General features: G+C 49.8%; 5 protein-coding genes across 7 annotated transcripts; 1 reads left to right on the top strand and 4 right to left on the bottom strand.

Annotated features, from left to right (window-relative positions):
• Positions 1–2,220: 2,220 nt before the first annotated feature.
• On the bottom strand, positions 2,221–26,477 carry MAP3K14 (mitogen-activated protein kinase kinase kinase 14). Its single transcript, XM_062507997.1, has 16 exons — positions 26,417–26,477; positions 18,551–18,823; positions 17,933–18,002; positions 15,628–15,835; positions 14,913–15,509; positions 13,749–13,886; positions 11,521–11,650; positions 10,268–10,399; positions 9,745–9,849; positions 8,484–8,647; positions 7,992–8,142; positions 7,047–7,397; positions 5,700–5,806; positions 4,247–4,391; positions 3,617–3,717; positions 2,221–2,529 (listed from the first exon to the last, which is right to left on the bottom strand). Exons 2-16 carry the CDS (start codon positions 18,801–18,803, stop codon positions 2,365–2,367), a joined length of 2,817 nt encoding a protein of 938 aa, XP_062363981.1. The 5' UTR covers positions 18,804–18,823; positions 26,417–26,477; the 3' UTR covers positions 2,221–2,364.
• Positions 26,478–58,658: 32,181 nt separating this feature from the next.
• Positions 58,659–208,458, top strand: MYO1D (myosin ID). Its single transcript, XM_062507902.1, has 22 exons — positions 58,659–58,753; positions 93,820–94,028; positions 95,049–95,142; positions 95,961–96,126; positions 97,844–97,897; positions 98,744–98,839; positions 99,936–100,052; positions 101,227–101,430; positions 102,616–102,761; positions 102,843–102,957; positions 103,593–103,763; positions 108,433–108,503; positions 110,369–110,443; positions 111,858–111,990; positions 121,610–121,776; positions 125,948–126,155; positions 139,185–139,408; positions 140,598–140,742; positions 141,214–141,318; positions 148,010–148,123; positions 154,515–154,669; positions 208,143–208,458. The coding sequence occupies exons 1-22, from the start codon at positions 58,659–58,661 to the stop codon at positions 208,297–208,299; spliced, it is 3,021 nt and encodes a 1,006-aa protein (XP_062363886.1). The 3' UTR covers positions 208,300–208,458.
• Positions 208,459–210,823: 2,365 nt separating this feature from the next.
• Positions 210,824–213,193, bottom strand: CDK5R1 (cyclin dependent kinase 5 regulatory subunit 1). Its single transcript, XM_062507903.1, has one exon. The coding sequence runs from the start codon at positions 213,126–213,128 to the stop codon at positions 212,238–212,240; it is 891 nt and encodes a 296-aa protein (XP_062363887.1). The 5' UTR covers positions 213,129–213,193; the 3' UTR covers positions 210,824–212,237.
• Positions 213,194–216,914: 3,721 nt separating this feature from the next.
• On the bottom strand, positions 216,915–234,984 carry PSMD11 (proteasome 26S subunit, non-ATPase 11). 3 transcript variants are annotated; one of them, XM_062507960.1, is made up of 14 exons: positions 234,877–234,984; positions 232,938–233,039; positions 227,934–228,058; positions 225,732–225,803; positions 225,365–225,422; positions 223,438–223,632; positions 222,796–222,940; positions 222,499–222,559; positions 220,853–220,915; positions 220,125–220,250; positions 219,559–219,594; positions 218,267–218,318; positions 217,306–217,448; positions 216,915–217,182 (listed from the first exon to the last, which is right to left on the bottom strand). In XM_062507960.1, exons 1-13 carry the CDS (start codon positions 234,965–234,967, stop codon positions 217,306–217,308), a joined length of 1,269 nt encoding a protein of 422 aa, XP_062363944.1. In that variant the 5' UTR covers positions 234,968–234,984; the 3' UTR covers positions 216,915–217,182. The 3 variants fall into 3 exon arrangements, with proteins under 3 accessions (XP_062363944.1, XP_062363945.1, XP_062363946.1); XM_062507961.1 differs by lacking the exon at positions 234,877–234,984 and adding an exon at positions 233,137–233,261; XM_062507962.1 differs by lacking the exon at positions 220,853–220,915.
• Positions 234,985–241,908: 6,924 nt separating this feature from the next.
• Positions 241,909–244,869, bottom strand: FZD2 (frizzled class receptor 2). The gene has a single exon (XM_062507849.1). The coding sequence runs from the start codon at positions 244,648–244,650 to the stop codon at positions 242,977–242,979; it is 1,674 nt and encodes a 557-aa protein (XP_062363833.1). The 5' UTR covers positions 244,651–244,869; the 3' UTR covers positions 241,909–242,976.
• Positions 244,870–251,489: the final 6,620 nt, after the last annotated feature.

Here is a 251,489-nt window from a genome sequence, read left to right as displayed (position 1 = left end):
GGGACTGAGAAGGCACCAGTGGTTTGTGGGGCTGCCGAGGCGTCTGTCCCCAGGCAGGGACTGTGACACCACATCCCACCCTGAGAGCAGTGATACAGCCAAGCTTTGTGGGCTGGGAACCTGCAGCCTCACTTGGGCACTTGTGGTGGCAGAAGAACAGGACTGAAAACTTCAGACAAAACAAAGAGGGTGAATCCTGGCTAATGCTGCTGTGAGGGTACCAGGGAACACAGACATCTCCATGGGCCCTGCGAGGACATTCTGGGCCTGGGAAGGTTCCCTGCCCTCATGCAGGTGGCCTGAGTTCAGGTTAATGCTGCAGATGCAAAGCCCAGGAGTGCTGCAGACAGTCCTGCTGCTCCCTCCCTCCTGCTCCAGGGCTCAATCCCAATGCCTAGGCATGGAACTAGATACCAGGCACAGCCTTTGGGATGAAACCCACAACGTTTTGGGATTAACAAATCACCACAGACACACAGAAACAACCAACAGTTTTCCTCCTGCCCCTTCAGAGGAAACTCAGGAAAGGAGCCAGGCATGCATTGAACCTGTGCTTGGGAGCTCCTGGGAGCCCTGGAAGAGCAATTTGATCCCTCCTGCTCCAGAGCTTAAACTCTTAGTAGTTTATGGCATCTGAAAAAAGAAATTGAGCCAACCTCCCCCTTTCCACACTCCCTCCTGGAAGACATGTGCATAACGTGTTAATTATTTACTAAAAAGACTCTGACTGTAGCATTGTAGATATAATTAGGTGCCTATTTTGGACAATGTATTAAGTGCTTTAGAACAAAAAGTGCTATAAAAACTATACCCAGAGTGGTGACAGGTGTCATTTTTCTTCACGAGTTCCACTTTATTACATCACAACTTGAATTTTCTGATCAGGATGTCACTGTCTGGTAGAACAAAACCAGCCCATGTTCTGGGAGACCAAAGGGAAAGAGCATCCATCCCTTGTTTAAGGAGTGCTGCTCCTCAGAAAAGGAGGCTCAGAGCTCAGCTTTTCTCAGCTATTTTCTAAGTGAACTTCCCTTGGGAAGACTGCCAGCATTGCTGCCCCGTTGTGTCTCCCAGAGCAGCATGGATCTGGCAGAGCCCACCTTGGCTTTTGGGGGCTGCTTCTCTGCCCAGGCTGGATGCAGAGCTCCTGCTCAGACACAGCCACAGAGCTCTGGGAGAGCCACAGCCACAGGGAGGGACTGTGATTTCCAGGTGTGCCAGGCCTTGGAGCAGCCCTGCAGAAGCACACTCAGAGCTCACACCTCCCTCGGGATCTGTTCTGGGATGGGGAAGGGTGAATGACACCCACCCACCTGAACTTGACCTGTGAGATTTCAGTATGTTCCAAACATTCGCAAATCAGTAAAAAAACCAGTTCAAAGCTTAAGGCATTCCAGACCCAGCTGCTCATCCCACTCGGTGAACCCAGTCTGAAGTGAGGGGAGGAGTGGGAAGCCTTGTGAGGCCAGGCTGAGCTCACAGAACTAGGGCACTGGGCTGCATTGGGAGCTGGGTGGAAGATTTTTATAAACTCTGCAGTAAAATTCAGCCCTGTCACATCTGACAGAGCTCATGTCCCTTATTCCTCCAAGGATGGGACAGTGCACCTGAAATCCTACATAAGAGGTGGGAACAGGATGGATAAAAAACCCCTCCACCCTGCCACCAAGGAATTCTGTACCCTCCTCCTGCTCTGCCTGCCAGGGACACCAGAGAGAGCACCAGCTCCTCTGAGACCTGCAGGTGGGAGCTGCAAGCAAAGCTCTTTCTGGGAACAAAGTTCTTTTCTGATTCAAGAAGGAAGCAACTGTGGGGAAGGGTGGGAGGTGAAACCAAGAACCAGCCAGTGACTGCTGTCAATTTTCCCCATGCAAAAGGCTTGAGGTAGAGATGATGCTCCCCAGAGCCTACAGAAATGTTTTTTTTCCTCCAGCTGGAAGTCAGCCAGCTCCCCTTGGCACAACCAAGCCCGGCTGCACTGAAGGCACCCAACCTCCTCCTCTGGGCAAGCCCAGCAAAGACCAACCTCACCTCAGAGCAAGAGCAAGAGTTCTCACCCAAACCCCCTGCTCTCCTGAAAAGCACAACCTCCTTCCTCTGAAAAACGAGGAATTTCCACCTACCATTCTCAAGCTCTAACACGCCCAAAACAATTCCCACTGTTCTGGGAATGTCTAAGCTCAGGACATGTCTTGGAAGTGGATCAGAACAGCCAACAGAAGTGAGGTCTGAGGGCAGCTGAGCTGTGATCCTGCTGCAGCACAAACACCAGCTACTGCACTTGGTGCTCCATGGCAGGGGAGGTCAGAAGCTTTTGCAATTCCTTCTTTGCACAGGGTGCAAACCTCCAAAGCAGGCAGGGCTTCAGGGCCTGTTCTCCAGCTGGCCGTGCTTGACACGCCAGGCCCAGCTGAGGCTGCAGTCAGGGGCCAGGGTGCACTGCAGCTCGATGCCCGAGTCGGGCACCTCCATGTCGTAGTGCACGGGCTGCCCCTCCTTGGTCACCAGGCTGAATGCGGGCACGGGGATCTGTGGAGCAGAGCACACACACCTCAGGGGCACTTCCAGTCTCCTCCAGAACATCCCACCCCTCCATCGCTTCCCAAGACAAGAACAGCTCCCAGGGAGGGGCTCGTGCTTGGCAGCAACATCTTGAACTCCTCCTAAGGAAATACCTTGGAACTGGACTGGGCTGTGCCCACCCTGCTGCCAAAGTGCCTCCCTGAGCTCCAGGCCGTGGCTGGGGAGTCCTGAGCTGCACATGTGTGGGCACCTGAGCTGCTCTCCAGGTATTTTGCTTTGTGATGTCCACAAGAACAGAGTCTAGAGGGAGCCAGCACCACTGGAACATTTTCTGAACTGGTGCAACATCTTTTAGAGACGGTCCCATTTTATGCTCAGATGAGTCACAGTCCCACATATACTCCAGAGTTTCTTTCAGGAACAGCCAAAGCAGCCCACAGTGAGGTTCATAGGAGCGTGCCAACATCTCCAACAGAACAAGCTGGAAGCACCCCAGCCAGACAGAGCTCATATTCCTGAGCTGGTGCTATTGCTCATGATGAAAAAGCTATATAATGATTCTTTAGCAAGAGGAGAAAGAGTTTATAATTGAGGTGAAGAATTTTTTAAGCTGCAGCACAGGTGCTTTCTAAGATATAGATCCCTGTGGTCACTCTCTGACAATTGGCACTGGCTTACAATTCAGGTTTGGTACTAGGTTTAGACTGGATACTAGGGAAAATTTCTTCACTGCAAGAGTGGACAAGCATTGGAACAGGCTGCTCAGGGCAGTGGTGGAACCACCATCCCTTAAAAGGTTCAAAAAACGAGTAGATGGGGCACTTGGAAATATGTTTTAGTGGGCCTGGTGGGATATGGTCAAAGGTTGGACTTGATCATCTTGGAGGTTTTTTCCAACCTTAATGATTCTGTGATTCAGAAAACATCCTCTGGTACCACACTCACAGCAGCAGCACTGAGGTTCTGCTTCTAAAGATGTCCTAAGAATCCCTGAACCACTCCTGGATCTCTCTGGCATTCAGGGGTTATGAGGCTGCAGTAGGGAAAAAAATTGCTCCTCAAATGATGCACTGAACTCCAGTCTGTGTCTCACCTGGCTGCTTATTCCCGTGGCAATGTCTCCCACCTTTGTTCTGTGGAAATCCCTGATGTGCAAATTTTCTCCACTTAGCAACTGGATCTGGATTTTCACTCCTGGAATGCACAAGAGATTCTTTAACTTCTGCTGAGCCACAAGGATCTCGCAGTCCACAGCAAAACTGACTGACAAGGTCCACACAGAGGGAAAAATTAATTTTTGTCATTAAGGATTTAATTTATGTAGGTCTTTTGCTGAACATGGAGCTTGCTGCAGACAGCAATGACTCAGAGCAGAGCTGCATTTAGCAAGAAAGCAGCTGAAGTGATGTATTAATTTGCACAATATGCCCTCAAAATTCTGGGTAGATGTTTGTGGTTATAAAACATTCCTTGCACATGGAAGCTGCATAAGGCAGGGCACACAGGCTCTGTGTGTTCAGAAGTTTTCCTGGATTTTACTGTACAGACCCAGTGCCTTCCACCCATCCATGACTGGGGTACACTCACAACCCATCTTTAGGGGGTCAGTGCTGGCACAGCAACTGAAGGACAAAAGGAACTCAAAAACTTCATATTCAGCCTGTCTAGATAGTGAGGAAGTGACTGCTGGCCATTGATGCCAGGTATGGACATGCAGACCCACCGTTGAAGTAGCTGGGAGTGTCGGTGTGCCGGCTGCGGCTCAGCAGGTTGTTCCAGCTGCAGCTCTGCCCGTCTGCTTGGCTGTTCCAGGAATGGATCCCAGAGCTCATGGTGTCCCTCAAGCTGTGAGAAGCCTTCATGGAGTTCTGCAGGAGCAAGCACGAGTTTGCCTAAGACTCCAAAAGAAAATGAGCTGGCAAGAGATGAGCGTTAAAATAGGCCAGGAGCAAAAAGGCAGAGATCCAGTCTTAAATCTAAGGCTGGGCCTTAGTGAACATTTATGTGCCATCTGGGAAAGGAATAGACAGCAGTGCAACAGTGCGCAGACACTGTCAGATATTCTCAATAGTTAAATCAATAATGAGCTGAAAAACTGGATGAGAAAAGAGAGGTTGTACTGACTGGCAGGAGAATTAAGCATCAGTTAAAATATTTGTCACTTACTGGCATTAGAAACAAACAGGAAAAACAATTATCTGTACAAAACCAACCACAGACCTTGTGCTGCTGCACTGTTGGGAAGAGTCTGTATTGTCCCAGTCAATGTGACATCAGCACAGTGGCCTGAACCAGTCAAAAGTCAAGTTAAAGGTATGGGGTAGGTGGTATTGGGAAAAAAACGAGCAGAGTCAGATCCTACACTGCACACTGTGTGTGTCAACAGTTGAGCTGTGCAGAACTCCCTCAGCTCTCCTTAAAAAGCACTGGAAGACTGAGAAGACAGACAAAAATAGGACACAAAGCTGCTCCCAATCAGAACTGACTGCTGCAGATGCCAGGATGCATAAATTTGGGACTTGGTGTCTTTGAAAACTGTGATCGAAGGGCTTTTGACCTTCCCTGATCCAACAAGGCTTATTCAGTGTTCCTCACTGGGATTCTCTACCCTAGGAACACCAGAGAGAGCAAACCAATCTAACTGAAATTGGTATTTAAATAACTAGGATTATGCATTCATTAGTATCAAGGGGTTAAAATAAGCTTATGGAAAACTGATTCAAAGACTGGGAATGAATACCCAAGATCTGAAGCTCTGTTTGCCTGTCCTACTTTCCTGGTCTTTCCCTGAACCTCCCACTGGTGGCCACGGCCAGAAGAAGACCCTGCACAGCTGCTTGGTGCAGCTCCTACTTCCATCACTGCTTTACCCAGCTCCCTTCTCCTGCACAGACGGGGTTGAGGCTGCTGAGATTTTCTGTATCCACACACTTGACACTTCTGGTGAGGATGCAGCACAGGAGAGCCTCTGAAGGAAAGGATCCACAGGGAACCAAAGCACAGCTACAACCCTCAACACCTGATTGGGCATGAGCACAGCTTTCTTCCCAACGTGCTCCCCAGCAAACTGAGTGCCAGAAAGCAGCAGCAAAGGTGAGAAATTCCAGATTTCTGTTGGTGACAGCTTCCAGTTTTCCCAAGGGGCCCAGCCAGTCCATCCATCCATCCCCACTCACCTTCTCACTGGCATCTGACACAAAGGGGCTGTCGATGCTGAGGCACGAAAGCATTTGCTCTTGTTCTTCCAGAGAGTAAGGCTGGGAAAGGCTGTTCAGAAACAGTTCTGCAGCAAAAGGAAGAGAAGGAAGACATTTCCTGTGTTTCCATCCACACCTTCCTGCTTTAATCACAGCTCTGCAATTAATACCCAAAGCTTCCACAGCAATACTTAATGAACATTCATACTGGTGCCAGCAAAACCCAACACACAACTCTGCCATGCAGAGGCCACAGCCAGCACTGTGACACAGGGAGAATGAGCCAAGAGATGAACTGTGCAACAACATGCAAAATAGCACCCCAAATTTACCAGTTCTTGTCCATTATGTGTCCTGTGCGATGTCACTCTAGATCCACCCACATTATCAGGGAAAGGTCAAACTCATGTACTCACAAGTACAAGCTCTCACAAGTATCTGGATGTTTGTACACCCTTATCTGGATACAAGTACTTACAAATACTGCAAATATTCCTGACAATATCCAGATATCCCATACATAACCAGCTCTTACAATGCTGCTGAGACCCAAAACCATTTGAGAAAGAAGCTGCCCATCAGCAACCCTTAAAATGCCTCATTCCTCAGTTTCCTGACAGTTATAATTCAAACCACTTTCTTCCTAACTGGAAGCTTTCAATTCACCCAAAAAGACCAGAAAATATGGGAGGGGAAAAAAAAAGTGAAAGTAGAGTTATACTGGGGCAATGGAACTGGACAAATCACTGATTTCCACACTGAATTTTCTGCTGGTTTTCAAACTCTGGATTGCTTTTGTAACCAAATTCCTTGGCTGATGGCTGTAGGTTTTCAAATGCCCAGAACAAAACAGTTGCACGCTGATTTTAACTGCACTGCTTTGCTTGACATTTGCCATTCCTTTTTTTTTATCCTGCTTACCTCAATTAAAAAAAAAATGTTTGATCCTAAAATTCCAGATAAAGTTGGAATTCTGATTCTGTTTACACAGTGCAAACAAGCACAAGTCTGAAACAGTCTGCTTTCTAAGAGGTTCCTGCACCTCTCTCAGAAGGTTCCCCCCTGTTCAGGGGGAAGGAAATTCTGTTCACTCCCTTTGCTGCACATTTAATTGGTTAAGAACTATTAGTTTTGGTAGTCTGAAGGAAGGTTGAGCAATTTGTGTAACGAGAAAGGAACTGTGAGCAAAATGACATCCAAGCTGAAAACCCAAAAATAACTGTCAACAAACCAAGAGAAAGCAGCTGTATTTTTATCCTGCTCTGAAGCAAAAAAAAAAAAAAAAAAAAAAAAAAAGCTGAATTCCTTCCCCAGCCCAGCGCTCACCAATTTCCAGCTGCTGAAGTTCTTGCTCTGAAATGGTTGTGGCTCTTTCCACATGGCTGCAGGTCTTCAGGGACAGAGGAGTCGAGGAGAGACGTGGGGGATCACAGGTCTCAGTCAACTCCTTGCCCTCATTCCAGTGGGTTCCCTCAACCTCCTCTGTTTGCTCCAGAGATGGAGGTGGTAGCACTAGGCTGGCAGATGAAACTTTGACTGACAGTTTTGGGTCAGAACCAGTCTCAGAAACCGGGCTCACTGTGGGGGACAGGGACGTCTGTGCACTGCTTTTGTTGTTCAAAGATATATGTCTGGGCTCTCTGTATTCACCTTTCCAGGGGCTTCTCACACCTCCCACTACAAAAAGCAAAAAGGATACAAACATTATCAAATAAAGCAATAAAAGAGGTAAAAGTTTTCCTTTGCTGTAAGAATTTTTGAAGTGCATTTGCTGTAAAATGCCCAGCTTCTTCAAAAGATAAAGATCATCTCCACAAATTTTTGCTGTATTACAGAACCACTCAGAAGGATTCAGTTGAAATAAATCAGCGATGGTGTCAGGGGCAAGACTGAACCACAAGTATGAGTTACAGCTAAGGATGCAATAAACCTCTGCTTGCATTTGTGCTGCACACCAGGCTCTCCTGGTGCAGCTGATGCTTCAGCTGACAGGAGCCCAGGCACAGCACCTGAACAAACCCACAGAGAGCTCACCTCCTTCAGCAGAGAAGGAGGAAGAGCACGTGACAGCACACAGGAAATTATGATTTATTTGGGTGACAAACACTTGGTTGCAGGCAAAAGCCATCAACCCAAAACATTCAACAATGCTGTGAAAATTATATACTGGACGATAAAACAGACTGGTGCTTCCCAAAGGAACAGCACCAGCAACTCTCCCAGTGGGAATACAAACATTCAACCACATCAGTTACATCAGGACATTTCTACCTTCCTCGAGTGCCACACTGGTCTTAGTTTTGAGCTCTGATGCAGATGCCCTGTGCAGAGGTTCCTTCTCCAGCCCCAGCTTAATAATCTCAGCAGTGAGAGGGTTGCAGGAAGGTGGAATTTCCCTCAGAGGAGGCGGCTCTTTAGCGATCTGTGTAACAAACAGGAAGTGAAAGAGGTTAGACTAGAGAGGCTTAATTTGATTTCAGGAAGGTTCTTCCCACCCTAATAGCATTTCCAACTGAAATGAAAGCACTAAATGAGACCCGAACAGTAATTTTATTACAGATGAATGGCTAAAAGTCACACCCAAGTCATGAGCAGGGTACGAAAGAACAGCCCAAGCAGAGTAGGCACAGGGAAAGCTCAGCTTCCAGAGCAAGGCTGGCATCCTGTCTGATGCCCAGCTGGCTCCAAGCCATCACCCCGAGGCCAGTGCTCCCTGGCCAGCAATAACAAGCTCTGGCAGCTCACAGAGGCTGGACCACTCACCTTCAGGCAGAGAGGGTGGTTATAATATTGGGTCCAGGGGTGGCAGCCATTGAGCATGTGCAGCATCATACAGCAGCTGCTCCACACATCCACCTTGGAGTCACAGCGCTTCCCCATCACCACCTCTGGGGCCATGTGGGTCTCTGTGCCAGGCACGTAGTTCCCTAAAACCATCCAGGAGAAAACTCACTGCATGCAGGCAAGAGAACTGCTCCACTGCCACTGGTAGGAGGCCTAAGGCAGAATCCCTCTTTTCAGTTCAAGTGAGACCCATGTCAGCTTCAGAGAGTAGAGTGCTTTGGGTGGGAAGAGACCTTAAAGCCCACCCAGTGCCACCCCTGCCATGGGCAGGGACACCTTCCACTATCCCAGGTGACTCCAAGCCCCATCCAGCCTGGCCTGGGACACTTCCAGGGACCCAGGGGCAGACACAGCTTCTCTGGCAATCTGTGCCAGGCCTCCCCACCCTCACAGGGGGAAGAACTTCTCAGTATCCCATCTATCCCTGCCCTCTGGCAGTGGGAAGCCATGCCCCCTTGTCTTGTCCTTCCAGGCTGTTGTTCTGAGTCCCTCTCCAGCTCTCTTGGAACCATTTTAGGCACTGGAAGGGGCTCTGACGTCTCCTCTGAGCCTTTTCTTCTCCAGGCTAAACAATCTGAGCTCTCCCAGCTTTTCTCCATAGTGGAGGGGCTCCATCTTAACCCCAAAAGCAGCATTTTGTGTTCTCAGAAGCTGTTCCCTCTCAGACCCATCTCTTATACACAGAATAGGGATTAAACTTAAACTTCAAGCAAATCTGTGAGGCAAAACACGAGCTTGACTTTAGAAAATGTAGCCTTCTCTTTCAACACCTGCATGAAGAAGCACGGCTAAGTTTAATTGTCAAAAAAAAGGGAAAAAAAAATTTGCTTTAGTGGAGGTCAGGACTCTTCCCCACTATTTAGTGAGGTAACATGGCAAGTCAGAGTAGGATTTTAAAGTTTCAGTGTGGTTTCTTGCAGGGACAAAACACTGAATGCAGCATGCTGACATAACCTTACAAAAACCCTTCTAACCTGGGAGATAAGGACCATCACCTCCGAAATTTTGGGTCATTTTGGCTGTCAGTGGGATGCCTCACAGTAATACTAATAAATGAGACACCCTGAGCAATGCTCAGCCTGGAAAATGCAGTTGCTTGCACATCAGCCACATGTAAATGTTCACAAGAAAGAATGAGTCAGAATGGCAATTCTTCAGAAGAGCAGCAGCACAGCCTCACCTGTGACCAAGCACTTTCCCAGCCCGTCTGGGTGCAGGTGAGCAGAGTGGCCAAAGTCACACAGAAGAGCCCTGCTCCCATCATCTGACAGCAGCACGTTCTCCGCTGCCAACGAGAAGGGTTCCATTAGTCTCCTCTGGGTTAGGAGATGGGAAAAACACTCAAAAGCACAGAGAGCTACAGTTTTTTAAGCCCAAAGGATTTATTTCTCCTGTCACTGTCTTAAGCATATACAGAGCTGTAATTATCTCTTATAAACTACCAATAACCTGGAGATTCTTCTAGCCCAGTGGTAGGGCAGCCTGGGCAAGAAGCCTGGCAGACCCACGGGGTGACAAGAAGAGGTGACAAATATGATATTCCCAGCATTCTAGAGCCAAGGGAAACTCTAATTTCAAACACAGACCTGAAAATCTAGGAAGTAGATCCCATTACTTTAGTAAGTAATCCCATAATTTAATCTCCAAGCAGTTTGCCTCTTCTAAGAAAATGGAAGAACAAGGTACTTCAAACACCTTCCTACCTTTGACATCTCCATGGAGAATGTTTTGAGCATGAAGATACTCCAGACCCTCCAACACCTGGCCCAGGTAGCTGAGGGCTCTGTCCTCTGGCAGGCAGCCACTCTGTTTAATAAGTTGCCCTAATGAGCCACCTAGAGAGGAATCCAGGTAGTCCATGTTAGCTTATCTTTAAATTCTCCCCAGCATCATTAGCATCCCTTGTTGTTTCCATTGAAAAAAATGAGATTTTCCAAGTCTGACAGCACTTATCTTCCACACATGGCTCTGTTCCTTTCGTTTATTCCTAGAGTTTTTGCTGCCCAGAAACACAGGCCCTGTTCATATGGTTTTTTGCTTAGTCTCAGTTTAACAGTGTTGCTTTGGAGCAAAAGCAACTGCTCTGTGATCAGAACAGGCATTTCTAGGTGTTACTGACCACCAGCTCATTCTTCACAGACAGTTTTCCATGGTTCTGGCCAGAAAAAGAACAGCAATGAAATCATCTAGGTTTGCTTGGACAGTATCCCCTTTTCCAGGGCAATGCACCCCACTGGTGTCCTGCAAATCAACAGGAAGCACAAACCAGCCCCAGTTGGGAAAAAGACACTCCTTGAACTGGAGTGAGGCAGGATTGGGAATTATTCCCCCCACAGCAAGCCCTTTGAAGGGATTACACACAGCCATCCCGAACCACTGGGGAATTCACACCAGGAGTATTCTGGATGCACTGAGGAACTAATGGATTCATAATGGGGCAGGAGGAAGAAGAGATCAATGTGCACTGGACAGTGCCAGTTGTGCTTCCATGGTGCTGTGGGAAGACAGGTTGAAAGGATAGTACAGAAGGCAATCTCTCCTGATGAATTACAGCTGTACTGATTACTGAGGAGTGGAAACATCTGAGCCTGCCCAATGAGTTTTGGGTGTTATAAAAAGAGTGGGTTAGCTAGCCACTAGTTGCAGTTTGAGACTCAGAGTCTGCTGCAGTTTGGGCTGGGAGGAGATAAGGGACAGATGAAGTAAGAAGATGCCGTGTGAGAGACAGACAGGGTAAGGTGGCTGGGAAAAGGGCAGGTTGGGGTTTAGTTTAGCCAGTCATGCAGAGGAGAGAAGGAGTCAGTGCTCTGTGAAGCTGCCTGTGAGGGAAGGAGTCAGAGTTGTCAGAAAGAAGTACACTGAAAAGAAGGAACATAAAGTTTTCTAATAAAGGACTGGTGGTGATGCCAATTGTGTCCATCTCAGCGTAATTGCAACAGTGCTGTCCCCTGCTCACCCTCCATCAGCTTCATGAAGATGGTGACCCAGGGGCCCTCCTTGACAGCGCCGTACAGGGGCACCACGCTGGGGCTCATCACGGCCGCGCATGTCGTCAGCTCCTCCGCACGGAAGTGATCCACCTGCACCTACAGAAACAGGGAGGCACTGAGCAAATCCTGGCCTGGATCCTCACACAGCTGTCCATCTCTGGTGGCTGTGTGACAGCAGAGGCACAAGATGGGTTAACTGGGCCTGATGGTCTTGGAGGGCTTTTCCAAACTTAATTGTGTGACCTTCCCTAACAAAAGCAAGGGATCGCAGCAGGAAGTGGGAACACTCAGGATGATAAACCCTCAATGTCTACTGGAAGTGAAAATTCATTACAAGAGAAGCCAGCTTGGAATAACTCCAGATTACAGCTGAGGACGGGTACCCTTCAGGAGGAAGGTAATTTGGCAACTGAACATTCTGCTTTTATGAAAGAGAAGGAGGGGAAAACCCCTGAGGATGGTGCAAAACTTGGCAAAAATTCAACTCCTCCAAAGCAGGAGGGAATACAAAATGTCTACAAGCAGTGATCTGCATGATCACCTTCTTAGGTGGTGCTCATTCTTCAAATGGTTAAAGAAAAACTTTATTCACTAAGTTCAGCCAAACTAAATAAAACAAGAATTCGCTGAAGTCCAGAAGGAAAACATGAGTCATTAAGATTCTGGTGGGAAAAAGATGCATCATGTTTCTTCTCTGTCAGCAATCTAGCTATAGCTGGTTTTCTTTCATCTCAAGAATTTGAAGAGCAGGTGCTTCCAACACCAAGTCTGGTGCAAGAAGGTGAGGTAGTGCCCTCCTGTCACAGGGAGGCAGCAGGAACTGGAGACAGTTACTCATGGAAAATTAAATAGAGCATAGAGAAGTGTCCAATTTGCATGTTAGAACTCTCTGCTTTCAGAGTGTGATCTAAGAAGATGCATTTCTGATATAAAGAAGCATAATTTATCCTTCAGTAATTAGGGGGGTAAAATGACATTTTCAAAGACTTCAGCTTTTCCTACTTTCATGTTTCCCTTTTCAGCACAACCACCCTCCTTCCTGAAAATACACCCCACAAGGAACAGCTATTTCTCCCAAGACTGTGCATTTGCCAAATGGATAATACATTTAAATAGCTACACACTGACAGGAAACAGGCTGGTTGTGTCACCACAAGATTTCGCACCTGAACTGTGAGGATTAATTTTCTACATGCTTGAGAGATGTTTGTTTCTATAGCTGACAACTGAATGGTTATGAAATGGTTAAATAAATACACACACTGGCTTGTCTTGCCACTTAACATCTTTCCACAGGGAACATGGCAAGCTGGGCCCAGTGTAAATGGGGGGGGAAATGAAAATTTTAAACTGAAAAATGCAAGTTACGGTTCTTTTTGCACACAATATTTTTGTACTTGAGGCAAACACCTCCCACATAAAGTTTTGTAGTGAAGTAATGTGAGAAACATCAGTTCACAGGGGCGATGAAACTATTCAAGTGTAAGTTCAAATAAAATACTTTAATTTTCCTCATCTCCTTGTATTATCCCTCTGTCTGCATCCCTGAGGCCCCCAAGAGCAGCCCACAACTCAATACCCTGATCCAAGTTATATTCCACACACTTCCTACATCCTGTGGCAATGGAATATCCTAGGGAACATTATAGTGCCAGCTTCTGGAAAAACACACATCCTTTGCTGCAGCTGGAGCAGCAGCACTTCAGAGCAATATGCCAGCATTACAGCTAACACTGAGATGAAAGCTCTGTTTCCAGAGCCTACTGATTGCCTTAGGTTTTTCCTACTTTATTCATTTTTCAACAGGGAAATAAATACCTGCCATGTAACCGTTTACACCAGACATGGCTTGAGATAAGGACAGTCAGATAACAGACAACCCACGAGGCTGCTGCTCCCCTGCAGTCACTCACAGTCATTCAGAAATCTCTACTCTTGCCTCAGCACCCAGGATCCCTTTCAGCACACTTTAAAGCCAATATTTCTGGCTGCTAAGCTTGGCCCCTGTGCCTATACATGTCCTCCATCTGCTTCTCCCTCTGCCATCACCCTGAAGTTTTTCCTTGGACAGAACAGCAGCACTTGAATGTGACTGTTTAGTCAGGGCTGTTAGTCCTGGCTAAGGAGGACCCGGGAAGAGATTTCTTTCCATGGGCTGTCTTGCCAGGACTCTTCTTCTCTCACACACAAGTACCTTCTTGGCAGCACACTGAAATCCTGTCTGCTTGTCCTCTATCTTGTACACTTCCCCAAATGAGCCAATGCCCAAGGAACCATGGCACTTGGTCCAGTGAACCTCTTCTCGGTACTCGTAATCCACAGGCTTCAGCTTCTGGAAGTCCAAACAGAAAAGAAGATGAAGCAAGGAAAGAGGCACTTAAATGTTGAGCTGCACAGACAGAGATCAACATTCTCAGAAGCAGCACAAGGACAGATACCACAGCACCTCTCTAGAAATCCCAGTACAAAATTACTTCTGGACAGGCTTGAGATGAAACCATGCAGGATCAACCTACTTGAATTCCGTGGGCTGTCTTGGTTCTAAACAAGTGCACTCCAGTGTTGTAAAAAAGGCCACCAGGACTTGGATGGCTTTGGAGCTCTGTGTTCTTCCCTTCTCATGCAGGACATAGCTCCCAAGCTGAATCCTACAACTAACCCAGATTCCCATGACTAAAGGCAGATGCTGTGTGAAAGCTTTTCTGCAGTCAATAGATGGAGACTGTGCCTTAGGTGGCAGTGTGAACACATTCAGGCAGGTAAGGGGCACCTTGAACTCCACAGACCATTCTGACAGGAGCACGCTGACCCCAGGGAAGTCCTCCAGGAGGACTTTAAAGTGTTGAGAGAGAACTGAATTCAGAAGAAGTGAATCATGTCCCTAGGACTGAAATGCATTTCTGTGCCCAGGCCCTGTGCTTGGCAAGGGATGCTGCAGGAGCTGCTGGTCCCAGCAGAAGCACAGACTGGCCTCCTGCACCTCCCCTTCTACCTAGCCCTGGTTTCTGTCACACTCCAGCTCATCCAGAGCCAATAAATATTGCAGCCTGGCTGAACAGATTGGGCTCTTCTCCAGCAAACAGAGGACATGGTTGAAGACTGACTAAGCACAGAACCACTGCTCAAAGAGAGGCCTGCATGTCCAATGACTGAGCACAGCACAGAGCCAGCAGTCTGAGACAGGCAGGGCTTTAACTCTTGCAGAAAACAACTCTGTATTGTTATCTGGCAGCTTCAACCAGATCCAAAACCATTCAGAAATCACAGTTTTAGAAACAAGCACATGGATGCAGATTATCCCTCTCCCAGAGCCCTGGAGAAACTCAGCCTCCCACACCCAGAGTGTGGCTCAGATCACCTCGTTCAGCAGCACGCCTTCATTTTCACTTGCTTCATGGAATTGTTGCTTCAGCTCCAGCCCACCTCCTCTCCACGTCTTGGCCAGGCTGGCTAAATTTTGTGGTTCACCAAAACTCACGCTCCCCTTCAACGCATCTACCAAATATTCTTCCACAGAAAGCTTGTCTGAACTGGTTTGGACAGACTGGTTGATACATTTGGTGAAATTATATTCTAAGTTTAGGCCAGACAAGTGACTGTCTTGATAGCTGAGGTCACCATGGAAGTATGTGTCCAGAGCTTTCTGCTTCATGGCATGGAGAGGATTGTCCACATGTGGGAAATGGGGGGGAAGGATGTTGTAGGGAAAAGGATGGAGAGTCTCAGGCTGGGGAACAGTGTCCCTCTGCTTCCAAACATGATTAAGGCACTGAATAGGGCTGATCAACTTGTGCAGTTCCATTTTGTATTGGCTCCTTGGGGAATGGAGTTTGCCCATGGACAAAGAGGCATGGGCAGGCTTCTCAGAAGACAGTGGATCATAGCCCAAGTCCTTGTTAAATTCAGGAACCCAAAAACTGTTTCTGTAAAGAATACTTTGGTGGGATTCATCCTCCTAGAAAACAAAACCAAAGAGCTGAGCAGGAACCTCGGTATAGACACCAAAATTCACCCGAGAGCTGTTAGGAGTTTGCAGGGACAGTACCTGCAAAAGGAAGCTTGAAGATTCTCACCTGGACTGGAATTGGGGTGCAGCTCTCCTGTTCTGGAGTTCTTGGACTTCTCCTGCCAGCAGCCACAGGTTGTCCTTTCAGCTTGGATCTTTTCTTGTGCCTTTTCTTCTTGGCCCTGCCCCGGTGCCTCCCTCTCCAGGTGGGTGCCATCCTGCCCTCCGTGGCATGGGCCACATTGTTGGGGATGTGATCGAGGCTGTCCGAGCGGCTGCTGGAAACCAGAACACAGCAGGGATGGGGCAGTGAGATGGGGCAGTGCAAGCACAGCTCAGGTGACACCTCCGACCCACAGAAAGAGAACTGCAAACTCAACAGAGAACTAAAACACAACTTCTTGCCTTCTAATCGGGGTAACTTCAAGGCCAGGCACAGCAGCATCTCTATTGTCTAAAAGAAATGATCGGGTATGGGAGGAGCAAAACATTATAGTGTCCCAAGGTTTACAATTCCTGGAAGAACAAGACTGGAATGTACAGTCACAGAATGGTTTGGGTTGGAAGGGACCTTAAAGCCCATCCACTGCTATTCCCTGCCATGGGCAGGGACACCTTCCACTATCTCAGGTGGCTCCAAGCTCCATCCAGCCTGACCTTGGACACTTCCAGGGATCCAGGGACAGTCACTGCTATTCTGGGCACCCTGTGCCAGGGCCCCCCCACCCTCACAGAGAACAATTCCTTCCCAATATCCCACCTATCCCTGCCCTCTGGCAGTGGGAATCCATTCTCCCTTGTCCTGTCACTCCAGCTCCATTGTCCAAGTCCCTCTCCAGCTTTCTTTTATGTCTCTTTTTTGAACATAGTGAAGTAGAGGGAATAGCACTGCATGTCTCCAGGCTGCTCTGAGACAGTTTGTGGTTGACTTCTAGTGAACACAGAGATGATGTATAAATGCAGTCTAGTTTAAAGAATTATTAAAATTAATAAATGTGTTCATAATATCAATGCTTGCTCTAACTTGAAGGAAAATATATTTGCACAGAGAAGAGGGATGACTAAGTGCACACGAATAAAACAGCTTCAAAAAGTCAAAATGTGCTGGCTTGTAAAGCCCAATACTACAGTATAATTTCTAAGAATGCACAGATATAAACAACACTCCAGCTGGGGTCTGCACAAAGAGATGAACTCTCAAGAGGGATATTTGCCAGCAGTTATTCAGGCTCAGAAAGAGAATGGTCACTAAGGTTCCTTTTAACTCAAACCATTCTGTGATTCCATGATTCAACACCAATCACAGCAGTTGGATTTTTTAAATTAAGCTCTAAGAGAAAAACAGGATTTTTGATCTTCAAATGAAGCAACTGCTCCATTGACTCAGAACAGTTCGGATACATTCCTCTGCCTTTCCTGATCAGTGATGCAGGGCACAGCCACTCTTTCCATCTTTTCCTGATGTTTTAGTGCTAAAAGATGCCATAAGTAGAGTGGCATCAGCACAGTGCCTTGAGCCTGGACACACAGCTTCTTCAGATGGCTCACGGGATCACATCATAAAGCCACTGGGCAATCAAACCACACACCCCACAAGGTGTCTGAAGGTAACAGGCAGCACCTAATTCTGTACCCCAGTCACCCATTTCAGGGCTGCCTGACAGGGCTCCAGTGCATAAGAAAGCTCTAGTACGTGCCCCAACAGGAGGAGTCTTTTCATGAAGAACAAGCAGCTCACTCCCAGGTGACTCCACAAAAAGTAATTCCCAGGCCTCCACTTGTGCATCACAAGTGTCCCTTTTACCACTTCTAGCTTCTCTGTATTCACAACTTCTGTTGTTGATGCTGTCATTATGAAAGGTTCTCTCATCCCCTTTTATCCTTCCAAGAAATGGAGCTGTTCCCTTTTCTGAGGACTCCTTCTAGCAGCAGCCCAGGTTTCACACAGCTTTTCAGCAGATGGTCTAACAGTTTCAAAAGCATCCACACAGTTCAGTTTAAAAAGACTGAAAATTTCTCCTTGGATCCTTCTACTTCAAGCCTATGAAACTTAAAAAAATCAGTTATTTCAAAACAAATTTGACAATCCAGAAGAAGAGGCAGAATCCTACAAGGGCAGTAAATCTGCAGGCATTGACAAAAAGACAATGCAAGGTGTTTCAAGTGGTTTGTGCCTAAACTTGTATTTTTTCCTGATAGGAAGATGTTTTGGGAAAGACACATTCTTACCAGACCTCAGACTGAAGAGTTATTTCCAACAGGAGTGCTTTTGGAAAAATATTTTAAGTGCAGAGAGCCAGGGTCATTTGGAACAAGGACAAGTCAGCAGACACAACAGTGAAGAGGGGTGTTTGCATTAAGAGGTCTCTTACCTGTAACGTTTACTGTGGGCAATAAAGGATCTCTCTGATAAAGTGGGGCTGAACTCCTGACTGTTTTCACCTGTGTGAAAAAATCCCAAAAAACCAGGATCATCACTTGTCAAACCAGGCAAAGTCTCTCCTAGTAACAACTGGACTTAAACAGCTCTACCACTGTGCTAAATGAGTGATCCAGACAATCACTGCACAGTCATGTTACACCACCCACACTACATTCTTCTTCCCCCACAATTAGGAGACTTCCCAGCTATCTCCTGATCCCCCAGCTCTTTCCCAGATGACAGCTTTACTTTGGTTTCCTCCTCTTTATCCCCTCTTTTAAACACTTTTCAGAAGTCAGCTAAGAACAGGTGACCCACAGGACACACATTGAGGTGCTTGGGCCTCATGCTAGTCTGTTATTTATGCTTTATTCAGTGGATGCTGCCACATTATTAGGAGATTTCATGACCTTCCTAAATACAGTCTGGGATGTGTCATCAGCTCCACCCCACTTGGGATTACAAATAGATGTGGTCTCAGCTCTCCAGGAGTGCCGAGGGAGTGAAATCTCATCCCTCTTTACACATTCCTTTTTCTCAATGAAGCGCAGTCCGCCCTGCGACTCACATTCTGCTTGGGCAATAATAGAAATTGATGCACAGCCTCCTTCTGTTTCTTCTTTTGCTGTTCCTTTGGTGATTACATCATTCAGGATTTTCCACTGACTGTGAAAGATGACCTTCTTTGAATCTTCTACTTTGCAAACACTGCTCTGCTTTTCACTCACTGTCTCCTTCAGCCCCTCAGCATCTGTGAGCTCCTTTTTGTGCTTGACTGCTGGGTCAGGAGCTCCTTGGCATGCAATTCCCATCACTGCCATTTCCCAACTTCAGAGAGACACTGAGCAAGAACAGAAAAACAAAACATTTGTCAAAATACTTCACAGACAGAAGCAGCTTCAATTTCATGAGAAACAAGAGGCTGCTGAAGGTATCAGATTAATAATTCAAATCAAGGTCCTGCCCATGTTCTGAGCTGGAGAAGAACCTTGGAGTACCAGTCCTCCATTTCTGACTTGGACCACTGAAGATCTGAATAGTCAACATTCTTATGACTGAAAAATATGCAACCACACGGGTTTTGGAGAAATTTAATTCTTGGTATATTCCCTTAACTTAAACAGTGAAACCAAGGAGAAGAAGGAACTCCCATATCACTAAACAGGAAGAATATTCACCCCAAAAAAGAGGAAAGAGGGAAGACAAAGTTCTCCTAGTGTGCACCTGGGGGAAATTACACTGTGCTCTCATGCCACATGAATGGCCATAAACCCAGCTAATTCCCTTTTGCCCTGTGCTCAGTCATCCTCAAAACCATTCCTCATTCTCCCTCAATGAAGCCAGGCTCAACAGCCAAATCTGCCCATCTACAGATCCTCCCTGACTCCCCTCCTTCCTCTACATCACCAACAACTTCTGCAATCCTTGCTCAAGCCCAGCAGAATTGGAGCTCTCACAGAGTGCAAGATCCATGGAAGCTGGTGTTGGACAGAGGACAGTGATGATGCTGGAACAGATCCCTCTGCCCGAGAGCTGGAGGGGACCAGCACAGGCTGTGAACTGACCAGGAACACAAATGGAGCCCAAACAAGTCCCAGCACAGGCCAAACCCTGGCCAATTGGCAGCACAGGGGAAGGTGGAAGGGAGCTGGGGATGGAAAGAGAGAAGCATAAACCAACATGGAAGCAAAGCACTGAGGCACAGCATGGGGATACCTAGGGGTGCAAATCAGCAACGTGGACAGTGAGGAGTTCCCTACAGCATGCGCCCCTGGGGAATACTGCTTTGGTGTAGTCCCCGATCCCCTCACCTTGGATTCTGGAGAAGTTAAACCAGTTGTTTCTTTATAAACCAGGCTGTGCTCTGTCACCCCTTAAGTGCAGAGATCTCTTCCTTCTGCCAGTCCTCCCACACCACAAGTGAAAAACCTTAAAATGAACATTTCCACCCTTAAACAAGCCATGGAAGTTCATAAACCTTGGGCAATGTATATGGGTGATAAGTACCACAAACCCAGCATAGGACAAGGAGGGACATTTTAACAGAGGCCAGGAAAACTGATATCAGCACCGTTACAGGAGCACACCTTGAAGCTCATCAGTTTCAATCTGCACAAATCTTTCTCCCTTTTTTTTTTTTGCTTTTCCTTTCCTTTTCCTTCACCTTGAGCAGCTGCCTGGGGCAACAGAACATTTACTCCAACAGGCTTCTGGCAACGGAGATGAATCAGGAAAAATGACAAAATGAGTGGGTGCTCCATGCCTGAAAGACCACCAAGGAAAAGGGGAAGCATTTGGGAGCCAAGTGCATGAACCTTGGTGCTGTGAGTCACCTAACAACCTGGCAGGTATACAAGGAAAGTCAACAATGACCACATTCAGTGGCCAAACAGAGAACAGCTGCTGTGCAAAAGAAGTGCTGATGACAGTATCCCGCTCATTACAGCCCTCCCGCTCCCTCTCCTCTACAGAAATTATGTCAATTCTCAGTGCTGTAAAATAATCCCCTGGAGCAGCAGGAGCAGAGCCTGCCAGATGACTAACCCAGCCACCAGTGACCAAACTGACAAGTTCAGAGTTATTTTTATCCTCACTCTCTCCTGACTTGCATTAACTCTGTCTCTCCTTGCCCTCCTCTCACCTTCAAGGTCCTTCAGCGCAAACCAATTCCCATTGCCAAAAAATACATAATTCTACAAGTCCCTCCTTGGCTGAGTCAAAGGAGAACAGAGAGAGGGAAGAAACAAAACTGGAAGTCCTTGTTGCCCTCTGAAATGGCAAAGAATAACAAGGAAACATAACTGAGATTAAAGTCAACAAAGCTCTACCTCACTTGCAGACTCAAAGAGACCGAGGTAGTAATTGCGAGCAACGGCCTCGACCCGGGCAGAGCTCAGGCAGTTTAATGTGTGACTCAGGTGTGTGGGGCTGGACCAGAACCTGCACGCCCAGCATGGTTTAACTGCTGCTGCACAATTTTCAGTCCTTGGAAAAGTCAAATGCCAACTATTTTTTTATGGTGCATACAGCAAAGCATGGCGGGCAGAAGCTTGATTATAAATAAGCAATCAGAACTTTTTAAAAAGAGTTTTTGAAGTGTAACTTCTGCCTGGAGAAAAGGAGGCTCGGGGACATTTTATTGCCCTCTACAGCTCCCTGACAGAAGAGAGTAGAGGGTCAAGCTCTGCTCCCAGCAAACAAGAGACAGGACAAGAGGAAACAGCCTCAAGTTGTGTCAGGGGAGGTTCAAGTTGGATATTGGGGAAATTTCTTCACTGAAAAGCAGCTCAGGCATTGGAATGGGCTGCACAGGGCAGTGGTGGAGTCCCCATCCCTGGAGGTGCTCAAAAACTTCTAACAAAACCCAAGCAGACATGGCACTTCAAGATACAGCTCAGTGGGCATGGTGGGATTTGGTTGAAGGTTGGATTAAATCACCTTGGAGGTCTCTTCCAGCCTTAGTGATTCTGTGATTCAGAAGTGAACAGGCCTGACTCATCTCTATGCACGTGGAGGGGGCAGAGAGGTGCAAAGAGCTCCTGAGTCCCATTAATTCAGACACAGGCACTCAGTCTCTGCCCAGAGCCACCCCACAGCCCTTCTCAAGGAGCTCCAGCTAAAGGGGATCCTGGGGAGCAGCAAATGGGTACCTGAGGATGCACAGGAAGCCCAGTAAGAGCAGGATTTACCCATGTGAGCCACACTGGAGCTGCGGTTCCCCTGCCTATGTGCTCCAGGATGAGCACAGCTTCCTGTACAGACACAAGGCACAGAAGAGCAGCACGAGGAGCTTCATGTTCCTGAGCTGGAGGTGCTTGTGTCCTACCCAGAACTGCTTCTCTGGTTTTCAAAACCTCCTCTGCCCCAGCCAGCTCACTTAGATATAGCTGTCATTCTTGATTTCCATATCCCAGACTTTGTTCCTTCTGTGGACGTGTGATGGGCTCGTTATTTTCAAGGCAGAAAGGGGAAGTCAGGTAATGATGCAGGAGATAAGAGTGGAAACTGCACTCCTAACCCACAATGGGCTTTTGATACCAGCTTAAAGCCTGTTTGCTCCTTATCTTCACCAAGGGTTTTCTCACCCTGGGTTAACTAATGTTAGTTCCCACTGCTGTAAAACAGAAAGTGTGTTTTTACAGAATGAAAGCTAAACAGTCTCAGTTGTGCTGTGAAGGCACCGCTCTGATGGCAACTCCTCCCTCAGCTAACATGTGGGAGAAACTAAAATACCAGATAAAGTCACCTGAGACTTGAAGGGAGTTAGAATTAACGAGATACTCAAACATTATTAATGTAAAGAGATAACCACGTGCCTTCTGCTCCTTTAAAACCTCCTTCCCCTTTCTCTAAACAAGTCCCTCTCCAGCTCTTCCATCTCAACTGGAAGATGTTTGGAGCAGGGACCTTAAAAAAGCATTTCTGTGTTTCATGGAATCATTGTGAGAGAAACTCAGAGCTGGAGAAGAGCCATGCAAACACCTTTCCAGCACTGCACCACTCCACAGCACACCATAATGTGGGATTTGCCTGGCTCCAAACCCCTGGACAACGGCTTCTGAGAGAATTTCAGTTAATGCTCGTGGACCAGCTCATACATTTGGTCAAAAAAGACTTGGAAAGAGCTTTAAAATATATGTAAGACTTTCTAAGTCAACTTCACAGAATGGAGATTTCTTCTCATCTGAGTGTACCCATTCAGCAGCAGTTTCACACCGGTATTTAATTTGAAAGGAAAGAAGATAAAAAATTATGTTGTCTCAGTGAGGTTTCCCACATCCTTATGGAGAGGAGTTCTGTACACAGAGCACTAACTCTGGTTGCCTTTGCAGCTGCTGCTGGTTTGATCAAACACAAGGAGCATTTTTAGCCATGTTGCTTTGCTGACCACCACAACAAAGCAACAGCTGGGAAGAGCCAGGAATTTCTGCATCACTGCAGCAGGGAACGTCAACTGAGAACACCACACACCTTTTGGGGACCTTCCAGTCCTGACAGCTGTCAGTGAATATGGCAGAAAGTGCCAAGTCTGCAGCCAAAAGAACCTACACATAGGGCATTAGCTGCAAAATCCTTGTGCAAAGCCACCAAACCTTATCAAAGAACAACTTATTCCAAAGGAAAAAAAATACAGACTCTACTTGTTACATGGATGGATGACATTAAAAATCTGGTTTGGGGCCAAAGGCATGTATGCATGCATATATACTTTATGTATATATAGATATATATGGAAGGATTCAAGGCCAGGTTGGACAGGGCTTGGAGCAGCCTGGGTTAGTGGAAGGTGAAGTCCATGGCAGGGAGTGAAACTGGATGAACTCTAAGGTCTCTTCCAACCCAAACCATTCCACAGGTGTTTGTACAATCCCTTCAGACGCCGGGCACCACTGCCCTCCATCCCTGCCTGGATGCCACCCATGGGTTCCCTTGCCTGCCCACGTTTCAGATGGAACTGAAATTCAGACAGTTCCGGTTTTGGCCCAGGCAGTTTAAGGCCTGTTACTGTAGCTCAGGCCTGGGGTGGAGATTTAAACTGCTCAGAGCTGTCAGCAGGACAAGTTTCAGTTTGTGTCAGAAGGGACTTAAAAAATCCAGTTGTAGCACTCACCAGCCCCCCAGCCTAAAAAACACACTTTATGCTGCTTTAAGTGAACATGTTTAAAGGAGAAAAAAAAATAAAAAAAAGAAAAAAGAAAAAAGAAAAAAAGAAAGAGACTTCCCTTGTGTATCTAAGAGCTCCAAAGGGAAAATAAATAGAATGCCTGACTGATTAAAATCCTGGTGAGTCAGAGTTGCAGTTGCTATTCCAGGGAGCTCTCAGCCTTCACCTCCCCTTCGATAACCACTGTGACCCATCTGGCCATTTCGGGGGCTCCTGCACAATCCCCTCTGGTCCCTCCCGTATATATCCACAGATTTACCTGAGGAGCACCAGGGAAAGCTAAAAACCTCCCCAAAGCACCACAAACTCCCTGTTTGAAGCACTGCACTATCAGCCCTATGTACGAGCACGTCACGTTACAAATGATAGGCAGTGTGTGTAAACATGTTCTTTAAAGTGGTTTGATAGTAAATACTCCCAAATCCTGTTTCAGCCACTGGTGCTGCTTACTGTAAACATCAGGATAATGAGCCTCAGTTGTTTTTTGTTAGTTGCCAGACATTAAGATATTGCAATAGTTTGGTTACAAAATCTGCAGGGATTTGACTGAGTTTAATTATCAGCAGATTTCTAAAAGCACCCAAACACACCTTTATCCTCATTTCCTCGAGGACAGCCCGAGCGCAGCTCACCGCTGAACAATTCTTTTCATGTTGCTAAACAAAGATATGAACACCACCACTTGCCCAGAGTTTACAAACACCACCACAAGCCCATTCACTCAAAGAATGGCTAGTTTTTCCCAACCCCTTTGCAAACAAGGAGAACAGAAATAATCAGAACAAACTTCAGCCTGATAAGGATTTGCTTCCCAGCTGTTCTCACACAGCTCTCAGGCCACTGCTTAACAACACCCAGGCTTTGACAGCCCGCCTGTGAAGTTATATCCTAAACTACAACAAAACGATGCAATAAAGCACCTAAAGGGACAACTTCCACCTACCACCACAGACGTGAAAATCAATTCTGCCCAAGCACGTGGAGCCAGGCTGTCACCAGATGTTACTTTATACTGCTTTGCAGATTTACATTTCAATTGTATTTATAAAATCCATGTAAATCCATGGGGAAGTAGTAAGGCTGGGATGCCAGGCAAAACCAATCCAAAAGTTTAGTTAAATTTAGTATAGATAGAAGCAGTTCTATAAGATCTTCATTTGTCATTGGTCCTGCCAATTCAATTGTGATGATTTCATACTATAAAGTCAAAATACGAACTAACTGGGATGATTTCTAACTGCATAACCTGAGCAGACTCTCATGAGACAAACTCCCACATGAACTGTGGAACAGAACAGCCTTTAGGCAAGACAAGGTCCATGTCCTTCAGGGTCCTGATCACTATACTGTGCTCAGCAGAGCCCAGTCTCCTACAGATGCAATTCCCATGTCTGTCCCTCCATACATCCTCATCTCCCTCTCCCAGCATCTCCAGACCCTTTCCTAACTTAGGGCTCTTTTACTCTCAGCCAGCTGCTCATCTCAGAACCTGGAAATCTTTCTGTCCTCCAGGCCTCAATCCCTCTGTCTCCACCAACACATTTGACACTTGCCAGCAAAGTTCAAAAGTCACAGAAGGAAAGCTGATTTATGGCCACTTTGTCTCCATCCTCTTGGCAATTATAATAATAATTCAGCACCTCATCACTGTTACAACAGCTCAGCTCTACACCCTCCCATTTAACACAGAAAGAAGACTCAGGACAGACTCATTAACTTCAAGTTCATTAACTCTGGTGGTGTTGGATCAGGTCCCACAAACCCTTTAGGTTCTCAGTTATGTTTGTTTGTTATGCTCCTTCACAGCACTCTACAAGATTCAGTCTCTTAATACAGTTAAAATTTAATAGTTAATAGCAAGTGACTCATTCCCAAGGAATCCAGTGGCCGTGCCAATAACAGATTTCAACTGAGGTAAAATGCAATAAAGCAGCTCACTACAGACACACTCAATTCAACTATTCTTATCACTAATGTCACAGCACAGAAGTGCGAGTTATTACTCATAAAAGCATTTAGAAAGCCAGTCGAAAAAGAAATTCAGACTTTGTTTATAGGTGCTGGTTTCAGACTGCTGTGTCCTACATGCGTGGAGCACTCAACACATGTTTCTAATGTAACCAGTTAAAGATGACAGGAAGCATCTGAGATCAACCACAGCAGCAACTTATTAATCAGCAAAGAAACATTTTAACTTCTTGACAGAAAAAGAATTTTTTTAAAAAAGAAAAGAAAAAGAATTAGGCATTTTAGTTGTGTCAAAGAGACGCGCGGAGTAAAAAGGACCGGGTGGTTCAGGTGAATTACGGTCCGCCTCGGTTGTGCTGTGATGAGCTGAGTTCATCCCTGCCTTCTTCTCCCCTTTCCAGGGTAAGGGATCAGCGAAGTCCCTGCACCGGGAACCCGGAGTACCGGGAGCTCAGGGAACTGAGGGGCACCAGGAGATCAGAAAGCCGGGTTGCCCAGGGCACCGGGAGCTCGGGGCGCCGGGAGCCGCAGCCTCGAGAAGGTGCCGGGCAGCGCGGTGACATCCACGCTCCGAGCACACACACAGCGCTGCGGCGGGAGCGGCTGCGGCGCGGCCCGCAGAGCCCATCAGCCGCTCGGAGCCCCACGCCTGGGCCGGGGCTCCTCACACGCTGCTCCCGCCGGCAACCGCGGAAGCTCCGCCGGGCCCTACCGGGCAGATGCACCCCGCGGCTCCCGGACCGAACGCCGCACCCCGGATCCGGATCCCGCCTCCGCGGCGGTGGCCTGGCCCGCACCTACCGCTCCGGCACGGCTCGCCTCAACCCGGTCCAGCCCGGTCCAGTTTTGTTCAGCTCGCCCGGCACAGCCCTGCGCGGCCCCTCAGGCCTCCTCGGCAGCTCCCGCTCACTGACAGGCGGTGCCCAGCGACGGCCCCGCCCACTGTCTCCGCACAGCCAGTCACCGCCCCGTCTCGTCGCATGGCCCCGCCCTCCTACCGCCACGACCAATCGCCGCGCGGTGCTTGCCCCGGCCGCACACTCCGGCGTCGTCCCGCTCGGCTGGGTTTCCCAGAAGTGGGCGGGGCTTTCCGCCAAGCAGGCCCCGCCCCGCAACTTCTCCGGGCGCCGTCGCGCTGCACATGCGCGTTGGGCCACGGGGGCGGGATGGGGGGCGGTCGGCGGTCCGCACACAGTCATCCGCCATGTTGGTTTTACCTCTGGCTGGTCATGGGGCCCGCCGGGTCCTGTGGTTCCTTCGGGCAGGGGACAAGAGGCGTGTTGAGGCTACCTCGGAGCCCCCTTGGAGGTACCTCGGTGCCGCAGTAGCGTGTTTTCTCTGTCAGCAGCCGCTCCAGAGGCTCGTCCATTGCATTGCCGTTGCTTCTGCAAGCTGAGACTTTCTACTGATGTTAATTTTTTTTCCTAGTGTAAGACTCTGTCGCCTTTTCCCGGTGAAACGGCAAGGGAAGGGCCCTAGGAGTGTGTCCCCCCCGGCGGTCCTCCTGGCAATGGGGAGTGGGAGGTGTCAGTCCTGCTGTGGGGAGGTTTTAGTAGTGTAAATTTATGATAACTTAACTCTGATCTCCCCAGTAAACGACACTTTATTATCGGGGTTATATTTTGCCCAAGTACGGTTATGTTTTGCTTTGACACTAAAGGAAGAGGTGGGTGTGAGTGACTCGGTGAGGTGGGGGAGCCATGGGAAATAGATCGTTTCAGAGGTAGTTTCAGAGCTTTCAAGAAAGAATTCTGATGAATTTAGAGAACCATAGAAATATGGAATGGATTCGATTGGAAGAGACCCTAAAGCTCATCCAGTCCCACCCCTGCCATGGGCAGGGACACCTTCCACTATCCCAGGGTGCTCCCAGCCCCTTTCAGCCTGGCCTGGGACACTTCCAGGGCTCCAGGGACAGTCACAGCCTCTCTGGGCATCCTGTGCCAGGGCCTGCCCACCGTCACAGGGAAGAATTTCTTCCAGTGCTTTTTCCTTCAGATTTGGACTCCTTGTGTGACACACGAGTGGTGAATGATTTACGGCTCTGGCAGAGTCTGTATGAAAACCACAGGGATGGTACTTGGAGCAGCCTTGGAATGGGCAGTAGTAAGATCCCACATCCCTGACCTACAGCATACCCCTGCACAGGGGCCTGTTGCTCAAACTCCTCGCATAATTTGGGCAGAAATTTTAAGTCCCAACAGTTCTTTCATAGGATGATTCTACTTTGTCAGTTGATGATTGAGTGTTAATTGCACTCAATGATTTTAGAGGTCATTTCCGACCTGCGTTGCAGGCTGTGTTGCAGAACAGCCCTTTGTTTCCCATTTAACTCTGGGTATGAACCCTGAGTTAGAAGAACCCATCACAGTAGGTCACTGTCATACCTTGTCTGTTGTAGTCAACTGGATTTTCTGCAGGTTATTCTAGAACTTGTGGAATTGGTTGAGGTATGCATGGTAAATATGGGGAGTGTGGTTGCTATCATCAGGTCAGTCCTTCAGGGAGAGACCCAGTAGATGAAAGTGGTTTACAGTCCTCCCTGGAGCAGCTGTGGGTTGAGTGTATGGAGAGAGTTGAGTTTTGGGTTCATGTTTGGGCAGAACATGTTGGAGTCACAGAGCCTGGGATCCACACAACCTCCAACATCCCTGAGTAAAGAATCATCCTTCCAGAGTCGGATGCTGATTTGGGTGGGAAGGGACCTGTAAGTTCCTCTGTCATGAGCAGTGACACCTTCCACCATCCCAGGCTGCTTCCAGCTCCATCCAGCCTGGCCTTGGACACTTTCAGGGATCCAGGGGCAGCCACTGCTGCTCTGGGCATCCTGTGCCAGGGCCTCACCTCCCTCCCATAGGAGTATTTCTTCCTAATTCAAGCTGAAAGAAACCTTGAAGTGTGGCAGGAGTTGTGATAATAGCTGGTCACAACATTTGACATAATTTGCCTTTAGAAGTCTGAGCTTATTTTTGCCAGAGTAGTTGAGGTGATTGTGGTGTTGCATTTAGGGGTATTTATGACCTTGATATTTTTATCACAGTGGAAAGAAGAGCAAACAAAGATTTTTACAAAATGTAAAAGACCTTAATACCCTTGTTGTGGGTTTGAACAAGCCACACTTTCCACTGGAGTTATGTTCTGTAGTAACTGGGCAAGAGGGAGGACATGAGGTGGACAGGACTGAGAAAAGCACATGGGGAGCTTGTCACAAGCCCAGGTTCAGCAGTGAAATACAGAACATTCTGCTTTTCTCTTGTGGTTAAATTGTGCAGAATGAATCAATGGTCTCAGTGTTACGGGCAGAGAAGTTTGTCATTCTTGGTGCTGTAAAGAATGTCTTGAAGGCACGAACAAAGTTTGATTGGTGTGACAATGATGCTGCAGTCAGCGAGCCACGGTCACAGCACAGGTACAGCTCAGAAATGGGAAGAGCCCTTTAGCTACGAGTCCTGATCCCTTGGAGCTCCCCACACCTCTGCAGTCCCAGCAGAGCTGGGGAGCAGGATGAGAGAGAGCACCGCCTGTCCCGCCCACCAGAGCAGAAGCAGCGCTGGGCCCGGCTCTGCTCTGCCCCTCCGTCCTGGTTCCAGGGGCTCCTATGGCCAGTTCGGGTTTCTGTTGCGACAGTCAAGCCCACAAGTAGCTCTGAGCACCAGCACACATGGAGAGAATGCAAATACAGCTGTGCTCCTGTTTATGGGAACAGCACAGGACGTTTCTGTGCTTGGTTTGGAGAGTTAGCACAAATAGCTGCATTAATAATTGCTGCAAAGTATGCAGTGTCTTCCTTTTGGGTGCCCCAGTACTGTTTAAGACCTACTTCTGTGATTACAGTTACAGCTCAGAGAGCATCCACAGCCTGACAGAAACCTTATGTTCCTGCTTTGATTGATTATGGTGATCCATTCCTGAGACCACCAGTCAGGACAAGCTCTTAGCTGGAAGTTCCTGGTCTATAACTGCACGTTTCCTGCTCATTGTGTGTGTGTGAGCCAAGAGCAGCGTGTTACAGTACAAGGACTTGAGCTAGGCAGGGCTTTGGCAGCTTCAGACTGGATCCAGAGATGGACACAGCTCATTCTACCTTGGCTCATCTCCAGCAACATCCCACCAATCCCAGTGACATGTCACCATTTTAACAAAGGAAAATTCTGACCACCTTGCCTCCCTGCCACTCCAGTCCATGCTGTCTTGTCCTAATCCCTCTCCTAGAACCCGAGGTCCAGCCCTCATGGGTGCTGCTGAGCTTGGAGCACAGGGGGGTGGGGGCCACCAAGTGTTATGTGCTGGCATTCCCAGAGTCTGTTGTTTGGTCAAGGTCTCCCCTCCTTCAGGTTATGTTGGAGTTTGATGTCTGGCCATGGCAGCTACACTGGAGAAGTTGTGTGGAGGGTGACCCTCACAGGGAACATTGGGAACCTTATCCATGGGAAGAGCTCCTCCACCAAGTACAGTGGTGACGATGACAGAGCAGTGCTCCGTCTTCCGGTGGGGACATGGGATTGACATTCCAGGGGCACAAACCCTCCCTGTGAGTGGACAGTGGAGCTCTCAGACCCGAGGTGGTCCCACTCAGACCCCGTTGCTCTCATTGTGACGTTTGAAGCCACCTTGAGCCAGAGTGACAAACGGGCTTTTGGTTGTTACATTCTTCAGAACTTCATCCTGATCGACTGCTTGAAAACTTCACCATTCAAAAGTTTCACTTCCCAAATAGTGCTGTGCTATAAATACCCGGTGCAGTGGGATATGACATTTACTCCCACACAAGACACAGCGGGCTTTGTAACTTGCAAACTCCTTAACCCTTGAGTGAACACAAGGTAAGGAGCCTGCGGGACAGACTCGTGTTGCAGACTGTGAGCTGCTGAGGGCTGCTGGAGAGGAAGCAGGAGGGGAATTGCACAGAGTTACTGCAGTTAGACTGGAAAAACTCACTTCTTCCAGCTGTTTGGACATCACAGAGTGAACATGTTGCTTTAGGAATATTAGTGCTTTATTCCACTCTAATCAACTGATCTCAGAGCAGTTTCCTGTCCAAACCAAAAAAGTACTTAAGTTAGTTTGCTTTAATTTCCGATTCTGGAACTGATTTATGATCCTTGACAAATTTCTTAGTTCCTTGGTTTCATTTTGTATAAAACAAATGGTAACTGCTTTTCTCTTGTTCTTAACATGTTGTGTGTATATATATCATAGAGTCATGGAATTGTCTGGGATGGAAACCCAAAGTTAGATGGAAAGCCCATCCAGTCCCACCCCCTGCCATGGGCAGGGACACCTTCCACTGTCCCAGGTTGCTCCAGGCCCTGTCCAGCCTGGCCTTGGACACTTCCAGGGATCCAGGGGCAGCCACTGCTGCTCTGGGCATCCTGTGCCAGGGCATCCCCATAGGAAACAATTTCTTCCTTATCATAGAATCAGAAAATGGTTTGGCTTGGACGGGACCTTAAAGTTCATATAGATAGATAGATAGATAGATAGATAGATAGATAGATAGATAGATAGATAGATAGATAGATAGAAGGAAAGAATAAAGATACATACTTGAAATTCAACCATTAGGCTCTGTCTCTGTAGGATGCACTGACTGAAGTGCTAGGGTTCTGATGTTTAAAGAATATACTATAGAAATATATAAATATCCTCTCTCTCTCTGTGTACGTATATCTCAATGGGTAACATTTGTAATATTTTGTAATGTTTGTAACATTTTTATCTTTCTTACTGAGAAAGAGCTGGAGTCACCTAGATGGGTAGATTTTAAAATGAGTGGGTCGTCTTATCTCATCCCCTTGCATAACCTCACCTCCAGCAATGTATGTGTCAGGGCAAGTCTAGAGCACGATTATCAGAGCAACCCAGTGCTGCTGCTGCTCCTCTGTGGGTAACGGAGCCCAAGGTTTTAAAAGTGCGTGATGTTGGCATGTGAGTGTTTGTCTGGTGCTTAAAAGACTTGGCAGAAAGGGTTGATGTGAAGCTGTCTCCGGGAGGTTCAGGATGGAGATCAGGAGAAGCTGCTTCCCCCAGAGGGTGCTGGGCACTGCCCAGGCTCCCCAGGGAATGGTCCCAGCCCTGAGGCTGCCAGAGCTCCAGGAGTGTTTGGACAGCACTGGCAGGGATGCACAGGGTGGGATTGTTGGGGTGTCTGTGCAGGCACAGGGCATGGACTGGATGATCCTGGGGGGGTCCTTTCCAACTTGGGATATTCCATGATTGTGTGAGAGAATGTCTTGGGATATTCATGGCTCTATAAGAGAAATGAATCCTAGCACTGGAAATGGGCTGGTTTCATCTCCCTGGGGTGGGGGATATGAAAACTAACAAATTCAGGCCTTTGTAGAATGGGTTTGATTCCCATTCTAATCTCAGTTACATCACATAGATGTTATCCCTCCCAAGTGCTTGTGCCAGTGAAAATGCCTCAATGGCTTCCCAAAGTTTTTCATCAGCTCTTCTGAATACCAAGCAGTTCCACTTAATCAGAGATTGGCCCTGTGGGAATACGCTGCTGCACAGCTTCCTGTTGTCTTTGCCAAAACACGATCCAGACGCTTGTGTTTGTGAGCAAGTTCTGCTTCTGGCTCTTGCTGCGGGGCTATCGCCAGGAAACACACGGCAGGGCTGCCACAGGGAGCGGGGCCACAGCTCCTCGTGGGTGCTCATTTATGGGCAGGAGGATCCAGTAAACATCGATTTTCCCTCTCTGCTGTGAGCTCAGCTCGGGATTTCAGTGCTCCTCCAACCAACTTGTCTGGAGCTAAGTCTTGATCAGATTCTGCTGCAGAGACACCAGCACTGCCCTTATCTAAGAGGAAATGAGCACTGGGAAGACAAAGATGAGATTATTAAAAGTAGCCTCTGATTTTGGGTCGTGGGTACTCAATTTAAGGAAATTTGAAGGTTATTTTTCTTGTAGATTACAGGATTTCACTGATTGTGATGATTCCCTAAAAGTTTTCCAAACTCAGCTCCCTAAAACCTGTGACTTTCTGAGAGTCACAGGTTGCACTGGAAACAGATGTCACTCACCTCAGATATTTTGGAATATATTAGAGAATAAGCCCCAAATCTTTGTCAGAATATTACAATAGGCATGTGGTGGTTTTCTTTTTAAGCCCCAGCTCTGATAATTAAGCAGTAAGTGAAAAATTCAAATACTGCTTTTTGAAAAGGAATTGTTAATATATAGTTTGTAGAGATCAGGCTCGCAAATTGTGAGAAGTCAAGAGGTATTTCTATTTGATTGAATACTCTTTGGTTTAACTGGTGACTCTTAATCCAAAATGAGCAATGCCTTCCTCCCAGGGAGCTGCTTCTAATTAAGCTCTTTGTAGCCATTTGTCATAAATATGTCCCAGCCACAACCTTTACACTTTACCACTTGGATCTACATATCCATCCTTTTGGGAGGGAAAAGTGTGCTGGATTTTGTGACCAGCATCTCAAGGGACTTTGCTGATGTATAGAGATCAGGGATGGGAAGTCAATGGAGATGCCTGTGCACAGTATTTATGGAGTTTTCATACTCCATGGAGTATTTCAGCAGCAGGAGGGGCCAGTGCTGACATTCCCTGCAGCTTTTGCTCTATGTACAAAGAGGACTTTGTCCCTAGATAGCTGCTCTAGTCACATCCCACTGTGATGAGCAGTTTCACTATGAGCAGATTAAATGTTTGCTGTTAATGTCACATGAAGCTGAGCTGAGAAGTGCCAGACAGGGTCCAAAAGCCACCCTGGCTTGCTGGGATGCCAAACTGAGGTGTGCAGATCATTCCAAAGTAACCCATGGCTTGTTGCAAGCAAGACACCTGGAAGAAGAAATTTGTCTTTATGTTTCAGCTGAGTGAGCTGGTGGCTCAGCTTCCACTGCAGGTTTCTGACAGCACTTCACAAAATTACAGAATCATTCATGTCACAAAAGACCTTTAGGATCATCAAGTCCAACCATCAACCCTGTTCCACCACCATGGTCACCACTAAACCATGGCATGAAGTGCCACATCCACATTAGTTTTAAAAACTCTAGGGATGTGACCCTACTACTGTCCTGGGCAAGCTGTGCCAAGGCTGAACAACCCTTTCTGGGAATAGCTTTTCCCTAATACCCTAAAGCTCCCCTGGCACAACCTGAGGCAATTCCTCTTGTCCCATCACTTGTTACCTGGAAGAGGAGACTGATCCTTACCTGGCTGCAGCCTCCCAGTTTTGCAGGGCTCCTTGTGTTGGACAGCACTGTGTTTATTCCATACATCTGGTTTGTTCCTTCCACAGAAGAACACAGCAGTCACTGGGCAGGCTGGCTACAGGCACATTTGATTGCAAGAATTAATCCAGTTAGCAATTTTTGAAGGCCACAGCCACGGAATGAGGATGCAAACTGAGAGGCTTACCTGGGTTTCAAAGTTTCCTCTTCCCCAAATTTCAGTAGTCTATAAAAAATAGAACCACAGAATGGTTTGTGTTGGAAGGCACCTTAAAAACCACCTTGTTCCAACCCCCTGCCATGGGAAGAAACACCTCCCACTGTCCCAGGTTGCTCCAAGCCCCATCCAACCTCCCAGAGAACTGGAATATATGAATAAATGGTCATTTATATGAATAATATGACCATATATATGTCCAAATATGATCATTTATATGAATACATGTGACCAATAATGACACAATATGTTAATAAATTGCCATTTTCAGATCCATTTCTCTCTTCCTCAGTCCAGAGGGAGGGCAGGAAGGGGAACAACATCATATCTGTGCTCCTGCATCTTAGACAAGACTTTGTCATCATAATGGGACTGATTCTTGCTGGACAATGACGCCAAGGGCTGGAACACATCTCCTGTGACAGGCTGAGAGAGGTGTGGTTCAGCCTGGAGAAGGTTCCAGGGAGACCTCTGAGCCCCTTCCAGTGCCTAAAGAGGCTCCAGGAGAGCTGGAGAGGGACTGGGGACAAGGGATGGAGGGACAGGGCAAGGGGGAATGGCTTCCCACTGCCAGGGGACAGGGATAGATGGGATGGACGGGATATTGGGAAGGAATTGTTCCCTGTGAGGATGCTGAGGCCCTGGCCCAGGTTGCCCAGAGCAGCTTCGCTGCCTCTGGATCCCTGGAAATGTCCAAGGTCAGGTTAGACAGTGCTTGGAGTAACCTGGGATAGTGGAAGGTGTCCCTGCCCGTGGCAGGACATGGGACTGCGTGATGTTTTAGGTCCCTTCCCACCCAAACCATTTTGGGATTTTGTGGTTTAAAGATCCCGGGGACAGGGCTGGTGTTACCTGGAGCCAAGCCCCCGCACAGGAGCTGAGGGAGGTGGCTTTGGGCACTGTGAGTGATCTGGCTGTCAGACCCGGCTGTGTGCCCTGGGCTGGGGTTTCAGGCACCGTGACTAGAGCCCAGTGTCCCTCTCACTGCTGTTCCCTTCCTGGTCAGGCTGAGCTCAGCCCTCATCCCCTGCTCACACTCTGCTGAAGCAGCAGGGCTGGCTCCAGGACAAGGCATTTGGAACCTCTCTGCTCTCAGCACTGCAGATGTGGGCTTTGGAAGAAATCTCAGATGGACAAACAGCGTGGGACCGAGCCCACACAGCTCCAGGCATTTCAGTTCTGCAGTCGCTGTCGAGTGCCAGAATATGGGATCTTGTTGCAAACATCCTGAGTTCTGTGTCTGCCAGGTGTGCGGGATCCCCTGCCTGGTCACAGCCTCTCACCCAGCTTCCTGGAATCCCCGCACAACTTCCTGCAGGGCTGGGATGCTCCGAGCCCTCACACGGGTTGGGCAGCAGGACACGCTCCCTGCGGCGTGGAACAAGAGCAGAGGAAATCCCGAGAGCCCCGGCACAGGGAGCGCTGCGAAGGCTCGGCTGTTGGCGGCTGCTGCGGTGCAGCCTTCCTTCTGCAGTGTCCCCTTTCATTCCAGCCTCTGGCCTCCACTTGAACCGTCTGAAATCCCGAGCAGCCCAGAAGCTCTTTGCTCTTACAGGCATTCAGATGGTCTCAGCCGAAGCCCAGCACTGCTGCCTGTGTGAGGCACTTCTTGCCGGTTCTGCCTGGTGCTCATCCCCTGCTTTGTGAGGAGCTCAGCACAGCTCCGTGTTCCCACGTGCCTTCCTCCTCTGAGCTGCTCCCGGAGCTGCAGAAGGGACGTGGAACTGCCATACTTGGTATCCTCCGAGCAGATTTCTTTACTTGGCTGCTGAGCATCCTGTTCCCAGGTTCCTGCCCCACTCCAGGCCATCACCCTGCCTGAACATCTCTGCCACCACCTGGGACCTCACTAGCACTGTTTACAGTTCTAATGCCAGTCACTCATTTTCTCTGATGGAAATATGAGAAAATGTTGGAAAGACTCACAAATTTTCTCATGTTTCTCATCTGTGGTGGGAAGGGCTAATAGGAAATATAAAAACAGAAAAGCAAAGACTTTTCCTTTCCTCCCAACTGCAGCCCTGCTAGACACAGGCCAGCTCCAGAGCTTTAGTCAGTGTTGACTGTGGGTATCTTGTCCCTCTCCTGTTGTCTCCAGCCTCCCACTCCACTCATTAGTCCAGTGACACCTCCCTTGCTACTCTCTGCATGCTCTCTCCCACAACTCTGCTGATCTCCTGCTGTTAATCCATCCATCCATCCCTCTATCCATCCATCCATCCCTCCATCCATCCATCCATCCATCCATCCACCCATCACCCATCCATCCATCCATCCATCCATCCATCCATCCATCGTCCATCCATCCATCATCCATCCATCATCCATCAATCCATCATCCATCCATCCATCATCCATCCATCCATCCATCATCCATCCATCATCCATCCATCATCCATCCATCCATCCACCATCCATCGTCCATCCATCCATCCATCATCCATCCATCCATCCATCCATCCATCCATCCATCCATCCATCGTCCATCCATCCATCCATCCATCGTCCATCCATCATCCATCCCTCCATCATCCATCCATACATCATCTATCCGTCCATCCATCCATCCATCCATACATCATCCATCCATCCATCATCCATCATCCATCCATCCATCATCCACCCATCCATACATCATCCATCCATACATCATCCATCCATCCATCATCCATCCATCATCCATCCATCATCCATCCATCCATCCATCCATCCATCCATCCATCCATCCATCCCTCCCTCCCTCCATCCATCCACGTCTTCCTCCCTCCCTTTCTTTCCCAGTTCCCTGCCCATCAACAGAAAACCCTCACAAACCTCCTAGCTTTAGCTCCCTGTTTGTGTTTCATTTTTATCTTCCCAGGAGAAGGATGATCTTGGTGGAGGGAGCCCAGCTTGGTGTGGTCCTCATTCCTGCTGTCATGTGTGAAGAGAGATGGAAAGAAATGCATCAGAGGCTCAGAGCTGGGCATGGAACATGGGCAGCATGTCTAAAGTTATGCCATCTGCAGGAGCCTACAAGAAGCCATTCCTTCTCCTGGAGCCTAAAAGGAGAGCAGTTTCCTTCACCAGGTTTGACAGCAAGATGTGGGGTCACTGGGGAGATATCCAGAGACAGAGCCATCAGGGCTGAAGGCAGAAGAACCACAATTAATATTAGGTTGCAAAACCCAACACCTGGAGTATCTTTGCTTTCCTAATACCAAATATGTCCCTTTACCAAACAGCCTGAGAGCTCACAGGCAGTATTATCTGGGCTGAGAAATGCAGGATCTGTGAGGCACCTTCAGCTGCTCAGTAAATCCTCGTAAGAATAATTCAGCAGAAGCTTGGTCAGCCAGAGTCCAGGATGGAGCAAGGGTATGGCATAAAGTCAGTTTTACACAGAGCCCTAGAGTAGCAGTTCTCCAGCAATAGCAGTCAGCTCAGCCCTGGCTTTGGAAGATTATTAAGATAAATCAAGTGTCAGAGAATTTCTGAATGTCAGAATTTCTAATGAAATTAAACCAGACTGTAAAAAATTTGTAAAAATGAAAATGGGCTAAAAATTCCATCAGACATTAGTTATTAATCCAACAGAAAAATGCATGTGATGCTTTAAAAGGAATTACATAATAATCTGGTCAAAATACCAAAGCCTTTAAAGCATGCTGTGGTATGGGGCTTCTGTCTGCAGGTGGGATCCATAGAGAGATAAAGAGGAAATTCAGCTAAATGGCAAAGGCAACATGGAGCCAACTCCCTGTGATTGCTCCTCTGGCACTGCCTGCCTGCAGCTGGGCTCCCACAGCCCCACACCTGGGCTCCTGCAGCACTGGCACAGGATGCCCAGAGCAGCAGTGGCTGCACCTGGATCCCTGGAAGTGTCCAAGGCCAGGCTAGGCAGGGCTTGGAGCCTGGGATAGTGGAAGATGTCCTTGCCCATGGCAGGGCGGGTGGAACTGGTGGTGTTTAAGGCCCCTTCCCACCCAAACCATTCCATGATTCCATTCTGTGATTCTCATTAAGTTGTCCCTGCTCTTTTCAGAGGGTTGGATGCTGCCTGTGGTTGGGTTGGCCCTGGCTGGACACTGGGTGTCCCCAAAACCACTCTGTTGTTCCCCTCAGCTGCACAGGAGAGAGAAAATAGAGCTAAAGGCTCGTGGGTAGAGATAAGGACAGGGAGGTGTCACTCAGCAAGGATCATGGATGAAACAGACTCAGGGAAATGAGTGTGATTTGTTACAAATCAAATACAGAAATAAAACCAAATCATAAAGCACCTTCCCCCCACCACTCCCTTCTTCTCAGGCTCAAATTCACTCCTCAATTCTCCATCTCTTCCCCTCCAGCAGCACAGGGGGATGGGGAATGGGGAATAAAGTCAGGTCATCACATTTTGCTTCTGCTGCTCCTTTCTTCTCCTCAGGGGCAAGATACCTCACACTCTTCCCCTGCCCCGGTGTGAGTCCCTCCCACAGGAGACAATCCTACAGGAACTTCTCCAGCATTAATCTTTCCCACAGGCTGCAGTTCTTCACAAACTGCTTCAGTGAAGGTCCCTTTCCACAGGGTCAGTCCTTCAGGAACCAGCTGCTCCAGTGTGGGTTCCCTGAAGGTCACAAATCCTGCCAGGAAAGCTGCTCCAGTGTGGCCTCTGCTCTCTACAGGGCCACAGGTCCCTGCCAGGACCCTGCTCCTGCAGGGGCTTCACAGAGAACCTCTCTTGGGCATCCCCCTGCTCTAGCCTGGGTTCCTCCAGGGGCTGGAGATGCATCTCTGCACCCCCATGCCCTCAATTGGCTGCAGGGGCACAGCTGCCTCACCAGAGTTTTCACCATGGGCTGTGGAGGAATATCAGATCCAAAACCTGGAGCAACTCCTGCTCCTCCTTCTCCACTGACCTGGGGATCTGCTGAGCTGTTCCTCTTACATGTTCCCACTCCTCTCTGGCTGCTGTTCTGCAGGTGGATATTTTTCCTTGCTTCTTAACTTTGTTTTCCCAGAGGTGCTGCCACCATAATTACTAGGCTCAGCCTTGGCCATAAGGAGCCCTCTGGCATTGGCTCTGCTGGACACAGGAGAAGCTGCCAGCAGCTTCTCACAGAAGCCACCCCTGTAGCCCCTCACTACCAAAATCTGTCCATGCAAAGCCCATGCCATGACCTGCAAAGGTCCCTTCCAACCCAAATCTTCCTGTGATTCCATGGCACAGCCCAGGCACATTTCAGCCCAGCCAATAACCTGCCAGGTGGCTGTGATGTCTCAGCCTTTGGAACTTTTTGATTCCTCCACTTGCTCTCTGGAGCTCATGTGTGATATTCTGCCACTGGCATTGGTAGCACAGATGAGAGCTGGTGGTGGGAGCAGTGTGTGCACCAGAGAGGTGATTCCATGACCTGTCACACTTCCAGGGGAAGCTCAGGACTGGCTGTGCCTGTGGAGAAGCACGGAATCACAGAATGGTTTGGCCTGGAAAGGACCATAAAGGTCACCCAGTTCCACGCCCCTAATGGGTTAAATCTGCAGCATTCCAGCCCACAGTTCCAGCCCAGCCCAGCTGGGCTTTCCCAGAGTACAGTTGTTGATTTCCCACTGCACACTCAGGTGAAGTCACACCTTTCCTTCTGTTCCCAGTTTTGCAAAGCCGAGGTGTTTGTGTTCACAGGCTGTGCTGGTCACCCAAGGAGCCCGGTAGCAAGAGCAACAAAACTGGGCTGGAAAAACAACAGGGACCCCCACGGTGAATCTGCTGGGTCTGCAGACGAACAAATTCACACTCTGCAAAGGACAGGGCATTGGCTCCAGGGCTAAATCAGCCCATTCCCACAGGATTTCTGCTGCCCGAAACCCGTGTCCTTCTGGTTAGACACTCCTCCCCTCTCCTGGGAGTTCTTGGTCAGAAAAATATTTCCATCTGTCACCAAGAGGTTGCCTGAATTGTTGGTAACTTAATAAATGCAAGAAAGAGTCAGCTAGACTGTTACAAATCTGAAGTCTTCAAGTATGGAGCCAGGCTGGGAGAGCTGGGGGTGTTCAGCCTGGAGAAGGGGCTCCAGGGAGACCTTAGAGCCCCTTGCAGTGCTTAAAGGGTCTCCAGGAGAGCTGGAGAGGGACTTGGGACAAGGGCCTGGATTGATAGGACAGGTGGAATGGCTTCCCACTGCCAGGGTGGATGGGATATTGGGATGAAATTAGCGGGGAGGCCCTGGCACAGGGTGCCCAGAGAAGCTGTGGCTGCCCCTGAATCCCCGGGAGTGCTCAAGGCAGGAGTAGAAGGTGTTGCTGCCCATGTCAGGGAGTGGGAACAAGATGATCTGTAAGGTCCCTTCAACCCAAACCATCCTATGATTCTAGATTGAGTTTAACTAAGAAAAGGTTAAGCAGTGACTCGATCATGTTCTGCAGTGGAGATTCTGATGTTAGAGAACATTTATTTTAACAGAAACACCAATGCCAACAGCCAGGAGGAGGAAGGAGACAAATCCAGGCTGGCACAAAGAGCAGGAAAGGCTCATCGAATCCAGTTTAACTCCACTGGTGGACCAAAATGAAGTGCCTGTCTCAGCTTTATCATTTCCCACAGTAATTCCTGCATTAAAATAAACGGCTCCTGCCACAGCATGGAGTCACAGCACAGGGTAAGTTCACGGTTGTGTCCCCTCCCCGCCCGTGTCGTGTTACACTGTCACTGGTTTGACTCAGAGACCAACTCTCTGGTTTGGCTCATGTAACACCAGACACAAAAAGAGCTCATTCATCAACTGGATCCCAAGATGCTCTTGCAACATCACGGGGAAAAGCTGCTGCTTTGCCAAGTTTAGACGGGCACCTGATTCTCTTCTCTGTGAACCAGGCTCAGACATGTCTTAACAGATCAAAGAATTGTCATAGGTAAGAGCAGACACTCTCCTATTAGATAGAGGCAGCTTCTACCCTGTGAGGTTAAGGAAAAGGTTCTTATTTTTTAATGGAAGTGTACACTTTAAAAAAATCACTTCTAAAAAATTAAGAAATCAATGTGTTTCTTAAGAAAAACAGGTCTGAGGAGAATTTTTCATCCCCTCCCGTCCCTCACAGGACACTCATTCTCCCCTCAACTTCCAGAGGCATTTGTAGGCAGCTGGGTAAGGAACCTGGACAGGGCTGTGTCCCACGTTCTTTCAGCAGGATGCAGAATTTCACTGCCTGTCTCACCAAAGCTGCACAGTCCATTTTCAAAAATTCAAGGATCACTTTTACCAGTGACACCATTTTTAGGACTGTGCCCTTAGCTCCTGGGCACTGGGAACAGTATGTCTGTTACCAGCTCTGTATTTGTCCAGTTAAGAGTGAAGGGCAGTAGCACCTGCAAACAGCTGCAACCATTGGGATGGATCCTCTTCCAACCTTCCTGCAGCATCACCCACTGGGATGTGTTTGATTCATGGGCTGGTCTGGGACCCTGACCCTTGAATCACCTGTGCTGTGACCATTCCAACCTGCATGTGGCACAAGCACTTGTCCAAGGGATACCTTGAGTTTTCCTCAAAGAGCTGTAGGGGGTTCACCTTCCAGGGAAAGCATTCCAGAGAAAGGGATGGAGCTGGGGGAAGGGTCTGGAGCACCAGGAGCAGATGAAGGAACTGGGGGGGGCTCAGCCTGGAAAAAGAGAGGCTGGGGGGACCTTGTGGCTCTGCACAACTCCCTGAGGGCGGGGGGGGGGGCAGCCAGGGTGAGGGGGGGTTCAGGCTCTTCTCCCTGAACAAAAAAGGACAGAACAAAAAGAAACAGCCTCAGGTTGTGCCAGGGCAGGGTTAGTTTGGATGTTGGGGAAAAATTCATCAGGAAAATGTTGTCCAGCCTTGGTAGAGCCTGTCCAGGGCAGGGGTAGAGTCACCATGCCTGGAGTGACTTAAAAGGCATGTGAATGTGGCATATGGGGACATGGCTAAGTGGTGGCCTTGGTACTGCTGGGAGAACAGTTAGACTCCATCTTAGAGGACTTTTCCAACTGAAATGTTTCTATGGTTCTGTGATCCTTAAGGAAGATTTGAACATGATGGTGCTGGAAACCTGAGCTTCTGAGATTGTGTCCACCCCAGCTTTCAACCACAGGTCAGCTGGAGCTGGCAGGGCTAATTCAGCTACTGCAGTTTCATTTGGTGGCTGGATATTCAATTTCTGTACACTGCAATGGCTCAGGCTCTGGGCCAGAGAGAGGTGAAGGATGGCAAGTGGCTGTCCTGGACATGCTTCCCTGTGTTACATCTCGAGAGCTGAGGACAAACCCATCCTATACCCTGGAAGCTGTGGGCAGAGATGGGTGTGGGGCTGTGCCCAGTTCATGTTCTTAGACGTTAAAATGCTCATTAATGAGGCGTCTTGAATCAGATCCATTAATGGGGTAGATCAAAGATCATCTGGCAAAGCACCTTGGCACCAGCTGGCATCAGAGCAAGGACTCCCCAGCAGAACCTTCTGGAGCTGAAGGCTCGCTGTGGCTGCCGTCCCTGCACTGCTGCTGCCCCCATGGTAGCTTCTGGTTTGGGGACAAGTGCACAGGGGGGACTCAAAGGTCCTTGTGGCCCCCATGGGGGGATCCCCCAGTGGCACTGTACCCACCAGCACCTCTCAGCCATTTCTGCAGGAGTTATTGATGCTACAAAGGAGCGTTTGGATATTTGCACCCAGCAGTGCCTGGGAGAGGCTGGTGGTCCTGGTCACTCATGCCCCTGCCCCACATCTGTGTGTGCCTGACAAACCAGCAAACCCAACCAGAACCCAGGGCTCTTCCAAAAACAGTGACCTCATGTTGAAGCCATCGAGCATGTGATTTCCCAGCCGACACTGGGAGCCTCCCTCCTCCAGCGGGAGAGGAGAGGAGCTGAGCCGAGCCAGCCGAGATTGAGCAGGAAAGGCTTTATCCTCTCTCCAAGGACATGGTGTTCGAGCAGAACTCTGCCCAGGAGATGGGACTGCCAAGGCACCATGCAGGAAGCAGACTGCACCCTTCAGAGAAGAAAAGCCCTTAAAACTTCCAATCTGTCTGAATTTTGAGCACCTTAAAACTTCAGATCTGTCTGGATTTTGACCCCATTTCCTGGGAAATTGGCTTATTTCTCTCAGAGCTGTAAAAATATGGACAGATATTTCCAAGGACAGCGTTTGAATTGGAGCAGAGGGGCTGCACCTATCTGGTTTGGCACATTGAGGTGAGGGAATATGAGGAAAACTCCCCTTGGTGAGCCCCAAACTCCGTACAGCACCTGGCACCTGGCTCTGATGGGGACAGACAGTGTGGCTGAGCTCCATGGCAGCAGGATCAGGCTTTGTTCTGCTGCCAGGTTCTCGCCAGCACGTAATTCCTTGTCCCATTGTCCCTCAGCCTCGTGATTTGGGGAGGGAAGAGGGCAGCAGCTCTGCTCAGTCACTGAGCTCCTGGCCCAGCCTAGGTCCCACGTGGATGTCTCACAAGGATCCCCTTTGATCCCAGCACAGCCAGGAGGCTCCAGGAATGAGGACAGAGGCCACAAATGCTGTAAAATAATTAATCCAAGAGAGGGATCCTACTGGGAACTGCTGTCTGAGACAAATCCCAGTCTCGGGAGATTCAGGTGTGCTTCTCCAGCCGGGACAGGCAAGTTTGTGACTTGCAGAGCCTGGCTGGGAACAGAGTTTCCCTGAAACCCTCAAGCTTCTCTTTCCTGAAAGCTCCTCTCTGCAGATTAGCAGATGTCTTTGTTGGAGCCCTGGGTCTGTGCCAAGGATTACTGTAAACACTTGGCGAGGTGCAGCCTCTTGGCACCCGCTCTGTGTGGGGGGAGCACAGGTCACCTCACGAGTGGCACTTGGGTGTTCACACAGAGAAGCTGTTAACTGCAAACAGCCCAGCCAGAGCCAACACAGCTTGAATTTGCATCCATGAAATAACACCAATATTTTTGTTTTCCTGCCTTTCTTACCAAGGAAGAGTGAAGGGGTTAACTGGGAGATGCTGTTCCCATACCTGTGAATTTCCAAGTACACCATGGCCACCTGTGTAAAGACAAAGTCTGCTAGTGCCAGGTGTAAGAAATGTGAAAGACCACAATAGAAACTGATGTATGATCAAGGGTCAATCCAGGCCTGAGTGGTCAAGAATTCCTGCTGTGGTACTGGGAACCGCTCACTGTGTGTGGGGTCAGGAGAGTGAGGTGAGAGAAGATCGAACCTGTCATGGGATCCCAGAGCAGTCTGGGTGGGAAGGGGCCTTAAAGCACATCCACTGCCACCTCCTGCCATGGGCAGGAACACCTTCCACTATCCCAGGGTGCTCCAAGACCAGCCTGGCCTTGGACACTTCCAGGGATCCAGGGACAGGCACAGCTGCTCTTGGCACCCTGTGTCAGGACCTCCCCACCCTCACAAGGAATAATTGCTTCCCAATATCCCATGTGACCCTGCCCTCTGCCAGTGGGAGCCATTCCCTATGTCCTGTCCCTCTATCCCAGGTCCCTCCACAGCTCCCTTGAAACCCCTTTAGGTACTGGAAGGGGCTCTAAGTATTTCCTGAATCCTTCTCTTCTCCAGGCTGGACACCCCCAGCTCTCCCAGCCTGTTACTGGGTAAGGATTTGGTTGCAACCACATGGGGGCTAAGCAAGAGCTCTGTTCCCACCCTTCCACTGGACCAAGTTGCTCCAAGCCCTGCCCAACCCAATCCAGGGATATCTTGAGCCCATCCTTCCCCCCCAACAGTTCCTTCCTTGAGGGTACAACCACAGCCTCAAACTTTAAATTCCTCCTTCTGATGTTATGGAATGTTATTTTCTGGTCCAGCTCTATTCCAGTTGCAGGAGACCTTTTAGAGAAAGAGCAGCCAAGATCAGTGGATGGATCACAGAGGTGCTGCTTGCTCCTCCTGTGCCAAATTTAAATAAATAAACTTTAATGATCATTAAAACACTTAGAGGTGGAGTAAAGACCTGAGTGACCTGTTTGCCCAGAAGCCGCCACTGGAGGTCCTGCCCTGCCAGGTGTGACCATCATGGTCAGCTCCAACTCCCCAGCTCCTAAGCCTGCATTTCATCCCAGTGTTCCAATGCAGGACTGACTCTGAAGAAAACACTGAGTGATGCAGGACAGCACTGAAATTACTCATATTTGAAGAAAAACCTCTTATAGCCAAGACCTGGAGCCCCAGTTCTGACTGTCAGTACTGAGCCTGCCAATGCCTTAATGAGCAGCTCCAACAACTAATTACCTCCCCTGTAAAGAATGTGCTGTTTCCCAGTTCCACACGTCTCTGTTGGCCAACAGCTCTGGCGTGTGTTCTTCCTTTTCTCTGCCAGATGGAAGAACCCTTCCATGTCAAACTTCTGCTCCCCCCATGGGAGCTGCCAGGGTTCCAGTCTTTCCTGAGCTGTGGGTGGCACCACAGGTGTGGGATCCCAGTTTTGCTCCAGGTTTCCCAACCTGCTGACATGAGCTCCCAGGCTGCCTGCGGTCCCTCATCCTGTTTCTAGATCCTGATTTTCCCATCCCAAGTCAAGTTCATACACTAACTTTGATTCTATACATAGGAACTGTATTCAATTCTGGGTCCCAGCATTTGAGAAGGATGTCCAGAGGAGGAGAGCCAAGCTGGTGATGGGCTGGAAGACATGAAGAGAAGAGGGCTAAAGAAGGGGTGACCTCGTGGCTCTGTGCAGCTTCCTGAGGAGAGGACGTGGAGATGGAGGTGCTGAGCTCTTCTCCTTGGGATCCAGGGACAGGATGCCTGGGAATGGCTCAAAGCTGCACAGGGAGAGGGTTAGACTGGACACTGGGAAGCATCTTTACCAAGAGAGTGGTCAGGCACTGGGATGGGCTTCCTGGAGAGGTGGTCAATGCCCCAAACCTGTCAGTGTTGAGGAGACATTTGGACAGTGCCCTTAAAAATGTACTGTAACTTCTGGTCATCCCTGGAGTGGTCAGGCAGCTGGAGTAGATGGTCACTGTACGTCCCTTCAAACTGTGCCGTGCCATGCCGTCCTATCCTATCCTATCCTATCCTATCCTATCCTATCCTATCCTATCCTATCCTATCCTATCCTATCCTATCCTATCCTATCCTATCCTATCCTATCCTATCCTATCCTCCCTTCTTTTCTGACCTACATAAACATTTGTGTGACTCTCTCAACCACTTTCTCTTCATTCACATCCAGCTCCCAAAGTGACAGTGGTGGCACTGGTCTCATTCCAGCCTCTGGCTGCCTCCTAGCATGGATCCAAACACAGCCCAAGCATCCCCATCCCCACTGCCCCATCCTGCCCTGGGCTGTGGCTCCCTCACTGTGGCTGGGCTGGAGGAGATCCCAGGGCAGGACCCCAGCGCCATTCCTTGATGGAGCAACTCCATCTTGTGCCATCCTTAGCCAGGTAGGACAGCATGAACCCAGCCCTGCCCCTGTGCTGCTGTCAGGGTGGGGTGGCCAAGCCAAGGACCTGGGTAAGGCCAGGACACATTTAGCAGCTCAGATCCTCAGAAGGTCCCAGAATCCATGATTTCTATCCCTGCAGGCATCAGGGGCATCAGAGCGAGCTTGTGCCAAGGAAGAGGTTGCACAAGCTTCTCCTGACTCTTTTAGTGAGGGTGAAGGCCAGCAGCCATGCAGGATGCTCTCCAGGTCTCTCTGAGCATGGAAGAATGCAGGAAGGGAAGACCAGGGAGTCTGAACCTTTTCTGGTCATTGCTGCCTGGTGGCACCAGGAGAAAGGGGACAGGAGGAGGAAATAACCTGAGAAGAAACTTCCTGCATGTTTATATGGAGAGTTAATAACTTCCTGAGCTCTTTGGATGGCCTTGCACTGATCAGAGCAAGCCTGTAGGAGAAGAGCAGTGAGCAGGGATGGGGACACCAGGAAAAAGTCACTGGTGGCAGGGCACTGCAATGTCAGCTGCCATCCTGTCACCCTTCCATCACAGCTCAGCAGATCCCAACCCTGTAACCCCAAACACCCGTGGGAGTCACAGGGAGGCTGCAGGAGCTGCTGGCTGAGCCGTGGTAGGAGTCACCCACCAAACACTTGAATGGGTCTGGCTTTGTTTGGAGCCCAGCAAGTCAGTACCTGCTTTTTGACTCCTTCCACCTTAAACATTTTCCTGCTGTTCTTCCCCCTGTGCTTCCTGCTGGGAATATCTCTTCATTAATGAAGAGATAAGACAGAGCATTTACAACTGACACAAACCCGGGTGAGCTGAGGATGGAGCAGAAGGTTGTGCTGCCATCCAGAGGGACCCGAGGAAATGAGCTGGCAGGAACTTTGTGCAGTTCAACGTCTCTTATTTTCCTCTGGCCCTTGGGTTCTTCTAGCTCAGACTCACCATCCTCGTGTCTTTTCTGTGCCACGCTGTCCTTGCTTTACTCTACTTCAGCAAGCTCTGGCTGCCTCATGCACACAGAGACCTGGGGTGGCTGAGCCCAGCTCCCTCTCAAGCAGCTGCCCTCAGTCACTTCACTTTAAATCCACAAAACTCTCTCTGCCTGAGCCCATCAAATATTTGCTTCTTCATGAATCCTGGTAGCCAGAAGTCAGACAAATCCTGGACTCCAGGGTCCACGACAAAATTATTTCCTGCCAAGCTGGTTGGAAACCATTCAAGTGGACATCCAGTACTTCTTGGTTGTTCTGTTTCTTTAGAATCCCTGCTGAGCCATGCCCACAGAATCCCAAAATGGTCTGAGCTGGAAGAGACCTCAAGGATCCCCATTTCCACCCCCTGCTATGGGCAGGGACACTTTTCACTAGACCAGATCAGTCAAAGCCCTGTCCAACCTGGCCTTGAACACTTCCAGGGATGGGGCAGCCACAGCTGCTCTGGACACTCTCTGCCAGGGCCTCACCACCCTTGATTTCGGTTTTCTTTTTGGCTCTTTTGCACAGCCATTGACAGTTTTCCCAGGAACTGGAGCACAGAGGAACTGAAGGTTGTTGCTCAAAGTCCCTGTTGTACTTGGCCACATTCAGCTCCTGTCTGGGACTGTTCTCACACAGCCAGGAGAGCCCCAGGCCCTGGATGCTGCAATGAGGTGGTTGGGAAGAAGCTTTTAAACATTAGCAACACCTTTTTTTAATGATTGATCAGAAAGTTCATGCCCTCAGGAGTCCTTTTGCTTGGATAACATGGTGTTGGATGATGAATGGATGGTTGTTATGCTGAGTTCTGCTGATAACACACAGCTGAGCTCAGGCTGCCAGTTTGTGTTAGATCCAGGGATTCTGAAGATTTTGAGATAAAGGAAATACCTGTGTAGATTTTTGACATTCTTTTGGCATTGGGAGCCCAGGTGTCTGGGAGGGATCTTCCCAAGCATTTCACTGCATCTTAGATAGCTGGAAACCTGCCCCTTAAATTAGCCATGCCACTCAGAATGGCACGTCACTGCAGCTGCCCTAACCTGGGATGGAATAGAACAGAATAAAATAGAAGAAAAATAGAGAAGAGTAAAATTAAAATTAAAATTAAAATTAGAATAGAATAGAATAGAATAGAATAGAATAGAATAGAATAGAAGGAGCAATAAAAGCAATACAGGGAGACTAATTATTCTTCAAAGACTTTTTTTCTGATAGGTAAATTAGGAGCTGATTTTTTTTTATGGTCAGGATAAGCAGCATCACATCCAGGGGCCATGGGGGTAGTCTGCCCAGGGGAGGGCAGGGAACATGAGGGCTGCTGCAGGTGAAGGTGCTCTGTGTTATTGCTTGAGGCATTTGCAGAAGCAAGAGAGCTAATGGACAAGGAAGACCCAAAAAATCATCAACTTCATGAAAACCACCAAGTTCAGGATCCTTTAGGTCACATTGGTAGGGATGAGGAATTCTGATGGAGCTGGATATTTATATGATGAAATACTTTTGGTTTCTGAAGCTTGGAAAAAGGTGGTTGGTCCTTCCAGAGCTGCTTTGCTGCCCATTCTGTGCTTTTGCAATCCTCACACAATGCCAGGTGCGTTTGGAACTCCTCAGCAGATCCCATAGCAGATCCCACCTCCAAGGACTGGGATGGGAACTTGCTCCTTCCTTCTTACAACACATCCTGAAAAACCTATCTTGTTTTGCTAGCAGTGAGGATTAGAGGACATCTATAAAATTAGAGGAAATGTAATCTCTGAGGGAGGAGTGAAAGAATTGGGTTGTTTGGTGCAGAGGAGCAGAGGCTGGGACAGCTGGGGATGAGCTGACCTCCAGCCTCCCCTTTGCAGCTGTACTTCCTCCCCTGCTGGGATAATCCTCCTCCAATAAATAAAAGGCTGCCATGGAAAAGAAGGGAATAAACTGCTCTGTGTCTGCCTGGAGATGATGAGGAGTCACAATTTGGGAGCGATGAGAGCTTTAGTCAGACACTGGGGACTAGGTGAGGGTAAACACAGCTCTGGGCCAGGACAGAGTGGCTGTGCTGGGGTTCTGTCAGCAGGAGCTTTAGGAGGGAAGAGCACAAATTAAAGAAACATCCATCATGAGGGGTTTAAACTGCACATACCCTGCATTAGATCGGGGTGGGCAGCAGTTGCTCCCGGCACCCTTCCAGCTCTGCTTGCTCTGCTTCTGTTCCAAACAGTCTCGTGGCTGCAGGCGGGTGAAAACTGCCCTCGGCCAGGAACCAGATTCTCCTCTACAAGGGTGCATGTTTGGAGAAGGGGTTTGCTTCCACCCCTGTGACTTTCCAGCTGCTTGGATGCAGAAGCAGCACTGCTGGGCTGCCTCAGGCCCATGGCAGATGGGGAAGGATGAAGAACCATGCTGGGGACAGTGAGGAGGGACCATGGAGCTGGGTGAGTGTTGTCAAAAAATCATCACACTATAAAAGCTTCCTGGTTGTTTCTTTAAGGAATTTTAATGGATGTTATGCACTGGGGTAACAGGGTAATGACTCCTCAACACTGCTGTGAAACCAGAGTACAGGAGCCTGAGATTTCAGTGGTCAGCTTAGGCTTCCGTCCCTTGTCATAGAATCCCAGCGTGGTGTGGGTTGAAAGGTGATCCAGCGCCACCTCCTGCCATGACATCCTAACAGATGTTAACAGTAATAGACATACAACCTTGCAGAACAGGGCTGCAATTGATTTTATTTTATTAGCACCTTCCACTACCACAGGTTGCTCCAAACCCCATCCAACATGGCCTTGGACACTTCCAGGCATCCAGGGGCAGCCACAGCTGCTCTGGGCACCCTGTGCCAGAGCGTCACCACCCTCACAGGGAATGATTTATCCCAATATCCCATGTGACCCTGCCCTCTGGCAGTGGAAAGCCCTTGCCCTGGCACACCATCCCTTGTCCAAAGTCCCTCTGCAGTTTTCTTGGAGCCCCTTAGGCACTCGAAAAGGTTTTTAAGATCTCCCTGTAGCTCTTTTCTCCTGAGCAACCTGTTTTGTGCTGGTTCGGGCTGGGCATGGCTCAGTACCACATCTCCAGGAGATGGGGGGTGGATTTTTATCCAGGAAGCTGCAGAATCATCTGCTATCAGACCTGGTGAACATCTCAAGATGTTTCCCTTCTGTTAAACAGTCTGGTGGTTTTGGCCGGATTCCCAGCCCTCGTCAGCTTGTGGAATCACAGAGCTGGAGGCAAATAGATGTGGCTTATAGTGAAGATTTGCCATGGGGCAGTTTCTTTCTGGAGAAGAAGCAAAGCTGCTGGATGCTGCTGAGGGACATGGCAGCCCCACAAACCCTCATGTTGCCTCTGGGTCCTCCACCCTCTGCTCCCAGGAAGACAAACATCCTCAAGAGGATTCTCAGGAACAGCTTTGGGAAAGATTTCCCCTTATGAGAAGCAAAAGCTTTGAGGACTCTGCTTCATCTGAGTGCTTCCACAGGGTGACTGGTTCTGCACACACTGACCTTCAAGGGGATGTTGATGCTCTCCCACTAGAAATGCTCATGGATTTGTACAAATCACATTGTAATCTTGGTAAGTCTCATTTCAGTCTTCATAAAACTTCCTAGAAAACTCCATAAAACACTGTATCCACTTCAGTTACAAAAAGCCTGGGAAGTGAATATTTGGTTTGTTTACAGTTTGACATCCTCCTCCTCCTCCTTGGCTCAAGACCATAAAAGCAATGTGTGTGTGGTGGGCTGGAAATTTTGATGTGTCAGCTAATTTTCTTTATTACTTCCCTTTTTGAAAAAAATAGAGAGGAGGGAAGGGCACAGTTACCCTTCATAAATGGTTACTGCTGGGGCAGCCCACAGAGCTATTTACCAGCAGGGAAACTGTGGAAAGGAGGAAGAGGCCCTGCATCATCAAACAGAAAAAATACCAGAGGAAGCTAAGAAAGAAGAAATGAAGAATCAATAAAAATGATTGAAAGCAAAATTTATGTTTTTAAAGAGAGACCAGGCAGATGAGCAGTTAAAGCATTAGAGAACAACCTGATAAAATCCCAGAATGGTCAGAGTAGTAGAGGACCTTAAAGCCCATTCAGTGCTATCCCCTGCCATGGGTGGAGACACCTTCCACTGTCTCAGGGTACCCCAAGCCCTGCTCAAAGTGGCTTCAAAGTGGCCTTGGACACTTCCAGGAGTGGGGCAGCTGCAGCTTCTCTGGGCAGGCTGAGTACCCTCAGCTCTCCCAGGCAGTCTCCAGGGCAGAGGAGCTCCAGCCCTCAGAGCACTTTTTGGAGAAATCTCTGTGTTTATCTGTTTCGTCCTCATTTCTATCCCAGGCCAATGTCCCAGAGATGTCTGTGCAAGCCTCAGGTGTGATCCAGAGCTGTGATTTTGAGGTGTCCAGACCCAGCTAGGTGGCTCTAGTGGCTGATGTCCTGGCACAGAGCTGCCATTGTGTGCCCAACCCTGTGCTGGGCAGAGCTGCAGGGCCATGCTCACCCCCACTGGCACCTGGACCTGGTCTGAGGGGATTTCAGCAATCAGAGGTGGGGGAATGCTGGAGCTCCCAAAGCCTCTCCTTTGGGCACCACAGCAATGGGAAGAGGGTGTTTTGGCTGAGCCAGGCCCTGATTTCCATAGCCTGGACATCAGCCACGTCCCTTTTGCTGTCCTCAGGGACCTTTTGGTGGTGCCACGGCTCTGTGCCGTACCTGGAGCTGGCTCATGGCCAGCACACACCTCCCACACTGACCTACTCTGGGTCCCAGAGCAAGCCCAGCCCCAACCCTACCCCCTCTGTTTTCTTTTGGGGTCAGGTAAAACTCAATCCAATACCTAATACCAAACCCTTGGAGGATTTGGACACCTGGCAGATTGTCCTGCTTGGGCACAGGGACGTTCCATTCTCCACTGCCCATTTTCAGCTCATTCCTGGCAGCACCCCAGAAATGGGACGCCTGCTCTTGCCTCCTCCCACATGGGACAAGAAGCAGCAGGTTTTAATGGGCTTTTCCTCCATTTGCACAAAGCAGCTCCACTTCTTGTTTTCTAAAAGCGTTTAGGATTGTGTACTACAAAGTCTCCAGCCACAGATGTAAATCTCACACCTGTGTCCTGCAGATGAGAGACTTGGTTTTGGTTCAGATCTGGGTTTTGGAAAGGCCAACACCATCCTGAGCACAGGCAGCAGGAATGGCACAAGTCCACCCTTGAGGACAGCAAACTGTGAGAGCCCTGTCATTCTCCAGAGCTCCCAAAAACCAGAAGTCTTTGTTGGTTGATTCCACAGCCACAGATTGATATGTTTGTGTTTAACCCTTCCACTTCCTCAGCCTGTCTGGGCTTCTCTCTTCTATTACCATGAGAGCTAAAAAGATAATAGAAGAAAATGAACAAAAAACCCAACATCCTGAAAAGCCCCTTTCAGACCCAGCTGCTTGTGGATTCATCCTCCTGCTTCTGACAAAGCTGCCTTTTGCGGTGACAACTGAAAGCAGGTTTTTGAAGGGTATCCACATAGTGTGTGCAACATCAACAGGTACTTCCCCACTAGGAATAAATCATTGCATTTAGTTTTTTAACCCAGGATTTGCATCCAGGTGTTTTCCACAGGTTGGAGGAGGAGGTTGAAATTGTGAACAGAAAGTGCAAGAGCTAAAGAAATAATAAATACAGGCTTTTATGGGGTCTGGCACAAGGGCCTCTGCCCATCCCTGGGTGTGCCAGGGGCTGCCCATTCATAAGGAATTTGTGTTCCACTGACCCTGGGACAGCATATTTCCCTTCTTCCCCCAAACTGGACTCTAGAAAAATCTTTTGAGAAGGCACTTGTCCTTCAAATCCCTATTTTGTAACATTTAGATTACAAAAGCCCTCTGAGATCATCAGGTCCAACTATTCCCCATGGTACTGCCAAAGCCACCATTGACCCATGTCCTCAAGTGCCACATCCACAGGACTTTTCAACCCTTCCAAGGATGGGGACTCACCTACTGTCCTGGGAACAGGACATTTCTTACACAAGAACTCTCCGTTCCAAAATCAGTTAAGACTATCAGGACAAAAAAGGGGAGAAGCAGGGGGTGGGTGGGGAAGGAAGAACAAGATAAACAGGAAAAAAGACCAAATAAAGACACTGAAGAATAGATTCAAGAGAGCTGAGGGTTCACTGAGTCAGTGATGAAGTGAAATAAGATCAAGCAGAGATGCACCTGAGACATCACAGAACCCCAGCATGGTTTGGGCTGGAAGAGCCTTTAAAGCCCACCAGGTGCCACCCCCTACCATGGGCAGGGACACCTTCCACCGTTCCAGAATGCTCCAAGCCCTGGCCAAACTGGCCTTGGACGCTTCCAGAGCTGGGGTAGCCACAGCTGCTCTAGGCACCCTGTGCCAAGCAATATTTTGCCTCTCTAGAGCCCAGTTGAGCTACAAGTTTTCAGATAGGAAAAGGTCCATTGATAACACCAAATCTCCTGTCCTGGGCAGGAACGGCCCCTGGTAATTTCTCCTAGCCTCTCTTCTGCTCCAACTGCTTCCCCTGAGAGCTAGCGACAGCTCCAGACTGTTTCCCTTCTAGGCAGTGATCCCACACACAGTTATTGCAGGGGTTAAGTCAGACAGCCCCACTGCACAAGAGCAGGTCCACATGTCACCCTCCCAACATCAGCTGGGGCTCTAAATACAGAAATAAAGAGGAAAGAAGGAAGAGGGCAATGGCTCCAGGCTGTCTGCAGGCAGAAGAAGCACTGAGTAAATGCTCTTCTTGGTTTTTCCTTACTGCAACACAAGACAAAAACAGTAAGGGGATGAAGCTTCTAGCAGATGTATCAGAGGACATGTAACCCTCCCATTCCCCTCCCCTGAGCTGGGTTGAACAGACCCCAGCCAGGAATGCTGGAGGTGAAAAGAGCCTTGGCAGGGACTGTGCAGGAGCCTGTGTGGGTCCTCAGGTTCTGCTACAGCTCTTATTTCTACAGAGGCTAAGACTTTCCTATAGGATTTGGCCCCAAATCCATAAATTGGAGCCAATCCTAATCAACCTAAAGAGTCAGGGCTACCAGAACAGGGACTGGACTGAGCTGAAGTGCCTCAGCAGGAGGTATGACAACAGGGCAGTGGAGGCAGGAGGGACATCAAAACTCAACCCTCGCTCCTTGGGCAGGACTTGCTCCTCCAGGGCAGCCATTATCCTGATATTTAACAGGGAAGAAAACCAGAGGGCAGTGGTAGGTGACAGTCCAAGCACTGCACAGGTCTTGGGTACACCCAGCAGAGTGGAGTGAGCAAACTGGAGCAGCCTGGGGACACAGCCAGGAGCTGCTTCCCACCAGTGACACCCACAGTACCTGTGTGGGTGTCACTGTCCCAGATCTGCCACCACATAGCCCAGAAAGTCCCCCCAAGCCCAGTGGTGCCCACCAGGTCGGGCAGAGCTGTCACCTCCCTCTGAAGGACCTTCACAGCCTTCAGCTCATGCCTGTGTTTCAAGGATCAATCCCTGTGGAAGGATCCATCCCTTTTTTCCAACCTCCTGCCCACACTTGTGGGAGGGCAAGCTCAGCAGCTGGAAAGGCTGCCCCAGAGAGGGTGGCCCAGTGCTGCCAGGAGCTGTTGGCACTCCACAGGGACTGAGAACCCTCTCTGGGAGGGCAGGTGGGCACTGCCATGTGTCCTGCTCATCCCCACAGCAGGATTTGGAGTGGAGGAACCTGGAGACATCCCTGGGACTGGTATATGCAGGGGCTCCATGGAGAGCCTGGAAACAGAACAGATCATTCAGTGCCAGCACCTGGCACAGCAACCACAGGAATGCTGCTGCCTTCAAGTCTGGCATTCCCCCAGGGCTTGGAATAACATCCACCTTTCCTCCTTCTGCTTTTCTTGGCCAAATGGGGTGCAGGGATACACCCAGCTGCCCAACAGCCCAGGGCAGCCTGAGCTGACAGAGTCAAGAGGCTGCCCTGTGAGCATATGAGGTGTGTGACCCCCCTCTCCAGTCCTGCAGCCCTTCCTGAGCACACAGGTACCCAGCCCAACACCTGCTGGTCTCTGTGCTGGCAGTGCCAGCCCAGGGAGGAAGGCTCAATTAAACAATATTAAACAGTGCCAAAAAAATACTTTATTTACCAAAACCACATTAAAATACTACAAAAACTATCCCATCCTGCCTCAGCTCGCAGCTCAAGATCCTGGAGGAGGCTTGCAGAGCTCACGCAGCAGCACCAGCTTCGTGGCCAGCAGGACTTCACGGCGGCCAAGGTGGCTCCTCCTGCAATAGCAAGACAGCCGGGAGGCCTCCAGGGCCACATTCCCGAGGAGCTGGGGACTGCCCAGGCAGGCCAGCAGAGAAGACAGTAGGTAAGAATCCCCAGTGGAACACATCTGTGGGAAGAGCAACCAACAACATCAGCACAGTCATCATAGGGCAGCACAGCTAGAACTGCCCAGCCACAGCTTCAGTTTGGGGTCATGGAATCATTCAGGTTGGAAAAACCCATAAAAATCAAATCCAAGTATTCTTCCAGCACTACCAAAACCATCATTAACCCACCACATCCATACATGTTTTAAACCCCTGCAGGGGTGGTAACACCATTGCCCTGGGCAGCCCTGGTCAGCCACCACCCAGCATAGGTAAGTGAGTAGGTGGAACTCAGCAAGCAGGAGCTTGTACCCCAGACCAGCAGGGGTCACCTGGTTCAGGAGCTTGCAGATATGGGCAGAATAAGCCACTTTCTTCTTCTGCCTGTGGAGACGGAGGCAGTAGAGGCTCTGCCAGGCACATCCTTCCGCTACCTTCGAGGGCTCAGGGAGAAGAGGGGGTCCTGGCTCCATTGCTGCTGCCCACACTCAATGCTGGGGTCACACACACTTCCAGTGGCTACAAAATCCCTGCTGAGAGAGAACCAAGCAGAGACTGAACACACTACTGCCCTCATCCTGTCATTGCCAGGGCACCAATTAGCACCAGGCAAATTAGGCACTTAGAATAACACCAAAGCTATTCAGCACGTTGCATAAACAAGGCCAGAAGCCACCCCTCTACAAAGCTAAATGCATCAGAAAAGCAAAAGCACAAATAAAGCATTTCATGAGACTTTATTTTTTTTTTTCCCTCCTCCTTTTTTTCTCTTCACCAGCTCACCTCAAAGAGCAGCTCCAGTCTCGTCCCCCTTCAGGCACGGAGAGGGAGCTGGGATCTGCTGCCTATAACCAGGGGGGATCATTGCCTTCAGCTGGGTGGAGAGGCGCCCCGCAGCTGCTCGGCTGGGGATGGAAATGGACACAGGTATGGAGACAAGGACAGGAATGGCTACAGCACCTCACACCTGCACCCCGTCTCCTACACTCACACCAGCTATTCTTACTCCAAATTATTTTAGGTAAGTCTGCCCCCAGCCCCATTGCCTCATTTAGTATCATTAATGTAACTAGCTCGCGATGATGAATCTGGGGGAACTTTTTGTGTGGTTTATTCTGCATTAATTTGAGGAAGTTCCAGGGTTTCACCAAGCACCAGAGTGAGCAGGGCCTGGGGGTACTCGGAGATGCTGGGGACAGAACCTAACCTTGCTGGGTGGGGCCCTGGGGTGGGGCTTACCCTGGGTGCAGGATCTACCTTGTCCCCTCTGTCCTGGCAGGGGTCTCAGTGCAGAACTCTGTTTTGTGGTGTTTGTGTCATCGGGGTCAGCAAAAGGGGGTCAGTGTGTTCTGGATATGGCCCCATCCTCAGAGGGATGAGTTCCTAAGGACAGGATCCCTCGGGTGCAGCCCCTCACCCCACAGGGTGTTTGTGGGGGGTCCCTGGGGTGCAGGGACCTGCAGGATATGGGATGGGGCTGGGTGTGCCTGCAGGACACTGTGGAGGGAGATGGGGGTCCTGGGATATAGGATCTGTCCCAGAGCGAGGGGAAGGAGGTGTCCCCTGAGTGCAGGATCCAGCCCTGCTCTGGGATGGAGACTCCAAAGGATGCAGCATGTGGCCCTGTAGCACATGCCAGTGCAGGGCCTGCCCCTGGGGGGGGGAGGGGGAGTCCGTCCAGATGAAGAATGTGACCCCTTAGCACCCTGAGGAGGGCGGGGGGTGTGGGGGGCTCCCCTCGGTGCAGGACACAGCCCAGGGAGGACGATTTCTCCCGGGGGAACAGCACACTGTAGCCCCTCATTCTGGAGATCTTTTCCAGTGCAAAATGCGGCCCCTTAGCACCTTGTGCTGTGCTGAGGGGGTGTCTCCTCAGGTGCAGGATGTGATTATTTTGCACACTATGTCAGAGAGGGGACACTCCTGGGTCCAGGATACACCCCGGGAAGGAATTGTTCCTCTTTCAATCACATCCTCCCCTGCCCACCCGGGGGGTGTCCCTGTATGCAGAGCAATGGAAGTAGCCCAAGGCTGCTGCTGGTTCTGGGGTTCCCGGGTGTTGCAGGGGGCTTTTTTGCGTAGTTTATCTGTACAGCGTTAACTGGGAGCTTGTGCCGTGACAATTCTGCATTAATCTGGGAGGGTTCTGGGGGTTCAGTAGACACCAGAGTGAACAGGGCCTGGGGGAGCACCTAAGGGGTGAGAGAGGACTGAGTGGGGTCATGGGGTGAGGTTTCACTTGGGTGCAGGAACTGCCTTCTCCCCCCCGTCCTGACAGGGGGTAAAAAGCACCCTATATTTGGGGTCCCCTGCTCCTCTGGGTACACAGCTCCTGCTCCAGGGCACACATCCCCCATCCCGGAGATCCCGATCCCGCAGTCCCGGGGATCCCCTGCTCCAGGGCACACATCCCCCATCCCGGAGATCCCGATCCCGCAGTCCCGGGGATCCCCTGCTCCAGGGCACACATCCCCCATCCCGGAGATCCCGATCCCGCCGTCCCGGGGATCCCCTGCTCCAGGGCACACATCCCCCATCCCGGAGATCCCGATCCCGCAGTCCCGGGGATCCCCTGCTCCAGGGCACACATCCCCCATCCCGGAGATCCCGATCCCGCAGTCCCGGGGATCCCCTGCTCCAGGGCACACATCCCCCATCCCGGAGATCCCGATCCCGCCGTCCCGGGGATCCCCGCCTGCAGCGCGCGGCTTCTGCCGCCAGGGGGCGCTCCCGCTCCGCCCCGCTCCGGGGGCGCCGTGCCCGCTGCGGCCGCCAGGGGGAGCTGCGCGGGGGCCGCCTCACGGCCCCGGCCCCGCCCCGCCGCAGGTGACACCCCCCGCGCCCGGGAGCGGCGGGAGCGATCCCGGTCCCGGTCCCGCTCCCGCTCCCGCTCCTATCCCGGCCCCCATCCCGGTCCCGGCCGTCCCAGTGGCCGTCATGGCGGAGCAGGAGAGTTTGGAGTTCGGCAAAGCCGACTTCGTGCTGATGGACGCCGTCACCATGCCCGAGTTCATGGCGAACCTCCGGCTGCGGTGAGTGAGGGGCGGGAGGCGCGGCCCCCCGGCCCCGGGGCTCGGTGGGTCTTCCCCTCACACACGGTCCGGTTGGGATGGAGTGTGAGGGGGTGAGGGAACTGAAACCCTCCCTGAGCCTCCTCCGCCGGCTGCCCCTCCCTGACTGAGTAAACCCGCGCAAAGTGTGGATTTTTCTATGAAATGAAGAGCCGGATAAAGGAGAGGTGCTCAGGGTGCACCAAACCCTGGAGGCTGTGGGGCTCTCATTCCACCTCCAGATAATCTTCCGGAGTCACCTGCCCCTGTGCCCACCTCCTTCATGAATCATGCGATGGTTTAGGAGCGAAGGCACCTTAAGGACTTTACTTTTAAACAGTATGCTGTTGATCTTCCCCTATATCACAGAAACACAGGATAGGTTGGGTTGGAAGGGACCTCAAAGCCCACCCAGTGCCACCCCTGCCATGGGCAGGGACACCTTCCGCTGTCCCAGGCTGCTCCAAGCCCTGTCCAGCCTGGCCTGGGACACTTCCAGGGATCCAGGGGCAGCCACTGCTGCTCTGGGCGCGCTGTCCCACGCCCCTCTGACAGGTTTCTCTCCTATGCTGACATTCTGCAAAGTTGCTTTGGAGGAAAAAAAAAGAGCAATAAAAGTCACCAAAGTCCAAGGTTGCTCCATCCCGTGGGAGCATTGTAGCCACTCGCTGGTGTTGATTTGCTGTGTTAACATTTTGTGATCTTTATAGTCTCATTTCCTTCGTAGATGTGGTGGGTGCTGGGAAGTTCCACATTTCCCTGCCTGTTCCCTCTCCCGCACAATTAAATCCTGGGCAGCTCTGACAGAGGACAGCCAGGGAACTCTTAAGTCTGTGGCTGCTTTTCACTTTCCGTTATGAAACATTCATGGGAGCTCTTTCTGATAAACTCTTATGCCCCTGCTTGTGCAAGGATTTGATAATTGCCAGAAAGGAGCGTTTGGGATAAAAATGTGACTTGTTGGCTGTGTCCCACCCCTGTTCTGCTCAGGTCTTCCTGCCTGTTCCTGTCCTACCACTTGTGTTCTGGTGGGTATTGGAATCAGTCACTTGTCAGACCCCTGCTGTTGTTGGATGCACCTGGGAATGGCTCTAGCAATAGATGGGAGAAGCTCCCTCATCAGGCTTCAAACTACCGAGGAAGGAGAATATTAAGCTTTTTCAAACAATTGTGTTGCCTCCTCTGGATGAAATCTGTAGATTTTGACATCTGGTTGTTTCAGCCACTGAATTTCTGTGCTACACAGTTACAGGGTGTTCTTGTGCCCTGAGAGATTGTAGGGTGAGGGCTTAGATCCTGTGGGGTGTAAGAGCAATCAGCATACTTTATGCTTTTTTCCTTTTATATTTTGAATTTCTGTTTGGGCAGAGAGGGCATTTGTGTTGGAATATAAGAAAATCATGGTGAGAATGGTTGAGCTTTGAACATGACTTCAGATTTAAATGAATTTTGCGGTGCTTCTAAAAGTTTAAATTTGCTTCTCATTCGTACACTCCATGACATTGTAATTGTATTAGAAAGGGCTTGCATGCAGTATCTTTGTAATTAGCAGGAAACTTGCATGCCACGGTTTATTCATGGGGTTTTATTCTTTGGTTAATGTGTACTAGAAATCTAAATGAGGTATTGGAAATGGATTGATAGCTTAAAAATCAATGTGGCATGTTGGTTGCCTTTAGGAATCCATAGAGAGTGTCCTTGCAGGGACAGACTTTGCTAATTTTGTATTAAGAGATAAGAAGAATGAGCCAGCAGTCCTGGATCCTTACAATAAATGTGGAACTACATTCACTTTTTTCTCCGTCTGTTGCTGATGGTGCCCTAGGGTGTTGTCAGGACATCCCTGCTGTGTCTTATACACCTTGGAGGCCCCATTTGACTGCAGTGCCTTGGTCACTGGCGCTCAAACCTACCCAAACCCAGGCTTATCCTCTGACAACAGTTGAGACCTGAGTTCTTCTCACCCGGCTGTGAGCTCTGCCTGAGCTTCAAGGTCGTCTGGTGCCTGTGCTGTGTGCAGAGCAAGCTATTGTCAAAAGCTAACTGTTACTATTAATTTTTCTAACCTTGGTGCTGTAATCCCCTGCCTCTTGGCTTGGGGACTTTGTCCCAGTGTCTACACTGGGACGTTTGGGAAAGCTGATGTGAATTTCCCAAAAGTGTGTCTTTTCAGTAAAGCTGCTGAGCTCTGCTGCGTGTTGGGCACTGTGTGGTGGCCCTGGGCTGGTGCCCTGGCCCTGCTGCTGGTGTTTTACAGCACTCAGGCAACACCTGCTGCTCTCATTTTACTGCTCCGGAGAGGGCAATTGTCTCTTGGTGCTGACACTAAGAAACTGCATGGGACCCTGCTCGAGGGTTGGCTGTGTCACTGTGGCCATGGCAGAGTCCCCTTTGTGCTGTTCGTGTGCAGAGCTGGGGGAAGGAGCTGCTGCTCCTCCGTCACTGAGTACCCGTGGCAGGTTTGTTCGGTTTACACTTGGATGGGCTCCACCCTATTCATAAATCCAGCTTTCTGCTAAAGCTATTTTTGTTCGGGGTCACTGGCTGACCCAAGACGGTCTGTGCTGGATTTCATTCCCAAGTGAGCCCAGATGTGGGTGGAATTGAAATCATACCAGTTTCGGTGCATGCAAGGATATTTCCCCAAGGATGTCTCTAGTGGGAAGAAGGGGAATGGTGAAGCTGCACTTTTCATTAGTGTAGTATTTGAATTTAGTGATGCTGACATGGGCTGGATGAGTGTGCCTTGGTGGGTAGGTGGGTGGATGCAGTATGAATTTAGTACCTCATCTTCCAGCCCCAGTGCTCACATACAGTTATTTGTAGGTTTGAGTGGAGTTCAGCAGGGATATCACCGTGTCAGTATCTTTTCATGGCTGTGTCTTGCAGCTACTTAATGAATGTTTCTTTGGACTCTCAGCAGTCACTGCTGTTACACTTTATTGTAAATAAAAGTCATCCTGTCCTCAAATTCCTTAGTCCTGAGTGCACTTCATCCCCATGTCTGGTTGTGATTCTTAGTCATCAGAATAATTAAAAAAAAAAGAAAAGCTGGACTATGGGAATGGTCTGTGTGGACTTAGTAGCTTTGTTTCTTTATAGTAACCTCCAAAACTGTAACAGACAATTGTTTCTGAAACACCCATAAATCAGAATTATTAAAACCGCTTTATTTGAGTGGTTTGTGTGTCAGAAATCAGCCATCATACCTTCAGAGAGTGCCTGCTCATCTCTGCACTGCTGCAGGAATAATTGGTAATTCCAGTCTCAGGACATCAGATTAACTGAAGGATTCCCTAAAATAAGGAATCCTTTTGTGTCTAGCAACTCTCAGGTCCTGCCACTGGCAGGCAGATATTTATCTGTACTTAAGTGTTACTTATCTGCTGTAAGTGATGGGAGAATGCTCTGGACTTGGCACACTTTTTTATTTTTCTGCTTTTGACTTAACATGACCATGACTATCCCATGGCAGGTGGAGTGAGATGGTGCTTGTGGAAAGGGAGTATTGGTCTGGTCAGAGCTGCTCAGCTTTTGCAGAAATTGTGGTGCAGATTAAACTATTGAGTAAGAGAAGTAGCAAACTGCAACACCTCTTTTTCTTCATGCCACAGTGAAAATTTCAAGTAGTAAATGTTACAATTTTTAATTTACTTCCTCGTAAGGGAACTTATTTTTCAGAAGTATAAAATATTCTGGTTTATCAAGTGATTTCTTGTATTACACTGCAAAGACCACTCACTGTTCTGTACAGCTTGCATCTGTCTTGACAAACAGATCAAACCTCAGAGCTTTAAAAATGGGATCTTTGGCATGCAAAGGGGGATTTGTTGAATTATCTGTTGTGCAACCTTAGCAGTGCCTTTGGGAGTCACTGCAGAGCAGTTATTCCTCCCAGGGTCTCAGGTGTGTGCCAGGACAGTCAGATGTGACCCATTCACTCTATGCCAGGCAATAGGATCCTATGGGGGCCCAGCTGGGAGCAAACCCAGCACCCCTAAACCACTGGGAGTGGGGAAACCACATGGAAATGCAGCAGGGGAAAGCAGACAATTACACAGGGCAGCATCAGGGCAGTGTTTGGGGTGGTCTGATGTGAGCTGTGTGCTTCTGGTGTTTGTGTTCCCACATCTGCACTGTGAGCAGGTGCTACCTGACTCATCCTCTGCTGATTTCTAGTGACTTGCTCATTTTTCATAAGCATTGTGCAAATCTGGGAACACAATAGATCTGTGTCACTGTTACTAAAGAATTCAAGGATGTGTGAAAGGAAGACATTGAGAGCACCTGGTGATGTGCAATAATTGTAAAATTAATTTGGGGTTGTTTTCCTCTTCTTTTAAGTACTTCCAGCATGAAGCCAGCTGTGGAAGGCTGTACTTGCTCCTCAGATAGTTCCTGGTCATCCCAGCCAGCCTGAACCTGGAGTGGTGCAAAGAGCTGTGGGTTAATAGAGCGCATAGTCCCTGTGCATGTGGTGACTTCTGGCCTCCTAAAGCAGAATTTCGTAAAAACACGGGTCTGTGTTCACTTAAAAACACACAAAAGTGGTTTTCCTAATTCTCTCAACTATCTCTCAAACCCCAGCTTTTTCAGATTAAGGCAGCAGTTCTCGATGTTGTTTATTGCAGGTCCATTTGAAACACAGATAATATTTGCTATAATTATCAATAGTTTTGGCATCAAAAATCTATACTGAAAGTATTTGGTGCTGAGGGAGCCGTTTGCTTTGCAGGCAGGGCTGAGGTGTGGGCTGGAGTCCTAGAAAAAGGCTGAAGCAAACTGAATGGGGAATTGGGCTTTAAATGCTGCAGAGGGGTATCTCAAAGGGGTTTTCTTGAGGTAGTAGTGTGGAAGTTGTACCTTTTAGGCCTCTGTGAAAAAAACTCTGTTGTTTTTCTGGATGATGCAGCGAGTTGAGGCCATTCTTTAGAATCCTAAAATCACAGAATAGTTTGGGTTAGAAGGGACTCTAAAGTTCATCCAGTTCCACCCCCATGTCCCTTCCACTGGAGCAGGTTGCTTCAAGCCCCTGGCCTAGGACACTTCCAGGGAAGAACTTTATGTTCTGAAAGGCCAAACTCCTGTTCTGCCATTCAGTGTCCCTGAGATCTGCAGACTAGGTTGTTTGCTTACCTTCTTCATGTCTGGAAAAGCAAGTGCAAGTTCTGGGGTTCTGGGGTTGAACAAATGCTTTAATTTGTCCCCATCTTCAGGAAATAGATGTCCCTATGATCCATTAGGACAATTCTTAGCCCAGCTGTTGGTCCCATCTGTTCTTGCTTGGTACCACACCCTTTCTGCTCTTCCCTTGATGAACCCCATTTGCAGTTTTGGAGTGAAGGGTGCTGTCTGTATTACACTGATGTTTTTACACTGACTTTCTTATCTTTTGAGCTCCATCTTAAACATTCATATTTGGGGTTGAAATTGTGGTGGGAGCAGTCTGACTTCCCATGAGGTGATAAACTGTATTTAATCCCAGCAGAGGAAATATTATATGAATGCTTGCTTTTATTTGTGCTTTTGCTAATGAAATATTCATGCTTCATAAACAAGCTTTTCATGCCTTTAAGCCATTTTAATTTCCTCATTCTAAATAGTCATGAATATTTGAATCGTTCATGTGGTGTTGGATTAAAGAGCTGCTGGGAAGAGGCTGCTTTCTCCTTGGAGAGGGACACCTGCCTCCAGGTGCTGCAGGACCTACCCAGGCTAGCAGCAGTTGAGCCTCATGAGCCCTTCTTGGCTTCCTCAGAGTTGCTCAACTTGCAGAAGCCATCTTGTGTCACAGTTTGGAATGAATGGAATGAAAATTCCCCTTAGTCCATCAAAATTTGACTTACGAGCTTGGCCTGGGGCCAGCCTGATTTCAGAGATGTAAAAGGCCACCTATCTCACTTAAAAAGATGTCACTTAAAAAGCAAATCCCAACCAGAGTTGCAAAGGGACAATCCAGGCCAGCCTCCTGACTGCACGGGGACTCTTCAGCCCATGGACACCTGGAGCTGCTGCAGGTGTGCTCTGGGATTCCTGACTAGAATTCCCATGAACCAGGCTTTGAATGAGGTGATGTCCAGCCTGGAGTTTGTTTTGCCTCCATATGTGCTGAGTTTATCTGGTTTCACTGGGCCTTCCTTGGCACATCTGCTCTCCCTGCCTGATGAAAGCCTCCTTAGAGGGAAGTTTTACTGGAGTCTTTTTATAGCAGCTGGGTGGGGGAGTTTTCAATAACTTTCACACCTGAATACTATACGATGCCAGATTTATGAATGAGATCAGTCTTTCAGGGTGCCTTGTACTTCTAAACACTGCTGATGCTGTGCCCTAGACCTGCTGGTACTGCCTCTGGTCCTTGCCAGAGCACAGGTAACAGCATTTGCTTGTGAGTAGGTAGCAGCAACGTTTGGAGTGACATCCAGGGCACATGGCATCAAGTGTGGAGCAAAAACCTGACAGAATCTGTGAAGTAACCAGAACTATGGAGAATTAGCTCGGTAGGAAATGCTCATTCTTACATTTTTTGAAGTCTTTTTTTTCCTGCTGTTTACACAAAGTACATTTACAAAAATCAGCTGGTAATTTAGGAATTCCTCAGAAGCCTTTTGGCTTTCATCCTTACTCTGCAATAATTTTGTAGATTCTGATGAAGTGTTGTGGATCCTGAAGCTCCTCAGAATTGCAGTGTGTCTCTTTGGGATCATGTCAAGTGGAATCCTGTTTGGTTTTTGACTACCCCATGTTTGAGGTGGCTTGTGTAACCTGCATCATCTTAACTGAAGTGATTGGTCATCACCTGCTGAGTCTCACCAGCTGAAGGTTGACTCCAAGATCTGCTAAACTCCTACAGTAAATATTTGCTAATACTTCCAATGAGCCTCGTGGCCTCTAGTCAAGAGTCCTTTGCATTGACTTCTGTTCAAAAATCTGCCTTTCCAGGTGGCTTTACTAATCTAACACTCACCAAGCCCTTGCATTTCTCTGACTCTTTGCATTTTTTCTGACTGAGCAGGCTTTGACACCACCTGAACTTAGTGATATTTACTCAAATTCCTTTAAAGATGCAGATCTCACAAGGTATTTGGAGTTACATCATCTCTCTCTGTGTCCCTGGGTCATGATTGTATCTTTTTATGGAATGAAGGAATTCTGAGGGGGGGAAAAAGGAAACACATATCTATACATAGTTTTGCCTGTAAGTGTGAAAAAGGGAAGCTGTGTGTCCCCCAGTGGCAAATGCTCATTTCCAGTTCTCTGAAGCAAAACCATAATGTGTAAAGAAGATTTCTGTTTCTTTAAGGGCTTTTTTGTTGGTATGTGTTGAGATCTCAGCTCCTGATGCTTCTGTCACATGCTAATGTTCCTGTATTAGACCAGATGTAAAAGTATTCAGTTGTGGTGTTTTCAAGTTCTGAAAGACCAGCCTGGCTGTGAGGCTGTTCTGTCTTTGGGAGTGAAAAAGGGGCATTAGATAGACTTAACTTTTTTTGAAAATACTCCATTTTTCTTCAAATCTAAGCCACTAAACTGTTCCTGAGATAACCTCTGTCTTTGGCTAGGAATGAGGTTTTTCTGGTCTCTGAGTTGTTTGTGGCAGTAACACCCAGATCAGTTCCTTTGGGTGATCGTTTAGATGGACAGCAGATACTGTCCTGTCAGGGCCCAGCTGAGGTAGGAGGAGGGGGATATCTTGGAACGACCCTTTAAATAAAATAGTTGTTAGTGGTAAGCCAGAGGACCCAACCTATCATCACTGGTGGTCTTGCAGTGCTCAATTTCTCAAGCTCAGCAGCAGAACTGACTGGGGCATACCAAGCCTGCTCTTGCTCTAACTCTTGGTGGTGGTGGTATTTTCCCCCAGTATTCTGGTGGTATTCTGCCCCCAGTAGTTTCTGAGCATTTTTCTGTGCAGATTACAAAACTTCTACTCGAACAGTGCTGGAATATTTGTTCATCAGTTCTGTTCTCTTCTGCTGAAGCATTTTGCAGCCCACGTTTCTTGGCTGCTGGGATGCTGGTGACCTTCCCTTCTGGGTTTAGAAGTTGGCAGTGACCTGCTTTATGGCTGCCACTTGCCCAGTGACACTTCAGAGAGCAGTTTCTCCGTGGCTGTTGGGCTGGTCTGATCCAGAGCTTTATTTCCAGAAAAATGTACCGTTGGGTGAAAATACAGCGTTAAACCAGTTCCATGTCCCTGGACAGCTGCTTACCTGCCACGGTGTCATTTCTCAGCCTTGCACATTTCTTGCTCTACTCCAGCATGTCAGGCATTGACTCCCACTGTCCCACCTGACCTTCTTTTCTCCTGCTGACTTCCCATATTTCTGTAACTGCAGTACCCTCCTGGTCATCCTGGGTGACTCCTCTCTCCTCTTTCAGTACCTTCTGTGTGCAGCTGGAAACCTCTGCCTAGTTTTTCCCCTTGCTGCTGATGTCTCTTCCGCTCCCCAGTGTCATCTCTGATCTTGGGCTGATCTTCCCAGCCTTGCCCTGTCTGTCAGCTGGAATTCCCTGGGGCTGGGGTGAGTGAGCTCCTCTGGACAGCAGCTCCCTTGTTCTACCTGCACTGTTGGACTCGGTGCTTTCTAGGCCTTTTTCACCCCAAGTCAGGTGTTGGTATTCCCCTGTGGTGTATCAGGGCCAAGCCTGAGCCATACACAGAGCCCAGTCTTGCCCAGAGTCACCTCGCACTGATTTTTGTGCTCATTTCTTCTCTTGTGCCTTGACAAAGTCCCTTTTCCCACAGAGCTTCTTCAGAGTTATCCACAAAGATTGCTTTTGCTCTCAGTTCTGTCTCCTTCACCTGTCTCCTTGCTTCTCTCCTGTTCCACCTCAAACACAGCTTATCTCCTCCTCATGTTTATCAGTTTCCCCTGAAGGACTGATCTGTGTCATGTCTATCTGAAAACTTTTCTGACCAGCTTTTCCCTCAGTTGCTCCTTTTGGCATGCAAGAAACACCATATAACTTCCAGCAGACACTGCCTCTTCCTTCCATGTGTAATTTATGGAGCCCACACAAAGTGTGCCATGGCAGGAGGTTTGGAGTGCAGCAATCAATGAATATCGTGTTGATCTGCTCAAGCAGTTTCCTGGCTCCATGCTGAATCCCAGCCCACTGGAGGTTTTTTTTTTTTTTCTCTTGGGTCTGGACAGAGCCTGCCCCGATGTTATCCTGCCTGAGGTTGTTCAGGTAGAAAATTCTGATCAGAGTATCTTCCTGTGTTCCTGTTTAAGGCTAATGGGACTTACCTTGGGAAGCCTGAAGGCTCATTACATCTTCCTGGAAAACAAAAACTGGAGATTTGTGGCAGGACTCTGCAGTATGTGGGGTGTAATGTGCTGCTGGGGCTGGATGTGCTGTTTGGGGTGGTAGGCTTAGCTCCATCTCCAGACACAAAGGATTTTCCCCCTTGCTCCTGCATCATTATTCACATCAAGCCAACTCAAGCTGTGTTTCACTGGAAGTTCTGACAGCCTTGGAATAAATCCCTTTTTTCTGGGGCCCCTAACAAAGGTTTTCTGTCCCATTCTGATGGAGAGCAGGTGTACATGGCTGCTCCTCAAATGAATTATGCTTTGAGGCACCAGCTGAAACTTTCAGGGAAGGCTCCCTTTCAATATCTGCCTCCCATTACAGCATCAGTGCCTTCATTATTGCCCTGGGGTTTGTTTATGGTGCCCAGGTCAAACTCCCTGCAGGGAGCTCCAGCACTTCACTGCAGCCCAGCGTGCTCAATAGCCAGGCAGGAGTGAGAACCCATCCTTTAACAGCTACTGGATGGCAGCAAAGGCTGTCTCACCATGAATAGCAAACAGAAACAAACTGAAACAAAAAATCCCCTTTCCCACTGTAGGAACAACATGGCTTTCTTTGGGGAGAGCTCCTCCATGACATTTGGAGGGGTAAAAACCACAGTGGTTGTGAAAGCCTTCACACCAGGGCCATCAAGGGCACAATGAAGCTTTCATTCTCCACATCACATCGCTGAGATGTTTACATGAAAACTTTTGCTGTTATTCAGATTGCTACGCTGCAGCTAAAAAAGGTTATTTTGTTTACAAGCATGAATGATAAAGTAAATTTCACCTTCAAAAGAAAACTTCAGCTAAGGCTCTTTGAAGGAGCTCCCCTGCACTGTTTATAAAGGAACTGGATATGAAGTTTATAAACTTCTGAGGAGGGAAATGGTGCCTTCTGCTGCTCCTTAATATCAGCTTCTTTGCGTGTTGCTGCTTCTTGATCCCAGGTGTGAAGACCAGGGGAGTGAATGAAAACAGGCTCAAAGATCTGTAAATACATTTTAGGCCCCAGAAGAATCCCAAAGCACCAGACCTGGAGCACCGGAATCTTCAAGTGAGCTTGCTTAGAAAAATTGTTGCCCCTGCATGCTGCAGAGAATGTCCTCCCTTGTTTGCTTCTCAGACTGTCAGGACACTGTACTGCTTTTCCTTGTGCTTCCAGGGACAGAAGAACCCCCAGATTCTTTTAAAGCTGGGTGTAAACACCTCTTTGGAACAGTAGCCATTAAACTTTGTGGAAAAGTGCTTAGCAATGACAAAAAAATGTTATTTCCGAAAGGATCTCTGTAGCACTGAGGGTTTTTTTTTTTTTGCAAATGAAAGTCCAAATCTACCACAAAAATGTCCCTGTAACCTCTTCTAATTCAAAACATATTCCTTGCTTTTCAAAAGCGCAGGCAAATTACCAGGGAGCCTTTCTAAAATAAGCCCGAGGTTGGATGTTTGACTTTGCAGACAGTGCTGCTTGATAATCAGCATTTCCTTTTTTGAGTTTGCCTGTGTCAGAAAGGAGCTTTGCTCTGTGTGGTTTCTGACCTGTTCCAGGTGAGGAGAACATGAACAACATCCGTGCTGCAGTACTGGGATAGAAACAGGAGTATCACTGTCCCTTATTTTCCTGATAAATGTAACATTTGTGTCTCGAGCAAAACAAACAATGGAAATCTTGTCTTTGTTCTTGTTTTTTGGGCCATGCTGCATCCTGGCTTTCAAGGATGCAGACATTCCTGAGCTAGACATCTCCAATGTCTGGCAGCTGGTTCTCTGGCTCTGTGTTGTTTATGGAACTGAAACTGCTCTGAGGAAACACCAGTGAAAAGCAGATCTGTGTGAAGTGTAAAGCTTTTAAACCTGGTGTGAAAACCTGAGAGCTGGGCTTGTTTGGAAACTGAAGGAAACCTAAACAATTTTGAAATTATTTGGAATATTTGTCTTCATTTTCCCAATCAGTTGATATAAAACATGTTTTCCATTAATGACTTAGATTTTTTGAGACTTAAAGGAGGGGTTGCTTATTGTCAAAACAAATCTTGTTTTTCACCAAATATCTTGGCTGCCTGGTTTGATTTCTGGTGCTGTCCCTGTATTCTGCAGGCAGTGGAGGGGAGATGGTGCCAGGGTGTCACCTGAAATGCTGGACTAATGGGTGCTGTGGAGTTTGGATTCCAGTGCTTGTGCCCTGAGGAGCCATGCCAGGCTCCAGCTGGCTGACAGGAGTGGGAAAGCCAGGAAAGAGTGATGGGGGACACCCATCTCCTAAAAGATGCCACGTGTATCATGTTTGGCCAGGCAGGAAACCTCAAATCTTTTATAAACTTAAAGAATGCCTGATCGTTTCTGTCCTGCTTTTCTGCTGGGTTTCTGGGTCTTGGATGCTGTCATGGAGGAGCCAAGGTGGGACCTGCTGCTCACTGGATGAGCCATTGGAGTAGGAAGGTGTTCACTGGTCCCAGGGCTGCTCTGAGGGGATTGTGTGGGTTTGGGGCTCTGTTCTCACACCACAGGTTGTGATTGACTAGCAGCCTTCAGCCTTCTAGCAGCCTAGATGTGCTGCTACTGAATTTAGGGAGAAAACTTGTGTCAGTCTTGGTCTTCTCCCAGGAGTTCTGTCCATAACTGATGGGTAATTGGCTGCTCAGCTGCTTTCCTGAGAGGCTGTTTATTAAAGTTAGTGAGCAGACCCAGTGCAGATGGATAGATCATTTGTTCTAGTGGACAAACAAAAATGTGTTGTGTTACAAACTTTATAGCTGAATCACGGAAACTTTAGAATTGGGACATAAATGTTAAACTCCATCTGATACATTTTAGCCTTCTGCCTTTCTCCTACTGTCCTTGTACCTAGGAAAAAATAACAGAAGTTCAGTGCAGTAAACTTGGTGAATTTTGAAGGCGTTCTGTGTCACCTTGACCAAATGAAAGGAATCATTTGCTAGGGTTATATTTATTAATGTGCACTTAAACCACAATAAATCACAGGAGGGATAAGTGAACAGGTTCTTACAGAAAGACTGGCTTTGTCAGTGTCAGGGTTATGTTGTACGAGGGATGTGGGAAGCTCAAACAGTTAAGCAGTCAGATCAGTATTTGTTGGTTTTTTTTATCAAGACACCTTTGCTGCCTTTTTTGAAGGCTCCTCTTTACCTGTCGCTGGTTATGTGCATAAATCTTGCGTTGACAGTAATTCCCACAGCACCTTCCCATCCTTTGTGCTGTGCCAAAGGATGTTTCACTTCAAGTGCCAGATTCTTGCATGTCTTGATGAGCAGGGTAAGCCCCAGAACCAATCTGGGAAATCTTTCAGGGGAAAATATCCCCACATCTTACTTTTCATACGTAGATGTACTGGCTGGCCTTTTTTAAGACAAACGAGCAGCCTCCGTTTGTCCTAATGAGGTACTTGATGTGAAACTGATTGATAGCACTAATGGCCAGAGTCCAAATAATTTGCTGTGTAGGAAAATTGCCCAATTGTGCCCACCCACCAGGTCATCCCTGGGTGTCACATGGAGAGTGGGAGCCTTTGATTCATTCTCTGAGTAACCGAGTGCAACGGGTATTTTGCAAACTGGAAGCTTCTATCTCTGAAGACCGAGATTTCTTTGTATTTTGACCTGGGTTTTGATGCTCTTTTACCCTCCACTGCTATGAGTGCCAAATAGTTTTTTTTTTTTCAACAGGGGAGAAAGCAACTTGAAAAAACATCCTACTCCATATCAGCTACAAACCATCCATTTATCCATGAGGACAGGGGAGGAGCAGTGTGAGGGGGCAGCACTGGCAAGTGCAAGCATTCTCTGATTTTGTTCTGCTCTCTGATGTTTAAACATTTCAGATGTTCCGTGGTTGTTTCCAGCTTCACAGTGATGAAAGCTAAAAACCCCTTAATTAGGGTGAGGATGGTTGTGTTCTTTTTACTCTAACAGGGTGTATTTTAAGAAAAAACAGTTGTTATCATGATACACATGGAATAAATCACAAGTGGTGAAATTTATTTCTCAGAATTGTTTTTCCCTTCTCTCTCAGTGTTACTACCACTGTCCCCTTGGGTTATCTGGGATTAACTTATCCTGCCATGGAATTTTCACACCAAGCATTTTGACTTTGAAATTGCATCTTTCACTCGGAGGGGAAAAGTGGAGTAGTTTCAAGACTCACAGAAATTTTGAATGAACACTGAGAAAGTAATAGCAGCATATGGATTTTTATGGAGTGGGGAATGTCACAATTGCCTTTCACAGAAACTGTATTGTGACACAAGAGCTGAGGGGGTTTCAGGAGGGATGTCCTGCCCTTTGGTGCTTTCAGGTGCTGGTGTTAATGCCTGGGAACTGATTTGGCTGAAAAAAGATCTTTTTCTTCTCTTCTTAGGATCCCCAAGTGCCTTCCAGCGTGGGAACTGGTAGCAGGAGGTGATGCTGGGGGTCCTGCTGGTGTGGGGTGACAGACGTTCCTCAGCATTCAATTCCCACTGCTCCCTCCCTTCTCCTACCTGTCCCATTAGAGAGCTCAAAGAAGTCTCAATGGAGACCTTCTTTTCTGGGTTGTTTTGTCATAGAATGTTAAGGGGTTGGAAAGGGATCATTTAGTCCCATGATAGGCAGGAATACCTCCCGCTAGACCAGCCTGGCCTTGAACATTTCCAGATCTGGGATGTCCACAACCTCCCTGGGCAACCTGTTCCAGTGTATCATTGTCCTCAAATAAAAAAAATTCTTCCTAATATCTAACCTGAATTTCTCTTTTTTCAATTTGTACCCCTTCTGCCTTGTCCTGTGACTGCAGTTTGTGACAAAGAGTCCCTCTCCAGCTTCCCAGTAGCCCCTTCAGACACTGGAAGGTGTGAGGTCTGCACACAACCTTCCCTTGCCCAGGCCGTGTTAATGTTTATTGTGTTAAAGTTTCCAGCATGATTCTCTTGGTTCAGCCTTGGAGGGCTGAAGGGCCCTGCTCTCAGCCAGCCCCTGCCCCTCTGGGAGCCACAGAGACCCAACAGTCCTGCCGCAGTGCCAGTCCTTGCTGAACTGTTCCATTCTTTAATTATGCTCAGGATTAATCAATTTCTGGTGCTTCTGGATGCCACTCTTCCAGATGAGTGTTTGTCACTCATTTGCTTTGGGAGTTTCACATTTGCAGAGTGTAACTGGCCACTCTTAAATGTTCCTTGGATTTTTCTCATTAGCTTTGCCTTGAATTGCATCATGGAGAAGTTGAAATAGCAATAAAAACCACTTCCTACTAAGTGGGTACCATCTTATCTCACTGTGACTTGCTTTCTTACCAAGTGAATTGTGGGATCTCATGAAAACACATTTGTTAGATCACACTTGTGAAGATACTTTAGTAGCTTTGTTCCTCTAATTCCAAATATAACCACCCCGTGATCTTAATCAACATTTGCTTTAAAATTTTCCAGCTGGAAATTAACTCCCTGGCAAATTTGGCCAACACCAGTGGCAATGTGAAGGTGTCTTTTTGTTGTTGTGGACTTAGTTCCTTCTTTTCCGTGTACAGATATGACTGTGGTAGGGGAGTACTTTGGAGTTTACTCCAAATGTGACTCATGTTTGCCAGATCCACCTATAGCAAAAATAAGCCAAGCCATTACAGTGTGCATTATTTAGGCTACTGAATGTTTTATCCAGTGTTTTGTGCAGTAGTCAGTGAACTTTCCCTGGAAGCCTTTATGGGTTAGTTTGCTTCTCTTCCCCCATTTGTCCACGAAGGAGCCACAAATCCTCAGCCTGAGGGAGGAGGTGTCTCCATTTAGGGTTTTGCTGCTTTTGCCGTCCAGTCTGATTTGGTTTTGTCACTGGGACTGGCAATTGCGCAAGATTACCTTTGAGAAACCAACATTGTTATTGCTGACAGTTCTCTGCCTCCTGGCTGGTTTCTGCGGACCTCGGGCTCCTGCTCTCAGCAACCCGTGGGAGTCCTGGTGGTTAATGAGCGTTAATTTCCTAGATAGTGCCGGGTAATCTCCATTTCAGCAAGAGTTTCGCTGTGCTGAACCTCAGTGCAGCAGGGAGCTGGCTGTGCGTGGTGAACTGGTGGTAGTTGCATTTCACAGGAGCTGTGGAGCTGATGGGATGAGCCCGAGAGAACCGGGGGAAACGCTCTCAGTCTGGAATCTGTGCAGTGTGGATTCTCCAGAGAGCGAGAACGGTCTGGTCAGGGACAGAGGACTGTCCCCAGCTGATGAGCACTGCCCTCTCCTCTGAGAGCAGCATCTCCTGAAGCATCCAGAGGTTGGTGGGCGGGGGGAGTGAAGCTTCTCATACCGGATCCAAAGCAAGATCTTCCTGCAGAAACTTCCTCACCGAGAGCACCATCTGCAGCTGGGCCTGGGGTGGCAGCTGTCAAATACTGCTGTGATGAACTTCACACAACTGAAATACAAGTTGAAAAGATTTGTAGCTGCATTTTTTTTTTTTTCAGCTCAAGACACTTTTCCCCCTTCTTTTCTATTCTCCAGCATTTTGTTGCTGACATCTTTGTCCACTGGCATTCGGTCTTTCTAAAACATTTTGTGTGGAGCCAGGAGCAGTTGCTTTGCTGTGTATGTATCACAGGTGTTTACAGAATTCCTTTTGAAATAAATGAAAGGTTAAATGGAAGACAGTTGTTTCCACATAAGGATTCTGTGGGTGAAGTTAAATACTTGGATCTAAACAAAAGTGTGAGCTGTGCATTTCACAGGATGAAATTACCCTGGTTATGGTGCTTTTTTTCCTCCTGCCCCTCCCCCCCCAATTTACAGAGTTACTTCCTAATATTTACTGATATTAGTTCCTAAACGAGATTGTTATCAATACTTTAGTGCCCCCTCAGGGCTGCAGCAACTGGGTGACCTAACTGGGTTAATTCCTCCCAATTTAAATTCCTTCTGTCGAAACAGGAACAATTCCTTGGATAGGAAAACGTTTCTAGCAGGATCCCACCTGCCCGGCGGTGCTCCGGTTTCCCGGGATTGCGGTGGTGGTGTCCCGGGGAGAGAGGAGCTCTGCAACCCTGGGATGGAGCTCCACTCCACCCTTGGAAGCTCCGGCTGCTGCCGCTGCCCTTCCCTGGCGCTGCCTCGGTTGTGTAACGTCCTGCAGGAGAACCGGCTCCGGGACACAGCTCTGTGATTAATCGGGGAAACATCTAACAACCTTAAATGGCAGCGAATTTCTTTTGGCAGGTGGAGACCCAGAAAGTCCCTGCTGCCACGGAGGGAGCGTTGCTCTGAAGTGCTTGGATCACATTTTGTTTGCCCTAAAAAACTTTTACCACTGTGCTGAAATCTTTTTACACATCTTTGTGCCATGATTCCCACCCAGGTCAGAATATGGGGCAACATTTTTTTCAGATCCTCACTGAACAGCAGAAGTGCCATTACTTCTTGCCCCAGAAAATGCAGCACTCGTCCCTGTGGGGAAGGGGTGAAGTGTCCCTCTGCAGTGACGTGGTGACAGCCACAGCTGTGTGCTCAGGTTGGTCTTCCCAAGCCTTATGAACTGCACTGCAGATAATCCCGGATGTCCTCTGGAAGACTGGGCACAATAAAGTCATGTACCAGCCTGCCAGATGAAATATTTCAAACATTCTGGTTACTATCTTTCTGAAGGTTAATAAGTAACTGGGCTCATCTGAGAGTTCTTTTGGAGTGCCCTGGATTAAGATTGGGTTTTAGATTTAGTGAGGTAATAACCCACCTTTAAAAGATCTTTGATAAAACAGTGATAAGGGAGAATTGATTACTCTGAAAATTGTAATGTGAATTATTTTTTATTCAAAAGCTCCAAATTCTCAGCATTTTTCTGTATACTTTGAATTGGAATTTAGTTTTGACTTGAGGAATAGTTTGCTGGAATTTTTTTAATCTCCTTGTTGGACAGCATGAGTTTTGTTGGTGTACCCATAAATTTAATGGAAGTTTGTTTATTTTACTGAGGCTCTGTTAAGGGCAGAAAGTCCATACCTAAACCTAAATTTTATATGCTCTAGAAAACTTTCAGATTGCAATGATTAGGTAGGATTAAAAATGGCTGTTTCTATCATGTTGCTATTGCTCGAGATGTCTGTGGCCTGCACTGGCTGTGGTCATGGGGGCGTTCTTAATTCTTAAATTAATTCTCTCTTTACCAGTAGGGGTGGTACCAGGTGTTGTTTGCTTCCAACCCTGTGCTAAAGCAAAGGCATCAGCAGGCAGGAACTGCACACCACCGAAAACCCTGAGCTGGTGTTTGCCTTTAAAAAACTCAACAGCACGGATTTGAGACAGTCAATCTCCCTGCACACAGACAAGCTGTTAGTCTGGCAGGATGTAATTCCATTTTCCTAATAGTTTGATTTCCTTCTGGGCTGTGTGTGCTTCAGCTCATCACTGCTCTTGCACTGAATTGATGTTGACTCAGGTAGTTTTCTGAGTAATTCAAGGAAAGGATGTTTGTGAAAAGATTGTGATTTGCTTTTATCTATAGCAAATGCAGGCTATCAAGAGAACTTATAAATGCTAAACTTCTAGGCCCATCTGTACATAATTTTCCAAGTCACATTTTATGGCTGCACATGGTGACTGCAGCTCCTAGTGCAGAGAACCAACAGGCAGACCCTGTTCCTTGGTTTTTAGTAATGTATGAAGGCACAACACACGTCTGACACAGCCTGGAGACTGCCATGGCTTAAGAGTTCATTCCGTTTACTTAAAATCTTAAGGGAAGTCTGATTTCAGGCATGTTGATTTCTTCAGAAAGCTTTTTTTAGTTTGGCTAATGGCCACATTATGTAAGATATAATTATTTGGCCTCAAAGTAGTGATTTCAACAAGGGAACAGGGTAGAGCTGGCTGTGGGCTGTGTTGTGGCAGCACCATTGCAATTGCCACAGCTGAGGTGTGGGCATAAAGTCTCTGGCTCCTTGGTGCCTGTATCCTATTCCCCTCCAGCTGCCTGTCACTGTCCTCAGTGCAAACAGGGATATCAGAAAACAACCAGGAAAATCTTCTCTTTTCATGTTTTTGAAGGACTTTGTGGCTGCAGCTGTTAACTCCCATGCAACTCTTCTTCTCATGGACATGCTCCAAGAGGTACCACAGCCAGGGCTGACTCCAGAGCAGTCCCTGGGGAATGTCTTTGGTGGCTTTGCCACCCTGAATGTCTGGGTCTGACCAGAGCTGTGTTCAGAGAATCAACTGCTCTGGTTCTGCTGGCACAGTAGCCACAGCTGAGGTGTTTTTAAATCTGTTTTCCTGATATTGAAAAGAATTGTTAGGAACCTCCTTAAATTCCCTTTAACCAGCTACTTCATTTTCCGTGGGTTTTTTTTTTCCTTTGCCCTAGATGGAGTCAGTTGAGGCAGTCTGGAATAATGTGTGTGGAATCGACAGGCCACGTTCTGTCACACACAGCTTTCCTTTGAGATGACCTTTAAGCCTTGTATTAGTTGCATTTCCATTTAGGGAATCTTTGAGCTATTGGATATTATTGTGGGGGGGAAGGCTGAGATAGAATCAGAATTTTCAGTGTTTGTTTTCTTATAGTTAATTGCCTTCTTGCATCTCATCCAAGAGTTCACACAACCCGTACTCCAAACTGGGCTGTTCTCAGAGGCAGCAGCAGCAGCAGCAGCTCTTGGCCTGAGGAGCTGTGTGGGACAGAGCAGGGACACCCTGAGCACAGTGACAGGGGACACAGAAATGGAGTACTGCTCAGGCTATGGAGGAGGCAGGCCCCTGTTGGGTCATTCTGTCCCTCTCCCTCAAACATGGAATTCTGGGACAGCAGAGCTTGGCAGGAGCTTGATTTTATCAGGAGCTTTGGCCTGTGCTTGTCAGTGCTACTCCGAGTTTCACTTTAGTGTCTAATCCTGTTTTGGAAACTCACTTCCTTTTCCTCCTCTTGTGCTATTTTATTATTTAGATGCACTGTTCTCCTGACGTTTCTCTACTGTGTTGAGCATAAACTGTGGTTTCCTTTGAGTTCTCCAGCGTTCACATCCATAGCAGTGAACAGGGATGGTGCTGGGGCTCAGTGCTGCTCTCCCTGCAGCTCCTCTCAGATAACCCCTCCTGCACCTTCTTCCCTGGCTCTCCACGCAGCAGTCCTGGGGGATGCTCTGGCACAAAGATCCCTCTGTCCTAACAAATAAGAACAGTCCTGTGTTCTGGTTCAATACCTGTGTGAACATTTAAAGCTTCTCAGTCCTAAGACAAAGCAGGGAATGTTACCAGCTGTGCAGTAATTAACTTTCTTAAAAGTGCTTTTCTGTCTAAAGCTTTTATGACTCTGGGAGGTGTCATCAGCTCTCATCTTGGGAAAGCTCAGATTAGTATTATGTGGTCTAAATACTTGTCATGTATTTACTACTGATTTATCAGGTACTGAAGGGATGAACCAAGCCAGTGACTGCTGCCAGTGACAACCTTGGCCAAAGTGGCTGAGGGGTTAATTTTCAAAGTCACATCCCTTCACTGAAAGTGCCAGCCTGACACTTATTTTGCAGTAAGGAAGGTGCACATCTTTCTGCTGGAGGGTTTTGTGGTCACAAGCCACTGCTATTACAGCTATTACAGCTATTTGTATTGTCTTAATTTCCTTCAGCTCTATACAGGATGCTTGTGCTCTTAACGTCCTAGTTTTTGCTGTGATTCTGTGAGTGCCAGCTGTGAGGGAGGCACTGCTGTAATTGCAGCTCTGCCTGGGAGTGCCAGCACCTTGTGTCCTGCTGCCATGTCAGACATAGCTGTTTGAAAGGGGCCCTTGTTTGGAGGCCTCCCTGAATGATCTGTCAATAGCTGAAATAATACCTTGATCACAGAGGAGTGGTGCTGCCAGAAATGGCTCTTGCTGGCCCAGCTGGCCCTGTGTCACAGCTAATAAATAACCTGTCCTGGTGCTCCCAAACTGCCCTTCCCGTGCCTTCAGAGGGCCAGCAGAGGTGGGGTGGGTACAAACCATGGCTTCCTGATGGGAACAACAGCCCAGACAGCTGCCCAAATTCTGGCTGATTGTGGCTAAAATCATAGCCTAGCTGGACTTCTCTCTTCATTGCTCTCAGCTGTGCTGTGAAGACACTTGGCTCTAACCATTTTCCCTACTTTTTTTTTTCTTTCCTTTTAATTAAGCTTGGGTAGAATATGAGGGAGAGGCAGGAACATGGGGGAGGCCACGAACCAATGCAGGGCTCAAGAAGCAGCAATAAAAGTGCTATTATGAACGAGCAATGGCTTGTAAAGGGCTCCAATCTGCTAATGTAGGTTACTGGGTTGATACCATTGCTTTAATAACAGTTGTTTGGTCTGGTTAGATGTTTTGACAATCCTTTCAGCCTGACTGTGAGGGATTGGTCCCTTGTGAATTTTGGATTATTTCTCCAGGTCACTTTTCCACTTGTAGACCTGTGTAATAACACTGAGCTGCAGAGCTGCTGTTCCTGATCAAACTGGGACAATCACAGCCTCAGTAATTGCAGTGGTGTTGATGTAATTATTACCCAACAAGCTGTAATTTGAAAATGGTCCCCACTGCTTGAAATGGGCCAGTGTGGTGCTGTAGTTTGGAAACTTTTAAACTACGGATCCCTTTGTTTTGTTATACGTTGCTTATATCTGATGAGCCTGTGATGAAAACCTCCCACGTGCCCTTTGCCTTGTAATTAGACATTTACAAACAATCGATGCCGTGGGGAAAGTGCAGCAGGAGGCTGTGTTTAAATAAGCAGTCCTGCACTCAGTGCAGTTTCTGCACGTGCCATATGCTGTGTGCTGCGCTGTGTAGCAGCAGCTGGTGAGTGTTTTATGAAGTGCTGTCCCAGCACTGGGGGTTTTCCCTAAGGAGTCTGCTGGGTACAGAAGGAAGGACTGACACCTTTGGAGACACAAATGTTGCATAGCTAGGGCAATCCCGCCTTGCTGCTCATACCAGAGCATCTTAGGTACCTGTTCTCCCAGATCTCTTTGGGAACAGGGTTCAAACAGGTGACCAGGAAGGACTTTAGGAGCAAAACAATCTGAACCCACCCACTTAAACCAGGGATATGGGTCCTGCCCCCATGTGGAAGCAGTGAACAGTATGTGAGGAGGCAGTAACTGGTCAAAAAGGATCCCAGATTTCTGCAAGTCCCCATGGTTCATGGAGGTGATGCTTTATGTTGTGTGTGTTGTTACACTGTTTGAAACTGAAATGGTGCTTTATGTTCCCAGTATCACCTGGGTGCCAGCATCCTCCTCTTTCCTTATTTACAGAGAAAGATGAGCTTAAAACAAAGCAGTCCAGCAGCAGTGAGTTAATGTTTAGTTGTAGTAATATCTGGTTTATTTCCTGTGCCTTTAATCTTCAGCTGCCCTGGAGTGCATGTTCTGGTTGCAGATTAACCACAGCACTGAAAAGGTGCACGTGAACTCCATTCAGAGGCAGTTGGGTCCTGGCAGGGCGCAGCAGCCCAGGTGTGGAGCTGGGAGAACATGCCCATGCTGCTTCCTGGTGGGGAGCTGCTTCCTCAGCCTGTGGAGCTCCAGCTCGAGAGGTTGCAGAGCTCAGGGGCCTCTATGCAGAGAAGTTTTTGCCTTTTGCCACCATAATCCCTGAGCAGGAACCCTGGGGAAGAAGATGCAGGGATCTGGCAGGAGGTGATCCCCACTTCTGCAGTGTGGGCACCATACAGGAGTTACTGCTGTTAAAATCTCTTTATCCAGTCAGCGGAACCCTAGTCAGTGCAGTTGATGAATCAATCCCAAAACTTCAGCTGCCTCAATGCAGGTATCCCAGGGAAGGTTTGTGGCTGGTGAGCCAGGGGCAGGGCTGGCAGCTGGGAATGCAGGGACTTGACAGTGGTTTGGTAAACCAGCTTTGACCTGCAGGAATGCTCCAATGGAAGAGATGTAACCTGTCCTACACACAGGTACTCTGTGGGAGCAGAGTGTGGGTGTTGGAGAGCTCTGGGACTGTGAGCAGAGCTCTCCAACAGATCCTGTCCAGGACTGCTGCAGGTGCTGGGCAGTGGCTGCTGAAACCTCTCTGGGCCAGGGGCTGGTGAGGACACTGGGCTTGTGGAGGGAACAGGAACCTCCTGACCAATAACAAAGCTGAGGTAGCTTTTATAAAGCAAGGTTCACAACACTGGTGGTGCCCCTGCCGAAGATGCTGGATCCCAGTGGATGCCACCCAATTATCCAGAACGCTGAGCCATTCATTTCCAGCTGAGTAATGGGCTGTGAATGGCAGGGTCAGGGATCAGCACACAGGGTGATGAGAGGACACCACAGGAACTATGTGACACCAGGCACCAGCTCAGGCAGCTGCATGAAGTGCCTGGATGCTGTGGAAGGAGATGCAGTCAAAAAAGTGGAGGAAGTGTGGATATGACTTCATAAGATACAAGCAGGTTTTGTTATTATAACTATAAACAGGTTTGTGTCTTTGTATTTAATACAGGATAAATGAGAGGAAATGGAGATGGTTAATGGGGTGTACAGTGGTTTGTGGAGGACAGTAAAAAACTGAGCTGATGGAGTTACACTGTGTCTGTTACCTCTTCTCCTGTAGCCTTCCTTCTCTCCCCACTTCCGTTCCCTCCCCATATCTCCACCAGCAAAAAGGGAAGGTGAAAGAATTTAAGACCTAACACATAATTTAAAACCTAAGCAGCAGTCGTGGGAGAAGGGAAATGGTGAGCTCTTCTTGCTGGCTGGGTGCACAGGTGGGTTGTTTGTTTGGACAGACTGACCCTGTGTCCTGGGGCTTCCACCCAGTGCTTGCAGAAGCCACGCAGTATTCCTTCATCCTTGGCTAGTGAGGATGTGTTGTTCTCTTCTCAAGAACTGGATGAGCCACAGCCCAGATGAGATATTTCTAGAGTCCTCTTTGAGTGATGTTAAACTGTTTTGGATCCCTGGTCTGTCTTGCTTGAGGTTACATCAACAGATCTGGACTAGGGAAGGATTTTTCTTGTCTCAGGTTACTGGACAGTTTAGGAGTGTTTTTGCATGGCCCATTTCCTGGAACTGTTGGCATTTCCACTGCTGAACTGCTATTATTTTAGGACTGAGACAGACATTTCACTTCTCAAGCAAACACCTTCAAAAGATGATTCCTGCTTGCATATGAGAGAGAAGGAGGAGGGACAATTAGCTGAGTTTACCTCCTCTGACCTGGGACTTTGAAAGAAATGTAGATAGGGTGATGGTAATTGTCCTTATCAGCATAATGAGCTGTGCAGCTTATCAAAGCTGCTGAATTTCTATATGCAGGAGCATTTCCTTAAGTGTTAGTGCCACTTTGTACCCAGCTAAAGGCCAAAGAATGGCGTTTAAGATGAGTGTAGATATGAAGTGTCAAATTCCTTTGTTCTGCTCAAAGGTCGGAGATGTGAACAGGAAATAACTGAGCTTTCTTTCTTTTCCTGTAAGTCTCTCTTGAATATATTTAGGAGGAAAAAAGTAATTTCATAAATTCATTCCACTCTTCTTTTGACAAAACCAGGATTTTTAGTAATTTTATTGGCACTGCATGAAAGTGCTGTGACTGAAACACTTGAACCCTGTCTTTATCTGCAAATCCATCAGGCCATGCCATTGGATCCAAAGCTATAGATGCTTTTGCTGGCTGGATTGTCTAAGTGACCATTTCATTCCTCAGATTCAATCAGAAGAGTGTGGACAGTATTTGTTAGGAGGAACCTTGTGTAAATGTAAACCTTTAAAGTTAGTTTTACATACATATTTAAAAAAATAAAGCATCATGGAATCACAGGATGATTTGGGCTGGAAGGGACCTTGAAGTCCATCCAGTGCCACCCCTGCCATGGGCAGGGACACCTTCCACTGTCCCAGGCTGCTCCAAACTCTGTCCAGCCTGGCCTTGGACACTTCCAGGGATCCAGCCGCTGCTGCTCTGGGCACCCTGTGCCAGGGCCTGCCCACCCTCACAGAGAGGAATTTCCTCCTGATATCCCATCTAACCCTGCCCTTCTTTACCTTATGGCCATAGCTACATTAAATAAATAGAACATGAAAGTAATGTAGTCCTTGAGGACTGGGATGTGTGAGAGAACCATGTGTTAGTGACTGTTGCGTTACATTTTATACAGTATCTAAAATGCAAGTAATAAGAGTTGTGTATATTGTGGGTTCAAATTCTTGCATTCAAAGCAGAATTTCTTAAGTTCACCAAAGGCTGCTTTGGGGTGAGGGTGGCAGCTTTGCTGCTCATGGATAATCATGGATAAGCTGATGTCATGATGTGTATGCTGGTGTATAATGATTGGCTGTTGTATTCCACTGTGGATTGCCACCTAAATGTATGGATTGTCAGTGCTTTCCCACTGACACAGCAAAATACTCTGAAAAACCTGAAATACTCCATTGTTTCCAGAAGTCTTTGGGAAACTCTCACTTGAGCTATTCCCCCCATTTGCTATTGCCTGCTGGAGGCTGAGCACTGAGCTGTGAGGAGCTGATAGTGACCATTCCTATGTTTATACTTATTGGTAATTCAAGGAGATCTTGATTATTCCAACGACGTGAGTATGGGTGAGATATCCATTCATTTTTTGTGCAGCAGGGATGAGTGTGAGAAGGTTAACACAAACCACTTTAAAAAAAAAAAAAACTAGAAAATAATGTAGAAAATATGTTTTCCATCTAATAGATTATTTTCTCTCTTTGTAAAAGGTGTAAAGAGAGTAACAGTTTGTGATTACCAGACTTGTTGATTCCAAGTGTTTTTTTGTGTTTCATGCTGTTCTGTGAGGGCTCAGCAGCTGATTGCTCAGGGGAGGGAAGGAGAGAGGGAGGTAGCTGTGTTTGGAGGAGGATGTGTCAGCTCTGAACTGTAAATTGAGCTAATTTCTTTAAAAAAAAATCTCAATAAAGCTGATAGCAAAATTAATTGGAAAACCGGTGCTGCTCTTCCTGGAGATGACAGTTCTTTTCAGGTGTCACCTGAAGCTGCCCGTGTGTGTCAGAGCTTGCCAGGGGCTGTTGGAGAGCACCTGGGGAGGGTCCAGCACCCCTGCCCTGAGCTGCTCCGGGACTGTGAACAGGGATGTGACTGCCCTGCACAGGAGCAGCAGCTTCACTCCGTGCTGCTCTCAGTGTGTAACTGAAAACATCTTTATTAATCTTAGTGATAAATTGTGGCACTGACTTTTGGAGATTGTCATTAACTAATGCTCATTACCTGGCAATTGATATGTCACAGAAGTAGAAGCCTGCCTTGAATCTTCGGGCTTATTTGTCTTTCAAAATACCGTGTTTTAAATAATTTCAAAGGGACCTGAATTCCGTTGGTCTAGGATTAAAAATTTGATGGTGTGGTCAAAGCCAGCTTGGCTTGTTGCCGATAAATTGAAGATACTTTTCAGGTTATCTGCATGTTAATTCTGATTTGTGTGGTATTTGTGCTGTCTCACGTTATTATTGCTTGAATAGTCTCTCAGGTTTCTAAGTGGGAGCTGTCTTTGACAGAAAAAAAATGTCAAATATAAGGGAAGTAAATGAACCCAATCTTTCCGGTGATAATTTGAACCAATAAACCAAGCAGCATGTAAATCAAGTAATCTGTTTTACTAATCAAACCTTTTAAGTCCTTTTCCATCTTGCTAATGTTCCCCTGGGTTATCTGTGAATGGTTGTCATTTAGGAATTCACTCCTTTTGCAGTGGATGATGGTTGCATAAATAGAAGCTCTCCTACTGCTCAGCTGCTTTTCCATTCAAAGAATGTAAAGTGAGGTACTTCAGGCCCCTGTGCAAATTCATGTGCTTATCTTGCCAGTTCTGCCCTGCACTGCCATACCCACAGGGGTGTTTGAAGCATTCCCTGGGTTGTTCCTTCTCTTTTTCCCTTTTTGAAGTTGACTTTCAGTGAAGGGGAGAAAGATCCTGCTACTGAATCTGTCAGCTGAGTCACACTCATTAATTTAAGTGAACCCAGTGCACTTGGTTGTAGTTAAAAACCCCTTTGTTTCCCACCCAAACTTTCTGTGAAATATTAGTTCCTCTTTAATTGGAAGAACAAACCTTGTGTGTTTGCTGGGCCTTTTCACACTGACATGGTCTGGTCCCTCACAGAGCCTGAGGTTTTGTCTCCCAGGGCGCCTCCTGCTCTATTACTGGTGATGGGAGAGACTGGAAGATGAAGAAAAGGGGTTTCAGTGCAGTTCTGCTCAGATGTCCATGAGAGACATGAAGCTTTTCCAGTACAAAACAGAAATTATTTGAAAGAAAACCCCAGAACAAACATGAGCCAAATCTACATCCAAACTGGGAAGCTTTTCCTGATTAGCCCTGCTTTCAAGGGAACATGAGAAAAAGTCCTTTCAGCCTGAGCAGTTCATGGACATACTGTTAAACGTATTTGCTTTGTGATTTGCAAACTTAATTTTCCCCTCCAATGCTTGTGGTTTTATCTCCATGTGCTCTGGCTGAGGCTGTTGGTGACTGAAGGGAGTTGGTGGCAATCTGGGGGTGGCTGAGGTGGCAGATGTCCCTCATTGTCCCCACAGCAGGTGTGGCAGAAGGGAATCTTTGACTGAGGGGCAGGATAGGCAGCTGGAAGTGGAATGTCTTCATCTGCTGCTTGGAGACTCAGTGGTTTGTCCACCAGAGCCCTTGGCTGCCATTGGAAGGGCTGGGACACCTTGTGGGCCAAACCACGGAGCTGAGTCACCACCACGTGCTGTATAAACCAGAGTGCCTGGAGAAGCCTGGTGCCACAGAGCTAGTGCCACATCCCAGTGTCACTCACATCCCAGTGTCACTCACATCCCAGTGTTACAGCCTGATGTCACTGCCCAGAGTTACAGCCCGGTGTCACAGCCCAGTGTCACTGAACAGTGCCACATCCCAGTATCACTGCCCAGTGTCACTCACAGCACAGTGTTACTGCCCAGAGTCACAGCCTGGTGTCACAGCCCAATGTCCCTGCCCAGTGTCACATCCCAGTGTCACTGACATCCCGGTGTTACAGCCTGATGTCACTGCCCAGTGTCACTGCCCAGTGTCACAGCCCGGCAGCACACAGGACTGTGTAAGAACTGTCACCGTTTGGTTTGGGGTGCCACAGTGCGGTGCAGATCACTGCAACACCTCCAAAGGAAGCCCTAATGATGCAGAAACACGAATCATTATTTACATATTTTGCATTATTATATTTGCCTGGTTTGCATGGCCTGTATTTGCATAAATAAAGCACCTCATTTTATTTGAGATGTAACTTTACCAGAGCATGGAGCCATTCTTTTGGGGTGCTGGCAGATGGGGTTCTCTATCTTAATGCTGCAAGATGATTCTTTGGTTTTCTGAGCCCTGTCCCAAACAATGCTGCATTCAGGGGCTCCAGTAGCATCCACGGATCAGCAGTGGCCACGAGTTTAACAATTCAGACTATTCCTTCCCAGCAGAACAATGAAGCAGCTGAACATCAGCAGCTCCCAGCCAGCTGACTGCTAAAGGAGTCTCCAGGCATTTCCAAAAAAACCTGTGGAATACTGGGACTGTACCTTGGCTTGGGCTTGTGGATTGAGAAAAGGTGTAATTATCACAAGGTTCTGTTAATTGAGCAACACTCCAGGGGCTCAAGGGAGAACAGGTGCAGAGGGGGCTGCATCTGTCCAGGGCTTCATGCAGTGCCCTCCCCACCACCAAATCCATTCCTCCTTCACCTGCCCACTGTGGCTTGTCCCTCCCTTTCTCTACAGCTGGGTCCTTTCCACACCTGAAGACTTGTCAGGGTTTCCCTTTCACGGTCTCTAAACCAGATAGTTTAAAACCAACCACTCCTTCCCCAGTTCAGCCAGAGTGTGGACAGAGTTGGGAAAGTGTCACACCAGGTGCGTGTAGAACATGGCTTAGAAAATAAGGTTGCAAATCATCACTGCAGGGGCTGATGCCGTTTCAGGTGATGTAATTTGTGAGTCGTGGTTGTTTCCTGAGTTACTGGAGAGTTGAGAGCAAGGAACAGGGATGCAGTCATGGGCTTTGTTTTTTCTGCATGTTTCTGGGTCTTTCTGCTGGGTTGAAGGATTTTATAACCCTTCCAGCATCCCTCACAAGAAGGTTATTTAGAAGCATCAGCTTGCCTGGACGCTGCTGGGACAAAGCCAGAGCTGCAGAATTCACAACCCACTGAACCAAGGCAAAGGAGTCAGGCAGGATCTTCCTCATGGTGCAAATCTATCCATCCACCAGGCAATGCCCTGGTGTTGGCCTTTTGGCCAGGTGTTTTTGCAGTTTTGTCCCCTGAAATGCCTGAATGCTATTGTTTGCTACTATCCCAAGCCTGTTCTGCTCTTTCCTGGTTAGATCTGGAATCCCAGGATAATTCCCCCTCAGGACAGCACTCAGGGCACCATCTTGACCAGAGCACAGCAATGTGGTTACTGCACTTGGATTTTACCATGTCCCAGGCAGACTTTCACATGGAAACTGGGAATGTTTTACTGCTTCACACATAGGGAGCTTCCTCTACCTGTGCTGGCAGCAACTTCCTCACATGTGGGTTGGAATAAACCACAAAGCTTTGTGTGGAGGGTTTTCAAAGAACTTCCCTTTGACTCCTTATCTATCTCTGTCTGCTTGTGTCTTCTGCTGTGCTCCTGAGCTGGAAAAGGAGCAAGCAGGGCTCTCCTGCTGCAGCCAGCGCTCGGCCAGTCTGACGCAAATAGAAATGAAGTTCAGTGACTCCTGTGTTTAGTGGTTTGGCATTTTTTCAGTGCGAGGTTAGCGCTTTACATTTAAGGAGAGGGATTTTAGTATTATTCCTGTTCCTACATCTCCCAGTTTTAGACTTTATTCAGTGTTCATTAGAGCTGGCTTAGCATCCACGTCCCATTTTCCTTGCCGTGACTTCCTTGCCGTGACCTTACCTAGTGGGTTTGCAGAGCTGGTGGATGACTCAAGGGTCAGCTGGTTGGAGCTGAATCAGCCCCATCAAATTACAGACAATTTGCTTAAGCCTTGGCTTGTTGAGGAAGATGTGGCAGTGGTCACTCGTAGTTTGCTAATTTTATTTAGAAAAAAAATCATAACAAAGAACTCTTTTAACCTAATTTCCAAGCTGGCTGGAGGCTGCAGATGAATGGAGTATTCCTCACCCTGCCTGTCTGCTCCCTCCATACAGGAAAGGAGTGGTGCAGAACATGCTCCAAATGGCATTTCCTATTTTGTTCAACTGGCAGCATCTGAACACCAAGTCCATGCAGGCCAGCTGCAAGCAAGAATCTCACCTGCACCCGACATGAATTTCAATGCAGTTTCTCTGGCCCTCAGGCTGGATCAGAACCTTGCAGACATGCATATTTTGAATACTGTAGACATGCATATTCATGATCAGGACAAACTTGGATATTCCTGGTGCAGGGAGGTTATACTGACTGGACAGTTTTTTGGTCTGTTTTTCCAAAAGCAGCAGGAATATTTTAGCCATAGTTCTGCCAAGGCAAATCCTGTTTATCTGAGTGTTCTTGTGAGAGGCTGATTCACTGTGAGACAGTTTATGAACAATTTACTGAAAGTCTTGAAGTCCTGCTTGACAGCTGAGTTTATTTTGAGATTTACATAAAATAAAGTCTTTAAGCCACATCAAACTCTCAGTAAAGAGATCCACTCTCAGACAGAAAATGCCCAAGCGTCTGAGCACAGAGTGAACTTTGCTTTAGGAAAGTCACTCGCTCCCCAAAGCATGTGGAGAATGGGTTGTTCCCTTGGGTGAGTGCAGGCTACTCATTCTTGCACTTAAAACCAGGTAAATATGGTTTCACTGCCAGAAGTCTGCTTGAATTCCCTTCCTTAGTGAACACATCTTAAAGGCCTATTCTTGGCTGTCCATGAACCCAAGTTCATGAGCCCAAGTTTTAATTAAATGTCTCCATGCAGGTTTGCAAAGAGAATGGACTCTAAGCCTGCAGCCATGGACTTTTAATGTATATATTTCATGGAAAAAAATAACTGAGGCTTGTTACCCCATTTGGGAGAGTAACCCAAACCACATGGGTGCGTTTGCAACAGGAAAATTAATGGTCCCTGCTCCATGTAGTAATGGTGTACAGCTCCTGGATCATTCTTCCCATTCACAGAGGAGAAAGAAAAAGCTGTGTGCTCATACTCAGTATTTCAGTTTGTGCTTTGGAGTTCAAAAATAAGATGGAAATAGAGAATAGTTTGAAACCACCAGTTTTGACTCTCTTAATCTTCAGTGGGACTAGGTTTGCTGCTGACTAGCACAGCTGAGGCAGTTGTAGCACTCCTGATTCTGTCCTGAGTTATTTGCTTTTCCTTAACATTTCCTTTCCTTTAAGGCGCTGCTGCACAGGCAAACGGAAAGCCCATCTCAGTGAGTGACTGTGCTGTGACTGACTGAGCAGGGGCTGTCCTGGGGGACCTGTGTATCATCAGGAAGGGTTGAGCCCAAGGAGTTTCAGGGAGCACCTGCTAGTGGGTAAAGCTTTGGTGTGCCTATAAAGCAGAATGTGCTGCCAGTCTGTGAGCAGTGCTGAGAACAGAGCAGTTCAGGACCAGAGAAGGATTTTTTTCCAGGAGCAAATGATCCAGAATCCCAATACCTGCACTTCAGTTCTCCTAAGGAAACAAACACAATGACATGCTGTGTTAGTCCAGCAGATGCTCTGTCTCTGGGATGTTGGACAGATGGGCATGGAGTGGAAAAGTGGGTTAATGAGGATCTGTTTACCCGCTGCTCAGGGCTGGCAGTGCTCCCCCAAGGGCCCTTTGGCTTCTGGAGCAGAGGAGTTCCTATTCAATGATTAATTAGGAATTCCCTGTCTGATGTGAGTGCTGGACCACTGGTGGGGCGTCTTTTTGTAACAGTGCAGTCCTGCAGATGTTGTTTGGGAGTGTGGGTTCCAAGTCTTGCCAACTAACTTTTCTTTATTTGTACTGAGTGCATTTGAAGTTGCATCATTTCCTCGGTAAGAACAGTTTTATTTTTGACTGGAGTGTTTGTCAGGTGGGGGAAATCCTAAATGTGAGTGCTCTCTGGTGGTGGAGATTTCTGCTTCAGTGTTCCCATTTCTGCAGTGTGTTTTCCCGGAGCAACCGCATGTGAATATACCTTGTCTGGACTTAAAGATGCTTTTTTTCTTCAACTCTTTTCCCTAAAAATAAAAACTACAAAACAAAGTAAAAGCTTTTTTTCTTTCCTTACTGGACTTCTTTCCTAGAGAAGAATTTCTTAAATTCTTGAAATTATTTATATTCCGTGACTCACTGGTTTTTATTTTCTCATTATCAATTGATGTTTTAATGAGGTAATAAAAGCTTCTCATGAAAGAGCTGAAGTTCCTCCTCAAAATAACCCACAAGGACTAAATACTGTGAATTACTTTTTGACTGCTGAGCTACTGGAGAGAGGGGACTGAGGGGAGACTCACTGGGTCTGCAGCTCCTCCCCAGGGGCAGCTCCGATCCCTGCTCCCAGGGACAAGACCCAGGGAATGGCTGGAGCTGTGTCAGGTGGGTTCAGGATGGAGCTCAGGGAAAGGTTCTTCCCCCAGAGGGTGCTGGGCACTGCCCAGGCTCCCCAGGGAATGGTCCCAGCCCCGAGGCTGCCAGAGCTCCAGGAGTGCTTGGACAGCACTGCCAGGGATGCACAGGGTGGGATTGTTGGGGTGTCTGTGCAGGGCTGGGGGCTGGTTTGGATGCTCCTGGGGGCCCCTTCCAACACAGGATATTCCATTATTCTATGACATTGATACAGAAATTATTCAAATGGAACTTTTGCAGGGAAATGTTTTGTTGTAGCACAAGCTGATGTGACTTTCACGAGATACAAAACAAGGTTTGATTCTGGAGGTGTCACCCTAGGAGTGGATCCTGGGGTTCCTTTTCTTAAGGAACTTTTTTTATCAAGGAACTGCACTGTTGTTGCTTCAAGTAATGAAAGCCCAGTTCTACATGTTACACCTCAGCACTAAAATGCTTGTGCTGGCTGTGAAAAGCACCAAATGGATTCATGGTTGTGTTTTGTGACCTTGCCCTGCAGAGGAATCGTGGGTTGAACACAGCTTAAAGCTCCCCGTTTTCACTGCTCTCGTGGGTTGTTTTCTTAAGCTTTCCTGAGCCCTCCATGGGCAAGGTAAACCCAGCTGTCCCACTGAAGCCTTGCAGGAAAAGAGGCCCTGCTGTTCTTGGCCTGCTGCTGTGCTGAGCCACACTCAGGGATGAAAAGGGGCTTTATCAGCAACCAGGGCCAAGGAGCTGGAGCTCCTGGGGGGAACATCTCATCACAGCTCTGCAATTTTTACTCTGGTGCGAGGAAATAAAAAGAAATTAACTGAGATGTAAATGGGGATGTCACTTATTCATCAACTCTGCATCCCCAAAGCCAGGCTGGAGAGGTGCCTTTCTGTCAAGCCTGGAGACAGATTCTTCTTCCCCATCATCTCCATCTGCTTTTGCCACAGATCTGAAGACACAACTCACTAGAGCCCAGTAAAACATTTTAGAACTTGGCTTGGAGGCCCAGTGTGAGATCTGTCATCTGAGCTGAGCTGTGGGGAAGTGGCAGGCAGGATGTGAGGCTGCTGCCTGTGCCAGCATCCCAGCTGGAACCCCTCTGGAGCAGGGGCTCTGCAGGGACAGGCTGGCAGGGCCAGATCTGGAGGTTCTGCTTAGAGGCAGAGGGTGCTGGGCACTGCCCAGTCTCCCCAGGGAATGGTCCCAGCCCCGAGGCTGTCAGAGCTCCAGAATTGTTTGGACAGCACTGGCAGGGATGCCCAGGGTGGGATTGTTGGGGTGTCTGTGCAGGGCCAGGGATGGGACTGGATGATCCTTGGGGGTCCCTTCCCACTCAGGACATTCCCTGATTCACTCAGGGGCACTGAACTGTCACAGGAGGAAACTTAAACTGGGCTCTGGTAATGAAAGTTTACATAATTCATTACTTAAGGAAGAGGTCAAAGTGTTGGGTGCTATGATGGTGGCTTGGCATGACACTGCAGCAGGAATAGCCTTTATTTCTTTATTTCTCCTCGGTTAAAACAACCCCCCTCACCCTTTCTGTGTCCATGAACTCTCCACCTGCTCATGGGGCTTAAAACCTCATCCATAGTCTACTGGATCTTTATTTTCAGCATCAGCAGTGCTTTAAGCAGCAGTTCTGTACTGCTGGGCAGGGACCTGGGAGAGCAGGCTCAGTGTTTTCCACTGGGCAACTCACCTTTTCCAGGTGTCCATCTCCAGAGGGTGGGAATGATTCTGCTCATTGTGATGTTCTTCTGGTTTCCATTATATATTGATGTCCCGGTGTGACTTGATCTTCTTAATACCAACAGTGTTGTGTGGGTTTGGTTTTTCAAGCTCTCTTCTGTGTATGAAGGGTCTCTCATGGGCTCCCAGCCTGGTATCCAATCCCTTTGCACTTGCGCCTGTTCAGGATCTTCCAAAAAAAGCAAATTAGGGGTATTGGTATAGCTAATTATGTTGATCTTATCTTTTCTAAAATATCACTGGTACCTTTCAAACAGCATGTATCTCAAATATGTAGAATATGTTTGCATTTTAAGCTCCTTATTGCTTTGGGAAATGCGTATCAGGAACACCTTCAGTTAAAAGTGATGTAGGAACAAGAGGATGTTTTGCAATTCTCGTGTCTTCCCAGTGCAGTGTTCCAGGAGGAAGCTGGAGTGGGAGGCACCAACACTTCTAGGAAGTGGAATGCTGGTTGCTGGATGATATTTCTTGAGTTTTATTACACCTGCTAAAAACCGACGCTGCCAAGATGCTGTAGAAAATTCTCAAATGAACAATAGAAAATGTCAGGGCTGTCACCACATGGGGGTGGTAATAAATTCAATAAAGTAATGTTGGAATTGGTGCCGGAGTCCATAAGGATTCGAGGCTCTCAGGCTCTGTGGAGGGGTTCTGGTGCCATCTAATGTCCCGAGGTTTAAATACAGCTGCAGACAGGGATTGGCACTGAAAATCCAGGGTTTGTGTATTGATCCCTAAACCTGTTGTCCTTTTTCCTCCTGAGAAACCAGTGCTGTGTGAATTCCTCAGATGTTAATTATTCTGACCTCTCCTCATAGGTAACTTTCAATAAAATGGGAGTTTATTTGGAAACATCTTGTAACTCAAACATTTTTTTAAACTAACATCAAGTTATATTCTATCTTGTTTGCAGAAAGAATCAAAGAGCCAGGTAGGGATAGAAATGGTGTAGTTTAGAGTCTTTTGCACACATTCTTAGAAATTTTTCCTCTCTGGTGTAGCAGCAGTGATGATACCAAAGTACTTTCCAGCAGAAAGGACTCATTGCCAAAGCTGGGAGGCTGCAATTCTTTCCTGGGCTTCTGTCTGTGTTTACTTTCAAGTGTGATTAGGCCTCTCAATGAGGGCTTCAGAACTCCTGCTCTTCTGGCTTGAGCTGGGCCATGGAGAACTATGGAATGTAAAAAAAAATTGCCTGTAAATCCCTTTTATGAAGCAGGTTAGGTCTGCTCCTCACGCTCGTGTTCACTTATTGACAGTTGTAGAAACTGTAAATTCCATATCACATATCTGGAAGTGAAACAGAGGTAGAAAAGTCCTTTGTAGTTGTTGGAACTCCAAGCCAGCTCTGGGTCGTTGTCCTTGTACCCTCGGGTCTCTGCTGCTGTGCCATCCCTGCTCGGGGAATGCCCAGAGCCAGGGTTTATTGTTGAGTTTTCGTAGGGTCATGGATGGAAGAGCTCACCCGATGGCCCGGGCAGCCTGTCCTGAACCTCTGCATGTGTCTGATTTCTGCCTTTTGTCTGCTCTGGGCAGGTTCGAGAAGGGCCGGATTTACACCTTTATTGGGGAGGTGGTTGTATCCATGAATCCTTACAAGAACCTCAATATCTACGGGCGGGACATGATCGAGCAGTACAAGGGCAGGGAGCTCTATGAGAGACCTCCCCACCTCTTCGCTATCGCTGATGCTGCTTACAAAGCCATGAAGAGACGATCCAAAGACACCTGCATTGTCATCTCAGGTAGGCTGGGAGGGCTCTGCATGGTGATGAGCACTTGATCTGTGTGGAATTCCAGGTGGAAGGATTATAATGGCAGCGTTTCATAAAAGAAACTTCATTAATCTTAAAGCTTCTCATTTGCATTTGAATCCGAGTGTGGAGACCGGCACAATTGTTTCTTATCTCATTCAAGAGCTGGTGCCAGCCAGGAGCTGGATCTGTGCCTGCAGTGGGATAATGTAAGCAGGAGCCTTGTGTCTGCTCCGGAGAGTGACCTGGGATCAGGAGTGGCCTGGGATCAGGAGTGACCTGGAATCAGGAGTGGCCTAGGATCAGGAGTGATGTGGGATCAGGAGAGCTGGGATCAGGAGTGACCTGGGATCAAGAGTGACCTGGGATCAGGAGAACTGGGATCAGGAGTGACCTGGGATCAGGAGTGACCTGGGATCAGGAGAGCTGGGATCAGGTGTGACCTGGGATCAGGAGTGACCTGGGATCAGGAGAGCTGGGATCAGCAGAACTCGGCCTGTCCCCCTCAGGAACTGCTGATTTTTGTTGCTGCCCTGACTGGCCACTGTTTGTTCCTTGCTCCACTGGAAGGCCCTGGCTGCAGCAGTGGGAGCAGGGCTGGTACCAGAGTGATCCCTGGCTAGATCCCGGCACTTCGTTTTCTTGATGTTCCCGTGCTTGGGCAGCTCTGAAAGGAGAGAGCCCTGGGCTGGGGTGCTGAACAGTGGCCCCTTGTGCTGCTGCAGGCCAGGCTTTCTCCTCTAACAATATTCCTTTGATCCTCTGTGTGCCAGCCCTTTTCCTGACCTGTGGAATTTCACAGCACAATTGCTCAAAGTCAGCCCAGCAGCAGCAGCATCCAGGCAGGGTTATGGCTGTGTTTAGAAAAGGACCTAAGTGTACACAAAGATTGCTTTAAAAAGAAAATATCAAACTGCCCAGGCACAGTTGGGGTAGAATTGACGTCTTCTGTCCAATGATTTGTTTTGCTTTTTTTCATCTGTTTGGTCACCATGGTGTTTCTGCCCCCAGGTGAAAGCGGGGCTGGGAAAACTGAGGCGAGTAAATACATAATGCAGTACATAGCAGCCATCACCAACCCCGGGCAGAGGGCTGAGGTGGAGAGGTAAGGCCTGGGCTGGAAAAGAAGGGAAATCTCCTGCTTGTGGGTCTCTGTGGGCTGTGTAGCACCATGATATCAGATGGTCTCTTGTACGTGCTGATTTATACTTAACTTTTTCAGGTAGTGCTTTTACTCTGGGAATTTTGCAGTATTAACTGCTAAATCATATTGAAAAGTTTATTTTGAAAGTTCAAACTTTCAAAATCAAAACAGCATCAGAAATACCATCCAGCCAATATCAACTATCTAATGATAGGACTTGATGATCTTAGAGGTCTTTGCCAACCTAAATTATTCTAAATAGCTTTTCCTGGGGCAAATTGCCTGAAATTTGGGTGGGCTAGAACACCATGTGGAGTGCAAGGAGTGTATTCCATGACCTTCCAGTCTCACATGATTCTGAATTGCAAAATGTCCCTCTCTGTCATGGAGTAAAAGTTTTGAAGCAAGGAATGTGGCTCTCTGCAGAAACAGACTTAAACCTACCTCAAATGAACTTATGAAAATAACTTGAAAAAGAGTTCAGAAAATTGGTTTCAGAATTCAAATATGTATAGAAGCTGAATTTCCAGTGCTGATTTCAGGGTGGGGGTCTGGTCTTTGAACCAAAGAGCATTTGGTTGGTGACAGCTCCCAGCTGATTTCCCATGGGATTGCTGATGTCTTCCCCATCTGCCCAAATCTGCCATTGAAGAGCATTACTGTTGTCATTGAATTCTTCTAGAGAAATGGCTGTGAAAAAAAATCCCCTGGTGTGAGTGTTGAAGTCTTACCCTGTTCCCTTTTCAAACCATCCACCCACCCATCCATCCCTGCTGCAGAGTGAAGAACATCCTGCTGAAATCCAACTGTGTGTTGGAGGCCTTTGGCAACGCCAAAACAAACCGCAACGACAATTCCAGCCGGTTTGGAAAATACATGGACATCAACTTTGATTTCAAGGGAGACCCCATAGGTGGGCACATCAATAATTATCTGCTAGAAAAGGTAAGGCACCTTCCCTTCCAGGGTTCCAGCCTTTGCTGGAGTTACTTTTGCAATCTGGGCTTTGCCAGTAGAAAGTTTTCCATTCAAATGTGTAGCAGGTGAGGTATGAGGGCACAGAAAAACAAATCAAGGGCTCAGGAGTCAGGAAAGCCATTGCAGTCCTGGCAGCTCCTGGTGCACCAGGACTGCCAGAGCTCACCAGCAAAGGGGCTGTGTTATCCAGAGGATTTTGTGTGTGTGGGTGTGTGAAGTTTAATCTCAGTTTTTATTTTGGATACAATTTACCCTCTGCGCAGCTCCTGCTCTGTAATTCCTGCACTGAGCTCTCCCTGGAGAAGGAGATCTCCAGGGCTGGAGGGAGCAAATGTGCTTGAGAAGTGTTATTTGGGAATAACACCACAGCCTCAGGTGAGCTGTTGGTAGCATTGTTTTATATATTTTAAGTGATCCTGAGTACAATTAATTTTTTGTGTCATTAAGTGGTGTCTGAAAACATTGGAATATGCGAAACTGGAGAACTCAGGCGTGAGCCATTAACAGTTCTTGCTGTGTAAGACATGTCTGGCTTTGATTATGTGTTTGACCACGTCTGCCAACACCCTTTTTTGTTTGTGTTTCTTTTCTTTTTTACTTATCCACTTATTTCCCTGAAGTCTATTTTCATAATAAACACTTTATTTTAAAAAACAAAACAACAAACCCAAACATTTAACTTGGGATACTTTGATGTAAAAAGAGGGCTAGGACTGCAGCTGCAGTGCCTTAAATCCTGATGATTTATTTATCCTGATTGTTTATTTCATATTCTTAACTTCTCCCAAGTTAAATTTGTTTCCATTTGAAAGCAGAGGAGGCTCTGGCCCAAATACAAGAAGTAATAGACAGTGGCTTTGCAGCAGGAACACATCAAATCATGGAATATCCTGTGTTGGAAGGGACCCACCAGGATCATCTAGTCCCACCCCTGGCCCTGCACAGACACCCCAACAATCCCACACTGTGCATCCCTGGCAGTGCTGTCCAAACACTCCTGGAGCTCTGGCAGCCTCAGGGCTGGAACCATTCCCTGGGGAGCCTGGGCAGTGCCCAGCACCCTCTGGGGGAAGAACCTTTCCCTGGTACCCAACCTAAACCTCCCCTGCACAGCTTTGTTCCTCATCACTCTTCATAGTTCAAACTCGTAGCATAAAATAAGGACATGTTGCTTGATGGCTGAATGTCTGCTGCATTTAACCCTTTTTTTGTGCCTTTTTCCTCTGGTCTGGAGTGAGGAGTCTGGAATGGATCTATGGCTCCCTAAAACAAGGCCCTTGTGTCAGAGCAGAGAATTCCCTTGTACATCTGAGTGCTGTGGGCAGCCTGTCCTGGGGGTGGAGTGGTGACTGCTAAGCCCTGAGCATTTATTTGTAGTCATAGACTCCTGGTTTTCATTTCCAGTGATTAAATAGTTCTAAAACTAAAATGATGTTTTATTTGACTCTTGCATGAAAGCAACCCTGTGGTTCCCACATGGGATTCCTGTGTGGAAGCAGGACATTGCAGCAGTTACACAAGCTGGTGCTTTTGACTGTAGACCTCAAGCTCTGGGGTCACACGTGTGTGATGGTATTCCCAAGAGCCTAAGTGTGAGATGGGATAGATTTGGGGTGTCCTGGTGATGTGGATGTCTGAAGGGAGGTGCTGATGTCCCACTAACACCCAGCTCTTGTTCCCCCAGTCCCGTGTGATCGTGCAGCAGCCCGGGGAACGAAGCTTCCACTCCTTCTACCAGGTCTGTGTTCCTTTGCTGGAGCAGTGACTTGTCCCCAGTTTCCCAGATGCTTTGGGCAGAGCACAAAGGGCTTTCACCCTCTCATGTGTTTTGCAGCATCTTGGGTGATCTTGGGTTCTTCAGTTCTCTGTAGGGGCCTGGGCTGGGAGGGAGCCTGGGAAGATGGATTGTTTTCTGTCCTCCAGTCCCATATTAACACATTTCTAAACTTTAAAAGAGGATGACTAAACAAATATGGTAGGATATTAGACTTTGACTTGTTTTACTTGTAGTAAGCCTAATCCCTCTATTTTCTCTTGAGGCCTTTAGTCCATATGGAATCAGTTTTATGGCACCAAGTTGACTTTTTTGGTATTTTGGATGTTCTTTAGTGTCTTCCACATTGTGTGGTGGTTCCCTGTGTGTCCTTTGGAGGATATGGTCAGCCTATTAGTATAACCTTGATTATGCACTGAGGGAAGGGGAGGTTTGTTTATTTTTTCCCACTTTTTCAGTACTCCATGATGGCATATTAGCACTTTCCTTATGGATGTGTCATTTCCAGGAGGAAAAGTCTCTGTGTGGGCAATGTGCTTACCAAGGCATAGCTGTGACATGGCACAGGTGTGAACAGGTCTGTGAGGGCTTCAGGCTGGTTTTCATACAGTTGTGACTCTAAAGGACAGTGACTTGTGGTGGCAGAGCCCTGTACCAGTGCAGGCTCTGAATCTTGCACATTGCGCTCCAGATATTGCACCAGTAATTAATATTTTCATTATATTTTTGTTAAGCAGATGAATAAGAGACAGAAAAAAAAGAACATTTTATATTTTTAATTCACCATTTCTTAAAACTCTTTTCATGTAGCTCCTACAGGGAGGTTCTGAGCAGCTCCTGCGTTCTCTGCACCTCCAGAAGGATGCATCAGCTTACAGCTACATCTGCCCTGGGGCACAGCTCAAGGTGAGGGGGCTGAGGGACCCAGGGACAGCTTAGCATTGGAAGTGCTGCTGGAAATGATCAAAGCACTGCTGAGGTAGCAGAAGCTGAGATCAGTGGGGATGAATATGGAAATGTGGTACTGGTGTGCTGTTTGTAATGCAGTTCCTTTATTACAAGATAATGCACGATTGTACTTAGAATCATAGAAAAAATATATTTTTCTATTCTGCTTAAAATATACAAATACACCTGTGCATGCTGCATATGTCTGTTTATAAACAGCAATAAAATTATTTATTATTAAATACAGGTGTGGATATTTAACCCATTACCAGTGGCAGACATTCCATACTCCATAATGGGTACCTTAAACTGCCTTCTGGAGCAAAAAGCCAATAGGACTCATTTTTCTGCAGTAGGATCTTTGACTTACTGAAGCACTGAGTCTTCATGTCTGATTTGTCCTCAAGGAGCAACCCTGAGCAGGAAAGAAGGGAACAAACCCATAAAGTTTTTAGACAACAAGGTCCTGAGCACTTCAGATACATCTGGAGTTGTCCCTAGTGTTGTGCCTTTGAAGCAGGGTCCAGACCGAGGTTCTCTGATTTCTTAGGTGCTTTTGTGAGATGCACTTTGGTACGGAAACCCAGAGACTTCTCCCATAGCAGATGATTCTCTCTAAAAATGTGCATTGAAAGCAAACCCAGGAGGCTGCAGGGAGGGAGGGAGAGGCCGATCTTGAACAGAGAACTGGTAGAGAACAGAGATTGCCTGCTGGTGCTCTGCAGCCTCTGCTCACAGGATCTGTGACTGCACAAATTGTCCTTGTTCTTCTGGGATTTTTTATTAACTCTTTCTCAGCAAATTCCACTGGGAAATTTATTGTGCTGTGGTCAATTTCTGTGTCTCCTGCTGCCAGAATACGTGTGTGCAGTGCAGGGTTCAGTGTTCGAGTACACAAAATGGCATTGGAATAAGCTGGGAAACCTCATGACAGTGTCGTGCCTCTGAGAGACATCAAAGTGCATCTCTGTTTCCCATGGGCTTGTGAAATCCTTGCTCCCTTACAGCTGACTCCCATTAAATCCCCCCATCCCAAACTTCTCTCTCCCCTCAGTGTTCCATCAGTGACGGGGCTGAGTTCAAGGCAGTTGCTGATGCCATGAAGGTGATTGGCTTCAAGCAGGAGGAGATTCAGACTGTCTACAAAATCGTGGCAGCCATTCTGCACCTGGTAAGCTTCCTGCCCATGGATATCCATCCCTGAACCCATCCCTGGTTCCTCAGGAGGGCTTGTACTGCCAGCAGCTCTGATTGTCCTGCTGCAGAAGCCCTTGGAAGCTCTGGTGGCTTGGAAGGTGTGTCCAGTTCACAGGTCCAGTGGTGAAAGAAAGTCCTTGCTGGAACAGGCACTGCAGTGATGATCACATGTATTCCTGCATGTTCCAGATCCCAAACCAGGCATAGCACTAAGTACTGGGAGCTGTTATATGTTCTGAAAAAGGAACTGCTGGGGTTTGTCAGTGAGATAAAGAGCTTCTGTCCCTTTGTGCCCTCACACTCACCTTCACCACAGTGATTCTTCTTCATTTCATTGTGAAGTTTGAGCACAGGGAACACAGAATATCTCTAAATTCTTTGTGTTCTGAAGCTGAGGAGATCCTTCCTTCTCATGGATCCTCCTGTGAGCCACAGAGCCTCCTGCCCTGCACAGTGTCCTTGTAGCTCAGCACTTGTGTTTCCCTGAGGAAAGAGGTGGGTAGGAGGAGGGTGGCAAAGAACAACTTTGTTCCAGTTCCTTCTGCTCCTTGGGATGGCAGTGGTGGGAAGGAAGGAAGGGAGGCAGAGCTGAGTGGGGCCATGCAGGCAGGCTGGGGGACAACCCTCTGCTGTGGATCACCAAGTGGTGTCACTGCTTAGTCCTGGCACAGAAGGTACCCAGGAGCAGAGCTGTGCTGGTGGGGTGCTGCCAATCCAGTCCCGCTGGCACTGGCCTCTCAGCTTCCCTATGCCATTCCCTCTGTGGCAATAGCACTGCCAGGGCAGTTGCAGCCAATGGGGAGCTGCAGTGAAGACAAATGCTACATCCAGCATTTGCATACATAGTGCAATTCCCTATCACTGCACTCTGTGTCTTGGGATGGCGTTCGATTAAATCTTGGGAAGTGTTTGATGTCGTTTGTCCCTAAAGCTGAGCTGACACTGAGCAGGAATGCTTTGCTTTGAGAAAGCCTTTGCTGCTCCAGACCAGCTCCAACTGACATTGGAGGTTCAAGGGTGTGGATGTGCCACACCTTCCAGTGTGGCAGGAGATTTCCGGCCCGGAATAGCAGGTAGTAAATGAATGGACTTGGGGTGTGCTGATCCCTGTTAGTAAAAGGCAGATGGAGAAATGCTGCTGATTGCAGGGGAACCTGAAGTTCTCTGTGGATGGAGACACTCCCGTCATCGAGAACAGCAAGGTGGTGTCAGTCATTGCTGACCTCCTGTCCACCAAGGCTGAGCTGGTGGAGAAGGCGCTGCTGTTCCGGACGGTGGCCACGGGCAGGGACGTCATCGACAAGCAGCACACAGAGCAGGAGGCCACCTATGGCAGAGATGCCTTTGCAAAGGTGAGTTCAGTCCCTTCCTGTGCTGTGTGCTACTCACCCAGACACATTCCTGCTGCCTTTCCCATGGGTTGAGGTGTGCAGCAAAGAATGGCCGTGCCCAAGGGAGGCGTTGCTGCCAGGATTTTTCTGCTCTCGTTGCTGCCAGCATTTTTCAGTGCTCAGTCCCAGGAGGATTCCTGGGTGGGTCACTAAGCATAGGGCTTGCTGTGCGTCCTGCAGATTTCTCTCTGAACCTGTGTGCTCCTGAGTTCTGTAGGGGTGCCATCTGTAGATGGCACCTCCCCATCCCTGCCCTTCCAGCAGGGATCCAGCTCCCACAGCCAGCAGAGCCAGGCACACTAAGGAGGGGATGGGCTGCAGGCTGGGCTGGCGTCTGCAAATGTGTCATACAGGGAGCAATTTGCTGTGAAATGGGATCTTCAACTTCATTTTGCAGTTAAATTCAAAGAGTAGAGTGGAACTGTTAACATCTAGAATTCAGGTTGGAAACACAAAGTGTTATTTTAAAATTTTTTTTTAAAGAACTGTAGAATGGTTTGGGTTGAAGGGATCTTAAAAACCAGCTCGTTCCAACCCCCTGCCAGTGGCAGGGACACCTTCTGTGGGAAAAGTGAGTACTGATGGCAGGAATGACAGTTGTTCCTCCTCTGCTAAGAAATCAAATTATAAGAGAGGGATGGATGAAGTTATGAATGTCAGTGATTATTAACTTGACTTCTTTTCCTGAGATAATGTATTTACCCAGCTTCACAGCACATTTTGAACATGAAGAACTTTGAAGACACCTCTGCCTACAGAACATTATTTTCATGAAAGGTGAACAGGATTATTTTCCTGTCATTGTGTTCAGTTGTTGGATTTCTGTGACTGACCTCTCTCTTGCTCTTCAGTATTGTTAAATAATTCTCAGGAGTGGTACTTATTAGGCAGCTGAAAAGCTGACTGAAATCAAATTAGGGAACTGCTGCACCCAGTGACCTCAGTGGGATTTCAACTTTGTATAAAGGAGTTTTGGAAGAAAGAAAAGAAATACTTTCATAGAATATTTTCTCCATTCAGTAGCTGCTCACTTTCAGCAGAACATGACCTGCAGCTTTGGTGGAGGCCTGGAATGAGCTGTGGTGAATCTCTTGGGAAGAGCTGAGGCAGGTGCAGGCAGGAGCCCTCAGTCTGTGTTTCCTGCAGGCCATTTACGAGCGTCTCTTCTGCTGGATTGTGACACACATCAACGATGTTATCGAGGTGAAGAACTACGACACTACAGTGCATGGCAAGAACACAGTCATTGGGGTCCTGGATATCTATGGCTTCGAGATATTTGACAATAACAGGTGAACCACCTTCTAAAGCCCAGTGTTGTGCCCTTGCCTTTCCCAGAACACTCATCACCTTTTCTTCTCATGTTTTTGCAGTTTTGAACAATTCTGCATTAATTACTGCAACGAAAAGCTGCAGCAGCTCTTCATTCAGCTGGTTCTGAAGCAGGAGCAGGAGGAGTACCAGCGAGAGGGAATTCCCTGGAAGCATGTGAGTGCTTTGGCAGGGGAGGGAAAGGTCGGTGTGAGGTCAGTGTACCAGCACAAGTCCCGGATCTGAAGTTGCTCCACATGCAGGCTCCAGTCGATGGGACATCTGTGTCCCTGCCAGCTGTCCTGCCAGGCTGGGATCAGGCTGGGGCAGGAGCTCCTCAGTCACCTCACCACAGGTCTTGGGAAAGTAAAGGACTCCAGGTCTGAGATGAAACCTATTGTGGCACCTCTGTGATGCCACACACATAACTGTGGGTTTCTGTGCTGAGTGCTTATGAATTTTTCTAGTTGTTGATAGTAACGTAAAAATATTGCCTTTTCCTGTTCAAACCCTCTTCAGAATGCCAAGGACAGGACGTGCAGTGTCACTGTAGTGACTGCACACAGCTGAATTGTAAAAGACATTTTAAAGGGCACTGTGCAGCAGAGGTTTTGAGAGGTATCTGAGGGCTTTGAAAAATAACTTCCTTTGCTGTCCAGTGTAGGAGAGCAGCCTGCTTTATCTGGAATCAGAGATCTGCACATTCAGAGCTGATTGCTCCTTGCTGTCACACTGACTGCTATGGGCAGCACTGGTACCCTCCCATTTCTGCAGCCAAGGTCACCAACACACCTGTCCTTTGTTTCCTGCAGATTGATTACTTCAACAACCAGGTTATCGTGGACCTGGTGGAACAGCAGCACAAAGGGATTATTGCCATTCTGGATGATGCCTGCATGAACGTGGGGAAGGTCACAGATGAGATGTTCCTCGATGCCCTCAACAACAAACTGGGGAAGCACGCACACTTCTCCAGCAGGAAGGTAACCCGCACACCTTGCTGTCCCCTGCCATCCCTTCCCATGTTCTGAGGTGGAATGGAATGAGGAAACGGGGTTTAGGGCTCGCTGGGTCGGAATCGCTGCAACTGAGTGTGAGGTGAAGAGCCCCGAGCAGCTCCAGTCGCAGAGGAACCCGGCAGAGGGAGCTCTAACATGTGCAGTGGCTCATCCCTTTTATTCTGGGATAAAAGGAATCTGAGCTCGTGCCTTGACATATCATGATGTCATCTGGAACCAATCGATGTGCCGGCTCAGCCCACGTGTTGTTCTTCCCAGGCTGCTCTAATACATAGTGACAGTAAAATTATTCACACTCCTGCATTATTACAGCACTGTGATTTGGGCTTTTTTCATCATCATTGGCTGCAGAACATGCTTGTCTCCCACTGCAGCTCAGAGCACCCAGGCCCCTCGCCTGGCTTTGTCTGGGCTACAATGGGCGAATTAAAAGGCTTCATTTATTCCTCACTTGGCAGCAGATTGCAAAATGGTCACCAGCCTGATTAATTTGAGAATCTTTCACACAGAGTAATCAAATAAGGGCCTTTAGTTTATTCATGTCTCTCTACTCAGAAACATTGTCTGAAATGTTTGGCTCAGAGTACTGGTCCCCCCTGCTCCCTCCCACCCCAGCACAACATTTTATGTAGGTCAGAAATACCAAATTAGCCGGGTTGTGTAAGATATGTGCTAAAGGCTGCCTTTGGGAGGCCCAAGATAAACAATGGATCTGGCTGGGGCTGTCTGAGGAGAGGCCAGGATGAAAGTAAACCAAAATGAGTTTTTCTTCCCAGATGTTGCTTTTCTTAAATGCCATGTTGCTGCAGCTCACCTCATGTCTCACCTGCCACGTGCACCCAAGCTCAGGGAGAGGGACAGGGAGCTTGATTCCAGTGTTGACCCAGATTTCATTGCCCGAGCAGTGACATGGAACGTGCTGAGAAAACCCACCTGAAAACAAGTGTGAGGCTTGGTCTGGGTTCCTGTCTGAATACAAGCTGCTTCCTTCAGTGGTAGTACTGGTGGGATGGAGTCTGGGGTCCTCTGCAGTGGGGTGCTGAGGGAATGATCCAGTTTCTGGAGCTATCTGGTCAGTGGCTGTAGAGAGAGGAGTTTGGTTTTTGTTCTGTCCTTGCTCCCACATCCTCCCAGGGAAAGAGGCTCTGCCACAGAGGGAGCAGGTGGTCCTTTAGTGCAGTGGCAGAAGGGGATGGAATTTCAGGAGGTGCTATGGGGGGCTATAAAATGAACATTTAAAAATAAAATCTGCTCAAGTCCTCGCCTTCGGGAGTCCCCTCCCAGCAAGGAGATATTAAAGGGCAGCATTGCCAGCTGCAGCGTTCCTCAGCAGGAGGTGGCGTTGTCAGAAAATGCCTGCATAGGCTAAGAGGGAGACAAGGAATTCTGCTATAAATAATGTTTATGGAGGGGTTGATGGATCTCCCTGGCTTGCTTATTTCTAGTTAAATCAATAGAGCCTTGAAAACATTGACCCATAAACCTCTCCGCATAATTATTATTTCTTTCACCCCGTCACATCTCTGCAGATATTCCAGCACCTCAGATTTCTTCCTCAGTCCCATCCAGAACAGCTATGGGAAGCCTGAGCCTTCTGAGCCAGGCTCTTCTAACTTGGATTAAAACAAAGGGCTTGGTTCCGTCTCCTGCCCTGCCTTTGCAGACTGTGATGGTGCCGTGCAGATCCTGTGAAGCTCCACACAGATGGGAGCTGCTCCTGAAGAGTTAGTGTGTGTGTGTTGGGAACAGCTCCGATCCCTCAGCCCAGTTCATGCTCCACTGCTCCTTGCACAGCACGTTGCACACAGGCTCCATGTGGAGAAGCTCTAGGGGGCTGTGGTGCCCTAAATAGTCATGTCCTACTTTGTGTACCCGGCTGCTCCACGCTGCTGGTGCTCTTGTCCTGGGGTAGGCCAAATGAGCCAGGAGAATGATGGTGAACACTTCCACCAGCAGAATTTGGGGCACAATGTTGTGTTCCTGGAGCATGGGGCGTTCTCCTCGTGTTTCTCTAATGCCAGTCTGGATGTATAGATGTGCCAGCTGTTCTGGTGGCCCTTCCCAACATCACCATTTGTATCCTCAATCTCTCCAAGTTTCATTTCTTTTCTGTTGATATTATACTTTGGAAGGATCAAGTGCAGTGACAGACGGTCCATGAATGCCTCAATCTTCAAACTGTGGAGAGTATCAATCTCAGCAAACTGGTTATGAAGGGAAGAGTATCAGAAGGTCCATTCCAGTCCACTTGATTTTGTGTCTCTCAAGACACTGGACAGTGGTGAATGCCCAAATGAGAGCCCAGTATGGGACAGATGTGTACTGGTAACTTGACATGCTCCCATTCTCCAGGGACCTGCAGTCTAGGAACCTCCTGGTCTCCTTAATAGGGTTTTTTATGTGGTCAGATACTCAAGCGAAGAGCTCCTTCCTCCCTTTTCCATTTTAGATTACACCTCTCACCTCCTAGTTTTTAAATGGCAAAACACAGTTCTCTTTGTCTTCCACTACATCATCTCCACCTTTTTTTGCCAGCATCTCTGGGCATTTCTTTCCTAACCTGGGGAAGCCGAGTTCCTTGGCGCATCCTCCCAGGGCAGTCAGTCAGCAGGGCGTGGGTTTGCCCTTTCAGCCTCTCCCAGTTCTTCATGTCCTTTTTGAGATGAAGGAGTGTAGTTAAGATCCCAGTTGAGTCAGTAAGGGAGGGTTTGGGGCCCATCAGGGGGCCCACCAGTTCCTGTGAACTTTGCTCTTTCTCAGTGGGAATCCCTCCCTTGCTGGGACATTTCCTTTGCTCTGCTTTGGCCTCATTTAGCTCTCGGTGTCTCCCACAGCTCTTCCCAGCCAGCCCTCAGTGATTAAGTGCCCCCATCCAGCCCCGTGACCTTCCCATTGCCCTCAGATTATGGCTCATTTCAGATGCTGTGAAAGCACAGACTCCAGGCAGGCTTCCACAGGATTCCCATCTTTCCAACACCTTTCTCCTGTCTTTATTCAGCCTTGAATGCTGTGAGCTGTCAATGAGGAGCCTCATGGAAGGGCTCATAGAAACCCAAGCAGATGATCCACTGTGTCAATGGACTTGCTGATCTTTTTTTCACTAATTTCAGCCGCTTTGTCCAGGAAACACAAAGTTTGGAGAGAATCACTCTTTTGGAAAAAGCTAAACCATCAAACAACAAAATCCCTGATTGCTGTGTTATGGCTCCTTCCAGCCTCTCCAGACCTGGATGAGCTTTAGGAGGAGCTTGTGCTGCCAGCTGTGCCCTGTCTGGTAGCACAGACGCATTTCTTTTGCCATTTGGTATTTCCCCCTTTTTATTGACTTCTTGGTTTGAGTTGTGTGTTTGAGTGGCTGAAAATGGCACTGCTCAGCCCCATGCTGGGAACATAACTTCAGCAAGAAAAATGGCTTTGTTTTCCTCGTATTGTCTTGTTTCTTCATTTCCTCTGTGTTCTGCTGCACCTTGGTCATCCATCAGCTCTGCAGCTCCTGGTGGTCCCTGCTCCTGCCATGCTGGATTTCCTACACCTCTGGGACCTCCTGGGGATCTTGGTACTCACACTCCTTGGGCTCCATCTTGTGATTAATTTTGTGTAAAATATATTCTGTTTTTTTTTCATCTGTCCTTACAGTTTGAGCCAATCTATTTTGTGTTCTTGGACACAGGTGAATTTTTGGAGTGTATCTCCCTGCACCTAATTATCCCTCCTGCCCTGCATTTCAGCCATGCTAATTTCCTCTTTTATTTCAAGACTTTTTGTGGATAGAAGATATCTGCTCATAGCCCTCAGTGGTGTTAAATGCTGCCTGCAAAGTCTTAATTCATCCTCCTGCTCCTTTTGCCTGTTACAAAATCCTCATTCTTATCTCATACTCCCTTTTTAATTAAGCCAACCTTTTTGGCTCCTGCTATTCCTGAAGGTTTGAGTGTGTCACAGCCACTGCTGCTGAACAGCTGCCACATAGGCACTGGACATCTTCTGTTGTATGGATGGGATGGGATGGGATGGGATGGGATGGGATGGGATGGGATGGGATGGGATGGGATGGGATGGGATGGGATGGGATGGGATGGGATGGGATGGGATGGGATGGGATGGGATGGGATGGGATGGGATGGGATGGGAATTTGAGCCTGGAACAGTGGATCTGCAGGGGGATCCCTGTTTGGGGAGTGTCAGATGACTAGGAGGGATCTGGGGCTGAACAAGCCTTGCTGTTGTCACAGTAGTTGGCCCATTTCTCTGCAGAGGAAGTTACACTGAAATAGCAAAAAAATGTAAAGGAAGACTTTTAAAAAGTAATAAATTAAGCTGTGGGTGCAGTGTTTCTCTACAGGCACAAGTGTTCTTTTTGCATAATGGTGTTTCTGAGATAATATCAATTTCTTCATAAAATTATAGGCTCTTGCAGCTTCATTTGTACAAGCACGTGTTCTTACAGTGCATGCATGAAAACATTTTCCAGCAGTGGATTTCACATCTGCACATACACATAGAAAGTGGAATTCCTGTAGTTCCCAGTGCTATTTTGAAGGCAGGTTGCTCTTCTATAGAGCTTGTAAATCCAGGTGTGGTGTTTTAATATCAGTCTATGGGTAGTATTTTAATGTATGTGAATTTATTTCAGCTTTGTGCCACAGACAAAACGCTGGAGTTCGACAGAGACTTCCGGATCAAGCACTACGCTGGAGATGTGATGTGAGTTTCCCTCAGAAATAAAGTTGCACCTTCTATTTTTGTCTTCCCAGCAGCTCTGAAGTGGTACAACATTCTGATTTACTGCTGCTTCTGGTGCAAGCCAGAATAGCTGTCACACACAATTACAGGGTGCAGTGCTTGCTTATCAATTAAATCTTCTGCTGGTGCCATGCTCTGTAGATTGGGAATTTGTACTTGGAGTGAAACAAAAGGAGAAATGAGGTGTGGGGGGTGAGGGGAGAGCAGTGCTCCAGGGAAAAAAAAGAGGAAAAAAAGACGGCAGTGTTTATGCAAGAAAGCTACACCGAGCTAATAAAATGTGGTTTAGACATCTGTTTGGTGTGATTGTATAACTCTGGCTTTAAATTCTCCAATCAGTTGGAGCAGGCTGGAAGCACATGGGAGTGATAACCTGCAGGAGGGATCAGGGCAGGAGGGTTGGGAAGTGCTTGCCTGGAGCCTGCAGAACAAGTGCAGGAGGTGACAGCAGTGGGAAGGGAGAGTGAGTGGAAGTGAAGTATGCACATGGTAGAAACCATTTACTGAAAGCTGTTGTGTGGAATATAACTGGAGTCATTTAATGGTTTAGGATTTGTGTAACTTCCTATGTCAGAAGAAAGGGAGTTGCTGAGGGAATAATTAATGATTTCTTTTACCTTGGGATTAATTTTATCCTTAATTTCCAAGGACAACCAGTGTGATCAGACTGGAGCCCATGTGGCGCAAGCAGGTTATCTTCTGGAGTCTTTGCTGAGCAATTCCTGACAGACATCCCTGATTTCAGGGGTTTTGGAGGAGAAAATACAGGTGCTGTCTTAGTGATTGAACCTTCTGAACTGCCAGTGGCTGGCAAATGGTGTAAAAGAAAACTGAAATTTGGAAGGAATCACAGATAGTTCAGGCTCAGATCTTATATGGAGCCCTTAGACTTGAGGGTGAAAGGCCCTGGCACAGGATGCCCAGAACAGCAGTGGCTGCACCTGGATCCCTGGAAGTGTCCCAGGCCAGGCTGGACAGGCCTTGTAGCAGCCTGGGACAGTGGAAGGTGTCCCAGTGGAAGGTGGCCCACGGCAGGGGTGGAATTGGATGCATTTAAAAGGTCCTGCCCATGACTCTGTGATTTGAGGATGGATCTGTACAGGAATTTACAGGTTGTGGGTTGATCCCAGAGCCAGCAGGTTGGGTGCAGCTTCCCAGGGTGGGATCTGGAGCTCAGGAAGCATCTGTGTGGGAGTCACTGAATGGGGAGATTTTGGACTTTTTTCATGAGGGCAGAGCACTGCCTGCCTTGAGACTTGGAGAAGAGATGAAACCCTGAAACAGTGACCTCCTGGAGTGGTGTTCCTGTGTGAATAGATGAAGGAAGGAAGGAATCTAAATGTGTGTTTCTGTGTGCACTGATTTCCAAGGGAGTTCCCCAGTCACTACTCAGAGGCTGCTCTGGAATTCAGACTCTCCACCAAGAGAGGAGCAGACTGCACAGATTGATAAACAAACCTGCATTTCTCTAGGATTTAACACAAGCACACATGCTCAGTTTTGAGACAGAATCCTGATCCTAACTCCTGAATTTGAGCCATCTCCCCCCTGCCCAAGTGCTGTGAGGTGTCTCAGCCAGCACCTGCACAGCTGCAGGAGCTCTCTGAAGCCACCTGTTTTGTTCCTTTGCTGGAGGTGGGAGCTGGGCCCAAGAATCCAAGTGTCACACTCTGCTCCTACAGCAATTAGTGATAGGCTGAGAGCTGGGCTGGATTAGCATCTGCTGTGTCTGTAGGAGTGCAGGGATGCTGATTCCACAGTTACCAGCAGCTCAGAGAAGGACTTTGCTACTTTGCAATTAACTCTGTTTTTCCTTTATTTTTTAGTTACTCAGTCACTGGATTTATTGACAAAAACAAGGACACTTTATTTCAAGACTTCAAACGCCTCATGTACAACAGGTAAGGATATTAGTGAGGTGAATTTTAATTTGATTTGTCAGAATCCTTTTTTATGGAGTGATGCTATCAGATTCTCAGGTTTTCAGTGATTCTGTCTTCAGTGTGTGTGAATACACACATTACTTTGGGATTTGAGCTTTGTACATCTCCTGTGAATCAGAGGCTGTTAGTTGGATTTTTCAGGTTAAAGTCCTTATTCTGTACATGTTGTTTCTGTTCTGGTACAGCCTTTAATTGAACATAATTTAAAGTGGGTTTTTTTAAAACCAACTGATTGTGCAATCAAGATCGTGCAGAGCTTGCTTGTGCTGCCTAATTTGTCATTAACCTGTTGCACATTTACCATCACTGCTCTGTCTGTAATGAGTGCTAAAGATACTGGGAAGCTTTGGTCAGCAACCAAGACATCCTTGGCCTCACCTAAAACACCCTGTTTTGAAAGCAAATGGGGAGATAGGTTTGAATCCTTTCATGTATGCAGTGATGTGAGAAGTGCAAACCTTGAGGTCACATGTTGGGCAAGAAAAGGTTGCTTTGAGAAGCAGATTTGAAATCCTATCAGAATGTGGGTGGAAGTGCCCATGGAGCTGTTTTTCTTTACCTGGCATTAAACATGTCCTCATTTTGTATTCTGCAGCTTTGAGGTGTCCTGCTCAAAGGACAGTGGGCACAAACACCCTGCAGTGGTGGGCACTGTTTACCTGTGCAGGTGTTAAATTGGTCTGCAGTCCTTTGGGTTGACTGGCTGTGCTCCCTGAGCAGTCCCACTGTTCCTGTTTTCAGCATTTCCCACTGACCAGAAACCTTGCAAAATATTTGCTGTGTGGTTTTATCAAATTTAGCCTGTTTTCTGTGAAGTCTCTGGAAAATCCTGTTCCCAAACACCTCTTCCAGCACATTAAAGCCTATGACAAATTGGCCATTGGGATTGCTGTAAATGGGCTCAGTTTTTGTCTGTTCCTGAACTCTTGCCATCCATCAAGGCCAGTTTACCTGACCCTCAACTCTTCAAAAATACAGGCTAAAGTGTATAAATTACTTTATATATCAAGAGAGGTGCAGAAATGCATCTTGAACAGAGGTGACAGGTTCTAAGAGAGGGTGGTGTGGGAATCACTCTCCTCTGTGTTGATTAAATTCTTTCTGTTGTGCCAGTGAGGCAGCCCCTGCCTTTGATGGATCACTGTGGGATTTTCACTGTCCTATTCCTGCACATCCTGATCTGAAGGGAGAATGTGCTGGTTGTTTTTCCAGAATGTTCAGTTGAATTTGCTCTTAATAGCACAGAATCCTGTGCCCAGGAGTGTCACCTGACTTGGGTGATGCCCTGTGAGCTGGAAGCAGCAGTGGGTCTGGGTAGAAACCAGCAGTTGCATTGTGCTGGGAGACTGCAATTAAAGAGACTCTCTTGTAGCTCCAACCCTGTGCTGAAGATGATGTGGCCTGAAGGGAAACTGAGCATTACTGAGGTCACCAAGAGACCTCTGACAGCAGCTACTCTGTTCAAGAACTCCATGATTGCACTGGTGGACAACCTGACACTAAAGGTAAAGATTCCTGTTTCAAAATTGACTCTGACTTCTGATGATAAGAGTGTGGCTTCTCCCCGGAGAGATTCCCACCTTCCCATCGCTGCCATCTGTCAGAAGCTAAGCTGATCAAAGGCAGAGGAGCCTTGTCTGTGCCAAACAAGCTTTTGGCTGGGCAGGTCTTGAGGGAGAGTCACCTCCATCCCCCATGAAGAAGGTGGATTTTTGGTTTCTCCGTGAGAAGTACATCTTTCACTCATAGGAAAGCCAGTCTTTCTTAGGTAATAATTATTATATCGAATCACATTTATCAAAGCTATTTGGGCAGTGGGCCCAGAGGGTGGTGTCCATGGTGGAGAGATTCTCTCTGGCTTCCCATGCCAATGGGAATACAATACAGACAGACCTGTGTGAGTTCCTTCTTTCCTCCACTTTGCCATGCCAGAGGATGAAGTTGGAAAGCTTTTATTTCACCAGATATTTCAGTTTTATGGTAGAAGGCACTGCTTGGGCAACCGGCACATTGTGTGATGGAAGAGAATGCTCTGGGAAGGGACTGTTGGATCAGCACAGCCAAGCAAACACTGGGATCCCTCATGTGAGCTGAGATCCTGAGGAATATTGGGGTGTTACTGGAGCTGGATGGCCTTGCTGTACTCCTGACACTGGGGTACAGCCCACAAGAGATGAACAGAGAGCCCAGAGTGCTGGGGTGTGTTCACATTCAGTATAATTAAGCAGTAGAGAGCAAAGTGCTCTGAGTGTCTTCTTGGGAGTTGTGGGAACGAAGGAGATGGGTCAGAGCATGGCCACCCAGTGCTGGCTGTGCACAGGGAGAGTTGCCCTTGTTGTTCTTGTTTCCAGAGTTAGGAGATGAAATCACACCTGCTTTATAGGGTCTCCCCAGAGGGTGCTGGGCACCGCCCAGGCTCCTCAGGGAATGGTCCCAGTCCTGAGGCTGCCAGAGCTCCAGGAGCAGTTGGACAATGCTCCTAGGGATGCACACGGTGGGATTGTTGGGGTGTCTGTGCAGGGCCAGGAGTTTGACTGGAGGATCTCTGGGAGTCTTCCCAACTAAGAATATTCTGTGATTCCATGGTTCTGAATTTTTGCGTTCCTGAACTGCAGTGGGTTTGATCTGAGCTCTGCAGGAGGTTCTGGGACCCACCAAAGCTGCCTGGAGGTGCCAGCTGAGCCAGTGTGGTGGAGAGTGGAGCCCCATGGCTCCCCACAGAATGTTTTGCCTCAGGGCTCCTGAGAAGATGCCCTTGTGAGCCCAGCCCAAGGCCAGGCTTTGCTACAATAGGCACGAGCAGTCAAAAATTGAGAGTGCCTGTGTAGGCAGAGAGGAGCTTTCCTGGGTGGTAATTCATGAGCTGTCAGAGCCAAGAATGTGGGTGTGACCCTGGTGGGGATGGGGACAGGCTTCAGGCTGCCGGAAGAGTCAAGATTGATTTGATCTGCCCATCTTCCAAATAATGTGCTGGCTGGCCCTGACCTGAATCTGGTACAGGCATCAGGTGCTGCCAGAATTCCAGGGAGTTGCTTTGTGTTGTGAGAGGAGCAGTTGTGGAAGGAAAAGTTTCTCCTTGGTCCTGCTGGCTGTTATTGCAGGTCTGGTCCTGCAGAGTGGCCATGATCACTCGTGCCCAGCCCAGTGCTGGTAGCCTGAAGCAGCCCAGTAGGAGGTTCAGGACAGCAAGAATCACTGGGAGTGTTGTGGAGCAGGCTGTGATCAGGGAACAGCAGGGAGCTGGGAGTGGGCAGGTTCAGCAGGCATCCATGGAAAAACTTCCTTTCCTTGTTTTTTGGAAAAATTATTCCAGACCACCTGGTAAGTGTAAAAATAGAATAGTCCTGAGAATGCTGTGCACTGTGGTGGTTTGAACAATCCCTGCAGCTCCCAGCAGGGCATGGAGAGTTTAAATCCCACCTTATCCATCTTGAATCAGTGGGTACCAGCATTGCTCACTGAAGGCTGGCTGGCTTGGGTGGAATTAATTTACTTCAGTGCATTTATCATCAGTATCTCTATCACAACTACCAGCATTTTCCAGGGGTAGGTACAACCAGGAGCTGTTTCCAAGTCTAATTGACTGGGAGGTTCCAGTGTGAGTCTCAGTGTAGTCCTTTCCCATTCTTTACCTGTCCTCAACTTTCATTGAGAAACTTGTGTTGAAGCTATTGGTGTTTTCCTGATTTTCTGTTGAATAGCGATGGAGAAAATAAGATTTCATTAGTATTGAGATACCAGTGCTCCAAATACTCCAGATACTCATCGTACTACAAAACCAGATTTCATGGAGTCACAGAATTGTTCAGGCTGGAAAAGCCCTCTGAGATCATCGAATCCAGCTGATCCCCAGCACGGCCAAGGCCACCACTGACCCCTGTCCTCAGGTGCCACGTCCACACCTTTTTTGAACACTTCCAGGGATGGGTACTCCACCACTGCCCTGGTCAGCCTCTTCCAGGGCTTGACCACCTTTTCAATGAAGAAATTTTCCCAGTATCCAACCCTCCCCTCCCCTGGCACAGCCTGAGGCCATTCCCTCTCATCCTGTCCCTGTTCTCTGGGAGCAGAGCCTGACCCCACCTGGCTGCCTCCTCCTGTCAGGGAGTTGTGTTGGTGAGACCCATCCTGCAGCAGGCTTGTGTCACTTAAGAGGGTCTAAATTTGGGGGAGGTTCCTTAGATAAGGCTCCTGAACACAACCTTTGTGTATGTCAAGCAGTAAATCAGAGTGCAGAGAGCTTCTGTCTGGCTGCTCTGTCCTGAGCATCTCTGTGATGTGACTTTTGGGACAGTTGATGATATGCATATGTCATTAGCAAGCCAATAATTGGGTATTCAGGCCATGCCAGCAACATGCTGGTTATGCACAAAGAACTGGATGCTCTGCCTCAGTTCACTGCCAGTTTGGACACTTGGCTCTTCCTCTACAGGAGCTGGAACCACTGCTTGGTGAAGCCAGTCTCTGTTTTGGGGACACCATCACTGCAGTTCCAGGTCTCTCATCCTTCCCTAGGGCTGTTACTCATTTTTCCCATGCTGAATTTGGGAATGAAGTTGCACTAGTGGGGAATCATCAGTGACCCTCTCCCTGTGTCTTGACTGTGGCTTTGACCCTGCAGGATTTTTTTGGGAAGCCTGTGGTAACAGCTGATGGAAACAACTCTGAACTCAGGGTTGCACAAACTGCTGCTGATGTCAGATGGGGATGGGGATGTCAGAGGAATGAGGTTCCTTAGGGGAGGAAACACCCATTCATGTTATTCTCAGCTGTTTCTCAAAAAAGCTAGTTGCAAATAGGCTTGAGTTTTGTGCAGCTGGAGCTGATGTTTTATTGACATTACCTGGTGTTCCCAGTGCAGTCAGTGCTCCTTGTCTTACCTGGGCTGTTCTGCCTCAGTCCTTTTCTGAAAACTCCTTTATACCACATTTATATGCTCAATTTCTGTAGTCCTTGAACAGGATGACAGCCCAAGAGCTCCTCTTTATTGATCCTCATTCTTGGCCTCCCTGGAAAGCTGCAGGGTTTTTGGGTGTAGCAAGAGGATCTTTAAATCCGTCCTTTGGGGGAATAGTCTCCAAAAATGCCAGTTTGGTGGGCAGGAACAAGAATAATCTTGGAATTTTAGAATTGTCAAGGCTGGAAAAGACATTTGATTAAGATCATTGAGTTCAACCATCAGCCCAGCATCACCAGAATATCAGTCTGTGTCTACAGTAGCTGCAGCATTAGTGGTTATTTAACTTTTCTTCCATTTCAAAGAGCAACCTTTAAAATTCTCTTTTGTTGCTATTCCATTTTAAGCCTGGAATTTGGTGGTGAAGCAGAGCTCTGCAGTCTCTGAGAGGAGGAGCAGGTGTTGTGGTTACTGGGATGTCTCAGGAGTTTCCCTAGGGTCAGTGCCATGGCACTGGTGTTGCTAACAGTGCAGGGACTGTTCTCAAATCTGGTTTTAATTTCAGCTTCTGCAAACACAAGTCCCTATGGAGACACTGGAAATATGGCTGGAAATGCAACACCTCCAATCCTGGGGCAGTTTTGGGGCTCCCATAGCAAGAAAGACATTGAGGGGAGCGTGTCCAGGGAAGGGAATGGAGCAGGGAAGGGGCTGGAGCCCCAGGAGGAGCTGAGGGAACTGGGAAAGGGGCTCAGCCTGGAGAAAAGGAGGCTCAGGGGGGACCTTGTGGCTCTGCACAAATCCCTGACAGGAGGGGACAGCCAGGGGGAGTTGGGCTCTGCTCCAGGGAACAGGAACAGAAGGAGAGGGAACGGCCTCAGGCTGGGCTTGGGGAGGTTTAGGTTGGATACTGGGAAAATTTCTTCATTGAAAAGGTGGTCAGGCATTGGCACAGCTGCCCAGGGCAGTGGTGGAGTCCCCATCTCTGGAGGAATTTAAAAGCCCTGTGGATGTGACACCTGGGGACAGGGTCAGTGGTGGCCTTGGCCATGCTGGGGGTCAGCTGGATTTGATGAATCTGGTTTTGGAGCACGATGAGTTTAAATTATGCTTATCAGCACTGGTATCCCAGTGCTGCTGAAGTCCTCCATATTTCCAGAATTTTTGGGTAAAAATTTTCCATAGGTAGAAAAAAGTGCTATGTTTTTTCCAAAATCAAACCATTCAAAACAAAATCCGGCTTTTCCAGTTCCTATGTGCATTTCTCAAGAACATGTTTTACTGCCCAAGCTCTTTCCTCTGTGGTGGATTATTTTGGGTGGCTGTTTCGTAAATCCCCACACTGAAAGCCCTGTGCCTGCCTCAGCTGCGACTGATGATCTTCTCTGTAAGCTCTCTGGACATGCATCTCCTCCTTGTTTCTTTTCTTCTTCTCCTCCTCCTCTGTAACTCCTTTTGTCTGACTCTTCCTTCCATCTCTCCCCTCTCTGATCCAGGCTGACAGGCTTCACCTCTGCTAAGTTATAATGTCACCACTGTGACTGATTGGACATGTCCAGCACAAATTTGTCAGTCCTGTTTCATCCCTTCCCTCATGCAAGGAGCTATAAAGTACAGAAAAGAAAGCCCTCAAGAAAGAGTTTGTTTAGGGTGCAATGGCTTAGAACTGGTTTGGTTTCTTTTTAACACTTAAAAATCTAAAAATCGCTCAGCCTGATTGAAAAAATCAAAATCAGCTGCAATTAGACATCTAAAGAGCTTTCAAAGCTGAGGCCTTTGTGTCTCTGCATTTCAGTTCTTCTCTTAGCAAACTGCAGTTCTCTGACAGCAATAATGGGAGCTGCATAATTATCCCCCTGAAGAGCTGGGGCTGGGGGGATTGGAAGCATGGAATAATCTACTTTAGAATTTACTCCAGGAGCTGTCGTTTCTGAGAAGCTTTAATTACACTGTAATTGCACTGATAGATGATCTCCTGTCTGTGCAGGCACTTCCCATTCCTGCTTTCCAAAGGATTTCAGCCTTTTTATATCAAATGCAGGCACAGTCACTGCCCTTTGTGCTGTACCCAAAGTCACAGATTTGAGAGGTTTTGAGGGGTTTTGCATTTTTGAGTGGCAGAGCTGTGCCTGACAGCCTGGCCTGTGCTGGGGGTTCTGTGGCAGCACTGAGGAACAGCTGAGGACTGCCTGCTGTTGTGTCAGCAGTGAATGAGTGACACTTTATGAAATTCATGCTCCTAATGACATGTCCAGGGAAGCTGTGGCTGCCCCATCCCTTGAAGTGTCCAGGGCCAGGTTGGAGCCACCTGGGATTGTGGAAGGTGTTCCTGCCCATGGAAGGGGGTGGCTCTGGGTGATCTTCACAGTCCCTTCCAACCCAAACCATTCCATGGTTCTTTAATTTGGATGCTCTGTTCCCAAGGCATTGCAGTTCTGTGGATTGAATGTGGAATATTTGTCATATCAACCCCCTCAAGGGATTTATATGGTTTATATTCATCCTGCCACCAGATGCAGCACAGGACAGATGGCCTGGCACCATCTGGTGTTGGTGACCCTGCTCCTGACGTGGAGAGAGGTTTGTCCCTCATGGTGTGGATGGGGAAGTGGCCCAGGGTGAAGATCAGCAGGAGGGGAAGGGGGAAAGTGCTGGCCATTCACCTTCACAGCTCTGGGCTCTTTCCCATCATCCAAGTCCAGGTGTCATTCAGAGTTCTCTGTGTATCCCACATTTCCCTAACCAGCTCATTCCCAGTCAAACAGGAGCCAGGTTTTAGCAGATCAGGGCAGCCACACACACAGCACATTCTGAGAGCTGCCAGGAGTCTCTTGAGTGAATGAAGAGCCTTGGAAATCTCCTCACCTTCCATGCAGAGAGGATTTTCAGGAGAAAGCCAAAAAAGTGAATATGGAAATATCTTAAGTCTCTTAAAAATTACCAACTTATTATGTGTCACCTTTCTGTCCTTAATGAAAGGAGAACAAGTGTCATTGGGATGGGCTGAGTTGACAAGAATGATCTCTAAAACTCCCTGACAGGAGGGTGCAGCCAGGTGGGGGTTGGGCTCTGCAACAGGATAAGAGGAAACAGCCTCAAATTGTGCCAGGACAGGTTTAGATTGGGTATCAGGAAAACTTTTACTGAAAGGGTTGTCCAGCCCTGGCACAGCTGCCCAGGGCAGTGGTGGAGTCACCGTCCCTGGAAGTGTTCAAAAACGTGTGGATATAGGATTTGAGGACATGGTTTTGTGGTGAACTGATGGTGGTGCTGGGTCAGCAGTTGAATGTGATGATCTTAAAGGTTTTTTCAAACCTTAATGGTTCTGTGAGTCTGTGGATTGCCCTGGCAGAGAAAAGTGCTCGGTGGTGATGACCTTGGAGATGACCTTGCACAGAATGGAGCTGTGGCTCAGCTGCCTGCTGTCACATTGTGGAATCATCATGGAATGGTTTGGGTTGGAAGGGACCTCAAAGCTCATTTCAGAATCATGGAATATCCTGAGTTAGCAGGGACCCCCAAGGATCATTGATCCAACTTCTTGCCCTGCACAGACAACCCAACAATCCCACCCTGTGCATCTCTGGGAGCATTGTCCAAATGCTCCTGGAGCTCCTTGGGCCCTGACCATTCCCTGGGAGCTGTGCAGTGCCTGATGGTCTCACTGCACCCTTGTCATGGGCAGGTACTCTTTCCACTTGTATCAGGACTAGCCAGGACAGCCAAGGATGATCCTGTTCCCTCAGCATTACTAGAGGGAAATGGCAGTTTGGGGCCTTTCATATTATCCTGAGATTGGGTAAGTGACCTCAGACCATAGAAATAAGGCTGAATAGACAAATCATAGAAAATAGGGCTGAGGGGGACCTTGTAAGTGCACCTGATTCACCTCCTGTTTGAGGTTACCTCTGCCTGTACCTTCCTTTTGCAGGCTCTTCTCCCCACTGATGGATATTCCCTCCTTCCCACAGGCATTCTGTTCCCACTCCTTGTTTTCCTGAAGCTTGATTTGAATATTTATACTGTAGTTAAAACATGACTTCTTTGTCATTAAGCTGAATGTTTGCATTTCCTCATATCTATCCTTTAAATACACAAAATCTCCCACCGGGGGGTTCTGTGCCTCCTTGGTCTTTCTAGGCTAAACCCACAATTCCTCGGAGTCACATTTGCTGGATTTTTGACCTTTCTTGTTCTTTCTTGCCCTGACTCACATTCCCACTTTAACTGCAGTGCCCTGGCTGCATGAGATGCTCAGAGAACTAGAAATGTGTTGGGTTTTTTTGCCTTGCAGTTTTCCTGTTCCTGTGCCCTTTCCTAGAAAAACATGGAAACATGGATATGCCTCACATCAGCTGGAGCTCATGGATCTCATTAGCACCAGGGTCAAATCAGTTTTTCATTCTTTATTGACCAACTAGTTCTTCTAAATGTGGAACTTTGCATTTGTTATCATAATTTAATCCCTTAATACCTTTTTCCCCCCCAGACTATTCCTCCCCTTTGTTACTACTGTGGGTTCTTGAGGCCATCCAGGAGATAGGAACAGAACATGCTCCTGGAGAATTCCTGGGCTTTCCCTTTTGGGATTGCTCAGGTTCCCCGGGGCAGTGTTAGAGGTGGTTTCACAGCCATTTTCTTCATCTGGACCAGATTGCTGAAAGGTCATTGCTGGTTATCAGGTGTGATTATCAAGGGTGACATTTTATCATGTTAAGATGTCACCCAGGCTTTTTTTCTCCCTTTATCCCCATGTCAGAACTGCCTTTGGAATGCTGCAGTTTGTGTGTCTGTGATGTCCTCTGAAGGTCTCTGGACATACTGGGACCATCTAAGCTCACTGGGATCCTCTTGGAGTTCTCTCTGAGGCTGAGTGGGCTCTGCAGGATGTGCCTCTCCTTTTGCAAGGGCTGCTTAAAAAGTTTTATTTATTAATGTTGGAAGAATACAATTTGAAAAGCTATTGTGGGCTTTAGATGGTGCTGTGCAGGGGAGGGTCAGGTTGGACTTCAGGGAAAGGTTCTTCCCCCAGAGGGTGCTGGGCACTGCCCAGGCTCCCCAGGGAATGGTTCCAGCCCCGAGGCTGCCAGAGCTCCAGGAGTGTTTGGACAGCACTGCCAGGGATGGACAGGGTGGGATTGTTGGGGTGTCTGTGCAGGACTTGAACTGGATGATCCTTGGGGTCTAACTCAGGATGTTTTGTGCTTCTCTGATTATTAATTACTTTTCAACACAGCAAAAGAGTTAACAGTAGGATAGCAAAGGCCAGCGATGAAGAGGAAGAAATGAACTCCAAAAGCCAGGGATGAATGTACATAAGTTTAAAGGCTTTGTAGCCACCCCTCATGGCTGGTGCTCGTTACAGATCACACTGGCCTAAACAAAAACTACCTTTAATCTCATAAAAATGAAAGTAAACGTCAAAATGCTCCAACCAACCCATGTGGGGCTTATCTCAGGGTGCAGGAGGGCTGACATGGAAAGGAGTGTGACCCCATGAGAGTCACCTGGACATTCAGGGTCAGCCCCAACAGCACAGGGCAGGAACTCTGCAGGGTGAAGTAAAGCCACCCATCCCCATTTCACCTTCACTGCCTCCTGCAAGTCCCAGATGCTGCAGAAAGAGGAATCCATATGCTGGTGGCCTGTGTTTGTGAGGAAGTTGTAGGCTGGAGGCAGCTGGGTTTTGGGCTCCATCATTTCCATTGTTCAGCCGTGTTGGAATTGGGAGTGTTTGACTTGCTCAGCACAGATAAAAGCAATGGAGTGACCAGGCTGCTTCTGGAGGTGATGCAGGCAAAGCCATATGCAACAGGCCAGTGAATTCCATGAAATCCATGGGTTTGTTATCTTTTCTGAGGACTGATGTTGTTATCCTCACAGTAGGGGAGGAGGGGGATGTGATGCTGGGTAGGTGCACAGCAAAGGCCAGTGGAGCTCCAGTGGGGAAAGTGAGCTCCCTTACAGGAGTAAGGGGTCAGTGTGAAGGAGGGGAACATTGAATCACAGAATCAGCCAGGATGGAAAAGACCTTTGAGATCATCGAGTCCAGCCTATGACCTAACACCACCTTGTCACCCAGACCACGGCACTGAGTCCATGCTTTCCTTAAGCACTGCTATTGCCACTTCTGTTTTAACCTTCTGATTCCTGCTGAGCAGCCAGACCTCGTGGGCTGTGTCTGCACAGTGCACTGCAGGGGTGACATTGCTGTGCTCTGTCCCCAGGAGCCCTACTACGTGCGCTGCATCAAGCCCAACGACAAGAAGTCCCCGCAGCTGTTTGATGAGGAGCGGTGCCGGCACCAGGTCGAGTACCTGGGGCTGCTGGAGAACGTGCGGGTGCGCCGGGCCGGCTTCGCCTACCGCCAGACCTACGAGAAGTTCCTGCACAGGTGAGAGTCTGCCAGGCACTGCCCAGCTCCTCGGCCGTGCTTGGTTCAAATCAGCTTCTGGATAAGCTGTTAACAGATCCCACGGGACTGTAGATGCTCTGGTTCACCTGTGCCGAGGTGGTTGCTCTGGTTCAGCTGTGCTGAGGTGCTTGTGCTGCTCAGGCTCAACTCCTTGTCTGCTGAAACTCCCTGTTTGTGTTACTCTGCAGCAGGAATGTGTAATAAGGAGCTTCCCCCAGGTATCACCCTAAAATCTGAGCTAATTAACTAGTGTTTTCTCTCTGAATTGTCTAATTGTTGCATCAAGACCTGGTGTGTCTGGGGGAGCATGTGAAGGTGCATGTTGACATTATGTGGGAAAAACCCCTGGACTTTGAATGTCTGAGAAGGGGATGGTATCATGACCCCATTAAATGTGGTTTTGATTCTTCTTGCCTTCTTAATTCCTACCAGACTTGTGACAAATGACATGTTTTAGATTAAAATTTGTCTTAAGGCTTCATTAAATTAATGTGGGTCCTGTGAGTTCAACCTGCTCTGATGGAACAGTGAATGGAGTTTTTGTTCTGTTATTGAATCAGGTGAGAAAAGGGCTGTGAGAATAGAAAAAAATTAAACTATCCAAGCAGTTGGGATGTCAAAGTGCTGGTGAAAGCTCTTTTACTGTTCACAGTGGAGATTTGCCTGGATATATCACAATACCCAAGGTGGAATGAAAGGCTATGGCTTCCTAAATCCAGTCTGCCGCTCTGGGAATCAGTTTCCTGAACCATTCTGCAGTGAATAGAGTGTACTTTCACCTCACGTGTGGAATTCATTACAATTTACTCTTAAGATTTGTGTAATCGCTATTAATATAAACAGCTGCTTTGTTTTTAATGAATGTTTGATGAGCTTCTGTGAGCTCCAGCCCCACAGTGTTTGCAGCCAGGAAACAAAATCAGCACTTGGCAATTGCTTCAGCTTTTGGGCTGCTTGAACAGGGGTCCTGCTCAGCCCTGGAATAGGGCATCCAGAGTGAGGGATCAAACACTTGTTTGTGTGTGTGCTGTTGCTCCAAGCCTCATCTGCAATGGCTTTTCTAAATTAAAAAAAAGGAGAAAAATAAAGCCAGAAAAGTAACTTCTCTTTCTGCAGGAGAAGAGTTTGTTGATATTTAGCCCTAAATCCTATAAGGTGGTTGGTATCTCCTCTCTCTCAGTAGGGAATGAAGTGAAGCACAGTTAAGATTGTTATAAATGTCCTTCTCAAGCTTTCCTTGGATAAAGAAAACCTTCTTTTGATCTCTGGGCAAGCCAGGTTGCCATTTCCAAATTGAAGTATTTTCTGTTGGACCAGGAGAAGTTGTCCCTTCCTGTGGTCACAGCATCTTCCAGTTGGGTGACACACATGGCACTTACACAGCTGGGGTGCATTCTCTTGGTTTAATATATAAATTACTGTAAAAAAAAAAAAAAGAAGCTGATTTGGTTTCAGGAAGGGTTTGTGAGTGTAATCCAACTCCTTCCACACAGAGACACCCATATGCCTATCTCAGGCCATGCCAAACATAGCATGGAATCAACACTGAGAGCTGTGAACAGCAGGCTGGGAAGGGACAGTGAGGCCCAGCTGCAGCTGCACCCCCAATATTGTTCATTAAAGCTTCACCATTTAGTGACTTGCAGAAATCTTGCTTCGTAGGAGAGCTGGACTGGGAAATATTAACTCCAGGAGCAGCCTCATCCCTGCTGGGTTTTTCCATAGGGAGGTACAGAGGGGAAGGAGGAACAAAGGTGTTTGGAAGAGAGTGTTCTATGTCTGAGTGACCTTGGAAGCTGTGGGGATCCACAGGCAGAAGAGGGGCAGGGCTGTGGTGTCAGGGAGCAGGTTTATTCCAGACTCTGCCTGTCTATAATTAGCACCAGGTCAGGATTGTGAGTGGCTGTGGCTTTCAGGCCATGCCCTGTGTTTTCGGGAAGGAGTTGGTGGCATTGTGTGACACGTGTGGGGACAACGGGAAGACGCAGACAGCTGGGATATTCCACCTGCTGTAGCTGGGAGGGGATGGGGGCCATCAGCAGTGGGGTGTCTTTAATGCCTATGGGAAGGAGCAGGAGGGTTTAACATCTGGGGCAGGTTTTCAGTGCTGTGACATCCCTTCTCTCCTGAGCTCCTTAGTGGGGCAGGCCTGGCTCATAACCTGGATCCAAACAAGATCCACAGCCTGGATCTGAACCTGATCCACAGTCTGGATCTGAACCTGATCCATAGCCTGGATCTGAACCTGATCCACAGCCTGGATCCGAATCTGATCCACAGCCTGGATCTGAATCTGATCCACAGCCTGGATCTGAACCTGATCCACAGTCTGGATCTGAATCTGATCCACAGTCTGGATCTGAACCTGATCCATAGCCTGGATCCGAATCTGATCCACAGCCTGGATCCGAACCTGATCCACAGTCTGGATCTGAATCTGATCCACAGTCTGGATCTGAACCTGATCCATAGCCTGGATCCGAATCTGATCCACAGCCTGGATCTGAACCTGATCCACAGCCTGGATCCGAATCTGATCCACAGCCTGGATCTGAACCTGATCCACAGCCTGGATCTGAATCTGATCCACAGCCTGGATCTGAATCTGATCCACAGTCTGGATCTGAACCTGATCCACAGCCTGGATCTGAATCTGATCCACAGCCTGGATCTGAATCTGATCCACAGCCTGGATCTGAATCTGATCCACAGTCTGGATTTGAACCTGATCTGTAGCCTTGTTCCCAGCTCTGGGGCTTGCACTGCCACTGCTTTGCTCTTTTTTTTTTTTCTTTTTCCTAATATAACTGTCTCAAGGTCAGATATTTTTCCCAGTGAGTGAATTATTGCCGGAACACTTTCCTGAAGAGAGCAGGGAAGAGAATCCAGTGTGCAGCATTGATGTCTTGTGTGTCCGTGTGTGTGAGAGCAGGAATGCTTTTCCCAGCACGTGCTAAATCTTCTGCTGGAAGTCTGAAGGGAGGTTTTTAATCTGTTTATTTATCAGTGAGATCCCTGTAAGCCCCGGGGATGGTGTTCCCTTCTTAGGCAGGTGTGCACCTCCATTTGCCCCGTGTCCCTCCACAGCGTATTCCAAAGGATCATTTGATGAATGGCACTGGGGACATTTCCATTCAGGCTCTTGGAGGCAAGGCTGCTCCGAGCCTCCTGCGGTGCAGCTCCCAGGAAAAGGGGATTGTGAGGTGTTTAAGTGTAACTGAGAGCTGAGAGTGTCTGAAGCATTGAGATTGTTGCCTGCCTTGGCTGGGGACTTTGAAGTGTGAAGTGGCTGAGCTCCTGAGTGCTTGTTTTATTTAGAATAGGCTGCAGGTTCCATTCCAGGGAAAACGTCTATTACAGCTCTTATTATGTCCATAAATCTTTTGCAGAAAATTCATTGTTGCTTTTTACAAACACCTGTTTCCCTAATCAGCATTTCCTGGGCTGGTAAATCTTACAGAGCTCAGGCTGATCCCAGTACTTTGTGTTTGATTTGTAGATATATCTTAGTTCCATTCCTCTGTAGTGAAAAATGGAATCTGGGGAGTGATGATAGGAAGAATGGCTTACCCACAGTTACAGGCAGTGTTTGCACAGACTGGGGCAGCCAAAGCTCTGCTGCAGGGGGAAGTGACAGAGTTTGTTAGAAATTACTCCTGAAGTGATGTATGAGAAGAAATTATTTGCAATTTTTAAATCCAGGCTTTCTGACAAAGCAATTGGTTGCAGGTGGCTTTTCATGCAGAATGTGAACAAAATAAAGTTTTCCTTCCTTACAAAAAAAACCTGAAACCAAAACAAACAAAACTCAAGCGAACGAATAAAAATTAAAATTGGATACTGAAGGTGTGAAACATGAAACAGATGAATCTGCAGGAAGCCAATGCTGGGTTTGTTCCCTTGCATCAGTTCAGTGCTGATGAATTGAGCTCCTCCCAATATTTATTTTGCAGCATCTCATAAAATCATGCATCTCCTTCATCCATTTTCCTTTTGTTTTGAAGATCATTATTCCTACAGAGGACATCTTCAGACTCTTCAGTCTATACTCAGTTTAGTTTATAATTTTTTCTAAAACCACTTGAAGTTTGGCCTTCTCGACCACCTTGGTGGCAAGTTCACATTTGTAAATTGTACCTTTTAATTCCAGGTACAAGATGATCTCTGAATTCACTTGGCCCAACCATGACCTTCCCTCAGACAAGGATGCTGTGAAGAAGCTCATTGAGTGCCACGGCTTCCAGCACGACGTGGCCTACGGTAAGACCAAGCTCTTCATCCGCACACCACGGACTCTGTTCACCCTGGAGGAGCTGCATGCCAAGATGCTTGTCAGGATTGTCCTCTTCCTGCAGAAGGTAAAGCTTCCACTGCCTCAGAAAGTCAGCTCAAGTTCTTTATCCACCCTTGCTCTCCTTTCTGGCTCTGTTGCTGAACAGATTCCAGACTTCTGCAGTTTGGTCACTGCTGGATATTTTCAGGGCTCTTTCTGCGGTGCTTTCTGTAGCTTTGGTGTGGTGGGAGCTGTTGCACTTAAAACGTTTTTTATCACTGTTTAAAAGCTTGCTCTTTTCTCAGTGGAAGGAGGATGCCTGGGAGCTTGAGGGACTTTTATAGCTGAAATGTGGAATCACAGAATTCCAGGCTGATTTGGATCAGGAGGGACCTTAAAGCTCAGTTCCACCACACCCTGCCCTATCCCTGGGAGTGTCCAAGGCCAGGCTGGATGGTGTCAAGTGGAGAGGTCAAGTGGAAGATGTGCCTGCCAATGGCAGGGGATGGGACTGGGGGAGCTCTCAGGTTCCTTTTAACACAAACCATCCTGTGATTTTTTCTGGTGTTGACACTTGCTGAAAACTGTATGAGTAAGATCTGTCTGGAAAAGAACAGAAATGGTGGGGCTGACTTTGCCCTGTCAGGCAAAGTGGATTAGTTCAAGACTTTTAGAAATGAGTTTCTTAAATTCATTTCTATGAAATTCCTGGAACCTGGGAAAAAACAGACTCTCTGAACCCATTCCTGTCTCTCACAAATAGAAACTTCTAACAGATGGGTGTAAAAACTTAACAGAGCAAAAGCTCTGCAGGGAACACAAGTTTGCACAAACTCTCCAGACCTGGTGGACTGAATGGGCAAGAGCCTGAAGTAGTTTCCCCCTGGAAGCTCTGAGTTCTGTGGGACGCTTACATTTGTGGTGTCTGCCGTGCATTGGGTGTGATTCTCTTCCTGGAAACCCAACCAGTTGGACCAGTAGAGGAACAGAAAGCATCAAGTCCAGGTCTCTTGGTCTCTTGGTATTTGTTGTGCTGAATGGTTTGTCTTTAGTAGGGAATTCTGCATCTTTTGTGTGCAGTGAGCTTTTGTGGAAAGGCCAGGCTCAGGCTGTGGACCTGTGGCCCTGCCTTTCTCTGAGCTTTGTGGTTCAGAGTTTTATTCCCTGTTCTAAGCATGTCCTGCTGCTGAGCTTCCTTGGACTACTCAGCATGTTCTCCTACTTTTCTTCCATGGAAATGGGAGCACTTTTCCAGAAGTTCCATCTGGTTTATTCTCTTGAGCTGGCCTGGGGCTAATCTGTGGGGCCCCCATGCCTCCTGGGAGGTGTTCCTGGATCCTTAGCTGTGCTTCCCCGTGCTCACCAGGGGCTCTAGGGAGGAATTTCCTGCCCGGAGCCACCTCGGTGCTTTCAGGGAGGTCACCGGGCCACAGCTCTAACCCTGAGTCTCTTTCTTCTCCAGGAATGGGGTGAGCTAATGAGCTCTTTGTGGAATAAAGCTGCAAGGGGGACTGCTTGCTCCCAGGTGACTTCAGCTTGCATATTAAACCGGGGAGCAATTGAGGGGTGACCTTTTTGGAAATTGCAAGGTGCAGCTACTAGAGAACAATTTCAGAGCCTGGGGCTGTGTTGCTGTGGGAGCAGATCATGGCTTGGTGAGCTCCAAGCTCCTCCTTGAGATAAATCCAGTGCGAGGCACAGTTTTAACAGCAACTTGTCAGTTTTGTGAGTTTGCTGCTAGCTCCAGAATTACATTGCCTGGGCTGGGATCTGGAGTGGGCTCAGCTTCAAAGACTGCAGGGCAAAGGATTTTTTTGCCCCTGGAAGGTAAATACCTGCTTATGTGTAATGGGTCAACTCCATTGCTCCACGAAGGGTTTTGCTGCAGTGGTTTTGTGTAGCATCAGGTGTAGAATAAATGTGGTGCTTTTGGGAGTTTCCTAGTTGCCATAGTCAGTAAAAGTGATAGAAATTAAAATGCTGGTGCGTGTTGTCCTGTGGCTTCACAAACCTCCCTGCCTTATGTTCTGCTCTCCCTGGGGTGGGGAGGGACCAACATGATTCTGCCTAAGGACTGAAACAGGACATGGAGGCATCTTTTTGTTTTTCTTTTTTGTTGTTCTTCTGTGAGACATCTTCAGGGAGTTCTAACCTCATGAAGGATTTATGGGGAAGTGACAAACTCCTTCTCCAGTGCTGAAGGTACTGAGGACTCTGAAGAAATCTGGATGTCCTCCTGGAGGACATCCTCCTTTCCTGTAGCTGAACTCTCTCTGCTTTCACCCACTGGAGTCTTCAACCTGAAGACTCTGAAATGCTGGCAAGGGGATGCAGAGAAGCTTTTCAGAGTCCTGGAACTTGCAGCTAAACCAAGAAACACTCAATGAATCATTAAATTATATATAAATATACAATATTAAACAGCCAATCACTAAAGAGCAGATGTTGAGTTGATATCTATAGGTATGGATTAGAGACCTTGTACAGTGTTAAATCTACCTGGAAAAAGCTTTACTTTGTCTCCATTTTCAGTGTTTCTCTTGTTTCCTGTTGACTCTGCTCCCAGCCCTGGCTGGGATCCCTCCTGTGCTCAGCTGCCAGCAGATGGGGCCGGTGGAGTGAGGCAGTGCTGGAAAAGGTACAGTCAACAATCAAAAATAAAACCAGAACAGGGATCTGATGAGGTCTTCTCTGAGTTCTGAAAGCTTCAAGGCAATTTTGCCTGTCATTTCTGTTCACAACTTGCTTTCAATTGTTCATTAACAACTCACAGGGAAATTTAATTCTTGCTCTTTTTTCCTTCTGTAGTTTTGCCTGTGAGCATCAAAGGCTGAGGGAGGCAAACTTTGAGCACATCTGGAAGGATCTGATTTTCTTTTAAATAACTGAGCCCTTTGTTACATTGGAGTTCCTCAAGTTTGAATGTAGGAAAAGGGAAAGACAAGAGATGAAATGTGGTGTTGTGACAATGGGCACTTGTGTGACACAAGCTGAGGCATATGTGAGGAGCAGCCTTAGAGCAGCTGATCCCAGCCTGGGGCCCAGGGGTCTTTTCCCCTGCACAGGAATGAGTGTAAGTGAAAGAATCCACATTTATCAGCTGTTTTTCTAATGATGTGTATTCTGTGGCTTATTGCTCTCCTGCAAATCAGAAGCTTTCCAGAAGGGATTCAGTAATTATCTGGAGAGTTTCATCATCCAGTGACCCTTAACCCTTCAAACAGTCTGCTGCCTTTGTGTAATGGTACTTATGAGTTTGGTTAAATGGAATTAAAACTGACTTCTAATTTAAATAGATAATTTTACTTTGTTTTGTTCCACATCTCTAGGATGTTTTCACCTTTAGATTTATCTTTCATGCTCCTTTTTTTTTTCCTGTGGTAAAATGTCAGTGAGATTCCAGGCTGCAATTTTCCTTTTGCCCCAGCATAGTCAGTGAGCAGATGTGATGTGATTTAACCGTGGCAACTTGCTGGCTCCAGGAGAATTCAGCAAGTGAGAGCTGTGTCCAGTGTCACAAACCCCATATGGCAGCAGGGATGTCACACCAAAAGGTCACTCAGAAGTCCCAGCTGAGGTTGCTTCATGTGGTGTTTTAGTGTTTATTTGCCATACATGTGCTTCTGCCAGCTCTGTGATTGTCACCCTGAATGCAAATGGAGCAGCTCTAATGTTAATAATGCAAATAAAAAAAAAAAAAGAAAAAGGAAAAAAAAAAAAAGAAAGCTGCCATGAAGCTCTGCTGCTTTTCCTGCCCTTGGAAAGGCTCCCACAGGCTCATTAGCTGTGCAGAGCAGAGCTTTGTTGGGGAAGAAAGCCCGGGCAGGCGGCACGTGCGGGCTGTGCAGATGATGGCTGCTGTCACTATAATTTACTGCACTATTTCGGTGTCATTTTATCAGGCCGGCACAGCTGCGTATGGAAATCGCTCCCGAAATCTTCCTGCCTGGCACGGAGGCAGCAGGAATGTCCTTGAGTGCAACCCGGCCCCTCCTGGGACAAAGCCCGGCAGCCGGGGAGCCCGGGGGGCAGCGGGGCTGGGAGGGGCACTGCCGGCCCTGGGACATACCCCGGGCATCCCGAGGTGTCCTTGGGCATCCCAGCGAGTCCGAGGAGCCCGGATGGGCTCTGCAGAGGCTCGGGAGCTGCCATCACCATGGCAACATTCCCCTGCCGGCGGGGAGAGCAGCACGGAGGCACGGCTGATGTGTGTCATCGTTCCCTGTCATCATTCCGTGTTCCTTCCGCTGGAGCACCTTCTGCTCCAGCCCCACGAGCCCTGGGAGCTCAGGACACAGGGAAGCTCCTCCATGGACACAGGAGGTGTTTCCCGTCAGGTTATGGAGACAGAAGCAATCCAGTGGGGGCTTGGGCCAGTGACCCAAATAAAAGGCATGCAGTGGATTTGCCTCTGGACTCCAGGCCTTTTCCATCCCAAGGCAGTTTGTGCGTGCTAGCTATCAGCAGGAGCAGGTCTGTAATGACATGGATTTGTATTCTGGACCCAGGCTTTGATCTGGAGAGGCTCTGGCAGGGAGGAGCTGTGACAGGAGAAGCTGTGGCTCCTTCCTGAGGAGCTGAGGCTGGGAGTTGCCAGGATCAGGTGGAGGGAAGGAGGAAGAGCTGGCTCCATCCCCTATGCTGACACTGACTGATCCCACGGCTTCTCCTGTGCTGCTCCCCTTCCCTGGGCCAGGAACATCCCTGTCTGCTTCCAGTGAAGGCAAAAAAATCCTCATTTTCCTTCCCTGGAAGGGGGAGTGGTCACAGTCCCACGGCTGCCAGAGCTCCAGGACCATTTGGACAACACTGCCAGGGATGCACAGGGTGGGATTGTTGGGGTGCCTGTAAAGGGTTGGATGATCCCTGTGGACTCCTTCAGAAGATTCTGTGATTTCTGGTGTTTCCAGAGGTAGGAAATCCTGCAGGGTGCAGCCAGGATTAACGAGGTGCCCTGTAAAGCCTAAGGGACACCACAAAGGGTACCCATGGAGCAGCAGCTTCATGTGGGGGGATGGCTGGGAACTTTCCCAGGGCTGGGAATCTCATTCCTGTCCCAGAGCACAGGGAGTGTTTGCTGCAGCCGTGGCTGAGCTGCAGAAGGAGCTGCAGGAACCTGGAACTGAGGTGTGGCTGCACCTGAGGTGGGACCTGCTGAAGCATGGCTCCTTTGGTGAATTTTATGTTCATTATTGAACACACTCTTGTTAGTACTGTCTAATTAATCTTGGAGTGGGACCCTTCTCTCTTTCCTTTTGCCTGTGGAATATTGATGCTATTAAGCAAAGCAATAGAATGAACATTGTTCAGCTGACATATGTGAAAAGAGAAAAGAACTCTTAGCAAATGCAGCAGCTCTTCCCTCTCACTGCTCTCTGAGGTGGTCTGGGAGAACAGGGAGCCTTTGATTTAAACTCTTTGCCTCAAACCTTTATGGGATCTGCATTTACTCAGACTAGGAAAAGGCAGATCACAAACTGGGGCTTTGAATGAGGTCTGAACCACTCCACCAGAGCCCTGCTCTGCATGGAGGTGACCCTTTGGAGCAGTCAGGACTGGGATCACTGAAGATGGAAGCATTTCTCCGAGGCCCCACGGCTGCTGCGTGTGCAGCTGCTCTGCACTGGCATGTAAATCTTTAATAACCCTACCCGTGTGAGAGCCTTCAGAGCTGAGCAGGGAGTTTGTGCCTCCCTCAGTTATGGGGTTTGTTTGATTCTCACCAGTTGGGCTTTCTGGAGGGCAAACCATGGAATATTGATCATGGAACAGTCCAGGCTGGGCTGAAGGAGCATGGTGGGAGGAGGTGTTTGTGGTGCAGCGAGAATAGAGGAATTTTCCTAGGTTTGTTTCCTTGCTCCAAAATACAACTCTGGGATTTAATGTAGCTGAGCTGGGTTTGTTTGCTGAATCCTGGGCATGCGTTTGTTCGCTCTTGTGTTTGGATTGGGAGCTGTGTGGGATTCTGCACTCACAGGGATTGCAGCATCTAGGTCAAATCTAGATTATCCCTTTTTCCATGGGAGATGTACAGGCAAGGCAATCACTGCATCCTGGGCCCACCCTGGCTGCTCTGCTGCCTTTCCCTGTGCTCTGCAGGACCCATTTCATTGTTTTCCTTTCTTTCTTCCCTTTTTTTCTCATTTTTTTAGTGGCACATTCAGATCATGGAACAGCCTGCAGCCTGCAGACAAGGCTGTAATGCATATATTGGTGTGGAAGATTTATGTTCTGCTGAGGTGATGGATGTGATCTGTGAGGTTTCTTTAATCTTAGAAACTGTTGGAAGCTCAGTGAGGTTTTTAAACTAGTTCCAAAGGTATGTTCAGATCTCGCCTGCCATTCATCTGAATTTTAATTTATTAAACTTTAATCAAAAAACATGTGAATTAAACATTCTTTAGGAAAAAAAAATCACTGCTTCCCTTAAGCTGGGATGTGTCTCTTACTTTGGCTGAGAGCTGTTTGTGCAAGTCCCTGTTTTAGAAGCTGCCAAAGCAGCTGCTGCACCAGGAGTAATGGCATCATCCCTAGGAGCACTGCTGGGATCACTGAACCCAGGGCTGTGCAGGAGGAGAGCTCTTGGTCTGGAGCTATTCATGTCCCCAGGGGTCACTTCCACCTCTGGGGTGGCTTTAACTGTGGGAATGAAAGAGACTGGAGGAAAGCTGTGTCTGCCCCATCCCTGGGAGTGTCCAAGGCCGGGTTGGATGGGGCTTGGAACAGCCTGGGATAGTGGAAGCTGCCCATGGCAGAGGTGGGACTGGATGGGCTTCAAGGTCCCTTCCAGCTGGGGTTTGGGATTCCATGGTTGATGTTTCTATGAAACATCTCATTTAAAAGGATGTGGAATTGGTAGAGGTCTCTGGAGAGTGAAGAAAGAACAGCAAGGAACTTCTTCACTTGGAGCAGCTGTAGAAATAAATATTTTTTGTAATGGTCAGGAGTTTGAACTGTGTTCAGACTTTGTTTTTCCAACCTTTTCCTTTTTCACCATCACTCTGTTAGCCCTTTAGCCCTGATTTCAATTGCTCTCTTAGTTTTTCCTCCCCTGAATTTTAGGAGGACAAAGCATAGAGACAGCAAAGGTATTGAAAGAGGTGAGGAGAGACTGTGGATGGGGGCTGGATGGGGGAATGTTGTTTGGTTTGTTGTTTGTTGAGGGAGGTTGAGCCAAAAAACCCTCATTTTCTTTCCATTTTCAATATAATCATCATTATGTCTCTGCTCTTGTGTCCATGGTTTGCTCATGGGCCCTTCCCTGCCTGCTGACACTGAGGAATCAGCACATGCCTCTGGTTATTCCCCTCCTCTGCTGTAGGGACAATGCATTCCATGTCCTGTCCCTCTGCTCCTGCTCTGTCCCTGGACTGGGCTCTGATCAATACCATAATCCACTGCCTTGAAGTCTGCTCCAGAGGGGTCACTTGAAAAACTGTCATCAAACCAATTTTTGGGGGGCCATGGCATCCTCCACCCCCTCCCTCGTGCCCCACACACATTTCCACCTCCTGATCCCTCTGGAATGCTGCCAGACCCTCCTGGGCTCCTCTGCCTGTCGTGCTTGGCTGGCAGTCAGTGGCTCTGTGTGTGCTGGTTGGGATTTGGGATCTGGGGAGGCAGATGGCTCTGGAACTGGAGCTGAAGCTGTTCCAGCAATGTCACACTGATTTCAGGCTCATTCTGCCCTGCGGCTGATTTTTCCTGAAAGATAAAGGACTTTGCCTCTTGGAGGCTCCTGCTGCTCTGTCAGCTTGGGTGGGAGCTGGCTCAGGATTTGTGAGCTGTCAGGGCAGTCTCAGGAGGTCAGGCAGGGACAGGGTGATCTTCAGTCTCATTCCCATGGGAAATCAGGTTAACCAGCAGGGAAAGCCACAGGAGGACGGAAAGGAAGTATGAACTTATTCTTGCCTGTGGAAGGGATGGCACAGGGCTCTACCATCCCAGGCTGGTTTACTCTGGCTGTAAGGACTCTTTAAATCCAAGTCCTGAAGCCCCCAGCTGGCTGGATGTGGCTGGATTGAAGTGGGAATTATGAGGAGCCTGTGGCTGTCAGGTCTCAGAGGATGATCTGCTGCATCCATTTGGAACTGGGCATGAAAATCCCTTGGATCTTACCTTGGGCGCAGAGGCATAAAGGAGAGAAGCAGAACCCTGGATCCCTCTGTTGGGGTTTGGTGCTCCTTGCCCCCCCCAAAAACAACAGAGCAGTACCTTTGCAACAGGAGAATCTGTTACAGACCCTGTAAACTTCCCTCTGGAAGTCTGATGTGTTTAATTTCATTTTACAGGGCTCAATGTTCTTGAGTTATGAACTGGAGGTGGGGGAGATTTGAAAAGGTGCATTGGGCAGAGCTCTCACAATATTCAAACCTGAGGAAGGTGTGAGTTGGCAGGAGCACTCCAGCATCCTGGAACTGCTTGTTCTGGAAATGCACTGGCACAGGGTGCCCAGAGAAGCTGTGGCTGTCCCTGGATCCCTGGTAGTATCCAAGGCCAGGTTGGATTGGGCTCGGAGCCACCTGGGATGGTGGAAGGTTGCACAAGGCAGAGGGTTGGAACCAAATGATTTTTAAGGTCCTTCCAACCTAAACCATGCTGTGATTCCAAGATTTTATAATCCTTGTTTGTCTGGTCTATGTGCTGCTGCTCACAGCCACACAAAGTACCGGCCCAACAGGGAGTTTCCTGCTTTGACACTTCCTCTTGTCCCCAGGATTGACCATTCTGTGTTTCTGGAAGGGTCCATGGGACCATCAGGTTACCATGGCAGCTCAGCATTACTGAGGGGCTGCTTTGAGCTGCAATGAGCCCTGCAGTGGAAAAGAAAACCACCAAGCCAGAAAACAGTTAATTTTAAAAATATTTGTCCCCCATTCCCTGGGAGAAGTTTATCCTTCCTTTTGACTGTTTCCTCACTTTTGAGGCGCTGCCATGGTGGTGTGGAAGGTCTTCCCTGGCAGGGGGTTCTCCAGTTATGACAACTTGATTTCAGAACATGCTTTTCATTAATAGTTTGCTGTGAGTGTAGCCAGGGGCATGCCTGGGCTGGATAATTGGATTTGGGAGGCCAGTGTTTGTACAATTGTGACACCTCTTGCTGTGAAGCCAATTTCTGCAGTGATGCAGCTGATACAACATCGGGGCAATCTGTTCTAGCCTTTGTTCCAGGAATGTCAGACGGGTGGGAAAAGTAACCACAGCAAGAGCCTTCCCTCAACAACGTGTCTGCTTCTACCCCAAGGAAACAAAATCAAGACCTTATTCTGTGTTTCAGATGGTCCAGGGAACAGCTGACAGAAGTGAAGCTTTGCAAAGTCTTGAGCAGCTTACACGGATTTACTGTGTGTGTTCTTTTCTTGAGATCCTCTGTAATGCCCAAGGACTGTTTCACTGCGGCCTGGAGCCATTTGTTTCTCATTTCTGTTCTTACTAAATTAAAAAATGAGAAGTTGGCAGTAGGGTTTTGCCCAGTTGATTTTGTTTGTTATCCATACATCCATTACGGATGCGTTTTGTGTCTCTTCAGTCTATGCTTAACTATCTCAAGTAATCCAAATCTTCTTTGCTTTTCTTTAAAAAAAAATTACCCAGTACTCTTTAGATGCTCAGTTTTTGGATCCTAGCTGGTGATTCTGTCAAATTCAGAGTTTCAGAGCCTGCTCTGCCCTCAGACAGGGAAATGCCAGGTTTCATCCAGCCTTACAGACTTTAGGTGAAATCCAGGCCTTCTGCAAGTCTGGTTTAGCCAGGAAGCTTCGAGCCTTGAGCTTCCCTGCAGCTCTGAGGACCTTTGCATGGCTGAAGCTGCACCAGATCTGAGCTAAAACCACAGTGGTAACTGAGTGTGGTAGCAGTGACTGCTGAGCACAGCACGTGTGCAGGGGGTGCTGCCTTCTCTCTCACAGAATAAATAAGGAACGTGTTGTTTGTTATTTTATCTACACACAGGGACAAGATTCTCAGTCCCAGATCCCTGGGTTTGGTTGGTGTCCTCAGTCCAGCACTTCTGGTATCTGCTGTGGCTTTTGTGCTTCCTGCTCTCGCCTTTCCCTTCACTTCAGTGTCCTGCCTTGCTTCCCCAGCTCTTCCCTGAGGCACTGCAATGCTCTCTATTCCCACCCCCTCCCTGGGAGAGAGGCCCTGGCAGGCACTGGGACTGTACAGAGCTCATTGCCTTCAGTCACCTCGGGTGTGCTGGGTTGTTCTCAGAACCCCAGAGTGGTTCAGGTTGGAAGGGACAGTCAAAGCACCCAGTCCCACCCCTTGCCATGGGCAGGGACATCTTCCACTAGAAGGGATGTTCAGCCTGGAGAAAGTGAGGTTCCAGGGAGACTTCAGAACCCCTTCCAGAGCCTAAAAGGGCTCCAAGAGAGCTGGAGATGGACTGGGGACAAGGCATGGAGGGACAGGACACAGGGAATGGCTCCCACTGCCACTGGATGGGATATTGGGAAGGAATTGTTCCCTGGGATGGTGGGGAGGCCCTGGCACAGGGTGCCCAGAGCAGCTGTGGATGCCCCATGATCCCTGGAAGTGTTCAAGGCCAGGCTGGACATGGTTCCTGCCCATGGCAGAGGGTGGAGCTGGAGGATCTTTCAAGTCTTTCTCAACCCAAAACATTCTGTAATGCTGTGATTCTATGTGGGCAGGATTGTGCAATGTCTGGGTTCTGTTCTGTGTGTGAGAGCAGAAATGAGCTCCACTGATGAGTCTGATGCTCCATGAAATGCTGGGGGCTCAAGCAACTGCCCAGCCTCTGCCAGAGCTCCATGGGTTGTGTCTGTAGGGAAAGGGAGACATCCCCCACAGGGACAGTGAAGCTGAAAGAGAATGAGAAGAGAGAACTCTGAGAGAGCTTGAAAGAAGAGAGTTTTCTGCTTTTGAAGGGTTTGGGATCCAAAATCTCTGTGTTTCCCTTTAAACTTGGGATGTCTAGAGAGGAGCAGCCCCTCACAGCTCTGCACTGGTTGCTGCATGAGTTTTTCTTGGCTACATAGCAGGATTGTCAGTGAAGCTGTCAGGAGAACCTCTGACATCAGCTTCACAAAGCAACTGTTGTGTTGAAAACTGCCTTGGGTAATTAATTAATCCTTTTGTAAATAGAAGGTTTGATGTTCACCAGCAGTGCTGTGGGATCTTTCTCAGAGGGAAATAAAGTCTGTGACAGGACAGTGGTGAGCAGGGAGGCGCTTGACAGGTGCAGGAGGCACATTATCCTTCCAGTTAAATTCTACAAGGGAAAAAAAAATACATTCTTCTGCTTGGTGGGTTGCATTGGAGGGTAAGTCCAGGTGGGGAGGGATCCCTGAGGAAGGTGCTCAGGAATGCCTACAGGATGGAATGGCTACAGGAATGGCTACAGGAATGGCTACAGGATGGAAGCAGCACCTACCACCTTCCTCCTGCCTGGGGCTACTCCTTGGGAGCTGGTGCCCTGCACTGTCACTGTCACTGTCACAGCCAGGTCAGCACTGGAACCAGCAGCACTTCCCAGAGTGTCCCCTGGCAGGGGGTGCAAGAAGCCCAGGAGCTGCTGTGTGTTCTGCTTGTGGTGCTCTCCAGTCATAAAAACAACTCAGTGACACTAGAGAAGCTGGGCCTCATCCCAGAAGTTTGGGGGATATCCTTTGGTTTGTATATTTGGTTGTTTTCCCACATATGACCAGAATAGATATTCCCCAGGCTATTTTCAGAGAAATCTTTTTTTTTATCAGAGTTAAATTTGTTTCACAATAATTGTTCTCAATTAGCACAGAATCATGGAATGGTTTGGGTTGGAAGGGACTTTAAAATCCATTCAGTCTTATGCCTGCCATGGCAGGGACACCTTCCACTATCCTGGGCTGTTCCAAGCCCCAGTATCCAACCTGGCCTCGGACACTGCCAGGGATCCAGGGGCAGCTACAGCTTCTCTGGGCATCCTGTGCCAGGGCCTTTCACCCTCCCAGGGGACAATTCCTGCCCAGTATTCCATCCACCCCTGTCCTGGGCATTGGGAAGCCATTCCCTGTGTCCTGTCCCTCTGTCCTTTGTCCCCAGTCCCTCTCCAGCTCTCCTGGAGCCCCTTTAGGCCGTGGAAGGGGCTGTGAGCTCTCCCTGGAGCTTTTCCTCTCCAGATGAGCACCCCCATCTCTCACAGCCTGGCTGAGAGAGCAGAGGGGAGCCAGATCATTTCTGTGGCCTCTTCTAGATTTGCTCCAACAGGTCCATGCCTTTCTCACATAGGGATCTCAGTCATAAACACAGTGTTTTCAGTCATATTCAGTCTTAATTTGATTGGCACTGGGAAGTCCCTTCCTTTGAAATAAAATTATAAATCTGTGTAGTACAGGAAGAGTCTGGAAAGAAAACACTTCTCCTGCTGTCCCTGTGTCTTGGTTTGAAAGATAGGTGTCTGCTAAGAAAGGCAGGAGCCTCTCTTGAAATGGAAAATGTAAACCCTCTCCCTCCAAATTATTATAGTTTTGAAATTAAGGAGCTCTCAGGAAAAGATATGGGAATAGGAATAACAATTCTTTACTAGGAAATATTAAAATAGAAATACAGTAATACTAAAACCCAAAACACTTGACAGAGTCAGAATCCAAGCTGACACCCCATCAGTCAGTCAGGGTGTCAGTAGCAGTCCCATTAAATGGTGGCTGCAGTCCTCCTGGAATGACAGATGTGGTTCTGTTGAAGCAGTGGTCCTGTAGAAGCGTGCAGTCTTCCTCTGACGGCCTAGTGATGATGTAGAAGGGTCTGGTTTTCCTCTGGAATCCAGTGGAAAAAGGCTGCTCTGATGTTCCAAATCTCATTTTTATCTATGTAGGAAATGCTTGGCTCCTCCCCCTGGCTGGAGCATCTCCCCATGGGATGATGGAATTTTATCAGCCCTGCAGTGGGACTCAATGGCCCATTAACAGAAGATATCTCCCATTAACAGGAGATATCTCCCGGAAGAAGAGATTAAGATGACTGCCCCAGCTGTCTTTCAATAAATGGCCCATTAACAGGAGATATCTCCCGGAAGAAGAGATTAAGATGACTGCCCCACCTGGTTTTAACAGGTAGTGATAGAATACATCCTGTATTGCAATCTAAGACAACCTGCTGTGTGTCCCTGGCACAGGTGTGGAGGGGCACCCTGGCCCGGCTGCGCTACCGGCGGACAAGGGCGGCTCTGACCATCATGCGGCATTACCGGCGCCACAAGGTCCGTGCCTACCTGCATGAGGTCCTGCGGCGCTTCCGCGACGTGCGGCTGCTGCCCGACCGCGGCCGCAGCATCCCCTGGCCCACCCCGCCCAAGGTGCTGCACCGCTTTGAGGAGGCTCTGCAGGACATCTACCACAGGTACAGCCCCTGCCCATAGCACACCCACTGCCTGTCCCAGGGACGTCTGGCTGAAGGACGTCATTTGAGTGTCACTGGCTTCATGCCTTTGAGTAATTCTGATAATTCTGATCCAAAGATTTATTGCTGAATCACAGAATCCCAGGATGGTTTGGATCTTAAAGCCCATCCAGTTCCACCCCGTGGCATGGGCAAGGGCACCTGCCTCCAGACCAGGTTGTTCCATTGTGATAAATGTTGTGTTTCCTTCCTTGGCCCCTTCCTGGTCTTTCTGGTTGGTTTTGAAAAGAAAGAGCTGCTGCTCTTGGATGAGGGGGAGGAGGAAAAGAATCTTCTCAATTTCCTCGAGACTTCTTCTAGTAAGCCAGTATTTTTGTGCAGTAAAATGAGTGATGTTCCCCTTGTCACCCATGTTCTGTGTGCAGAACAGGTGTTTGTACCTTCATTAAACCTCCCACTATCTAAAGGCTGGTGATTTTTTTCTCTGGGAGGCTGTAGACAAAGTAGTTACAATTCCAGTTTGAGAAGTGATGACTTCTGGAAGTGGCTGAACAAGAGAAATGTTGGCTGGAGGGGCTTTCAGAGACCTCCTGTCCAGGTATCAGCTTGATGGGTGGTTCCAGCAGCTCTAGATCAAGTCAGCTTTGTTATTTTCTCCAGCTGTCTCTTTCAGGAGAGACATCCATCCACCCACAGCCTGTCTGGGAAGAGAGCCCTGGAGCCCTGCTTTCAGAATTAGCTCAGTTATCAGAACTACAGAATTTTAGCTGCTAAAAAGCCTTTTTATAGCATTAATCCTGAAGCAATGGTGCTGCTGCTGAAGGCTGGGGTGGGGTATGGAGCAATGGATGGGCTGCCCTGCCCTGTTCCATGGTGCAGTTGGAACTGAGGAGACAAATTCAGCCATTAGAGGAGAATGGTGCTGTAAATGAGCCCAGAAATGAGCTGGCAAACACTTTATTGCAAACAGATGCACCAGTGGTTGACTCGTAGGTGTGGGATAGGGAGTGTGGCACCCAGATCTGTCAGGGCTGGAGGTGAGACATGACTTCAAAACATCAACTGGCCTTTGCAGCTTTAGGAATGCCCAGGCAGGACTCAGGGTGTCCTTGTGGTGCTGCTCTGGCAGCAGGAGTCCTTCCTGGGTAAGGTGCAGGCTGTGGGGCTGAGCCAGGCCTTGCTTTTGCAGGTGGAGAGCGGCCGAGCTCATTCGGAGCGTGCCCCCAGAAGTGCTGCCTCAGCTGAGAGCCAAGGTCGCTGCCATGGAGCTGCTGAAGGGCCACAGGGCTGACATTGGCCTCCAGAGAGCCTGGCAGGGCAACTACATCGCACTGGTGAGTGAGGGGGACCTGGGCTCAGGGGGCTGAAAGGGGTAAATTTGGCAAAATGAGAGTTGGTTTCTTGGGAGAAGTACTTGGAAATTTCCTCTGTTTATGTAGTTCAAAACCTTGACTTTCACTCCACTAGGAGTGATTTTTATGAATCCTGAGCAGCACCAGCAGTATTAAAGCAGTGGCATCAGCTTGCTCTGCAAATGGGCAGAGCCAAACTTCACTAGGGGACTAAAACTCTGGATAGAGTGGAAAACAGCAGAGACTGAACAGGAACAAAGAAAATCTCTCTAAGCAGGTTTGATTGCTTCCCTTTACTCCATCTTTCCTTGGAGCATTTTGGTGTCTCAAAGCTTTGTTTCCCAAAGCACAGAAGAGGGGAGGGAGCCACAAGAGGGGAGTCCCAGCTGTGCCACTGCCAGATTCTCTTCCTTCAGCCCAAGGAGAGTCCTGAGCCTTTCTCTGCTCTTACAGAAACCAGACAGCCCCCAGATCTCAGGCTCCTTCACTCCTGTGGCCAATGAGCTGAAGCGCAAGGACAAGTACATGAACATCCTCTTCTCCTGCCACGTGCGCAAGGTAACGGGGCTGGGGGACCCTGGGGGTCCAGCGCAACCAGGAGGTGACCCTGGGGATGCTTGGGCAGCAGTTCAGAGCAGTCCCAAGCAGCTGCATCAGGGATTTTTGGGTGGTGCAAGGTTGGGTGGCTGCGGGGGCCTCATCGTGTCGGAGGCACAAATAAATTGTGGAGTCCCTGCCCATGCAGAGTGTTGTAACTGAATGGTCTTTAAGAACGCTTCAACCCAAACCATTCAATTATTTCATGATAAAATCACTTCATTCTGCATAATTGGTTTGGGTTCTGACATTTTTTTTAGCATCATAGGGTTTTTTGTTAATTTGGTTGGAAGGTTTAAACAACTAATTAAAAAAACAGACTTGCTTAATTGTTGTGGGTAGCTATTAATGATGTTAGTTTGAAATATCTATCAGGGAAGGATATTTTGTATTTTACAGAGCCAACAGACAAAGCCAATTTTAGTGGCAGGCCAGCGCTGTGGATGTTCAGGTGTTTTTAAGAAGCTGTATATTCTTTTTATTTGTAAATATTGCAGTTGTTGCCCACGTGCACAGTTATTACTTATGATTCTGCAGATCTACACAATTCATTCCACAGCACAAAATCTTGCTTTATAACAAAACTTTGCAAGTGGTAGTGAGTTGTATTGTTTATTCAAAAGTGATTCATGTTTATAAAAATAGAAATCTCTAATTGCTTTCCAAGCAAAAATATTTCAGTGGAGTTTGGTGTTGCTGTGACCACATTCTCTGTGAAGACGGGGTTCACAGGATTAACGGAGGAGCAGGCAAGTCTGATTCCAGACTTCCTCTTTACAGCATTGCAGTTCTTAAGCTGAACCTCCCTGAGGGACAGAGAAATGCAAAATTCCCTCTGGCTTTTTGAAGTTAGGCTGTAAACAAAATAATTCGTCTTCTAACTCATTTAATGAACTGATTCCAGTTGCAGTTTCTGACTAAACTGGAATAACTGTAGAAAGGACAATATTCAGTTGTTAGAGATTTGCTGGTGGGAATTGTGGGTTTGGATGGGAATGGAATGGTGGTGAGAGGAATCACTGGGGGTCTATGTGTGATGAACACAGTGTACTGTTATACAGCTCTCCAGCCTTTAAGTATTTGTGTTTCTCTTGCTCCCAGTTCAGCTCTCAAGGACAATCTTCTGTGCAAGCACAGGGCAAAGCAGATCCCTGAAGCACTGATCCACACTTTATCCTGTTCCCTAACTGCCAGGACAGAGCTCCTGCCTTCAGACAAGTGTCAGAGCAGCATTTGTTGATTTTGGTGTATGGAGGAATCCCTGAGCATTCCAACAAGCCATGTTTCTGTACTGTGACTGTGCTAGAAAAATCCAGTTTTTGTGGGGTTTGTTGCATTGAGATGCCAGCACTTCAACAGTAGAAGCAGAATGGAGATGGAATAGGCTCACCATAAAGTGGATTTCTCCTGAGCCTGGAAGACTTCCAGTGCTCTCAGAGGCAAAGCTTTAGCTGACTGTGGGTGCATTAAAAGGACAGCTCAGCTGAAATCACAAATATTGCAGGGTTATAGACTTGCAGCCTTGTGGGTTTTAAATTATCTTGTAACTTCTTTTAACTTTTGAAAGGTTAAATTGTGGCTGCTTTCTTCTCACAAAGGGGCAGGATGTGGTCCCCTGCTGGCCTGCTCAGTTAGGGATTCCTGGCATGGCTTTGGAGCCATCAGCAGGGGAGCCCCATTCCTGGAAGTGTCTAAGGCCAGGCTGGACTTGGAGCACCCTGGAACAGTGGAAGGTGTCCCTGCCCATGGGCAAGGGTGGCACTGGGTGGTCTCTAAGGTCCCTCCAAACACAAACCACTCCATGATTCCATGGTCTCAGCACTGCTGGGGACAAGACTGCAGCACTGTGCTATCCTCCATGTGTGAGCCTGGTGACCCCAGAGCATCTCCGTGTCACAAATGCAAACGATCCCATCCAAACCCACACTGGGATGTTGCCCCTCTCTGAGGGAACTGTTTGTCTTCCTGCTTGTATGGACAGGAAATGTCCAAGTGAGCCTGATGTGAACAGAGCAGGGAACACAAACAGTGCTGAAATTTGAAGGTTAACAGGACAAGAATTTGACATTTGAGAATTTAGCATTTCCCTTTCCAAGCAAGGCACTTCCTCAGGTCATCTGTTCTGATTTAAACACTGGATCCACAGACTAAGCACGAGTGAGAGCTTGTTGGGCTGGGGGAGTGACTCCATGCTCCAGCTGCAGGAGCACAACTGGGAACAGCCTCAGACTCACTTTGCCCTTCCCAGGAAACAATTTCCATCCTAAGATGTTTAAAATGAAGGTGTTCCTCTTGTCAGAAATACAAATTCTGGCATCCTGCCTCTTCTCCCAGAGTAAGGGCAGTCCCTGAGTGACCCTCAGTGCTGGGGCAAGGGGAATCTCTCCTCATTGCTGCATTCTTCCCTTTGAATTTTTAACAAATAAGTCATCAGGTTTCTTCTCTTTTGCCTTGACTTCCCCATGTCCTACCAAACCTTATTGGCCCCATGTGGTATTGGTGCTGGCATGTGGAGCCTGACATCGTGCTCAGGGCAGATTTGTCACATCTCTCGTGTTAAACCTGGTTCCTTGTGGGTTTGCAGGTTATGTTTGTTCTCTGATGAAAATTGGTTCACGTGAAGCTTTAACAGGGTCCTGAAGAATGAATTATAGAAATGTAATTATCAGGTGATTTCACTGCTTCCCTTAAATAATTCTCCTGAACAAAGCAGCAATTCACAACAAAAGGCTGCTCAAGTTCATCTATGGTGTGTTTTCATGATTCAGCTTATTTGAACATTCTTGAGCAAAAACTGTGCCATTCCTGCTCTTCCCTGAGGCAGGAAGGTGTTAGTGGGAAGGTGTTAAAGGGCATTTTGGTGAGCTGGGCTGCATGTTTGATTTCTGAAGCAGCATCAGCCTTCCTTTGTGGCTTCCTTCAGGTACCGATCACCAAAACACCGTGAAGCAATTGTTGACTGTCAACAGCAATGTCAGGTGTCAGCTGACGGCTGACATTGATCTAGTGAATTCTTCAGGAAGAATCTAGAAGATTCTAGATCAGGAAGAACTTCTTCATGGAAAGGGTGGTCAGGCATTAGAGGGGGCTGCCCAGGGAGGTTTGGAGTCCTCATCCCTGCAGGTGCCCAGGGAACACCTGGACATGGCACTCAGTGCTCTGGGCTAGTGACGAGGTGGGCATGGGACACAGGTTGGACTCAGTGGGCTGGGAGGGCTTTTCCAACATCAGTAATTTTATGCTTCTAAATATAAGAAGGAAATTTATTCCAGGAGCTGCCCTCCCAATTTTGAGCTGCTGGTAAAGTTTTCTTTGCCTGTGCGGGGGCCCAATTTCAGCAGCTTGAGCTGAATAATGATGGGGGGCTCTGTTTGGAGCAGATTTTACAGAAGGGCTGTGAAGAGGCTTTGAAACCTCACTGGGGGAGGGGAATGGACTGTGTGGTTGATTCCCTGCAGTAGGTACAGGTCATTCCTGCCTATGGAAAAGTTCATCTTTTCTGAGCACTATGGTGCTCTTCACTTTTTCAAAAGAAATTTTCAAGATTTTTGCCTTAGGAGGAACCAAATGCATATTTCATGCAAACCTACAGATTTTGTTGGATCACCTAGGAAACAACTCTCTCTCTTTATTTTCTTTAGAATAAGGCTTTTCTTCCTACTTGTCACTTGTGGCAACAAGCTCCCTTGAGAGGATCATCCCTTCCAAAGGCCCTGCGGTGTCCAAATGCCAGAGACAGAGACCTGAGAAAAGTCTTCCTTGAAGATTTTTCAGCTCTAGGCCAGACCTTCATTTCTCCCACGAGCTTGTCAGGAAGCTAAATTAGGACTGATTCACATTTGGATCAACAAGATATAAATACAGAATGCCCAGAAGGTGCAGAGAAAACAATGCTGGGAAGGGCTGTTCTCCAGGAGGGAATGAGCTGTAGCTGAGAACACAAGGCCTGCCCTTAGTCCTACAAGTCCACTAGTGGTATCTGCACTGGTGTGTGAGTCCCTTCTATGCCTGGTCCCCAGTGGACCAACAGAATGCATTTTTTACATAAATGCACTGTAGGTGCATGAGGCACTGAAGCCTCTTTTGCTTGAAAAGACCTGGAAGGAAATGAGAATTTGCTCCTCAGGTGAGATGAGCTGCTGGGCTTCTCCTTTGGTACATTTCTTTAGCTGAATTTTAATACTAAAACCAGGAGGGAGCCATGAGAAAGAAGTGGAATTTAAAACATGCCTGTAGAACTCCTACAGTATTCCAATGGCTTGGAATACACCTTTGGTGTGCTGCTGAGCAGTGGCTGAAGGCGAGTCCAGGTGTGCCAGAGGCCAGGGACACCTCACTTGGATCAGCAATAGTGTGGCAGCAGGACCAGGGCAGTGACTGTCCCCTGAGGTGGCAATGCTGGGGCACCTCCAGTCCTGGGGTCAGTTCTGGGCACCTCATGAGAAGAAGGACATTGAGGGGCTGGAGCATGCCCAGAGAATGGAATGGAGCAGGGAAGGGGCTGGAGCCCCAGGAGGGGCTGAGCGAGCTGGGAAAGGGGCTCAGCCTGGAGAAAAGGAGGCTCAGGGGGGACCTTGTGGCTCTGCACAACTCCCTGACAGGAGGGGTAGTGAGGGGGGGTCGAGCTCTGCTCCAGGGAACAGGGACAGGAGGAGAGAGAATGGCCTCAGGCTGGGCCGGGAGATGTTTAGATTGGATATTAGGGAAAATTCCTTCACAGAAAGAGTGGTCGGGCATTGGCACAGCTGCTCAGGGCAGTGGTGAAGTCCCCATCCCTGGAGGGGTTTCAAAGCCATGTGGCACTTGGGAACAGGGGTTAGTGGTGGCCTTGACAGTGCTGGAGGAGCAGTTGGACTCAGTGATCTCAGAGGGCTTTTCCAGCCTTTCTGACTCCATGGAAGCTGAGTGTGCTTCCCATCTCTGCATGGACAGCAGCCAGCCAGGGTCATGGCAGTGCACAGGGAGTCTTCACTTCAGACTCTTCAAACAAATCACAATAAATCAATGCCCCCAGCATTGATCTGAGCTCTGAGGGGCAGATCCAGCCCCAGGGACTGGACTTTGGTTCAGCTCCCAGGACCTGGAGCGTGGAGAGCCCAGAGCTTCCCCACGTCCTGGCTGAGGAGCCGGTGCTGCTCCACTCTAGCACCCAACATGTGGCATCAGGCACTCCTAACCTACTTTCTCAGGGCCATTCAGTGTTTTGTAGCCTTTAGGCTTTTTCTCCCATTCATCTGCTTCCTAAAATAATCCTGGTTACTCAGCATCTCTTCCTGTGAGACTTCCCAGGCCCTCAGTCATGTTTGTCACCTTCTCTGAACCACCAGAGTGTCCTACACACTCAGCACCCTGGTCCTTCACAGGCTGTTCCAGGTGAGCCCATGGCTCCCAGGATGTTGTTCCCATGTTATTCCTTGCCTGTGCCAATATTCTGCTTTTTCTGAGCTGCCTCTTGTCTTTGTGCCGAGATCTCTCCAGAGCTGTCTGAAATCATCCTCGGTTGCTTTTTCTGAGTCAGTGCCATTAATGTAAAGCTGTCACAGAGCTCCCCAATTTGCATATTTTGCTTTTATCTGCTCTGAACTTTGTCACTCTACTGCCTCCTGACTGAGGATATTTAAGTTCTCCTGTTGTCTCCTGATTTCACCCTGGAAAATCCTATTTATGTGCATCCTCCTCGTCATGTCTTACCCTTGTCTCCCCTTCTCAGTTGATTAATAAATATCTCACTGGCTGTGAGACATCGATAACTCTGGTTTTGCCTCAGTGAGAAACAATTTATACTTTGTGTCCTACTTTCTTATGCACTTCCAACAAAACTTTGCATCCTGCCTGGTGAGTGTTTAGTGCTGAGTGGCATCAAACAGCCTGGATGAGGTGGAGCTGCTGGAGCTCTCCCAGGCTGAGAGAGCTGGGGGTACTCACCTGGAGAGGAGAAGCTCCAGGGAGAGATCTCAGAGCCCCTTCCAGGGCCTAAAGGGGCTCCAGGAGAGCTGGAGAGGGACTGGGGGCAAGGGATGGAGGATCAGAACCCAGAACAAGGATGGCCCAAAGCCTCAGGTTTGGACTGTGCCAGCCCCTGGTGCAGCCTGGCTCTGCAGGACAGGGATTCTCCATGGGACCAAAGGGTGCCAAAGGATCATGGATGATGTGGGGACAGTAGCCTAGGATTGGGCTCCACTTGGACAGGGCTTGAACGTGGCTGGGGGAAGCATCTGGCCTTGGTTTGAGTGAAACCCTGGAATTTCCCAGGGTGCCACAGCTCTGCTGGAGGACTGGGAATATTGCTCCTCTGTCTCTGTAAAATGGGATTATAGGGACTGTGCTCCCTTTTCACTGGTCCAAGATCCGAGGAGAAAACCTGTTTGGGAGCTATGTTTGGGGGTATGGGTTTGGGGTATTTTTGTGTAAGTTTGGGGTATTTGTTAGTTTAGGGAGTATGTTTTGTAAGTTTGGGGTACTTTCATGTAAGCTTTGGGCATTTTGTGTGTTTAGGGTGTTTGTTGTGTGACTTAGGGTTATTTTTATATGAGTTTGGGGTACTATTGTGTAAACTTGGGGCATTTTTGTGTGAGTTTGGCACTTAGCACTGCAGTTTCTTTTCCTGTGCTCCTGCAGTGGTCGGTGGGACTGACAAGGTGTTTCTCTGTAGGTAAATCGTTTTAACAAGGTGGAGGACAGGGCCATTTTCATCACTGACAGACACCTGTACAAGATGGATCCCATGAAGCAGTACAAAGTGATGAAGACCATCCCCCTCTACAATGTGAGTACAGTGCTGGAGATCCTCATCTGGGGCTCCTTCAGGGCAGTGTCTTTACTCGGTAGCTCCATTTTCATATCCATAAAATGGAAAAGCTCCTTGGGCTGCAGTTTCTAATATATTTAATGTCTTTATAACAGTTATAGTACAGTTATTGCAACCCTAAAAGATCAGGGTGAGAGTGTTGGGGTGTCCTGGGAAGGGCCAGGAGCTGGGCTGGATGATCCTGGGGGGTCCCTTCCAACTCAGGATATTCCATGGTTCTGTAATTCTGTGATCATATTAGCTTTTAATTTTAGTGCATAAAATAAAAGCTAAACCCCAAACTGCCTCTTACACTTCTCTGCTCCCTCCCTGTTTCAGTTTTCTTTGCTGTGTGCAGGATCCTGGCCCTAGAAGGTGCTGGCATTTCACAGCAGCTTATGGCACTATTCCCATGTCTCTGAAGGTTTGTTTGATCCTTCAGGTCGTGCTTGAATTTATTTATTTTATTTTCTTATATTTGTTCATGTTTAATGTCAATCTTACCAAAGCTAAACTCAGAATTACAGTGAGGTCTGGCCTTGGGAGTAGCAGGATGGAGCTGCCAGGCAGTAGATTATCAGGGATGGAAAGGGATGGGCAGCACCTCAGCTTTGCTTCCCAGCATCCTGAAGCAGGGATTCAGCTGCCTGTTCATCTCCCTCAGCCCGAGGTGACAGTGCTCTGGTTATCTCCAACCTCCAGAGCCTGCCTGGCTGCTGGGAAATGCCCTGCACTGATTTATTGGAGTGTTTGCATTTGGAGAAATGACAAACCTGGCATTTCTGTGTTGCTGGGAGGGCAGGGATGGGATTAGGGTGAGGGTGAGAGCTCATCTGCAGATGTGGAGGGGATGATTAGCTCTGGCTGCATCCATAATGTTGGCTTTAGAGGTTTAGTCCTGCCCTCCGTGCTGGGCATCAGCCTCAGCCGGGCAAGCAGCACAACGTATCCGTGGAGTAGCTACTCCCAGTAGGAATCCTGGCTGCAGCAGGCAGTCTCCATGGCAGTGCCTCTTGTTTTGAAAGGAAGCTGCCCAGCAGCTGCAGGAGCTTTTCCTGGCTGCTGTTCTGTCCCAGCACTGGTGTCTCCATGCTCAGAGGAGCTGGCAGCTCATCTTGCTGTGTGCCCAGGGGTTGTGTGCTAATGCAGACTGGGGTGCAAACACACCCAGCCTGTGCAACGCAGGGAGCAAACACCCCCAGCATGGTGAAAACTGAGGTGCAAACACCCCAAGCCTCCCAGCAGAGCTCAGACACCCATACACTCACAGCCTTTAGCAGAGGGGTTTTCCTCACCTGATTTTTCAGGTGTTCCCGGACAAGTGTTTTTTTGGTGACTTGGACAAGGTTGGATTTTGTCCATCAGGATTTCTCACTATTGCTTCCTCCAGCTTTACCTTAACCAGAGTGTCCAGGTCACTGAAATTCACTGACTGCAGGGCTAATGAGAGATAAATCTGTGTTTATCACAGTTTTAGAACAATGTTTTACCTGTGTGCCCAGTGGGTGTAAAGGTGCAGATTGTACATTTACAGCACAAGACCACATCATTTGTTGGTCACCTGAACATTTCCCTCTGAATTCTTTAATGCCTTAAAAATAAGAGGTGAGCAAGTCATGTACAATTTCGCAGTACTCACGGAATATCTCTTACTAAAAAATGTCAGTAATTGTTGCTTTTTCACCAAGAAAAGGTGTGTCTAAAATAGAATATCCATTCCTGCAGGAGCCCTAGAGCAGGCTCTGTGCTGGAGCTGTTTTGGCTTTTTTGGCTATATTTTGGCTCAATGTTGGTTGTATTTTTAGTTCAATGTTTGTTGTATTTTTGGCTCAATATTTGTTATAATTTTGGCTCAATATTTGTTATATTTTTGGCTCAATGTTTGTTGTAATTTTGGCTGTATTTTTGGCTCAGTGTTGGTTGTATTTTTGGCTATATTTTGGCTCAGTGTTGGTTGTATTTTTGGTTCAATATTTGTTGTAATTTTGGCTGTATTTTGGCTCAGTGTTGGTTGTACTTTGGCTCTGTGTTGGCTCTGTGCTGGACGTGTGACTACTTTACAGCTCCTCAGGACAAAAGCAGTTAATGGTCTGTGCAGGTAGGCCTCTTGCTCTGAGAATTCTCACATTTCTGCAGCTATAAATCAGTTTTATTGGTAGATCTGCAGTTATTCCCTTCAGTAACCTACCACAGGGATTCTTGGCCAGACAGTTCCTTTGACCTGAGCAGGAATCCTTGAGATTCCAGGGGTCCTGGACTGCTTCACACAGGAGGGATGGGTCCAGGAAACCCTCTGCTGACCCATAAGGATTGCCAAGGTAACATTCCAGGGTGGAAATTTGATTAAAACAATCTTTGCTGGATTCTGTGGTGTAAAATTCCAGCTCTGTTGGCCACAGCCTGTCCCTATACCTGCTCCTCCTGCCCTGTGTCCTGGGGAAGAGGCCCAGCCCTGCCCACGTCCAGCTGGGCTGCTCCAGGGCTGGGGTGGGCACTGATCCTGCTGATGGATCCAGAGCCCTCTGAGCTGCAGGAAGGGGACAAGAGGACGGTTTGGGGTGTCTTTGATTTATACACAAGACACAAAATATTTCATGGAATAATGGAATTGAATTTGGATTGGAAAGAATCTTAAAGCCCACCCAGTGCCACCCCTGCCATGGGCAGGGACACCTTCCACTGTCCCAGGTTGCTCCAAGTCCTGTCCAGCCTGGCCTGGGACACTTCCAGGGATCCAGGGGCAGCCACTGCTGCTCTGGGCATCCTGTGCCAGGGCTACCCCCACCCTCACAGGGAAGAATTTTTTTCCTAATATCCAATCTAAACCTACTGTCTTCCAGTTTGAAGCCTCTCCATTTGTATTTCTCTTGCCAGGATTTCTCAGATTTAACTCTGGCAAACAGTCAATCCTATGGAGCAGTTGTTTGTTCCTTGTTGTAATTATGTTTTATATTTGCTACCTAATGCTTATATTTGTGTTGTCTTTCCACTCCTGAGCTGCCCTGCACACTCTTCCCATTTTTCTGTGCCTGATCCCACCTTTCATGCAAGTTCTTCCACCATGTGAGGGAGGCAGTGGAAGGAGCTGATCAGTGATACAGAAATTTCTTCTTTTTGGGGAGAAGAGCAAGTGTTTGAAATGCTCTGAAGGGTTTTTTTGAGGGGCAAATGGACAATAATGACACCAGCAGTGATGTGTATCCATGGGGCAGCCCTGTTCTAGTTTTGGATGAGTGTTCTCTGGGAAGAGGGAGTGTCCTTCCCATGCACAGAGGTGAAGCAGGCTGGAATCCTCTGCCTACTCCCTCAGCTGCTCCCTGTCAGCTCTCAGAAGCTCCCTGTCAACACAGCAGCATCCTCAGGGGTGGTGTTTCCATGGAGATCTCACTGGAGACAGTCAGCTGATGGCTGCTACAGACACAAACTTGTTTTCAGCTGAGAAAATCACTCCCCATCTCCCTGAGCCAGGTTTGCCTGGCCTTGGTTGGAGTCCCCCCTGTCCCTGCACAGTGCCAGGCCCTGCACTGGGATGGGGGAAGGGCTGGGAACTAAACCAGGTTTGGTTTGGCTTACATAGAAGGAAGGAAGTTTTACAGTGAGGGTGGGCAGGCCCTGGCACAGGGTGCCCAGAGCAGCAGTGGCTGCCCCTGGATCCCTGGAAGTGTCCAAGGCCAGGCTGGACAGGGCTTGGACCAACCTGGGATGGTGGAAGGTGTCCCTGCCCATGGCAGGGGTGGCACTGGATGGGCTTTAAGGTCCCTTCCACCAAAACCATCCCATGGCTCTGGGTGAGGAATTTGTCATTCTCTACACAACCTGACAGACAACAGCTTCCCTGTCAGCCCTGCTGGTTTCTCCATGTGGAGATGCTGCTTTGGGGGATTCTCTGTGTGGGTTCTTCATCTGCCAGCACTCTGGCATTGCCTCAGAGTACCAATACACAGTGACATTTTTGTTCTTACCTGAATTAAAACCAAACAGGTAATGGCTGAGAGGAATTAAAAGGCACACAAGCAGCAGAAAGGCTCTTGCAGCCATGTCTCCCCTGCAGTGCTGAACATAATAAAGGATGTTCTGCAGAAGCTGAGGATTTTCTCCTGCTCTTCAAGCAGGGCCAATATTAGTGTTGGTAAATACTGAGATAAGCTCCTTCTCTGAAATTATTTCTTTTGTGTTGCATTTATTCACTCACAGAGTCTTGTGGGGAGGGGTGAAATGGGAAGATTTTGAAGGGCTCTTGGCCTCCTAACAGGGTTCTGTTGAATAATTAATGTTTAAATTGCCTTTTCAAATCCAACACTGCGACTTGTTCATCTTTCACACTCGCTGCACATTTAAAACCTTGATGGCAGCAGTCCCTGTGGTGCTATTGTGCTCACAGGAGGGTATTTAAACATGCAAATTAATTTTAAGGGACACTATAAAGCCAGGCAGCTGTTAATGCCTGTGCATGAGGTGGAACTTGTTTGGAAAGTATTTCATAACCCCAAAATAGCCTGAACAGGGAATAAACTCCACCTGTGCTGGTGGAGGTAGCAGGAGGGCCCTGCCTGGGGTTCCAGGGTCAGCAGCTGCTGCCTTTCTGTTCCTGGGGTAACAAACCAACAAAATCCCAGGGCCTGGACCTTGTGTGGAGTCTCATCCCAAAAATAGGGCACAGCCACCCTGCTGTGGGCTGGGCTGGGCTTTTCTGGGATGTGTGAGGCATCCAGAGCTGCTGAACAACTTCCTTGGAAATCACACGTGGTGACTGCTGAGGCAAACCAGGGAGCAGCCTGAGCCCCTGGGATCCATGACAGGAGTCAGGAATCTCCAGCCGGATTCCTGCTCACAGTTTCTGGGGGACACAGGAGCCTTTTCCCTAAACAAGGGGGTGTAATGAGACTTTGTTTTAAAAAAATGGTTTATGGGTGCCTCTCACTTGTAGGGGAATGGGGCTTCCCTCTGCAAATCCCTGGAAGGCTCAAAGGAGCCTTTTAATTTACAGAGCAACTTCTCTGTGTTCTCTCTGTACTCAACCTCCTTTCACTTATTTTATTTTATTTTATTTTATTTTATTTTATTTTATTTTATTCATTATATTTATTTTATTATGTTTATTTGTCACATGTATTATATTCTATGTATTTTATCCCATTTATTATAGTCTATTTATTTTATTCTGTTTTCCTTTCTCCTTTCTCTGCTTTTCTGTACTTGCCTTTTGAGGCTTTTTTTGCCCTCCTTACGCTTTGTTTCCCCAGCAGAGATCCCTTTTTTGCTTTCTCTAATGTTCATCTGAGCAACCTGTGCTCCCAGATTGCCCCTCGTAAAAATACTGTTTTTCCTTTGTGAGATGATGACAAAGCTTTTGATGAGCCAAGTGCAGTTACTTAGCAGACAAAAAGGAAGTGCCAGAAAATAAAAAACCCAAACCCTTGCACCTTTTTATTTTGTCAGAACAGCCAGAGTTTAATCCATGCCTAAACAGGGGAAACACTGAGGCTTTGCAGGGTTTGCAACTCGTATTCTTCCTAAATTCTTGTGTTACCTGCAAATCACAGGGGTACAAAGTTGTTCAGATTGAAAAAGACCTTTAGAAGCATCAAGTCTAACAGCAGCACCACCAAACCACATCCTCCAGTGCTACATCCACACATTTTTTGAACACTTCTAGGGATGGAAGCTCCACCCCTGCCCTGGGCAGCTGTGCCAGGACTGGACAACCCTTCCAGTGAAAAAATTCTCCCAATGTCCCTCCCCTGGCACAACCTGAGGCCATCAGATACCTTTGGTTTCCCAGTGTGTGTGGGTTTGAAGATGCTGTTGGGCAGACTCCTGATGAATGTGGGATTCAGTGGTGGCATCCAGGGAAGGTTTTGGGGAGAGCTTTTACCTGTTGGGAGAGCAGCTGGTGCCATCCTTGGCCGGTACCCCATGGCCCTGGGGAGGGAGAGGGGCACAGCAGGGACACAGGAGCTGCTGGGAGCCATCCCAGGCTAGGGGGTGACACTCCCAGGCTGGGTGGAGGACACTCCCTCACACCTCCCAGGCTGATGAATTCCACACAGCCACTGTTGTTTCACCTTGCTCATCTGCAGGAGGAGCACCCAGCCACTGCCACCCCTCAGCTCCAAGGTTGGGAGTGTCCTGGAGAGGAGAGAACCAGCCTAGCAGTGGCAAAGGGACAGGGAATCATGGAATCATGGAATGGCTTGGGGTGGAAGCACCTTAAAGCCCATCCAGTACCACCTCTGCCGTGGCAGGGACACCTTCCGCTGTCCCAGGGTGCTCCAAGCCCTGTTCCAGCCTGGTTGGGATGCTTACAGGGGTGGGGCATCAACATTTTTATATCAGCACACCCAATGTTGTTTTCCCTTTCTCTCCACAGCTGGTGGGGCTGAGTGTCTCCAATGGGAAGGACCAGCTCGTGGTGTTTCACACCAAAGACAACAAGGATCTCATCGTTTGTCTGTTCAGTAACGACCCCTCCAATGACAGCAGGATCGGGGAACTCGTGGGAGTCCTGGCCAGTCACTTCAAGAGGTCAGTGCATGAGCTGGGGCTGCTGGACACCCATTTCAAAGTGCCAGACCATTCCTGGAGTCACTGTGGTGCTGGGCTCCAGCTGGAGCTGTGGTAGTTCACTGCAATCCTGGGATACCAGAGTGACCTTTCTTCCTGGCATTCTTGGGACACATTTTTACCTACAACACTGTATTGCCTCTTCTGCCTTCTCTGTATGTGTGTGACAGCCACAGGTGTGGGGGGGACAAATATCACTGAAGGTGCACTCAGAATGTGTCACAATGGCTCCTGAGGTCTGCCTACACCCAAACTCTTCATATTTAAAATTAAGATGGAGCTTCTATTTGCTCAGATTGTCCCCCTGCCCCAGCACCAGCAGGTGATTTATTGCTGTGCAATGTAATCTCTGCTCCCTGAAGTCTGTCTTGTAAATCCCTGAGCTGAAGCTGGTGATGGGGTGCGGCAATATCTGGGATTGAGCTCCTGGAGCAGCAAGAGTCACCTGGATCCCAGAAGAGAATTCCAGCACCAGGCAGTGGCTGCACTGCAACCACAGAAAGGAACTCCAGGGAGAAACAGGGTGTGGAGTGAGCAGAACTTTTGGGTTATTCCCTGGTTTCTCCAGAGTTCCTGGCTTCTCTTCTGGCTCCTCCAGAGGAGATTCCCAAGAGCAGTGATGCTGCTCAGCATCTGCAACCTTGGCTTTGCTGTTCACAAGCTCCACAGGACTGATAAAGAGGAGTCTTTATAGGTAAATCTTCACATAGAGCTGTGAGTGGCAGGAAAATGACAGAGAATTTTGGCCACTTTAGGTCCCTGGGTATTTTTCCATGAATTCAAGACTGTGCTGGTCAGCCCCCTCTCACCACCACGGTGTGAAGTTCAGGACTGGCCGTGCTTCTGGAGGCAGGGGCCGAGTCCATTGGAAATGAATTCTCAGCATTGCAATAACTTGCTTGGGAAAATTCAGTGCTGCAAAGCAACAGAAAATATTCTCTGGTTTTGCTTTTACTGAAATGGAATGCAATGTCAAAGGCAGTTGCTCTTGCAGGCTCAGGAGATTCTATAAAGCAATGCACTTTATTTGGGAATCCTGGAAGTCCCTGGAGTTCTTCCATCCAGCATCACCTTCAGGTGGCTGATGCTCCTCAGGGCTTTGCCAGGTCTCTGATGTGGGGACAGGCTGTGACACTGTTGGTGACACTCCAGCTCCCAGATTCAGTGTCCAATTACCCAAAATTGCTTTTCCTTTTGCTCAGGTGGGTCCTGCAAGCACCAGCCCTTGTGTTACCTGTCCCCCACTCAGCCCCAGGCAGAGGTGTTTCATTTTAACAAAGGATGTTGTGACCATCAGCCTGAAACATTGCACCATTCTCCTGAAGGTGGAAACTGCTGATTTTCAGTATCTTACACCAATTTTAACAATGACATTTCTATCTTTAAAAATGATTAGGTTTAATCTAATCACTGTCTGTAGGAGAATGGCAGTTAAATACATTTATGTGCTGATCAGCTCGACTTAACACAATATTAGCATTATTTTAGTGCTTTAAATGACAAATCTCAGCTGGGTAAATAGGAGAGCTGGTGTAGAAGCCCATTTTTCTCCAACATCCAATACAAGTTCCTGGAGGAAGGGCAATGCACAGGACAGCCTGCATTTAGTTTCCTGAATGTATAAATGTCATGCTTTCCCTCTTCAAATACCTCTAAATCAAAACATTCAGGAAAATATTCATGTTTTCCATCACTTTCCATTTTCCTAGAGTCAAAAAACTCCTGTCAGTGAATGGGATTAGCTGACCCTTGCTGGAGAGGCCTGGGGGAACTGCTCATTAGCCAGGATTAGCTGCGGGTCGTGTACCTCTGCCAGGGGTGGTGTTTCTCTGTCCTGCCTGAGGAGGTGCTCGCTGGGAGCTAAGACTGGAGCCAGGAGGAAAAACTCAAGCCTAAAAGTTCAGGTGCTTAGAAGATCCCACCCATGGTGGGGTTTAAGAGCTCTGCTGCACCCAAATTGTGGGAGCAGCTCCCGTGGGCTCTGGGGCTCTCTCTGAACATTAAAGACAACTTCCAGCCATCTCAGCACCCATCCTGAATCCCTGCTGGGAGGTTTTAGCAGGGCTGAGGTGTCACAGGCACCTGTGTTTGTGTGGGGGGTGGTAGATGATGATCCTTTAACTGTTTGGGTAATAAAACCATGTGAGTTCAGTGCCATGCTGTGTGGTAGGAAAGGGGAGGAGGAGGCTGCTGGTGTCACCTGAGCTGAGGACACCCAAATCTTCTCACTCTTAGATGCTTTCCATTAGGTTTTATTTTTTATTCCAAGCTCTTTGAACTGGAAACTTCAATGCTGACACGTCTATTTGGGAAATTTGGACATTTTCAGCAAGAAATAGCTTGGACATTTTAGAGGTGACATCTCTTGATGCTGCATTTTGCAGCTGCTTTTGGACATAAAGGCTTCACATTTGGGGATGTTTTGCCTGAATTCACATTTCTTTGCATCACTCATGAAAGCTTCATGAAGCTGTGTCTTTTGAAAGTTATTCCTGGTAGGAATTGTCTTACATTGAAATTGTGGTTCACAAATAAGTGTTTATACAGGGAGAAACTAACACGAGGCCTCTGTGAGCTGTAACATTTTTAATGGAGTTAACAGGAGTTCAAGTCACACTTCCACTGAGTCAGCTGGATTTGGGGGTTTTTTACAAAGCAGCTGAATTTCCAGTAGAAATGATGGGAAGCTGCATGAGGTGTTGATGTAGTGGCTGCAATAAGTTCATGTCTGACTGCAAAGCAGTGTGTACTGTCCTTGAGCCTGAGCTGCCCTGGGAGTTTTCTGGCTGTCTCCACCTCAGGGATGGGCATCTCCTACCAGAACCCAGGAGAGCTGAGATCCAGTGAGTGCCTGGAAGAGCTGGGAAGATCCAGTGGTCCCTTGCAGGAGCAGGTGTGTGAAATCTGGATTGTGTTTCTGCCCTTGGTGCCCAGCAGGAAGCAAAGGTGCTGAGCAGTAACTCAGAGCTCAATGTCCTCATCCTTGTTTTGCCAAGGCAGGGAGCAGCTCTGGGGGTGGCCACAGCCTCCCTGCCAGTGCTGGGGCTCAGAAGGAAGGGACCTGGGGAGCTCTTGGAGGAGAGGAGGTGGGTGTAGAAGGGAAAGATTATATTTGCCTTTTCCATTTTACATCCTAACAGCCCCTCGGGCTCTATAAGATCTCTGGAGTAATCATGCAGGGCACAGAGGACTTTTTGGGTGCCCTTCGCCTGAGATGACCCAGCCGTGGTCGCCTCCTGTGCTCTCACCATGCTGTGGCTCCCACCTGTGTTGGGTGATCTGAGCCCTGGGGGTACTCAGGCTGCTCGGGTGTCCCCAGGGAAGGTACCCAAGGCCCATCCTGTTCCCAGGGGTCATTCCCTGCCCTGTGGGAGCAGGCAGAGTTTGTTCTGTCTGGCTGCCCACGTGTTTGGATCAGGGAGTTGCTGCCCTGCTCTCCAGTGCTTTCTGTTCCCTGATCCCCACATTGTCTGCAGCCCTTGGGTTCCTCCCAGGGTTTCTGGAGGGAAGGGGGAGTTAAAAGAGCAGTCAAAAGCAATCTCTGCAGAACTCTAGCGGAAAATCACTTGCCTGAGGATAATCTTGTATTTTCCATTGTGCTTTGGGAACTGAGAACCAATTTTAATAATTTGTGTGGCCTGGATTAATCTTCCTTAGTTCTGGGGCCTTACCCTGGAGCATTGGCTCTGGTACTTATGGAGCAGGAATTCACACAGAGGGATCTGAAACTGCCCCAGGGGCTGTGGCTTGAGGTCCTGCTCCACACAGGGCTCCTGGTGATCCTCAGGAAGATCCCATTCCCCTTCCTCCTGCCCTAAGTACTGTCCTTGTGCTCCATCCCTGTATTTCATTGCATGAGTGAGGTGGCAGCAATTTCTTTGATTGGGGAAGTAGAGATGTTTGGGTGTTGGATTTAGTGTCAATATAACACAGGAATGTGGCTGTGCAGGTGGAATTGATACATAAATTACATATGTAAATTGATGGAAAGCCATGTATATGCATAGATAGGCACATATCCCAGAATCCTGGGGTAGTTTGGGTGGAAGGGACCTCAAAGCCCACCCAGTGCCAGCCCTGCCATGGACAGGGACACCTTCCACTGTCCCAGGTTGCTCCAGCCTCGCCTGGGACACTTCCAGGGATCCAGTGGCAGCCACAGCTTCTCTGGGCACCCTGTGCCAGTGCCCAGAATATCTGCAAGAATTGTGGAAAAATTTCTTTATGCAAAATGTAGGAAGTTCTATGTATGTACATCTAAGTACAGAAGTGTAAAAAAGCCTGGGGGAAATCTGTGTCCTCAGCCTTTCCAAACCAGGTGAACCAGGCGCAGATTTGCTGGAAGGTGCCCAGGTTTCCCAGGCTTCCATTTCAAGCCAGACTTGTCTGGGGAAGCACGTCCCAAAACTCCTCTGTGCCTCCCTCAGCACACGGGATACAAGTGGGATTAAAGCTTTTTCTGCTGAATTCTGAGCAGAGCAGGAGCCTGGGAGGGGAGAAGTAAGGTCACACCTCGGTGGGGTCACACCTCAGTGGGGTCACCAGAGGCTGCTCATCCCTTGGGGTGGGTGTAGGGAAACCCAAAACTGAGCTGGGGCTGGAGGAGACACCTCAGGGCATTCAGGAAAGCCTTTTCTAGGGAAAAAAAAAAAAGAGCACTTTGCTTCCCTGGCGTTCAAAGGTTCAGCCATAGAACTGGAACTGCTCCAAACTGGGGATGAAGCATTATTCCCCTCATGCCTTGCACTGCAGAAGTTACTGTCAGGTAAGTCCTCCCCAGAGCTGCAGTGATTTGGGGAGCTTGGATCTGTTTGGTACAAGGAGAAGAACTCACAGGTGTTTTTTTCTGATGTTTTGCTCTCTGCACCTGTGGTGGCAAACAAAGCTTCTGCAAACACAGTGAAGTGTGAGGGTTTAAATGTTGCCATTATCTCAGAGGTGGTGTTTGAGGTGATGCTTCCAGAGCTGAGTGTGATTTTGTTATTTAGTCTGAATGTGGAGGAGTTTGTCACAGAGATGGAGACAAACACCGAATAAATACCCATTTCAGGGCTTTGTCATGGAGGTGGAGACAAGCACCCCATAAACACCCCATTTTCAGCCCACTGTTCTAGGGAAGGAGCATTTGGCACATTTTTGGTGCTGTCTGTAGACAAAGCCAGAGGTGATTCAACTTGGGGTGATTTTGATTGTTTAGGAAAATGTTCTCAGCTCAATGATGAGCCTGGTCTGGAATATAAATCATTTGATTAAAATAGATTCAAGATTTTTTATTTGATTTTTTTTTCCACTGATGTGGAGGGACAGACCTTTGGCTCAGGCCCATGAATCAAGTGATCAGGTGATCAAACCTTCAATTTGTTATATAAAAATGCTTTTTGCTATCAAAACTGGGCTAATTTTAATCAGTTTAAGATGGTTCCTTTCTTTTAAAGGTGTGTATGTTTCTCTGGTAGAAACCTTGATTAACTTCTGAGATTCAGGGAGCTAAGCCAGGAGCATCTTCTGTGTTGACAGGGACAGTCAGGAGGGACCATGGTGATATTAATGATGGATTTCTGGGACAAAGGAAGGAAGAGGAGCCCAAACTGGTTCGGGAGAGCAGGAGCACAGCTCCCAAAGCCTCTTCCAAGGAAATAACCGTGTCCTGGGGCAGAGCCTGCCCTCAGAGGAGGGGTGGTATCCCTGGCATCAAATGAATCTGTCACTTAAGCTTTGAGGAGATCTCTGAGCTGATGGGGTCACAGCCAGGGCTGAGGGGGCTTTGTCATTTTTAATCATAATCCAATTTTGGGCAAGTTCTACTGGATTTTGGGGGGAGCTTGAACTCCCAGGAAGCAGCTTTTAAGCACTTGACCCTGCAGAAGGGCAGTGGCAAAGGGAAAACAGTTTCCTATACAAAATAAATGGAGAAATAAACAAACTGGAAACATTTGCCTAATTCTCTTGGCTTGTCTTTATGACTTCAAAAAATTTTCTAGGCTTTAGCTAAGATTTCCTGTTGATTTATGGTATTTATAAAGTTGGAGCAGTCTGGGATAGTGGAAGGTGTCCCTTCCCGTGGCAGGGAGTGGCACTGTGGGATCTTTAAGGTCCCTTCCAACCCAAGCCATGATTCCCCAGTAATCATCTCTGGTAATTCCTCTGTAACTGGGGTTGAGAAATGAGTTTTCCTTTGGAAAACAAATGCAAGATTTGTTGTTTTGAGTGACTCCAGGGCATGGAGAGGTGGGATTGCAGCACCCTGATGAGACTGTCTCTGGTTTAATTCTTTTACATCCTGGAAAACTCTTGTTGCAACTGAGATTTTCAAAACACTTGTCCTGTGGGAAGGCAACTCATTAAGGAACTTGGAAGAGGATCATTCCCTTCCTTAAAACTCATCTTCCCACTGCTGCTACTGCTCATCCTCCATCTCTTGAGTGTCCCTGGCCAGGAAAGGCCTCCCCAGGTCACATTCCTGTGGAAAAGTATTTTTTTGTTACACTTCTCAATGTGCTCCTGACATGGGAAAAAATATTTGTCTCCCTCAGTCCGGGATTTGTGATATTGAGAACACGATGAGCTCAAGGGAGGGGTTTGGGCTCTCAGCAGGCCAATTAGTTTGTGTGAATCCTTTATTTGAGTCCTGGCCTCTGCATCTAAAAGTCAATTCTTGTGTCTGATAATATAAATAGTAACAATAAATTGTATTTCATGGCCTTCCTTTGAGTCCAGAGAGGTTTATTGGTTGGTTTTCCTTCCCTAATCTGCCTGTGCCCTGCTACCAATTTTGTCCAAAACCCTCTGGAGAGAAGATTCTGTTTTGTTCCTTTTTATTTTTTATTCCATTGTCCCTGTGTAACTTTGGTGCTTTCCCTTCTCTAAGCAGCTCCTGGATACTAAAGCTCCATGTCCAGGCTTCTCCTGGGAGGTAGGAGGTAGCTCTTGGTAAAAATGAAGTTATACTGGGGCTTGAGGTGCTGCAGGAGATTGATATTCCCATGGTGTCGCTTGGGGTTTCCTGGAATTGTTTGTGTTCAGAAAGTCTTCCCCAGGGCACTTAAAAATCGTGGATTACTTTGGTAATTTGGACCCATCTTTCCTCAGTAACTGTAATTCCTGAGAAACAGATCTCCAGTGACCCAAAAATCCTCTTCAGTGACCAGAGGTGCTCTCCAGTGGTCACAGGTGCTCTCCAGCCCACCACCCCAGTGGATATTATACAAGAGGTGTTGGTTCTCACTGACATTTGCAGACTTCTTTGAGTTTCCCAGTTCATTCCCTGTTACCATCTAAAGGATCTGCTGGGTTAAACAGGTGAATCCTTTCCATCCTTGGACAAGCTAAAGCACAAAGGTGAAACTGGATTTTTTTGTGGTCTGGGGGAAAAAAACAGCACTGAGACTGTCAGAAGAGGTGAGACAGTCCCAGAGTAGAAAATTCAAAGCCATCCTCCTCCTTCTCCTCCCCTCCTCCTCCTCCTCCCTCAGGGTTTCAGAAGCCTCAGACCCCTAAATATGAACATTTTCTTTTTAGAGCCCTCAACATTTTCTGTGTCATTTTATGAGGCTCTCCTTGAGACATTTATGATTAGAAATGAAAGCAATTAAGGTAATCACCCCCGAGGATCTGGAATTTCTACATCCTATGTCCCACTGCCACCTTTCCCAGTCCAGCTTCCCTTTTGGTGCTGGGAAATGGGGATTTCCTCCAGCACAGGCAGTGATGTGGGAACAGGAAAATGGAAGTTTCTCATATTACAAACCTCTTCCTTATCTGGCCCTGGGCTCTGTTCAGTGTGTTCATTATCACAAATTACTATTTTCAGTCTTGAGCCACAGCTCTCGGTGCTCATTCAACACTTGGAAAGTTTTACACAAATCTACACTTTTTCTTTTCCTGGAAGTATTCAAAAACCACGTGGATGTGGTACTTGAGTGATGAACAGGGTCGTGGTGCTGGATTGACAGTTGGACCTCATGATCTTAAAGGTCTTTTCCAGCTTTAATGATTCCATGATTCCATGAACCATCATCCTGCCCCCATTAACAACCTGACAGAGGCAGGAAGTGTCTCCTAAAAGGTGTTGGATGGTACAAACATAGGCCCAAATCCTCTGCTGCATCCCAAAATCACAGAATCCCAGACTGGTTTGGGTTGGAAAGACCTCAAAGCCCATCCAGTGCCACCCTACCGTGGGCAGGGACACCTTCCACTTTCCCAGGCTGCTCCAAACTCTGTCCAGCCTGGCCTGGGACACTTCCAGGGATCCAGGGGCAGCCACAGCTGCTCTGGGCATCCTGTGCCAGGGCCTGCCCACCCTCCCAGGGAACAATTCTTTCCCAATATCCCATCTAACCCTGCCCTCTGGCAGTTTGAAGCCATTCCCTGTGTCATGGCACTCTTGTAGTCTCTCTCCATGTTTCCTGCAGCTCCCTCAGGCCCTGGATAGCCACAGTGAGGTCACCTCGGGACTCTATTCCAGGCTAAGCAACCCCATCTCTGCCAGCCTTTCCTCCTAGCAGAGCTGTCCCATCCCTGGGATCATCCTGGAGCCTCCTCTGGGCTCTCCAGCAGCTCCAGGTCCCTCCTGTTCTGGGCCCCAGGGCTTGGGCAGATTTGCAGGTGGGGTCTCATCTGAGCAGGGCAGAAGGGACAGTCCCTGTCCCCCAGTGCCCACGCTGTGGGGTCAGCCCAGGACAGGGTTTTTGGGCAGGGCCATGTCCATCTGTGCCTGAGCAGCCCCTGGGGCAGGTTCTGATTGTGGCTGCAGGAGTGAGGGGTGTCCATGGTGCTGATCTTGCCTCGGTTCATTCTCCCCTGCCCAGCTCCGGAGCCTCTCCCTCCCTGAGCAGATGGCCCTGCCTTGGCTGCCCTGCCTGGGATCTGGTTCCAGCCTTGCCAGGCTGGCACAGCCTGGCTGCCTGGCAGCTGCCCTGGCAGCAGCACGGGCTGGGCACTGGGAACAGCCCAAAGCTCAGCCACAGCAAACTTGGACATTCTGGATTGGTGTGGCAGGGGGCTGAGATTCCTGCCATGTGAGTGCTGAACCATGAGGAGTGTTGAGCTGGGAAGCAGCTCCTGGAGAGGGATAATCCCCTCTGGCTGCAGTCTGGCTGTGCAGCCCTGGGCTGCTGCTGCCATCAGCCAGGTTTGGACCCAAAACACACACAGATGGATTTTGGTGTCCACACAAAACTCCCAACTTGTTCAGCTTCTGCTGTGTTCAGTGCTCAGCACCTGCACTCCCACTGCTGTGGCAACCAGCTCTGTCCTGTTCCTGTGTCCTCCCTGGGGTGTGGGAAGGGGCTGGGCTGGGCTGGCAGCCCCAGGAGCTGCTCACAAAGCTTCTGGTACAAAAAATGGCTCTTGGGTGATGCTAAAATATTATCAGGAGTTGTGCAGCTCCTTTGTTCCCATTGAGATGCTCCAGACTGAGTTTCCCACCTTGGTTTCCCACCTTGACTCTCATTATTCCCAGTAAAGGTCTTGGTGAGCTCCATGGATCAGAGCCTGAGCCAAGCTTAGGAAAAGCATTTGCCTTTAAGTGCACTCCTTCAGTTTGGAGAGAGCTCTCAGTATCAGTCCCAAAGAGGTTGCTGTAAAATGGAGGACAGCAATGCTTTTCAAGGCCTTCGTACTTTAGGGGCATGGAAATTTAATAAAATTAAGAAGATCAGTTAGTTGGTCATGTTTGAAACAATAAGGAAAATATGCATTTTTTTCTTTAATATTCAAGTGAATATTAAATATTAATATTGATTAATGTATTGAATATTTGATCCAGCCACTTTTTACATTCTTACGTAAAAGGAAGTATCATGAAAATACACATTAACAAAGCTTTCCTGCTCTTCTGCTCTGTGGCATCTTCAGCAGAGCCCAAACTGCTCTTTTCAGCTTTCTTCCCTCCAGTTCTCCTCTGGCCCAACTCATTGCATCTGCTCAACTCAGATTTGAGCTGTTCTCCCTAAGGCATTAGTGTTTCAGTGATTGCTCTGTCAGAAGTCATTGGGATCCCAGAAAATTATTCTATTTAATGACTTCAGTTTATTTAGTGATTCTAATTAGTGATTTTTCACATAATTCAAATGTTAGGCTTAGAGGGAAGGTTTGAGTTTGGGTTTTTTTTCTGGATGGGTATGGAGGATACCACTGATAAAATCTGAACGTGCTGAAGATCCCAAGCTTAGGGCTTGGCATTTTTGGAAATGTCTGAGGACCTTTTTAATCAGATACTAAATATTTGCCAAAAAATATTGGTTCCAAATTCTTCCTAAAGCTGAGGACAAATAAATTAGAATTTAAACATGGCTGTATTGGAAAAACAAGGCAAAACTGTTCATTGCTAGACAGATTTTAGAGCTTTTATTTTGTTTTTTGCAACAGATACAGAACTGAGTCTGAGCTAAAGATTTAAGGCTCGTGCTGTAAAGCAGGCTGGAAAAAATTATGTTCCTGGTGTAAAACTGAAGTAGATCAACTTAATCTACTGAGCCTGGAGTGTTGCTCTCTGTACAAATCCTCCTACACCAGGTTGTCATTTCTTACCCAAATTTCTGAGTGTGTTTGGTCCACAGCTCTCCTCTTCCCCTTTGCTCTGCCAAATTCCTAAATTAAGCTGTGTTGAGGTTTTGATGTAATATAAGAAAGATTTGCATAAGTGCAGTTATGTTAATTTTGTGGTGAGTTTTAATGTGTTGGCTTCATTTCAGCCCTTCAGATCCTTAAATCACTTTTGATTTGTTGTTGCTTAAACACTGTTTCCCCCCCCCCCCCTTTTGAAAATAGATGCACTGAGGATGAGCCAAGGCAAATTTCTTGTAAATCTGCTTTGTTCCTGGAGTCCAGCTGAGAGCCTTTGCTCCTGCCCAGAGCTGGGGAGCTGGCTGTAATAATTTATTATTCAAATAGGAACTTTTAGTGCTGAATTAAGTGAGAGGAAAGAAAACAGAGGGGAGTGCTGGTGTGGAAATCCCAATTTTTTTCCTCAATTTCCACCCCAGATACAGAAGCTTTATACAGTGAGGGTGAGGAGGCCCAGGATGCCCAGAACAGCTGTGGCTGCCCCTGGATCCCTGGAAGTGTCCCCGGCCGGGCTGGACAGGGCTTGGAGCAGCCTGGGACAGTGGAAGGTGTCCCTGCCCACGGCAGGGGTGGCACTGGGTGGGCTTTGAGGTCCCTTCCCATCCTGGGATTCTGGTATAAATCCCACTCAGAGAAGCCATCTGGAGTTTGGGCTCCTCTCCCCCCATGATGTGGTGGCAGGATCTTGATGGTGCTGTTGTCTGTTCCACTCCCAGGAAAGTCCTGGTAACTCTGTTATTCCCAGTTTCTGAGCTGTGGAATCCTTTTGAGGTGCTTTAAAAAAATAAAATAATTCCATGGTGGAAAATGTCACCTTAAAGTGGTGCTGGCACCTGGAAAATGTCACCTGGAAAAGTGCTGCTGGCAGCAGTCGGAGGGACAGGGCAGGGCTGGGAGTGATCCAAGTGCTGCCTGCACTGTCTGAGCACCCAGGGCTTTGAGGGTGCGGGGATGTGTAGGGGACAACTCAGCATAGCAAAACAGGCTCAGACCTGAGCTGCTGCCAAGAGGTGCCACATCTACATCCTGGTGTTTGGTGTGCCAGGCAGTGCCTGCAGCACTCATCTCCTCACTCAGCCCCAACCCCTGCAGCATCTCCTGTTTTGGGACAGCTCCATGGTGTCCTCTGAGCACACAGGCCCAACCTGCCTTTTCCTGGGAGTCCCTGTGGGGTTCCTGCCTTTTTCTGGGGGTCTGTGTAGAATTCCTGCCTTTTTCTGGGGGTCCCTGTGGGGTATCTGCCTTTTCCTGGGGGTCTGTATAGAATTCTCCTGGGGATCCCCATGGGATTCCTGCTTTTTTCTGAGAGTCCCTGCAGGATTCTTGCCTTTTCCTCCTTTTCCTGGGGGTCCCTGTGGGGTTCCTGCCTTTTCCTGGGGGTCCCCATGGAATTTCTGCCTTCTCATGGGTGTCCATGTAGGGTTCCTGCCTTTTCCTGGGGGTCCATTTTGGGTTCCTGGCTTTTCCTGGGGATCCATGTGGGGTTCCTGCAATCAGAGGTGCTTCCAGCATCTCCAGGGTGCTCAGCCCTCAGCTCCACTTCAGGAAAGAGCAATGAGCCATTTTCTCCCTGTCACATTCACTGGGTTGATAAGCAGTTGACAAAGGAGCTTCTTGGGGTCACAAAATCCCGGAGTATCCTGAGCTGGACCCAGGAGGATCACCAAGCCAAATCCTTGGGGAGTCTGGGGCTTGTTGCCCATGCAGGCACAGGGAGAAGTTTATTTGAGGGCCCCTCACCTCCCCACAGTCTATGGCTGGAATGGGTGTGAAAGGAATAGCTTTCACTATAGATTTCATCCCATTTCAGTTCATCCTTTCCTTCAAGGATATCATTTGGGAACTGCAGTGCTGAGAGGAAAACACAATTCAGGTGATAAAAACCAAATTAGGAAAAGTCCAAAGAGCACCTGATGCTTCCACATTCAGATCCATCCAGCCTGGGATCTGCCTTGCAGATGGATGAGTTTTTGTACTGTCGTTGGCCTGTTTTCCTTCCTACCAGTGAGGAATGCTGGTGTGGAAGGAGCTCTGGATATGCACCCAGATGTTCCAGAAAGCTCCTGAAATGCTCCAGCTTGCCAGCAGCATCATTTTGTGAATCTCCATCTCTGCTTGTGTCCCTGAGGGCCAGCACTGGGCTGTTCCCAGGCTCCTACAGCCAGGGTTTGGAAGCAAAGTTCTGGTTTGGTTTTTGGGGCAGGATAGAATGGCTTTAAACATGGGTGTCAAACAGCAACATCTGACAGTGAACCGAGCTGGGGTCTTCTTGCTGCTCCCTTTGTTCCCCCTTCTGTCCCCTCTGGAATTTCCTGCTCCAGCTGAGCTGTGTCAGGGCTGGGGGCAGTGACTGCCCAAACATGGACCCAGAGCAGCTGGGGATGGGGGTCCTACTTTGGAGCCAGTGAGATCTGGTGCCAAACACAGAGCATTTGGATCCAGGAGTGCAGGGGGCAGGGGCTGGGCTTTGGGAATGGCACATTTCCTGCTGAGGTGGAGTGGCCACTCAGTCTGGGCTCTCTGTGCTGGTGACACCCTGCTGCCCTTGGCCATCCCTCCCTTGGTCTTGGCCTCCCTCTCCCATCTCTGTCCCATCCCTCCACAGCACACGATGCTCCCCAGAGCTCCAAACGGCAGCTAGCTTGCTTTCTCTTTATCTCCCACTCTCTTTTCCTTCCTTCCTTCCTTCCTTCCTTCCTTCCTTCCTTCCTTCCTTCCTTCCTTCCTTCCTTCCTTCCTTCCTTCCTTCCTTCCTTCCTTCCTTCCTTCCTTCCTTCCTTCCTTCCTTCCTTCCTTCCTTCCTTCCTTCCTTCCTTCCTTCCTTCCTTCCTTCCTTCCTTCCTTCCTTCCTTCCCTCACTCCCTCCCTCCCTCCCTCCCTCCCTCCCCCTAAACCCCACTGTAGGACTAGGTAGGAAACACTGGGGTGGGTGCTTTGAGGTTGATTTCCTCAGCACAAAAATCCTGAGAGGTGGGAAAAGGAATCTGAAAGGAAAGAGGATAATGCTCTGATTCCATTAAATCCCTGGGCCTTAAAATCTCAACCTGCATTTCCCCATTGTCCTCATCCTTCCTCTAAACAGCCAGTTCCATACTGGGAGCCCAGTAGCTGCTTCCTGTGAAACTGGTGGTGATCCCAGGAGTACACAGCTGCTTTCAGGAAGCTGCCACACATTTTCCCCTGGAATTCTGCCCACCTCTCTGCTCTTCCATCAGTTCTTTCGGTTAAGGGCCCCAGTGACTGACAGCAAACAAAAACAACAACAAAAAAAGCTCCATCGTGATCATATTTACTGGTGACCTACTTAAAATGCTCTTTCCTCCTGCTTTGGTGTGTGCTGCAGTGCTGCTGGCTTGAGTCTCCAGGGAATTGCTGCTGGAATGATAATGAATGCACAACGTGCCACCTCGCTTGTTTAACTGGAGTCTCTCAAAGACATGGTTTATTTTTTATTGCATCATTTAGACCTCCTTTTTCTCCCCTACTTGTGATGTACGATTCCCATTTTTGGTCTCCCTGCTTCGTGCTCTGACTGCAGGCAGTGCTTTTGTTTGAAGTGATGCCATTAAATCATGGGATGGCTTCATCTTTTGATAATTTTTCTGTTTGTTTTTCAGGAAAATTAGGCTGTTAGGTCTCTCCTGAAGAGTCTGAACTGTGTTGTCAAAAGCTTGTGTTGAGCATATTTATTTTTTTTTCTGGTGAAAATACTCTAGCAGAGGTGATTATTTATTTAACAAATGCTTTACACCTACTCTGGTACATTTTTGTAGGGTTGTTGTAAATGGGTTTGTAGTGCAGGATGGGAAGTCATCAACATTTTGCATATTCATAGAATCATGGAATGGTTAGGGAGGGAAGGGAATTTAAAGACCATCCTTTCCCAGCCCTGCCATGGGCAGGGACACCCTCCACTATCCCAGGGCTCTTCTTGTACACTTCCAGGGATCCAGGGGCAGCCACTGCTGCTCTGGGCACCCTGTGCCAGGGCCTCCTCACCCTCCCAGGGAGCAATCCCTTCCCAGTATCCCATCCAGCCCTGTCCTCTGGCAGTGGGAGCCATTCCCTGTGTCCTGTCCCTCCATCCCTTGTCCCCAGTCCCTCTCCAGCTCTCCTGGAGCCCCTTTAGGCCCTGAAAGGGGCTCTGAGCTCTCCCTGGAGCCTTCTCCAGGCTGACTACCTCCAGCTTTGCCAGGCTGGCTCCAGAGGAGTGGGGCTCCAGCCCTTGGAGCACATTAGTGGTCTCGTCTGGGCTTGCTCCAACTTTTCAATTGGACCTTTCAAGTCTTCCTGATTTTTCTCTTTACCAATTTGTTTAGTGGAAGGTTTGGATGTTCCTACTCACTCCCCAGTGCCCTGCACTGCTGTGGTTGGGAAGGATAGGGTTGTATTTGCTGTAATTTGTGGATTTAGGATTGAGTGGAATTACCATGGAAGTGGATTTACCATGGAATGGTAAATTAATCCTACCTTTGCAAAGGATATCATGCCCCTGGATTCCTGGAAGTGTCCAAGGCCAGGCTGGATGGGGCTTGGAGCACCCTGGGACAGTGGAAGGTGTCCCTGCCCATGGCAGGGGGTGGCACTGGATGGGCTTTAAGCTCCCTCCCAACTCAAGCCATTCCATGGTTCTGTAATTCCATGAATATCAGGATGTAGGAATCCACTGAACCTGTGGATAAAGGATCACACCTGACATGTTCTTTTCTGGTGACTCCAGAATCCTGGGTTCATACCCCAGTCACACAGAGCAGGCTATGTTTCCATGCCAGCCTAAATTCTCTGACCTTGAATCCAAACAGAATTCCTAAGCACATGGATAAAAATGCACAAAACAAACTCTACCTTGTGTCTTCTGTTGTTTCCTGTCACCCCAGAACTGTGTTATTAGAGCAGAGCCCTCAGTTCAGGTGTAAATTACAAACTCAGGTGCTTGAAGTCCACAGGATCACAGATTCATGTTGGAAAAGCTCTCCAAGATCTGAGTCCAGCTGTTCCCCCAGCACTGCCAAGGCCACCACTGACCCATGTCCCCAAGTGCCACAGGGCTTTTAAACCCCTCCATGGATGCCCTGGGCAGCCTGTTGAGATAATTATTCAGATAATTCAGATAATTCTTGTTTTCTCAGCAAACACGCTTGGACTGGAGGTTATTTTCACAGGCTGGCCAGAGAATTGGAGGTGCTGAGGGAACATTTGCCACCCTCTTGCAGCCAGTTCTGGGTTACTGCCCTGTGCTCCCTTCCCAGGGCAGGACTTTGCCCTGTGTTGTCCCTACAGAGGTGACAGTAGTCATGGAGGAGGCAGGACAAGAGGGAATCAGCTCCACTGTAAAACCATTCAGGATCTGTGGAAATTAATTCAGTCTCTGGTTCCAGGGCGCTGGCTCCAAACGAGGCTGTAAGTAATGTTTAGTGCTCCTCTGAGTGGTGAGGAGGAGCTGGTCAGGAGTACAAACATGGGAAAGGCTTGGTGCTGCTTAAGGAAGAGGAGCTCATCCCTGGTGGCCCCCCAGCTGGGGTCACTCCCAGGTGAGGGCTAAGCTTTGTAAAGTGAATTCGGAGCCTTTGGAGTGGGTGTTGCTGCCTCCCTAGGGAAACTGGGATGTGTGTGCTGTTCTCAGGCATGGCAGTCCTCACCCCCCATCCCTCACAAACACAGAAATAAATTGGGATTTACTGGAAGACCTGCCAGAGAAGTTCTTGCCACAAAACGTGGCTCACTGGGAGGAAGTTGGGATTACAGAGAGGAATACTGTTTGTCCAGGTCTGTGTCCATGGGAGTTCATCTGGGAGCAGTAAATAGAATATTTAGAAGGACACAGAGCAAGCAGGGGAAGGAAACCATGACAGTGTTGTTGTCCAGAGAATCTTTGTCACAGTCAGTGGATTTTAATGCCACCATCTCCACAGTTCCAGGTGTCCATGAGCTCCAGTGGCTGATTCCACCTTCCAAAGTACGCAGAGCCTGTAACTCAGTTTCAGACACTGATCAGGGCTTGTATCTTATCTCCTTATCTGCTTTAATTTCAGTTCATCCACCAGAGCCTGTGGAATAAATTAATATTCCCAGGCCACAGGGTGCCTTGCATAAAGCATTTTTACATCCAAATGGCACCATATATCCTGTAACAGAGCTGTGATTCATGGGCTGTTACATGGTAAAGCTGAGGTGAAGCCAGCTGACTAATTTAGACTGAGTAATTAGATTCTGAATTAAGTGCACAAAAGATGATTATTTTTTTCCGTTTGTGCTTTTCCTGGTGTGAACTCAGATGAGCTGATGCTGGAGAAGGAAATGTGTTTTTCATACTGCATCACCCCAGCCTGGTATCTGCTGGCAGCCTGCAGGACAGTTAGGGAAGATTTACGGGGATGGCTCCATCCCTGTGCCACCCTCCTGGGAATGTTCATGAGCCAGGCTCCCTTCCAAGAATCCCAGTTTGCAGCCAGGCTTTGCTGACCCTTCCTTCACCCAGGCCTGTGTTTGTGTTTGCAGGGATGGAGCACTCTGACAGTGATGTTTCCTTGATGTACAGGTAGAGAACAGCCAAGGAATAAAATACCCCATCTGTGCTGATCATGGATCAAGGAATGGTTTGCCTGGGAAGTGACCTTTAGAAGCCATCCAGTGCCACTCCTGCCATGGGCAGGGACACCTTCCACTATTCCAGGTGGCTCCATACCTGGTCCAACCTGGCGTTGGACACTTCCAGGGATCCAGGGGCAGCCACTGCTGCTCTGGGGAACCTCTCCTTAGACCCCCACAGTCTCCCCCCTACCCTGATCCCCTGGCACAGGAGTCATTCCTGTGCTCCTGTGCTCATGGAGATGCTGATGGGAGCAGATTTGCAGAAGGTGATCTCAGCAGGATCTGAGCTGTCTCCTGCTCTATGCCATGGGGACAGGTCCCCCCAGGCTGCTGGTCACCACCTCTGCTTGTGTCCAGCTCCTGCCTGAGGGTTCTGGCCAGCCCCAGCCCCAGAGAGCTGCTGGAAGCTGAGCCTGGCCCAGGGATGGTTCCCAGTGCTGCTGCACCCCCAGGGATGCTGGAGGGGCTGAGCTCTCCCTGCCAGGCAGGAGGGTCATCCTCCACCACATTACTTGGGGGATTTCCACGGGCTGCTCAGCACCCAGGGTCAGCAGGGGGATACTGGACCCCAGGGCCATCTCCAGCTGCAATCTCCAAACCCCGGCCCAGTCTCCCCAGCCAGCCCCACTATTTTTAGTCTGGTTTCCCAGGGAAACGGGCCTTTATGTGGCTGCTGTATCCTGAGATTTGACAGTGAGGGAAAGAGGTAGTAAAGATCATTCTCTGTGAGATTTAGTGAAAATGGCTTGTTTTGATTAAAGAACCAAATGAGATCTTCAGCCATCCAGGGGGTTTCAGCATCCCCAGACCTGGGGCAGGCACTGCCTTGCTGCTTCCTCAGCCCTCCAAGAATTATCCCAGCATGGAAAAGGAAAGGGTGCTGAGGAACAAGGCAGGAGTGTTGGGAGTGATTTTTTGGGTTCATTTATATTTATGGGAAAGCACAGTGTAGTCCTTCCTCCTCTCAAGAGCATCTCATGGGATGCTCTTCATGGAAGCATAAAAGATGCTTCTGTGGAGCCTCCAGCCATGTGCAGGATCCAGCAGCATCTGCTGAATGGATCCTTTGCCTTTTTTTAATGTGGAAAAGAGGAAAGCAAAGCTCTTTCAGTGCCTGAACCCAGTGACCCTGGGACACTGCAAACTTTTCAGCCCCCCACACACACTTGGGCGTGTTCACATCCAAATCCAGGTGATGACATTTCCTTCCCAGGAGCTTTTGAAGAGAGTAAAAGGAGTGATTAAAACATTTACTCATAAATTTGTCACCTCAGAGATTAGCAGATGTTGTGTTTTGCCTTGCTCAGCATCAGCTGGAGAGTGAGGCAGGACAGGGTCCTGTTTTCCAGAGCCAGGGAGCATAAGGTGCATCCTCACAGCAAGCATGATTCGTGTGAAGTGAGGGTTTAAGTAGCCTGAACCAGGGAAGGTGATTTTTAGATAATTTGTGGTGTGTCAGGACTACAAGGGCTGTTGGTGTGACCTGCAGAAGCCTCCTGGCCCTCTGCAGTGACAGCTGGGGATGAGGGGTGTCCCCAGGGTCTCTGAAATGCCACCACAGCTCTGTGTTCAGGATCTTCAGTCCACCATCCACCTTCAAACCAGAGCAGATGTCTCCAGCAGCTGAACTGGTCCCACTTTGGGGCAGGTGGGATAGGGGTGCCAATTCCCAGAACCTTCATCCCTACCTGAGTTGTACATTTGCATTGTGAGGGATGTGTTTGCCCAGCTGCTTGTCAGGGCTGGGTTTAGCTCAGGCTGGAATTAATTTGCTGTATAATAAGGAATTATATGAAGACTTTTGAATGTTAATAGTCCTCTTGTGCCTCACTGACAGCTCCACTGGTGCTGTATCCTGCAAATTGGCCAAGAGAGTCCTGAACAAGAGAAAGGAACAGGATGAGGATGAGCTTGAACAGGGCAGAAAACACAGCTTGGGAGAGAGAGCTTTAAAGGAAGCTCAGGCTGGTGCAGCCCTCACACCTGAGTGACTCAAGGAGGACTCAGTGCCTGGTGTAGTTCACACCCCCTGCAGCAGGAGGTGTTGGGATGTGTCACCTCACAGTGACAGTGAGGAGGATCTCCCACTGCTGAGAGGGACCTGAGGCAGCTGAGGACCTGCAGGGGGAGGGATCAGTGCTGGTGGTTCCTCTCTGCTGGGGGCTTCAGCCTGAGACTTCTCATCACAGAATGATAAAATCATCAAGGTTGCAAAAGCCCTCTGAGATTGAGTCCAGCCATTCCCCCAGTGCTGCCAAGGCCACCCTGACCCCTGTCCCCGGGTGCCACATCCATACAGTTTTTAAACCCCTCCAGGGATGAGGATTCCACCACTGCCCTGGATAGCTGTGCCAGAGCTGGGCAACCTTTTCCATTAACAAATTTTCCCCAAATCCAACCTGAGCCTCCCCTGGCCCAGCCTGAGGCCGTTCCCTCTCCTCCTGTTCCCTGGAGCAGAGCCTGACCCCCCCCTCCACTGGCTGTCCCCTCCTGTCAGGGAGTTGTGCAGAGCCACAAGGTTCCCCCCGAGCCTCCTTCTCCAGAACAACCAAGAATGCAGCACTCCCAGCCTGAGCAGCCCCAGCAGCCAGACAGGCTTGTTTAGTGCCAGCTAGGGGAGCCATGGGGCACACAGGAGAAGGAGGAGTGGTGTCCGTGGGTACCAGGTGTGACAGACCTTGGTGAGACACTGAGGTGAGCAAGGCTGGCTCATCACTGTAATTCCTGTCTAGGCTGTGACCACATTATTTACTTTGAATAAATTGGAAGGGCTTTTGTATTCATGAAATCTGAGGCACCTGCTGTGATTGATGACTTTGAGGTTACACCCCAAACTGTTCTACCTCCTTTAGGTGGCACTTCTAGGCCTGAGCTGCCTCATCCTCCCATGGGCAAATTCCTCCTTGGAATGACCTTGGTGCTCCTGATCCAACTTCACAAGGGGAGCAGCACTGGCCATGCTTAGCTGGGCTGGAGGGACTTTGGATTGACAGGACAAGAGAGAATGGCTTCCCACTGCCAGAGGATGGGGATGGATGGGATACTGGGGAGGAATTCTCCCCTGTGGGGATGGTCAGGCTCTGGCACAGAGCATCTGTGGCTGCTCCATCCCTGGGAGTGTCCAAAGCCACGTCGGACAGGGCTTGGAGCAGCCTGGGATAGTGGGAGGTGTCCCTGCCCATGGCAGGGGTGACGCTGGATGGGCTTTAATGTCCCTTCCCAGCTAAACCATTCCATGATCTTGCCCACAGGATTAGACGCAGGTTTTGTTCATATTTATGTGGAGGAAAAACAGCAAAATGAATGACTAAACACAGAGGAGTCAGTGCTGCTGGCCCAATGTCCATAAACTCCCTGGGATTCTGGATTCCTCCTATAGGGTAATGCAAGTCTCATGTCAGTTGAGCTGTGATCACACATCTTCTGTAGCTCGTAGCAATGTTGTGTTGTGGTTGTAGCTGGAGCTAAAAATAGAGTGGAAAGGGCAGGATGGCCACCACTGACCTAGTTCTGGGGTTTGGTGTGCTTGGCTTTCTAGAAGTCAAAGAGATAAAAGCTGTCTGCCTGTCAACTTAGTTTCCAAGGGATGCTCTCTTTGCAGAAGACTGTTCCCTGCTCAGGCAACTTCCTCCAGGTCTGGTTAAAGAATTCAACCACATTTAGCTCTATGCAAACCTGGCTGCTTGCAGGAAGGAAATCCCTGAGGGGTTTAGTGGTTTTCTGTCCTAGCTCCTGTTCTGCATTGTTGTCACTGATGGGGAGGTCCCTGAGCCTCTCTGGAACAGGCAAAATGTGCAGGGAATACGTGGAAATGTGCAGGACCCCACAGACACCCCTATGACCCCGAGCTCAACACTTGACCATTGGGGACTGCTCACGCCAGGAGCCTTGGAAGCTTGGAAATCAATTAACTTCCAACTGCTAAGCTTATTAACCCAGAGAAAAACATCTTCAGTCCTGGGTCAGAGGTGGATTTGAGTAAGGAGAGGAGGGATTTAGATGCAAGTCTGGAAAAGGCAGGTTCGAGTTAATTTGTTTTGCTCTCCTGCAGAGCATCCTTCACTCCCAGCAGCAGGGGATGGATGCAAACCACCTTGCCTGAGGATTGGGTCCTTTTCTTCTAAAAACCACCCTTGGCATAGCAGCTAATTCCTCCTCCCTGCCGCCCTCCCACCGGGGCTCTCCAGGGAAGAGTAGGTGCATTTGCATTCTGTGGTCAGTACAGAGAAATTCATGTGTGACAGGAGCCAGGCAGAGCCACGGGTTGGGTTTGATCTGCTTTCCCCCGGAGAGGGTTTTATTCAGGTATCCTGGCACTGCATCTTGCATTTGATTTATTTATTAATGCTCTCCCTGTCTGTGAGATTTGGGGGTGGGGTGGAAATAGCAGAGAGAACCAGGCTGAAATGCACCTTTGTTTTCAGAAGACAGAATTATATTTCTGCCTTAAGTCCCAAATATCAACCATCAGCAGAGGAAGTTTGGGGTGACAGAGGTTAATTATGCATCAGCTTCGTGGTTTTTACCAAGAGCTTATTTTTAACCATAAAGTTTCCAGGGGAAGGTTCTTGACTTTCCTTTGCACTCAGTAAAGGTCACCTCCTGTCCCAGGCTGTGAATCCACTGCAGAGTCCTGCTCCCAGCTGGAGCCTTCACCAGCCTTGTAGCTGCCCTTGACTTTTGGGGCAGCCTCAGGGTGAATTCCCAGGGGTTAAACTGAATTCCTACCCACTAGGCCTCGGGTTACTGCAGTTTTCTCTGTACTTTGAAGATCCTGTCACTGAGAGCTTATCCCCTTTTCTAAGAGCAGAGATCTGACAGGGCCTCCAGGCTGGGATTCCAAGCGACTTAGCAGGTGTAAATGTCAGGGGAGATGGAGGCTTGGAGCTGTGGGGTGGAGGGGCCCTGCTGTGAAGGGGACAACATCCACCCCTCCTGAGATCCATCTCTCACCCCTCTCTTCCTGCCTTTTATCTCTGAGGACAGGTGTTGAACCCCATATCTCTCTCCCCCTCCCAAAAAGCTCTGCCAGTGCAGCTGTGTCTGGATAAAAATATTTTCTCAGCACGACTTTGGTCCCTTTGTGCCTCTTCCCAGCCCTTGCTGAGAGCTCTTCCTGGGAAAGTTTGTCTTTAATCTGAGCCTTCCTGAATTGGTGCCTTCATGGGTTTTGCTGGTTCCAGGTTTATTTAACGTGGAGGTCTTTGTGTCTAGACACATGAGTGGGGTGGGTTTCAGTGTGAGGGCAGTGAGTGAAGGATGTGCCTGGAGCTCTGTGAGTGACCACCTCACCCCAGCACCTTTGAGGTGTGCCCTGCTGACAGAGCCCTAATGGGCTGGGTTCCCTTGCTTCACCTCAAGCCCTGTCATCCTACTTGTTTTGTTTCCAGCAGACTCAGAACTGCTTGTTCAAGGTACTTGCCCAGCTGGAATATCCCTAAATATGCATCAAGTCCCAAGCCATGTCTTTGCAATCCCTGCAAGTGAAACAGAAGGGCTGTATAAGCAGAGCCTGGATAAATTTTTAAACAGAGGTAACGAGCCAAGGAAGAGGTAGCAGGTGATGAAATGAAGGTGAGGAAAGCAGCAAATGAGATCCCTGATGTGTGAGTGCCCTTTCTGCAGGTCTGAGGCACCCTCAGTGCTAATGAGCCCTGGTGGTTTTCTGTGCCAGCCCCAGCCCTGCTGCTGGCTGTGGGCTCTGCTGGTGCTGCACTGAGGGGTGGCCTCTGCTCCCCTTCATGTGTGGGCAGGTGATTGTGCAGAGCAGCTCTGCTGGTTTAGCCAAGTCATGAATTTCAAACAGGGAGATAAAGAGGAGATTTTCTGCAGAGTGGTTGAAAGGAAAATGGCTTTGTCCAGCCATGCCTTCCTGCATGCCCCCTTCCCACTGGCATCCCAGACTGGCCATTGTGGAGTGAGCCAGGCCAGCTCTCATCCTGAAGCTCCAGGGCAGGTCATGCCAAGTGACAATTGTCCATCTGAAAGTGTCCAAGGCCAGGCTGGATGGGGCTTGGAGCAGCCTGGGATAGTGGAAAGTGTCCCTGCTCATGGCATGGAGTAGGAATGGATGATCTATAAGGTTCCTCCCAACCCAAACCAGTCTGGGATTCCATGATTAAATGATCTTGGACTTGGAGACCAACCTCTGATCCCATTTCTTTTCCCAGAATTTAGGACAGTTTTATCACCACTGTGGGTGTCTGTTGGTCTGTGTTGCACAGCTCAGACCAGAGGGACACAAGGACAGTGTGACAGGGAGGTTCCTGTACAATTCCAGTGCCATGGGCCTGGCTGGGCCTGCAGTGCTTGCTCTGGGGAACAGAGAGCAGTGGGGCCAGTTCTGCAATGATTCAGAAATCACTTTTGAACAGTGGTTGTTGATCTCACAGGATGTTGAAATGGTTTAAAGATCACCCAATTCCACCCCCTGCCATGGGCAGGGACACTTTCCAGTGTCCCAGGTTGCTCCAAGCTGGCCTGGGACACTTCCAGGGATCCAGGGGCAGCCACAGCTGCTTTGGGAACCCTGTGCCAGGGCCTGCCCATCCTCACAGAGAGCAGTTCCTTCCCAATATTCATCTGACCCTGCCCTGGGCAGTGGGAAGCCATGCCCTCTTGTCCTGTCCCTCCAGGCCCTTGTGAAATGTTCCTCTCCAGACTTTTTGTAGGTGAGGATACAGAATACTAATAAATCTGATTACTAAATTCAAAAGCTCTTTTCCAAGGAAAGAGGAGGGGATGCAAAGGAGAGTGCCTGGCATGCAGGGATGGTGTGAGGTTCCCATATCAGCAGCCTCTTGGGCAGACTGGGATCAGCACTCCTGAAGTGTTCCTCCATGTAGACTGGGAAATGCCAACATCATAAGCTTGTCCCTCTGCAGCTAAGCTAGGACTCATCCCTTTTGGCATCCCTTCGAGGTTGGTTGCCAGTGATGTGTTACTGCATCTCCTGCTTGAGTTCAAAGGAATTGGGTTAATGAGCAGAAAGTCAGCCATCAAATTACGCTGACGCTTGCTTGCTGCCTCCTGGATTTCCCACTGCAGCCTCTTTGATCCCTGGGATGCAGGCAATTAAATACAACAGCATTAAACACAAAGCACCTCACACACTGGGTTTAGTCCCTTGCTTTTGTGTAATGTGGTCTCCAGATGAGGCTGAAACAGGATAAGAGTGAGGAGGTAGGGGAGGGAGGAGAGCACAGATTAGTGGAAAACCTTTTGTCTTGAGAAGTAAAATGGGTCTGGAGACAGGCCGTAATTCCTAAAATCTTCAGGTACTTCAGCAGGCTGGGGAAAGGCAGCAGGCCAGCCTGGAGGAGGAGCAGCAGCTCAGGAAAGGACAGATCCATCAGGAGTGACTGTAACTGAGGCTGGGGATTCCACAGTGCTGAGGGAGATCCAGGACTGGGCTCACCCAAGGTGCTGAAGAGAGGATCAGGGGAGCAGCATCAGGGGCAAAGGAGCTTCTGTGGATGGCTGCTGGCACAGGCCCTTGAGCAGGAAGGGATGCTCCCTCCACTTGCTGCTGGAATAGCAATCACAGCAGTACAGACCTGACCCAGGAATCAATTCTGGGCTTTCCAGGGGTTTAAATATTCATTTGAAGAGGGTGATTGCCCAGGAGCTGGGAGGGAGGCACAGATCCCTCTGGGAGCTCAGGCCAGCAGCAGCCCTGCAGCACTGCTGTGCTGGAAAGGGCTGTTCAGTCAGGGAGTGCCAAAATTCAGTGTGCAGAGAGAGCCAGGCTGAGGCCAGGCTGCTGCCAGCTCCTGTCTTGGGCTGGGAAGGGCTGTCACCATCCTGGAGAGCAACACAGTGACCCCAGGCCCTGTCACATTGTAAAACTCCCTCCTGAACAGCAACCTCTGATGAATCCTGGGGGTTGTTTTCATTTCACCTGCTGACAGCAGCCACATCCTGCTGGGTCTGCTGAGTGTTGTCAGCTGAGCTTGAGAGAGCAGAAACTGGAGGTCAAGGCCTGCCTGACAGTGAGAATTAGGAGTGAGTGCATCCTAATCCTAACTCCAGATTTAATGATTCCTTTCAGCATCATTAAAAATATTCAGGGATCTTGTGGAGTCGGGCACATCCTGTAACTGTATGTGTTGGGGAAATATATTTTTGCAGAGAAAGGCTGTTCTGTTCTGCCATGACTCAGGCCTGGGGACTGGGAGCACAAATAGGAATGATCCAGCCAGGAGAGGACATTTCCGTGGTGAGGAGGGTGGCAGAGGGGGTGTACTGCAGCTCCACAGCCTCACACAGCAGAGGAAAACATTTTTAGCTCATGCAAATGTTTCACTTCCTCCTCATATGGTGACTTCACAGAGGCAGGCACCAGAGATGGTTCTGTCAGCAGCTCCTCGGATCCACTCACTGAGATGCCAGCATGCCCTTGAGCTCTGGGAATAATCCTGGTACACTCTGGAGCAGTGGCCTGGCATGGGACTGGCTCTGCTGGTGTGTGAGGGCCAGGAATCAGCCCCTGCAGATGGGATTTATTCTTTATATGTTGTATTGAATTGTCTCTCACAGCTTTGACTGGGGTTGGAGACAGGAGCTGGGCTGGGCAGGGGCTGGGATGGAGCTGCTGCAGCCTGGCTCAGACCCTGCCTGTCCTGCCTATCCTGCCTGCAGTGTCCCTGCCTGTCCCTGCCTGTCCCTGTCTGTCCTGCCCAGCTCAGTCTCCTCTCCAGCATAACCATTCCAGCATTTCTCCTTTCCCCTGCCCACAGGGATGTGTTGGAATGGCCACAGCATCCCAGCACAGTCCAGGGGAGCTCAGGTTGATTGAGGTAACTGAATTAAGGGTCCCTTAAGTGTAAACACAAAAGTGTAAACACAAATTCAGGTTGTGCTTGGTTGGTTGTGGTTTTTTTTTGTTTTTTTTTTAAAGAAGCTTAGTATTGTGGAGTATTTGAACCAGCTTTCCTAGGTCTGCAGACACAGGAGGTCAGTCTATGCCAGTTAAAATTAAAAATGTTTTTCTCCAGGTAGCCCTGTGGGTCAGATGGCTGCTGGTGATCTTGGGGGTGATCCTGCCACTTCAGCCAAGGGTGATGTCCTGCAGGGATCTCCTGTGACAGCCAGAGCAGCTTTTGTTTCAGCCTTTCTAGGAAACAGCTGGAGCAGAGCCAGGGAGGACGGGAGAGGAGAGGGGCTGCTGGGGGTACAGATGTGCTTCTCCTGTGGCAGAGAGGAGGGGAAATGGGATCCTTTGTTCATCACACAGTGACAGGGGTGCTATGGGAGGACTGATGGGAATTTTGGGGTCTCCAGAGCAGGGACAGTCACCATGGCAACCAGCAGCACCCAAACAGTCACTGTCACACCACCTCGGTGATTGCATGAGTTCATGTCCAAATCCCTAAATAACAGTGATAATAATCACATGGAAATGCTTGGTGGGCAAGGGGCTGAGGCATTGCTGCAGCCCCTGATTCCATGGGGAACCACGCAGGGGATTCCTAGAGCAGGGATGGAGGAGGAGGAGGAGGAGGAGGAGGAGGAGGAGGAGGAGGAGGAGGAGAAGGAGAAGAAGGAGAAGAAGAAGAAGAAGAAGATGGGTGCCCTCCTGCATGCCCGTGGGCTCCAAGGGAGGGCACTGCCCCTCATTTTTAGCTCCATGTGCTCAGGACATCATGTGGAGAGAAACCCTGAGTGTGCAGATTGCTCAGTGCTTTGTAAACTCCCCTCAGCAGAAATGGGGGAAAGCACCAAAAAGCCATTTCTGAGAAGTGCAAACAGTCTGGGGGGATTTTATGGTGTGTAATTTAACAACAAAAGTAATTTTGCTTCTCAGCCCCCTGCCAAGATTTAGCCATGGCTCAGGCTATGCAGCACCATGGTGGGACAGGTATAGAGGGATTTTCCATGCTGAAAATCTGATTTTTGGTACAGAAAATTTTCCATATTGAGAAAAGCCTCTCTTATATGGGGGTACAGCATCCTTTCCTGTTATTGTATTTTCCCCCCTTATCTCCTGTATTTTCGCTCCCTTACTGGCCAAAGCTACAGCAAGGGAAGCAAATCCATCTCTGCATCTATAAAGGTTGAATTTTTTATAGACAACTAAATATTTTAACACATGGAGACAATAACACTCTCCCGTTAAAAATAAGCAAGCTCCTCCGCCTTAGTTATGTGGCAGTTACCAAAAAATAACATCCACTGGAGCACTCAGCTGCAATTTAAAAGTAAAATTAAAATTTCGTGGTGTTTGTCTGGTTTGACAAGATTTATTGCAATCTTTCATTATGCGGCAGGTTCAAGGGAACCTCTCCAGAGGACACAGAACAATTTAGAAAATGAAAGCCTGAAACAGTTTATTATTAGAAGGTGGGTTGGTGTTTGTAGGGCTCCTACACGGAGTTATTTCATCTGGTACATTGGAGATATTTTTGCTGAAGCCATTAAACCCTTGGCACACAAACCTGTTATTAAAACTGATTTAGGCTAAGACAGGATAAATACTTTGAACTCCTGATTTAATTGACTTATTTCACTTCAGAATTCAGTCTCAGGCCTAAGACTAAAGAGAATTTAATTCACAAATTTCCCCTTCCTGCCTGTTTGTAGGTGCCAACTCCAGGTCCCTGGTGTCCCCTCCATGGCCCAGACCTCACAGCAAGTTACAGTGTAGGAATATTTCTCTTTATCACTTGCATTCTGAACTTCAGGGTGGAAATATTTTCCTCCTTGTGTTGCTGCTGCTTCATTCATCCCATTTGTGTGATGCCCTTGCTTGGGACACAAAGTGTTCCCTGCCCTCCCCCAGGTCACAGCTCTGCTGAAGGTCTCATGCAGTGGGAGCTTTGTGTCCATGTCTGTGCTCAGCAAATATGGACCAGGAGGAAATTGCTGCTCAGATAAACAGAGATCAGGCTGCCCAGGGAATGGTCACAGCTCCAGGGAGCTCCAGGAGCATTTGGACAGTGCTTTCAGGGTGGGAGTGCTAGGGTGTCTGTGCAGGGCCAGAAGTTGGACTGGATGATCCTGATGGGTCCCTTCTGGCTCAGGATATTCTATGGCTCTGTGAGATGAAAATCTGGTTTTATAGAGTCCATATTACGTTTTTATTGTCCTGGTTTTCCTCCTGCTCATGCCCCCAGCTGTCTCTGCATGATTTTCAAGTCTGATGACAGCTCCACCTCTGTCTCTCAGCCCTGGCCAAATACTGCTTTTTCATGGGTGATCTTCTGTGTCCCTGCAATTACCTCGGCGTGTTTGCTTGGACCTGAGGTCTGACATGAAAGCAGGCAGTGCTTGCTGGAGGGCAAGGGATGCACCTGGGATGCATCATAATTCCTGCCTGAGCACTTGGAGCTGCAGGTCTGGGCACGTCCTATGGGGAGACACAGGACAGGCTGAGCTGCTCGGGCTGGGCTGCCTCAGACATGGCCACAGTGGCCCTTTGGCCAGGCCAGGCCAAGGGACAGCTCTTGGTGGAAGGTCCTTCCCCAGCAGAGTGTCCTGTGTTCCCTAAAGTTGAGCCAAGTTCTCTTTTTTGTGGTTTTTCTCCTTTTTGGGCAGTGCTCGTTCCCCCCCATCACTGTGCTCTCTCTGCAGTTGTGTCTCACTTCGGATTTATTTTCTCCCAGGAAAGATTTTGGTGGGACTGCTCCTGTGTGCTCCAGCTTTGGAGCATCCCTCCTGGCACAGCTCTGGGGTTTGTCCTTGCCCCTGGCATGGCTCTGGGATTTGTCCTTATCCCTGGCTATGGAGTTTGTTCTTGTCCTTGGCACAGCAGCACTGCCGGGATGAGCTGTGGAGCCTCACCCTTTGTGCAAGGAGCATCAGGGGCCATCATCATGTTCCAGAGCAAAATGATCCTTTGAGAAACTCCCAAAATGAGGGGTTTGAGACACCAGTGGCCAAAATCTGTTTGGTTGCTTGCCAACGGAGTAAGGCTTAAAAAAACAAAATAAATTATTTTATCTTGGATATTTTGTTATTTGCTTAGCAACAACTCACATGAATGTGTAAAAATGATTGAATGTCACAGAATCAGAGAACAATTTGGGTTGGAAAGGACCTTAAAGCTCATCCAGTGCCACCCCTGCCATGGGCAGGGACATCTTCCACTGTCCATTTATGGATGCAAACAAGAGCTCAGCTGGTGAAAACAGAATCCTGAGCTTCCCAAATAGTTCCCAAAGTGTGCTTACACTCCCACCCTCCCCAGATCCCGCATGGGGCAGTTGGGGACATGCAGTGCTCAGAGCTGGGATTGCTCGGGCAGCTCAGAAAAGGCTGAAATTTGTCTGATATCCTGGATTCTGAATTTCTGATGGAAACAAGTCCAGGCTGTTTGCAGGGTACACAACAGTCCCAGTGTGGTTTGGCAGGGTTGGCTTTGCCACGTGGCCAGGATCAAGGTTGGAGGTTTCCTCTTCCAAAATCCCACGTGGATGGTCAGGGGTGTCCCTCAGGGTGACCCCAGTGGGAGCTGCTGCTGGAACAACCTCAGTTCTTGGCATTGGAGGTGGTTGTTTGAGCTGAAGCAAAACATAGCAGAGAGGTTCTCTGGAGTTAATAAGATAAATATTAATTATCAGCATCAAACAAAAAGATGGGATAATAGATTCCCATTTTATAGTCCCCCAGAATTAGGAGAGACATGTCCAGGAAGTGATTTTCTTCTCTCCAGTGTCTCCATAAATTCCAGTTTCTCAGGTGGCAAAGTGGTATCTTTGGGATGATGGAAATTAAAATACATAAAATATATAAAATACACAAAATCTTCCCAGGTTGGGTCAGGAGCCTGCTGAGCCCTGGTGGTTCAATCAGTGCAGAGTTTGTAGTACAGAAACTTCCCAGTAAATTAGGAGTGGAAAGGATAAAAAAATCCCAGCTGATGGTGGGTTTTGTTCCTGTCCTGCACCTCTTGTCAAACAAATGATAATACTCTGATATCAGACTGCTGGTCTTCCCACCAGGAGTTATTGCCTCAGCATCCCAACCCCGGACACAGACGTGTTGGGGATGCTTGGGAAACATCTGGGCTTGGAGGAGTGTTTGCTGTATGTTGGAAAAACCCCTCCAGACTCCTTTGCCTCCAGAATTCCATCTGGACTCCTTCAGAACTGAGCTTTCACAGTTCTGCTTTTCAGCCAAAATCTTTTCTCTGGAGTTTCCAACTTCTGTTTTCTTTTTTAATTGGCTTTCTTCTACATAAAAATCAGGAGTAAGTGTGGAGGTGGCTCCACAGGCAGCAGGAAGAAGCAGCTGAGATCCTCTCCCAGGCCAGAGAAGCTGCTGGAAGCATTTACATGTGATACTCATAGAGAAAAGCTGCCCCCAGGCTGTGTTAAGACCCAGACTGAGGTGGTGGATGGTGCTGAGGTCCTTCCCCTGGTGCAGTTGTCCCCTGCAGCCACTGGGTTTGGTCACTTGTGTCCCTCAGCTCAGGGTGGTTCATATCCCATGTGTGGAGGTAACTCAGGGAGTGCAGGAACCTGGACTGGGAAACAAAAGCTTCTCATGGTTCAAGCAAAGCCCTTCCAGCTTCCTTGGCCTCTGTGAACATCCTCTGCTAAAGCTTCAGCTCCTTCAAAAGCTGAGGCCCAACCAAGGCCTTCAGAATGAGCTCCTGACTCATTCTCAGGCTGATTTCATTGGAAATTCTAAACCTGCCTGAGTCAGGGCTTGTGAGGGGGAACCTCTCAGGGCTGTCTGGAGGCAACCCTGAATTGCTCTCCAGGATCACAGGAGAATGTTAAGTAGAACATCTCCTTGAAGCATTTGCTGTCTGCAAGGATAAAACCAGGGAGGTGCTGCCAACAGAGCTGGAAGAACTTAAACACATTATCCAGAGAGATCCCATCAGAGAAAGAGAATTCTGGGAAGATGTGTGATTTGGGAAGCCCTTGATAATCCTCAGAGAGGAAAATGGTGGCAGATCAGAGATCTGTGATCTCTCAAACCAGCAATTCCCCATCACAGCATTGTGCTCCTGCAACTTCAGGATGCAAAAAAGGGTCTCCTGACAACATGACCAAAGAAATTCTGTGTATTTATTGGGGGGGGGGGGGGGGGGGAGGATTTCAAAGTGTTTGCTCACAGTAATATTTCCTAGAGGATGGATCTGACTGCTGTTCTCCACAGAGGGACATAGAAAAGGATGTGATGAAAATGCTTTCACAGAAGAGCTACAATAGTGATGTAAAATGCAGAAAACCAAAGCGTGTTAGCACTTGATCAGGTCAGTCTGTGACTTTATTGGTTCCTCTCAGAGCTGGGTTAATTGTTGTCTGTGAACACAAAAAAAGTCCTTCCCATTTGTCCAATATTTGTCACCATTTCTTCAGGGCCATGGTAGAAACTTTGACACAAACTCAGGACATTTTTGTTCATTTTCCCAGTCTTCCAACCTCAAACCATCCCATATCCTGTATGTCCCACGTGTGTGCTGCTGGCATTGAGGTGAAGAAGGGCCTCGGAATGCCAGGGAATACCAGACAGCCACATGGGTGAGAATCACCCTGCTGAACCTTGGGACCAAACTGCAACAGAATCTTTTCCGTTCATTCAGGTGAGATCTGCCTGGAGTACTGAGGGATGGTGACAAAGGAAGGGTCTTAGAATTTCCAGGGGATGCCTGGCTCTGGAATAGGCACCAAGGGGCAGGAGGTGCTGCCTCCCCAAATCCCCCTGGTTTGCGTTTGAAATGGAGCTGTGGGGGAGAGCCATCACTGCAGGAGAGGCGGGATGGGGGGGAGCAGAAGTTGATGGAGCTTCAGAAGTTTGGAGAGCAGGGATGAAGTTGTCCATTTTTCTTCCCTGGTGCCATCTGAGTGGGTCCAGAGGAGCTGAGGGTGAATTGCTCCTGCCCAGCACCCATCAGGTCGGCAGAGAGGGAGGATGTGGGCTGGATCCCGCCGCGGTGTCCCCGTCCCTCTTCCCTTCCTCCCTAGCACGCTCCCAGCGTTTTGCTGCCCGCTGCTCCATCTCTTGCTGCCCAACAGCCACGTTCACTCTTTTTTTTTTAACAAGCCCGTTTTGGGAGTGTTTGCTGCACTCGCCTGGGGCGGGCAGGAGCGCAGATGGACCTGAGCAGCGTCAGGGTTTGGCTCCGTGCCTGCTTTAATTTTCACTCGGAGGAGGAGCTCCTTGAGCTGAGCTGTTAAACTGCCCGAGACAAACTTAGGCCTTGCCTAAGGGGTTTGGTGCTTGGGTCGAGCAGCTCCGCTCCAAGGCGGTGCAGCCAAACACGAGCCTGTCCCTCTCACCTGTCAGGTGTCACCTGAGGCTTTGCTCACCTGGCCAAGGTTCATTTGGCTCCTGGGCAGCACCGAGGAGTTTTCCAGTGGGAAAGGAGTGGAGCAGTTAAATGTTCCTGCCCCATGGAGTGCATCCCAGGGAGCACCAGCTGCACCATCCCCTCCCAGTAACCCCAGCAGGGTTTGGGTGAAGCCATCCCAGATCCACATGTCAAGAACTCCTTAATTCCATTGGGTTTCTGGCAGAGCAGATGGGCGGAAATCGTGCAAAGAAAAAAAGCTGACAGGGAGCAGGCTCTGCTCCCCCCCTTTATGTAGCCAGGGGATCAATCCCCGTTGCTACAGCAACTGATTATTGACATTTATTAACAAAAAGCCCACTTATGACTTGAAAGTGCTTATTCACAAAATCTGTTTGCACTTAAGATTATATAAGGAGGCACAGTCTGACTGGCTGACGTTATCCAAACCCAACAACTCATTAAATTCAACCAGAGCTTGGGCAGACCCCTTTCCACTCCCAACCTGCCAAGCCCTCCTGGTGCTAATGCCCCCGGTTTTCTGCTCTAAATATCCACTTGCTAATTTAATTTCTCCTGCCTACTGGCACAAGGACAGAGGGGCTGAAATAGACTGTTTGGAAGATGATTTTTCTGGATGCTTGATTTACCAAATGCATTTTGTCCCAGGTAATGGGCATTAACCTTCCACAGAATCAGAGAAGGTTGGAAAGACCTCCAAGATCATTGAGTCCAACCTTTGGTTTGGTCTACTTTAGAGTATATTCCCCTTATTTTGAGCATTTTCTGCTTTTCCAAAGTAAATGCAGAAATGTTAAAAGAATGAGTTTAGGTGGGATTTCAGCTGTATTGATTCTAGGCTGAGTTCAGTTTGTAAATATAGTTCCAAAACACTAAATATAACTGCCAATACTTGCTAATTGTTCTTGTTAATACTTTGTGAGCTGCCAGTGATTTTACTAAATCAAGTTGTTGATTTAGTAATCAAAGTAATGACAGTGCTTCAAAATTATTTTAATTTGAAGTCACTTTGGATGCTGCAGAGTTAAGGAATCATGCTGGAAGCTTATTGCCAGTGGGGCTTTCTACAGACTTATCATTTTCAAACCCAGCATTCTGAGTTTGTTTTAGTGAAATGGTAGAAAAAAGGCCAGTAAATCTCTATGACAAATCGGAAATGTTATTTTGGATTTTGAGAACAATAGAAATGAGAAGTATTGACTAGGCCTGGGTTTAATTTGGGTTTTAATTATAATTTTTGTGTAAGTAGTCTTTAAATCCTTCCTACAAAGCAATCAACACTCCAGAGGTAAAATTCCACCCCTAGGAATTGAGGAGGAGGCAGCTCAAAATAGCACAGCACCCTCTTCCTTTTCTCCTTGTGCAAGCAGGCAGCAGAGAGCTCATCCCTCAGTTTTCCTCTCCTTTGGATCCCACAGATGAGGAGATAAAGACGAGGAGGAGCAGCCCCAGGCCAGAGTTCCACAGGCAGGAGGTGCCACAATACTCTCCCAGCAGCACTGTCCCACTTCCTGCAGTGCTCCTGGATCCAGAAGCTCTACCCTGGGCTTTGGAGCCAGGGCTGTCTCCCTTTGCTGGGCACCACAGCCATTCCCTGCCCCTGCTCTTCCTGCTGCTCTTGCTTCAGGGAGAGCAGAGGGCGTCGGGAATGAGCACTGGTACATCCCTAGCTCAGCAGCAAATCCATCAACCACTTCCATTTTCGCAGTCTCTGCTTTCCCCCGTGTCCCAGGACTGGGATGTGGGAGCTGTTGCCCTGTGCAGCTGACCATGCTCTGTCCCAGGTGCAGTAGGGTGCTCCAGGAGCTCCTCTCTCCATTCTGATTCCAGTATTTGGGAACTGTTGATGTCTCATGGTCCTGTGCCTGGAAGCCTCTAGGAAAATCTTAATTTTGTCTGGATTAGGATCAACATCTCCCTGTCCTTCAAGATTGTGAAATGGCTTCTTACAGGCAACAAATTCCCTTCAGTAGCTGCATTCAGATGCAAAAGTGGAATTTTTGGAAAATCCTTTCCAAAGATATCATCCTGTTCAAGGCCAAACCATCCCATCATTTGCCTTCTGGCTTTCCGTCATCAAATAAACCTGAGGAGAAAAAGCAGGTGGAGGCAGATTTAGTCAGAAGCAGCAAGAGTTTTCTCAGCTCACATCTGCAGTGTGGTGGTAAGTGAGAGTGATAGTGCAGTGATCACATCGGGAATGATGGGACAAGGGAATGGCTTCAGACTGACAGAGGGCAGGGATGGATGAGGTATTGGGAAGCAATTGTTCCCTGGGAGGGCAGGGAGCCCTGGCACAGGGTGCCCAGAGCAGCAGTGGCTGCCCCTGGATCCCTGGAAGTGTCCCAGGCCAGGCTGAATGGGCTTGAAGCAACCTGGAACAGTGGAAGGTGTCCCTGCCCACGGCAGGGGGTGGGACTGGATGGGATTTAAGGTCCCTTCCAATCCAAACCATTCCATGATCTTACAGTGCTCCTCCTGTACCAAAACACACCCAGACAGTGACATTTAGGGAAGGTGGGATCCAGCTGCCTCCAGAGGCTGCAGCCTGTGAGTCCACACATGGCAGGGCCGGATTTTGGCTGTGGTTCCCTGTGTCAAAGAGGACACAGAGGTGCTGCTGGAGGGACAGGAGCTCCTCTGCAGCTTCTCCACATAAAGCTCTGCAGTGTGGGAGGCTCCAGTTCTCCTTTCGGACTCAGCTTGGTCAGCAGGAAACACTGGGGATTTTCCAACAGCCAGGAGACAGCTATGGGGATGGTTCTGGCTGGAACAGGAGAGCACGGGGACCTTTCAGCCAGGACGAGCTCACTGCAGCTTCCTGCTCTCCCGAGATGCTGCTCAGTGTCGGTGGGAACTGAAGGGAAGCCTGAGGTCCGTGTGACAGCTCAGGGGCCCTCCTGCCCCGGGCTGGGAATGTGAGACAGGCACCAGGGTAATTCCACGGGGAAATCCTGCCTGCTTTGGGAGCTTCCCATTCCCAAACAGCAACTGGCTGCTTTGAAATCGATAGTGCATGGAAAGAGGGGGCTTCACTTAAACTGATTTTTCTCATCCTGCCTTCTGGGGAACAGTTGGATGGGGGGCTGGGGACTCTCAGACCTGTCTCTGAGTCAACCAGTAAGGTACCAGTAAGTTTCCTGTAAATTACCAATAAGGTGACTCTTCTTTCCTATGCTAATTTATTTCACTGCCTTACACCTCCCGTGCCACGGGCCAGCAGCTGCAGGGATCCCATCCGGGGGGATTGCAGATGGGAACGGGAGCTCGGCCCCTCCTGCTGCCCAGCCCGTTTGCAGCCGGGATGCCTTTGAAATCCAATACAGCCCCTAAATGTGCTTCTGCCCCTGTGTTAGCAGCTGCTGCAGCCATTGGCTCTGCGGCTCGTGCTGAAATCCCGGGACATGCTGATGCCATGCTGCCCTTGGATTTCCACGTGCGGCTGTTAAGCAGCTCCTGTTACCACTTGCTCCTTTATCTCAAGTGGGAGTTATCTCTGGAGCAGATCTGGACTGCTCGGGGTTCATTAGCACCGTTTGCCTTTGTAAGGGGAAATGGGATAATTAGCCAGCGGTTATCCAAGAGGCAGAGCAAAATCACAGAATCCTTTAGCTTGGAAAAGTCCTTTAAAATCAAGTGCAGCCATGAAATCCTCAGGGAGAGCCTCTTCTTCCCCTCACTTCACACCTCTGTTTTCAAATGCTTAATCCCAATAATGGGAAGAGTTTGGATGTGTGACTGGTCCTCTTGGCACAGGAGCATTGAGTACCTGTTAGAGTTGGATGGATTTGGTGTCCCAGGACGTGGTGTTTGTGGGGTGAGTTAATGTAGCCCCTGCTGGAGTGAGACAGAAGTACCTGCAGACACTGAAGTGAAAAAATCAGTGATTGCAGTGATTGACTCAGGCTGGGGGGCTTTTCCCTGTGCACAGCAAAGGTTAAAATCAGAACTTGGTTTTAATTTAAATAAATATTAACAAAAAAACCCCAAAAAAACAAACAAACAAAAAAACAAAAACAAACAAAAAAACAGACAACAGCTTTTAAAGTTGTAGACATACTTGCAGGTTGCTGAGTGCTGGCTGCAGCCTTGCTCCATGGGATCCCAACATTCCCAGGTCCTGCTCCTGCATCCTCAGATCTTCCCTAAGGCCTGAACTCCACTCTCACCCTTGCAGCAGCACACGTGGGTCACACTTCCAGAGAGCTCAGAGGCAGTGGAGGTTGTGAAACATCACGGATTTATTTTGGTTGGAGAAAGACCCCCCAAGATTATGGGAAGTCCTTGCAAAGGTTTCAGCACAGAACTGCAGATTAATTATCCTTAATTGCACCGCCTTTTGCTGGCAGCAGCTCAGCTCTTGTGGAAGGGACAGAAGGAGCCAAGAGCAGCTTGTGAGTGACCTCAGTATTTGCTCTGCCCAAGGAGCTCAGAATTACCTGTCAGCAGCTGCTTTCTCCTGCTCACTGGTATTTACACATGGAGCCAGTAATTCCAGCTGTTCCCCTCTAGTGCTGCAGGAATTCTGCAATAATTACAGGCAGCAATTTAAAGGTAGCTGGTTCTTCCCTGAGTGGAGTCATGGGAAGATGCATCCACCCAGAGTGTCATCACCTTTGGGAAAGGCTGGTCCAAAGAAGTGCAGTGACAGGACAAGAGAGAATGGCTTCTCACTGCCAGAGGACAGGGTTAGATGGGATATTTGGAACATAATCTTCCATGTGAGGGTGGGGAAGCCCTGGCACAAGCTGCCCAGAGAAGCTGTGGCTGCCCCTGGATCCCTGGAAGTGTCCAAGCCAGGTCGGAGCAGCCTGGGACAGTGGAAGGTGTCCCTGCCCATGGCAGGGCTGGCACTGGGTAGTTTTTAAGGTCCCTTCCAACCCAAACCATTCTGGGATTCTGTGATCTCCTTCCAGCAACTGCTGCAAGGAGGATTCTGCACCACATTCGTGACCTAAATTGCCAGGTCATTCTCAGGTGGGTTTTTCAGAGCCTGGCTCACTGAGCAGCTCACCTGGGCTAGCAGCAGGAGGTTTCTGTGCCCTCTGTTCCTCAGGGATCCCAATAAACTGTTGGCTCTCGGGGCTGGAGCAGGATTTTAAATTTGCATTACTTAAGGAGGGTTTCTAGGGCTCTCAGGGTCTGGCAGACTCTCTCTAAATCATCTGAAGAAATCGTTTGCTCTGCCAAGCCATGGAGGTTCATGCAGAAAGGCAGAGAATTGCTTAATTCCCAACTTGTGGTGTAACAGAACCTCACTCAACGTTTGGTAAGGGCAGGATCTGTGCCAAGAGAGCACTGCCCTGCGAGGGTCACACCTGTGCTCGCTCCCTTTCATCCTCTGGCCTTTCCCGCTGAGTGTTTGGTTTCCACACCCTGTGCTCATGTGTGTGACAAGGTCTGAGTGTGGTGTCCCCGTGTCCCCTGCTCTGGGGTGTTGTCAGCTTTTCTCCCATCAGCAAGTTCTGCCTTCGGAGCTGCCAAGGGGAAGAGGTCAGTTCACTGTGCTGCATACAGGAAGAGAGAGTCGTGAGACCGAGAGCAGTTTCACAAAAAGATTGTGTTTACCTTTTTTTTAATACTGAAAACCCCATCAGCCACCTCTGTCTGCACCAAAAAAACCCTGAGAAAAAAAGCTGAGATTCTGAGGTCCAGTTGTTAAACTGGACTGAGGAATGTCCCATATCTGCAATGACAGTGGGAAGTGTTTGGGAGAGTTCTGATGGGAGGAAATGCTCCCCATGCAGGTTGTGTCAAGCTAAAGGGTTCATGTGGCATTTGTGCTGTGCCTCCTCCAGCTCTGCAGCCCCCCAGCCCCAGTGGCAGAGCCCTCAGGCAGCAGGGATGGCTCTTTTCCCAGAAATTATTCCACAGTGGTGGCATCTTATCTTGTCACTGCAAAGGCTCTTCAGAAAACATATAGTGAGCCTCTTGACCTGACGTGATAGCCTTGGAACAAAGAATTCATCTGGTTCTGGGGGAAACATTTGTTCCACAACTCATTTTTCTCTGTCCACAGCTCAATTTCTCAAGTTTTCAGGAGCAATGTGAAAGATTTAACTGAGGTGAGCCAGGAGGAGGATCGACACTGATTAGGTACTGGGGTAGGGGGAGATATTTTGTTCAGCTGGAATGACTGCAGCAAAATAAATTAATGCTGAATGTCTGAGCCATGGATATTTGATTTGTTAATGGCCTTGGCTTTGCAGGCTTTTGGTTGATGTAGCAAATTTCTCAGTGCCATGTGCAGAAGTGCTGATTTCTCCCGGCACAGCTTCAAAATATGGAAGCAGAAACAGTGATAATTCTGCCTGCTGAGAGATGGAGCTGCTGATGGTTAAGCTCCAGCATTTGGTACCTGAAGAAAGGATCTAACTCAGCTCAGGATTGTTGGTACTGTCCTTGCCAAGGCTCTGGGGAGTGACCAATGTCCCCCTTGGGCTGGAAACCTTCAGGATATCTCATGCCATGTCATATTCTTAGATAAATGTATCTGTCTGTGGAGGAATTGTTACAAGAGCATAAAACCTTTAACATCACCACGTCTTACAACTTTGGCAGCAGTGCTGCATCCCTGTAGGGTGTTTGTCAAAGGAGTGGTATGAATCCAGAGGGGTGAGTCCAGAGGGATGAATCCAGAGGGACAGAGGGTCCCAGGTTGTTTGGGACGATGCCCATGCTGTTGAAGTTCTGCAGTGGCACTGCCAGGAATCACAGCCTTGGCTCTGATCCACAGGGAGCAGCAGGTCCGGTGTGGGAAGGGAAGAGGCTCAAAAATAGCATTTCAGGGAAAACTTGCCCTCCCTGTAATCAAAGATAGGAAGAAGGATCAATTCTCCTGCAGCTGAGGATGCAAACTGTGTCAGATAGTCATTAAAGGCATTTTCCTGTGCCTGGTAACATGGCTCTGCTCTCAAGCAGCATCCCAAGCCTGCTTGGGAACTGACTCGTGGTTATTCCAGGGACATGGAAGTTCCAGTGGCCTCACTGCCAGGTCACTTCACTGTCCCTCTCCCTTCAGGCTGAACCCTCCTTGCACCTCCCTGGGGCATCACCTTGCCAAAGGCTGGATGAGATTCTCCTCAGATCGTTAAAACCCTGTCTGATAGGGCAGGGATGTGTATCCAGCCCTTGATCTCCAGCCCTTGATCAGCTGCCTGCTGAGCAAGCTGGGTCTGGGGCAGATCCCGTGGGATGGGCTGTGTTTCCAGGAGGGGCAGCTGCTGACAGACGTTTGGGTGTTGTGTGTCCATGTTGTGTTTATGGAGCTGTTGTCCTGCAGTAACACCCCGACGTGAAAATTAAAATGTTGTGCAAATACGGAGAGCTGGGGGTGTTCACCTGGAGAGGAGAAGCCCCAGAGTGAGCTCAGAGCCCCTTTCAGTGCCTGAAGGGGCTCCAGGAGAGCTGGAGAGGGACTGCGGACAAAGGGGAGAGGGACAGGACACAGGGAATGGCTTCCCACTGCCAGTGGGCAGGGTTAGATGGATATTGGGAAGGAATTGTTCCCTGGGAGTGTGAGGAGGCCCTGACACAGGATGCCCAGAGCAGCTGTGGCTGCCCCTGGATCCCTGGAAGTGTCCAAGAAGAGCCCTGGGATAGTGGAAGGTGTCCCTGCCCATGGCAGGGGGTGGGAATGTATGGGCTTTAAAGTCCTTTCCCACCATTCTGTGACATTGGGAATCAATGAGCCTGGCAATGAGCACTTCCCCTCCAAACTCTGCATTTCTGTAAGTAAGAATCTCTTTGTTTGTGCACCTGTTTTTCATGCCAGTTTTGCCACAGGGAAGAGTATTTTCTCATGATCTGACACATTTTTTCAGCTATTTCTGCAACTCCAGACTCCTGATGGAGTGAGGCAAAGGAAAAGTAGAAATAGGTCAGGTATTTAAATAAGATGTAGTTGTCTCTCTTCACAGCAAGTTGCCTTTTTTCCTGCCTATGTGAATTGTGCTAATTTTTCGGGAAATAAGGAGAACAAAGGGAAGCAGAAGTGCCAGCATTTTCATTCTGGGATTGCAGCTTCAGAGCCCTTTACTTTGCAGAAGTGATACTGAGACCACTCTGGAACGTGTCAGCAAATGCTCCTGAAATAATAACCCCCAAATTGTCTGCTCAACCTCTCTGAATACACAAAAGCCATTTAAAATCCTGCCTGTCATTCTGCCGTCACATAAAAATTTGATTTCACGGCTCCAATCCTTGTCCTTGGTGCCTTGCAGTGTCATGAATGCATAATATTAAGGAAACACAGGGAAATTTGGGTGCTCTCAGGAGTCATCTGGCTTGAAATGCAGAGAACAGGCTGCCCTTGGTCGTTTGAGGTGGATTTGGATTTCTCAGCTTGGGTCTGTGTTCCAGGAGTGCCTGTGGCTGGTGCCACCATCCTGCCAGGCCAGCTGTCACCTCAGCTTAGGCTGATCTCACTGCTCCTGCTCCTTGGAGAGGACATTAGGTATCCACAATGAAATACCCCTTTTTAAGTATCTGCACGAATGGCAGGAGTTGGTTCCTTGACTTTAAAGTTTTGTGATGGAAGGAAAATCTTCCTTTATAAAACTGCCCCAGCCTCTGTTCTCCCCAGGCTCTCTGTCTTCAATCCCAACTCACCCCGGTGCTCCCAAGTAGAAGAGGGATGATTTCCATCATGCCTGAAATTTGATTAGACTCAAAGTATGTCACTGGGGTGCTGTTATGCTGATCTAGAGGTGATGTCAGTGCTGTGGGCTTTCCCTCATAGACAGTTTTACCTGGTGGAGGAAGCAACTTTTCCCTTCATTATAGCACCAGGGACTGCTGCTGCCCAATTATCCTCACTCTTGCTTTCTGCCCTTCCTGAAATCCCCCCCTTCCTCCTTAACCCATCCATCTCCTCATTCCCTGCTGCACTTACTGCTCCTCTTCTCTTTTCTGCCCTGGAATTCTCCTTAATGAGCAGGCATCATTCCCATCCTTTGTGTTGGGAAAGAAGCCACATTTCCTCGGGACTGTTTACAAACCAGCATTGTTGGGGAAGTCTGGTGTAGATGAGATCCATCAGCCCCCAATACCCTGAGAACAGCTGTAACCTGTTCAGACATCATCCCTAAAACACCATCCCAGGAGCAGCCAAACCCAGGTGTTCTGAGTCACTTCAAGATCCAGGATTGTTCCTGAGACCCCTGGGCTCTGCTTAGGGATTTTTCAGTAGCACCAACCTCAGTCTAAGCTGCTCCTTAGCTTTCTTCTGACCTCGTGTGCTTAACCCCCTTTTTAAGCCCTGCACGTTTGCTGTGTCTCTTTAGGCTTCTCCAAAGGGCCCTGGGTGTGCTCTTGCCCCAGGGGTCAGAGGGAAGCAACAGCGGGTTCCGAACTAAACCCTGGCTGCGATGATGGAGCAATGAGAGGTCTGCCCTGAGTCAACCCTGAGTGTGCTGCTTCCCCTTCCTGTCCTGTCCCCAGCCTGACCCTTCTCTGCCCTGTTCCTCGGGGCTGGGGACGTGGTTTTAGCTGCCCTTGCTTTGCCAGAACAATGTGTTTGAAGGGAGCACGGAGCTGCCTGCAGCGTCCTTGTTGCCACATCCTTCCTATCACACGGCTCCCAGGAGGGACAGCAGAAATCCCAGGGGTGGAACAATCCCTTTGTCCCAGCGATTCTCCTCCTGGCAGTGGAGAGGGGTGTTTTGAAGAGGAGGGACCTCAGCGAGGCTCCTCAACATCAGGTTAAAAGCCTGTCATTAATTGGAGGGTGATTCAGCTTCCTCAGCTGAAGTGTCATCGTGTAGATGCTGCGAGAGGAGGAGGAGCCGCCTTCCTCGCTGGCACCGAGCCAGGAGCACCCCCTCTCTCTGCGTTCTCATTCCGCAAGAATCCGTGGGTTAACACCCAGGGACGAAGTGGAGGATGGCCCTAAAGCCGTGGGGAAATGCCCGTGTGCGTCGCTGTTTGCCCGTGGAGTGTGACCCTCTGTCGCGGTCGGTGCGACCGAAGTCGCGCTGCTCTTGGGGAGGGGGCGCGGGGACGGTGCCGCTCTCTGCCAAAAAGCCGCAGCAGGCTCAGCACAACCGCGGCTCTCTTTTCATGCTGTTTCTGTGTCCTCTGAAGCTTTAGCTAATTTCTCTCTCTTTCCATTAAAGAAGGAGAAAAATCTGGGTTTTCAGATCAGCTCTGGAAATAGAGGCAGGACCCAGCGCAGCTGTTCCAGGCCAGCGGAGGGGAGACGAGTCCCGTGCTGACAGAGCAAGGTTACCCCGGCGGCCAGAGGTGCCTCCTCGGCGGATTAGCTCAGCACTGCTGCTGGACACAGCGGTCCCCAGGGCCGGGGAGCCGCTGGCAATCGGACATGATGTCAGCGCGTCCTGCGCTAAGTAGGTCACGGTGACACTGCGCCCGAAAGCGCCCGCGCCAGCGCTCTGCCACTGCGGGAGGGACACGTGAAAACCCCTCCGAGAGAGGAGCTCGTGCAGGACTGTGCTTATGCAGGGGTTCTCTGGGTGCGGGGAGCAGCAATCGGCGGCAGTAAATGAACCCATCCCGCTGCTCTGCAGAGCCCCGGTTGGCTGGCAGCGATGAAGCATCAGATGGGATGAGGGAATATCCAGGTTGCCATAGCGACCGCGAGCTGCGGCGCTGGGAGCAGCCGCTCTCCATCATCCTTCCAGCACCCCCAGCCACCCCTCATCACCCCCACGTCCAGCACACACGGCCGGCGTGCTCAGCCCCTGGCTGCTGCCTGTGCCCGTGCTCCCGGCCCTGGATGTTCCCCAGGATGGCAGAGCCCTCCCAGCGCATTCCCAGCTCTGGGTTTAACGAGCTCAGCAGGCATGTGCATGGAATTTAACGGAGCTGAGCTGTTTGCCCCAGCTCTGCACGGAGCACGGGCAAGGACAGCCCGCTGAGCTGGCATCGAACTGGAGCTGTGGGTGGGATGTGACAGCCCTGCTTCCCATCCCCTCTGCCTGGCCACAGCCCTGCTGCTGTTGTCCCCGTGGCTTCCAGCCCCTGGAACCAGGCAAGCCAAGCTGCTGACTCCACCACAGCAAATCATTCTCTCTCTTATCCCAGCTGCTTCCCAGCAGTTTCACTGGCACAGGTTGATCCTAAGGAATAATGAGAAAAAAACAGAGAATTTCAAAAGAGTCCATGCTATCTGTTTTCCTGTCGTGATTTTGGGTGATCTCTGGGAAGCTCAATGGCAGCTTCCCCCTTGTTGTGGCTTCAGACCTTTGCCAGGCTCTAAAAATTTCCAGGTAATTCACAGCACTGCAGTGGGAAAAGCAGAGCTGCTCATCCCTCGGGATGGCTGGAGGTTTTCTCTGTACCAAAGTGAGAGCAGAGTTTGTCTGTGCTGTCATTTTCCAGTGTAAAGCATCTATCAACTGTTCCAACCACTCCTCACTACTCCAAAATTGTTGCCCCTTGAAAAATGAAGTAAATTGGAGTGGAAAACGGATGCATAATCCCACACCTTTGTCCTCTCCATCAGCCCCCCGTACCTCACAGTCTTGCAGATGATGAACAAACACATCCCAGATGCCTGAAAGGTGCTGGATTCACTTTGAGGTATTTTTGAGGAAGGAACTTCTACCTTCCTTAACCTTCAGCTGGCAGAATTGATCAGTAGCTGCTGAACAGGTCTGGAGCATCCTTTGAGGGGGGACTTTGCAAGTGTGACCCAGTAAACGTGGGGCTGGTGAATTCATTCCCACAGCTGGGCCATGGCAAGGACCAGCACTGGAAAGAGAATACAAGGAAAGATTTTTGCTGTTTCTCAACCTGTCCAGGAATTGAGTTCATGATATCCCAAACAGGAGGCAGCTCTGCACTCATCTTCCTAAGTGCTCTTATTTTATTTATGTACCAGTGCATTTCTAATGCCAGGCTCTTGGCATCACCCCTATATGCTGCTTTCCTCTGCTCCAGCCAAGGACTTGGAATCATATTTTTGGCATGATGTTTTTTATAAAATATGTAACACTCCAGCATCGTGCGGTCACAGCAGAGCCAGGAGCAGGATGAGCTCTGACTCCCCAAAACTTTGGCAGGCTCAGAATAGCTCTGAAAAGTGACTTCGTTGAAGGCTGCAGAAGAAGCTGCAGTTTATCCTGGTGATGTCAGTGCTGAGAGCAGGGTGGGGCTGGGGAGGTGAAGGGGAGCAGCACGTGGTGCTGGACTGTGATGTGTCCCCTGCATCCTCCCTGCTGTCACTGGGAGCCACAGGCCCTACTTGCCCTGGCCCAACTCTCCCCACCCTTTTCTTTCCCTTCAAAAATTCAAATTGCATTGAGTTCTGAGTGAATTTAATCTGCAGAATCATTGAACAGTTTGGATTGGAAGGGACCTTAAAGGTCATTTAATCCAGCCCCCATTCCTGTGGTATGACAGGGATCAGGAAAGTAGGATTTTAGAGTTCTCTCCAGAAGGGCATGTGGCAGGCTGGGAGCCTCTACCAGGATGTTCCATCCATCATCCATCAATCCTGGCTGCCATGGGGGCTGAAAGCTGCCTCTGCCTCGGGATTAGAAATTTTTCATTTTGCTTGCTGGAGGAAATTAAATATTTAACACACTATTGGTGCTATTTTTACTGTTTTCTTAAGCTCCTTCATTACTGCAGGTTCCCAGGAAATGTCCTGTTGAGTGAGCCTGTGTTTTTCCTCCACAAAACCCCTGACCAGCTTTAGGGAGTGCTCATGGGAGATAAATGGCATCAGGCACTGGAAGCTGATGACACAAGGAAAATCTGAGACTTACCTCTTTGAACCACAAAGATGAATTCCCAGCTCCCACAGAAGCAGAACTGAGGGACCCTGGAGCCTCCTGTGCTGGGATGGGCAGGGAAGGGGGAAATTTATACATGGAATAGTTTGGGTTGGGAGGGACCTTGAAGAGCATCTCAGCTTGGGCAGGGACACCTTCCACCAGATCAGGCTGCTCCAAGCCCTCTCCAATCTGGCCTAGAATGAATTAATAGTCCCAGAGGGGTAACAAAGTCTAGGCATGGTTTTTGCTGAGCTCAGGGCCTCCCTGCATCCCTCCCACCCCAAACCCCACCATGGGCTCAGGGGTGTCAGGGCTGGGGTTGGTCCTGGTGCAGTGGGAGGATGGAGCTTGGGTGGGGCTGTGATCCCTCTCTTGGATGGTGCATGATAGGAACAGTGGCATTCCCTTTATGTTTCCACACAGCCCAGGCTGGAGGAAGGGGAGTAGGGACACACAGTGCAGTGACGTACAAAGTGATATCTCAAACTACTTTGGGGGCTTTCCTGACATAAAATATTGCTTTGGGCTGCAGCCCCATGGTTGGAGCCTGCCCCACTGAGCTGCCCTTGGGCTCTTTGGGTGTTTTACAGAACGTGGCTGTTGGCCCAACTGCCAAAGCTGGAGATCAGCCCTAGGAAGAGGAGGAGCATCCCCTGCCTCAGCACCTCAGGATCCCCCTGCCCAGGAGCACCTAAAGCAAAGGGGTTTGCTGGAAGAGACAGAAATATTTCCCAGCTCGCTGGCATTCCCAGCTCGCCCTAGCTCCTGAGGAGGGATGCACAAACACCCCAGGTCCTAGATCAGTGAGGAAGGAAGTATAGCTCCCAGCCTCAGGATCAACGGGAATAAATGCATTTTAAGAATGAGAGAGCCAAATATTTCATGGACTGGGTTTGCATCTCAGCCAGAGAGGAAGGAATACACCTGGATGTGCTGCAGACACATCATGGAAAAAGCCCAGCAGTGTTGTGGCAGCTGCTGTCGTCTCAGCAAAGTGGATTTTATGGCTCAGACACAACTCGAAGGGACCATCTCAATGCAGCTGGCTTGGCTCTTGCCCTGTGCCATGGGACATGTGTGACACTTTGCACTGGGAAGAGACACATATTAACAATTCTTGTTGCTCATTAAAAGGGCAAAACCAGCGTTGTTGTCACAGCTTAGCAGTGTGATGATGAAATGTGTGTCACTGAGCAGTTCCCAGACACGGGCTCTGGTTTGCTCTGGTAACTCAATGTCAGCATGAGCTGCACACACAACACATGGGCAAGGCTGAGCCAGAAAGGCTTGAAAGCCACTTAAGTGGAGGGGTTGAGTTCTCAGGTCACAGTTTAGCCTGGTGCTTCTGCACATTAACAAATTGCTTCTGAAAAGCCACTTCTCACAGCCTCTGAGGTGATTGCCTGAGCAGACCATGAGGCACAAAAGAAATATACTGTAAATATTTGGTGGTTTTTGAGGATGGAAAAAAAAAATCAGCGTCTCAAGTATCACTTGACTGCAGATAACTGTGAAAAATCACACAGTGAGGAAGGACCTGGCAGCTGTGTTCAGCTCAGTGACCTTTCCCGGCATCAAAATGCCCAGAGCAGTTGGTCTGACCTTTGACTATGGAAATTCTCCTTTTGATCCTGACTTGAGATCTCCTTGATTCGTGTCCGACTTTCTTTGTAGTCTCTTTTCCACTGCTTTGATCCCTCTTAATGTCTGATCTCTGCCATGGCCACCTGGATCTGAGGAGCTCGACAAGCCCAGAACTCTGAAAAGCTGGTGACACTCAGAGAAAAACATCCTGTGAGCTCTGAGAGGCTTTCACAAGGCAGGTTTTGCAAACCCTTGTGGTTTCAAATGTTTTCATCTCCCTCGTGGCACATGTGTGTCACAGACTGCCGTGTGTGTCTGTGTGTGTGTGTCTGTGTGCATCTCCTGCCTCCTCCAGAGGGGAGAGATCTGCACCCGAAAAGTGCTCCTGGTTCATCTCCTCCCCTCCTCAGGAAGCCGTGGGATGAAGGGAGCTGCCTGCTCTGGCTTTGGGGCTGTCCTGAAAAGGAGTGGCTGGGTGGTGGAGAGTTTTCAATACAGCCCAGCAGCCAAGTCAAGAAGGAAAGAGGATGTTAAATAATTTCTGGATCGCACAGGACAGTAAATCATTGCTTTTAGCCTTTTACAAGAGCCAGGGTGTTCTAACAATAGCTGGATGGGGAAGGTGTTTTCTCCCTCTGTGAAGGGTGGAGAGCGCCAAGGAGTCACAGGGACGATGCTGTCAAAATCATCTGAGTCTTACATAGGGAAATTTATGTTCTGTGTAAATCTCTTCTGGAGCTGCCACACTTGAGATGTGACTGCCCTGGGAGAGGCAGAGGCAGAGCTGAGGTGCTGGAGCTGCAGCTCTGGAATGAAATATCCATTCAGAATTATTGACATGTGATGGTCTTTGTGTCCTCGCTCCCTCAGGACAATAGCTCTGGGGATTCTTGTGGTCACATGAAGAGTGTCAGCCCTTCCTGGGAGTAGCTCCCACACTCTGGGTGGTACAGGAGGGTCAGACACAAAAGGCACACAAGGTTTCAGTGCAGGTTTTGCTCCTGCACCCCTTGGGAATCCAGCTAGTCCTGTTTTTCTCCGTTGAAGCTGTTGTGGAATAATTTTCTCAGTGAGGTCTGTAAGTTTTCCTTTGAGCCCATTGCCCTCAGTATCATTGTCCTGCAAGCTGTAGAAACCCGTAAGTGGTTGGGTGAGATATACCCCGATGCCTGCCCTGCCAGACACCCAGCCTGGCCCCTAAGCCCTCCTGAGAGAGCACTTATCTATCCCCAAATGACACTTGTTATAACTCAGATATGTCCTTGTTTATTACCCATCTTATATCTGGTGTCTCTTTAGACCCTGCTCAAAAAATTCCTCCCTTTGAAGGTAGGGAGGCCCTGGCACAGGTGATTCCATGGATGCCCCTGGATCCCTGGAAGTGTCCAAGGCCAGGTTGGACAGGGCTTGGAGCAGCCTGGGACAGTGGAAGGTGCCCCTGCCCATGGCAGGGTGGCACTGGATGTGGTGGGAACTTGATGATCTTGAAGGTTCCTTCCAACCCAAAGCATTTCATGATTTTATGACCCCATGATTGTCACCTCTGTGCCACCACAGCCTGGAGACCTCAGCAGTGACACCACACATAGCCTGGAAAGCTGATTTAACCCTCCTTGAAATTTGCAGTATCCATGTTTCTCTTCTTGACTCTTGTTAGGAAGTAGAGCCTTGAAAACTTCCTTTTTTTAGACCTCTTGAGTTTCTCTTTCACTGCTTCCTGTGTATTTGCTTTATGTAGAAGATAGCTGCTTTTTTGGGCTCTTTTCTTTGGCCTCTCTTCATCTGGGAGCCTTTCTAAAGTTTTTTTTCATGGCTGAGCCCTCTCAAAGGCTGCAGCCAGGATCCAGATGAGGCTGCAGCATGAACTTCCATAAAGTGTTTCCATTATGGGGTATTCTCCATCCTCCCCCCATAATTCTCACATCTTGTGTGCAGCTGCAGGCTTGCTTGGAGCCCGAGAATCACAGAATATCCTGAGCTGGAAGTCAACCAGGTAGCCCATAGTGCCCCTGCCTTTCCAGAAAGAGGCCTTGGTCTAAACTGGAAAGGTTTCATGGTTGAAAACAATCCCCTCTGGAATCCGTCCCAGTGGGTTTATTGCTGCTGAGCCCTCATTTCACACTTGGTTGCACACTTGGTTGAAATCCTTCTGGTTTGTTGTCATGAAAATCAGGCAATTACTGTGCTGGCTTTGCCATCTCTGTCCGAATTCTGCTTCTGAAAAGAGCTAGTGTCCCACTCTGTGATGGCATTGGCTGCATCCATGGGACAGCGCCTCATTTAAAGGTCCTGGGAAAACTGCACAGGTCCCTGTTCCATCCGAGCCTTGTCAGGGATGGGGCTGCAGCTCTGGAGCTCCCCATCCCTGGTTGGTGCCTCTGTCCCAGGTCACAGGGTGTTTCCAGCTCCCCATCCCAGATGGAGCACAGTGGGGACTATCTCATCAATGAGTCTTTGCTGTGTTTTCGTGCCCATAACAGCTCCTTCCAGGGCATTCCAGATCATCTGGGCTTGTTCTTAAGCATGGAATCATGCTTCCCACTATCCCAGGTTGCTCCAAGCTCCACCCAACCTGGCATCTCCTTTATTTACATTTATTTAATAATACGTTTGTTTAACTTGTCAGCCTTAAACTGCTTGTCCTCACCAAAACTCCCTCTGATCTTTCTGCACTCCTTTCCTTCCCCATATCCTTCCCACCACATGTTGGTGCCGTGGATGTTTCTGTGCTGTGTGCAGCTCTGACAGATGTCTGTAGCCATTTCTGCACCACTTGCCTTGTGTTTCCCCCGAGGTCCTGGATTAAGTGCTCAGTCAAAACTCTTGTATTTTATGTGCCAGTGATCTGCTTCCACTTGGAGTCCTCCTTTTTCTGCTGGTTTCCCTTTTGTCAGCATTGCCCCCATGCCTGCTCATCTCCTGCAGTGTCTCAGGGGCTGCTCTGGATGTGGGATGTGTTTCCCACACACATACCCTGCTCATGTGGGGCTCCCACTGGAGCCTTTAGCATCTCCTGTGAGCCAGGAGAGCAAGAAGAGCTGGGGAAGGCCCTTTGGGTGCTGGAATGGGCTGGGGTAGATGGAGAAGTGCCCCAGTCCTGCAGGATTCACTGAGCCAAGAAAAGGCAAAGAGAAGCTGCAGCCTGGGATCAGCAGCTGTGGCTGGTACTGCTTGGCTGTCAGGAGAGGCTGTTGCCACCCAAAAATATTCCCTGTATCGTATGAAGACCTGACTTTACGGAAAACACCAACAGCTTGGTGTTTATTATAAACAGAAATTACTCTATGGTTCATCACATACAGGCATTCCCATGTATTCCCTGGCAGGATGGGAGCAGTGCTGGGGTAGATCCTGAGTTAGCCACAGAATCTTTTCCCTCTTCTGTTTTGCCAGCAGCCTCTCACTGGGGTGCTGGGGCTGGGTTCCTTCCCTGGCAGAGCTCAGTCAGCACTCACATTCTGCTGTCACTTCTGATGGAATCACTCTTAATAAGAAGTGGGATTATTTCCCAGGAGGAGCCCAGCAGCAGCATCTGTCACTTTGTCCTGATGGACTTGACTTCCATCAGGGTTTGGTTACACCAGGGCTTGGTGAAGAGCCAGAGCTACCATCAGCCAGGGCTGGACTCAGCCACAGCAGTGCCTGGTACCCACAGGGAATCCCAGAGTGGTTTGGGTGGGAAGGGACCTCAAAGCCCATCCAGTGCCACCCCTGCCATGGGCAGGGACACCTTCCATTGTCCCAGGGTGCTCCCAGCCCTGTCCAGCCTGGCCTTGGACACTTCCAGGGATCCAGGGGCAGCCACAGCTTCTCTGGGCACCCTGTGCCAGGGCCTGCCCGCCATCCCAGGGAACAATTAATTCCCAATATCCCATCCAGCCCTGCCCTCAGGCAGTGGGAAGGCATTCCCTGTGTCCTGTCCCTCCATCACTTGTCCAAAATGTGGTGAGACAGGTTTATGCTGTTCAAACTCCTTTTTCAGCTCAAGTCTGATTGGAAGTGGGACTTGTCTCTGCCTTTATTGTCATCAGAGTCCTGCTGAGCATCACTGATCTCCAAAGGGTATTTCTACTGTGCTTATCTATGAGACACTTTGTTATCTTTCAGGACTGTTCTGGTCCATCTCCATCTCAGCCCCTTCCTTGGGGATCTAAATTCAGCAGGAGCTTGGGGAAGCAGCTCCCCAGCCATGCCTTTTGGAGCAGTGAGGCTGGGAAGGTCTCAGTCCCGTTTTCCAGCTGCTGCAGCAACTGTTCCATTCCTTGGGGCCCATGAGCAAGCCTGGGGACCCCAGGGCAGCCAGCAGCTGCCACCCCTCTGCCACTGCTGCTCCAGGAGCGAGGATGCTCTGCCAGGTGGGCTGGAAACCAAACAGGAATTTCCTCCCCCCTCTCCGCTGCTGGCCTTGGACCAGGCACCAGAGCAGCAGCCAAGAGTCCCTCAGGTCCTGGCAGGTCCAGCTGCTTCTGAGGCTGGTGGCAGGGGTGGTGTCATGGGGTGCCCAGCAGGGACACCAAGGAGGGGTTTGTCATCCGTGTGCACTCACAGATCCCTGTGCATTGCTCCATCCAGGAGCTGCCCTGCTCCCCCAGCAGAAGGCTTTGGAGCTAAACCCTCACATGAAGAAAAGCAACACATGATGAGTGAAAGGGCTTTGGCAGGGTGGGATCTGTAAAGTGAGAGAGGGGGAGGGAAACCTTAGTTTAATGGAATTGTCACACATGGCAAACAATCAGAGCATCTTCTCCAGATCCCTCCATCCCAGGACAGCACTAACTTCACTCAGACCTGTGTTCAGTTGATTCTTATCCCAACAGGAGCTGAGATCCAGACTGATCCAGCTTCCTGCAGGTCCCACAGCCATAGGGCAGCCAGGACCTTTGGATTCCCAGGCCTGGGTCCTGCTTGGGGCCAAAATTCAGGTTATTGACATTCCTATCCCCACATCCTCTGGTGTCACCTAGAAGTTGCTGTGAGAGGGGAAAGTCCTTCACCCTTCTTCCTGCTAAGGACACTTGATGCTGAAGCTCTTCCCAAGGGGCAGGGATCTCCAAGAGGCTCCTCTGTGTGTACAGTTCATTCCGCTAAGACATGGCAAAAATAGCAACCTAAGCTGGGATTGCAGCCTCAGCTCACCCAGGCAGGAGTAAACAACATAAATACCTGGGACAACACAACAGCTTTGTGTGCTGGGCCCTGCCAGCCCCCTCCAACCAACCAAGCATTGCTATGGAAGTGGTGAAAATCTGAATTATTTGGGAACTGCATAAAAATGTATCTTAAGGGATGTGACATGACCTGAACAGTCTGTTAATGAAAATGGAGTAAAAACTGCACAAAGGACTTGGGCTGTGGCAGTGGAAATGCTGAAATGGCTCAGACAAGGCAGGACCTGGGGTCTGGAAGCCAAACCCAGAGAATGGGATCCCAGCACATCCCCCTGGGGTTTTCGGAGCATCCAGAGAGGCAGCAGAGTCAATGTCAACAATACTAAACCTCTCACTATGATACTAAAAATGCTGGCAATATGGGAATTTTAAGTGTGGGTGAGGTCACAGGAGAGAATTACCAAAGGCCAAGTCCCTGGATAGCTCTTCCCATTGGTAGTGGCTCATAGGAATGGATCTGCTGTGGATTTTCCTGCAGATCCCCTCTCCTGGGGAATTTCCAGGGATTCTTGGCTGGTCCCAAGGGATCGTGGTTGGAGCTAGGGCTTTGACTTGGTCTCAGCTCCATCCCAGCCCATGGAGAAGCCAGGCCATCAGTGAGGCTGTGGCAGTGCTGGGTTCTTCACTTTCTTCATGGAAAGGGCTGTCCAGCCCTAACACAGCTGCCCAGAGCAGTGGCAGAGGGATTTTAAAGCCACATGGATGTGGCACCTGGAGACATGGGTCAGTGGTGGCCGTGGCAGTGCTGGGGGAACAGTTGGACTTAATGAACCCAGAGGGTTTTTCCAACCTGAATTATTCCATGATTTATGATTTCTCTGCTTATGGCATAAGGATCATGAATTGGGATTAAAAGCAGGGGCCTTTATGCCCCTTAGCAAAGGGGGACGTTCCTTGCCAGGCATCCTGGCCCTGCTGTCCTCATGTCCCCACTGGCAGTGACCCCAACAGCCATGGACAAATGATGTGGGAGGCAGGAAGCATTTGTAGGAAGCATTTTGTAGGAAGTGCCAAAACTGGGTTAGAGGGTTCAAAAGCTGCAGGGACAGAATTTTGTCCCAGCCAGCTTGGTTTGTCCATCTGAGAAGAAATTTGGAACAGCCACCACACCGCATGTGATTCCTTTCACCATTGCAGGCTGTATTTCAATCTCTGAGCTCAGCCCAGGGATGTCTCTGTCACTGCTGCAGCCACAGAGCTGGGAGGGGGCACTGTGGGGGACATTCAGTGGGCAGTGGCCAAGCTGGCAGCAGCCCCTGGACCCTCTGACCCAGCCTGTGCTCGGCCCATGGAGCTGAGTCCTCCCACCGGCACCAATCCCAGAGTGGGAGGCTTCACAAGCAGGAGCCCAAAGCGGGGCTCAGAGCTCAGGCCTGGCTTAACACAAAGTTTGGGGATGCAGGATATGCCTGACCTGATGTGACCTGTCCCATCCCCATCCCCATCCCCATCCCATCCCATCCCATCCCATCCCATCCCATCCCATCCCTCCTGACTCGTGTCCCTTTCCCCGGCAGGGAGAAGCGCTCTCTGCACGTCACTGTCACCAACCCGGTGCAGTGCAGCCTGCACGGCAGGAAATGCACCGTGTCCGTGGAGACCAAGATCAACCAATCCCAACCGGATTTCACCAAGCACCGCTCCGGCTTCGTCCTCTGCGTGCCGGGCAATTAACGCCCCTCCCCTCGGACCGGGGCTGGGCTTACCCTCCCCGCACCTGGGACTCGCCGGGATTCGTCGGGAGATGCTCAGCAGCGACTTGCCAGGTGCCTAAAGCAGCCTCTGAAGCTCAAGGTTTAGAAAACCCAAATTCTGGGGATTTAGAAAAGCCAAATTCACATGGAATGAAGGCTTTAAATAGCCAGTGACCTGTTCTCCATCTCACAAACCAGGCTGGAATATCAGGAAAGCACTTCCTTTGGAATTAGTCCAAAAAAAGAGTTAATAGGTACTTCCACCCTTTCTTCCCTTTCCCACATTGATTCCTCACCCCCTCTCCAATTTTCCCTTCCATATTCCTTTCTCATGTTCCTTTCCCATGTGTCAGTTTTGCAATATGATGCAGCCTCCTCTGGGGGAACCAAAGATACCCAGCTCAGGGAGTCAGGTTCTGCAGGGCCAAATGCCCACGGAGCCAGAGCCAGGCTGGGAAGGGAGGGCTGGCTTTCCCTGTCGGAGACACTCCACACTCCTCCAGCCCCTCCAGGCACATGGGGCTGGGAAGGTACATGGAGACACCTCCAGACCTGCTGCTTTCCCTCGGGAATTCATTAACCCATTGAGGCACCTTGGCTGGAGAGGGGACTTCCCAGTGCAGGGCCTCCTTTTGTTCATCCTGCATTGCTTTTTGCCTTAATTGCCCCCTCCAACGGCCTAAAGCTGGTGGGTTCCCATTGGGACCACGTGGCCTTGCAGAAATTTTTAGATGATCCACATGACTTCATGTCTGTGCCAGCACTGGGGTCAGGGAGGGCTAAAGGGACTCACAGCAGGGGTGAGTCCAGGAACCAGGGGGAGCTTTGGGGGGCCAAGCTTTGCACTATCCAACATCAACATAGCACAGCCCCAGCTGCCAGCACCTAGGCTCCTCCCTCCAAAGAGTTTTCCTGGCTCTTCCCAGCAGTGGGCTGTGAATGTTGGGCTCATCCTCCCCAGCCCAGATGACCCTGAGCTCTGTCTTGATGGAGGGATGTGGATCTTCCCAGTGGTTTATTCCCACTGTGCTGGGCACTGCTGTGGTTCCTGAGCAGCCCAGGCTGTTGGGATTGTACATTGGGATTGTCCTGGCACTGCTGGTCAGGTCAGGATTCCCAGCCCTGGAGATGGGGGGCCTGTGTGGTGACCCCACCTCGGGGTCCCATCCTGGCCAGTAACTGGGGAGCATTTGTTTGATGGAGCATTTTGGGAATTAGAGAGCCTGGAAGAGGCTTCTCACTAACATAAGGTTTCCTGAAGCCGTGCCATGGACATGGGGCAGGTCGCTGCAGCCTTGGTGTCCCACTGCCACCCCCGAGGCCGGGGGGTACACGTGTGTAGAGCACCTCTGGCTCTGCATGAACTGGGACAAGCCCACACCAGAACTCTCCCGTTCCCGCTGTCCCTGGCTGCAGCCCCAGCAGCAGCCCAGCAGCCCAGTCCAGCCCCCGGTGCCCCCTCATGGTGTGCGGTTCTGGGATGTCCGGGAGGGTTCTGTGTGTGCCAGGGGCTCTTCCAGACGCCACAGCCCCAATGCACCACCAGCGCTGGGCCAGGAGCCCCGAGCCCACCACGCTCACACACCACCCCGGGACCACCCTGGGACCACCCCGGACCCTCCAGCGCCTCCGTTCACCCCACGTCGGCTCCTCGGGAGGAGTGACACCAACGCCAAAGCCATGGGCCAGCCCCGCTCCTGCCGGGGCCGCTCCGAGGGAAGCTCCCGGCCTTGCTGTGCCTTTGGATTTGCACTTCTCGCTTTCCGTGTCCTGGTGCAAACGTCCCCCGCCGCACTAACCCCGGGCAGGTGGTGGGGGTGGGATCAGCACTTTTGTACCCTTGTCCCTCCAGAAGAATGGCCGGATGGAATTGCGATGGATGGCAACGAATTGCAGGCTTGGGAAATTTCTCCTACCATGAGATGGCAATATTGTATGTGATGAGATGTGTCTTATAAAATATATTATCTGTTCCTGCTCTGGTTTTATATATATATATATATATAAATATATATAAATATATAGAATATATATATATTCCCGGTTTTCCCATAAATTAACTAGTTCTAAATTGAAACTTCAATTCTCAGCCAGGGGCAATAATGCAATGAACATTTTTTTTTTTAATAAATCGCTGATATGTGTAAAAGAGCAGAAAAAAACCTATTATAATGGACCTGGGTTTTGTTTACAGAATTCACTGTAATAAATAATAAAAGGAAGCAATTAGTTGCATCCCACCATGGCGCAGCCCGTTCCTGCCAGCGCTGGGGCTCGGGGGTGATGATGTCCGGAGGGATCAGTGTCCCAATATCCCAATTATCCCGGTATCCCGACTTTTCCCCTCCGGCAGCTGCCGGCCCCGCCGCTCTCCCACCACGGGGTGACCCCGGCGCCGGTAACGCGATTAAAGCGGGGGCTGCGTTAAACCCTCTGTCGTCAACACAAATCCCATTGCCAGCGCCGAGGGCTGGGAGCGCAGAAAAGACTCGGCCACGAGCCGCTGCCGTGTAATGGATGGTCAGTGCATTTTTATTTAATCAGCACAGTACAAAAATAAATAAAAATAAGGGGAGGGGATTAAATTACAGGCACACTGAGCCCCATGACACAGTCGGTCGGGTTATAAACCACACATACTTACAAACACACTATACACATACATACAAAATGAGACAAATATAAATTAATAAGTAACAATACCCACCAATTTGGTCAACAAAGATCTACAGAAGAGATTGCACTAAAAAAACGTACGTACACATGTATCATTAGCAGGGTCCAATGTACAGCCATGAAGAGCTTCAAGTGAAAAATCAAAAATAAAAATAAATGGCACGTTATTTCTCCCTCTCGTTCGCCAGTTTAACGCCCGAAGGACCAGAACTAAACTAGAACTGAGCACACGGAGGAAAAAAAAACTATAAAACCCAAAAAGAAGGTCTCAGTCCCCAGGCCTGATACGGGAATACCGGCTCGAGACTGCGGTGTCAGGGTGGTGGCGGGTCTTTGTGCATGAGTGTAATTTTACAGCCATCTCTCGTTAAGGTTTTTCTTTTGATTATTATTTTTTTATGCGTTTTTTCTTTTTTTTTTTTTCCCCGAAGACACAAAATGCTCCTGTTTGCATGCGCAATACCACTGGAAAAGCAACAATGACAGAAGAAAGAAGGGTTTTTTTTTCTTTCCCCCCCGCAGGTTTGCAGTTCGTTGGGTTTGTTCTAGAAGAATTCATATAGCAGCATGTGGCGGCTCCCCTTGCTTGCACACTCAAGTAGATCCTTTACACAATACTCATGATCAGTGCACGATGGGAACAAGACATTTCACATTGATCTCATGAACAGTAGTGGTGATTCCCGTCACCCGGACCCGCTCGGGAATTCGAGTCTCTTCAAAGAAAATAAATAAAGGAGGGGGGGAGAATGAAGGAGGGGGGGGGGTGTCCCCGGCCATGCCCGCGTCTCTGTCCCGGTACTGTCGGTGAGTCCCGAGCCGGCCGGTTCAGCCGCCTCCGCTGGAGCCTTTACTGGATTTTTTTTTTTTTTCATTTTTTTCCCCCCTACCTGGGCTCTCTCTCGGTGATGCGGTGACCGGCCCCGCGGAGCCCCGCTCCGCTCCCGGGGGATATCGGCTGGGGGGGTTCTTGTCCCCCCATCCATGAATTGCTGGGATCAATCCGGTGGCGGAGCCTCAGCATCTCCGGGCCCGCAGCGTGGGGAGGGGGGGCGCGGCTGGAAAGCGACGGCGCGGGAGGGAACCGGGGATCTGCGCTCCGGTCCGGCAGCGGCCGAGCCCCCCCGTGTATCCCCAGGGGGGGCGGCGGCTCCCGCCCTTCCCCGCCGGACAAATCCCCCGGGAAGCGGCTCCGGGCCGGGCGGGCGCGGCGTGTCGGGAGGCGCGGGGGGCGGCGGGCGCTCACCGGTCGAGGCCGATGAGCAGCCGGCCCTTCTCCTCGGAGCCGCTCTCCTTCTTGAGGTCGGCGAAGACCTGGGTGAAGTAGTGCGGGTCGGCGTTGACCTGCAGCATCTTGGGGCTCATGAGGTCGATGATGGAGAGGCAGCGGTCCCAGAAGGCCTCCTTACAGCTCTCCACCAGGAAGGGCTTCAGCGGGTAGGAGATCTCGTTGCCCATGTAGGAGTAGGAGAGGTACAGGCAGGTGAGCAGCACTGCCTGCAGTTCGTGGTCGCTGGCCACCTCGGCCGAGATGACGTCCCGGCACAGCATGTAGAGGAAGACCACGTTGGCCGGCGTGATGAAGCCCTGGTCCTGCCAGCCCTGCAGCAGCAGCGAGCGGTCCACGGAGCGCAGCCAGAGCACGGGGTCGGTGGGCGAGAGATGCTTCAGGCGGTAGCAGCGGCGGCACAGGAACTCGCCGAGGCAGCGCAGCAGCTCGCTGGTGGACGCCTGCACTACGACCCGGCGCGGGGTGGCGGCGGCGGCGGCGGGCGCGGCCGGGGGCGCCTTCTGCGCCGAGGCGAGGGCGGCGGCGGCGGCGGGGGGCGGCGGGGGGGCGAATGTGGCGAGGTTGGCGCAGGAGAGCGACTTCTTCAGGTTCTCGTTGTTGAGGTGGGTCACGTTGCTCTGGTAGCCGCCGTTGGGCTGCACCTTCTTGGAGCTCTTCTTCTTGGCGGAGACGGCTGCGATGCGCTTCCACGGCAGCACCGAGATCAGCGAGTGCCGCTTCAGGCCCTTCTCCTTCGCGTTCTTGCTGTTCTGCACCGCCGTGTAGTGCCCCACCGTGGCCGCCCCCTCCTCGAACAGCGGGGCCTTCCGGTAGCTCGGCGACAGCGACAGCACCGTGCCCATGGCGCCGGCCGCCCGGCGGGCCCCCGCCGCCCGCCCCGGCCCCGGCCCCGGCCCCGGCCCCGGCCCGGCCCGGCCGGCCCCGCTCTCGCTGCTCCGCCGCCGCCGCCGCCGCCGCTCAGCGCCGCGCCCGGACCCGCCCCGCGCCGCGCGCGCTCCCGCCGGCGCAGTGCGCGCGCCCGCCGCCCCGCCCCGCCCCGACACGTGCGACCGCCAGACAGCGAAGGCCACGCCCCCTTCGTGTCCAGGGGTGGCGAAGGCCACTCCCCCCTGCGCACAGACCCCGCCTCCCGCGCGGCGGCGAACTACGGAGCCCCGCCCCCATCGGCCCTGGGTCCGCCCCCTCACGGCCTGGAATGGATTGGCCCCGCCTCCAGGGCGCCAGGCCCCGCCTCCAGGTGTTCATGAATGAGTGTCCCGCCCCCCCCCCGCGCTTGGCCCCGCCCCTCCTCGCACCGGCCCCGCTCCCCGAGCGCTGCCCGCGCTGTGGTCCCACAGCCCCCGCGGTGCCACCGAGCCCCGGGCAGGGGCCGGGCACGACACGGAGGGGAAAAAAGTAAAAAACAACGAAGATACTTTTTCTAAAAACCCCCAAATTAAGATTTAAAACCCCTCTCCACCCGGAGAGGCACCCCGGATTCGCGCCCGGGCCTCACAGCCCGCACCGCCCCCGGCCGCCCTTCGCCGCCGCTCCTCCCGCCTGGCGGTGCCTCCCCGGCTCCGGGCCGGGGGTCAGCACTCGCCCCGGAGGTACCGGGGCAATGAAATGCCCGGTACCGCGTTCTGAGGCCGGGCCGACTTTTGGGGAACGCGCCTGCAGCTCCCGTAGCCCCCGGGCCCATGGTTCTGCTTGGAGCCACCACCCCCGCCCAGCCCAGCGCCCGTGGGCCGGAACGGCATCCCGTGTTACCACCGGGACCGGCATCCCATTGCTACCGGGACCGGAGCGGCGCCGGCTCTGGCGGGAGGCCCCGGGAAGCGGCGGCCCCGCCGGGCTCTGCGCGAGCTGCAGCGACGCTCAGAGGCCGCCCCGCCGCCACCGGGGCTGCCGGGCCCAGCTCCGGCCGCGGAGACCGGACCCGCCCCCGGAGGGACCCTGTGGTTCAGGAAAGCACCTGTAGCAAGGAAAGGTCGGGCACATCCCGGCCCTGCGCTAATGACCCAAACTCGTTTAGATTCATATATACCTATCTATGCCCTTTCGCGGACCTGCGGCTGGCAATCCCGCTCCCACAGCAGGAAAAACTCGAAAAAAACCCCAAAAATCTCTCGTGAGGACAGACCTGTCCCAAAAAATCCTGCCTGTCGTTCAGAGCACATCCAACCCTCTGTGGGAGCTGTTTCTTGAGGGGTGGCCAGGACTCTTTGCAGGGCTCTCTCCTCTCAAAAGGCTTTGGAGGATTTGCTGTCCATGGGGACAGTGACAGCCCAGTCTGGGCACTATTGTCACCAAGAATTCCCTTTGTCCATTAAAACATCCACAAGCTCTAAGCAGCAATAGTCAATTTTAAGTTCAGCCTTACAAACTTTAAGCCAAAAGGGTTCAAAAACAGGCTCCATAATTTGAGGGAGCTTGGCCCTAATTTTAATATGCCTGGAGGTGCCTCAGAAAACTCCATTGTACCAACGGCAATTCCAAGGACTAGAGCTCCTTGATCCCACACAAGGCACCAAAGCTGGTGTCACCACACCAGCTGCATCATCCCTGCTCCTGGTCAGGTCCCCTCAGCCTTGATCACAGGGACCTGCCAGCCCCCCATTGTCACCTGTGTGGTCAGGATCAATTCTGTCCCCATTGGGGGATGACAGCTGGAGCTGGACACGATCCCCGGAAAGGACACACAGGACAGAAGCTGAAGGAGGGCAGGGTTAGATGGGATATTGGGAAGGAATTCTTCCCTGTGCGGGTGGGCAGGCCCTGGCACAGGGTGCCCAGAGCAGCAGTGGCTGCCCCTGGAAGTGTCCCAGGCCGGGCTGCCCAGGCCTTGGAGCAACCTGGTGATGGTGGAAGGTGTCCCTGTCCACAGCAGGGGTGGCTCTGGGTGGTGTTTTCGGTCCCTTCCAACCCAACTCCCAGCATTCTGTGACTCCATGTCCTTCTCTGCCCCAGCACCTGCCTCTGCCCATCCCTGCTTCGTGAATTAATTTCTCTTCATTCACCTACAATTAGCACCTAATTCAGCAAATCCCATCCAAATGACATATCCCAGGAGAAAATGCCACTTCAGGGGCCTCACAGTGAACTGGACAGAGATGTTGGGGAAGTATCTCAGGAATTCGAATTTTAAAAAAAGAACTATTAAAACTAGGAAGTGCACTTCCCTACTGCCTAAGATATAAGAGCAGAGTGAAACCCTTCACGTTTTCCTGCCTCTGAGGGGAGGCTTCTTTCCTGTACCACCTGGTGTCCCAGGAGTTTCAGACTTGAAAATTCAAGACATTGTTTCAATGACACCCTAAACCTCCTTCCCAGCCTTTGGAGGAATCTGGGCCCAGCCTAGTGCAGTGTGACTCTAATATGGTGTAAGATCATGCAAGGCTGGAGGGGTGACAGGCCACATTTAATCAGTTTTCAATCAGAATAATAGTGCTAATAATAATTATACATTCAGTAGCACTGGAACTTGTGCCAGAACACATCACAATCCATAAATCTTTCATGATGCTGCTTCAAATGTTCATATTTGGTGTCTCCAAAATATCATCCCCAACCATGCTTTGATGAGGGGATGATCCCACCCTTCCTTATGAAAAGGGAGAAGCTGTACCCAGCCCAGGATCTGCCCAGGCAGCTGAAGACAGGAGACAGAGGCTTTTGAAAAAAAAAATTCTTTATTGGAACTCATCTGAACATCAGATATACCTGGTGTTGGTTAGCAAGAACCGTTTGTACATTTGATATTGATGGTGCCAAAAACCCAAACAGCGACTGACTGGAGGAGATGGAAATTAAGAATAACAAAATAAAAACTTGGAGAGGTCAAAATGTGAACAGAAAAGGGGAAAAATCAGCCAGTCTAAGAGTCAGTGTGAAGGCAAAATATTTCCTGATAAAACAGAATCCTTTTACAAAATATAAATTTTGTAAGAAAAACATGGAAAGGGAAATAGAGACAGGGAAAGGAAAAATAAAGATGAGCAGGACAGAGATGCAGAAGCTTACACTGCCCAAATGGCGTTAAAACTTACTGGAAACCTCACCAGAAAATGGAACATGCTGGAATACACCGTGCTCCACCCCCCAGGACTTTGGGACGGAGGAGGCAGCTCCCCCTGGGCTACTCCAGGGGGCCAGGCTGTCCCACCTCGCGTGGGGAACCAGAGCTCAGCGCTGCTGCAGCCGCGGCACAGCTGGAGTCAGCTCCGCCGTCACCTGCTCCTCCTACCAGCACAGGTGGGGAGGGAGGAAACATTGAAAATCTAAGTCTATCTGCAAACAAGAGCATGCAAGTCAGGCTCCAGGGAAAGCTGCGCCGTTCCCTTCGCCGAGAGCGGCCGGCCAGGACTGGGGCTGCAGCCACAGCTCCGGCCCGCAGGAAATCATCGTGGAGCTGCTTTCGAGGGGGTCGGAGGCCTCGAGGATGGAAAATAAACCAGCAGTCTGTACATTTTGGGTTTGTTTGGTTCAGTACAAATGGAATCGAGTTGGCTGCTTGGACACCGCCAGCACGTCTCCGATTTCAGGGCGGAGGAGATGAAACAAACTGGTTTTGGGCACCTACTGGTAACAAAACGCTGTCCCCTGCTGAACTCTGCCGTCCCTCAGGAAGTGGAAAGCACATGTTTAGGTAGTGTAAGCCTTTTTCCTTTTATTTAGAATACCCTCTTTGTTTAAACAATATTCCCCCCCCAGATACAAAGTTCGGCCAGTAAATATTACATGGAAACTGGAACACGCATCGTCTGGAATACAAGATGCACCGGATGAGGAAGTTTAAAAACTTTCCGAGCGAAAAGTAGAACAAAGAAGAAAAAAAAAAAAGTCTCCTAACATTTTCCCAAAGGTTTCACTCTCCTGTCACACACACTCTCCAAATGACAGCTAGCAAATTCAACTCTGCAAAGAGAAAACAGAGCCACGTCACTCGACAGGAGAGGGAACGAGGCTCAGGGACACGGAGCACGGCGGGGCCTGGCAGTGACTGCGGAGCTCTACAGCCCCCAGGGAGGCCCCACTCACCTATGTCAACTTCTTGGCTTTGTTGTAGAGCGAATCCACTACTTTGCTCATGTTCTGAATCGTCTCGAGGGCAGCCTCGTAAGTTTTGTCTACAGGGGGTTCATCGAAGATGATCAGGACACCCTCGCCCTGGTCAAGGATTCCTGTGGGTACAAGCTGCTGTTAGCACTGGGATGCTCGATGGATCACAGCTTCCAGACAGCAGGAATTTAAGGATGTACCCCAGAAACACCCAATCAGCTGTACAGGGTTTGGGAAGGGCTCATGTATTGGGCTGGACTGGCTGATTTTGGCTAGGACTGCTTCAACATTACAAAAAATATACATCCCAGAGAATTGCCTGAGAAGCCATCCAGGAGGATGAGCATTCCTGCCCATTCCCTACCATCTCCCTGCCTCCTCAGGCCCTGTGCCCAGCAGGATGGCTCAGCACAGCTGGGTTATCCTGTGGCTGTGCCCAGGTGGGCTCTGTGCCCAACGTGCTGCTCCCAAGGCATTCCCTTGGCTCAGCCACATTCATAGACAACAGAACCAAGAGCACAGCTGGTTCCTTGAGAGGTTATTGGGACAGCAGCCTGCTGTGGGCCCAGCCAAGCCACACCACCACACTGGGCCATGGAGTGCCCCCACGGATCGCTCCGGACACAAACAGCTGGGAAAGGTGACCACATCGCTGGTCAGCTCCAAGAAAGAGAGCCCAGCCTGGCCAGACAGCCCACCTGGGGGTCCCACACTGTTCCTGGATGCTGTCACAGCAAGAGGCACCCAACAGCATTTCTGAAATTAACCCTTGGGTTAAGGAAGGTGGATGGAGCAGCAGGAACAGCATTCCTGACTGTCACTCCTATCAGCTGCACATCTGCTGCCTGAGCAGGACCCCCAGGTTCAGATAAGGAAGGGGAGCCCAGCCACAGCTCATGGAAACACAGGGCCATCAGAGCTGAGGGATGCAGAGACTCACCATGAAACTTCTTGTCCAAGATCATCTGTGACAGTTTCCTTTCTACCTCAGCCTGAAATTGAAACAGAAAAATTAGAAGTCTCCCAGAACACATAAAAATATGTGAATTTTACTGCTGCACGCTTGACAGCCCTGGTGGGACATGAGCACTGTTCAACAGCAGCTCCTCCTCCCTGAACGTGGCTTGGACACCACCACCTGCTCCAGATGCCTCAGGAAATTAGGGAGAAGCTGTTAATGATGAGCACCAGCATGTCCCTCATCCCACAGGTGCTAATATGTCTGTCACTTTACACAGGCTTTACCTGTGGGGGTTCTGGAACTTTCTAACTCAGTTCAGTAAGGATTCAGACAAGAGTTGGTCTAGTTTTATTTAATCCATGCAGGACCCAGCTGAGCTCCTGCCCAGCACCAGGAAGGTAGTTCCTCTCTGGGCAGAGGGGGCACAGAGCAGCTTTTACTCTGAGTATTAAGGACATGTTTAACACCATGAGCTAGTCTGCGAACAGACTGTGTGCCAGAGAAGGTTTAGGTTGGATATTAGGGAAAAGTTCTTCATGGAAAGGGTTGTCCAGCCCAGAGCAGAGGTGCAATCGCCAGATTTAACAGATGTGTGGATGTGGTACTTGGGGACATGGGTGGTTTTGGCAGTGCTGGGGGAATATTTGGACTCAATCTCAGAGGCCTTTTCCAACCTGAATGATTCAGTGATTCTGTGACCACAAAGGCTGAGCTCAGCTCAGTTCCCAATCTCTGCCCTTAATGCCAGAACACGACAACAGCACTCTGGGGTGCAACTGGCTGGGATTACAGTGGATTTTCCTAGAACTGAATCTGTCTGGGATTATCTGTAAAGCAGTTACTGCATCGTCAGTGTGACAGACGCATCCCTAATGACACCACAGGGTGATTAGCTGGATCCTGGATCTCAAGGGTCTAAGTAAAGTTCCCCTGGGAACACTCAGGGGATTAAACACAGGGCACGGGGGAAGACTGAGCTGGTCACGACAGAGCAGAGGAAAATCTGCCTCCAATAAAAAGCAAGAGCTAAAACAAGGAGTTAAACCCACGTGAGAGAGGGATCACCACAGCAAAGTCTGGAGCACAGGGAGCCTTGATGCCTCCCATGAGCTGCCTGTGTCACAGTTTAGTTCCCAAGGGGGAGATTTGCCTGGAAATGCTATGGATCTCATCTGCCACCCTTCATGTTCAGTTCCCAGTGACAAATGCCATTTAACCCCAACTCCTCTGCCCTCTGAACACATGGCACTGATTTCTAGTGAGGTTCTTACCTTTGAGAGTTTGATGAGGCTGGATATGTGTTCAATCTATAAGAAAGACCAACATTTAGGTTCTTTAGCCGCACTGTGGACATACAACACAGAGGTTTGGGGCTCTTCCATGGAACTGCTCAAGGGCCTGGAAATGCTCTGGCCAGAAAAATCTCCAGTGGCTTTCTCCACTCTGCAGCTTCAGGTCCTTCAGGTTTCACATCTGATTTTAACTAAGATGGACTGGACCCCTAACGCCATTTCACTCTGAAAGGTGAAATAATTCTTCTCCAAGACTATAGCATAACCTTGCCCTGTCAGAGGCCTTTGAAGCCAAATGCCACTTGCAGGGTTAAAAGCCAGTCACCTTGCAGGGAGCATGAAACAGGTGGAAAGGGCAATGACGCTGGAATGTTTTTCCAAAGGTCCCCTGAGCCTCCTCCTTGTAATTTTAACATGATGAACCCTGAGCTCTGAAAGTGCTGAGCAGCTCAGGGTAAGAAGTGTTTCATATGGGAACAATCCCCTCACCCCCAGCAGCAGGAACAGAGGGACCAGCCTGTCCAGGTGCTGCTGGAAACATTTACCTGTACTCTGGAGAAGGGTTCGATGACTCTGATCAGGTTCTGTTCCAATAAATTATCATAGAGCTTGGCCAGGTGAGTATTTATGATGGGGTCGTCCCTGAGCTCCACCTTGTAGTCTGTCAGAGCCTGTGGGGACATGGTGGGAGGAAATAATTCTGGTAGCAACAGCTCTTTAAGATCTGAAGATGAGATCTCCTCCCTGCCCAGCCAAGTACCATGGCCAATCCAATCCCTAACTTAGCTAAAAGCCAGCAGGCCACAACAGCCCAGCAGCCTTTCCAGTATCTTTTTATCTGCATCCTGCTAGAGCTCAGCAAGCCCCATCTCTGCTCACAGGCAGCAGAGCACGGCAGGATTGGATCCTGACATAGGAATCCTCTCCCTGAGCTCCTCAGCATTCCTGCTGAAACCAGGAAAAATTTCAGGAAAATAGACATCCATCCATGTTCACATGACATGTGAACAGCACCTAAAGGAAAACTGCTTCTGCACTGGCTCTCCAAAAAAAATAGCAAAAAACCTGAGTTCAAGCAAGTTTACCCCCCCACATACTGAAAACACAACCAGTTGATTGTTGGGGTGTATTTTTTTGATGCACTGTTGCTTTCTACCAATGTTTCCATGGTTTCCTGCTGTGGGATGTAACAGCTCCTACAACTTTCCAAACCTGGCATTTCTGACTAGTTTTTTTGCTCAGCCAGGCCCCATCTTCTGTGTCCCTGACTCACCTTTTCAAAATCTGCCAGCGACCGGTTCTTGCTGGCCTGTGCCACACATTTTAGTGCTTCTGTCTGTGGGAAAGAGAACCAAAGGATGTAATTTTTTTCAGGATTCTCCTGTCAAGGTGACTATGCCAACTGTGCAGTACCCTGGGAACATGCTTAAACAGCAAATCAGGGTTCCTTGTCACTGCCAGAGGCAGAGGGAGAGCAGCTGCTGAGGGGAGAACAAGCTGGGCAGCTGCAGGACATGACCGGAAACACCTCCAGAGGGACAAACACCCAGGTCTGACAGCACCAGCTGCAGCTTGGGAATGAGTCTGAAGCGGTCTTTAAGAGAACTGCATATTTTGGCACTTGTTTAATGAACGTGGCCATTTTGGGACTCCAACTGAGTCTCTCCCTTTCAGCACAGCCACTTCTCTGCTGAATGACAGGGGCAGGGCAGCAGCTCCTAGGGACACCCCACCATGGACACCACCAGGGATGAGTCTTCCCTACCCCATAATTGATGAAATGAAGCAAAAGTCACATCCCCAAACAAGCACATTTACACCAAACAGTGGCAATCCCAGCAGGGAACAGCAGAACAGACCCCAAGTGGGGGGACAAGGACAGCCTGGTGTTGCTGGTGCACAAGGCCCAGGCTTCTGCTGCCCTCTCTTTTGGGACTGCCCCACGCAGAGCCAGGAGCTGGACTTGATCCTTGTGGTCTTTTCCAACTCAGGAAAGGATATTCTGGGATTGCCCCCAGGGCTGCTCTCTCCCTGCTCCTCATGCCGCTTCCCAGTGGCTGTGGGAATTGCTGGACAGGGCTGGCTCAGCAGCACAGTGTGGGAACAGCCAGGATGCCTTGCTCTGGAGAGGAGCCTCCAGCTGCCACCCAGGGCAAAAGGATGAGGCAGGATTGGGGTTGCCCTTCCTGATTCAGGAGGGACATCCCCACGTCAGACCTCACCAAGCACGTTTGCTCACTGAGCTCTGTTAATTCCCAATCCCCTGTGGGCAGGAGAGCAGCAGCTCACAGCAAAGCCCAGGCTGAGCACAGCTCCTGAGGGCAGCAGGATCCCAGCCTGGCCCAGCCCCTGGCATGCCTGGAGTGTGGCCTTGCACCTTCTACAAGCACTCCTGGATTTAATTTGGGGGTGGCATTCCCAGCCTGGCACATCCACATGTCAGAATAAGCAGTGGATTTAACACCTCCCTGACTGCCTGGCTCCCACCTCACAGCCATCCAGGTCTCCTCCTGCTCAGCTGTACTGCCAGGAATGGATTCTCAGGACTGGCTACAATGAGTAACTGGCTACAATCAGTAACTCAGATTTAAACACTGCAGCAGTTGGTGAGAGCAGGGACACAAGGACCTGATGGCACCAGGCAGCTTGTAGCTGATGAAGAAAAGCAGGAAGGAGGACAAAAAAAGGAAAATTAAGCAAGTAGCCTAAATTCTCTGGTTGTGAAAAATCACTGTAAACCCCTTTGAAGGCAACTGACTTCTGGCAATGACTCATGGTAACTTAATCAGTTCTGGATCTTGTTCAGGACACTCAGGAGTGATGGGTATTTTGGTATGAAAAGAACAAAGTGTTTGACAAAAAGAATAAGCCAGCACTGAGAAAGGTAAGAGGAAGATAGAAAGGTTTAAGTTTCTATACCTGTCTTCCTGCATACCGCAGAGCAAGCTTCCCACTCACTAATGCTTGCACATCTTCTGGGCTGCATACAGAGGGAAGGGAGCAGAGCATTTATACAGGAACATGGTCAGCTTGAACCCCAGAGCACCTCAAAAATCCCCAACTTATGGCAATGTACTACAACCCAAACACCACCACATCAGGAGCATTGATCAGGTGATAAAGACACTGCTTGAGCTCAGTTCACAGTCTCATAAACAGAAAGCCCTTCCCCTGAAAATGCAGCAAGTGCTCCTCCCAGAACCATCTGCCACCTACCTGTTGAGCATGATTTTGCACAGCAACATGTATTTCAGAGCAGTGATGGCTTTGGGGTTGTCAATTGAATCATTGCCCTCAAATGCCTCATAAAAATACGAATAGGCTGTTTTCCAGTCCTTCTCTTCTGCTGCGTGGATAATACCTGGGAGAAGCACAGACAGGTTAATTCTGAGCATGACTGGGAGAGGTCAGAACAATTTGGTTATTCAGTGCTTTATATGTGACTTCAACAAAGGGAATCCTTTCCTCCTGTGCTCTCCTTGCCTCATCTCTATCAGAAAAAATACATGCTCTCTCTTATGAGGACATTTTTAGACAGACAAGTTTGGGGCACTTCAGGTAAGTGCCTCCAAACTAGGTCAGGAACAACATGTAATGGGTCAGAAACACAGTGTGAGGCTGGAACTTCAGTGCCTGGGGAGCTTATGGACCCTGAACCACTGCAGCTTTCAAAAATGGGCTCAAAACACCAGTGTCAGTAACAATGTCATTGCAGCTGATGTCACCCAAGGCAGAACTGGTGGTATCCTGAGGCCCCACCAAGCACCACTGTCCATGATTCCTTCAGAAGAAACAAGTATCAGACAACTGATGTGTCAGGACAAGTGCTGGGTGCTGTCCTTGTCCCAGAGTCCTCACCTGACTGCATGTCCAGCGCTGCCTGCAGCTTGGGGGGACAGTAGATGGCATTGGCCGTGGTACGTGCCGAGGTTAAGGCTGCTCTTGCTTTTGGCAGATTGCTCAGGGCATGGTAAGTCTTGCTCTCTAAGAGCTGCACTTCCACCAGCAGTGCCTTGTCATCCATCTTCTTCAACTCCCGAAGCAGCTGGGAGCCTGGCAGAGAGCAAGGGCAAAGCTGTGAGTGCTCTGCATCAGCATCCACACAAACCAAACCCCTGCAGGGGCCACCTGTCCTCCCCCAGCAGTCAGGGCTTTGAGGGGGGACATGAGGCTCAAACAACCTGCTCTTCCAAGAAAAAGCAGTTTTGTGTCAGAGGTGGTGTGTGGGCAGCAGGGTGTCCTGGAGGGGCTGGGCAGTTGGGATGGTCACTCTGCATCACAGAGCATTCTCAAGAAACTCCTGAGAACATGGGATGAGGAAGGAATGATTTTAACATGGGACATCTGCAGGTCAGATTAAGGAGGCAGGAAGGGACAGCCTAAGAAATGCCAAGACAAGCCGCCACATCACGGCCTTGTGAGGACAGAACGAGCCAGTCCTAGAGGAAACCTGTCCCCTTCTTTCCCCCTGAAAGAAACTTACTGAAGAGGTAACTTAGGGTGAGCAGAGATAAAAACCTCCTCCTCCCTTGCTGTGCTCAGGAGCTGATAACTAGAGCTGAAACTGCAGAACTGGGCAGAAGCAAATGGCTTCTCCCTAGAAACATCCCTGAAAGACTCTGCTTGCACCTACTCCCCATAGCCATGGACACAACCACCTCCTCAGCCACACAGGAGTGCTGTGCATAGCACTGACATCCTGATAGAGCCTCAGAGCCTGCCCCAGAGGTACAGACCTTCCCAACTCCCCAGGCTGTCCCACCACCAGCCAAGGGATTAAATTAATTAAACACAGCTTCAGAGTGTGGCCTCTGATCAATTTAAACCTGAGCTTAGGTTTACCTAGCCCTATGTTCTAATTCCACACTGAATGCCATGAACCATGAAGTCAATATTCTGATGAGATACAGGTCACCCAGGAGACTCTGGACATGACACAAGTTCGTGCCACCACACAGGCTAAGAAGTTCTGGGTCCCAGGTGAGCAGTTCAGGCTGTATCCATGCAGTTACCCCTCAGCTCTGGCAGAGCAGGCTGTGCAAACACCCCTCATCTTAAACTTCACTTAAAGCTTAAATCTCAATGACAGCTTAAGCCTCACTTAACAGCACTGCAGTCATTTGCAAAATGAGCATTTAAAAAGCACTAGGGGAGCTGTAAGAGGTCCTGTTTTACTCTGCTTTGGGGCAGAGCAGTTCACTGGTTCATTACCATAACTTGGGTGGTGCAGGGGCAAATCCTTAAAGCCTAAGACTTTGGCTAATGACACCCACAGAGGTTTTGCAATTTCCTGGTTTTACTGGGGCTGTGTTTGAGCAAATTGGAAAAAAGCTGTTTTCTCCCTTCAGCCTCTGTGGCCACAGCAGAGTATTCCAGCACACTCCAGTAGGAGCCAAGCCTGTGGCATTCAGCTGGATACAGCTCCCAAAATTATCAGCACTGAACAAATCATGAATCCCAGAGTGGTTTGGGTTAGAAGGGGCCTTAAAGCTCATCTCATTCCACTCTCAAATGGGCAGAGACACCTCCCAGTTTGCTCCAAGCCCCATCCAAACTGGCCTTAGGCCCAGGTGAGATGGGTAAAGACAGTGAAACAGCAGGAACAAAGACACCTCTAAGAGCTGTTATCACCCAGCTACAGCAAAAGGTGGCAGAACTGGACCAGCACTGAGAAATTAAGACCCAAGTCCTGCAAAACTTCTCAAGGAACATGACACAGGCAATGGCTTTCCTTGTCAGGAGTAAATGAAAAGCAAAGATTTACCACCACCTAGCGGGAGCTCACCTAGCTGCAGAGCTTCCTGGTACCTCTTGGTGTCAAAGTAGAGAGAGACCAGCCTCGCCTGGAGAACAGAAAAGGAACTGCCGTGAGGAAAGCCAGAACAGATTTGTTTTGTAAAATAAAGCTTTATATTCTTCTCTGCACCGACTTCACTACATTAATCTGTATTTGTCACATTGTGTCGTCCAGTTGTTCAAGGCCTACTGCACAGGGAGTAAACCCCTCCATTTTTAAGGAGAATTTCAGTGTAATTAATGCCCTCCCCTGACACATAAAAAGATCTGAACAGCACATATGTGCTCTACTTTTACAGGCATTAAATGTGACAAGAGGATGATGCTGCTTCACACATTTGGAATCTGGGACCTACCTCCAGAGCCTGGCGTAGGAAAGTCCTCTTCTCTGATTTGGCCCATTCAATACACTCTAAACACAAGTCAACCTCAAAGGGAGCAGAAAGAAATCAGTCAATTCTAGACATTTTCTTTGTCAGTGCCCACCCCAAATGCCTCCCAAAGACACCAGAGGTGTTAAATGGAGGCATTTGGGGTAGGCACTAACACTTTCCCAGAGTTTAAACCCACAGTCATGGTGTATTTTCAATAAAGAAAAATAAACTTAATGTGCTTTAGGGCCTAGATAGATCATGTAATCTGTATAAAGCAGCAGAGGTGCTGGGCTCTGCTCTGGGAGCCTCATCCACCATTTCAAAGTACAGCAAAGAAACTCAGAATCTTCCCATATTTTTCAGGCTGAGACTCCCTCAATGGATAAAGCAGAACTTCTCCATCTCAATCAGATATTACTGTATCTTATCTGGCCAAAAATACACAGTAAATCATCCTGTAGTGCCAAGTTCAGGAATGCCTCTTCCCAAAACCTCTGGATTGCAGCTCAACAATGCAGGCCCTGTCAGCTCCTTCTCACTGCTTATTAAATGTGAACATTTTATGAAAAGCCATTATGAAGTTTCAATTTATTACAGGGTGATAGCTGGAGCATTAGGAGCTGGAGAAATCTCCGATTTCACTGCTTTACTGGGCTCCTGGGAGCATTCTGGATGTGAGCTGCCCTGAGGAAGCAGACAATCCTCAGAACATTTCTGAAAGCATTTTAGACTGCTGCATCAAGGACCTCACAGGCTGATGTCATCCCTCCTTAAGGTTTTGTGTTTGGCTTCAGAATAAATATGCTCTGAACCAACTATTTTGACTGACTTTTCATTATTTCCATCACCATTACTCCAACCTGTTCTCCCTTTGCAACTGCACCCAAATACTGTCCTTTACACCAAATCACCTTGAGAAAAGTTCATTTTCTTCTAACACTTTTAGTTCTCCCTTCTCACCTGCACATCCCACCCCATTTCCCCTGACCTCACCTGTTAAAGCAAGAGGGGAAAAACATTCTGTCACTATCCATCACCCATAAGCCACAAGGACTGAACAACAAACAAGGGACACTGGCTGGGTTACCTGCACTAGAGGATGGATGACAGGTCTAATTTGGCTAATGAGAATATTACCTGCTCCTCAGCATGGCTGAACCTCTCCAGCCTGCAATCTGCCAGTCCCCGAGTACAGATTTCATGTGGGTTCTGTTCCTAACCTGCTGCTCAGACCCTTCTTGTGCTAGCCTTGGTGTGCCAGCACAACCCTCTGCAGGGCAGCACAGCCTGGAAGCCCTCCCAAGGTGCTCCTGTTCTTATCCCACTCCCAAAAAAAACAGTAATTGGGGTAAAAAAATAAAAACTAATGCAACTGTATCCTATGGAGCTGATGGGAATGAAGTGAGTCCTAACTGGCACTATCTTAGACTGCCTCAGGTTTTCTGGTGGGGGAGCTCATCCACTGAAGCAGCTGACACCTGGTAGGTGCAAAACCCTTTCCACTCCTGCTTCAGGAGTACCTTTTGTCTCTGTGCAGTAAAATACCCCGTGACCACGTGCAATCCTGACCAGCTCCTGGACAACCCCTGAGCAGTGGCTCCTCCAGTTCTGCACCATCCCACACCACAGCCACCATGCCTGCTCCAAGCTCCCCAGGAACACATTCCCAACACTGATCACACTACAAAATACTCCCAATGCTGCACCTACAATCACTGATGTTGGAAAAGCCCTCTGAAGTCATTGAGCCCAACCATTCCCTAGTACTGCCAAGGCCACCACTGACTCATGTCCCCAAGTGCCACATCTGCACAGCTTTTAAACCTTTCCAGGCATGGGGACTCCACCACTGCCAGGGCTGTACAACCTTGTAAACTTGTATTAAAGTTGTAAAGCAATTTCCCCTAATATCCAATCTAAACCTCCCCTGGCACAACCTGAGGAAACAACATGAATCTAAGACAAATGCCCATGGTGAGAGTCACTCCTAACCTGCAGCAGGCAGAGGCTTGCAGAAAAACATGGTTATGAATTCAATTATCTGATGATTTATTTATAAAATACATCCAAATGCATTAAAAGTCTGCTTCCTGACATGAATAATTCTTCAGTGAGAAGCAAACTAGGTCAAGTAATGGTGTTGCAGGCTTTTGAGGAACTGCCTGGTGCTGAGTGCAGCCTCACCTCCTGTCCTGTGGCTGCCTCCATGTCCAGGAAGAGGTCAAGCAGGGACCGGACCAAGCGCGCGGCCTTGGCTTTGCTGATGGAGTTCAAGAAGGGCCGGACGTACTTCAGGAGTCCTCCCAGCTCTGCAAAATCCCCAAAACATGAAACACAACCCCTCAGCCAGGAGTTGCACCACATTACACATTTCAGCAGGATTTGTCACACCAAACATTTCCCAGGTGGTTTTTCAGCATCGTCCACAGAACAGAGGAAAAAATGCCACTTGCAGGGCAGCCCTGAAGCAAACAAGGGACTGCACAGGGGACTGGGGGCTCCAGCCTCACCACAGCACTGCCTGTCACTGCAGCTCCCCAGTTAGCACCAGCTGCAACTGCCTCAGGCATGCTTTAAAATGTAAGGATCTGCTAAACTCTTTGAGATTTTTCTATAAAATGAGGGATGAAGTTTATAATTTAAATGTATTTTTATTAACTCACAGTTTCATGCTTTAATCTGCCCCACCTAGCCAAGCCCAGGATGTTGGATCCACCTTGTGCTCTACCACTGGAAAATTATATTTCTTAACACTCCAACTCTACCTTTACCGGATCAGTTCTGACCTCACTTAACTACATTTCTGCTTCTAAGTCTCCTCATTAATTCACAGTTATACAATGTGTCTTTATAAGAGATGGGAAAAGGAAATTACTTTGTTTTTAATGGAGAAACACTGGAGTGACATTCCCGGGGAGCAGAGGAATGTGGCAGTCACAGCACAGCAGCTCCAGCACTCAGAGCCACTCAGGAATGTTGGACTTGGTGGAACTGCAGAGCACAAGTGAAAAGTCTCCTACAACAAACACCACGCGGTTTTGGGGAGGGCCTGGCCAGGGCTGCTCCCAGTTTGGGAAGATGATCCTGCAAAGGGACAGGGTTCAGTGCTGACTCATCAGAACCAGGGCTGCACACTGAAATCACAGCTCACTGCCCAAGATTTCCAAGTCTCACCCAAATATCAGGTGGATCACACATTACTGTGTTTACAAGATTCCACAGAAAAGAAAAATAAAAACAAAGCTGGTAATGACTAATTTAGAAATCTTCTACACCAAACTAGTACAGAATCAAAACCAAAATAAGAGATTAGTCTAATTATATTTCAATTAGTATATGGAGGAGTATCAGGAGAATTTCAGTTTGGAAGGATTCCAATAAAAACAAATGTAAACAAGAGTTCTTCTGTACTTCATTTAGCAGTAATGCTAAAGAATGCTAATGCTAATTGCTACAACAACATCTAATCAATATCTAAAAACTATTCTTCATATTTTTTACTTTTTAAAAAATCTATTTACTTTAAGTTTAATCAAGCCTGATACACCTAATTTATCACACATTCACTTTTTCCCAATCACTCATAGTGATCATAGAATCCCATGATGGGTTGGGTGGAACCATAAAGCCCAACCAGTGCCACCCCCTGCCACGGTCAGGGACACCTTCCACTGTCCCAGGGTGCTCCAAGCCCCATCCAACCTGGTTTTGGTTGGAAGCATCCAAATTCTAGGGATCCAGGCGCAGCCACAGCTGCTCTGGGCACCCAGTAGGAAGCCATTCCCTGTGTCCTGACCCTCCAGGCCCTTGTCCAAGTCCCTCTCCAGCTCCTGGAGCCCCTAAAGGCACTGGAAGGTTTCCAAACATCTCAAAGTGCACATTTATAACAGAATTTATCTAGAGTGGGATCCTCAGCTTCATTTCCCAAACTGCAGTGCAGTAGATCCTGACCCCAGCAAACCACCTGGACTCAGTACAAGAACACCACAGGATGCTCTGACTGTCACACCTGCTTCCATAAAAGTTTGATTTCTTCTCTGCCACAGCATGATCACGCAGCTTTTTCTATACTTAAGTCCAGCTACTTCAATAACCTGCAGGCTGATGGTCTTTACTCCACAAGGAACCTGCTGCTCCATGACTTTTCCCACACCATCCTGCTCTGGGGTCCATTTAATCTCCAGTACAACTAACTCCTGATGCAAATCCCAATCATTTCAATCCAAGGAAAATGCTCTGGTCTCATACACAGCAAACAACCACAGACAATCCAACACATCCTTCCAAAGTATCAGTTCTGCACAGAGGTCCTCTACAGCACCTCGGTGGGAGCAGGGAAAGGTGGGCTCTGGATCTCTGGATCTGTCTATTGAGGCTCTCCAAGATCCATCAGCTCTCAAGCACTACCAGGAACTCTCCTCCTGTGCATCCCTGAGCTCCACCAGCTCCTCACGACCAGTGCAATCAGTTCCCACAGGAACTTCAGAACAAAGGGAAACTCCAGTGGAACACAGTGTATTGTTTATCATCCCACTCACAGGCTCCAGAGCTGTCCCAGAACCCCAGAAAGCAGATCCCGAGTCAACAGCTGGAATGCAGCTGTGCATTCTGTAAATTCCACATTCAGCCATGCAGGCTCAAAGTTCCCATAGAAATTTGTCTCTCCTACCATTGTAACCATCAACTATTTTTAGGATTTTATTTTTCTAAAGAAAATGCAATGCCTGGTAAAGGGGTAGGATTGACAGCTCTGCAGGAGTGATGAGCAGCAGCTCTGGAAAATGAAGCCTGCAGCTCATCCTCAGGGAAGTGCTTCCACCAGATAACACTCCACATATCCAAAATCCCAATCCAAGTTGTTCCAACCCTATAGTGCTATGAAATGCTACAAAAATCTGGAACTGTCATAAAGAAAAGTAATCAATCTTCAAGTTTATCTCCCTAATAAAAATTAAGAATTGAAGCGGTTGCTCATATTATTGTTATTTTTGTAAACAAAGGCTGCAGTTCATTAGAGTCACAGAATAGTCTGGATTGGAAGGGACCTAAAATACCACCCAGTGTCACCCTGTCTTGGGCAGGGACACCTTCCACTGTCACAGGTTTTTCCAAGCCCCAGTGTCCAACCTGGCCTTGGACACTTTCAAGGATCCAAGGGCAGTCACTACTTCTCTGGGCAACCTGTGCCAGGGCCTCCCCACCCTCACAGGGAACAATTCCTTCCCAATATCCACTTCCAGGGACAGTACAGCCACCACCTCTTTGGGCACTGGGATATCTCAAATATGCCCAAGAACTTCCACTGGCTAAAACCAAGCCCTGTACAGTGAAAGCCACAGGACGAAATCCCAGTGTCTGCCCAGCTCTAGGGTCTCTGAGAGCAGCTGTACTTGGTGATGGTGCTACAGTCCCTAACTTGTCACTCCTACCCAGAAATTTGACAGGAGGGGAAGGGACAGAGCCCTTCCCCCAGCTCCAGCACCACCCCATGCCAGGGTACCCTTTCCTTCATGTCCCAGCTCCACAACTCCAGAAAACACCTCCAGATCCTGCTGATCTCCCTCTAAGGTGCACACACACACCTGCCTTCTGAACAAGTCCATTTTCTTCCCTCCAGAGCACACTCACTCTGCAGTTTTAGCGGTACCTTTAATAGACCACAAACACATTCCATGTTTGCCTCCTCACAACCCCGAGTTTGATGAGTTAACAGTGTTATTTTGAATTCCTCAGCCTTTCCCTCAAAAGAAAATAAATCGATCAATTACCACCCTCTGGGAAAACCCTGGAGCTCTTTTTCCTTGTACCGAACTTCAGCTTAAACTCAACACTACCCCAAGCTCTGCAGAGGTGAGGAGGCCACAAGAACTCTGCCCTCAGCTCAGCAGCACATCCACACCAACCTGAAGAGACTCTGATTTCCCTGTTTTTACCCAAACACACACATCTCCCCTGCTGCAGGGTCCAGCCATGTTTGGTGATCTCTGGTGAGCAAACTCCAGGGTGCAAAGGGCACTGGCACAGCACAGACATCCCCACTGAGCTCCCTGACTTCAGCCAGGAAAGGGGCACTTGCACAGCAGCTTCCCCTGTCCTGCAGGAGTGGGTGAAACCTGGGCTGGAAGGGTTTGTTTTTCCCAGGGACCCTAAAAGCAGTCCCCGGCAGGAATCAGAGGTGGACACCTATGTGAGGTGACAAGAACAGCACCTTTGCTTCCAGCACTCTCTCAAGGCCAGACAGTGGATGACTGGATCCAGCCCTGTCCAACAGCAATCCACACTGGGAGCAGGGGCTGGAATGCTCATTCCAGCACATGTGATATGGGCAGAGCAGTGACATGACCCAGCCCAACAGGAGTTTCCCAAGCCCAGTGACACACCAAGGGACATTTCACAACAGATACAAACTGTGGCCTGGACACGTGCTGAGCCCTCACAGAACTTTCCATGAGTTACTCCAAAGTTAGGCCTGGTGTCCCAACACTTCCAGTGTGATTGAACCTTCTGCTGGTTGCTTTCCCCACCCCATGCCAGACTTTCAAGAAAACATTTTCCACTGCCCAGGGCTGCAGCACAACCACAGAACATTCTGGGTACAGACACAGAGTGTCCTGAAATGCTCCAGGAGAAAGGCACAGCACAGCTCAAAACTGCTAAGTGCAAAACAAGCAACTGCTGCCTCAAGCTCTCCAAGGAACAGGAGACAGGAACAGACTCAAAATCATCACTGAACAGACAACTCGATTCCATCCCTGTCTCCTCACACACAATAGAGAGACTGTCCCATGCAGAGCTGGATAGGGGCTGCTGATGTAATGATCCAGCAGATAAATCAATTGATTGTGACAGGAGCTGCTGGTGAGAAAGTATTCTATGGGACAAATTTCCCCATTTGAAACCAACCAGGAGACATCTCTCATCTCCAACGTAACAACTTAGCAAAACTTTAGTCACTCATATTGAAGCAGCCCCACGTCAGAGGGCCACAAACTGAACTGTGCATTGTTTGGAACATTGGGTCAAGCAACAACAGATTAATATTTATGTTCCTTATTTGGTTTTTAGTTTCTCTGAGAGAACGTTTCCTGCCAAAAGCTGTTTTTCCAGCCATCCCACTAAGTAATGAGACTAAATCCATTGGCTGCAGGATGTCCTGCCTGTTACCTCAATTCCTGATTTCAGGCTCACCTTCTGCCTGCCCAGTCTTGGCGAGCAGTGACCCCAGCTCCAGGATGCTCTGCTCTTTGACTTGCACCGCTTCCTCATCGTTTTCCTGGACATCACGTTTCACTGGGAAGAAAAAGAGCAGGAAAGTAGCATTTAGTGGTGTTTCAGGTAGAAGACCATCACTACTGGTCAGCTCCTGGAGAGGTGCCCAAAGCAGTACCTGCTTCAACAGGCACCACGGAATTCAGCATGGCCCAAGAGGTCTGGGAAGTTTAAATCCAGTGCAGGGAAGTTTGCAGTACTTTGTGCTTCACAGGAGCTTTACCAGCCCACAGACCCTCCCTGCTCACTTCATCTCTAGGTCTGAACAATCTCAGCTTGTCCAGCTGTGCATGTCACTTACAAACAGCACCACAGACCAGACCACACCAGAGCCACAGAACCAAGTGTGAGATATTTAACGGCATTTCTGGGGTTGGATACTCCACTCCGGGATTGCTGATGTTGCTGCTTTGTATATTAAGCTGAGATCCCTTGGACAAAATGCAGCACAACATCAGCAAAGTGAGGTGGGGACATCCCTCCCCACTCTGGTGTCCCACCCACTGCCAGTGCCGAGTCCCGGCAGTGCTATCACCCACTGCTCCAGGGAGTGACTCTGCTCTGAGGCAGATAAAACGACAAATTACAGCCAGCAGCATAACCCAAGTGTGCACAGCATCAGTTCCATGCGAGTTATTCAGCACACAGTGCCCTTCCTTCCCTCCACCACCCCCAGCGCAGGGAGCTCCTCCAACTTCCACATAAACAGAGCCAAAATCCTGGCTCTAGGGAACTGAAACTGTGGCTCCCATCCCCTATAATTCCCAACCAAAAGTGAGGGAACTTCACTCTCAAGAAGAAAAGCATCACAGCAAGGTTGTCTGGGCCACTCCTGATCCTCCCAACCCACAAGGGCTGTGAGTCTTGACTGAGCCTGACCCGCAGAGAGCTGCACCCCCTACTGAATAAACAGCAAAACACTGTGGGACAAACAATTCTAACAGTCCTGACAGCACCTCCAAAGTCTAACAGGGACACTTGGAAAACTTTTCCCAACACAGCAGGGTGACTGCAGGTCACAGCATCTCTGCAGAGGTCACCACACAGCACAAGAATCAATAACTTCTAGTTTAAACACCAGTTTCGAGGGCCGCACGCCCCAGACCAGGCGAGGGGCCCACACCACCTCCAAACACCCCAGAGCACCGACACTTCCCAAAGGAGGAGCCAAAAGGGGTCCGTGCTGCGACCAGCACCCGGCTGGGACACGCAGAAGCGAAGCCCGAGGGAACGTCTCCAGCGAGGAGTGGAGCTCGGCCGCGGCACCGGGAAGCCGCCCCCGGCTCCGTGCGAGCAGCGCTGGGAGAGCGAGTCAGCACTAGCGGAATGTCAGCGCTGAGGGAGGAAACATCGCTGCCGGCAGAGCACTCCCGGCCTTGGGCACGGCCGGACCGAGCCGTGAAACCGCGCCGCAAACACGCCGCGAACCCCCGCGACCCAAAGTGCCGCGACATCCCGCCGGTACCGGGACTGCTACAGCCCCGCCGGGGCCCCGCACACGCCGATCCGGGATCTCGAGCTGGCGGGTTCATTCCAGCCGGACGGGGAGGAGCGGCCGACCCAGCTCCGGGACTACTCTGAGCGGCTTCGCGGACGCGCACCGGGCACCGACCCCGCCGCCGGGCTCCCGGAGCGCGACCTCCGCTCTGTCCCGCAACGACGGCTCCTGCCTCCCGTGTCCCCACGCGCGGGGGCCGCCGCCGGTGCCGTCCTGGCGCGGGGCAGCGCCGCGGGGCCGGGCCCAGGCCGCGCTCCCGCCCGGCGCGCACGGTGAGTCAGCAGCGGCGGCGGCGCGGGGCTCTGCGCGACGCGGGCGGCGGCGGGGGACGGGCGGCGCGGGCAGCGAGCTGGCGCTCACCGATGGAGTGCAGGATGCCGATGGAGGCCTCGCGGTCCGTGGAGAGCAGGGACTGCGCGCGCTGCAGCTCCAGCACCGCCGCCGCCGCCATCTTGCCGCTCCTCCGCCTCGCCGCCAGCACGGAAGCGGCGCCGCGGCCACGCCCCTTCCGCGCGCGCGGCATTGTGGGAACTGCAGTCCCGGCGCGAGGGCGACGGAAAGGGCGGGGCCTGTGAATGGGCGGGACTTTTGGGGCGGGGCCTACTGCACAACGCATGCGCTGAGGGCAAACGGGAGTGGTCTGCGGGGGCAGGGAAAGGGGCGTAGTCTGATTAACGATTTTGGTTGCCAGGTGGGCGTGGGAGGGGGCGTGGTCTGGTTGGGGAGAGCGGAAAAGCAGCTGAGACCTGTTGAGGGGCGGGGCTTTGGGCGGGGCCTGCGCAGGGCACAGCGATTGGATTGGGGCGTGGTCTGAGGTGGGGACGTGGCTCTGCCCAGGGGGCGTGGCGGTCAAAGGGCGCGAGGGTCGTGGAGGGGGCGTGGTCAGTGGAGGGGCGGGCCTTGAAATAGGCGGGAAGTCGCCGGCAACGTGGGCGTGGTCTATTGGAAGGTTGTCGTCATTTATGGGCGTGGTCCCTGAATGGACGTGGTCAATTGGGGCGTGGCCGCGGGTCTCTCGTGGGACCCGCGTCCCCGGGAGGGACAAGGGACACGGGGTCTAGGGGCCCCAAGCGGGACCTGTGCGGGGGTCCTGGGTACCCGGAGAGCCCTTGGGGCTGGGAGGAGGCGTGGGGGGGGGGTCTCACCCTGAACATTCCCCAGCTGTGGATCCAGTTCTGGAGGGGGCTGGAGCGTAGGGACCACATCCGATGGGTCCTGCTGGGGAGGTCTCCGGGCATCCCCGCAGCCCCTTCAGCGCCCCAGACAGCCTCGGGAAGGGAGGAGAGCCCAGTAGGGCCGTGGCACCTGTGGGGGAGTCTGCCCCTATGTCCCCAAGGAGGATCTCGTCCCCATCCCACTGCCCAATCCACCCTCACAGGCCGCACATGGTAGGAAAGGCTTTTCCCGTTGTGTTCCCCAGTGTTCACACCTCTCTTCTCAGCCCCTTTTCATGCTCCAGGAGCACTGCCAGCAGCAGGGGCTGGACTGGGGGGAAACCTGGCCTTGCACCCTCAGCTGGTCAGGAAATGGCTCCCACAAATCACCACTGAGCTCCCCAAACCCACCCACAGCCAACCCCATCCTGCTGCTGTCCCCAGCAAGCAGGATGAGCATCCCTCAGACCAGGGATTTCTGCCCCTGGGAAAGCAAATTTAATCCCTGAAAGGGTCAGTTTTAAATGGGGAATAAAACCAGAACCCTTCTCCTGGGAAGTCATGTCACTGTGGGATCCCCCTGGAGGTGCCAGCCGTGGGGACAAGCACAGGGAGGTGGCACCAAAGCAGTGACTTATGTCCCCCTCAGCAGCCAAGTTTTGGTGCCCAGCAGATGATATTTAATGGGTCAGGGGTGTCTGTGTGGAACTGGGGGGCTGAGGGGCCGTTTAACCCTGTCCTCTGCCTCCCTACAGTGGGAAAAGCCAGGGGAGCAGGCACTGGGATCACTGGTGCTGAGACCTGACCCACCCACCCACCCTCATCTCATCACACTGATGGCAGCCAGATCCTGCTGCACTGGGATCAATCCAGCCCTGCGCTCCTCCAAAGACCACTTAAGAAAACTCCCAAAAATGGAGGGATGATGCATAAAAGCCCCAAAAGGAAGCTTCAGGTGGGTAATGGAGCAGGGAATATGATGAAGGAAAAGCCAGTGACCTGTGGGTAAATGTTGGGGTCCATGAGCAGGAGTCTGTGTGCCCCTGTACATCCTGACATTCTGGAGAGTCTGCCCACCCCAGCACTAAACCAGCCACTGGGTTTAATGAATCCACCCCAGAAAAGAACATGAACAGCATTTAAACCCCACATTCACCCCTGAAATCCAGTGGGCACAGGGTGAATGTGGTGGCAGAAGGTGGTGCAGGCAGAGACATCATCCATCCATCTGTCCATCCATCTGTCCATCCATCTGTCCATCCATCTATCCATCTATCCATCCATCTATCCATCCATCCATCCATCCCTCCCTCCCTTCCCAAAGGAAGCATGCAAATGCAAGCAGGACATTTGCCATGCTGGGGGGGGGGGGGGGGTGTGATTTCTTTCCGTTTATTAATAATAATGACACAACTAATAAAAATAATGAATAAAAATTGGGAGACTGGACCAAGGGAACAATTCGTCCAACCTAAACTAGCTGTTTTGGGGTAAAAGCAGTGGAAACAGGGAGTGAGTCAGGCAGTGAGTGTCATGGTCCTGGCAGTGCAGGGGTTAAACCCTGACTTGGGGGGGGGATGCTGGGTTTTGGGGTGTCCTCTGATGGGTGGCCCCAGGTGCCATGGAGGGGCACTCCCAATTTACTGTTTTGAGGGTGTCATCCTCTGCTTCCCCTGTCACCGGTATCCCCTTGTTCCATTTCCAGAGGGGCAGTCAGAGCTGTATAGGGGGAGCCGAGCTGGGCAGGGATGAGGGGTCACCCCGCAGTGGTGGCTCCTTCATCCATCCAGACAGAGCAGGGACAAGCAACGGCCTGTAGACCTCCCTGGCCCCAAGTGTGGCTGCGCTCTCCGAGAGCCTTCAGGGCACCAGCAGGGACCGGAGCGAACACAGGAACCAGAGCTCCCCACTGGGGAGCACTGGGACAGAGCTGGGGCCGGGCTGGGGACCCTCCAGTGTGGGGAGGAGTGACCCCCGCAGCCCCTGAGGGGTACCCACAGCCCGAGGGTGTGAATGCGTGTCCCTGTGTGGGGAGGGGGCATACGCGGAGTGTGTGGTCGGGGTGGGTGGCACCCCACGTGGGCACGGGGGTGCCTGGGGACCCTCCACACAGGTGGGGAGCCCCCTGCACACACGCTCTGCTCTCCATGCACATCCCTGTCTCCCTTGCACAACCCCCCTCTCCTCCCCTTCCCCCCTCCCGCTCCCGCCCCGTAATCGGCTCCAGCTGCACAAACATTCCCGCACCCGGAGCCGCCGCCGCCTCCGGAGCCGCCCCCGCGCCCGCCCGGACCCTCCCCCGAATCTCCTCTGGGCCCCCCGGCCGGACCCTTCCCCAGCCAGGGCAGCTGCGGAACTGCGTGGCCGAGGGGCAGCCCTGGGCAGAGCCCTGCAGGACAGGGTGGGGAGGGGTCCTGGGGGGGCTGGGGGAGACCAGGACCATCCTATTTGTGTCCATCCATCCCATCTGTGTCTACGTATCCTGTGCCTATGTATTCCATCCATGTCCATCCACTCCATGTCCATCCACCTCACATCCACCCATTCCACACTTGTGCATCCATTCATGTCCATCCATCCATCCATCCATCCATCCATCCATCCATCCACTCATTCCATGTCCACCCATCACATCTGTGTCCGTCCACCCTGTGTCCATCCATCCATGCCCATCCACCCCTTGTCCATTCACCCTACACTCTCTGGATGGGCCCTGGATGTTGGTGGGGTCCCAGGCTCACCCACCCCAGCTCCTCCAGGAGGTGCACCAGGATGGAGCCTGTGCCCACCCATCCCGTGTCCATCCACCCCTTATTTTCCAGGAGGGGTGCTGGGGTGTGTCCATCCATCCCAGGTTCTCCAGGAGTTATCCAGGATGGAAATGGGGTTCCATGTCCATCCAGCTGTGTCCATCCATCTCCTACCCTGCAGGAGGGATGCTGGGATAGACCCCTATGTACAGGGGAGGACACTGCGAATGACACAGCTCATCACATCCACTGATCCCAAGCTCTCCAGGACAACAATGGGATGTGGTGGCGGCCCCACATTTCCTACTCCCCCACCCTTCAGGTGTGTCCCTGTACAGAGCCAGGACCCCACACGGCTCTGGGGACAGTGACGGGGATGGATGCCACCCCACCGCACACACCTGGGCAGGACGGTGGGATGGAGACAGGATCCTGCACCGCCTTGGGAGACCCCCCGAGCTGCCGGGTCCCGTCCCGCAGGTCCCATCCCGGCCGCTCCCCGGCGGCTCCGTCTCCTTTAAGAGCGGCGTGGCCGGAGCCGAATTGAGCCGCCGGCCGCCTGTCCCCGCTGGCGTCCGGCCAGGGCTCGGCTGCGGCCGCGGCCAGATCCCGCTCCAGCGCCCGCCCGGAGGGGACAACGGGGCCGGGGGGGCCGGGGTCCCTGCTGGCTCTGTCCCCGTGGGGGTGAAGGTATACGGAGCCAGAAGGTGGGGACAGCCAGAGATGTCCCCACAGACTCTCAGGACCTGCCACACCAAGTGGTCATGGACACACATGAAGTGTAGCAAAGAGATGTCCCTTGTCACATCCTTGCGCCCTGTCCCCTCCCTCTGCCACCTCCGTGTCACTGCTGGAGACCAGGACAGAGGGACAGTGGCAGGGGAAGGGACAGGGCAGATGGATCCCGCTGCCCTGAGGGAATTGTGGTCCGGAGCTGAGAAAAGGACAGTCTGGGGACAGGGGAACCTGGGGCCCATGGAGACAGGGGACAGAGAAGCCCCAGGAGACAGGACAGCCTCCATGCAGGACAGGGGACAGGAGAGCCCATGGTGCAGTGGACAGGACAGCCAGTGGCAGAGGACAGGACTGACCACGGCCTGGGTCCCAGGAGCACTGGGACAAGCAGTGCTGGGGACGTCCCATAACCAATCCTTCTCATAGTTCCTTCTGCCTTCTCTCTCTTCCCTGCAGTGCTTTCACTGCCAGAGCTGACCCTGTGCCTGGTCAGTCCAGCACTGTCACCCCACAGCTGCCCTGACCCCTGTCCCCATTCCCAGGAGCAGGAGCCCTGGGAGCACTGGTGGCACTGGTGTGATGAGTTGCGGGTGCTCTGGGGCCAGGCCGGGTTTGGGCGTTAATTGAGACTCCCGCGACAGTGGCAGCTGTGAAAACAGAGTGGGGCTCATTAGGGGACATCAAAGGACCCCCCCCCGCACGGCCACGGGACACAGCACAACCCGCTGGCGTTTGCTCTTTCTTCACTTGGCTTAAAAGGGGAAGGATGGGATGGGAGCCACCGGCCTGGGGACAGCTGTGTTCAGCGAGGAGGTCGCCGTTCCCTGTCCCTGGGGTTAGTGGCACCTGGGGGGCACCCATTCTTTGGGTGACATCCCCAAGGTTACTTGGACATGGGGTGACCCATCCCTTGGGTTAGCTGGATTTGGGGTGATCTCTCCCCAGAGACTGATCATCTGTTCCTGGGTTGACCCGTCCTTAGGGTCACCCATTCCCAAGGTGACCAGTACCCAGGGTTAGTCATCCCTTGGGTGACCCATTCCCAGAGAGATCCATCTTTGGGGTGACCTGTCCCTAGTGTTTTGCAGGGTGCCCCATCCCTGTATGACAGACCAGGGGATAGAGGGGACATGTGCTGACTGCTTCTTGCAGACACCCTCCAGCTCCTGCTCGAGCTGCAAACAGCCCTGAGAACCGAAAACTTTCAAACCCACCCCCCCAGAAATTGCTTGGGCAGGGCCACATGGCACAGACCTGGCCCAGTTCCTCCTATTTCCAATCCATCACAGGAGCCTGTGGGGCCAGGGAGGGGGATCAGGGACCCCCAGTGGGTCCCAGCAGTGCCCATGGGGTGCTCAGAAGCCCCAGATCCCTCAGCACCCCTGGAGCATGGGAGCAGCCCTGGCGATCCCAGATCCCAGCTCTGTTTTCCAAAGCCAGGACATGAAGCCTTTTAAAAAAAATCTCCTCTCTGAGCTCCTGCATTCCTGGGTGGAGAGTTTACATTCCCCCCGTCCCCCGTGATCTGTGCTTCGCCTCCGGAAAACAAAGCAACCTTGGTGGGGAGCTGCTTTTTGGGGAGCAGGACCCTCCAGCTGGAGCCATGACCTCGAGGGCAGCACCCCAAAGCCAAAGCACCCAGAGCCAGGGCTGGATTATTCCCGTGGGCTATTTTTTCCCCAAAAATAACCCAAATAATTAAATTGCCTGGGACCTCCATGGCAAGGGAGACCCCCTGAAGTGGCACCCTTGGGTCGAGCGTGGAGGGGTGCAGGGGGGGTCACTTGGTGCCTTGGCCAAGGCTCATCCTGCCCATTCCACCACCAGAGCAGACAGCAGGAATCACCCCGCCTGAATTCCCATTCCCAGAAGCTCCCGAGGCAGGGGGTGGGGTAACAGCGGGCACTGGGGTGTCCCGGGGGGTGCCATGGGTGTCAAGGGGGCCCTCGGGGGATCCCGACCAGCCCAGCCCGACCCCCAAACTGCTTCTCCGAACCACAGAGGAGGGGGAAAAGAAACCCTGGATAAGTTTCTCCCCCTCTTCTCTCCCCCTTCCAAGTCATCGCTGGAAAATTTAACCGGATCCAAAGAGTTTTTCCTTTCCAAAATGTGCTGGAGAGGCGCTGCCTTAACCCCTTCGGCTCCTGCCTCACTCTCATCACGGAATTGGGATTTTTAAGGGGGTTTGGGGATTTTCCCGGGCTTTGCTGGGGGAGGGGGAATGGCGCAATGCCCTGGCAATCCCTCTTTGTGCTCCGGGGATCCCCAAATCCCCTGGAATGAGGGAGACACGAAGCTCTGAGGCTCCCCAGGGCCAGTTTTGGGGAACCCCTGGGGCCAGAGCTTCACGGCCAGGTCTCCCTCTCCATTTTGGGAAGAGTATTTTTTTCATTCCAATTAAATCCAGCTGATTAAATCCATCCTTCCACCCCCCCCTCCCTGCCCTGAGCTTGTTCCCCTCCAGTTGAAAGTCCCCGACATCCCTCCTCCAGCATCCCCCAAATCCCAGCAGATTGAACCAGAGTCAGGACCCGCTTCTCTCCGGAGCCTTGGGATCGGGGGCCCACCCCAGCCAAACCCCTAATCCCAGAGAAAATGTGAGCTATTTCCTCCCGGGGTGGGGGGGGGAGGGCACACAGGAGGCCCCCCCCCCCCCCCCCAACTGAAAATTCCTCAATTTTTGTGTTAAAAAAAAATCTTTTTTTTCCCTTTCAGAGCGCTTCGTTACAGCTGGAGGGAGGCACTGGCTCATCCCCACTGGGCAGTGGAAGTGGGGGGCCCAGCAGAATCCATGGGGACCTCCACAATTCAATTATTGGGGTTATTTCTGGGGAAATAAATAGCCCACGGGAACAATCTCGCTTCTTTTTTTTTTTTTTTTTTGACTCATTTGTATTTGTGAAGGATTGTTCAAAAAGGGATTTGGGAGGAAAAGTCATCGGCCAAGTGGGGGGATTCAGGGAGAGCCCCCCGGGTGGGGGCAGCCCCAGCCCAGGGTCTCATGGGAGCAAAGGGGTGGAGAAGAAAAAATCCACTTTCTTGGGCAGCTTCGAAAGGAGAGCAAGAAAAATGGGCTTGCTATTGGGGTTTTTTGCCATTTCCCCCCCTTTTTCCAGGGGCCAGCGGAGCTGTGGCTGGAGGGAGCAGGAAGTAGGGAGCAGGGGCTGAGGGTCCCCTTCCACACTTACCAGTGGTTTTTCCCTTTTGCTCCTTTTTTCTCCTTTCTCCCACCTCTTTCTTTTTTTCCCCCCGATCCTGTCTCCTCATTTTCATCTCCTTTTTCTCTTTCCCCTCCTTTTTTATCCTTTTCTCGATTCTCTCCTTCTCCTATTTTTTCTTTTTTTCTCCTTTCTTCCCTTTTCTCCTTTTTCTGCCCTTTTCTGTTTTCCTCCCCCTTGTCCCACTTTCTTCCCCTTTCCTCCTTTTTCTTTAATTTTCCCCTTTTTTCCTTGCTTTTCTTTTTTCACCCTTTGCTGCTCTTTTTCCCTTCCTTTCCTTTTTTCTTTCCTTCCCCCCTTTTTTCCTACCTTTTCCACTGTTTTCTCCCTTTTCCTCCTTTTTCCTCCCCTCTTCGCCCTTCTTTTTTCTCCCATTTCTCCTTCCCTTTTCCTTCTCTTTTCTCCCTTTTTTCACATTTTAAAATAGAAATTTATAATTAAATTTACAAATGCTATTTACAGGTTTAATTACAAAAAAAAAATCAAAGAGAAAGAAAGGCATCCCTTAGACATTAATAAATCTAAAAAATAAAAAATATATAATAACTCCTCCCCCAACCCCCCAAAAAATATTTCAGGCCAAAGGGTGGTGGGGCCAGGGGGTCACACTGTGGTCTCGCCCTGCTTGCTGTTGGTGAGTCGAGTGTAGAACTTTCTCCAGGAGTGCAGGGTTTTGCCCGACCATATCCAGAACCCGGAGGTGATGCCCACTATCAGAGTCATGAGATACTTGATCATGTAGACGGTGAAGTCGGGGGTCATGCGGGGGGTGAAATGGAGAGGGCAGGGGATGGCCAAGCTCTTGCAGTTCTGGCTGATCCAGCTGCGCTCCCAGTGCTCACGGAATGCCTGCTCATAGAAGTAACAGGCGATGACAATGGTGGCCGGGACAGTGTAGAGGACACTGAAGACCCCAATGCGAACCATGAGCCGCTCCAGCTTCTCTGTCTTGGTGCCGCCATGCTTCATGATGGTGCGGATGCGGAAGAGGGAGACGAAGCCGGCCAGGAGGAAGGAGGTGCCGATGAAGAGGTAGACGAAGAGCGGGGCCAGCACGAAGCCCCGCAGAGGGTCGATGTTGTTGAGGCCCACAAAGCATACACCGCTCAGCAGGTCTCCATCGATCTGCCCCATGGCCAGGATGGTGATGGTCTTGACAGCTGGCACTGCCCAGGCGGCCAAGTGGAAGTACTGGGAGTTGGCCTCGATGGCCTCATGGCCCCACTTCATGCCAGCGGCCAGGAACCAGGTTAGGGAGAGGATGACCCACCAGATGGAGCTGGCCATGCTGAAGAAGTAGAGCATCATGAACAGAATGGTGCAACCTTCCTTCTTAGTGCCCTGCACCACGGTGCGGTATCCATCCTCCTGAAAGCGCTCGTTGCAGACCACCCTCTCCTCGAGCATGAATCCAGCAATGTAGGCTACTGACACCATGGTGTAGCACCCTGACAGGAAGATGATGGGTCGCTCAGGGTAGCGGAAACGCTGCATGTCCACCAGGTAGGTGGTGACAGTGAAGAACGTGGAGGCACAGCAGAGGACAGACCAGATGAGGATCCAGATGCGGGCAAAGCGGATCTCATCCTCGTTGAAGAACATGTGCCCATCGGGACGGGTAGGCTCACAGGGTGCCGCGCAGTCCTTCTCCCCCAGAAACTTGTAGTTGAGGTAGCTGGGCACCTTCAGTGCCCGTGGGCAGTGGAAGGGGTGGTCAAGGGTGGCATAGCGTGGGGCGCCGGGGGTGCCCTGGCCGGCCAGTGGTGTGGCACTGGTCAGCAGTGTTGGGGAGCCGCCATCCTCCGAGTGGTTCTGCCCCACACAGATCTGCTCGGCGCCATGCCGGGGGAAGTTCTCACATCGCAACCGCTCTGGCCACTGGAACCCAAATTTGTTCATGAGGGCCTCACAGCCCTGGCGCGCCCGCTCGCAGATGGAGCGGCACGGCGGGATGGCCTGCTCCAGCACCGTGCACACCGGCGCATACATGGAGCACAGGAAGAACTTCAGCTCCAGCGAGCACTGCACCTTTACCAGTGGGTAGAACTGGTGGACCTCCAGCCCTGCGTCCTCCTGGTTGGTGTGACCCAGCAGGTTGGGCATGATGGTCTGGTTGTAGGCGATGTCGGTGCAGAGCGGGATGGAGATGGGCTGGCAGAAACCGTGGTCGGGGATGGAGATGCCCTTCTCGCCGTGAAGCTGGGCCCGGCTCGGTGCTGGCATGCTCAGCCCTGCCAGCAGCCAGGCCAGGGCGGGCAGCACGCCGGGGGGGCCCATGGTGCCCCGAGCCGTGCACCCCGATTTACCGTGCCCGGTGCCCAGCCGGACAGCCAGTCCTCCTGTCCGGGTGTGCCGTGCCCGGTGCTGCCTGGACGACTCCCGGTCACTGGATACACTCTGGTCCCGCCTGGATGACTCCCGGTGGCCCGATCTGCCGTGCCCGGTGCTGCCTCGACGGCTCCCAGGAATTAACTCTGCAGTGCCCGGTGCTGGCTGGACGATCCCCGGTGACTGGACACTCTCAGGTCCCGCCTAGATGGCTCCCGATGCCCGGATCCCCCGTTCCCGGCCCTGCCCCGACAGCTCCCGCTGCCCGCTGTCTGCCCACCCTGTGCCCGGCAGGACGGCTCCCGATGTCCCGATCTACCGTGCGCGGCGGGACGGCTCCCGATGTCCCGATCTACCGTGCGCGGCGGGACGGCTCCCGCTGCCCAAACTTGGCGCTCCTGCTACTGCCGGTGCCCGATCCCGGAGCCGCGGGCGGGTGGCGGTGCCGGAAGGGTGGCAGGAGGAGGGTCCCGGGGGGTGGCGGGGGGATGCCGAGGGGGTGCCGGGGTCCCGGGGCGCGGGGAGCGGAGCAGCCGCACCGGACGCTCCCGCCGCCTTTGTGCGGGGCAGCGCCGCGTCCCCGCCGGGCGGGACCAGCGCCCCGCGCCCCGCCCCCCCCGCGCCCGCCCCGCCCGCTCCGCCAATCACATTCAAATGGCGCGGTCGCCACGCCCACACCGCTCCGAGTCACGCCCGCCTGGCCACGCCCCCGTCCCGAGGGTCACTGCCCCCCCCCCCCCCCTCCTCCCCCCCAAACTTTTTCCGAGTCGTGCTAACTCCCCCCGCGGGCGAGGTCGGGTCGGGGCCGCGGAGAAACCGCCCTACCGTGTCCCCAAACCGCATTGTGGCCTCTGTCCTTCGTGTCCCTTGTGCCCCCCGTGTCTCCTGCTCTGTGCACCCTGCTGTCCTGTGTCCCCCTATGTCCCCTACTTCTCCCCGTGCCTCCCGATAACCCCCGTGTTCGCTGTACCTCGGACCTGTGCTTTTCCCGTCCCTGCCCCTCCCGTGTACCCTGTGTCCCCTGATTGCTCTGCACTCCACCTCCCTTGTCCCCTGCCCCGCTGTGGCTGTGTTCCCTGGCCCTGCTGTGGCCCCTGCACTCCCTCCAAGTCCCCTGTCCCCTCTGTGTCTCCTGTGCCCCCTTCGTGTCCTCTGCACTGCTCATGTCCTGTAACCCCTCCACCATGGCCCTCTACCTGTGGGGCTGCTCCCCCCAGCCTAAGACCCACATCCCCCCTGACGTGCTGCAAGGGGTCCCCCACTGTTCCCAAGTCCCACTTTAGGGTGCAGTGGAGCAGGATTAGCTCCCATGCCCCACTGGAGACTTCCAGAAGAGGGTGCATTGGCCCCAACATTCCTTGTCCCCAGGTGTCAGTCAGGCAGTGCTACCACCCCATGGATTGCCCATGGCCACCATGGGCACCCCCAAAGACCACTGCACAGACAGGGGTATCCCCAGATCAGTGGGGGTGGTGGGAAACATCCTGCACCCTGCCTCCCTCCCCAACCTACACCTCCCACTGCAACGGGCGTTGTGGTGCAGGGAACCTCTGTCGCCAAATACAGGGCAGTGGGAGAGGCCTGGGGGACTGGGACACGCTGCAGGGAACTGGGACATGCTGGCAGAGACTGGGACACACTGGGGAGAGACACTGGGACAAAGCAGGGGGATTCAAGGACGTGCTGGGGGCATCCAAGACACATTGAGAGCGTTGGGACACAGGGAGGTCAAGAACAGGGGTGTGATGGGACCCATTGGGGGGACTGAGATACACTGGAAGAGACTGGCACCCACTGGAGACCCTCATCAAGGAAGAAAACTCTAGGCGATCACCCCAAATTTCGGCACCAGGATGGGGGGGGCCCCCCTTCCCAAGGGGGGGCTGTGGTGGGAAGCTCCCTTTCCCCGTCCGCTCCGTTTTAGGGGGCTCGGGGCTTCTGGCAGTGGCCTCCCCTCCCTCCGCGTCCTCCCTCCCTTTCTCTCCCTTTCCTGTAACTTAAGCTTTTGTTGTGAGCAGGAGACCCGGGCTGCCGTGAAAAGAGGGGGCCCCACCGCCTTTCACAGCGTAATTGAAACCATTGCGGCTCCTGGCCGAGGGGGAAGGGCAGGGGGTGCTCCAAAATCAAAGCCTGGGGTAGAAGGACGGGGCACACGATGCTGCCGGCCCCCCCGCCCCGCCAGCCTCCCCAGCCCAGACATGCCGGGGTCCCGGCGGGGCTGGCAGGGGCTCTCCCAGCTCCGGGGGATGGCGGAGGCTCCGGGGCTGCTGTGGGGTGAGGCGCTGATGGGAGCCAGGGCCGGCTGTTCCCGATGGGGCACCCAGGGGTGCTGCCTTTGGGTCCTGCCGTGTGCCCAGGCAAGGCCGGGGCCGCTGGGTGCTCGGTGGTCCCGGGCGGGAGGCGGTGGAGAGAGGCTGGCACGGCGCCAGTGGCGGGGGCTGAGCCCGGAGCCCGGCCCATTCCCGCTCCCATTCCTGCTCCCCGGCTGCAGTGGAAATGCTGGGTTGGCTGCTCCTGTCACAGCTCCTCTCGGCCCTGTGGTGGTAGGGTCTGGCTGGGTGATCCCAGCCGTGTCCCCCAGGCCCACAGGGACACGGACGGAGGAGTGCAGGAGTGTCTGCACAGCCACGTGGATCTTGGCTTCCTAAACACTTCAGAATTTGGCTTCTTTCCGGAGATGGGGGGTTTCACATCCAGAAGGGGTTGCAGAGGCTGTTCCTGTGCTCCCTTGTCCTCCTGGGTGCTTGCGGCTCAGGACCAGGGTCCCCAGAACTTCCAGGGACACACTGGAACGTGGTTCCACCCAGAGTGGGTGCTAAGCCCTCCTCAGGAGGGCAGAACTCAGAGCAGATCCACCAGTCAGCCCTGAGAGGAACCCCTGAGTGGACTGGGGGTTTCAGGGGACACCTCAGGGAAGCAGCCAGTGGGGTCCTGCCTGCTCAGGAGTGTCCTCTCACAGGGACATTCAGGGTGGCCAGGGAATCCTGGTGATGCCACTTCTTGTCACCAGGCTTCCAGCCCCATCCCCAGGCCCTGTCAGGGGCATGAGGGGTGGTAGAGTGTGCTGCCCCCTCTGCAAAACTTCCCAGGAGGGTCTGGGGATGGTGTCCTGGGTGGAGGGGACACTGTGAAGACAAGGACAAACCCTTGCACTCAGTGGGAGAGGGTGGGTGCTGCCCAGACTGGGCTTTACTGGGAGTATGGGGCCAAACCCAGCTCTTCCCCTCAGGTCCCCTTCATGTCCTCACAGAGCTGCTCAGGGTGGGGGACACCCAGGAGGCCCAATCCTCCCACTGCTCCACTCCATCCCAGTATGGAACTGGGGGATGCTGGTGGGCACCCAGTGTTGCCCATCCCCTGCTCCAAGCACCCAAGGGTCCCCAGGGGGACACCCATGGGTACCACCACCTCTGAGAGTCTGGTGGCTCCTGTGTCCCTCTCAACCCTTTTGTGTCCCTAGTGACCATGCAGCTCTCCTGCCTGGGATTTCTCCAGTACCATGAGGTACCAGGATGCCTTTAGGGTCCTCCCTGCACCCATCAAAGCCAGGGATGGGGAACATAGCTGGGAATACACGTCATCCCCAGCAGCACCCTAGCCCAGCCACAGGCTGGTGACCTCTTTCTGAGCCTCCTCCCTGGAGACAGATACCTGGGGGTGACACTGGGTGTGGCACCATGTCTGGCACAGGCCCAGTGCATGACCCACCGTGCAGGGCTGGTGGCCAGCACTACTCTGAAGGGCAGTACTTTGAGGGGACACTGGCAGCACCAGTTTGCAGTTAAGTGTCCCTTAGGGATGGGCACAGAGGATGGCAAAAAAAAAGTGGGGAATGGAGGGGCTGTGGCAGGAGATGCCAGGCAGGGATGGGGACCTCAGGGGTCCCCCAGGAGCACAGAGGAAGGGAAGGGCCCCCCGGCCCTGCCCTTGGCTTTGTTTCACACTTAAGAGCCTCTAATTAAAACCAGGCACAAAGGCCTTGGCTGGCAGTGGGCGTGAGGTGCCAGTAGAGGATGGGGGTCTGTCACCAAGGGAATAGGAGTGACATGGGGTCCTGGGCACAGGCACTGCGGGGCCCCTGCACGCTTGGGCATAAGCAGGCACATGGGTGCCCCCACGCACAGACATACAGACACACAGACACACAAGTGCACATGCACACATGTGCACATACACACACATGCATGCTCCCTACCCTGTGGGCTAGGGAGAGTAGTGCTCAGGCCTGGTTTATACTGGTGTAAACTGGTCTGATGGTCTGCAGTGGCTCTGTGTGTGAGAGGGGTCTGTGAGCAGCACTGCCCAGGGGTGCTGGGGGCAGAGATGAGCCCTGGGCTGTGTGGGGGGTGAGCCAAGCCCTGGGGTGCCCCTGCCCTGGGGGCAGCCTGGTAGGCAGTGGGCACAGCTTTAGCCAAGGACCACAGAGGGTCCCCAGCTGGGATTGGGGGGTTGCTGGGTGACCCCAAGACTGGCTGTGGTGAGCTGGGGGATGATGCCCCCCCCAGAATATGGGTCTGGCTGTCTGGACCTCTTAGGGTGGTGAGACCCCAAGGCTGCAGTGTCCCCTAAAGCCACCCCTGGTCCTTGTGGGGCACAGAGCCCACCGGGGCGGGCGTGGGGAAAGTGGCTTAAGCACACCTTGACCTTGCTGGCAGGGGAGGGATCCCCTCAGCTTGTCGGACACATCTCCTGCCAGCGCCGGCATTGAGAGCGCTCGAGCTGGCGCGCGGAGGAGCCGGCATGAAAAGGCAGCTTAGGCATCTCCTGCTGCGAGAGATGGATTAGGGGCTTCGGGGAGGCCGGGGGACAGCCAGTGCCACAGCCACCGTGCCGCGATGGCCGCGTGCCGGCGGCCAGGCCACAGGGCCAGGGTGGGCACGGTGGGCACGCAGCCACTGCCCCACGGCACCATCCCGCTGGGACACCGGGGCAGTGGAGTGGGACCCTGGGGGTCCCCGACATGGAGAAAAGCGTGTGTGTAGAAAGTGTCAAGGGCTGTCCCAGCAGAGAGGGGACACCCGGGGCTGGCAGCCACGGCCCCCCTGAAGGTCCCCCTGGGCTGGCTGCAGCTGTCACTGTCAGGGCTCGGGTATTTTTAGAGCTGCTCTGGATCGCAGCGACCATTTCTGCCCATTGGGTGCATGGGATTGGAGCGGGGGTGAGGGGGGTGAAGGGGCACTAATTTCCCTTTTTGCTCTGCATTGGGGTTGGAAATGCCCTTTAAGTCCCATATGAAGCACCCAGAGCTGGAAATAGGTCCCTATGGGGCACAGGGACGCCATATTGGGGTGTGGACATGGTATAGCCATCTCAGCATCTCAGCTCTGTCCCCATGCTGGCTTGGGATCTGTGTTCCTGCGAAAGTGACAGTGATGACCCCAAAGGGACAGCCTGGACCCCTGGATATCCCCCAGGAACTGTTCCAAGTCTGTGGGGTGGCCCCTGTGGTGGAAGTGCAGGAGGGATGGGTTGCCTCCTGGCCATCCCTCCTGCTCCCAGGAACAGCTGTGCCCCCAGCCGGGGGCAGGGGACCTGCCAGCACCGGGCATGTGACAGGAGGTGACAGAGATGCTATTTATACATTCTATGTTAGGGCTGGGTGTGGGGACATCAGTGAGCCCATGTCACTGGCCCATGGTGACTCTTAGGGTCCCTTGAGTGTCCATCTTTCCCCCAGCACCAACCAAACCCCCCTGTAGGGAGGGGTGGGCTCAGTGTGACCAGAAGTGTCACACTCCATAGTGTCACACAGTCATTCCCAGCCCACTGAGGACACAGAGCTGCCTCTGTGGCCAGTGGGGGCACAGAGCTGACACAGGGACATTGAGCTGTGTCCCCATGCCCAGTGCGGACAGAGTTGTCCCTGTACTCAGTGTGGACACTGAGCTATCCCTGTGTCTGACAGTGGCATGAAGTTGCTTCCAACAAGGACACTGAGTTGTCCCTATGCCCAGTGGGACACAGAGCTGTCCCTGTGCCAGTCCCTCCAAGCTAGAGGGTACCAGAGTGGGGCAGATGTGTCCCCCAACTACCACAGGTCCTGGTGAGGACATGTCCCCAGCAGCAGTGGCCCTTGGCAAAGAGAGATGAGAAGTGAGGAGGCATTCATTCCCAGCCTCCCTCCTGCTCCTGTGGCAGCAGGGCTGGGGAGCACAGCCCAGAGAGGGCCCCCCAGAGAAGAGGAGCCCTGGTAAATGCAGCACCAGCTCCTGGTCCTGCAGTGAGGGGCCTTTGACCATGCTGGAGTCTGGGGTTTCCTGGCCTGGGGACACTGTGTCCCTCAAGCACCTCAGGCAGAGAAGCCCAGGGACTGTCCAGCTCACCCCTATGGCACCAAGTGACACAGGCAGGGCTGAGAGGCCTTGGGCAGCACTGTGGGCACCCAGCCCCAGGACCACCCCTGCTTTGAGCTCAGCACCCCTGGAGTGCCAGGTTCCCAAAGCCCAGGAAGGCAGGGCTGGCTGACCCCCACCCATGAGTGATGATGAGCACCAGCTTTCCGCATCCAGCAGGGTGGGGGGATGTTGAGAAGGGGCAAAGGACATCAGATCAGCTGGGTCCTGCCAGGGGAACTGCCACCCACTCCAGGGGTGTTCCAGTTCATCCCACCTGGTTTGACACAGCCCCATCTCCTTGCAGGGCCTTGTCTGGCTCAGCACCCCATGGTGGGTGGGTGTCCAGGGGGTGTCTGGGAGTCCCAGTGAACACCTGGGTGGGGCAGGAGCTCCCTGTTGTGGGCATGGTCCCTGCACTGGGCCCAAGGGTGCCCACCCAGGACCTATGGGTAG

The sequence above is a fragment of the Cinclus cinclus genome, chromosome 24, assembly GCF_963662255.1.
Source record: "Cinclus cinclus chromosome 24, bCinCin1.1, whole genome shotgun sequence".
NCBI lineage: Eukaryota > Metazoa > Chordata > Aves > Passeriformes > Cinclidae > Cinclus > Cinclus cinclus.
This window is presented reverse-complemented; position numbering and strand designations above follow the sequence as displayed.

What these genes read in the sequence shown, in the direction of transcription:
- FZD2 (XM_062507849.1), bottom strand. Translation starts at nt 244,650, where the DNA reads ATGGGCCCCCCCGGCGTGCTGCCCGCCCTGGCCTGGCTGCTGGCAGGG.
- MYO1D (XM_062507902.1), top strand. Translation starts at nt 58,659, where the DNA reads ATGGCGGAGCAGGAGAGTTTGGAGTTCGGCAAAGCCGACTTCGTGCTG. An exon ending in GAGATATTTGACAATAACAG is followed by an intron (nt 102,762 to 102,842) that starts GTGAACCACCTT and finishes ATGTTTTTGCAG; the next exon opens with TTTTGAACAATTCTGCATTA. An exon ending in TTGTCCTCTTCCTGCAGAAG is followed by an intron (nt 126,156 to 139,184) that starts GTAAAGCTTCCA and finishes TCCCTGGCACAG; the next exon opens with GTGTGGAGGGGCACCCTGGC.
- MAP3K14 (XM_062507997.1), bottom strand. Translation starts at nt 18,803, where the DNA reads ATGGCAGTGATGGGAATTGCATGCCAAGGAGCTCCTGACCCAGCAGTC. An exon ending in GGGAAAGTGCTTGGTCACAG is followed by an intron (nt 8,648 to 9,744) that starts GTGAGGCTGTGC and finishes GGATGGTTTTAG; the next exon opens with GGAACTACGTGCCTGGCACA. An exon ending in CAGTGTGGCACTCGAGGAAG is followed by an intron (nt 7,398 to 7,991) that starts GTAGAAATGTCC and finishes TGCTTTTTGTAG; the next exon opens with TGGGAGGTGTGAGAAGCCCC.
- CDK5R1 (XM_062507903.1), bottom strand. Translation starts at nt 213,128, where the DNA reads ATGGGCACGGTGCTGTCGCTGTCGCCGAGCTACCGGAAGGCCCCGCTG.
- PSMD11 (XM_062507960.1), bottom strand. Translation starts at nt 234,967, where the DNA reads ATGGCGGCGGCGGCGGTGCTGGAGCTGCAGCGCGCGCAGTCCCTGCTC. An exon ending in AGCGCTGGACATGCAGTCAG is followed by an intron (nt 222,941 to 223,437) that starts GTGAGGACTCTG and finishes TGCTTCTCCCAG; the next exon opens with GTATTATCCACGCAGCAGAA. An exon ending in CTTGGACAAGAAGTTTCATG is followed by an intron (nt 217,449 to 218,266) that starts GTGAGTCTCTGC and finishes TTGTACCCACAG; the next exon opens with GAATCCTTGACCAGGGCGAG.